Here is a 288,358-nt window from a genome sequence, read left to right as displayed (position 1 = left end):
TCATGAAACATTTAAAGTATTAATATAGTTATTGTTTGTGTTTTTATACGACGTATTATTCCTTTATAATATTTTTAATGTTATTGCTAGATGGTAAGTTGTTATTTTAAAGTTTGAGTTCGAATATTTGACATAAATTTGACAAAACTTTATTGTATAAAAAACGTACTCGCAGCAACGCGCGGGGTCAATAACTAGTTCGTCTCTAAAACAAAAACATGTCATATGTCACATGCCCGTATCCAGGGACGGCTCCACAATGGGGGCAGTGTGGGCAAGTGCCCTCATTCCAATTTTGGTACAATGTAATTTTTTAAAGGTATATTTGTAAATTTGTTCTTAAAATTATAAATAAACAGAAAATACATACAAATGTCACCATTGTTGTCATACGCCTCTTCTTTGGAAGTATGTTATTTATGTTGGAAGCATTAGTTTTAACATAAAATCCTCTATTGATAAAGTAAAAATCTTGAGTTATTTTGATTTTTAATAGAGTTTAAAAAGATAAGTAGAAAAAAAGTGTTTTATTTGTTTGAGTTAATGTATCATACATTGATATAGTTGTATGTGAAAATGATATTTTCTTTTCAAATTATTATATAATTGTAATCACAATAGTCAGGTGAAAATTTATGTAGAGGTTAATTGCATATCATTGATTTCGATGAACTTATTTTATGTTGTTTAATATAATGCAACCCCTCTTTCTGCATATTTGCCAAAATTGCAAAGACCAATGTTTAAGTTCTCATAACTTGCACTCACACGAAATTATTTTAAGAGTTTATATAATCTAATTCTCATGTGAGGGTTAATTTTTTTTTAAAAAATTTTTCCTTAAAAAATGACTCTAATAAATATAACAAGAGACTTTTAAATTTATCCCCTTACAAAATAAGTTTTGGCTCCCCATTTTTTTCTTATTGAAAAGTTTTTACAAAACATTTCTTTTTTTTATTGTTTTTAAGTAGCTTTTAATTTATGTTTGAGTTCGTCATCATATCATATCCATAGATAGGTTTGAATCTTGGATTATATTAACTAAAACTTTTTACATGTTATTTATTTTAAAGAAAAAAAGAAAATCAGCCACCGAGTTAGTTAATTGGTTATAAAAAGGTGAGGTGAGGAACATGTGATTCAACTTCCTAATATGACGTGGCAATCACCTTATCCATAACTCATAATATCTCCGCCTTTTACATGGTCAATATATATGGACATGTGTCGCCGGCTGCTCCTTACACGTCATTTCCACAACCGCGTTGACGGCACTTTCTTTGAGAAATATATCTGCTCAATTGTGGATTTTTGTAATTATATAAGATTATAAGTTATAAAATTTGCTAAATATGAAAATATGTATAAATTGAATTCTTATGTACTTTCATTTATAGCTCAGTAGTTGAATACCAACTTTACATATTGAAAGTCTTAGGTTAAAGACATTGAAAAGACGTTATAAGAATTTTCATAAATAAAGTCCCCGAGTAAAGCAGGTTTGAGTCCTGCAGAGGAAGCAATGTTTTACGTACCCCAATTAAATATCGTGCTTTCGGTCGTTTTAGTTGGAGGTTTCTCCTCCTACTATGTATGGAGGGTGAGGGGACTATCTAGCGCGGACCCGGTTAAAACAACGTAAGCTAGATCCGATGTTACGAACAAATGATCCACACATTTTAAAAAAATAATAAATTAAATTCTTATCGATTTTAAATGAATAAGAAGGTAGCCAATGCTACTTGTCCTTTCACTTGTTCATTTCTTTTTTCCTAGTAGGGACGAGTTTATATCATTAGATATGACACGTTATTTGAATTGTATTTGGGGGATTAGTCCTTCTAAAGACGAGTTGAATATTAAAGGTGTGTGTGGTGTTTAAGTGATTAATGTATAAAACATGGGTGCAAGACTAGTTATTTGAATTGAGGATGTTTTGAGGAAATTATTCCTTAAAGTGATTTTTTGATGATGTGACATTGAATAAGACTAGTTCTTCTGAAAATGGGTAGCCCCTTATTACATGCACAAGTCGATGAAACAAATTAATTTATTGCTTAATTAGCTTATTATATGGACTTATTAGTTTATTAAAAGTATTACTCGTATAATTTGTTTATTTTTCATGTAAATAGGTTATTACCAGTTTATTGCTTTTGAATATTGCGTATTAGAGACATTGATCAATTCCAGTTTCAAACAATTTAAAAAAACATGTTATATTGCTATGTTAAAAGGAATTTTAACTACAAATTTCAACTACCAAATTACTAGCTTCGGGTATTAACCACCAACTAACGATGGACCAAAGACAAAATATGCACAGGTTTTTTATACAGTGATATGATTGATTTACCATAATAATTTGCAAGACACAAAAGTATTTCGTTTGAGGAAATTTATAAAATCTGAAATTATCTTTACTCTGTTACTCGAAAAAATTCTAGTGGTTCAAGTGAACTCTTGCCCGCGTCCTTATAATCAAATTAACTCAAGCTACAAACAAACATATTTAAAGGTAAAAGTTTAATGGACACACACATATATAATATATATATATATAGCGTGAGTTATTTTGAAAACGTATAAAAAAAGAAGAACTTAATAACCATTTTGAACCATATATTATTTCTCTCTCATCAACTAAATAATAAAATTCATCAAAAACGTTCAAAATGCTTGGTCTCACAAACCGTAAATCGTTAGACGAACATAAAACATGGGTAGTCTAAAATAAAAATAATTAGTTATGCACTATGTTAGTTTTATAGACTTTTAATGCATTAAAATGATGTTTTTAAGGTGTTCTCACCATTTTTATTTTAAAAGTGTTCTCACCGAAGTATATATATATATATATATATATCATAGAGGTGATCATTTTATAACACACTTTAGTTAGTACGCCAAGTCGACAATATGTATTTTATAGAGTTATACATTTTCATAGTTAGTTACTTAATTACACTTACAAAGTATGAAGTATATATTTATTATATATGTGGTCAGTAAAAACTAATTTGGTGTATTATAATTTGTACACTGTTAGGAATTCTAACGGTTAACTCGTATAATATACAAGTTTTTAGGCTGTGATAAAATGTTCGTGACAACTCTTTAGACTGTTATTACAAGATATGTGACTTGTAGAAAAAAATTAAAAGGTGTGAGTTGAGCATCTGAAATCGAACGGGCCAAAGGCAATGTTTCTTTGGGAACCCCGGAGGGTCGATGAGGGGCATTCCCTGGATCGTTCTCAAACACTTCATGGCAAAGGAGTGCCTTTTGATCATGAAATCATGCGTTATTCCTCACAGTCTCAATGTAACTACAAATATAAAAGTTAGAAATAGAAAACAAAAAAACCTGTGGTCAGTAGTATAGAAAGAAGTTAGGATCGGTGAAGACGGCTGCGCGGTTAAAGTGACAGCTGGGTTTCACAAAGAAGAAATGAGCTGTCATGTCAAGAAAGGCGGTTGCCGACGTCCCAGTAGAAAAATGGGCTGTCATTTTAACTTTACTCATCGATCACCACCAGCCTCTTCTTTTTAACTAAACAGTAGCCTAGCCAGCCACTATTTCAACAGAATGGATGCCTTTTGTTTGTTTTTATTATTTTCCAACTAGGAATAGAAAGGATTATTCCAACATGCCTGCCCGCCCATCTCTTTTACTATACAATGGATATGGATATATAAAATTTTATATAATATTTCAATAGTTTTTCTATAATATTTGAACGTTCTGGAATTTAATGATTGTAAAATCACATGCCAACCATATATCCGCTTCAATCATTTTATAAAGAGATACTTGTATTGACATAATATTTACTTTGTCGAACTATTTATTTCTTTATACACAATGTTATTTATATAAAATATTTACTAGCTAATAAACTCAGGTATTTTAATTAAAATTTTAAAAGAAAAAAATATATAAAAAGCTATATATATATATATATATTTATTATTGATATATTATAACTCGGTTTAGAGATACTAAATTGACTAACATAATAATTTTTATATATGAATACCCATTGCATTAACAAAACATAACTCGGTTTAGAGATACTAAATTGACTAACATAATAATTTTTTTATATATATACCCTAACAAAACATATAAAGACATTTCTTTATATTATATAAATAATAAATTATATGCATTTAACAAAAAACTAAAAATTCAAAATAAACATTTAATGAGCTATTTGTTTTTAAAAATATTGCTAACTAATTATGACATCATAAGCAAAAACATAATAATTTTTATATATGAGTACCCATTGCATTAACAAAACATAACTCAATTTAGAGATACTAAATTGACTAACATAATAATTTTTATATATGAGTTACCCTAACAAAACATATAAAGACATTTCTTTATATATTATATAAAAAATAAATTTATATGCATTTAACAAAAAAGTAAAAATTTAAAATAAACATTTAATGAGCTATTTGTTTTTAAAATATTGCTAACTAATTATGACATCATAAGCAAAATAAAAAATTTTTGAAAAAAAATATAGACATGCCACATCATACTTTTTGCAAAAAATAGTTCAAGAAGACCATTATTCTTTATTATATATAAAGATTGTTATAGGAATTATTATTATTATAGCAAGGTACTTTGTTTTCTAACACCTTGCTAGTTAAACAATTTGCAATATATTTTCCTACCGTCTAAATAAAAGAAAAAAACTGTCCGTATTAGTTTATGTTGTTTTTTTATGAACATCCTAATCAGCATAGTTCTTTTAAACAATTTTTTACCCATAACAAAGCATATTCATTCTTCTTACAAATATCCAATTAATATATATAGTTATACACAATTATTACACACACACACACTCTTCATTATTTACAATCCTTCTCTACAAACACTTATGGATGGATACCCCTATGCAATTACTAACAAGAACACTTTCTTACTAACATCTTCCACCTTACTATAAATATCCCTATTGTGGATAGTCTTATATTTCATGATTTGTAGTAAGACATTACATAATCGGTATTAAAATGTCATTATTTACATTAATAAAACGAATATTAGTTTTATGTTTACATATCTCTTTTATTTTTTTTAATACTTTTAAATAACATTTTTCATTATAACTGAAGTTTTTTTTATCTTCGAACTTAATAAACATCGATACAATATTAAGTGTCTCTCATCTATTAGTAAAATCTATTTGGAAAGTAATTTGGGGTTTTAAAATGCTTCACATATGAAAGTGGAAAGGATTTTGAAATAAGTCACAACTTAAGGGGGTGCTTGGTTGAGGCCTTAAGGGGTATGAACTATGGAGTATAAGGAATAACAAAGATACTGAAAAATAATGTTTGATATAATATAATGCAATCAATAATTACTCATTATACTTCATTACCTAACAAATTGGGGTAATACAAATTCATTACCTGATGATGTACCATCTCTCTAATAACTTGGTGTACATTAAAATAATTTCATTAAAGGAACCAAACAACATCAATGACAAAGGTAATGTCCATTGTATTCCTTAGTATCATACTATCATCATTGCATTTTCCTTTTATCATTTCTTAACTTGAACCCAACATCTCTTAAATTTTTAGTTGGAAAAATATTCTATGTTTCGTATTAACTTTAAGTATGCTTTGTTACATTGAAATAAAGCGAAGTTAGTGGATTCCTCATGTATCACAAATGCGGATGACACAATTATTTTGAAAAGTAAAATTAATAGTAGCAAAATTGTTTGACAATTTGTTAATGACAGTCTTAAGATTAGTATTAAACACTCCAAGTCAATGTAGTAAATGGAACTCCTTTCTTTTTCTATTACGTGGATTGTTCTCAATGGAACATAATTAATTTAATATTATAATCACCAATTAAATATTAATCCATATTATTTATTGTCGTATTTGGGTTTGACTATTAAGTAAAGAAGTTGGTATTTGTACTTAGGGATAAGTATCCTGGAATATAAAAAACTTTAAACGAATGTATATAGTAGGAAAACAACTTTAAAAAATGTTTATTGTATGTAAAAAAACATACGTGGCAACCATATAGAGGTGCCGCTTGTCTGATTTTAATTGGTTGAATACATTTTCTTACATACAATAAACATTATTTTCGAGTTGTTTACATATAATACACATAACTTTAGTTACTTTCTACTATAGACATTCGTTCAAAGTTTGTTACATTCCAAAATACTTATCTTTTGTACTTAATATCTTGTAGTTAGTTGGTATAGGGTCAAAATTACGTGGCTTAATTTACTTTGCAATACTCTATATTTGTTTTCTTCTAGCACTTAGCAAATTCATTATATTTACATAAATTTAAAATATTAACAAGAAGAAATGTAAGCTAAAGTCGAACAATACAAGAAAGAAATCAGATATATATATATTTCACAAAGTTTCTAATTTTTTAATATCTATATATATATAAAAGAGGTTATACTCTGTTTTTATTATTCGTATAAATTCAAAACGAAAATTTATACTCTTTGACCATGATCTACACTTACATCTAGAAATTTAACAATGTTAACTTCAGTTTAGAACTCAATCAAAACTAAATTATTCACTTGCTACATTAATAGTGTATACTTGCGGGGGTTTGTGACTTCTTAAATTTCAGTCTAAGTTAAATTTAATCACAAAAACTCGTAAAATTTAAAGAGTAAATAGAAAAAGTGGCGGTTAACTTTGAATTATTTAACAGATTGATTTCTTGAATAATTTTTAAAATTCGGAATTTAAAAAGCACTATGATATTAGATATTTTTTACATGTGATTTTTAAATAAATACATACTTTGTTATCTGTAAATAGTGAGGGTCTTAATTAACCAAACAACGAATAACTGATTGTCTAAACGGATGTTGTTGCTTCATGGTTTCATCTAACAACTTGACAATAATAATAGGAATTTATGTTAAAGATATTAAAAAATTGTATATATTGGATAATTAATTGTAATAAATTGTTTAATAAAGATTAGAATAAAAAAAACACAAAAACTTACGGCTACAACTTACTGGTATAAATACCCGCACGGATTCACCAACCCATCACCTTCATTTATTAATAATAATCCATTCCAATCCAATCCAATCCCAATAAAACAACAAATACTGTACGTCTTTCACAAAACAATCAATCCTCAAAAATCATAGTCAAAATTCAACAAATTTAACCCCATATCGACATATATATATAGATACATAAAAAATGTATAGTAGTCAAGAAATAACAAGAGATAGCTGGGTAAGAGCAGCGGAATCAACATGGACACGACACGAGGACAAGCTGTTTGAAGACGCGTTGGTCATGTTTCCTGATGACGTCATCGGACGGTGGCAAAAGATAGCTGAAATGGTTCCGGGAAAAACGGCTGAAGAGGTGAGGGCCCATTATGAGGTGTTGGTTCATGATTTGTTGCAAATAGATTCGGGTCAAGTCGAGTTACCGAGTTATGTGGATGATGGGTATGATTGTGGTGGTACTACTGGTGATGAGTTTGTGAGTTGGGATCGTGAGTTGAGAACGAGTCAGATTTCTTTTGGCAAAAGTGGGAAAGAGAGAGATGGAGAACGCAAGAAAGGGACTCCTTGGACGGAAGAAGAACATAGGTACTTTGTGCTTTATTTTTTGTACTTTTCTTTCCTTTTCTTTTTGGTTTTTGTGTTTGTAAAGTTTATTCCTCACATTGATAAAAACGTATTAGAATTTTTTAAGTTAGTGATTAAAAGAATCGTTTCGGGATTTAGGGTGTTACGTATTGTGTCATTTAGTTTTTTAAGTTACAAGAATAATTCAGAGTTGAAAAAAGTTTGGGAAAAAAAATGTGACAATTGATATCATTTTGTAGGTCTTGTATTTACAAACTAGCTAACTTGTGACAATTTTAGTTTTAGGACCATATTTCTTGTATTCTATTTTGTTAGCATAAAGTGGGAATCAATTTAGGACATGGATGCACAAATTGGTAACAAATGGTAAAGAATATGAATAGCTAGGTAGATCATCCCATAAGTTAATTGCCTTTCCGAATTTTACTAGCTTGTTACAATTGTTGTGATATGTACATTGAATTGTGGGCTAAAATGTTGATTTTAAATTCCTTCATTAGGTTGTTTTTGATCGGATTGCAACGGTATGGGAAGGGAGACTGGAGGAGCATATCGAGGAATGTGGTGGTGTCACGGACACCTACACAAGTCGCGAGTCATGCCCAAAAGTATTTTCTGAGACAGAATTCGATGAAAAAGGAAAGGAAGAGATCGAGTATACATGATATCACCACCACAACGGATACCATGGCAGTGCCACCACCACTACCCGTGTCGAATTATCAAGGAAGTGCAACACAATTGGGATATGAACATCAACAGAACTTTGGAGGGTACGCTATGTAGAAGACGTAGAAGTACAAAATTAAGCCCTTGGATGTGTATAGATATATAGATAATACATATACTTATATATATGTTTAGAATTAGAATGAATTTACCAACCCAAAGGTTTTATTTTGAGACACTTGAGGAGGCTTAGATAGTGTTTAGGAGTGCTTGGAATGTCTATTCTGAAAGTGATTTATTATGATTTCACGAGTTTAGGAATAGAATCGAATAATAATATATATTGACTAAATTTGAAATGGTACAACATTGATTACTTTCTTTTCATATATAAGTTTATGTTATTGGCAATGAGTTGAAGTAAGTAGTTTAGTGTGAAAACCGAGTTAGGGTGAAAACAAGTGGTTAGGTCTTTAATTTTTTCCTGGGCCTTTTGGGGTTTCTTTCATCCCTATTAGTAACCTCCTAGTTCTGATATGGACATAGGTGCTTAATTTTTATATATAACGTTGTTTATGTTTTTTTTTTTGTAAATTTGTACTCTGGTGACTTGCTAGTAATTTGTTAGTAGTTTATTAATAGTTTAGTGCACACAATTAAGTAGTTAACGACGGCGTGCAAATCTTTTACGGCTCTACAATCATTATTTAGGCGTTAATGACCTCCAAGTGAAGGTTATTTGAATCAAGATCTTGATAGTGTGACAAGGGGAGGATTATAATTGAAGGTGTGAATACCATGAATGTAAGATGTATGTGATAGAGAATGATGTCGATGGGCATTTTGACCATTTTGGATAAGTTCTTGATTTGTGAAAGTGACTCAACTTTGGCCCATTCTACCATTCACAATCAAAGCCTCCTTTTTCTTCCCTTACAAGTACTTCGAGATTTGGTAGTTGTTCATTTTCATGTTTAGTTGTTGGACTAATTTAATTTCACTATCTTTGGTTTATTTGTTTTATGTCATTTTCAAATTTTTGAGAATTTTTTTATATTGTTCTTATTTTGTTTATTTGTCCCATACGTAACAGTGTAACACATCGGATATATTTGGGAAAAATAGTTGAAGTTCATTTTTGTATGCGAGCTTGTCTTAAATGAACTAGGCAATATGTGTTTATTTTGTTGTTGACCATTTCTTGTTAACCTTTTGGTTAATTACTCTATGTCGTATGAGACAATTCGTAGATACACGCATACATATAGCACGACTCAAAAATTATCAACAATCAAAATACACCTATTATTTCACAACCTTTAATATTGTGGTCACCATCAGAGGATTTTATGCACTAGAGAAGGGGTGTGGAAGAATGGGTATATATTTCAACTCGATTTGTTGACAATTTCCGAGTCGTGCTATATGTGTGCGTGTATCTACGAATAAAAGCATAGTCGAAACCAAATGAAAGGATATAATTAAACCAAATTTCTATACATCGTTTGCCTGATAAAATTTTCTAACGACTGGAAACGTTCGTTAATTTTAAATCCTAATACTTGCACAAATTTTAAGGCTAGATGATTCGTGTATTATTTGTGCATCTAAGAGTGCCAGTTGATTCCTTATTGACACCGTATGGAACACAAGTTGTACATTCCAAAAGGACATTCCTTACATAAATTAATTTTCTAACAATTGAAAGAAGCCTAAATTATCCTGAAGTAAATTAAATGGCTGTGCTGTATACGACATAAGTAATAGTTTTCAGGAAACACACACAAATGACAAAATGTAACATCTTTATTGGATTTTGGATTACGCCTTAAGCCCGGCTTCAATCTTTTGTATAGTCGCCCTTTTAGCATGAAAAGATGCATCCAAAATACCCTCAAAGATACTAGCATTAAAAACACTAGTAGGAATAGCCTGGGTACCAGCGTTGGCACTTCCAAAAGCGGAAATTGCCAACGCTGGTTCCTTAGTATCATTGTTATACTGGAAGTGTACAAGTCCTTTAGGAAACACAAATGTATCTCCTACTTGAAGACATTGTTTATATAGCGTATTAGTAGTATCCACAAACCCTACTTGGAGACTTCCTTGAACGAGAAATATAAGCTCTGTCGCCCTAGGATGGATGTGGACCGGATTGACCGACCCTGCAGGGAACTCGAGTACCGCATATGACACACTTAAACCCGCAAGCGCTGGAAACTCATTCATGCTCACTTTCAATGCCGTAAAATTTGTTGGATACTCGCCACCAACCAGCTGACGCATTCCCTTAAACGTGAAGTAATTGGCATCGATTGTGTTGTTTGGGGCCTCAAAATCAGTTAGAATGTCAGGGTCTCCGGCACTTGCTATACGAAGTATAGCCAACATGATAACTAAAGTACACATAATTTCCAGGTTCGAAACCATCTTAATATCAACAGTATTTATGAATTTTTCAATCGGCACTTTTCAAACTAGCCTTCGATATATATATAAGATGTGACATGAAATTTTGGAATAAGTTTGGGTAAATACAATGTTGCTCATCAAGGTTGTTACTTGTTAGCTAGTTGTTTCCTAGGAAATTTTACTGTCGTATTTGTAGAAGACATTATTTTGTATGTATTTTTCTATTTTATTACTCGTACTTCTTAACCTTTTCAAATGTCTTTAGTTGTATTGATGTGCACCTTTTATGTTTTTATACGTGTTTTAACCTGTTTAATTCGATTTTGAAACTCTTGACAAACTTGGACAAATCGAGCCACGATCGAGGAAACCTAGGAAACAATGACATCTAATGAGACCACGAGTACAAGCAAGAGTTACGAAGCCCGTGGGTGCGTGTGTGGTGGGTAAACTGTGTTGGTAGGAAAGTTGAGTATCACATAAGCAACTCTTTGACAATCAAGCGCTGGAAATGAGAATTAGTATCAGCTGGTTAGATAAAAAAAAAGTGTTAAAAGACGAGATCGTATAACAGTGTGCAGTAAAAAAAATAAAATTATATAAAGCTGTAAATGAATAAAACAAACAAAAGATGTTTGGCCCCATTTCTCTGATATGTCATTACGCAGCTGTTTCACCCATGCCGATTGTTCCCTATGTTTATACTAAATATAAATATGAATAACAGTAGGATAAGAACATAACACGTTTATTGTTTTCAGAGCGGTCTATATGAACATGTAACACGAGCCTAAAAAGGCATACTAAAAAAAAAAAAAAAACCAAAAAAACATTACCAGCTTGACCCATGGCTGATTAACCCATGTACAAGTTTTGTGCACCGTTGGTGATCTTATCACTGATCTATATAAGGAACACGGTTTTAACCAAACGCAACAGGTTGGGGATTTGATTTATCTTAATAGACTTTCATTTTCAGTAAAAACAGTAACGGTAAATACTGAGACCGCAACTTTAGAGTTCAAAAATATCAGTACATATATACAATAGATGAGACGTGCTTCTACTCTACATAAAAGAATTACCAATATATTAAAGGGAAACAAAAGATTTCAAGCATCAATCCAACAAGCAGCTAGAGCTTGCAGCGTGTACCAAAAATCTAGCCATTGCCCAACCCACCTGACTTGCAAAAAATCCTGCCATCTATTTTTCTGATATAAATGGTCTCCAATCAGTTACAGGCTGATTGCAGGATTTGGTTCTTTTATGTACACATACAAGATCCTTTTTACTTATTAACTTCCACATTTATATGATAGACCAATCCTGAATTCCTGATCCTACCATTAACATTTTAACATGAAGAACAAGTGGAACATGTGAACCGTGAACAGATGCACATTAAAAACAAAATCAACTTGATTTACTAGGTCGAAAAAGCATACGGATAAACTAATTCCAGAAGCATCACATGCCAGAAACAACGTGAAGTTTCTTGTATCTCCCCCATTCCCAATTACCCCTAGCAGTCTACTATTAAACGCGTCATAAGCATATAAATAATTGCTAGACTAAATGGGATTATCTGTAAAATAGCACAAGCAATATAGTTCATAACAAACGACCATAGAACCTTCGATGTATTTTATTCTGTTTTATAAAACAATATACAAGTGAAATCTCAAGTTCTCTAGATAGTTAAGGCAGATAAAGGCGATGGTACCCAGTTACAGAAATGAAACTTTCTGTTAAACAAAGAAATGAAAATTCACATTAGCTAAAAAAAAAATCTCAATCCTATGACAGGAAACACATTACCGAAATGTTCAAAGTGAGATTCCAAATGTACATCATTTTACACTCAAACAAATGTATCATTCTTCAGCAATTTATTAATTATCGCAGTAAGTGCAGCAGCACTCACCCCAGATTCTTCACCTGTAAAACAAGATTTACCTTCTTCCGCAGCTTTACATAACTTGGGATCCAATGGGACTTTCCCAAGAAATGGGACACCCATCTCAACACACATTTTTGCTGCCCCTCCACCACTGCTATCAAAAACCTCAGTACAAGCCACCAAACCCAACAATTCAGGTGCTTTTTCTCTCAATATTGACATAGCCCACTCTGTAACATCTTCTTGTTCTTCCCCAAATTTAGATGGTTTCATGTACTTGAAATCAGAAACAGATTGAGATAACCCGCTCATATTCTCAACAACCCCCAGAACTGGAATCCCGACTTTCTTACAGAAACTCACCTCTTTCCTTACATCTATCAAAGAAACCTGTTGCGGGGTGGTGACTATAATCGCGCCATCTATTCCTGTTTCTTTGAGGAATTGAACGATCGAGATGTGTTCGTCTGAGGTACCCGGTGGAGCATCCACTACTAGAAAATCGAGCTCTCCCCAGTAGACGTCTTTAAGAAATTGTTTTATGATCCCATTTTTACGTGGACCCCTCCAGATAACGGCATCATCAGGGTCAGGGAGCATGAACCCGATTGACATGACTCCTATGGAGTCGACATAGACAGGGGACCAACCTAGGTTACTTTGGTGAATCTCTTGACCTTCTAAACCCAGCATTTTTGGGATGCTTGGTCCACATATATCGATGTCAAGTAGACCTACTTGATGATCCATGGCGGCCAGGGCAAATGAGAGCTGGGCTGAGAACGTGCTCTTGCCAACTCCACCTTTACCCGATAAAATCAGTATCTTATGCTTCACTGTAGCCATTCTATCGGCAATCTGAACCAAATCTGTCCAAAGAATGTAAAAATAAACTGGCTATTATTCATTTTTACAGAATAGCTCATATCATTTCAGGTATCTACACTTCAGTAGTTCAGAAGGTGCAACACAATAAACACAAGGCAGGCAAATAAGAAATAGATTATGCCGGAAACCATAAAACCTACGTATGGTTCAATAAAAAAATCAATTAAAAGTAAGCAGTTTGAAAGAAGGAAAAGCATGTAACTGTAAGCCAAAAATCAATAGAATCAACTCAATGTCTAGTCTATCATAGAACTAACTCTAACATAAAAGCTTCAAATCAATTGTTTGGAATTACAAACAAAATCTAAAGTGGAAAGTGTTCAGTTTTGAGTTCTCTGGGACCCTTTTGATTTTTAATTCATTCGGCGAGGGTTTTCAAAAACAAGTTAATAGCTTCATCCTTTATCTATCATTATATAAACTAATACAAGCTAGTTTCATATCAAAGCGTAGAAAGATTTCTACTTCAAATTAATACGAATCATAGGTATTCAGTAAAATAGAAAAGACAAACTAATACAAGATTGTAAGCTTTTAGATACACGGTAATATGCGCAAGTCACAACAAACCCTATATTAAAACCAAACAGCAGCAACAAAAAAAAAACATGTTAAGGTTGTGAAACCATTAACCAATTTGATCTTAAACCAACTCTTCGTTCGTCTAAATAGATAATCGATGTCCTTCGCTAACCTATTTGACCTAAACATGCCCTTGTTGACAGATTTCAGTTTAGTGATGAAAAACTCAACCCTTTTAACTAAACATGTTGATTCGGGTAAGGTAATAACAACCGACTAAGCCAAACCCAGCTCAACTTTCCATTAACTTATCTAGCAAACAGCCACTCCTAACTATGTACACGTGTCAAGCAATTAACATATGTAACAGTATTGATCCATTAAAAAAAAGAGAGAGAGAAGAAAAGGGAAACCTGGGTCAGGGCCTTTGGGAGCAGAAGCACAAGCTTCTTGATTTGGGCAACCTGCGCATGCATCCGATTTTCCCGCATCTTCTGATTCTGTTCCTGGGCAATCTGTTCAAACGCACACACACAAATTATATATATATATACACAAAACCATGGAGTATAATCAAAGTCAAACAAGAGTACAGTCAAACCTACGTTCATTAGCGTTGTCTGGGACTTCTTTGTGGTTCCCGTTCTCCATTTCTTTTAGCTTAATAAGATAACAAGACCGACCGTTTGTGTGTGTTCTGATTTTTTAGAAATAACGGCGACAACACATAAGGCATTCGCAGAAGTAAATTTATAGGCTACCCTAACCGACCCGACTTGGCCCGGTCAGACTCCGTGTTCGTTTTGGCTCCTTACATTTATATTATCAACCCTCAACCTTTTTAGTTTTTGCTATTTAAGACTTTAAGTAAATGTGAAACATGCCTTTTTTACATTCGATGTGTAGGGAGAGATGAAATATTGATCATCTAGTTACTCAAACTAGAAAGACTGTTTTAAAAAGAACAAAAAGACCTAATCTTATACATGAAACATAATAACAAGTTCCTTACAGACAAAAAACTAATATACTTATCAAAATATCAAAAAAATACACTGAATAGAGATCATCATCTCAAATTTTAGTGGTGGTGACTGAATTGTTGTTGATCACTGATGGTGACTAATGTGGTTATTTGATGATAAAATTAAAAAAAAAAAATATTTAGTAATGCTTGAGAGTGAATATAGGTTAGGAATTTCAACTCTTTTTTTTATATTTATTTAGTCATTATCTTTGACTTATTATATATATATCTAAATGAATATAATATTTTATTTTAATGCATTTATGTTTATTTGAAGGTAAATATGAGATACTTAAGTTTACCAAATTACTTAAGACTAAACTAATATTCATATAAGATTTTTTATTTACATCATTTGTGGCATTACAATATCATTGTCACTTAAGTGGATTACTCAATTGTGATTGCTTCATTCATAATCTACATCACACAAAGTTACATACACACTAGCGGCAATGACAACGACAACGGTACCCAATCCCGACAAAGCCGGGGTACGGGGGAGATGTGATGTAGACAGACCTTACCTCTACTCAAAGGTAGAAATGCTGCTTCTTGATCCACCAAGATGAAAGGGTAGCCAAATAAGTTAAGTCTATTATTGCTCCATATTTATATTAGGCTAGGCCATTTTTTATAAAAGTTAAGTTTTGGGCTTAAAAATTAAACATAGGGCAAAATAGATCTCATACTCCACTCCATGATTCCATCCAAAAAAAAAGAAAATTGAATAATCTATGATCATAGCTCTTTCGAATTTAAAGACATTTTGTAATCAGATAAGTTGGTTTATCAATATTCAATTATCCTTTTTTCTCAAATTCTCAATAGTTACTATTGTAATCCATTTATCCATCAGTATACACACAAACAAATAAAAGAACACATATGAATAGTCACCATACCACTTTATGGCTAATCATATTATGCCTTTAAATGAGAAGATTAGTTTAGTTTTATGCTTAATTTTCATCTTGTATGTTTTTACGGGTGATTATTACTCACATTTATAAGTTTTTAGTTTATCGTTGGTGGATCTCAAACGGGGTTAAGGATTAGGGATCTATTGAAGACCATAAAAAGACCCCCAAATTTGATCTCGTTTAGAGCCCACAAAAAGGTTGAGCCGACCATGCGATTCTTCGACCTAACTATTTGTAAAAGAATCTTATATTAACAAAGAAAACAAAAGGTTATAAAGTTTCAAGTCTACATAATTACAGGGGTGTTTTCTGCAAACCATTTAAAATAACAGCCATTCCTATTTCCAAATTCCAACCATTATTGTACCCAAATAGGCAAATACGACCCAAATCCACAAGTAAAAACACGATCGAATAATCCAGTTCCTTATAAATTTAATCAAATCAATTTGTATATTAAAATCGAAATTTATTACATTTAGGTTACAGTATGTATCATCCATCCAGAGGTGGTGTTCGTGGCGGTCGAGATCGTAAGTTATTCCTACCTCTTTTTAGGGTTCTTCATATTTATTTTTATTTTTATAATTAATTATGTTATATGCATATGTATTTAATCTAAATTTCGTTAATTTTTATAATTAATTATGTTAAATGATTGAGCATGCGAAATGTATAATTTTACTAATTTGCTGGTTCACTGCTACATGATTAATATGTTTATTAAAATAACAAAAAACCAGTAATTGTGATACCTAGAAGAAGAAGAACATTATAGCTCAAGTACAACAAACGGACCGTAAAATAAACGAGATATAGGATTTTACATGGTTTAGCTGCATACGGAGTGAGCGTACTTGTATTGATATATGATATTTAGGGTATCTAGTTACGTAGGATATGTATATGTAGAGGCCGAATCAGTTTAAGTTCCCCCCATCGAGGCTCTTGGGTGACCCTGAACTCCCTTTTTGGCGGGCACTATTTTGTCTGGCAGCAATCAGTACACTCGATGCTCCGTTGTCATGTATATTTAAAATGTGTGTGTTCGTGTGCCAGAAACAAATTCGGTTGGATTTTTGTTGTATTTGTATTGTTTTTTTATGTATGATTATGATGTATTTAACTTCTGTATGTCGATCCATTTAGGTCAGTAAATTGTACAAGTCTGCATAACTGGACTCAAAAGTGCTAAAGGCAGTAGGCTAATAGTTTTTTGGACCAACTAATATTTAGTTATCATGTAGATTTACATTTGCGCTTTGCGGTCTTGTGAGGGACATGGTGTGTCACGTTGTAGACTTGTAGTATAATAATATTATGTTTAACAACGTATAAGTTATGTATTAACATTATCTATGTTACTTATGTACAGAGTTTAGCTGGGATGATGTGAAGGTTGATAAATATCGAGAAAACTATCTTGGTCACAGTCTCAAGGCTCCTGTAGGGAGATGGCAGAAAGGTAAGTCTCTTTAACATTAATCGAGCATCTTAAATATTATTACCAATCCAAATTCGTAACACCAATATCTCCAATGATGGTACATATCAAATAGGCAAAGTTTATCTTGAAATACGGCCTATAAAGAGAAATTGCAGTTGTTATGCATTATGCAACCTTGTAAAATAGAAATAGCTCAAAGAGCATAGAGAACAGTCTGCTTGATTTTCTTTTGAAGACTTTCACAGTTTTCTTCTTTGACCACCGCAAGTACTAGTTATTTAAGTATTCTGTAGATCCATTTCCTTTTCATACCTAAATTTTAAAAGATGAGGTATGATTGTTATTAGTGTCGGATAATTGCTACAGCTCTGCTCTACCCAATCATTGTTAATTAAGAAAACTGAACATTTTATGTCAAATATAGTTTACAAAAAGAATTATATATCAATGTCTATCTATGAATAAATTATTTAGGACTTTTGATGTGTAAAAAGTACGCTTTTGGCCAACCTTTTAATCATCTAACCCTTTCTTCGATGCTATTTTTTGGGTAAAAAATTACTTGTCTGACACATTAGAGATAAAGCATAACCTGAATCGACACATTCATTAGTAAATCAGTCTCAAAATCGTCTTCTCTACTTGCACTCTATGTACAATCATGTAGTCTATACCGTTTTCATTATTAGAGTATTGTGCATGGTTTTCCTGGCTAATTACCCAATTGACCTACCTCAGCATCTTTCCTTGTCATCACTTTCTACTCTTTATAGGGACTCCATTAACATATGTATGTATGAACAGGGAAAGATTTACACTGGTATGCCAGGGATAAAAAATCCAATGAGGCAGACATGAAGGCTGCCAAAGAAGAGATAAGGAGGATCAAGGAGGAAGAGGAACAGGCTATGAGGGAGGCCCTAGGTTTAGCTCCTAAGCGTGCTGCGAAACCGCAAGGTAATAGGCTTGATAAACACGAGTTTTCTGAACTTGTGAAACGAGGCTCGACTGCAGAAGACTTGGGAGCAGGACATGCTGAAGCGGCTCACGTTCAGGGTCTCGGTTTTGCCAAGTAAGATTCTTGGCTAAAACTTTACTTCTTAGTTATAAACTTTGGACGGGATCATATATCTTATAAAGGTGGCAAGATGGGTGGGTCGCATAACTAGATTAAAGGGGTGATTTTTCGGTATGGGTCGAAACAGGACCGGTTTGACCCGGACCAGTTTGACCCAGAATAATTACCCTCCAAAATATAAGGTTAATCTATAATTTGCGTGTCAATAGTTTTTTGGACCCAAAATAATTCCCCTCCAAAAACTATATTATTTCCAAGAGTCATCTAATATTCTGGGTAAATTTGATTTTGGTGGTATTTTGAAAATAGACTTTGGGCAATCCAGCTTTCTTTTAAGCTAGTTATTTGGGTTTCACACGTATGACACGTCCGTCATACCAGTTGGGGGTGAGATAGGGTATTATTGTTTTATTATGATTTTACATGTTGACCTGCTCGAAACAATACATGGCTCAAGCTGTCCCATTCATGTGTACATCTCCCATGACTGTGCTCTGTGAATTTTCTCAACATTGGTAATTCTGTAAACCAAAATGAACTGCTTATCCATTGTTGTATTCTTTTATAGCCAAACCATTATTGTCACTGGATAGAAAAGAGCACTTTACTTTGTAATAACAAGTGATTTTGGGATCAACACCGGAAGTTTTAATGTAAAATTTGGCCAAGTGTAGTGTGTTATTAATGTTTTCAGGAAAGATCTTTGTAGATTCAACTACACGGCCAAAACTAATGCTGTTTTTGAAATCTTCTACTGCAGGGCACCTAAAGCAGCATGGGAAGAGTCGACTTCTCTCCCTCCCGCTATAACAACTGAGGTGTCTAAAGTTACAAATGTGTCTGCAGCAACATCTGCACGAGATGTCAAGGACGATTCGGAAGATGAAAGCAGGCGGAAGAAAAGGAGGCGAGAAGAGAAGAAACATGAGAAGCATGAGAGAAGAGAAGAGAGGAAACATGAACGTAGAGAAAAGAGGCATGCTCGTGATTCAGATGACAAGAGGAGCCAAAAAAGAGACAAGAGTAAGAGACGACATGATTCTGATTGATATTTTGCATTGAAGTGTGCATTACGTTGACCATCCATGTCTTCATATGTATATTAGCAAATTGCTTTGTTGTCTGTAAGACTAGATCTTAAAGGTCGAAGTGTATTTTTATATTCTTATGCTTAAAATTCTTCTGATCTATTTGCCTAAATATTAAAATTGAATTTGTACTCGTGTCGACTTGAAACCACGATTCAAACTCATTGAAATGAAACTACATTTAATGTACTGTGAAAACATCCCTTTTGATGTTTAAACAGAATGACGAGACAATGATTCATAACGAATGAAAGACGGACACATTATCATTAATTGTAAGCACAGTCCTGAATACCTGATTGCTATCTCTATTTATGAGTGTATGACACATGGTTCGTGGGTGTTTAGATACTCAAAGCCTTTCATGAATATAGTTTTTGACCACTTCTTTATAGTTTTCATCAAGACACCCGTATATGTTTCTTCCTGTAATCCTTTTCATCGATGTGGATTGGCGGGGGTGTGTTATATACGGTGTATTCATAGGCCCTCTAAAGTTTTGTTGAGGTTAGAAAATGTCTGGACTTTTGCACATGTTATATGTTAGGAGGGTTGCGTTCATTCTATGACAACATGGATAGGTATTACGTTACACATGATTAATTGTGTGATTATTAGGACCTGATTGAAAAACTTATTATAGATTTGGAGTATGAGCAATTGAACTAATTTACAAAGGAAACTGGGTTGGGGGTGGGGGTGGACACCCTCCATTCCAGTGCTTTAGTGCTTTGCTAGTTTGCTGGTTCCATCTCTGGTCCTGTTGGTTGGTTTAGCCGTGGGTGTTGGTGCAAGTTAACTTGTAAATCATCTTTTAACTAAACGTTAGACCTTGATGTACATATAACTTTAGTTTATAATCGACAAAGAGGTATTTACTGATGCTTTAAAAGCTTGTTTTGAGATAATACCCAAACCACCTCATTTTGAGATAATACTTTAACCATCTAGCATCAACATTCATAACAATTGCATATATTGCAAACATAAAATGTCAGGCTTTTCAATCAAAATGAGAAACAATTTAAGACTACAACGTCATGGCAACTTAAGCATAAATGGATGAGTGGGAATACAAATTGAGACATCCCAACCAGAAACCTAACTTCTTTCAAATAACCAAGTTTAGGAAACACAATTACTGGTAAATTCTGAAGATGTTAATGGGCTTTGAGTCCCACAACAGACGGGGCCTCACCCCTTGTTGTTTTCACATAGTTAACGTAGTCATTGTAGTGCATAGTGAACAATGTGCTCTGGTAACGAGTGAGACGAATACGATTCCTTACTGAGTCAGTAATGGTGCCATTGTAACCGGCCTTCCTCATTAAAGAGTCTATTGCTTCAATGGTCGTCCAACCTATAAAAAATGATGTAAATGTCAATATATGATAAGTTTAGCCAGCAAAATGGGTGGGTCACTCAGGGTGGGTAATGGGTCAAAACAAGTTGGATTGACCCACCTACACTATGTAAACATGAATGCGAAAACTATAATTAGATCATTGCCTCGATTATTTTATTAACAGCAATCAATGAGATTGTAAATGCTTTGAGCATGCCAGCAAGATATCTTTTGAATATATGTCATGGCATATATTCATCATGTTCTATGTTCTAGCAGATATCATTGATAACTAATTGAATATATGTCAGGGAATGCACTTTGGTGTGACTTCCAATCTTTTGACCCCTATCATTATTGGCCTGTTTATTTAGCTTCACCCATTGGAGATATAATATAACATAACCCGAGTCATCCCATAGACAGGTAAATGAGCCAAAAAAGTTAGATCTTACGTATGATCTTTGATGTACCGAACCACAAAAGTAATTATAGATTGAAGCATAAATGAGAGCACCTTCTTGAGACGCGACATCAGGCAAGTATGTAGCACTTCGCTTTGTATTATAGTCAGGGTCAGTGAACTCAATAATTATACCATGCTTTCCCACCTGATACATAAATACAAAACATGGATTCATAAAAATAGATAAAATACAAAGTTAAGGCTCAGCTGATACAACCAGACTGATCTAGAGCTCAAGACAGACATGGCTCTGGCTCTCTAGCTTTACTAGCTTAAAAGGGCCCGAGCCTCTAAAAGCTAACACGCAGTGTTAGCCACTAATCTCAGCTTCTTCAGCATTTTTATATAAACTTAAAAATGACAGAACCCAAACTGAAACAACTTGAACTAGTTTGGTTCCAAATCAGATTGTGAACCGAAGGATGGTCTTTTTGATATAAAATTATTAAATTTAGCATATTGCAAAATGATCAAGTGATTGATCCTTTTTGCTATAACAAATACATGAGAAAAAACTTGCATAAATCACTATAAGGAACATACCTCCCAATCAAGATGGTTAGCAGCATTTTCATAATTAGTAAGAATCGAAACTGTACATTGCAAGAGCGGCAACTCTTTGGCCTGTATTGGAGGGAACCGATGATCCCTTAAAGCACTGGAAAAAATATAAATGGAGATAAATAATTAGAATCGAACGAAATGAAAAAACAATAAAGTGGATAACTCGATATTCCATTTTATATGAGTTGACAGATTTCAAGTTTGTATGTCAAACTTGCATTTAACAAAATGGTGATGACTCTCATACCCTGTATGAAATATAACCTTGATATGGTACATAGTTTAGTAAGGGTTTTTGGCTGATGATATAATACCTAAAATATTCCTAAGTGACCAAAAACTGAGAATAAAAGTAAAAATCGATCTCAATAATAGCAATTGCCAATGGACAAATGAATAAATCTAAAAATTCTCTCCCAAAAAACTTGTTTTTCCCAGCAAACCAAAAAGGAAAGTGTTATGATACAGGGGCTACTATTCATTCATTTACAGTTTTTTATTATTTTGGTTTTCAGTTTCTATGTAACTATAAACTTTTTCAAAAAAAAAAGATGCCTGTCACTTTAAAAATTAAATATAGTTTTTAACATTTAAAGTCTAAGTAAAAACAACCCTTTATACTTCAACTTCCGCACCCTCATTAGGTCCATAATGGAACAAAAAGAAAACTCAAAAGAATAATACAGACCAAGAGACATATTGAACAAAAGTAAGGTTTGAATAGACTTCACTAACATCTCTTAAGAGCATAGAAGGTACCAACCTAGTTAAAGCATAATCCTTGAAACCAGTAACTATTCCACGAGGTGAAAGAGTCCCTATGCAGCCACGTAATCGAGGTTCATAACCGTTCACCACTTTCTTCCAAGTCACAAACAATGGGCTGGAATCACACAGTACCAATGTAAATGGCTCTAATACTTGTAACATAAAGAAATAGTATACAACTTATATGATCACTAGAAGAAAGGGAAGCCGGATATGTAACTTGTCACACCTAAAAAAACATATGATCGATTTTTGGAACTATTCTAGAACTTGGGTTTTCTCTTCTTTTTTTTTAAAATAAAAGTACACTATTCTTGTAAAAATGGAACCTGAATAATCACAATAAATTTGTCAAGAACAAACTTCAGATTAAATTTCATCCATTTATCCAGATTGATCGATTCTTGTAAAATGAAACACGGAGTTGTTTTTTTCCATTCCACATTTTCAATAAAGCAATAGTTTGCACGTGACAAAAGACCACATGGAAAGCGCCAACTCGAGGATAGAAATTAAAAAAAGACTGAATTTTTTTATGACCATCGAAAAGAAATGCATGCTATTTCTAGAAAACAATTTTCAATACTACACGATAAAAAGCTGGCATGACTCCATCCAACTTATATAAGCAAGAAACATTGTAAAATGTAATTACCATTAAGATGCTTTACAAATAACTATCGTATAAGAACTAAATCAAATAAAACGGTAGAGTTTTACATCAGATATTTTCATATATCAACTTCCAAAGTTCAGACGAGTCTCCAATGACTTTAATTCCAATCTATAATAACAATGCATTTTATGAAGTTTAGCAAAACAAATAGATAATACACAAAGGATCAAAACATTCTGAATAATTGGCTCTAAAATCAGCATAACATCAAGAAAACATATCAAAATATACTTCTTAAAGCTACAATCACTTCAACTCCACACTCAACTTTCTTATAACAATTTCTATAATTTCTTCCAAATTTTGTTCATATTGATCCTCAATAATCAAAAACCACACCTAAAAAAGCTCCCTTTTTTTTGCTAAACACTCTGTGACTGATCATTATTACTACAAATTCCAATAACATCTTCACATGCAAATCCAAACACCCCCTAAAAATGATAAAAACAAAATACCTACTACTTAAACTAGCATAAAAAGTCCAAACCCACATCAAAGATCAAAACTTTATTACTTTCATCAACCAAATTCATGTAAAATACATACAAAAATATACATATATATATACACAGATATATATATATATATAACAAAAGAAGAATAATTACTGTTGACCCTCATCAAAAGCAGGGGGAGGAGGCTGTTCACCATTGTAATGAGCCACCAATGTATCAAAACAATACACCACCATCTCCCTATTTGCACTCACCATTTTTTTTTCAATTTTTAATCAAAATTAAGAATAATGATTCGGTCGGTATTATTAAATTATTATTAAAAAAATTGTTTTTTTTTTTTTGGAAATATTCTTGGTTAGTCGAAATACAAAAAAATCTGAAAAGGGTTTTGTTTGTTTGAAATCTGGTTTTGATGGATTTCTATAAGACCTGAAGCTAAAACCTGTTTGCTTGTTTGTTTGTTGAGGGGATGAAAAACAAAAGCAAACAAGTTTTAATCAAACACTCATTTCTTTCTTGTATTTGGTTTTGGTTTTTGTTTTTGTTGCTCAAAAGATGGGAATCATAATTTTATTCGGTTGATGGGCCCAGTTTATAGAAAAAGTAGGTGTGCACTTTTCTTATGGTGATTGCAAATTGCAATAACAAGGCCTGGTGTTTTGTTTGGGGTTGCTTCAAGGTCCCTATGCATAAAGTAAGTAGAATTTCATCAAAGTTAAGCTTAGTCTAAAGGGACCATTATTTTGGAAACCTGACTGGACTAGCTGGTTCAACTGACCATGAACCGGATGGGTAACTGGCTCTTCGATAAGGTCCGGATCAAGTTGGAATGTATTTGAAAAAGGGCAAAACAAAATCGCTTGATAAGCGATCATGTGACCTCGACAAACAAAGTTGGAAGCGCGTAACACTACACCAATGAGCCCCATATTGTAATATTTTCTTCTATTTGATACATATATCTTTTCAGTTCCGTTTTAATGTATAATTGCTTATAAAAGAGTTTAGTTTTTCTTGCTCGGTATGTCCGATTGGTTACTGATTGGACAGTGAACTTACCCTTTGATCAATTTGGCACGGTTTTGAAAACATTGAAAGGGACTCATTCAAGTAAACGATGAAGATTAAATATTTCGCATTAATGAAACAAACTTCTAAATTAATGAATTTATGATTATATTTTCAAACTTAATTTATTACATACTTCAGATATTCGAGAATCAAGATGCTTAGGAATAGAACCCACATTTTATAAATTAAACCCTTCAACCCATTTGAAACTCTGAAAATCAGATATAACTCTAATCTAGAATCTAGAACTTCTTAATAAAGCAAACACCTCCTTTTTTTTTTCTTTTAAACTTTTAAGTCTTTCAAAAAGACATACGAACCTTACTTTTTCAAAAACTTTCTTTTATAATTAACCTGTATGCTTAAAATACCATTAATTAAATAATTTACTACAACTATCCCTCAACTTTTTGAAAAAACTACACTACCGTTTTTATATCATTTACTTTTATATCAATAACCAAACTGCCACCACCACCCGTCGCTGCCATTACCACACCGCTACTACCACCGTCCCATCGTATCGCACGGGCTTTCATCTGGTTTTAATTTATATATGGCATGTGTCCATATGTATTTGTATTTTGTATACAAGGCTAAAATCCAAAAGCTTAATCAAGTGACAATATTTTACATTGTAGCTCTTTTCATCATGCACCTACTTTGCACTATTTCAAAAGAACTATTAAGAAGATATGCTTCAAACTCACTATACTCATAGGTTCGAACACATACCTTTTGGATGCATCCTATGATATGTAACAATGTGGTTCAATCTCTATATGTAATTTTTTTCAGGTTTGAGCATATACCTTATGGATGATATGTAAACAATGTGTTCCATATCTTGTCACATTGACCAACTATGATTGTTGAAATGAAAATAACATCTTTGATGAGATTCTGATATATTGAAGGCTAAGAGCGATTTTTCAAAAGGCTAAAGGAGTTAAGGGTATCATTTAGCATTTAAAAAAAAACGAAATTAGCATAAGTGAAACCATATACTCTTAATTAGGTGATCTCCACATACATTATCCATTAATCATTACTAAGAGTATGATTTTGTAATACATTCAAAGCAAATTCTCTTGCAGTTGCAGGTGAATCAATAGAGAGGTGTGTGCAGTGTGACATTTGTGTTTCTTGAGAAATTTGCTGAATTTAAACAGTGCAATGGTGGAAGTGATTGATCACCTGGAGATGATATCGACGATGACTTATTCCAAAATCGATTTAGTATTGCATATAATCTTGATCAGGAATTCGGGTGTGTTGACTTTATTTTTTGTAGCAGATTTTGTGAAGTATCTTTTCTGAAAATTACTGTGTTTTTACAGTTTTATGTTCATGTTCACTTATTTTCTAATAGGCCTAGAATAAAGAAACACATGGATCATTGTTTATAGCATCTTTACAATATGTGTAAGATATCAAATCCAAAAGCTCAGCTAACAGAAGTCCAAAGGGTTATGATGGACAATGTTAAGACAGTTCCGACTTCCTTTTATTGCTTAACCATCATACATTAGTGTGTATATGCAGGTAGAATTGATAATGTTGTAGCATAACATATGAATATATGTATTTGTGTATAGAACTCAATAGTTGAAGATCTTGAAATGCAAAAGAACTATAGAAAGCTCTAAAGCTACAAAATTCGGATTATGAACATACCTAAAAAGCTAGTCTGGCCATTTCGGTGTCGTTTAGTAATGAGTGGCACGTTTAATACGTGCACGCAAACTTTAATAGCTTAGGATTTGTTCTTAACTTTCAATATGTATGACGGTAGCTTTAGATTGCTAAATCAAACACCCAATTTAAGAGCATTCTCCTTCCATGTACGCACTTGAGCTTTTTGAATCTTTCGTTAGGATATCATTTAAATCCTTCTATGTATGGAATGTCAAGTAGTTTCTTATTACTTCATATATAGATACCTTTGGTGCATTTGTTTAATTTGTCCATCGTTGATCCTAATTCGGTAATAGAAGGATGACCATTCCATTAAACAGATAGGCATGGATGTTGTAAAAAACAAGCCAAACAATTGAACGGATAGAAACCTTAAAGTTGGATTTTGTTAAAATAGGAAACATAATATATCTAATGACCATAGACAGGGAGCTATTATCTGGCTTCCTGGTGAATCTGTGATAAGTACCCAAAGTGGCTCAATAGAAGAAAAATTGCAAAGTGTACCGACTAATTATTCATTTACGTGTTTGGCTACCATATTTGCAGTAGATAAATATTCCCAAAACTGTTACATTAGGTATTGGAAATAGTCCAAGTCATACCGTCCGTTTTCATGGTGACTCATAATAGTTTGACGCAAGTCTTGCATCACATGTCATGTGTATCATATATACTTAGCGTAGTCTAACCTCAGAGGCAAACTTAAAGATAAAATCCAGATTTCATATTCCAATTCAACAATGTTCTGAGTTGTGATCCTGCAAGAATAGTTGTAAGTGCAACCATCATAGCTTTGAAAGAATAGTTGTGTTCCTGCAAGGTATTTCTATCATCAGTGATTTAGTTGTTATAGCAAGCATTTTGAAAGTTGGGTTTATGTAAATAATATCATGTTCACATAAGATAACTTGGATAACCTTTCTTTTTCTCCCTTTGGGTATTCCCATTGATCCCCTGCACGCGCCCATATCTCCTTTGTAATGATTGGTTGATATATTGAATAATTTGCTATTTGAGAATCGAAAATAAGTTTCCTGGTGAATTCTCGTGTAATACATATGCAATTGAATTAATCCCCGTGCTTCTCGTGGAACTATGTAAATCAGATACTTACTATCCGTCTCTCTGGTCTTTGTCAATACGATTGTCGCATTCACAAAGTTGTCCTTATCTTAATTTAATGCACTTCTCCCACGCGTGTGCACGCGTTCATTTTGTTATAGTCAAAGTTGAATAAGTATGAGATTCTAGTCAATGAGACGGAAGGCAACACGTGCATTAATTGTTATATGGAGTTCCGACCTAAAGCCTAGCTCTTTTTGGTAACTTCTATGTTCCATATTTACTAAACTAAGGCTAACGTCTTCTGGAAGCGCTCCTAACTATAGACATTGGTTTTTATTTTCATTAAAATCATTGCAGAAAACAGAATATTTACAATTTATGGATAAAAAACCATGCCTGTACTGATTTGTTTTAGAGTTAGTATATTAAAGGCACATGTAGTCCTATGACCAAGCATATATCTGTATCAATTCCATTGTGGGCGATGTATTCAAACAATGAAACAGTATTGGTAAATGTTAAAGGTCCTTTAGGTTATGTTTAATCTCTAACGGGTCAAAAAATAATGGCATCATGTGGTTGGATGCAGTGGCAGCTTCCATAAACAGCAAAGGCAGCTGAGAACAAAAATGTGGCTACAAAATATTCAGATGAAGCTTATGGTTGGAGGATTCGTACAAGTTCTATCATCAACGTGTTGCTAACAGGTTTTGTAGGTTTTAAAAGCAGAACATTACATATATCGGTGTTGGCAAAACTTTGTAACACCTTGAACCTGGACACAATATGCACTATACACCCAGTACGCAGCTGCGTTCTAACTACTTCAACAGCTTCTCTTATAAAAAGTGTCGGTGCAAGTTACATTTTCAAACTTCTGAACAGACTTTTGTGTTCTTACCTCAATTTTGCTACTATATGCATACACATCATCCGTGGTGTACTGAAATCGTTTATAGCTAATCACAAATCTAGACATATAAATTGACTAAACTCTTGACTTTTACCTTTTTAATCAAATTTTAAGAATGCTCTTATAAGTTAATGTAAGTATCGAAAAGCCAAGTACAATCTTAAAGCTTTTGAAACATAACAAAATTCTTACCTTCAATCTCTTGGTATAATTCTGAGAATTAAATAAGAAAATATTATCATCCAGGACTTTTGAATAATTAAGAGTAGCATAATTAGTATCAAAATTCATGCCATAACATATAAGATAATCAAAGAAATTAATTAACTTCCATTTTTATTACACAATGTCATAATATAAGATGCAATGTGGTATGAGTATTATTTTTCTTATTTAACTTTTGAAAAGCAGAGATACAATGAAAGATTAAGACTTAAGAACTTATAACTAAATCAGACAAAATAGAAGACAACAACATTACACATTTTATTCAAATAATAGACAAACCTTTAGATACAAGCCTAAAGCACATCTATCACCACTTCCAATTACAAGCAACAAGAAAAATAACACTCAAATCTTCTACTTAAACTCTCAAGCTCCCTTTTTCCTTCTGACCATATAAACCACAGTTAGTGCACAATCTTTGATCTTTTGGAGACAGAACAGAAACAACTGTTTTACACCAAAAGTGTTGATTTTTGCTGACGAAAGGTCTTCGATGACTGACTTGTCTAAAGGCATATTAGTATACAACGCTCGAAGCTCTGGCTTTTCTTTAAAAACAGAATGGTTTCTGAACCTGGCACTTGGAGAAACCACACCTTCATTCTTCAACACATCTTTTAGACTAATGTAGGTGTGCTTTGACATGTTGAAAAAATAAACTAATTTTTTCCTAAAAGAAAAAACTTAAGCGAAAATATTATAACAGTGCCTGTTTATATAGTTGGGTTTGGGTGTTCGTGTGTAAGTATTGTGTCTCAAACTCTAAGACAGAGGTCCAAACATGTGACATTTGTGTCATGATAATATTAAGCCAAATTTGTATTAAGGGGTATTAAATTAAATATCTTATTACAAGAAATCACTTGATAAATAATGTGAGATTTGCTGATCATGCATTTCATGCATATATAAACACTACTTAATGTGTCTTTTTGCAAAAGTTAGTAAGTTAAATCTGTACATTAGCCTGATTTTCAGCTGGATACCATTTATCTTGTGATATGTTGAAACAAAAACAAGCATGCTTCTGAAGTATGATCTAACTTTAACTTATCGTATTAAGAATATTTCCGGTCGCTGGGACTGATAATGAGTCGGTTATCGTTTTTTTCGTATTAAGAATATATGTGAGAATAATGTGACAGTATAATGTTTGAAGTGGTATTATACTCGTGTATTTCTTATGTTTACTTGTCGCGATCGTATTACAATGTAACGAAACTATTGAGTAGTGAAAAGAAGTTGTGAACTTAAAAGAGTGCACCTTGAAAGTGTGTTCGAGCATGTTTTAACTTTAGCTACGAACTTAAGAGATTTATTAAAAGATAAGTCTTTGGACCGTTTATCATCAAGTTAATTAGTATGTCATGTTTTACACATGAGTATACGTTTTCACTAGCTTAAAGGGAATATTCTTTTCAAACATACTTGAAGCGAATATATAAAAGGTTTTGCTAAACAAATAGGCATATCATAAAATACAAGAGTGAACTTTTAGCATAGAAAAGTACAATTTTAGCATTTTAAGTGAAGCTTTATAGATTTTCCATATATAAACGAATTTTTCTGGAAGGATTAAATGAAGTTCAAATTTCATTATAAAATCTGAAAACATAATCAATATAATAAACATTAAATAGGTTAATACATATATTTTATGAATGGGAAATGCTAAGGGCTGTATTTAACGTGCATTAAACAACTTGTACTTTCCATATTAAAAGTTCACCCCCTGATTTTCATGGTAAATGTACAAATAATTTATGCACCTTAAACACAGCCCTAAAGGTTGTATTTAGCAAACCCCTTTATGAATATGCTATATCTTCCTGCTAATTAATTTAATTTCATTAAACAAGGTTCACCAGTGATAACTATACAATTTATATGATATAGTTTAAGATTGTCATTAGTATCAATTTTGCATAAATAAAAATTAGTTATAGTTAGATAAGTTAAGGCTCTTATTAGCAAAATAGTATATATTAGCAAAATCTTATATATTTCTTATATATAAAAGAAAACACTTTAGTTAATACTACATAATACACCAAAGGAAATAAACCGTGAATCAATGTCAATTTGAAAAACCTCGTTTTCATTTTTGGTTAAATATATGCAATAAAACAAAATTTAATATATTTAACTATACAATACTTTTAATGCTTAGCTGTAATAACTAAATAAAAAAAATGTTTTTACTTTTCTCACTTTCAAATAAATCTACCTAATACCAAAGGAAAGAAACGTATGTTAACATTGGGTCATATGATGCTCACACTACTATGTAACTTGTAAAACAACATACGGATTTCATACTCACACTACATATTTAACTAGTACAGCAAAAGCCACAAGAAAAATTTTGTATTTATATTTTAATATTTGTTGGAAACATTTTTTTAGCCTGGCCGAGAGGTTTGCTGACTTTCCAACATTTATCAAAAAAAATTTATGCTTTATGTTTGTTATTGACATAATTCCAATGTCTACGGGCTGTTTCCAATAAACAATGGCAATAAGGATCTTGTTGGAGGTAGTCACCCATTACAGTTAAGAGTTCGAGTTTAGTTGAGCACGAAAGAAGAAAAAAAAAAAGATGACGTGCCACATTTTTAATCGGTATAGAAAAGAAAAACGATGTGTCATAAAGTGTAATGTTTAGATAAATAAGCTATAATTGGAACATATTAAACAAAACAAAGATCATTTGTTAAATTACTAGCACATTAAAAAGATAACAACACGGTTGAATGCCTAAACCTAAAACCTTAACTTTCCATCTTGCAGCGCCAAAAAGATTCCAGTAAAACGCAGGCTTAATTAATGTATAAACAGTGCTTGTGCAGTTATGCACAAGCCATGTAGCTCAGTCAACAGCAAAATGGGCTGAATTTAAACAGTCAAAACACTTGTCCACGGATAAATAAGACCCACAAGTGCCAAAGAGAGACCGTATGTATTTACTCTAAAGACTCTAGGCTCCATGATTCCAGAAATGACAAAGCAACCATCTCTCATTGTAGTCAAAAATAGCTACAAGACGTACAGAATTCAAGCATGATTACTAAAGAACAAACAACATACAATTGACACCCTTCTAGGATCAAGTCAACAGATTCATCCGTCACACAAGAACTCCAAACTTATATGAGATTAAATAGTTACTAACCAACTTGAGAGTTGAGACACAATACTGGCTATCCTGTTCTATTCGTCAATTTGAACTACTATTTTTACAGAATGCTGGAAAAAGTAACGCTAAATTGCAAGATAGATTGCAGAGATATATATGCATCTCGGATTCTCAATATGGTAACAATACCTATTTGGAAAAGCCAAATCCAAGTAGTACAATCATTTAATGAACGGATAAGTTCTAAAATATATGATTGCTGTGAGCATGTACCCATTTTAGAATAATCATCTCATGTATTACACTCGATTCTTGAACTGATACTAATATGACATAGAAAGAGGGAAAGAAAAAAAAAAGAATCCAACAAAACATCTTTTCAAAACAATAAATCCATAATATAAACGAAACATTCCTACCAAGTGATCCTCTCTATTTCATGATGAACAAGCTGACTTTTAGTTGTGTCAGCTGAACTTATGCTTGGTTGGGCGGGTACCTGTATGTAAAAAATTAATTCAATTCATTAGCCTAAAAGATTTTGCATCTGACATGTAAAAAAGCAGTTCTGTAATTAATATTTGCATTTTTGCACGCCGGAGTCTAATTTAAGATCAAGAGTAATCTCTTTTGTATTGACAAATTTAAGCTCAAGCGCGCCTTGCACTTATTGAGCCCAGAGTTTTGGGTTGCATAGCATGTTCACCAATGATTTCAAACCTGGGAAGCTTAACTCATTTATATAGAACCTCTAAGCTACATCATTTACATATGTGGAATTTCACATAATTCCACATACACCATAGTAGTCCTTACATCCCGTGATCTAACCTAGTCGGGCATACAATTGCCTGAAAAGAAAATTCTACAGAAAACGAAAAGACGAAACAACTCTGTGCATTAAGATTAGAAAAGCATATATCATAGATATAGCTTGCCATCCAATTACAGTTTTCTAGTTTAGCTTTATTTAGTACTATTATGATGTTAAAGTTTGCAATGAATAAAACAGTAATTCTTCTAAGGCAAACTCAATGGAAAGCAAACACATTCTCAAGCAAAATGGAGTGACCTAACCAAGTTCAACATTCTTCTAGATGCTACTAACGATAATCCACTTGCAAATATTACAAATCCACAGATCTTAGAAGAGCAACATATTGAAGTTGTCGAACTCGAATAGTCTAATGTATGACTCAAAACATAAGTGCATAAATAGTCTAATTTTAAACATAAAAGTGTTTTTAGATGATAAAACTTCCATTTTTTTCGTCTTAAAGATATGATTAAAAAGTAAGTTATGCTAAGACAATGCCTCAGATTTACAAGGAAAACCACTTTGAAACGGTCCTTCTACATATATATATTTCAACTACTTCATACAACTTTTAAAGCAGTGAGATTATAACTACAAGTGCATAGCCAATTATCCGATCATCATCTTTTTCTTAACGTGCTAACTTCCATGATAAGTGAATAACACCATTGTGTACCAGCGATAACGTAGCTGCATTGTTAATCTATTATCTGTATTTGGGTTTATGATTTATTTGTTACGTAATTAGGTCAATATAGTTTCCTAGTTTCCATTACTTAGTCCTGGTATAGTGGTATGTGGCTAACCTCCAAACAAAAATGCAACATCAATTCTTCCACATGCATAATACATGATATATGTAGCAATTAAAAGGATTACACAAATTAGGCATAAAACACTGAATGAGTACATAACATAGATAATTCCGAAACAACATACCATTTCAAATGATAAAACTGTTATATATTTTATTCTTCAGAATAATCTAGCCTTGTAGCGGCACAACAGAAGTGAAAAGCAAAAACTACACAGCAGGTAGATTATGTGGTGGTGTTGATGGTGGTGCGTTAGTAAGATAGGGCAAACAAAAAAAGCTTTGCGTGCATAGCAAGTTTGTATGTTGGCTTTTATGTATTGAAAATGACAGAATTGTGTTTGGTTGTGACTCATGAGAAATAAGAAATAAAAGGCCAAGACGAGATCAATGAGAAATACAGATGTTTACATCATATCCCCTCTTCTTAGCAGTAAGATCATAGCCTTACAATTAAACGAACTCGTCAGGATAATTGCTATATATAGATAGGTATAGCTACTCTATTTGAACATCAGAAGTGAAGTTTAGATTGCATCCTTAACTTTTTATTAACTTAATAAACATGTGTTATATGATGGACAGAGAGACAATCCCACAGATATGGATACCAACTTTCAGGTAATCAGGTCACCGTAAGTCATCTCATATACAACCACCTTCAAATTTTATGAGAGAGAGGACTTCATGGTAAACAAAAGTTTATGTCAAAAAGCTATGAATACTTCATTTGAATAGTTGGACTGACGATCACAATGTTAACTTTTATAAAATCATCATACACTACCCCGCTTTTAACTACTTACAATGATTTACAATGAATTCATCTTGTATGTTTCTTGGAAAAATTATGTCATCAAATCTAGCACAGTTCTATTGTGCTAATAGCTTTATGACAATCTAGTAGATAACTCCCGAGTGGGGAAATATACATGCCTAAACGAATTTACATCTTAAGTTAGTTAGAGTAGGCCGACACTATTTAAGACTAAAGCATAATGTTAATTATAACATAAACAAAATACATGGGAATCAGAAAAACTCGCTTCATGGAGTAAAACAAAACAAAAAATTTTTTTTGCATCCCATGTATTATGCTTAGCATAGATGAACATTATATAATTTTATACTATAAAATCATGGCTTTGCACATAAACTTTTGACTATACACATTAGTCTAGACAATTTGAGTCTACCTTACCTAAATTTTGTAAACTTGTATGTTTGTTCCCTTAAAGTATATATGTTGCTATTTTGGCATAGAACTGTGGGCATTACTTCATTTTCTGGGATGTCTATATAGTTATAAAAGAGACATAAAAATTCATGTGAGCAATTACATGTATGAGGTTCTTTTTCTTTTCTTTTTGAACTAGCACTATAACTTGCTACTTTCTATCCAAGTAAAAGATTAATGGCTTTATACATCAACTCATCTATATACCCTTGACATAAATTTTGAAGCTAAATACACGTAATACTGGTTACTATGAATGGAAGTTTATAATCCCTGTAAGCTAAAAATATTTCATTTAATGCATTGACAGCGTTGTATATAAATTGTACTAGTATATTTAACTTGGATGCCATTAAGGAAACAGTCACAAAGTTTGTGAAATAAGTACAACCAGGGATGCTCATTATCTATAACATAGTAATATATAATGCAGGTCTTCCATTGTTAAGATTAAGGGAGCATTTGACAACGGTCTTCTAAGAGCTTTTCGAACTTAAACTTTCTCCAATCCCGAAAATGAAAACTACTTATAACAAGTTTCCATATAAAATAAGCTTCTAGTCCCAGCTAAGGCACATCACCCTTTCTCTAAACCCAATAAAAATGACACACTCCACCTCTTCAACCACCACCACGAGAAACTCGCTGCCAAACTTATGTGTGATGATCAGTACACCACCCCTTGTCTAAACCCAATAAAAATGACACATTCCACCTCTTCAACCACCGCCATGAGAAACTCGCTGCCAAACTTATATGTGATGATCCGTACACCACCAGTTTTTAGGCGTACACCACCAAACATGCTTTAAGATGTACAGTCATGTGACGCATGTTAGGTGGTTTATGGCAAAAAAATGGTGGTGTATAGATTACCAACCTTGTGACTCAAATTTAAGAAAAAAGAGAAACTAGTTATTGCACGTGCACTGCTCTACGACTCGTTTGGTGAAATTCGTTTCATGACTCGTATCGTAAGATTCATAAAAATAAAAATTATACATCAAAAATATCTGACCTAATTTTCTAAAAACACACACAAAGATGCTTAAAAAGAATAAAATCTCATATAGGTATCCTAATCTCAAATCCTAGTCATTATTAAGTCAAGTCACACAATTATACTTATAAATCTACAATTTACTTAGTACAACATTTCTGGGTTCTTCGCGTTGCTTATTCTCAAGCTTGGCTTATAAGCTGATCATAGCTTAAAAATTTTTTTTTTATCGAAAATACCCCAAACCCCAACAAAATAATTAGCTCCAAAACATGCTTAAAAAATGAAAAGAAAAGAAAACATAAGTTAAAGCAAGAACCTTTATTAAAATAAAAAGGGGATCATTTTTGAGGCAGACCAGCAGGAGGAGTGCCGAGCAAACTAGCCTGTTGTAGCTCAAGCTCATTGTACTGGGCCTCACGGTCCATCTGGATGATCAACGGGACAATCAGAACCAAGAAAGTGGTTCCTGCGATCCACGCCGCCTTTCCTGTGCTCCTTAGAAGCTTGTTAGCGACGAAACCTGCATCAGAAGCAGCTTGTTTGCCTTTGTATATGATTGGTGATTCAGAGATTGTTGATGATACCCTTGATAGGACTCCTTGGTTCTTTTTTGATTTCCTCGCCGCCATTGTTTTAGGGTTTTTTCTCCTTTTTGATAGTATTAAGTTTTTTTTTTTATCCTTGTAAGAAGATACTGGTATATTTTAGAGTTTTAGTCCCCTAATAATAACTTATCGAAGTGTGTTCTCAAATATTTAACTCGATATTGTTTATTTATATTCTTTACTATTTTTCTTTTAACTATATTTCAAGTTTATAACTTCAATTTTTAATGACCAACTTCATTATAACTAGAAAATTTTGGACCCCGCGTTGCGGGGTCTCAATTCCCTCGTTGAAATGGTTCGTTATTTTAGTATATATGCTGTGAATTTTTGACCGCTTAATTAGAAATAATTTTGTCATTAATATGTTTGTTTAAAAGTATGCAAGAAACCAAAAACGTAACCTGTAGTAGAAACCCTAACGGGATGTGATATGACAAAAATATTAATATATTAATTCAGAATTTAAGCAGATGCGATATAGCAAAATGCAAGTAGTGGTACGGGGTGTATCACAATAAGGTTGAATGCCAAATAAAAAGTATGAAAAAAACAAAAGAAGTAGTCCGTAATAAAAAAATCTGAAAAAAAACAAAACTAAAAAAATATAAAAAAAAAAAGATGTGACAAATCCGAACAGGATGCAATGTGACAAAATCCAAACTATAAGAAACGTATGATGTGTTACTTTATAACCGATGCCACATGTCAAGTTTTAATAAACATGATTACTATTGATAACCATGCAAAAAAAACCGAAAGAAAAAAATCCAAATGGGATCCGTAATGTCAGAATCTAAATAGTGATGCGGGGTATATGATGAACCAATAAAAGAGATCATATAAGGAAAAAAAAAGATATCAAAAAACCAAGAAAAACCGAAAGATAAATAACTTTAACGAAAATAGAAATAACAAAGGGGAAAAAATATTGAGTAAAAGTTTCCAATATATTAATTCGTAACACAAAAGCCAAAAAACTATGATGAACACCAAGAAAAAACCCCAAACGGGATCCAAAATGGCAAAATCTAAATAGTGATGTGGGGTATACGATGAACCAATAGAAAGAAAACACAAAAGCAAAAAAACTACGTAATAAACCAACAAAAACCGAAAGAAAAATAACCTTAACGGGATTCGATATGGCAAAATCCGAAAAAACGCGGGGTATAGGTAGACCAATAGAAAGAAAACACAAAAGCAAAAAAAGCTATGTAGGAAACCAAGAAAAACGGAACGAAAAATAACCTTAACGGAATCCGATATGGCAAAATCTGGGAAAAAACGCAAAGTACAGGTGGACCAACAGAACAGCGTCACGTGGCACGTTACTGTTCATAAACATTGTCATTAATGAGATTACAATAGCAATCAACAGTGCAAGTACCAAAAAATATTGTTATCTACGTAGTATTAAATTTTCCTAAGGTTTTACATGATTGAGTCTCTTTTCACATGATTTTTTATCCAAAAGTAACCAAGGAATTGTAAATCTTCAAGACTCTCCATTGACTAGAGTACTAGACCACAAAATTAACTCGTTTTGAGCTCTCCAAATGCTTCAACATGTTAATAGCATAACCACATACAAAACTAAGTTACTACTAGATGAAATACTCGTCAATTTATGAATCTCCAAGAGATCTCGAATAGAAAACGTAAATATAGAGGAAACTTTTTACACCAGCTTTTAATCAGCTACCAAACATCAAATCCACAAATACATACTTACAAGATCATTTGTACTCAAACTATAAAATATCTCATTTTTTTATCACATGAATAAACCTATCATATAGTTAAATAACTCATAAAACTCATTTTATCTAAATTCGTTGGGACTATATGACTTATAAAGCTTGAATAGCTCGTTCGACTCAAATAACTAAACAAGCCGAATAGTAAATTTTGAATCTTTGACTCATCTAATTAGTGATATGAAAACCAAAAGAAAAACTTAATATTTTCGCTGACTGGCATACTTCCTTTACCATTGAAGTTTTGGTGAGATCAATTTAAACATTCTGTTAAAATTCTCTTTTTTCTCTTTGTTATTTTTTTTATTTAATGTTTTTCTCGTTTTTAAAACCTTCATTAAAAAACTTTTTCCATAACATTTTTAAGCTAGCAACCACCTTATCTATACTACTTTATAAAAAGAATAGAACTCTCTCTCTCTTAAATGTTAAAAGTTACACATGACGAAACTACACTTATGCCCTCCTTACCCAACTTCTTCAATACACACAGCCCACCACTTAGAAACTAAAACACACAAACAAAAAAAAAACACACAAAGTCCATGAGTATTGTTTTCTTCAAAAAAACACAACACATAGGTTTGTTGATGGTAACCATCATGGCGTTGTGTCAATTGTATCCGCCGCAACGCGCGGGTACCATGTTAGTTTATGTTAAATTAGAAAACCAAATGTAATGCACAAGATTAGCTTCACGTCTTGTACAACATATAGATCTTAACAGATTTACGTGTTTAATGGTATTTAGATCCTTAATACTATATTTAATAGTTTCTTTTAACATAACCTAACTACCAAAGTGTGATTGTATAATCTTTTTTCTCTTGACATTATATATATAACAAATCAACAAATTTTGGGCGTAAGTGATTCACTATAGCTAAGGGCTATTAATAATAAGCTTACCTGTGTATGTTTTATTTTGATTATATCATAAAACTAGAGAGATTACTCAGATTAGTGATGTTTAATGTATATTTCAATTTGATTTGTAAAGATTATGGTTCCGGCCACTAAAGTCTTACATGAGTAAGATTTAATTTGTATATCCAATTTTAAGCTGACTTATGACCAACTCTTATAGATAGTAAAAGTTGAGAGATCTCTTTAAATCTTTTTATTTGTTGTAAATTTAGGGTTTTATTACAAACAGAAAAGTAATTATTAGAAATTTAATAGATCAAACTACTAACTTTAGTTAATATGATAAAAGAAGAGGAAAATGTTTTGTTTTTTTAGTTTTTAACGAATTAATATGCACCACTCGGGAATGAAAATAAAAGTATCATATTTAACATCTTAAATATCAAAATATATTTTAAAAAAATTATCAAAATATCAAAAAAGGGTAATAAAATTAAAAAATTTTAAAAAATGACAAAATAAAAATTAAAACATACCAATACCAATTCTAATATACTTTCAGGATATTAAGATATAGTTAATGTGCTTATACCTATATAAAGTACAAAATATCTTAATTTGTATTAAACACTTAGCCTTGATTGATTAATCACATGTTCTACTATAATATTAGCAAAGAGTGTTGTTTTAAGGTATTTACAACAAATAAAAAGATTTAAAGAGATCTTATGAACTTTTAATTATACCTGTAAGAATTGACCATATGCCAGTCTACAATTAGATATGCAAATTAAATCTTACTCGTATAAGACTTTAGTGGTAAGGCCCACACTCCTTGCAAATCAAATAGGAATATACATTGAGCATCACTAATCCAAGTAACCTCTCTACTTCTCTAGTTTTGCGCTATAGTCAAAATAAAATATACACGTAAAAGCTTATTATCAATAGCTAGTAAACCACTCACATCCAAAATTTGTTGATTTGTTGTATATATAATAACTTAAAACAACACTCTTTGCTAATATTATAGTAAAGCATGTGATTGATCAATTAAGGTGAGTGTTTAATAAAAATGAAAATAATTTATACTTTATATAGGTTTTTAAACACATTAAGTATTTTAATATTCTGTTATATATCTGTTTGAGCATGAAAAGTAGAACTCAATCACAAAGTGAGTTTAACCATGAAAATCATCAAGATCTTCTCAAAAAGAGTGCAAACCTAATAAACTCTTGACAAATCTAAGGTGTATGATGATTTTCCCATAGAGATGTATCGATCTATGGAAGATATTAATGATATATGATTTTTATGTAATGATTGATTGATGATGAATGCTTATGAATATATATTGATGATGTTGTATATTCTCTGATATTTGCAGAGAGTGTTGTAACAAATATGTGTGTGAATTGATTGTGAATAGAATGTCCTGACAAACAATTGATGAGGCCTATTTATAGGCATCTGATTAGGGTTTCTAGTACTTTGGGCCGTGCAATATGGGCCCTGGCCCGATACGATAATATTAGGTATAGAACATTCCTTGTCAGTCATTTGAATACTCATTTATCAATATGTCAATGCTAATTTGGATTGATGTTAACCAATATCGAGCTTCCAGGCTTTGATATATCTCAATCGAGGTTTAGCCTCGATTTAGCTTACTTATATATACCCAAAATGTTATTGAGGTCTAGGCATAAAAAGAAGACAATTGGGTCGAGCTCCATCTCTCTTTACCTTGCCAAGCTTGGCCAGTGGGGGCCACCCCATCTTTGCTTCACCTAAGCCTTACCAAGAGAGAGTGTATTCCTTTGTTTAGTCTCCCTTAGACACTTAGTCTTTTTCTAAGCTTAGACACTTTGTCCTTTCCTAGGCTTAGACACTTAGTATTTTTCCAGGCTTAGATACTCAGTCTTTTCTTTAAGCTTAGACACCATTCCTTCCTTGGTAAGCCTAGGCATGGGGTCTACCTCCAACCTTAAAGCTTTTCCTCCTTGTCTTTTACTTAAGCCTTGGCTGGGCCCCCACTCCTTGCTTCCAGACTTAGACTTTGTCTAAACTTCTTTCCTTCTTTATTTAAGCTTAGGCGCGGTGCTATTTCCATCCTTCTTGCTAAGCTTAGGCGTGGGGCCCATTTCCAACCTCAAGCCTCGACAACCGATCTTTAACATATAAATGGATATATATATTAACTAGACTTAGACTTTATCCTTCCTTGGAGGCCTAGGCTGGGCCCCATGGCTTCCTCTCCTTTGCTTAAGGTTATATGCCTTTCCTTTCTTACTTGTCTAGCTTTCCACTCTAAGGTTGGAAGCCTTTCCTTCCTTACTTGTCTAGCCTTGGAAGCCTTTCCTTCCTTACTTTGTCTAAACTTCCAAGCCTTCCTTCTTAGACTTTGTCTAAGCTTCCAACCCTTCCTTCCTTAGTCTATGTCTTGCAAACCTCACATTTTTGTATTTTTGTGAAGGCTCGACATATTTGATTTTATATAATTAGGGATTTATTTTGGTGATAACTCACCATAATCATCAATATCTAACTTCATATAAATTGTATCTTGATTTCATTTTTATTTTGTCATTCTTTATTTCAATTTTTTTTAATTTTATTACCTATTTTTTGAGATTATACTTTTATTTTTAGTACCACTACAAACGGGGTGAAAATTAACTTAGTTACTCATAAAAATTAAAAAAAGCAAAACCTTTTTCATTCTTTTATCACATTAACTAAAGTCTATAGTTTGATTTAGGCGAATGGTAACACGACCAGACTTTCAGTATTCCCATCAGGCCTTTGGCAGCGACAGTCGCTGCAAAAAGTTGGGTCAAAAGTCAACATCATTTTTATCAAAAGCATTTAATGTAGCAATTAAATATATAAAAAACATTTATTAAACAACTCAAAAAAAGGTGATGAGTTTTGAATAGAGGAACGAAAATTAAACGACTTTAAAATGACGATGATGATTACAAAGCAAAAGTTGTATACATATTATTTCCAAAGCAAATGTTAAAATAATATTTGCAAGACAAATGTTAAAATAATATTACAAGCTCAAGTACTATAACATTGATCAAAACTCGTAGTTTTAGATTCTACTTTTATCGCTGCAAATGCTTGGTGAAAGATGTTACCATCATGACAGTGGTTAGTGGAAAGCTGACGTGGCATGACTATTTGCAGCGACTGTAGCAATAGCCATGGTCGGGATACCAATTATTCCCTGATCGGGAATTATTCCCTGATCGGGATACGTAACGCATTGATTTATTAAACTTTTAATAAATACCTTTTTTGTTTGTAATAAAACCCTAATTTTGTGCTTCGATCTGGTGGTATTCGGAACACTTTGCCTATTTTATTCAGATGCTTATTAACCGACCCATCCACTTTGCCACCTCTACCAAATACTCCCCTAGTCAACTGCTCATGGCTAACTGAATACTACTATTCAGGTCTTATTTTTGCAGATCTTCGAAACCCTCAAAATGGATTCAAAATCGCTTGCGAAATCAAAGAGAGCACACTCTCTGCATCATAGCAAAAAACATCATCATCCAAATCAAAAATCCAAAGGTGCTACTACAGCGACAACTTCTGCTGGGGGGGCATTAGCCCCCACAAACAAGGCACCTGCAACAGCTAAACAAAAACCTCTGCCCCCATCTCAGACCCACCTCCCATCTAATTGGGACCGTTATCAGGAAGAAGAAGAAGAAGATCAATCGAGTCAGCCGGGCGGTGTTGTTGTACCTCAAAGTAAAGGTGCAGACTATGCTTACTTGCTTTCTGAGGCCAAGTCGCAGAATTCGTCGAAAATCTCTTCTGGGTTCTTTCCATCTCTTGATGATTTTGTTTCTGGTATAGCACATATTCTTTTTCAGTTGCTTATTCTTCTTATTAGTACATTTTGTGTAACTGTTTTCGGTATCTCAGTTTCTTTCATATGGGTTTTGTGTTCTGATGTCTGCAATACAAATCTTGAACCAGTTTACGCTTAAATTATATGTTGCTGTTTCTGTAGTTTAAAGAAATGTGATTTATGCCACCTGCGCCGTTCACCCCATTTTGATCAGGCTTGATGTATGTACAATTTAAAAGTATTTTACATCTTTATAAGACTAATAATGCATATCCTTCAAATAGGAAAGTAATCAGTCCACAATTCCCATAGGTCTAAATATTTTCCCTAACAATTATGTGATATGAAATGTTATAACTTTTACTGTTTTTAGGTGATTTTGTTAGCCTGAAGTGCTGCAATGAATCTTAACAATTATTGGTGAACGTATAGAAACACTACTAGTGGCCGTGGGATTTAGTGTTTCAATAGATATGTTGTTTGTGAGTAGTTTAACAATCAGCTTTTTAGAAGATTAAATCAATGTTGTTAGACTTTGGTCAGGGAAAAGACTCCTTCTTTGCTGTTCGAGGTGAAAGCTTGCTATCATCAATTCAAAATGATACCTTTTTTGTGGAAGATAAGACGTCCGCTAACTACGAGGTTCTTTTTTTTTTTTGGTTAAATGCTATTTTACTTTGTGCACTTTACTTGGTGGGTCAAACTGTTAAATGTTAGTCAGATCATCGATAGTACTTTAAATGTTAATTTTGACCTGCAATGCCACTCTGGTTATAGACCCAACTTATCTTTGGGTGCCAGTTCTGTCCTGTCCCTGAATTCACAGATTGTTTCTGTTAACCAGTGCCGTTGGTGAATTCCATTACAACTCAGTTTGCTAAACATCCGTATTTATTCTATATCACCCAAATCATAGGGCTAGAATTACCCTGTTTAGCAGCTTGAGATACGTATCACTCGAACTGGCCATCTGAACTTTTGAAAATCTCTCTTTACAAATGAAAATAATCAAGATAACTTTTAGTTTGTAACGCTCTTATACCTTTGACCCAAGACTGATTTTACTGGCCTATCTTACTTAGACCGCCTATTTTACTTTATAAAGCTTAAACCTGAATTTGACTTAAGACTCTTTGTTTTTTACTTTGAATTGTTTTGACTGATTTGACGGTCCTGCTACTAGCAATATGCTCATGATCTGCTTTTTGTCACACATATTCTTATGAATGCAGTCCTCGTTTCTCTCGCTGAGTTTGCATGATCTTTCTGAACAACTCGCAAAAATAGATTTACCTTCAAGGCTTTTTATGGAAGAGGAGTTGTTCCCTTTGGAGCTGGTATGTATAATTCTTTCATTCACCAGTTACATCATGGTTTATTGGTTGACTTACAATGCTATATTGTCTTCATATCAACGGAGTGGCAAACCTGAGGGATTGGTCAAGTTTGGTGAGGCTTTAGAGCCTAGTTTCAGCTGGGTTGATTCAAATCCCATAATGCTATCATCTCTTTATGGGCCCCACCTGTTAATTGTAACTTGTAGCTTGTATGGCCTACATCAGAATCCACATCGATGAGACATTTGCAAAGATCTAGTAGAATAGTTGGGTCAAAATGGGTCTCTGACCACGAAAAACATCTTAGGAAATGCCCTCCTAGAATCACATGTTTGTTGGGTTTCTTGCATGATCTTTTTATTACAAGTTAGTTTTAGTTATTCCTTTTATTTTCAAGGGGTCAAACAGTGAGAGGAAAAAGCCATATCTGACACTAATTAAGTAATAACTAATAAGGTATCAGTGCTTTGAGATAGCCCGACTTATATGAATCATTTTCCCACCTCTGTGTTCCATCTTTGAATCTGATATACTGCTTCTGCAGTTTCAGTTTTTTATTCCGTCGTATCTTTTTCAAACTTTAAAAGATTAACCATGCTGTTTAGCCTAATACTTCTGTTACTGATTTTGGCAGCTTTCTGAAAGAAGTGAAGAACAACAAAACTCTAGCCAGAGTGTCGACATCACCCACAAAGTCACATCTCCCACCACCACCAAGAGCAACCGTCTAGTTATTCAGGACGATATTGATAGCACCAATTTGAGACCAATGGTGCAACCAAATGAGAGCCAATCAAAACTCAAAGCAGAAACAGCCGAAACTGAACTTGATATGCTTCTTGATTCTTTTGCTGATGCTAGCCTGAAAGAGAATGCCTTAGCCTCCACCTCAACCTCAACCTCAAAAGGAAAAACAGTAGATTTTGATATTGATGGTACCCTCGATGACCTGCTCAAAGAAACATCTACTCCCTCTCTGATCGATCAAAACAGTGCATCACCAACTCATGAGGTCAAGTCCAATCCTCTTGGTTCCAAGTCTGAATTACTTGATGACTTTGATTCATGGTTAGATACAATTTGATTTTGTTTTGGATCAATATAACTGAATTTCTGAAAAAGAAAGAACTTGATACACACTTGATTGACTGGATGGGTTTCTTTTTTATTCAGCAATGGAATTGTTTAGTTGATACACTGACAGTGCATCTTAATTTTACGTTTGGACCATAATATGTCGCATCTTAAATCTCTACAGAATCAATCAAAATCGTCTCAGTATTTTGGTATCCTTCACTTGATTTGAGGACAAATATGTGATATCATCGGCTTACTAATACCATTTTTACACAAAGCACAAATTTGATATAGATAATTGCAAACATCATATTATACAAATTACCAACTGTTTTGACAACTATAAACATCATAGTCTATGAACTGGTACGCTAATGTCTCGAAAGATTAGTTAAGATCCATATATACCATTATTCCACTTGGCATAGGAATTAATATACTAATATTGCATATTTTAGAATAGTAAAACGGATGTTGCTGCTGTGCCTGTAATTAGGAACACTGCAACTCTGCAAGCCTTCCTTTCCTGCAGGTGGTATAAGTTGCAGGCATACCTTTGTGGCCTTTGGGTTGACCTGACACACCAGTGGCATATACGGGAAGCATCCCATTGCTACCTTGTGGGGAGGAGTTGGCATGGCTGCCATTTCCATCGTCACCATTTCTGATTGATCGACCACCACCTCTACTGCATTTGTGTACTTGTTTTGGTTCACCATTCCATAGCCATTACCAACAGTGCAAATTGTTTTCGTGTCATCCATTATCTCCTATGTTCTCATGCGGTTTGTCTAGATAAAGAGTAACACCATGTTCGGGGTATTTGCAATCATCACAATGTAGTTTTTCTCCACAACCAATTTAAAAGGATAAAGCGAATATTAGTAGGTTTTGGTCAACTATGTGAAAATCCAAGTATCTTTTCCATAAAGGTGACAATAATGGTTTGGTATTTAGTTTTGTTTAAAATAGCATCTGCTAACGTAGCAGTAACTGTGGTCGGTTAAAATGGCGGCATGGTCTTTTTGTGCACCCAAGTTAGAGCAATATTGATGGTCTCATTTACAAGTTTTGGGGGGTTCAGGAAGTGGTGGTACTAAGTGGATCATCAGTTAACAAATGAAACTTAAAAAGGAGGTCAGATCAATGGTATGGAGCCTGCAATATTTATTGGGTCATTGCCCTATGGTACATCCATACCAGAGATGGTAATTGAGGCTATTTCTTGACATCTTGAATTAGCCTCTGTACATACATCAATAATTTTGACCGAAGTTCCCACTTTCCAAGAAAGCAGGTCGACTAGACGTTTTTTCAGTGTTAAGCATATCAGTTTTTACTCTTCATTCAAGTAGTATGAATAATGGATCATGTCAGAGGTCTCGATTATATTGCCAATTGACGATAACTTTGAGCAATGCTACTGAGTTTTTGACAAAATGATTCCAGCCGTATTGATCCTATATTTAGCTTTTAGTGTATCGAATCGTGAATCATTGTCATTTACACTATACCTTAGGTAAAGAATATCAACACTTTAGGCATTTTGAGGATAGTAGCCTTTAAGATTAAGTATTGATTCTCTTTGCATATAGTTCTTTGTCATAATCAAAAGAAGCTGTTATGACACAACATCGTATTAAAGAGCAAAAGCACTTGCTATGTTTTCATATTATATCAAACAGTGACATTCTTTAGGGTAGAATTTTTTGATGAACTTTATGTCTATACAAGGTTCTTGGCTTCCTTAACTGTACAAGTATCAGTCTCAACTACTGGTTTGGACCATAAGGTATCACATCTTAACATTTTCTGATAAAGTTCAGTAAATATTAGACAAATTAGAAAACATGTAGGAATACTAATTTGTATTAAATGAAAACTCAAACTTCGCAAGGTTATATCAGGGATATAACACTAACAATCTCCCATAGAATCAATAACAAATTAACAACGACGATTTTCATTTGACTACATAGCACTTCAAACTTGAAGTTTTGAAGAGACGTATATGGTATCTTCATAAACTTCAAGTTCATCATGTTTACAGCAAGTAGATATCTGGTATAGATCATTTCATATATCATAATGTACACATTACGATCTGTTTTGACAACTATACAAACTATTCTACTTTTTCTTGTAGTCTATGACATGGTACACTAATAGCTCAATAGATTAGCTGAGATCCATGCATACCATTAGTTGGGCCAAAGTCGACACAGAAACTTTACTACTAACGATGCATATTTTATGATAGTAAAAAGGATGCTGTTACTGTAGCTATGAGCACTGCAAGCCTTCCTTTCCGGTATAGAGTATCAGTTGCAGCAGCACCTTTGTGGTTTCTGCGTTGACCTGCTGCACCAGCGGCATATACAGGAACCACCCCATTGCCACCTCCTTGCGGGGAAGAGTTAGTCTGGTCGCCATTCCCATTGCCACCACTTCCAACTGGCCGTCCACCACCTCTACCGCTTGTGACATCACTTGTATACTTGTTTTGGTTTACCATTCCACAGTCATTACCAACTGCACAATTGTTTTCACTTATTCCACTATTTCCCATGTTTTCATCTGGATAAAAACAACACCACCAAACAACTTATGGAGGGCATCTGTACGTTTCTACTCGACACTTGTTTGGGATGTAACATGTCATATGACCCATATTCATATCATATTACCTAACGATATTATTTACAACAATACACCAAATTTATAAAGCAATTTAGAAGGTGGTACAATTCTAAATATACGCATCAAAATTAGACATTAAGCTACTTTAAGAATTAAGTCGAGTCATTTGACTCATTCTTTTTTTTGTTGGGTAAAAAGTTAACTCGCACTCCTTAGAGTGAGTTATCTTAATTTGACCCGTTTGAGATAAAACACAACCCAAATTGACCCATTCTTAAGTTGCCACCTTTTTGTTACACCGGATTAGCTACGTCTTTTAAGTTAATAAGCCTCTTTGTGTGTGTGTGTGTGTGTGTGTGTATAGAGGGACAGAGTAAACAAACCTGGAGTTGAGTTCTTGTTAACTTGCGCAAATAATGCAGAGGAGCAAAAGGAGAAGAGAACCATGATTAGCAGCACTATTTCATGAACACCCATGTCAGTTTTCCTTCTCGGCGATCTCAAATTGTTCCTTGTTGTGTAACTACACTTATATAATAACAACAAATAACTTTCATCATCCTTAAACTATATAACTCCTTACGATAAAGCACAAATTTGACTAATTACTAGCTCTATAGGTTATCTTTATCAATATGTGTATATCTTCTTGTATCTTTATGCAGGATTTGGTCTAAACAAATTGTGTGACATATATACTGGCCAACACTTGTAATCTAAAGGACAATATTGATACCCAATATGTGTATGAAACTCTTTCAACGAATCCTCTCATTTGAAAAAAAAGAATATCGTACATTATCTGTTGCTGGTGTATTATATAAAACCAAAGATATGGAACCTAGTTATCTTTGATGTAAAGATAAAAAAAGATGCCTAGTTGCCCACAATTTAAATGGACCCTTGAAGGATTCTCCATCCATGTCTAACAACACTTTATCCATTTGGCCTATTTTTATTATTTCATGATTCATCATTTGATAGTATAGCAAAAATTTGATAAATTACATTTGGATTTAGGACTATCGATATACTAACTATGTAGGGCTTTATAATGATCGATGAAATGTGAATACTTTGCACACGATTATTGTATAACAACAATATAACATCATTAAATGGTATGATCAAATTTGCCCAGATATATGCGCAATGTGATGTATGGTCATACAAGATTGAAAGAAGACCATCATACAATTTTTAACATGATGAAATGATACATACAACCTAAACATTTGAATCAAGATCGGAATCTTGATGAATAATAGCGACATACACGTTGGAGCAAGTAAAGTTTTGAAGGTTGGATTGCCTTAGGGCTGATGTATATGAGTAAGTTGTGGAGACTCTAACTCAGAAAGTGATAACAGTCTGCAAGCTAGTCATTAGATTATATCTGACATTTCATTTTTGCGTTAATCATAAATTAATTTTGGCTTAAAAGTAAAAAAGAATAAAAGCGTATAATGGACCAAAATCATGATAATATACATAAGAATGATAAATCTACATAAAAAATTTCTGGGCCGTCAAAGGCCGTTGCCCCCGGTATTTATATAGAACTATTGATAGATATATACATGATAAAATAAGGATTAAAGTAAAATAAATAAAATTATAGTTTTTTTCAGTGATAATCACCGTGCATCAAAAAATCATCGTACATTAATTGCTTTGTGAATCTTCGTACATCAATAACCGAAAGTTACAAAATTGATATGATATGAACCATTGATTTCATAATTATTCTGATTCTGATATGACGATAAAATTGTTTTGAATGTGTTTGGTTGTATTTTTCATTTACTTATAATGTCAAAGTTTTTAAATTTTAAAATAAGACAATTAACTTGTTATTGTAGCCTGTATAGGAATTATACTATATATACTATTAAGGTAATTGGACTCATGAATCGTGGTGAGTTACTACTCGTCCATGTAAAACCTGACTATTAATCGACTTTTGCGTATCATATCCTCAAATAACATATTGCAACTTTTTTATAGTCATATCCAATACCATTATGTACCCCAATTTGGTTTTTGTTCATTATTCTTTTAGCGTTTTCAACTAATATATCAAAACATTTCATTTGATATTATAAAGTTTAAAAAGCGTTTCAGATATTGCTTAAGCAAATATATATATTTGAAACAAACTTATTCATTAATTAGGTAGTTCGAGGTTCAACGTAAACCTTATACAACGCAACCATTTCAAAATGAAAATCAAGACCCCGCAACGCGGGGCTCGAACGTTATTTTACTAGTAATAATCTATATCAATAATTTATAATCCCTTATAAAACATATTAGACTTCTTATTTTAGGAAATTCAGCAATCTTTTCAATATCCCCAAATTACCCATAATTCACACATTATCTCTAATTCTATATCTCTAAATACAATCAGACAAACACTCTACCAAAATCTAACACACAATCACTTCTTTCTCTCCTTCCTATTTACACACACGCATATTGATTCCTCCCCCACTGCTTTGTATTATTATCACCGTTTAACCGCCGCAATGCGCAGACACCAACCCTCATCTATAATTCCTTATAAAACATATTGGACTCCCTATATTAGTAAATTCAACAATCTTTTCAATATCCCTATATTGCCCCTAATTCACACATTATCTCTAATTCTATATCTCTAAACACAATCAAACAAACACCCTATCAAGATTTAACACACAGTCACTTTTTTCTCTCATTTCCATTTACACACACGCATATCGATTGCTTCTCCACTGTTTTGTATTATCATCATCGTTTAACCGCCTTAATACGCGGGCACCAACCTTGGTGATTATGATTGAAAATGAAAGGTAAACTCATGTCTTAAATTGCAAAAAAAAAGGGTGGACTTATAATGCCAAGTAGGCATAGTGTAAGGGCTTTCTTTGTATGACCGACCATCTAGATTACATAGCCGTGACACTGTGACCGCGGTGGCGATTATCAGAACTGCCACCGCCTAAAAAACTTCACGAACGCATAAATAAACAAAAAGAAAAAATAAAACAGTATACAATTTTACTCAAATATGTAGGTAAATATTTTCCTTCAACTTTGTCTTCATAATTTCATCTGTTATTATATGTATGTAGCAAGTTGTAGAAATGTTGATTTAGGAGTAAGTTGTTAAGAATTACATTAAAATGGGTTTTATTCCACCGTTTTTTGACTTTGAGTTTACACTGATTTTTGCATTTTATGTATAGTTAATTTGGTACCAAAAATTGTTGCCAAGTTTTGTTATTGCATGTATCGAATTTTAATCGAAAAGGTTGGAAGTTTAATTCACAAAATAACAAAACTGTGACAACAATACCAGATATGTTATGTTTGTTTTACCGTAGAAGTCAAATTTTAGTTGAACCAAATTTGTTGGTTATACGGTTATCTATCTAATGCTTATTATGTATTGCTAAAGGAAATAAGTAATCAGACCTTTGACATTAATCGCAAAAACCCGATTGGTACAAACACTAATGATATGTTAAAGACAATGTTTAGACCGAGGCCCGTTAAGGTGAGCGTCTGCCCAACTAGGAAACACGATATTCGCTGACAAAGTTATTTTCTTGTCGCCTGTGCGGATTGGACCTGGGTCAATACCAGATATTCCCGAGCCCAAAGATAATGGTTTGACAACTGTATAAGGAGGGTGAAATAACAAGTTGTATATATATATATATTTATTTCTATTTCTGCTTTTTTGCAGCTTCGATGATTGAATAACCTGTGATGTATGTGCATTCATGAATAATATGAAAAACTACGACAATCAAAAACATCAAACCGGTAAGGATGCCATGGCGGGTTATGTCTTGTGGACTGATGGACTAATTTGTGCTTTTGAAGCTAAACGTGGCCACAGGAAGTGTAGACCTCAGGATATAATCGGGTGGAAGAAAAACGGATCCAAAAATGGAATACCCGATGGTTTGGATGACAACGTTTATAATACTGAACATTGTATAGGGCCGGTTAATGATACTACTACTATATATACTGGAAATTATTGGATACCGATTGGGTGGTCTAGGATTGCTCAACTTGTGGAGAAAATTCAAGTTGATGGCTACTGGGAAACTGAAAATGTAGAGTTTGAAATTGATGATAATGAAGTCACGGTTGCAGATATTGCTGTGCCATTTAGGGAACGACCCGTAGGGCCTACTTGGTGGTGTCATGTTGATGCAGGACATCCTTCTGTTAGTTCTTGGTTGAGTAACTCGAAATGGTTACATCCGGCTATCAGCATTGCTTTACGAGATGAAAGTAAACTTATAAGTGAACGTATGAAGCACCTTCTTTACGAGGTAATCACTTTGCTAATATGTTTGTGTATACAAGTTTTGTAGAGGGGACAAGATGGGTGGCTCAGTGGGCTGGTTAACAGGTCAAAACTCAAAACACCTAACTTTTTTGGTATGGGTCAAGATGGGCGGGGCAGACCCACAACTATGTGATCCGGTGATATGGAATTTGGAATTTAATATGTTAACTTAACATGACAAGGAAGAAATTTAAATTCCATCCCATCAAATTCCCATAAATTCTGGGGACCAAATGGCCCCTTAAAGTTTACTGCACAAGTAATTACTTGAAGTCTAAAGCACGTTGCTTTTATGCTTTCATTCTATGGTCTCATGGTTTTAATGATTCATTATCACACAGGTTCCTGTCAGGGTTGCAGGTGGATTGTTATTTGAACTATTAGGACAGTCAGCTGGTGATCCATATGTTGAAGAAGATGATATTCCAGTAGTACTAAGATCATGGCAAGCACAGAACTTCCTAGTTACTGCATTGCATGTCAAAGGTTATGCAACAAACATCAATGTGCTAGGAGTTTCGGAAGTCCAGGTTTTTCTTTGCAGTATTCACTGCCTACAGTGTTATAAGGGTTGGTAAAAAAGGTGGGTTGGGTAATTGGTCAAAATGGGTAATTCTTTGGTACATGTTGAAACAGGTCACAAGGATTGGTTGAATAGTTGGGTTGGGTAACTGGTCAAAACAGGTAATTCTTTGGTACATGTCGAAACGGTTCAGGTGGGGTTGGAATGACCTGATAAATTTTGTCCAATTCTTTTCTTTTAACTATATTTAGCTTGCCGAAAATGATTATATTTTTTTTCAAACGCAATTCAATGTTTTGAATAAAGTGATTGAGGATGTTATTTGCTACTTTCATTCAGTGGCCATTAAGCTTATTTTTCTACCCGTTAGGGTTAAAATATAACCCGCATCAACCCGTTCATAAGTAAGTGGGTCAAAATTTCCATTTCTAGCTATACAACTTTTTAATGCCTGAAGCTCTTCTGTTTGAAACTTTGATGGACAGGAGCTGCTTGCTGCAGGAGGTAGTAATCTACCACAAACGATTCATGAAGTTATTGCACTTCTAGCATGCCGTCTTGCCCGTTGGGATGATAGGTGAGTGCTCTCTTTTCTTGCATTTTTTCTGCCACATAGTTTGGAGCAAATTACCACAAATGACCATACTTTCACTTGATCTATACTTTGTTCACTGGATGTCATTGTACCTTTCAAATTGTTTTTTGGGTTATATTGTCAAAATAACCTGGGAACATGATGACAAAGTTGAATTGTTTTTAACTTCTTATAAATGTTTCTAAGAGCTGAGTTTTGCCAACAATTTATGAAGTCCAAGTGACTGGATCAGAAATGAATTGAAGGTGTGATGCCTCATGCCAATTAGTTCAATTTGCCTTCAGAAGTAAGGCATTGGTGGGACTATTTCATTGAATAATTTATTCTCGCGAAGTCTTTATAATAGTTCGCTTTTGTACCTTTTAAAGTAAACTTTCGTTTTTTTACCTTTGGTAGACTGTTTAGGAAATACATTTTTGGAGCAGCAGATGAAGTTGAACTGAAGTTCATGAACAGGTTCTTAAAACGATTTGAAAAAAAAGTTGTCACCACCACTGTGTAGTGTGACACTGAAGCTCTAAGATCTTTAGCTTCTTTCTGTTAATAGGAGAAACCATGAGGATTTGCATCTATTCAGCATAATATTGAACCAAGAAATCAGAAGGTTATCTTCACAGGTATCATATTTCATCAGAGTCTATATTTTTTCAAATCAACCGCTGTGTCTAGTTTTGGGTTTAGCAGTTATATATGGGGTTTTGTTCATTGTTACCATTATGAGGATAAACCTTTATATTTCTCGCTGATCACTGCTTTTATATGCTTCTCAGATTAATAATCTTTTGATTACTTAATATGCTGGGTGATTTGACCCACACAGTATTAAATGGGCTGCTTTGGATTATGTTCTATTTCTAAAGAGTCAAATTGCGAAGTAAAGATTTGGATAAAAATGAAATGGGCTGATAGTTGCCCAAAGTGTTTTTATTGGGTACGTCATGTTAGTTATCTATACCATATTGTTTATCCAAATGGGTAGAAATTGTAGTGGTTCAACCAGGCCTAGTACTGCCTGTTTGTACTGGTATCGACAAATCATCCTTTTAACCATTTGCCTGACCATCTATTGCTCCACCAATAGGTCGATTAAATTAGTAAACCGTTTTAAGCTTGAACATGAAAGGGAAACAGAGAATGGTCTTTCTTTCCGTTTCATGTCTATTCTTCTTACTGCATTTATTTCTTAGCATTTTCATCATCTTTAACAACTTGTGTCATTCTAAAGGCTAAATTCAACTCGTGTTTTCTTTCTGAAGGTGATAAGAGTCAAGTGGTCTCTACATGCCAGAGAAGAAATTGTTTTTGAGCTCCTTCAACATTTGAGAGGTAATGCAGCAAAGCGTTTGCTGGAAGGAGTAACAAAGAGTACTAGGCAAATGATTGAGGAGCAAGAAGCAGTACGCGGACGTTTGTTTACAGTACAAGATGTCATGCAGAGTACTGTCAGGGCCTGGTTACAGGTACGGTTCTCTTTCGTATTAATCCATGGAATATCGGGTTAGCTACTTCATCTTGTTTCTTCTAGTTATTATTGTTGACCAAAGAGCTTATAGCCTAGCGCTATTTGAGTTGGCCCAACAACCAAAAGTTTGTGGGTTCAAGTCCCATAAGGGACAAATGTATGAGTTATCAGATGGTTTATGAATCTTCGCCATTTCAAAAGAAGTACAGTGCCTCCTTTTCCTATATTAAAGATCAAAGGTGAAAAAACGGGCCTATTAAGCCTAAGGTGGTTAGGTGATTGGTCAAATGGCTTTGGTTTAAGATGGTCAATTTCTTGTGTGGGTCACAATAGGTCAGTAAGATTGGCTGAGTTGAAACTCTGTCAAAATTTATATAACTTTATATCAATTACTGTATATGCTTGTTAAATATGATTACAACTTTTATATTACTTCAATATAAATCTAAATTTTTTGAACAACTTATTTTCGAGGTTTCACGTCTTAGAGATACAGTTCTGGTCAACTTTTGCCCCGTTTCTTATAAGCTGTTTTCTATCTTTTCTTTTGGAGCGCTAAAGATAATACAAAACCTAAATAACTCGATTCATAAGTCAATGGGTCAAAATTGTAGCCTCTTTCAGAGATATAACTTCTGCAGTCAACCCATCCTCCAAATCTAATTGACTCGATTTTAATTATTTTACAGAGGCTAGTCACTATTCTGGCTCTCCTCTTCACAATTTTTACATAGTAACCTTGCTACCTCGAAGTTTTTTTTTTTTTCAACAACATTCTAATCTAATTCTACTCCTAAATTACACACATGCCTGAGATAAAACCAGGAATCTCGAAAAATCCCCTATTAATCCACCCCTACAAATGTGGGAAGTGGGACTCGAACCCAGGTGGATCCTACTAAGGTCAAAACCTTACCAATGGGCCACCAACCGCATTGGCAAAAATGAACAAGGTATAGCTTCAACCAGTTGGGCTAAATGACTTTGCTACCTCCAAGTTTGAATAGATACATCATACGTGTCAATTTTGGATTCTAAATGTTTGGCTGACTATAAGCAACAAAACACTACTATTTTGCTCAAGTAACCACACCCCCACACTCGCTAATCATTTTATCAGCAATAACTTTCAGGATAAAAGCCTGCGTGTGACACATAATCTAGGAGTCTTTGGTGGTTGTGGTCTTGTTCTTTCCATCATCACTGGTCTCTTTGGGATAAACGTGGACGGAATTCCCGGATCAGAAAATTCACCATATGCATTTCTGCTATTTTCTTGTATTCTTGTTCTTCTAGGCATTGTGCTGATCTTCATAGGCTTACTCTACCTTGGACTTAAAAACCCCGCCATGGAGGAGGAAGTTGAGGTCAGAAGATTAGAGTTACAAGAACTTGTAAAAATGTTCCAGAAAGAGGCAGAATCTCATGCTCAACTTCGGAAATCTGATTCAAAAACCCATATGTATTCACCTCCTGCATCTGCCATACTACCTGGCAATTCTGATAGTTATGTTCTTATGCCCTCAGAAGGCAGAACAACACGCTGATCCAAGGTAATGCGATGATTGAATCAATGCTGATTCAAGGTAATATGATGCTTATAACAAATGCTGATTCAAGATAATGTGATGATAATAGAGTAATAGGTATGTTCATGCCATTGTCATTAGGAACGGATAACTTTTCTTCAATAACTATCTTGTAAACATAGAAATGAACATTGTATATTGCTTAAATGAGCCTTTTTGGGCAAACAATTCCGATTCTGACAGATTTTCTTAGATAGCAAGGTGGGCAAATTAAGCACCTGTTGGTAACTAGTAAAATAGTGCGGTAGTTAGCCCGTGTCGTTTTATAGTATAGGTCAAAAGTTGGTAGACCCACAGATGCTTTATCGTGAGCAAAGATGGTGCTATACACAAGTATTCATGGCGTGCTTATACTCAGGTAGCATACATTACTATAGACTTATTTGTTAGGTTAAATTGTTTAATGCATCACAAAATTCACAATTCATCTATTATTGCTATGTAACTACAGTATATTACTTGCATGTCTATAAAAATTTACTAATAGTTCTAGATTTAACATCAACAATGTAACAGTGTGAGAGAACTTCAATTCATAAATTTTAAGATAGTAAGTAATGTTATAAATACCATACAACAAACTTTATTGTTCATATGTAATAGAAAAAAAAAAGAAAAGTAATTGGATAGGAACCTTCTAATTCTATGTATCATTTGGTATCCACTAATCTTCCAAGCAGGCCAAATGAATCTCAACCACTTAATAATCTCTGATTATCTGAAGTTTGTCTGTTGCAAGACTTAAATACATGACCTCTTTTGAAAAGTGACGGCCGTTAACCACTAGGCTATTACCTAGTGGTTTTTCATATGTAATATACGATAAGTAATATGTCCTTTTATAAATGTAACTGTATATTGTAAATGTAAATTATATTTTTTCTTTCCAAACATTAAGTCAAGATACGACATTAAAAAAGCTTACCGTATGATGGTGAAACCTTACATGCTCACCGTATGATGGTGAAACCTTACATGTACCCCAGATAACATAAATTATATACTAGTAAGACATCTTGTGTAGAAGTCATATTAAGTTGTTCATTGGCATAAATCTTCTAATGGTTACAATTCCGTTATTACTCCGGGTCCACAAAGAGTGAAATTAGGATTAAGGTCATAAAACTTAATAGAAATGGTCCCGAAAAAAAAAATTATTCTACAATAATAAGTTATGTTTATAAACATATTTAACAAAACTTATGTGGACTAATCTATACTCTATATTAAAGAAAATAGCCCCCATGTTAAAAGTTACATGGGGAGAAAATATCTAAGATGTCTTCCTATATAATATTTTCACCTATAAGGCTACAACCCTTTAAAATATTTTCACATACACTATTCTCTTAACATTAATAATTAAATTACACTATCAATCCTTTATTTTTCTAAAATATTTCCATTAACCTTTTAAATTAATTACTTTTATATGAATTATCTACAGCACTCGACGTCGCATCCACCACCAACAGTCGCCTCTATCACTACACCGTCGCCGTCACGACCACCGCTGCATCGCGCGGGTACAATGCTATAAAAAAATATTGATTTAATTGGTCATGTAAACATTTGTTTGTCTTAGAATTTGTCAAAAATCAAATATGTTTGTGTAAATGCCATATCCTTATCCAGATCCATAATCCATGTATAAAATTCGGGCGATCCTAAAGCGACCCGGTTTAATAACCCGGAAACAAAAAACTCCTTGAAAAACCCTCAAAACTGTATATCTCTAAACACACACTCACCATTTCCGTGCGGCGGCGGCAAATATACTCTGTTCTTTGAAATTTATTAGAAACAGTTTTCATGGTAAATAAACTTTAACACTATTATTATTATCACATCCATCCTTCATTTAAATATTTATATTATTTCTTCCAATTTCTCAACCTGTTTTATTCTAATTTATATATATATTTTTAAAATAATAATCAGGCGCCGAAGAAGGAGAAGGCTCCCCCACCGTCATCCAAGCCCGCAAAATCCGGCGGTGGAAAGCAGAAAAAGAAGGTCAATTTTTCATTTTTATAAATTTATATTAAATCTTAGTGGTTTTTTTTTTAAAATTTTTATTTATACGTATAATGTTAGAGATTTGATATTTTATTTATCCGGCGGTGGCATTATAAATGATGGAAAAGTTACAATTGATGTTTAGTCATGTAAAGAAGTGGAATGTTTTAAAATTTTTGTTGTATTGCAGAAGTGGAGCAAGGGAAAGCAAAAGGAGAAGGTCAACAACATGGTGTTATTCGATAAGGCAACGTACGACAAGCTTCTTTCTGAAGCTCCGAAATTCAAGCTCATCACTCCATCCATCTTGTCTGACAGATTAAGGGTATTGTTTGTTTAACCTCTTTTAACTATTTATATTTTGTTGATAACAATTTTAGATACAATGTATATTATCTGCTTTACTCTTTTAGTCGGGCTTTTAGGAACAGTAACTGTGTCTTTAGGACATAGACTTGTTTGGAAAACTGTTTTTGTGACCAGTGTTGTAAATCTCTATCTCGGCCAATATATCTCCGATATATCGCTTCTTGGTGGTCCACTGAGACAATAAATCCGGATATATCGCTTCTCTGAGGTCGACCGAGACAATAAATCTCCAATATATTCCTGATATATCTCCAATTAACTGTAAATAGTTAAGATGTTAAATATGTAATTCAGTATCATATCATTCATAAGTTAAAACATAACAACAGGTACAGCATAATTGTGTCGCAATGTTTGGAGGTTCACTTCATAATGGTTGTATTTGTTTTTTTCTTCTTCTTTAGATCAATGGCTCCTTGGCACGTAAGGCAATCAAGGATTTGATGGCTAGAGGCGCAATCAGGATGGTATCCACTCACGCTAGCCAGCAGATCTACACCAGGGCTACCAATACTTGAGATATTAGCAGTTCTCAAGACATTATGCTTCTAAGTTTTTTGTTCAATGAAATATTGAGATATTTTATCTTCTTTTTCGTGCGATACTTCTTGCTCTCTTTAATGTATGACCCCATGCCATATTCAGGTACACTTTTGCTCTTCTGTGTTCAATGGTTTAGTTACTTGGCATATCGATCGTAGGTACTACTACTAAACATCTCACAATACGTTAGCTTAAGTTTTGTGACTTGTTATCCATTAAAATAGAACAAGTCAGGTTTTCGTTAGTTTAGAAGGTCAATAACATTAAACAATTTCACAGACAATTCTACTTGAATCCTGTTTGTGCAAAGTGATGGTGACATGGTGTAAAGAAATCAATAGGCGCCAATGTAGGATTGGTCTACTATATAGACGCCTTGGCTTCAAATCTTGACAGTGGTGTTTTTCGGAGTTTATAGAAGGCAGTAATACTTTTTGCCACTCTTCTTTGATAATGTAGATAAAAAGATTTGGTCCACCTAAGCATGGCCGGTCTTATTAAGTTGTTAGTGAGGATCAAATTTCTACTCTTTTTAACCTTTTCTCGCAAAATCGTATATTTACATGTTTGAAGTTTCTACAAAGGATCTAGTAGGTTGGTTAGGTTTTGCCATCTTTTTTTCCATTTTTATTTTTTGATTACTGAAAACAGAAAGGTTTTTTCAAATTCGGGTTACTTGATGAGGTGTTATTTTTGATATAGCTACTAAATTCGGTCATTTTTGTTCGTGGCCGGTTTCATCCATCTTCCACATCACTTTTTGTCATTAAATTTGCTTGATGATGATCACTCAAAAGTAATTATATCGTTCCAAACACGACTTATGGTCATTAGATTGCTTGATAATGATCACTTAAAGTAATTATGTCGAGGGTTTGGTTGTTTTTTGGATGACTTTTTTTACTCGTGGAGGAATGTTTCATAAAAGGAAAATGTTTAAACTTATGGCAGAGGATTTGGTTGTATTTTGGATGATTTTTTTTTTCTCGTGGAGGATTGTTGTTTTATAAAGGAACATGTTTAAACATGTGGCAGATTTAACGGTCGAGATTAAAAAATGAAAAAAAAATGTGTAGTACAGTTATCAACAGATGAATGAAATACACGTATTATTATGCATTTTTTTTAGACATTTATCATTATTTTTACAAAATGGTATAGATTATTGATATCGTAACCTAACTTTATTGGTAAAGTTGGCATCTTGACCTTTTGATTTTAATCAAAAGGTATGTGCTCAACTTTATCCATAGATTAGGAATTATAGACTTATAGTCATATACCCGTGCGATGTAACGGTCACGGCGACATTGGCAGTCATGTTGGCGATGGCGTTAGTAAAAGTATTGATGTAAAAAAAAATTGTACAATAGATATCAATCCGTAAATATAGGAGTAGTTATGTTCAACGTGCAAATTATTTATGTATGTAATAACATGATAAACATAGTCCTGAGGTTCTGTTTATCATTTCCCTTAAAAGTTAAGTGTAGTTGTAAATTAAGTATTTCCCTTAAAAGTTAAGTGTAGTTGTAAATTAAGTTAATTATAAAAGTATTATAGCTATTTAAGGTTATGCCAAACTCTCAAGACGGTCGTGTTCCAGAGTATCTTTGCGGATCATGATTAGTTCTTAACTTACTGTAAATTGATATAGTCCCTAATGTATACTCGACTAGTATGCCTTTTGATCACGACACGTTCTCAACATTTACCACGCCAGTCACATGCTACCGTATGCCAAATTTATTTAATGTTTGGACGCACTCGGGTTCCATGAGATGATTGTTTTTTTTTCCCTTGATTTTGTAAAAATTTCGGAAAGATGCATAGAGTCGAAAGAAATTTCAGTTTCTTCAAAGATGCATTGAGTTGATTCAATAGAACCGCATGACGTAAATATTTTTTGAGGACCATTCATAACTGTTTCCAAGCCAATGTTTTAAATACCGGTACGGGTATCCGGTACCGGTACTACCGGTATACTGGCCGGTACGTATCGGCACGGTAATTTAATTTTTCTATTTTTATTTTTATTTTTATAAAAATCCTACAAAACTAGCTTGTTACAATTTAACAAAAATAGTCAAAATATAAGTACAATCCACTCAAAAATAATACTAAATAGGTATTTTCTAGCAAAATATAAGTTTTAAAGTTCACAAATAACAAAACATAACATTAAAGTATCGAAAAATAATATTAAAAAAAAATTCAAAAAAAAAATCAAAATACCGGTATTACCATTCCGGTAATACCTGAAAATACCGGAAATACCGGCCAGTATTGAATAGTTAAAATATCGGACAAACCTGGATGGTTATACCAGGGTACTACTCGGTATCCGGTATTCCGAGTAATACTGGCCAGTACGTACCGGTATTTAAAACACTAGTCCACGCCACTACATAGGAGTTTTGGGCATAATCGTGGCTGTCCCAAGAGCTATACTTTAATTTTGGAGCTGGGATATATTAGAAACTGGGAATTTGTTTTCACCCTTAAATTTTTATTTTAAAGCTTTATTCAATTCAGAGCTGGATTTTTATTTTATTTTTTTCTCGAACTTTAAGGCTAAATTTTTTAAAAATAGTCTATTTGCTTAGAGCTTTTATTAGAAACCCCTTTACAAAGGATAACCTTAATCTTGTTAGTTGTCACGCTTTGTTTAATTAAGAGATAAGTTTATATTATCTTGAGATGTATACACGTTGGTAGTGTTTGTTGATATTTTAATAAAAAAAATCATGACTTATTTAAAAATAAATAATTCATTTAGTCATGATGTTTGTTAATGTCTTAATAGAAAAAATCATACTTAATTAAAAATACTTAATTAATCCATTTAGTCATAAAAGTATTTGTTTTTATGACCTAATAAAAAAAATAATATTGACTTAATCCATATAAACATTATTTATTTATTCAGTCATCTAATGGTTAAAAAAACAAACAAACTCTAATTTTATAAGAGTACAAATTTAAGAGATCTTTTACTATACGATGATGATGATGGTATATGTCAATAGAAAGACTCTGCTTTTTATTTAATTATATGAAATTTCCCATCGATCCATCAGACACGAGTACACGACTGATGATGATCATATGATAAGGTAATAAACTACTAGCTAGCACATACATATAGCAGTAAAAGTAGAATTACAAGGCATTTTTGATTGAGTCTTTTCGTTGCTTATTGCACGTAGTACGTAACTAATTAACACTGCTTGAGGCAACGGCATTTACGTCGCATACCATCACATTTGCCTTGAGCAAAGCCCTGTTTCTCACATTTGCTGTTGCATGTCCAATCATTTGCACAACTGAATGCATGGCTCGTCGTCTCGCACATCTTCCCTTCTGTCACCTTCACCATATTCTCTTCTACACAACAATAATTTTAGTCAACTAATACAAATATGAAATACCACGTACTTGGAACACATGCACCGACTTTTTTTCTTTATATATATAAGACGTATATAGAAGTATGTATGTACATAAAAGGATGAAAATAATTGTATTATTTACTATAATATTTAAGTGTAAGTTTTGGATATAAAAGGTATATTATACGTTTACTTCAGTTCGGCTTATATATATATGGAAGGTAAGTCTCCCGCTACAAGTAGATAAAAGCGGGTCAAGACACTAATTAGATCAACGAAATAATTAAACATTGACACACGAGATTCATAACACAAAATTAATTAAGAATTAATGTACATGCACTCGGGTCAAAGTTTAACTTAAATGTGTGGAGTAATTATAATCACATACCAGAGGCAAAGAAAACAAGCACCAACATGAACACAATGAAAGCTTTTCCCATTTTGATATTTGATTACTGCAAGTATATATATAATGATATATTAATAACAATGTAAAGTTATAATAACAACACAATGAAAGCTTCCCATTTATATAGTACATTGGCTGTTTCTAGGATCAAGACACGTGTCTTTGCATGGCTTGTTGTTTGACACGTAACTATCTACCTATACTACATGCATGTATGCCAACTAATTAACTTTACTCATCGGTAATCGTAGTTGGTCCTTTTCTTTTACGTCTTTAATTATAATGTTAAATCTTAATAATATCATCATAATGTAATGATATAGGCTCACATATACAATTTCAGAATTACAATTTCAAAATTTGTCAAAAATAAACATATATAAAAGACATATTTAGTGATTCGTGTGATAGATCAGATACGGGCTTTTAATATCAAAATGATACATAATACCAAAAGCTTTTCATGTATTTACTTTTTTTTTTACATATAAAATTTAATAGAATATGATAGATAGGAGTTCGATTGTGTATGTTACGAGTATTAGATAATGGGTACACTATCATGCATTTTGTATACCACCTAAATATAAAAAACTCCCCATGTCGATTTTTATAAATAGTTGAGTGTTGACATGCATGCCTTATAAGTTATACCCTTAATTCACGAAAAAAAAACAGATTGTTTCCGTTGATCCGTAAGGCTATCTCCAATGCTAAAAACGTCCTTACACGTTATCATGCTCTTACACATCCTTATATATCTTTTAAATCTTATAATTTTATTTCCAATTATACAAACATCGATCCTTACATATATTTTACCTCTAACTAAAGCAAAAATATATTAGGTAAGGACAAGTAACGACATGGCCTTAGGTAAGAGCATCCTTCAAAAAGTCTTTAAATTTGGAAAAGTTTCAACGTCAAAAGATATTCAAAGGTACCTAAGGACGCCTAAAGACACCCAAAGGCACCCAAATTGGAGATAGCCTAAACATACATATATATAGTTATATAATATGAACTTGAAAATCTAATATAAAGCATCGGTTTTTAGAGCGGGTGCAGAAGGTGATCCATAAAGACTCACAAAGCCCGAGGAGCCAAGGATTTGTATTCTATAGAATAGGCTTTTCTATTCAAAAAGAGATAACGGCGTAACTTGTTGCTCGCTTACTCATTATTCAGATGTAAAACTTGGTTTTTACCTTATAGGATACATAAAGGGTTAGTCAAGCATCACCATCTTGAGTCTCCACTCTCCAGTCACTTCTCACATTTTGACAAAGGCGGTGTAACATTTTTAAATTAAGACGGTTGATATCAATAATTAACTATATCATGAGGACTTACTCAATAAAAACTTAATTTTAGCAAGTAATTGTACGTGCTAATGAGGTGACGATGTCGACACTTTTAATAACTTTATTTTCAGTAGGATCCAAACTACTTTAAATATCTTGATATCTCTATTGCTGCTAAGATAGTAACAGTAAAAGTAATATCCCATGCTTGACTCATTATGTGTTGGGCCATATCTGACAAGCAGAGGCCACTTGTAAATAAGAAATCTATGTCGATAACTCGATATAAAATTATATAAGCAGGTCGATAAATGTTTTGTATCGTTGAATTAAAGATTAGTAGGTCCTTCAAGTTCAGATTTACTGTTCTAGGTGGATAGTATTCTACTTCTTAACTATATATGATGTTAATTTACTACTAGCTAGAAATGCATGTATACAAAATAAAAAATAACTTTTTGTTTTTTATCGGTTAGCTAGCTTACATTTTCAAAATTTTGTCCGTTGATATAGCAGCGGATTTAAAATTATCTTAATTTATAAGGGTCTTTTAGTATTTTAATTAAATCGATCCAGTACCATACCGGTATCAGTATCGATGAGTACTATTTAGTTTCGGTTTTTAGTTTGGGTCATTTTTGGTTTTGGCACTACTAATTAGTTATATCGACTTGCGTGGCTAATTTCACACTTTTTGTTAAATTTATATATAATTTTATTGTTTCTTGACTAATATTGTTCGTATAAATGTAAAAATATTAAGAAGAGTAAAAGTGATAGAGTTCTAAAGTTCAGTGATTAAAATTATAAAAGATATATACTCGTATATACAACCCTTTTAGTTTGTTGATCATTCATTCGATTCATTCACCTGAGATCACCTTTTCTATTGTTCTCTCAATTTTTCTGATCTGATGAATTGATTATTATCATCTAATAAATATATTGATCATCTGATCCATATATATTAATTCGTCACTTCTTTGTGTTTCCTGTAAGGTTCAGGTGGGTTGTTGAATTAGAAGAGAAAAAAATGGGCATAAATAATTGAACATGTTGATTCAAAGAATACTTAAAAACAACTCTTCAAATTATCGTTCATTCACATTGAATATTGACAACTTGGAAAATTCACACACACAAACCCACACTTGTGACAGGGAAGACATACGAAATTCATATATTGATCAAAAAACTGATTTTCTAACATAACTTACATCCCAAATTATAGATGGGATTCATGACAAGAATCAAAGCGATCCAACGCTGAATGAACTCGTGTCACCTGTTTTCTTACAGCTGCGTAGATCTGAACGACCATAAACAGAATTTTGGGTATAATTCGAAACAACACATGATCTTCTCGTCATATTGACAATCATCAAACCCAAACCAATGACCTCGAATATCCTTCTTGGCCTTCTCTTTTCTTTTCCTAATATAAATCAGACGTCGACACAAATATTAAAGTTAAAACTGAAATGGGTCAAACAATAAAGTTGATACTGACACGATTTTGTACAATTTCATAAATTTGTAAATAGTTGACGTATTAGATACGAATATACGATCCAATAATTATCTTATCAAATTAACAGATTTTTTTGTTTTACATAAACTGAATTAGGATGCTGTAAGCATGTGAATATATACACGTTAGGCAACTTTCGACCCGTTATTGGACGTACAACGGGTACTATAAAAGAAATATCAAATGATATGTGTCTTCATAAGCGGATCAGATGAGCATATTTGTGGACATGAAGAAAATGCTTTTATAGTTGAGGATCCAAAGAGTTTATTACTTTTACAGATTTGATATCTAGAGCCAGTAGTAGCGACCTACTAAAACTAGAGTGATCCTTACGTGCTTTCCAATACAAGAATCCATTTAAAAATGTGTCCGATGTAGGCCTAGAAAACCCATAAAATTACCCGATAGTTGATTCTGACATTGTGCTCCATGATTGGTTTTTAACACTCAAGACACCCCAAGATATATAATGACATAACACGGTTGTAAACTCCGAGTGTCACAATCTTTAAATCGTCTATGGTTGCACCATGACCCAATCCAAACGCTAAGTTCATCATGTAGCTATAGGCAGGTGGGTTGGGGACCTTTTTCAAAGTTCTAGTCAATGGATTATATATGTACATATCAATGCTACATAGTACTAACAGGACTAACCCATTGGTTGTTCCACCAACAGTTGGTCGTGCAGCACGTGCTACTTGAAAAGTAGGAGGATGAGCCATCACCATACCATACGATACCCCATTATGTTTTCACCGCTTACAACATTTTCTATCGTCTGACAGAATTGACCCGACAGAAAGATTTTTCGGCGTGACAAGGACTTCATGAAGTCGGGATATGAGATCAGATGGTTCTAATGTCTAGATACGCATCTGAACCGGGTCAATGAATTTGTAGGCAACCGAACAAGTATGCTCTTGACAATCTCATCAGGGACATATATTTCGTTGTCTGCCATTGTTGATGAAGTTTGCGTAAAAAAAGAAAAAAAAAGAATCTTAATAAATTGTGTAATTTATAGATGGGCTAAACCTACAAATGTTATGCAAATTGGGCCAACCAATGATATTTAGGCTAACCTACGAATAATGTTAATTATTTTCATATATTTCTCATTATTAAGTCTTAAACCTCAAAAGATCATATACTGTATATTGAAAACAGGCTTGGAAACCATTATATTATATACAATATATATGACACTAAAAAAAGATACAATAATTATTCACGAATGGGTTGTGCTTCATTTCATCTGTAACGAGTCAAACATAAACGATTACTTAACAGAGGAACACGTCAAACACGGCTAAAAGGAACACGAATTCTGTTTTTCATGTTCAAGTGTCATTCTTCCGAGGATGAAACAATTCCGAGATACATACAGTTGAAGAAGTTTGATCTCCAGCTATCCAAAACAGATACTGATCCCGGACATATTACTACAATATGCATTATAGCAACACATGGATAGGTTCGATTGAGATCAAACCTCAGCGAGGCTGAAGCGAAGCAACTCATGAAAGCTGCAAGTGTTTCCAATATTATTTGTGTTTTTTCATTTATATCATGTTTCAAGATGATGTTGTGGAAACGGGCCAATAAATAACACCGAGAGTTCAGTACAACAACAATGCATCAGCAAAAGTTAGAAAATAGAGAGAACGTACCACATTTCAATTGTATCAAGTATTATCTCTGAATCAAGGCTAATAATATATGGTTAATTGGGATCATTCGCATCAGGTATATTACAAAAACTACGACATACATGGGAGATGAAGCCACAATTGAAGACATAATAACAGAAGTGAGTACTAATTATGTGAGTTCCTATTCCTCCTGACTGTCAATATTGTCCTAAAAGTTGGCTGTAAATGTCACAGTAATTGGTTTTTTCTACTGGACAGGAATATAAATTACGAAAAATTCTGCACAATTTTGAGAACTACTGGAACCAACTGGGGAAGCTGTTCTAATGTCTTCCTAGAAGCAAGCACTTAAAAAGACATAATGGATCATATCTGCAAGGTTCTTCAAAGCTATATACTATATCAAAAGAGAAAACATGAATATAGAGCTTTTATATACCAGAAGTGTGATGTAATTTTGCAAAAAAGCTAAAACTGTACGGCACCTGGGTACAATATGTATTAGACTATTAGTGTATCTTGTCTACTTTTCTCACTTCCACAATTTCACGTTTAACGCCTTGGGGTTAAGAAAAAAGTCAGCACGGAGTTAAAAGCTTAAGTTGCAAACCTGCGAAAAATTAAAACTGGATAATGCATAATTAAACCATTATTAACCGACCAACCGATTGTGCTAGTTTCAGTTGACATAAAAAAGATCCTTAGCTAAAATATCAAATTGTGTCTGTTTGGCAGTTGCCTGCTAAAAGAAACTAATGCCAAGCATATATTTATGTCATACAATATAAAACTAGGTATAGCATATATAGATCTCAGATGCTGCAAAAACTCTCCACATATTCTATGGCTTCTTTTGGAGAAAATTGGTTAGGATCCGTGTAGAAAATAATGCGTTTAAATGAATCTTTCACCAGGTCAACAATCAGAAATGTGTTGTCGCCGAGATTCTTCATAATAAATTTCCCTTCATCCAGATAACACATTACGAGGAATGCTTCAGATTTCATCCTTGAAAGTACTGTTGACGGCCAGCATCCTTTGAAACGTGATTCCCATATACCATGGTCCTTCATTACCAATAACTCATATTCATCAAGTTCCAAACCTTTATAGTAAATCAGCAAGCAAAGACATCCATTTATGGTACCCATAGTAGCATAACGCATTCTACAATCATCGTATGGAACTTCCATCTCCACTAACTTCTTCTCCTTCATATCTAGAGCCAATATTGTCATATAGGGATCCTTGTGGAATTTCCAATACAAGAATCCATTTAAAAAAGTGCCAGAACGATCAGAAAACTCAAAGTACCCGATAGATGATTCTGACATTGTGCTCCATGATTGGTTCTTAACACTGAAGACACGCCAAGATAAAAATGAGCTACTGGTCTTATTTGACCGATTAGGACCGAGTAATGTCACAATCTTTACATCGTCTTGGGTTGCACCATGACCCAATCCAAACGCTACAATGATGATGTTGATAAAAGGTTGCTTGGGGACCTTTTTTAACACTCTAGTCAATGAATTATATAGATTCATAACAACCTTAGATGCTGAACTGTATTGATAAAATTCAACAACTAATAGGACTAAACCCATTGGTTGTTCCACCAACAGTTATTCCACCAACAGTTATTCGTTTAATTTTTTCTATCATCTGACAACTAGGTTGGCCCGGGATAAAGATTTTTCGACGTGATAAGGACTTCATGAGGTCAGGGTCTGAGATCAAACGGTTCCATTGTTTAGCTACGCATCTGAACCGGGTCAAAGATTTTGTAGGCAACCGAAAAAGTATGTTGTTGACAATCTCATCAGGCACATATATGTCGGTGTCTGCCATTGATAATTAACGGAGTTTTACGTATTAAAAAAAAAAAGATCGAAACAAGAAGCGTTAAGAAATTGTGTAATTTATAGACGGGCTAAACCCCATAATATGTAACACCCCAACAAGGCGGAATAATGGGACATCACAAGAAAAGCACAACACGACATGGAAATTAAGTAAAGACAAGTCTAGATGCATTAAGAGGATTGAGAATCCATACAATTCAATCAATTACAAATCCGAGACCATACCAAAAATGCATAAGGAGCACGACCATCAAACGTTTACAAAAGAGAGTACAAGAGATGGCATATGATCCTAAGCATAACCCATAAGCGGGAACACTGAATCACGGATCCAAAGTAAAGTCCAAGTCCAATCCTAGCTTGCAAACAATCAATCATCACTCAATACGTCTTCCATTTACTTGTTCACCTGAAAAGTGTACTAAAACGTGTCAATATAAAGTTGGTGAGGTCGCAGGTTTAAGTAATAAGAATCAAGTGTGTCGGGATATCAACCGTTAACAATACACGAGGATTAAAATACCTAATCACGTTCACACAAATCAACAAAAGTCAACTTTTACGTTTAATAATAGTGATAATCCGGCACGACTTACATGATGAACAATGCGTGGTATACGTTTCTGGCACGACTTACATAATAAATAATGCGCGATAAACCGGCACGACTTACATGATGAACAATGCGCGATATACGTTTCTGGCACGACTTACATAATATATAATGCGCGATAAACACATACAATCGTGTAAACAAGCAAAAACAAGTAAGCATCTAACGTCACGTTTCATATCATAACAAGTGAATCAACTGATAGCCGTTTAATAACGAGTACACTTTCCACCCCAAATAATATAAACGCAGGGGCTACGAAACTCACATTTGCTTTAAGCGTTTGTAGTAGGTGACTAAGTGGATAAGCGGGGAGCACAACGGTCACAAACCAATTATATCACATTAAATCATCACATTATAGATTACGTTACAATATAAGTCATCCTAGGCCATTACAAGACACCCCAAGGTCGGACGTCGGATACACGATTGGAGAAACGAGGGACTCGGGAAAATGGTGATAGCTTCTCATAAAAAGGATGATACTAAGAGAAACTAGACTCTCATACGATTCTAACGATAGGTCATACACCTAAAACGGACTTACTGATCAAAAGTTACGATCGAAACAAGGTAAGCGAGTTTCTAGAGGATAGGTGCGACACACCAAAATGCAAGTGCGGCGCACCAGGTGAGGGGTGCGGCGCAAATTTTGTCCAGAAACCTCAAATAGACTTTGGTGCGGCGCACCAAGGAGGAGGTGCGACGCACTGATGCCCAGATCAGTTCCAAAACATGCCAAACACGAACCAAACTCAATTTTTGACATCCAAATCGATTTGTGGTGCTTCAAGGTTCATTTTTAGGCTCAAACAAACATCATTGAGTATAAACAAACATGTTTCATCAAACAAATTCAATCCTTTAACACAATTACATGTCCAAATCGTTCTTGACCCAAACTAACCCTAATGAAACCCTAATTTGACCCATTTCAAGTTTTAGCCCGATTTTGACCAAGGGTTTCTTAGATATGACCATTAATGACGTTATAAACATAAAGAAAAGGATTTAAGACGAATTTAACTTACCAAGAGGGTCGAAATCTTCCAAATTCAGGTTTAGGGCAAAAACTTGGATGAACACTTTTAAACCTTGATTTCTTGAAAGAGTGATTATTATTATTATTATTAGGGTTACTTGATTTTGTTAATTTACTACTACTAACACAAGATTTAGAGGAATTTATGGAGAATTTATGATGATTTTGGGTGGTGGTTGAAAGAGAGAAAGAAAGAGTAAATGAGGGAGAGAGAGAGAGATAGATGAAGTAAATGGATAAGGGAAGTGAATGAAGTGTGTGAGTGAGAGGGGAATGGGGGCCGACCTAGGGAGTCCATTTTTGGGCTCCCGCTCCGCTAAATTTGACAAATAGCTAAACATTAACCATTTAAACGTTAAAACGAGACCGTTTACACAATTAGACTTCACGTTACGTTACTATGCAACAAAACGTTCGATAATTCATGTAAACTAACAAATTCGCTCATTTTCAAATATCATTTAGTTACAAGTCAATTAAGTCAAAAATCACGAATGTTACATAAATGTTACGCAAATTGGGCCAAATAATGATATTTACTTATTTAGGCTATACCCTCCCCAATTTTAATTTCACTAACATGGTACCCGCGCAATGCAACGGTGATTGTGGCGGCAACAGTGTGGTGGTGGGGGCGACTATTGGTGGTGGAGGAGGCGTCAAGTGGTGTAGATAACTAATGTAAAAGGTTAATGAAGATATTTTGGATAAATGACTGATATTGTAATTTAATCATTAATGATAGTTTAGATAATTTCAAGATGTTGTTTTATTTATTAAATAGCATAAAAGTATAGATTAAGTGTATGGGGGAATTAAGATTAAGAAATAAGGGTATTTTGGGTATAAAAAGTGCTGAATTTCCCAAAATAGAAGAAGTCAATATGCTTTATAAGGAGTTATAGATGTATACCCCTCAATCTTAAACCTCGAAATAATATATACCAAAAACATATTTAGAAACCATTGTAAATATTGTTAATAATATATCACCTTATAAAACATATCGAATTCTCTTATTTTTATGAAATTCAACACTTTTTTATACTTAAATTACCCCTATTTATTAATCCTAATTCCCATATATATACATAATCTATACTTTTATACTATCTAATAAAAAAAACAACTCTCTCTTTAGATGTGACCCATATACCATGGTCCTTCATTACCGATAACTCATATCCCCCATTAAAGAAACCTTTAAGCAAGAAAAGACATCCAAAACAGATATACGATCATAGCTGTCATCTAAAGGTGAATGGTTGTTTAAAAATAAACTAGGGTAAATTACAAAAATCATACATGAGGTTTGTTCGAAACTACACTGGTCACACCTACATTTTAAAAATTACGCGAAACATACCATTGTTGTCAAAAGCTTACAAAGATCATATCTATCGTTGACGGTCGTCTATTTGGCCGTTAAGTCAACTTCCGTGTCGTGCATATGAGGTATCAAAACCGTAATTTCGTACATACTTAAGGTATTATCCTTGCAATTCACCATAAAAATAAATATTAAGAATTTTAAAGTTTTATTTATACTCCAGTTATTAAGAATGTATCTATTATCATATAACAAGGATGTGAACCATAAAAACCACAAAAATTTTCACTTGTATGTTATTATATTATTATTAATTTTTTATGATTTATTCTTTTTTATAGAAACCTATTTAAAAAGATACGAAACAAGACTTGTCACGGTTTTAAAGTATACCTTAAATTAGCAATCTGTAGCATTTTGGGTTTGAAGTTCCAAGGTTAGTCTTTAGGCTAACCTTAATATTTTTAAATTTAAACCTGTATTGTTTGACCTCCTTTTATAAATTTTTTATTTTTTATTTTGTAATAGGTTTTTTAAGTATATATATATATATATACACGTGTGTATGTGAATTTTAATATAGAATATCTACCCACTTTAATAAATGAAATATAAATGTAAATTTCTTAATAATTTTTTATTAGTGTAAACTACACAGATTATACCTGAAGTATACACGAAATTACGATTTTGATACCTCACATGCATTTGACTTAACGGCCAAATAGACGACCGTCAGCGATAGGTATTGTTAGTATAAGTTTTTGACAATGATGGGTATGTCTCGCGTATATTTTAAATTATAGGTATGACCAGTGTAGTTTCAAACATACCTCAGATATGATTTTTATAATTTACCCAATATATCAAAAGAGAAAAACATGAATATAGAGCTTTTATATACCAGAAGTGTGACGTAATTTTGCTAAAAAGCTAAAACTGTACAGCACCCGGGTACAATGTATTTGACTATTAATTAGTGTATCTCGTCGACTAATTTCAACAATTTCACGTTAATTTAACGCCTCGGGATTAAGAGAAAAGTGAACACGAAGTTAAAAGCTTAAGTTGCAAACCTTTGGAAAATTAAAACTGGATAATGCATAATTATACCATTATTAACCGATCAATACATAGATTGTGTTTAGCTGACATAGAAGAAGATCATTAACTTAAATATCAAATTGTGCCTGTTTGGCAGTTGTGTGCTAAAAGAAACTAATGCCAAGCATATATTTATGTCATTTACCATATATATATATATATATGAGAAAAGTGAGTATGGGGCTGTTATGCACCCAATTTTGGTGAAAAATCTCTCACATACTAATTTTTTAATATTTTGAATAAATGTTTGGCCCCCATGATTTTTATGGTTTAAAAAAAGGTATGTGAGAAGTTTTTCATCCAACTTAGGTGCCTAACAGCCTCATATTCCCTTCCCATATATATATATATATATAACTAGCTAGAACATATATAGATCTCAGATGCTGCAAAAACTCTCCACATATTCTATGGTTTCGGTTGTAAAAACATCGTCCAAATCTGTGCAGATAATAAAGCCTTCAAGTGAATCTTTCAACACGTCATGAATCAGACATGTGCTGTTGTTGTTCTTTTCGCGATTCTTTGTAATAACTTTCCCCTCATCCAGAATACACATTACGAAAAAATATTCAGATATCATCCTTGAAAGTACTGCTGTACGTCGTCGAACGTGATTCCCATATACCATGGTCCTTCATTACCAATAACTCAAATTTAACAAGGTCGTCGTCCAAATCTTTATAGTAATTCAGCAAGCAAAGACATCCATTTATGGTACCCAGAGTAGAATAACGCATTCTACGATCGTATGGAACTTCCATCTCCACTAACTTCATCTCCTTAACATCTAGAGCCAGTATCAAGACGTACTCGTCCTTGCAGCATACATTCCAATACAACAATCCATTTAAAAACGTGCCAGCATGATTAGGAAACTCATAAAACCCAATAGATGATTCTGACATTGCGCTCCATGATTGGTTTTTAACACTGAAGGCACACAAAGAAAATAATGAGCTACTGGTCTTATTTGAGCGATTAGGACCGAGTAATGTCACAATCTTTACATCGTCTTGGGTTGCACCATGACCCAATCCAAACGCTACGACGATCTTGTTGATAAAAGGTATCTTGGGGACCTTTTTTAACACTCTAGTCAATGGATTATATAGCTTCATAATTACGTTAGATGCTGGACTGTGTTGATGAAATTCAACGACTAATAGGACTAACCCATTGGTTGTTCCACCAACAGTTACTGGCCGGTCGTCTATCTTTAAATAACTTAGGAGAATGAGCCCTCACCATACGATACAGATACCGGTTGTCGTTTTCAACTTTTCCTATCGTCTGACAATAAGGGTGGCCCGGGATAAAAAATTTTCGACGTGATAAAGAGTTCATGAGGTCGGGAGCTGAGATCAGACGGTTCCATTGTTTAGATACGCATCTGAACCGGCACAAAGATTTTGTAGGCAACCGAACAAGTATGTTGTTGACAATCTCATCTGGGACATGTATGTCGTCGCTGTCTGCCATTGATAAATATTTGAGTTTACGTATAGTACTAAGAAAACATAAAAAAAAGATGCATATAGAAGCGTTAAGATCGAAATTTATGGATGGGATAATTAAACCCTACAGATGTTATGCAAGTTGGGCCAAACAAACAATGATATTTATGCAAGTTCTTGAAACGGATGGGCCTAAGAATTATTCTCCCTGAAATTTGGAGTGATGGTGATGAGGCTAAGAATTGTTGGGCTTGAAATTTGGATTAATGGTGATGGGCCTAAATATGATTATGAGTAATGACTACCAACTAAACGTGTTCCGGCCAGAAAATACGTTCCCAAAGTTTGAATCGGTTGAGTGTTCGCTTTTCAAAATCTCATACCCAATAATCTTGGAAAATATAATTCTGCAATTAACGAGTACTTACGCGACAAAGCGGCATCACCTTTGTTGATTTTACCAAATTTATGTTTGATAATGAAGTTAAAATCTGCACAAATCGACCCATTTGGCGTGTTGAGGTTGGAGTTTGAGCTGGCCCTGAATATTTTGGTAAAACCCAATTAGGATTGGATATGGATTGTCAGGCCTATGAAATTCTTACCAATTAAAACAGGAATAAAAAGAAGCGGGCCCGTGGATCTTGCTAACCTAATTGGACATCCCGCTGATTGCTACACATAAGATTGCGTTTTCGGTCATCATTTTTTTATTCAAATATTGGTTTGCCCACGCGTAAAAGTTTTCTTGGTTCGTCCATCCCATGGTAATTCGACCATATACGTTAAATGGATCGATTTGGGTAAGCAAATATAGGAACAGGTCAAGAATATTCAATTATCAGTTTACCCACTTACTCCTTAAACCTTCAGCTGAACTAAGGTTGAAAATATTCGACCTGTAATAACCCACATCATCAACTCATGTGACTTGTTTAACCTAGAACCAACCCGTCAACCCCATATTTCAGTTGAAGGTTCAGTTGATAGTTCTCATTCATCCTTTCTGGCCGAACATGGCAAAAAGCAAACTATAAATCGATAGCAACTAATGGATAAGGCTCGATAACCAGCGGGGCTAAAGTGAATTAAGCAACCTATGGAAGCTGTTCCAGTATGATTTCATGGTTTTACTAGATACCAAAGTACTTTAAATTTAATAATTATGTTTCAAAGTGACGTGGAAACGGGTCATTAGATAAAAGATAATTCATCACATAAACAACGCATCAACACAAGCTGGAAAAAGGGGGACCGTGTTTACAAAATAGCCAAACAGGCTGAAAGACTCCCAATGTCTATCAAATGGGTTGAGTTTCATTTTCATCTTTCACGGGTCAAACATAAAAGGTTACCTAACAGGGGAACAAGCCAAAGGGGTCGAAAGGAACACGAATTCTGTTTTTTATGTTCAAGTGTCATTCTTTCGAAGATGAAACAATCCCGAGCTACAAACAGGTGAAGAAATTTGCTCTCTGGGTATCCAAAACAGAGAAGATCATAGCTGTCTTATAAAGGTGAATCGTGTCCAAAAATATGATATAATAATTTACAGGTGAATATATAGCAGTTACTGATCACTAACATATTACTACAATATTCTATGTTATTTTATTTTCGATCTTCATTTTCCGTATGCATATATATATATAGCAACACATTGATGGGCTCCAATGGGTTCATAATAACAGAAGTGACTACTAATGATCTGAGTTCCTATTCCTCCTGCCTGTCAATGTTGTCCTAAAAGTGTCTGTAAACATCACAGTAATTAACTGTTTCTACTGGACGGGAAGATTTATACGAAAAATTCTGCACGATTTTGAGAACTGGAATCAACTGGAGAAGCTGTTCTAATGTCTTCCTAGAAGCAAGCACTTGGAGATCAATAAAAACACTTACAATGATATACTAGAAGACATACCGGCCGGATCATATCAGGTCATCAGCACAGCAACGGAGCAAGGTTCTACAAAGCTATGAATAACAAGGCTATCTATTATTGTCCAACACATTTGTATCCTCGAATGCTATTTTAAAATAAACTATAAACTACGGGTATATATTTAGTCATCTAACTTCAACAATTTGATGTTAAATGGCTCGGGGTCAAGAAAAAGTTAATTATACAAAGTTAAACGATTCAGTTGCAAACATTTGAAAAATTAAAATTGGATGCATAACTAAGCCAGTATTATTATTAACCCATCAGCAGACTATATATGCAAATTGTGTCTGTTGGCACTTCTGTGCTAAAATCAACTAAAACCAAGCTTTTATTTTGTCATATACCAAAGCTACTACAAAGAAATCATATAAAACTAGAGCATATATATATATATATCAGATGTGGCAAAAACTCTCCACATATTCTATGGCTTGTTTTGTCCTTTTTTGGTTAAAATCTGTGCAGACAAGAATGGGTTCAGATGAATCCTTAAACAGGTCAAGAATCAGAAATGTGTTCTCGTCACGATTCTTAATAATAACTTTCCCACATTCAGAATACACATTGCGCGGAATGCGTCACAATTCATCCTTGAAAGTGTTGAAGCCGAGCATCCTTTTAAACGTGGTTCCCATATACCATGGTCCTTCATTACCAATAACTGATATTCGTCATAGGAACCTCCTTTAGGACAAATCAAGCAAAGATATCCATTTATCGTTCCCATAGTAGTATCATCAAACATTGTATAAGCTGGAACTTTTATCTCCAATAACGTCATCTCTTTAATATCTAGAGCTAGTATCAACGCACTAGAGTGATCCTTTAATACACGCCAATACAAAAATCCGTTTAAAAACGTGCTACCATAATCAGAAAACTCATAATGCCCGATAGATTCTGACATTGGGCTCCATGTTCTGTTTTTAACACTGAAGACGCCCCAAGATAATGACATATCACAGTGGTAAACTCCGAGTTTCACAATCTTTAAATCGTCTTGGGTTGCACCGTGACCGAATCCAAACGCTAAGTTCTCGTAGATATAAAGTGGGGGTGGAACCTTTTTGAACACTCTAGTCAACGGATTATATAAGATCATATCAGCGCTAGATAGTACTAATAGGACTAACCCATTGGTGGTTCCGGCAACAGTTACTGATCGTGCATCTTTAAAAGGAGCACCGGCCTTCACCATACGATACCCCATTATCATGTTTTCACCGCTTACAACATTTTCTATCGTCTGACAACATCGGCGGGCTGGGAGAAAGATTTTTCTACGTGATAAGGACTTCATGAACTCGGGATTTGAGATTAGACGGTTCCAATGGTTAGATACGCATCTGAACCGGGACAAAGATTTTGTAGGCAGCCGAACAAGTATGTTGTCGACAATCTCATCTGGGACATGCGTATTGGTGTCTGCTATTGATAATCGAGCTTACGTTAAAAAAGGAAAAGCAAGAAGCGTTATGATCGAAATTGTGTAATTTATAGATGGGCTGGGTAAACCCTAGCTACATACAAATGTTATGCAAGTTGGGTCAAACCAAAACAATGATACTTGGGTAGTGATAAATATATGTACAATTATATATAATGTAGGTTTTTTCCTACATTCTATTATCTTATCATATTATTTTATAAATGACTTATTATAAGATTTCAAATTATTACATAAATATGGTATATGGTATGAATATATTTACATTAGGTGAAAGATGAGTTAGAAGATAACTATACAAAGTTATATAATTATTTGTAATTGTTCATTTGAATCCCAAGGACCAAATCTTAGTCATTTGATCATTTCAATCAATAGCTAGGATTGAAACTTATGTCTTATTTAAAAAATAAAACACGGAGGGTCATATATGTAAATTTGCTTAACAAATTTTTTTCCCCTTTCCTATTCCTAATAGAAACACACACACACAAACAAACACACACTCTCTCCCTCTATTCTCCTCCTTGGACGGTGACCACCACCACCACCACCACAATCTGGATCTTCATCTCAAACACTAGCAACAACAACAACAACAACAAGTGGAAGATGATGTTTAAGATGTTATTAGAGTGATATTTTATATAGTTTATGTTTTTTATATAAAAAAGGGATAACCACATAGGCCACTTAAAGATTCAATTGTTTTCCTTTAGGTCATCCACTTATTAAAAGGGAACTTTAGGCCACCGAAGTTTATATCTTTTTTCATTTAAGACTACTTAGCTAAGAAACTACATGTTATGTCAATAATACTTTAAAAATATGGTAGAAAATAAATATTTTTTTATTAACTCAATTTTACATGTCTTCATAGTTAATTAAATAAAGTTAAATAACTAGATATTCGGATTATCAATTGGTATTTAAGTATCGATTTGTGGGCATTTTAATAAGGAAAAACACAAACTCATAAGATTTGTTAAAAAATTTCATAAAATGCTATGATTATTTTATAATAATGATTTTGTTACACGGATTTGATGCCATATAATTGTTTACCCTATTTTTTAGAGCTAATATTAAAAATTTAAGAGTATATAAGGCTTTGTAGATAGCTATTTATCTATCAAAATATGTAGTTTTTTTTTTTTTGCTAGATTGTCTTAAATGAAAAAAGATATAAAACTGGATGGCCTAAAAGTCCCTTTTAATAAATAGATGGCCTAAAGAAAAATAATTGAATCTTTAGGTGGCCTATGTGGTTATTATCCCTATAAAAAATGGATAAACAAACTATTTTTATCCATGATTTGTAGTTTTTTTCTCTTATTTTTGTTTTTTATATGATAAGAAGTTGTATTTTTGGTTGTTGTTGTTTAAAATTTTTATAATGAGTTTTGCCCACAAAGTGTTTGATGAAATGTCTAAACCAAAATGTATGTACTAAATCAAATTTGATTATATACGTATTTACTGATTGTACAGTCAATCATACTTGATTGTACATTATTCTAAATTTTGAATTTGTTAAATTTGTGTTTTGTAACTTTGTTTGTGCAATCAAATTTAATTATGTATTGAGTTTTTAGTTACCTGTGTGTTTGTGAGTATATGTCTATAATCAAATTTGATTATGTGTTGATATTTTAGTTGTAACAACCGTACTTTTTAATATTATATTTCTGGAAATTTTTATAAAAATATAGATTTTGTTGTTAAAGTGTTGGATCTATAAAAGTTAGCACCAAAAAGGTGGATATGTGTTGATAGTTTGTTAAGTAACTTTTTATATAAAAAGATGAACATGTTTTATATAATATTTGCATATATATTTCTGGAATATTTCATAAAAATATACTTTTATATTGATGGATTTTTGATGGATAAAGATTTATGCTTAAAAGTGTTGATTTAAGTGCATGCATGCTAGATTTAAGAAGGTTGGATTGTGAGATGAAGCTAGGCTTGTCATAAGTGGGAAAAAAAAATGTTAATATTATTGTTAATATTCTGGAAAAATTATTATAATGTCAAAAATATGATTATGGAACTAAACAAGTCAAAATAGGCTTGAAATCGAAAACCGAAAACTTGTAAAAATGCACTTTTAGCACCCACTTGCACCAAAATCAAATGACCAAGAAAATATCACAAAGTTACTGTGAAAAATTGATATTTATATTACAAAACTCAACTTGGTTGGTTCAAGACAATAACAAACTTAAAAATCACTTTTTCAGGTCAAATAATCACCAACCGAAAGCACAAAATTGCACATATCACACCACTACCACAATCACGACTTGGAACATCAAAATATGATGGATATTCTGGACAAAATGAAACAAGAACAAAAATCCCTTTTGAAGCACTTAATTTGCTTAAGAAATGAGGCAAAAATCACTATTTCGATAAACGATTTTCATGTTTAAAAGTCCTCAAATTATAAGGACACAAGAGAGGTTGAATGGTTATAAATTTTTAGTGATAAAAGGTGCCTAGAAAGGCCTGGAATTTTTGGACAAAAACTCTTGTGGTGATTTCTAAGTGTTTTTATGAATTAATGAATTTAAAAGGGGTTTAAAGGATAATTAAATCAATAATAAATTATATAAATCATGAACTTGGACAAATTCACATAACCAATGATAAAATAACTCAAACCTACTGTAGAAAAGTAATTACAAGAAAAGAACCAAGTTTCATATGATTTAAGAATAAATAACTAAGTTAAAATCACAAATTAATCACTATTATTAAATAAATAATAATAAAGCTTAAATAAAATATATAAAATATAACCTTACAAGTTTAAAAGCATAATAATCATTAGATAATCACAATATAATTATCTATGAATTTTAAAGGTAATTTAAGAACCTAAAAGATAATTATAAAGAATTATTTAATTAATTAATGAATAAATGGAAGAAATAATTAATTAAATAATAATAAATCAAGGAAATTAATATAAATCAGAAAATATATTTTAAGATTCATAATATTACAGTACCAATATCAAATAAAATTACAAAGCTAAGCATACAAAAGAAATCATGCGTATCAAAGCCAAACTACCGAAATTCCAATAAACGCGCAAAAAAAAAAACGTATAACGCGAAAACTACTCTTATCACCTATTCTAATTTTAACCAAACATTTTGAACATCATAATACACTTTGATTCCATAATTAAGTAACAACCAAAGATAGGCAAGCCTACTAGCATACATCTCATGATCTAGTTTACTAATTCATGTAACACACACTTACGTTGTGTATATTTGAATACCATAGTTTAGGCTTGCTTGAGGAATGACACCACTAGGCGCATTCCACATACTTGATCAGCCCCTAACACCCTCCAATCAAGTGAGTCATAGTCCCCTTTCAAACTATTTTATGTGTTTAACTTTCGGGGTGAAAAGCATGATAAGTAAAGTTATTTTATACATATATACGAAGTGTTTCTTGAAAGAAAGTTTGATATATGAAATGACTCTTGATAAGTATGATTATGATATGAAGTTATAACGTATGTTCCAAGTGATAATTGTTATATGATGAACTTGAGTTCTGTCAACCCGTTTTCTTTTCGGTACACTACTATTTACTCCTAAGGGAGGCCTGTAGTTAGATAGTTGCGCAACTAGGAGTCGTTCACCCATCCAGAGCGTAACGGTGGAAGGTTGGTTGCCTTCGTGATGACCATCACTTCCGGTCCGACCATTAGGGTGTTCTAGCTACGTAAGTTTAATCGGTCGTCCTCATGGCACGACCCCAAGTATAAGTAAGGCACTTGATTGACAGCTTGTGCAAAGATAAGAAGTATTATAAAGCTTGGACTTGAAAACGGTAGTAGTAGTGGCTCAAGTATTTATTCATCAAAAAGCTATTTAAGTTTTGCCCTCGTGGTTAAAAGAAATTGAAGTTGAAATGATTGGATATTAAGATTTGAGTATTAAGATTTGAACGTACGTTTTTGGAAAAGAATATTCATAAAGATATTTGAAGACCCTTCTTGGTGGTTCTTTATTTTTGGTCATAATTGGTATATTAATATGTATATGTTGCTAGTTAAAAAGAAACCTATGAACTCACTCAACTCTCGTAGTTGACACTTTTTCTTCATGCTTTTCAGGTTTAGAGCAGTAGGTTTGCTAATGGACCGCCTCTGGATGTTGTAATTGTTTGATGTTTGAAGGCTTGTAATGCAAACATGTATCTTTTTAATTCGGATTTGGATTTATGTAATGGTTTTAAACAATTGAATTTGAACTATGTAATCGGTTATTTTGGGATGATTTTAAGACTTTAATTATGATGTTTTCCATTTAATCTTTTGTACCATGTCGTTCTGTGGCATCTCGTGTTTCCGCCGTAGTCGGGGTGTTACATTAGTAATTTCTATTTTTGCAACTTAATGTCTAGAATCAAATTTGATTATGTATAAAGATTTTAGATATTTTGATTTTGTAACTTTGTTTGTACAATCAGATTTGATTTTGTATTGAGTTTATAGTTACCTGTGTGTTTGTGACTATATGCGTACAATCAAATTTGATTATGTATTTATGTGTTGATATTTTTAGTGATTTCAGTTTTTACAACTTTATGTATTCAAAGTTGATTATGTATAAAGAATTTAGACAAAACAAATGGGTTCCATATCAAAAAATTATTCAAAATAAAATTTGATTTTATGCATATAGTGTCAAACTTATACAAAATCAAATTTGATTTTGTGCACATATTGAGACAAAACAAATGAGTAAAAATCAATAATGATTTTAGGCATACAGTGTAAAAAGCTATACAAAATCAAATTTGATTTTATGCATACATTTTTACAAAACAAATGAGTTCCATACCAAGAAACCTACACAAAATCAAATTTGATTTTACCTATACGGTTTCAAAACCTATACAAAATCATATTTGATTATGTACAAACTCATTTATAATTTTGTGTAGCACATTGAGTCAAACCAAATGCCTTCCATATAAAGAAATTTATTCAAAATCATTTTTGATTTTACTCATAAAGTATGAAAACCTATTCAAAATCAACTATTCAAATTTAAAAATGATTTTACGCGTACATTGGGAAAAAGCTATACAAAATCATATATGATTTTTTATAGCACATTGAGACAAAACCAAATGAGTTCCATACAAATAAAATCATTTAAAATCAAAAAATGATTATAAGAATATAGTGTGAAAAAGCTATACAAAATCATATATGATTTTATTCTTATATCTAGACAAAAAAAAATTGAGTTCGATATCTATAAGCCTATTCAAAATCACACATGATTTAATATCAAATCACATTTGATTGAGTATTGCATAAGGTGTTTGATGAAATGTCTAAATCAATGTTTGATAATATGATTTAATCAACTTTATGATTCTGAATTAAATTTTTTGGTGTATAGGTTTGTGGATATAAACTCCATTTGTTTTGTGGAAATGTATGAGTAACATCAAATTCGATTTGTTATCTGTTATTTTTTACTTTTATGTTCATCATCATATTTGATTATGTACAGAAATTATAGAGATTTTTGTTTTTCAAACTGTATGTGTAAAATCATATTTGATTTTGTATATAGATTTTATAAATTTGTGTTTTGTAACTTTGTATTGTACAATCAAGTTTGATTTTGTATTGAGGTTTTGGTTACTTGTGTTCTTATACCTAGAATCATATTTTATTTTACTCTTACAGTGTGAAAATCCTCTATATAATGAACTATTCAAAATCAAAAATGATTTATGCATACATTGTGAAAAACCAATTCACAATCAACTATTCAAAATTAAAAATGATTTTACGCATACATTAAGGAAAACCTATATAAAATCATATATGATTTTATATAACAAATTGAGACAAAACCAAATGAGTTCCATACAAAGAAAACCATTTAAAATCAAAAATGATTTTGCATATATTTTCCGGGTTTTTACATGGTAGCTTAGGGGATCTATTGTTTTCCATCTTTGTCTCCATCCTCACCAATGAAATTACATCTTTATACCCGTGCCCATCCTTTGGTCAACTTGGAGATTCCCCAGTTAGAATGAGTTCGAGTATCACATTTCCCATCGGACGCAGGTATATTTATCATTTCTAGACTTAGATATGATATTAATGAAGATTGGGCATTTATCATGATTCGGAAAGGAAATTGATATAAACTTGCCTGAATTGTGGATTCGGATTTTTTTTTTTATTTTATACCTGATTATTCTTTTCAAAATCCAAATTTGTTGTCTTTTTATTGTGGGTATTAAAAATTGATATCAACTAAGATCTTCCACATAAGATTAATAGTATTATTGATTATTAACTGGGTTATATATATTTAGTTAATTTTATTTAAAATATTTTAATAGTTTTAGGTAATTACCATTAGGAAACTTGTCTAAATAACAATAAGACAATTATCATTAAAAATAATAATAATAAGAATAAAAAGTGGAAGTTGATTTCAGTATTAATTAGCATGAACTTTTGAATAAGTTATTTATTTTCTTTCACATAAATTTTATTTTCATCTATAATGCGAAATTATAAACTCAAAACAACATAAACTCATGTAGCTTTAAAGATTTAGCATGATTTATTAAAGTTCGTACAAATGTGTATCTTTTTCTTATAGAATTATCTGTTAATACCAAATGTATCAAATTTTGGAAACGTTCAATACTTAAAAACAAAATAAAAATAATCTGGATACATATTACATAAATTAAATTGTAATGAAAATTCTTTGATTTGTAACTTTCAAAGTGTTATCTAGAATCATATTTGCAATAGTTTATATTCATACCATTTTTTATTGAAAAAAATATAAAAGTTAATAGATTAGATGTATGTGACATAATTTCTTTCTAGAGCTGCGTAATATTATTACAAATAAAGTCATTAAGCAAAATGCTTAATGACATAACAAAAGTACAATTACAATTACATTATTTGGAAAAAGAAACACAAAATAGCAACGGATCTCTAAATATTTCTTAAAACCTGAACTGCGAAGATTATAAAAAATTTATAAAAAAATTGAAGCATAACAAATACTGATGTTAAAACTTCTAAAAGTTGATCAATTGACAATTAAAGTATTCAAAAAATACGAACCTACAACAATGTAAATGAAAGAATAATCAGCTTTATTAAATAATATAATAAATTAGGACTAAGAGATTCTTGTTCTTGAGATTGTCTTTCTTACACCATCAACCTCATCCTACAAAGATAAATGATAAAAAAAGAATCATAATTAATTATTTTACTAAACATTATAAGTTACAATTCATTCAAGACGACGAACTTCATTTAAGTCACATGCAAATTCATTCTTCTTTTCATTCTTGACGTGATCGATGTCTTGAACGTTTTACAGAAAACATGTACAACATATATATATATATATATATGTGGTAGAGATCCAGAGAGAAGGTTCTTAAGGAGAGAAGAGATAGATAGTCCGTTTTTTTATTTTTTTTTAGCTTGTTTTTTTTTATATGTTTTTTCATTTTTTTTCACTTTTTTCATTCTTGTATTAACTAATTCAATCCATAAAAAAAATTTAAAATAAAAATAAAAATTTCTAACCCGAGTTAGTGAGTTATACATGTAAGAGTACGGTACAGGCTTCGCCCTTAAGGATATTAATAAGGGGTAGCTGGTAGGAGTGATAGGTCATAGAGGCTGATAGGTCATAAGGGATGATTGGTGATGGGGTGATCTACCTAACGGCTTCGCCCTTAGCTATCATGGGTCTGAGAGGCTTCGCCTATAGCTTACGGGCTATGCCCTTTTGGAAAAAAAAATATTTTTTAAAATTTTTTATATGAAATTGGTTAATTAAAGAGGGAATGAAAAAAGTGAAAAAAGGAAAAAAAGTTCAAAAAAACAAACTAAAAAAAAAATAAAAAAATGAACTTTCTCTCTCTTCTCTCATTAAGGTACATTCTCATTTGATCTCTATAATATATATATATATATATATATAGTTAAAGCAATGTCATATGGAAAAATATAAATGTAAAAACACAGTAGAATCTCATTGCTGCTTGAAACTTACGATGTATTCAAATGAAAAGTAAAGGTTTGTAATTTTTATAGTGGAAATTATCAAATCCTTACCCATTTATAAAGATTCTATATTAACTAAGAATGTTTGAGTAAAGCACAATGAAAATTTTTTACTTTCTTTTTCCGTATACTTTTGGTTGTCATTCTTGCCTCTCGGTGTTATGTATAATAGAATTTAAACATTTCCATGTTTGGGTATTTAAGTTTTAAGTTTTAATATTGTATTTGTCATTCTATATTTAATGTTCAATCACATAGATTAAACAGGAATGTGTATGCATATGTAGTAAAAGTTGTATATAAATTACCAAGTTTCTATATATATAAAACTATGACTTTGATTTTTTATTTCAATGGCTTAGATTAGTTTTCTTTAGATTTTCAATGGTCAAGATCCACTCTTAAAATAATTTTTTCTCTTGGCTATGGTAGCCATATATATATATATATATATATATTAAAAGAGTATGAATCCTAGCCTTTTCAAGGCTTCTTCAAATCTAAAGTTATGCTAAAAAATTGTCAACTAGGATTTATCCTATGTGTCATCTCCAAACTTTTTTATATATATTTATTTAAATTTAAATTTAGATAGATTTAAATTAATTAGGTAAACATTATATCAAATCAAACATTATAATTACAATTATTTATTTGAGACATTAATTCCATCGTTTTTCTTTTAAAATTATATTCAATATATATTTTTTTAATAAATCTAAGTTTTGATAAGATATTCAAGCATATTTAACATTAATATTATGCTAACTAAACCAAATTTTAATTATCATATCATATTAAAACCTTTGATAATTCAATTAAATAACTGCACATCGTGCGGGTAAAAAACCTAGTATAATATATAATTGTAATTTGGGTATATTTATATTTAAAGGCTAAACCCTACCGATGTTTATCTCAAATCCAAGATATGATAGAGATATGATGTGGAATTAGACATATAAAACAAACAAATACTCCGTAAATTAAATTAAGTCATTCTTTAGCATTCCTTTTCTTTCTTTATTAATTAAGTCCACATCATATGTCATATTTGTTTATAACCATTATTTGTAAATTGTTTGTAGATACATATAATGTAACATTTTCTAAAAGTATATCTATTAACTTACCCTACTCCAAAATTAGCCACAATTTATTTTAAACGACAACTAAATACTTTATAGCCTCAACTTCATTCGGGATCATCCAATGGCTAAAGGCAACCATCAACACGACCAAACCAGCTAGACAGAGCTAAGGCTATGTGGAGTGAGGCAACCCCAGCCCCGACGCAGCCCCTTTACCGCCTGCTACATCGTCTCGGCGGGCGGCAATTGCCCAAAAACTTGCCTGCCGATCAATTTTTGCCGCCCCAGTTTTCAAAATTTTGTGACGTTAAAACGGCTAGTTTTTGTTTAAAAAAAAATTTTTTTTTTTTACTTTAACCATTTTCCATTATAAATACCCTTCTTCACTTCTTATTTTATACATACTTCTCTTTTTCTTTCACTTTTCTTTCTACAATATATAAAAATCATTCAAATGGCAAGAGTTTGGACCCGGTCCGAAGAAATAAGTTTGGCACGAGTTTGGGTCGAGGTGTCAAACGACCCGTTGTCGGATAACTTTCAAAGGAACAAAACGTTCTGGATGAAAGTAACCACTCTTTTCCTTGAATATGAAAACCAACCATCGACATATCAAGATTCCGATGCGGTGTCCGCTAAATGGCGCCGCATGCACACAAGCATTAACGTATTCAATATGATGTTCAACCGTGTGAACGAAGGTCACAACGATGGACACGATGCAATGGTTGCAAGGGATTTGACCGAGTACAATACGGTATCTTGACACAACGGTTTTCAATACTTGGAGGAATGGGAATTGATCTGAAACAATCCGAGACTTAGAGATAATTAGTCGTTTTGTTGTCTTGTGTGATGTTTGGAATAAGTTTTAGTTGTATTGTTTGTTTTTTATTTGAAATAAAGTGTTGAAAAGTGTTTTTTATATTTTAGTATATGTTTTTTATTACATATAAACTTATAAAACAAAAAAAAAACAAAAAATAATAATAAAATAAGGGGGAGGGCTTCCTTTGAAGGGAGTCTCACTCCCACAAAAAGGAGGGCTCCCTTCAAAGGGAACCTCCGCCACATGTCAAAAGACGCCCCTATGTGGAAAGCCCTCTTTGCCCCTATGTCGAAAGATACTTAAAAAGATATTGAACTTTATTTATTTAACTAAAAATTATGTTTACATGAAATAGAAATTCTTTTATTTTGAATATTTTCTTAAACTAGATTAAACTCATGCGTTACATAATGAATAACAATGTTATATTATGCGACACATGTGTGTTCTCTTACGCTATATCCAAATATAAACTATATACGTATATCAAAACAGAAAAACATGAATATAGAACGTCATATACGAGAAGTGTGATGTATAAAACAAAGAAGCTATAAATGTATGACACCCGGTCACATTGTAAGAGTAATTCATCTAACAGCTTTAACAATTTGAGGTCTTGGGGTTAAGAAAATGTTAACACTAAGTTAATTAGCAGATTAAATTGCAAAACGTGGGAAAAGTAACACTATGCATAATTAATTAGACCCTTATTGACCCATCAACATGATCATGCCCGTTTCAGTTGACATACAAGAAGATCCCTAACTAATTAAGAAACTAATTTAAACCAAGATATCATAAACATAGATCAGCTTCAGATGTTGCAAAAACTCTCTACATATATATTCTATGGCTTGTGTTGTCAATTCTTGATCATAATCTGTGCAGACAAGAATGGGTTCAGATGTATTTTTCAGCAGGTCAACAATAAAATATCTGTTCCATGTGCGATTCTTCAAAATAAATTTCCCGTCGTCCAAAATACACATTACTCGGAATGCCTCAGAAGGCATCCTTGAAAGTAGTGTCGCAGTCGGGCATTCTTTGAAATGTGATTTCCATATACCATGGTCCTTCATAACTATTAACTGATATCCGTAATGGAAATAATGCAAGCAAAGACATCCATTTATATATTGTACCCAAAGTAAAACGGTGAAATTGCTCTCTACCATATGGAACTTCTATCTCGGATAACGTCATATCCTTAATATCTAGAGCCAGTATCATAAAGTGATCCTTTTTGCGTATACTCCAATACAAATATCCGTTTGCCAGCAAGATGATTAAAAAGAAAACAGAACCTGGAAGATTTTGACCTAGTTGTGCTCCATGATTGGTTTTTAACACTGAAGACACCCAAACATAATGACCAATTATTATTAGAGAGATTAAATTCGAGTGGTGTCACAATCTTTAAATCGTCTTGGGTTGCACCATGACCGAATCCAAACGCAAAGTTCTTGTTGATAAAAGGTGCGTTGGGGACCTTTTTTAGCACTCTAGTCAATGGATTATATAGGTTCATAACTACGTCAGATGCTGGAGTGAATGGACAAAAATTAAGGACTAATAGGACTAACCCATTGGCTGTTCCGGCCACTGTTACTGATCGTTGTTTAACTTGAAAAGGAGAATCAGCCCTCACCAAACGATACCCCATTATTATGTTTTCGCCGCTTGCAACTTTTTCTATCGTCTGACAAAATTGGCTGGCCGGGACAAATATTTTTCGATTTGATAAGGACTTCATGAATTCAGGATTTGAGATCAGACGGTTCCAATGCTTAGATACGCATCTGAACCAGGACAAAGATTTTGTAGGCACTCGAACAAGTATGTCGTCGAGAATCTCATCAGGGACATATATGTCGCTGTCTGCCATTATCGATGATGGATTTTACGTAAAAATTAAAAAGAAGCATATATAGAAGCGTTAAGATCAAAATCGTGTAATTTATGGATGGGCTAATTAAACCCTACAAATGTTATGCAAGTTGGGCCAAACAAACAATGATATTTAGGCTAAACCCTACAAATTAATTAAATGTGTTCACTTCATATATATATCCCTCTTAATTAATTTGTTTGCCATCGATCCGTTTGTGTAACATATGTTCTATGACAAACAGTTAAATAAAAAAAAGTTAGCTAAAAGAGGAACAGGTTATAAACGGGTTAAAAGAAACCAGAATTCTAATTTTCATGGATTAAACCACCTAAATCTTTTTACTAATGGTTTTAGATTAATCCAATGTTTTGAGACTGTGAGGAGAGGAGGCTTCAATTCAATTTCTGGTTTTAATAACCCACCTGATTGGGTCCTTCCCAAGTACAGACCCAAAATTAATTAACTTTAAAAAAAATTTAAAAAAAAAAAAAAAAGTCTTTTAAAGATAAAGCAATTCTGAGATATGAACAACTGAACAAGCCCCAAAAACTCACACATTAGTGTAACATTCTGAGTTCATTTTTCATAAGTATTTATGTATCTTTTGTCCTTTTAGCAAAACCCGTCAAAAAAACATAAATCATAAGTAGAAAGCAACTCATGGATAGGCTCGATTGGGGTGATCAAACCATCAGCAAGGCTGAAGTGAAGCAACTTAGATCATGCTGTGAGATGTTTCCTATATAAGATTTTGTGTTTTTACTAGCAGTTACCGAGGTTCTTAAAAACTTATGTTTCATGCTAACGAGGAAACGGGTCAATTGATGACATCAAGTTGATCACAGATCGAAACAATGCATCAACACAAGTTGGAAAAGGGAGGACCATGTTTGTAAAGCGTTTAGGCATTTTGATATGATAATAATGGACTAATTATAATTATAATGATATGTAAAGTAGATAAACTTGATTATGTTAACTATGTATGATCATTAAATCAAGGCAAATTATATATTAATTGTTACGAACTACATTACACTGAACGGAAAAGACCATACTATGCCAAAACATAATTAGAAAACATCTTATGAGGATTAAATCGCAAACCCGGATAAAATCTAAAACTTGGATACATAATTATTAACCCATATACAAATCATGCGAGCTATGGTATCAATAACTGTTTTTGTCTGCAATTGTATATATGTTTAAAGAAAACTAATATATAAAACCAAATCTATCTGTATTACTAATTATAATTTCACTTAATTACCACAACTAGCTTGATCAAAGGGATGATCCTGTGAAATTAATTAAGTAGATCAAATGGTGAAACCCGGGTCTGCTCATATTCTATGACTTGTTTTTTCCATACTTGGCTGTTATCATCATCTGTCGACTCAAATTCATAATCATATACGCCCCGTTGATATGAATCTTTCAACAAGTCGCAGATTATGAACTTCTTTGTGTATTTATTCTTCATCATGATTTTTCCTTCATCAAAAATACACATAGCATTGAACGAATTTCGAAAATCAGGCACCGAAAGTGATAACGATGTCAAGCAACTTTTTCCCTCAAAACCACCTTGTTTGTTGTCGTTCATTACCGATAACTCATAGCGTCGGGGATAACGCTTGTTCCACGTAATCCAGCAAAGGCGACCTTTTATTGTACCCAAAACATCAAACGCTATCTCGTCGTCACGATCTGGAAACTTTATTTCCGAAAACATCATCTTCTTAACATCTAGAGCTAGTATCAACTTCTCGGAGGAAATGATTTTTTTCTTAACAGTATTCATAATAGCACCTTTTTTTAGTGTTTGGATGCACGTCTTTTGTTCATATTCGCGCGCAGTTAAGAGGGAAACTCCATTTGCATCCATCTCCTTCGGGGATCCATTAAAGTGTTTGGAGTGCGAATACCCGGTACTAGGAACAACGGTGTTGCATGTAATAATCCAATACAAAAATCCGTTTAAAAACGTGCCAGCGTACGTAGAAAACTCAGAATAAGTCACATATGGTTCGGCTACACTCAGTTTGTTCCATGATTTGTTTTTAAAGCTATAGACATTCATATATAATGCACGTACATCCCTCGTAAAACGACACGATGATCTACGAAAACCATCATCATCATTCATATTACCAAATAATGAAAGTGAACAATGTGGACGTGCAAGTGATAGCAGACGTTGGGCATTGCGTTCTACGTCGCTGTAAACTCCTCCGAGTGTCACAATCTTTAAATCATCATCATCTTGGCGGGTTGCACTATGACCAAATCCAAGGGCTGAGATCGAGTACTTATTGGATGATGATACCGAATTAGGTGGTGGTTCGGGGACTTTATTGTACACTCTAGTTAAAGGATTGTATAACATGATATCAACCTTACAAAAACTTTTAGGGTTTCTAACAGTTAAAAGAACAATCCCGTTGAAAGTTCCACCAACCGCGAGGTTTTTACCTTGAAAAGGACAAGGATCAGCCGTCACCATATCAGCGATTACGCAATTAGTAGATTTGCCTATAACTTTGAAAAATCGGCCCGGCGGGAGAAAGATCTTCTCGCATGATCTTGAGTCTTTGAAGTTACGGTTTAAAATCAGACGGTTCCAATGTTTTGATACGCATCTGAATCGCGATATAGATTTTCTAGGCAATCGAATAAGTATGTTGTTGACAATTTCATCAGGAAAATAGATGTCTAGTTTGTTTGCCATCGATCGATCGAGCTGAAAATGGAGTTTACGAATATTTTATAATATGAGAAAGGTATTACGAGTTATTATGGTATTAACGTGCGTTCCAATTCAGGTCTATATATAATATCGAATGTAATTTTGCTCTAGTTCTAGAAACCGATGGGCCTGAATATTACTAGCCCCAAAATTTGGACTGATGGTGATGGATATGATGATCAACCGATGGGCCTTTGACATATTGGGCCTGAAATTTTGACTAATTCACGAGTGTGGGATTTTAAGTTTTCAACTGATCATCAAAATTGATCAACATATATCCGGGGGTTGTCATCAAATTTTAATTGATTATTCATAAAATTTTGTATTTGATTAATGTCAACGTAAACTTTAATCTTTTTAAAAAATGTTTAGCATGTATCCAATGTAACTACATGGATTTTTTCACCATACAACAGATAATAGATAGTGTGCGAGGTGCCGTGAGAAAGCACCTGTTCTTTCTTTTCTTTTTTTTTTAAATTTTCTTACAATTTATATAAATGATTTTAACAAAATTATACTTTTTATAAAAAATCTCAATAAAAAGTTGACAGTCCTTGTGGCTTACACTGAAAGTCAAGTTTCGTCATTATCTAATTAAAATGACACTTACAATCCTTTTTCTAGAGGTCTCTCCTTTTTCTAGATTTTTTTAATTTTTTGATAGCTTATTAAATAAATAATTGTATTTAAAATTCTATCATAAATGTTTTTCTATCAAAATATTTTTTTTTTAAATTTTAAAAATATATATTATCCTTATCTCAATAAATTATTATATATAACCTAAATTTTTATTAATCATTCTCATACATATTATTCATCTCCTATTTATCTTTAATAAACAAATCAGTTAAGTAATTTTCTCGAACACAAAAAATCATACGGTTCTTTTATATTACTATAATTTTATTTTTAGTATTTTGTTCGTGTTTTTTTATTATCTTATATTGAATTGTTATGATTTTTTTCTCTTTTAATTTAGTCAATTGTAGTTTGATTATGACTTTTTTCTTCTACTATAAGAGGTTTACTTTTTTAAATTTGTTTTGTTCATGTTTTATTTTTTTTTTCCTATTTTGTTAATTTATTATTTTGATATATATATATATATATACATATATATATATTTAGACTATCCGTCCATTAGACGGGTCTGAAGACTAGTAGATACTAAATTAGTATTAGTTATAGTTATCTACCAATAAACTAAAACAGAATTGTCGCCTTCTTTAATATATTAAAACGACAAGTGTCGTTTTAGTCATGATCATTAATACAACCTATTTACTAAATCCTTAAACTATGAATATAAAAACGATTAATGTATAGGAAATATCTACCAATAATCTAAACAGGATTGAGATTTTAATGAAACGACACATGGCGTAATCTTTAATCGACATGTGTCATTGTGATTATATATTTTATTAAATAAGCTTTTTTGTAGTTGTATATTAATTCAATTTTCTTATTAAACAGAATTAAACTCTAACTCTTGACTTATTAATACAAAAGGCATTATATATAACCTTATTTAATTGATCGTTTTCTCATTAATAAATTATATATTTTTCTTTTGCAATTTTTCAGCTCCTATTACTTGTATTCTTTATAATAAGTTATATTAAAAGTTTAAGGTAAATCCAAAACTCTAACTAAACATATATTATACGTATTACTGCTTATTATAATTTAGCTTCGATCATCGATTTATTTTAACCACAATTTATTTAATACTCACGAATCATGTATGGGGCATATTTCAAATTTCTTTATCACTAATTTATAAAACTATCATACATTGTACGAGTATTAGGACTAGTATAATATATATATATATATATATATATATCCCTGATCCCTTGCTTGGCACAATAGCACAGTAGCGACAATGGGTATGCTTAGCACTGCAGGTCTGCAGCCTATGTTTTCACCATGAAGTTGGCATGAACATGTTTGGCCCAATAGCAGATAACACTGGTAGAATTAAGTCTAACAGAGTAACAGGTAAGAATCCAAGCCAACCAAAATCAATTCTAGATGACTAAATCACAACTTAATCATACCCATTCAAGAAATAAAACCAACTTGTCTCATTTAACATAAAATTAGAAGATTATACTTCCCGTATAAGTACATGATTGCCTATAATGCGTGTTTACGTCAAATTGATAATTATGTATAGACGTTCTCTTAAAAAGTGGTGTTTAGCACCTATAATAATATATATATTATTGAATTTGTAATATACTGTGTGGATTTAATCTTGGAAGCATGGAAGAACGGGACAATTTGTGTAATGTTTATGGCCTTATTAAATACGCAGTATTGATTTGACCACATATATACGGAGTAATTCATAGTTACAAATTTTGTCAAAAGAGACGTCATTATTAATTACCCCTTATATTCCTTTGAAATAAATCCCAGATATTTTGGGTATGTTTTGTAAAACTAGCTAATAGCTGCAAGCTGGTAGCTGAAAGTTAATAGCTGGAGCTTTTTAGATATATTTAAGTGTTTGGCAAAGTGACTGTAACTTTTAATAAAATATATAAAATGACTAAAATGAACATAATGGTTTACTTGTATTCAATGAACAAACGTTTGGTTTTTGAACATGGAAGCCTTCGTATTTTCTAAATTATTTATGATCAAATATAAAAATATTATTGTATTTTCAAAACAATTAACATAATGGTATAGTTTTCTTTGTTAATCTTAATAGATGAAAAATTTAATATATAGAAATATATATAAAAAAAAAAAATTCTTTCTGAGCCAAATAAAAACCCACTCTTTATTTTTGTCAACAATAGACTTGTATACGTGGAAAAAAAAATTGTAAGTTGTAGCAGTCAAGGCCTCGCACAATTCTATTAAAGGGTATGTAAGTAATTTGGTTTATAAAAAGCTTCCAGCCACTTCTAAACGTTAGTGTAAGTATCATTGAACAAAAGAGCTTTTCCATCAAATTTAAAAGCTTAAAGCTCTTTGATCAAACAAAGCTTTTTATAGCATCGGAACCTTTTCATAAAAACTTGAAGCTCTTAAAAGCTTCTAAGAACTCAGGGAACACGTTTTTCATCCAATTCTGTTAAATCTCATTTGAGTACTACTAGGTAACTTTTTTTGGTTTGACTCGACTTTTTTTAACTATCAAACTTGTATGCTGTATTAACCAAAATAGCATTTGAATGAAACATACACTTTAGTTTAAGCAATAACAAAGGCATTAGTTTGTTTTATACTTTTACTAAAGTACTAAGCTGCTTTTTTATTCGTTTTATGATTTTCTCTACTCCTATATTTCAGAATTATTATTCACTTAAACAAACAAATATAACATTCAATAATTTAAAAGTTTATATATATATATATACATATATATATACTAGGTCTTTTACCCGCACGATGTGCGCGTGGTAAAAAAGTTGAAAAAAAAGTAAAGATTGTAAATATTTTTAATATTAAAAACCCGTATAAAACGTAAAAAGAAAATGGTTTCTCACCCATCAAATAAGGAAATTATTTGGAATAAGAAAAATGATAAAAACACAAATTATAGGTTTTCATAAAAAGTTATATGTTTTTGATAAATAAATACTTTTCAAATTTAAAAATATATGTTAAGTTTATACCTGTTTTAGTTTTGGTATGGGATTTGATTATGTTATTTTTTTAAATGTACGTGCTTTAATTTTGATATGGGATTTGATTTTGTTATTTTTTCTTATAATTATGTGTATATAAAGTTTTTATTTAGTTTAATGTACTTGGGAATCCTACGTATATCCAAAGTTAAACTATTATATTTTTAATTTTGTATATCTTTTAAATAAATAAAAGAGAATTGTTTCTAGAAGATTTTTGTAGAAAATTTCTTATGTGTCAAACTCACAATCTTTCTTACAAATGTTTTTAGAAATTATAACATCATATTTAAAATTATAATTTTAGCAACATTTTAGTTTTTTAAAAAATTAATCCATCTTAACACTATCTTAATTATTTTATTAATTATTTTAGCAACATTTTAGTTTTTTAAAAAATTAATCCATCTTAACACTATCTTAATTATTTTATTAATTTTTCATATAACTTTATAATTTACATTTAAGTCTTGATGAAACTTTAATAAATATAGACATATTTCTATTTATTTTCAAGTAAAAAGAATATTTTGAAGTTTAAAATATATAACTATATATTATTTTTTTTACATGCTAGGTATCTTATATAAAAAAAACAAATAGCTTGATTTAAGAAGTTTAAGTTAAAAAAATTATCATCAAATATATTAATATTTGTTGTCTAAGTACATCAAATATATTTGATATACAAAAGTTTAAAGGTAGCTATATGCATTTGTTTATCAAAACTAAAAAATGTTGTAGTAAATAATCACATAAATATTTCAGAATAGACTCAATCCATGTCGTCGCAACTTCAGCATGATGATCATACGCTTTTAAAAAACTATTGTTAATATGTCCGGGTTGAACCCGGGTTAATTAACTAGTTAGTCTTTATTTTAATATTTAAATTCTTTTTTGACATATATAAATAAGATAAATATTGTAAAAAATTATGGAGATGACACATATGATGTAATCCTAGGTGACAATGTTTTAAAATAGGTTTAATTTTGAAGAGGGCTTTAAAATGCTAGGATTCTTTACTCTTTTAATATAGATATAGATATATATATATATATAGATCTCAGGTTATTACTATTTAATAGTGAGCTTAAAGCTTATATATATACTATATTATAAAACAGATCTCCTCGTTTATATTTAAGTTTCAACATTTACTTTCCTAAAATGCTCATATTTCAATTCTATATTTACCTAACACCATTTCTCTCTCCTCGAATCTCAATCAATCATTTGTTTTCTCTCTCCTCCATAAATCATTTATTCCTCCAATTCATTCAAAATCTTTTATTTCAAAAACCGTACATCGATAAATTATAAAAATTATATGGGCGTTCTTAAAATTTCATGCTCTTTCATTAGAGATGTCATTCGATATACTTTCGACGAATTTTTAAATCCGGGGGCGGAGCCCGTACGGCTAAGGCATTTGGCTATCACACTCTATGACCTATCACCCCCATCATCTCACCGCTGCAACGCGCGGGTACTTGCTCTCGTATATATATATATATATTTATATATATAGAGAGAGAGAAAGTTAGGTTATTACGAGAACTAAATATTTGTCGAGAATTACGAGAACTATTTTAAACCATTGGATGAAATAATCAATGGCTATTAATAATATGCATTTAAAGTATAAATAAATGATTGTAAAATGTATATAAGGGTAAAGATGGAATTATAAAATAATTAAAGAAACCCGTCAGTTCCATAACAAGCTCCAACAATTTCGGCAACCACATAAATGGCCCAATTAGTTACTCGTTTTTTTTTTTTTTTTGATTTCAAAGTTATTCAATAATATTATTTAGATTAAGAGTCTTATAATAATGTTATTAAATAATACGGTAAAGAATATACTAATATATAGTTTCTTTAAATAAAAAATTTTCTATTATATTTTAATATTTAACTTTATTAATTCAATAATATTTTTAATAATAATTAAAATAATAATACAGGATTAGAATGTGTTGTCATATTTAACATGTAAACATATAAATTACGGAAATAAATACTTTTTAAAAGTTATAAATTTTTTGGTTGATATACTTGTACACAAATGTATAGATATATATATTTCTTCTTACAAAATTTACAAGTATTTTAAAAAAACAATTGCGTTCACATGTGAACACCTTTTATTAACACATGTGTATGATGATGTTCACATGTAAACAGCTTTTATTTACACACGTGTGTGATGATGTTCACATGCAAACAACTTTAATTTACACGTGTGTGTGATGATGATCATATGTAAACATATGTATATGATGATGTTCACATGGAAAAAAAAAATTTATAAATAAGGCTTAATATGTGAATGTAATATAATTACACAATTTTAATAAATTATAAACGTGATTTATATTTAAATCTTATATGTGTATGATGATGTTTGCATATAAACTTTATAAAAATAAGATTTTACTATTTGATTTACTTGAACTATTAAAATTATTATTATGGGAATATAAAGTGTCAAAGTGTCAATTTTATTTTTAACATTTTATATACGAGTAGTACAAAATAAAAGCACATTATTTTTATTACCATTAAAACTAGTACATTTTAATCAATTAAATCTGTGGAAATATACTTTATTAAGTTATTAAGTAAACAATTTGAAAAATACAACATATACGTAGAAAAAATGGCTGATTAAATTTGTAATCAATGAGAAAAAATAGGTCAAACATTATTTATGGAGATATTTAAGGATTCATTTAATTCAATTAGTATTTATTTTTTATATAATTATTTAAGTACGAAATTACCCTTAATTTAAAAGGTTCTCGCAGTTATTGACATTTTATTAGTTCTCATTTTATCTTTTTACTATATATATATATATATACTAGGTCTTTTACCCGCACGATGTGCGGCTATTTAAAATAACCTACGTAAAAAGAATAAAAATGAACATGAACTAATCTACCAATATATATATAACAAGGTCCTAAATTCATTCCTAAACAAATAGGAACCCTTGGATGAACTTCATCTTTGATTTATAACCATTAGATCAAATTTAATTATTTCATCTTTATTAAATGACAATATTAATACTTATACTTTATATGATTAGACAAAAAATCCCCCTTTACATCTTGAATTAAATATAATTATTGTTACTTATTTATTTCAAAATAATTAATAATTTTGTTCATGCATGAGTTTTTTTTAAGGTAATATATATGTGAATACTTACTGTAAAAGACTCAAACTATTATTATTAATTTACCATTATCATTATTCTATACATATTTATAATATCTTTCTTTTATTCTATACATATTAATAATATCTTTCTTTTAATATACTAAAATATGTTTCTACAATATATATGTATACATATATATATGTTTTAGATAAAATAAACAAGTATTAGAGTAAAACAAATAAAACGATAGATTTTCCTCCCTTGAGAATCACCGTGCATCATGAAAATCATTGTGTATCAATTACTTCGTGAATTTTCGTGCATCAATTTAAACATGATCTAAAGGTTAAGAACTCGTCTTATTTATTTTTTTAATACTTATTTTACAATACTCAACCCCTATATATATAACAGAGTTTTAAATTCTTTTATGGAGAAGCAAAGATCATTAGATGAGTTCAAACTTTTAATTACATCATCACGTAAAACGAAAATTTTAAGATACCATATACACTCTAATAACTTATCGATCAATATAACTCTCTTTTTCAAGTTGATTTTAAAAATGGTCCCCTAAAAAATTTGGTTAACGAAGGATTTAGTCATATTATCAATGATCGTGTTGAAAACGCCGAGTTTAGCTCAGGTGAGTGTCGACTTTCAGAACATCAACTTTTAATATCGATATACAATGTTGGAGTATCTGGTGATGGAGAAATTACGCTCTATTAAACAAAATAAAATAGTTATCAAAGTTAATGATATATAATTTAGCTTGCACATATTTTGTCTGCATAACTATTGTGATTATATTATAAAAGAATTTGAAAAAAATATAACGTTTTTACATACAACTATATTATCAATGTACTGTATATTTAGCCAAATAAAGAAAAAAAACCCTTTCTTCAAACTTTTTTTTTAATTATTATTAAAAATCAAAACAATTCAAGATATTTACTCTAACAATAAAGAAAATTATCTCAAAACTAATGTTTCCAACATTAGTAATGTGCTTCCAAAGAAGAGGCTTATGACAGCGAAGATGACGTTTGTATGTATTTTTATTTATTAATATATTTTAGGAACAAAATTACAAATATATGTTTAAATTTTTTTTGCATTGTATTAAATTTGGAGTGAGGTCTCGTCCATGGTTATATTTCGTAAGTTTTGCACAGTTATTATAGAAAGATATCTAAACTCAATACTAATGAGTTGCCTATGGTGGATTTTAACTCGACAATTCAAGAATAAATGTTCCTTGGAGTATTTAGGATATATTATTTTTCTCTATTTCGATTAATTAAGATCACACTTTTTTTGGGTGAAAGAGGTATATTATGGGGTCAAACTCGGGAAATGAAATGTAATGGATCAACTTGAAAGATTTTGTCAAGTAAAGATGTGGGTGGTTTAGGTTTTGGTGGTCTAGATGTTCTTAATTTAGCATTTACGTACAAATGGATATGAAATGTGGTTCAAAATCTGGATGTCGTTAGAGGTAAAATCATCAATGTAATCCATAGTTCCAAGTCTTCGTTCCAAGATAAAACAAATAGTAGTAGTATTTGGGCGAATATATCTTCCTCATTCTCTCACGTACACTCCATTGCTAGCCTCTTAAGATGTTATTAAGGAACATTTGCGAATGAAAATAAGACAAGATTCTTAGATGATCATTGATTTGATTGTGGCAATCTCGCAACTGAGTGGTCTAGAGAATGTGTCATGTGTGATATTTTTGATGATATGACATGAAAATTCGAATGACATCGAGATATTTGTGGTGGCATGGATGAGCAATAACTTTTGACATTTGATAATTTATTGAATCAGTAAAATTTTAATAGCAATACAATAAATGTTTGTTGAATTATCAAGGTTAAAAAGAACGGTTAATTAAGTCAAATTGAACATTTAAACTTGTTAATAGTTACTTAAGAAAATTGTATTTTTGATATACTAGCTTACAACCCCGGCTAATACCCGTGCATATTAAATATATTAAGGTTATGAGATACAAAAAAATAAACATAAAAAACAATACTATTTACATCTTTATAAAAAAAACATATAACTATGAATGCTATGATTTGAAATTTTTTTCAAAAAAGAAAAGAAAAAAAGTGACCAACACTTGGGCGAAAATGTTAGCTTTTATTATTTGTTAGAGCTTGTTTTGTAATTATGTAATAGTTATGTCCTTTGAATTAATCATGTGTAGGAACAAGGTTTGTAATATAATTAGACAAGGGCTCTTATGTAATTAGTGAGGGGGTTTATAGCAAATGTCATGCCTATAAATACCCCTCCACCATGTAATACAAAATAACATTTTAGCCAACTTATTCCTTATTTCCTACTTTCTCTCTTACACACATAAACCTTAAACACAAATTAACATACTTTACAGAAAATGTATTTATGTAACACAAAAACGTAAAAATGTTGACCAAATTGATAGTAATTGTGTATATTATTTCGCTTACTATAGTTTTATTAATGAACTCATACTAATAAATGATAATAACTAAACACAATTATGACAACAAAAGTAAATCGGATTTAATCAATAATGTACCACATGGTTTTTAAAATCATACTTAAATTGTAACAAATGGTAACGAGTAAGTCAAATGAAAATAATAATAAAATTAGTGAGACACCATTAAAAAATTGTATTTTTGATATACATAAATATAAAAATATATTTACCCGGGTATTACGCAGGACAATAATCTAGTATGTAATAATACATTAAAGCATATAAATTTTTTGAGAAATATAATGATGTATAAAGCACATAAAAATTAACAACCCAATTACTTTTCATATTAAAAGTCGAAAAAAATTTGAAGATGAAATCAAAAACCAACTTTAAAAAAAAAATATGACAATGGTGTGATGTGTCGACAGAATTATGTAATCTATATATGAAACTAATGTTGGTTTTTAAGAAATAAAATCAATTTTATTAATTTCATAATTTTATTTTTTACATACCAATATATATTTAATATTTTTTATTGTATAAATAAATAAATATTGTGGAAAATTATAGAGATGACACATAGGATAAAATCCTATGTGGCAAATTTTAAAAATAGTTTTAAATTAAAAGGTTTTAAAAAATTAAGATTCTATTGTTTTAATATTTATATAGATAAATATATTAGTTTTTTGAATCGATCATCTATCACAGCCAGATTTCTTTAAATCAATAATAGATATCATTGTAATATCAACAAAATATAAATATGTTATTATAGATCTTTTATCAAAACACGTAAAAGATCTTATTTCAATAAACAATTAATCAACCTTTAAACCTTTAACGTTTTGCTAGACAAATGATAATTCATTTTTGTTTTTTAGCAATCAAACAAATGCAATTCAACATATATGTTCTTTCTTTTCTTCCCCTTTTCCTATTCAAACCTAATCTTTCAAAAACACACACAAACACATTAAGTTTACATGCATTCAAATACCTTAATCCCAAATTCCATTCCCACTATTATCAATGATAATGATTATGATATCATCAGCAACGACAATAGTCAGAACACTTTATCCACCATCACCAACTCTCAAGATGATAATCACGATCACGAAAACAATGATTTAAAGCTTGATATTCTTGACGAATTCCCTCGTGACGATAAAGCTGATAAGATTGCTCGGAGCAACTTATCTGAGCGATCTAGTCAGCTTCATCGTCATGATGACGAGATTGTGTTAGATACTGACCCAAACCCTGACGGGATATGTGATAACAACCCGCCAGACTCATTTTGGGTCAGTAACAACAAAGTAACAGATTGGTTAAACCACCACACGTTTATTGAACGCAAAGCTTCAGTCAAACTTGTGGCGGTTTCTAATAAGTTTGATCCAAGTCAAACCCGGTCTTCTCAACGGTCTGTTTCGTTTAACCATGTTAAACCACAAACGACTATTATCGGGTTTGGACAAAAACCGGGTCATCATAGCTCAGATACCAAATCTAAACAGAATGAAAAACAAGATAACCTAAGATTGTTTAAGAACCGGTCGGTGCAAGTCAAAAGTTCGGTTTTGCATGTAAACGAACCCAAGTCACCAAGGGTTTCTTGTATTGGCCGGGTTGGGTCGATGAGAGGCCGAGCTAGGAGGGCCGGGTTTTGGAAGAATGTGAAGACTGCTATCTTGAACCGGGTTCGGGCAAATAAGGTCAAAAAAGACCGGTGATGCCTGTTTGGTCCGATGGAGTTGTTGGTAGTGACGACGAAACAACTTGGATTTGTTTAGTCACCAATAATAGAGATAGAGCGATAAGACCACGTTTTGTTTTTGGTTTAATTTTTGTATAGTTATAGTTATATACTCCGTAATAATTACAGTAATAATTAATTTGTATCTTTCGTTAATGGGTGATGTACATGTGATATAATATTATTTCCCACTCCCCATTACCCGTTATTGTTGTCTTTGAATTATTAGATGTTTTTCGATATAAAATTTTATTCTAAAGATAAAAATATAAAATTGGTTATCAATTCTTTTAATTCACCAAACCACCATCAAATGTTCTTGTTCTAGTTAAAATGGAACATGTTTCCGTACATATAAGGTCTTTGACTCATACAGTCATAGATAAGGGGTGTTTAGTAAGATTGAAAAAAAAAAAAGAAAAGAAATGAGAAATACTTTTTTTTTTGTTTGGTTATGTTGGAGAATGAAATTGAAAATGAAAAAGTGGGAATGTTTTTCATTATTTACAAATTGTAGATAATGAGTGGAAATGAAAAAAATAATATTTTTTTTGATAATATTATATGTGTTAACATGCATTGATTGTTAATTAAATTTTGTATTTCTCTTATATTCATTCTCTATTATATTCATTATCTATTTGTATCAAATGACATAATCCATTCTCTTTCCAAATACTCATTCTCTTTCCCACTATTTTCATTCTCCTACATTTCCATTACTTATAATTCACTTATATCATACCCTCTCTAAGTATTTTTAAGAGTAAAGACATGATAAGCTTTCTATATTTTGCGATTAAATCACCCACGGATCGAATGGGATAAACAGTGTATTTTTTTTCCTATTAGTGTAATTGTGAAAGCTCTTTTCTTGTAACTACTAACTCCTTGCTAGTTTTTGATTAATGAAATCTTATTCAAAAAAAAAGTGACACTTTAAAAATAAACAAAAATAAAAGTTCTTTTTCACCTTGTATTCGGTGTAATTCTTTTTCACTTATTTTATCGGCGTTATTGTTAAAATCACTTTATTTTCATTTCTTCAATAACATGGATATAATGGATTTTAATGAAATTTCATAATCTTTTTAGCAAGTTTAGCATTAGGTATGGATGTACAAGACATCATGAAAAGACTATTTTAACAAACAATGATATTAAGAAAAATACAAATTGATTTATTTTATGATGTTATATGAGGGTCCATAAATGTTGAGTCTAGTGTTAGAGCTGGCATAACGTGTCCGATACGACACGATAAGACATGAACACGATAAGACATGAACACGATAAGACACGAACACGATAGGGTTAAACACTAGCACGACACGATAGCTCGTGTCAGTTTTTCCAAACACGAACACGACACGATTTTTAATAGGTTACACGATAAGGGACCTGTTAAGAGACTTGTTAAGAGCTACACGATAAGAGACCTGATAACGTATCTTATCGTGTCTTAACGTGTCTTTAAAGTGTCTTTAACATGTCCATATATATACTACTTGTCTTATCGTGTCTTAACAGGTCCGGGCCTGTTAAGACGCGACAACTTATCGTGTCTTAACAGGTCCGGACCTGTTAAGTCATTAATATAACATATATACTTTTAATTATATATATTTTGGAGGCTCTAAGCGAAACTAATTTTGGGGGCCTTTTATAAAGTCATTAACTAAATTTTTTTTAGTCTTTATGCAAAGTAAAACCGAAAAAAAAAATAAAAACAAAAACAAAAATAGTTTATTAAAATGCATGTACATACACTTGAAAACTATTTACATTATATATATATATATATAATTACAAATATATAAGTATATTAATTTAATTAATTTAACTAAAAAGCAGTAATAAAGAAAGAAATTTAATATCACCATTCGAAGGAGAAAAAAAAACACAAATAAAGATTAGTTTAACAAGAAATTAAATGCTGGACACTTGGACTGTTGTTACTAGCATACATAAACTTGGTGATTGGTAGCGTTGGATTTAAGACTAGTATGTTTTCTGTGAGATACTCATATATACAATGGTGTAGTAGTTTTACCCAGGGTCAAATATGGATGTAAATTTGGGGGCCTTTTAAAATTGGTGGCCTTAAACTTTCGCCTAACCCAATAACCTTATTGAGCCGGCTATGTACGCACTTGTAAAAATTATGCTAAGCTAGTGACATGTGCGATGGTAAGCTAGCTAGTGACAAATGGCAAGCGCGATGGTTTTTGCCCATCATGAATTCAACGAGCTCACCAAACTTTTGTAAAAGGGAAAAGTATTTGTGTGTGATAACTTGTGACCGGCTACTATTATATGAAAGAAACTTTAGTCGGGTTCATTGTATGTAAGTAACCTGCTAAAACTGAATGAATCGTGTAAGAAATCGACGTGGCACCACCAGACATCTGATACATGGCCCAATGAGAGACCTCCACATCAGCTTGTTTACACGATTCATTCAGTTTTAGCAGGTTACTTACATACAATGAACCCGACTAAAGTTTCTTTCATACAATAGTAGCTGGTCACAAGTTACATACACACACATATATTTTTCCCTTTGTAAAAATATGAAAGAAACAGAACACGTTACATAATCAGTAACAAAAGAAGGCGGGCAGGGCCGGGCCAGGCTAGGCCAGGTTTGCTCGATAAAGAACAAAACAATTTGTTTGTCTCGATGGGTTAATAACCCTTGACGAGGATCAATTAGACAAATGGAACCACTCTATTGGAATTGAACAAAAACTTAAACTTACAAAAAGAGCTGGTCTCGTTTGACTGTATAAAAAAGGGAGCGGCCTCAAGCCCTGAACGTTAAAGCAAAAAAGGAAAATACTAATTTGTTTACACATAAGATAATGATGGTTCAGCCACTTCACAACTAATAAATTAAAAGACACTAAAACGTATATAAAGGAATGTAGGATGTTCACGTAGACCCCGAATAAAAGGAAGAATGAATAAATATATACACGTTACAATTCAGTTGTTTAGAAAGCGATGGTTCCTCTTAAAGCAAAAGAAAAAGACAAGTTTAAAGCAAAAAATAATCGAAACGAAAGCCAAAGACGACTTCATGAAGAATTTGAAAGGATATATATGTTGAAATAAACATGATTCGATTCGAGTGATAAAACATCCCCAATCGTTCCTGTAAGAGCATAAAGCATAATTGTTATTGATTTCGGGTTCTCATAACAAGATGATTGAGTAATAATGGGATGAATTCGGCTGATGTTATGCTCGAATTAGATGAGGAAGACACACGAAAATTAGTGAGGGATTAGAGTCTCATTCACCTTAACTTAGGGTTTATGACTCTCTATTTATAATGAGAGTATTTACACATTCAACCCCTTTGGTGTTTAATGTGTGTAACATTAGTCCTCATAGTTCCAATCATCTAATGGGAACCCTATACTACGTCTCTAAAAGTAAATAAGCCCATTATATATTTACTAGACATAGGGATTTCAGTTATCGTCAATTATCATATCAGGAATGATACATGATCAGTGACGGTCACACTAACGTGGTTCTAACAGTATATATATATATATAACATTATATATTTACTAGACATAGGGATTTCAGTTATCGTCAATTATCATATCAAGAATGATACATGATCAGTGACGGTCACACTAACGTGGTTCCAACACTATATATATATATATAGGGGAAAGATAATTTGAGACCAACTAAAAAAAGTCCAAAAAAGGACCATTGATTTTCGTAAGTTACACACCACCATCATGATCTACTACGACTTTCCAGCGACGGGCCCACAGAAAAATAATGTGTAAGTTAACTTACACATGTATAAGTTACACATGATTTTCTGGTGGGCCCGTCGCCGAAAAGTCTTAGGCGCGTTTGGTTCACAGAATATTTTTGCAAGGAATGAAATCTTGCAACGGAATTAGATTCCGAATGAATGAATTTGATGGAATATTTTTTGTTTTTTTAAAATTCAAGAGAATGAAGTAATGAAATTCCATCCAATAACCCCATGGATTGGAGATTCCATAATTTAATTGAATGTTTACATTCCAATGGAATGAAATTCCATCATCTTTTGACAACCAAACGTACCACGGAATGGAATTCAATTCCAATTCCATCATATTCCATCAGAATCTGTGAACCAAACGCGCCTTTAGTGTTTTTACAAAAAAGTCTTATATATCGTAGTAGATGATGATGGGGTACAAAAATCAATGGTCCTAGTTGGTCTTAAAATAAGAAGTGGTCTCAAAATATCTCACCCATATATATATATATATATATATACTTCATTCACGTTTGTTCTAACTCCTAACCACTTCTCATCAACGAAAAGTTTATTAGTTAAATAAATTTAATAAATTTACGATAAAGGCAGTTGATTAGGGTCAAATTCTATCCCCGAAATCGAACGAATTAACTATCAACTTATCATGCGCACAAACGAGTCCTAGTTAACCACAATGACATTATGGTGACAAATTATACCTCTCAATTTTTGTGAAGTGGAAATTAAGCAGTTCCATAAAGACTACCAATATAGTAAGGTTAATTATGCTATTAACTATGTACTTCCAATATAATAGCACAAACGTTGATGTCTTGAATCCCAAATTAGACATTCTGTTTTTGGATTCAATTCATTATTCTCTTGATATGCTACATTGTTTGATCATAAGTATTCTACGTTTTCTCCCAATCCAACTTGTTGTCCATACAGGATCCCCCGACACAATGCTGTATCCGGCATTTGTGTACAACTTTCTGGCACCCATATCGTCTTCATAAGCTCGCAACACAAGATACTTGTAGCCCCAAAGACGAGCCAGCATTTCACATGCCTTGAGCAACACACTGGCAACTTTTTTCCGCCTATATGTTCATCAATGGCAATGTTTGTTAAATGATTATGTATGCATTATATCGATGTATATTGTGTTTTGATATCAAATTAACTTAACAGTGTTGGCATACTAGTATAGTTATAGTTATTGTAGAAAACATTTTACATGAATATATTTGGTATACCTGAAATCACGTAAGACAGCTATGCCTGATACGTAAAGATATTCATCTGCCCCCGATAAGTGCACAAGAACAGATTGGTCCCTGAAAACCGTAACGTCCACAACTCCTACCATTTGTTGATTTTCTTCACTGTCACTTGCTTCCGCCACCAAACAAGCATATCTGAAATCAACATTGATTAAAGTTGACAAAATTTATTCGTTGATAATTAGAATAAGAACTCTGTCTTGAGTTATTTTTTGGTCTTAAGTAGGTTACATGTAACAATAAAACGTCTTAATAAAAAATGGCTAATACTTTGATAGTTTATTTTATAAAATGACACAAAGGCTGATCAGTGATTAATTTCTTGTAAGAATGAGGGATCATAAACAGATGATGCAAAGGTAAGCGTAAAAAACCACTCACCTATCAGGTGGTGAATTTTTTAGTCTGTAAAGAAGTCCTGAAAGCACCTCTGCCTGTAAGGTACAAATTATCATCTGAATAAGTTGTTTATTTTTGTTTGGAACCCAAAAAAAAAAAAAAAAAGAAGTTATCTCCAACCGTTATCTCACTTTTATTTCTATAAAAACCGACTTTAATGCTGGTCCTCCAATGGTTTAGCACTGAAGGACGGGGCTAAAGCCCTTCAACGTCGGTTTTAAAACCGACGTTGTAGATGGTATTATATTTGATATCCTGTATTTTTGAGCTGTAGCTCTTGTGGTATATAATTACCAATTGGTCTTATAAGTTATAGGTTCAAGTCCCATGATTGACACTTTGCAAACACTTGTAAAATTTATTGTGTGAATTTGTTTTTGAGCTGTCTTAAAATAAAAAATAAAATGTCTTATACACTTGGTTCTGTTTGGGGCTTTCTGGGCCAAACACAGGAATTTATTCAGTTTGGTTAAATAGTATGTGAGGCTTTTAGACTAAACCAAAAATGAATTCCACTTATATGAGAACTATAAACTATAGCTTAAAAGCTCTAGTTGTATAGTGTTTAAGGCTATGATAAGCAATCGACCTATAAGTCAACAATGGTTGATGATTTAGCGTCAACTTTGCGGTTTGTTAGTCATAATTCTATAGTAACAACTACCTTATTTGGTTGGAGATTAAACAACCAATTAACATTATTTAAATGCTTCAATGCTAGCATTATTACCTAAGCCCAACCTAGAGTCTGGTACGTGGGGAAGTAAAATTGATCCTTGTACGACAGGCCAGGACGAAGCAGTAATTGTGACATTTCAGCTTAAGAAGCATTTTATTTTTGACAAATTCATATCAGTTATCTATGTTTTACTTGTTTAGACATTTGAGCCGGACTATACCATACCAACATAACCATAATTGACCTATGTAGAAGTGACTATTACCAACTGCTATATACTATATAGTGATAAGGAGTCATGTATTTTCTCAAGAGAGCTCTCGGGTTCAAATCCTATCCTAGACATATATCGTGGGGAAGGCCGGAAATGGCCAGAACCAAAACCCGGTAATTGAGGCGCTACATTTGAGTAAAAAAAATTGGCTTGATAGACCCAAAACTGGAAAAACTAGTGATCAGTGATTACAAGGGTGTTACCTGAAAGAACTTAAAGAAATAATCATTGAAGAAAATGACAGGCTCATAAAAAGCCTCTGCTTGAATATTAGCCACATTTCTCATTTCATCATCCTTTTCTTCCATTCTCCTAACTTGCCATCCATACTCTTGAGCTAAATTACCAAACTGCCCCTTATCATCTTCATACTTACCATCCCACCCACCACCACCATCACCACCACCACCTCCACTACCATCATCAACCACTAACTCTTGTAGTTGTTGACCAGATGATGAGACTGAAGAACAATGACAATGCTGTTGACTTTTGTTGACTTTTTTCACAAACAAGAATCTTGGATGTTGTTTTGTGGATAGAAAAAGATTGAAACTTTGAGATGGGGTTGATTTGTAACTCCATGGAAGTTGTGGGCATAGCTCCATTGATATGGTTATGGAGTTTAAACGGTGCAAAATGGCCATTTGATTTGGATTTGTTTTTGTTCAATATTTGAGAAACTTCTTTTCTTTTTATGTATTTTAGCCTTTAGTCCTTTACCACATGTTATAATTATTGTGCACCATATTTATTACTTCTTCTCATAAAATAATAGTATGACATTGATACTTACTAAAATGTACTACTGTAGCTAAAAAATTTGATAATGGTATTCAATTAGATGCATAAAAAATGTGATATCATTCTTTCCTGTCCATTGCCTAATAGCCTGGGGGTGGGGTGGGGTGGGGTGGGGTGGGGTGGGGTGGGATGGGAGGGTAATATACCCTTTGTTAATAAATGGAGAGAGAAGCACATGGGAGCGTCTACAAGTGGGCCCAGGAACAAAAAAAGAGCCGTTGGCTCTGTTTTTTTATTTTAACAAACTCCTTTCCTTTATTTTACATCTATATATATATACATACATCTACCAATTTAACTTCAAAAACTCAAACAAAAACATATATCTATTCAAACCCAAAAACCTTTTCACCTAAAAATGTCTTCAAGTTCTTCCGATGAACTTATCATCCCACCTCCGTTTCCCCAATTATCTACCGGTAGTACGTTTGATTTTTTTCAAAACGCGATCAACGAAATAGAAGAACTTGAAAACTCGGGAAGCTCTCGTGAAAGCCGAACCTATATCGATCGCGAGAAAGAAGCCGCACATAGCAATCTCATGCGCGACTACTTCGGCGAAAACCCAAAGTTTGGGGAGCGTTGGTTTCGTCATCGCTACCGTATGAGCCAACGTTTGTTTTTGAAGATTGTCGCCGACATTGAAGCTACTTTCCCGTATTTTTGAGATGGAGTAGACGCGAGGGGAAGAAAGAGTTTCTCGCCGATTCAAAAATGCACGTCGGCAATTAAACTACTTTCAACGGGTGAACCGGCGGACAACTATGATGATTATCTATGTATGGCCGAAAGAACAAGCCGGGAAACTCTCGAGTATATTTGTGACGCGGTTATTCATTTGTACAAGCGGGAGTATTTGCGCAAACCGACATCCCACGACGTCGCCTTGCTGTACAATGCGCATGAGGCGCGACACCATTTGCCCGGTATGCTCGGTAGCCTTGATTGTACGCATGTTGTATGGAGGAATTGTCCTAGGGGCTTGAAAGGGCAATACACGCGAGGGGATCACAAAGTGCCGACTATCATGATTGAAGCTGTTGCGTCACAAGATTTATGGATTTGGCATTCGTTTTTTGGTCCTCCCGGATCAAACAACAACATTAGTGTGTTGAATCGGTCGCCATTGTATGATACTACTAGAAATGGAACGACTCCGTACACGTCATTCACTTTACGCGGCCGCTTGTACAGACGTGGGTATTTGCTTACTGATGGAATATATCCTAAGTAGTCTACGTTTGTAAAAGCGTATCCGCATCCAGTTGATCCAAAGGAAGTGAAATTCAAGCGAGTGCAGGAGGGGGCGAGAAAAGATGTAGAACGGGCTTTTGGGGTGCTTAAGGGAAAATGGAAGATTTTGGAACGTCCAATCCGGATTATGGATAAGGAGAAGATAGGAAAGTCGTCGACACATGTTGTATATTGCATAACATGATCATAAAAGACGACGGAAGGGTTATCTCACCGGTTCATATAATGGATCCACCGGTGCCTGCAGCTTACGATCCTAGAGTTCTACGGGAGTTACATGACAAAAATGTCCATCATCGTCTTCGGTATGATTTAACGGAGCATGTATCGACGGTGGATTTGACATACCTCGATGACCCAACAGCTCAACCACCACCGATCGAAGATTTGATTTAGTATTATGTAGTTTATTTAGTTTTAAAAAAAAATATTGCATCGTATTTTTCTTTTACTAGTTTATGTAATGTTATGTTTTTTAAATATTAAATAAAATATTAGGTATTATTGTTAAATTGTTTAAGTTAAAAAAAAAAGGAAAAAGAAAAAAAAAATAAATTTGGGAGGGTTGAGAATTTATCGGCCGCTAGTAAAAAGGGTTCGGAGGGTTGGAAGGTTAAATTGAGTTGTAAGGATTTTATTGGTGGAATTTGGGAGGGTTGATAAATTCCCCCATATCCACTCCGCCCCCCCTAATGGCATTTTAGTAGTAGAATAATGTTTAGTGAACATAAGGTCATAGGTTCAAAACTTACATAGGGAGTTTTCTCATATTTATTGAGTTTCCTCCTAAATTGGTGTAGTGACATTATTGCTTAGTTGGGATATGATCGGGTAATACCCTAGTGACACGATGATACTCCAGTGGTCCGTCAATGATCCAAATTTATCGTTTAAAAAAAAATTAAATCATTCTTTCCAATTAACATCATAAATGAGGGAGAACCCACTAACCCTATGAAATTTTAATTGATTGCCCAATCACAAATAAACATGTGACAAATTTTTTGTTTTTTAAACCACTAATATAAATAACATATATACATATACTAAATAAAATAATAGATCAGTCCAACGGGTCAGAAGCACTTCCGGTTTTACCCAAGGTTTTGAGTTAGATCCTTAGGAATGACAAAATCTTGGGGTTTTCCCTCTGAATACTTATAACGGCTCATGGTCAACATCTCGTTGTCTAGATAACGTGCAAGGCTTCAACATTATACGGTGAGATTTTCTCGATGTCGTATATCGACTGAATGTTCGAAAAAAAAAATACAACAATAGATAGATTTATCGTCCAAGGTCTTCTTAAATTAGTTCATTTTCTCAAACAATTGTCGATGGCCATTACGAGACAACTTTTACTGTAGTAATTAGTAGTATAATTTCATAGTTTGAAGTACAATTATATATTGCGTAGGTAAAATAAAAATAATAAAAAGCCTTGGCGGCCTTTATTTCGATATGTAATTATGTAGAACTTTAATATACCCTAATATTGTTTTTATTACGTACAAAAAAAATTATATTTTGTAGCAAGTAATAGATTTTGTCATAATGTCTATATAACCGACAAGTATACATGATATATTTATACAACAAAGGACTAAACACAATGGGCGAAATGTTAAAAGACCAGATAACTTATAGGTTTTTGTAGACATAATCTTGAGTTCTTTTCCCTCTGGTTGAAGTAGAATATTGTTAACATGATTATTGATTATTTGATTAATCATTGTTTTCAAGATTCGTGGCTATATATGTACACAAAATATTTTCTCTATACGCAAAAAGATACAGTCATCATATTATGCATACCGTATGTATCATGTACAAGTAGCTAGATGATGTGTGATTTTTATGTGGATGCAATACTGAAAGTCTACAAATGGTGCACATGAATGAAAACGTGTTACTGTGTTAGGCTGGCTTTTGCTTGCTCGTTAGGCATGTGCTTATAGGCAGAGAGTCTTCATGACTTTTCGTCTGTCAAGTCAGTATCACATTACTCAGGACTCTCACTGTTTAAAAGGACAACTTTTTCAGAACTTTTTCGCCACATCATCAATTCTTTTAACATTTTTTATAACTATATATTTTTAACCAACATATTTATTTAACATTAAAACACACAACATTAATTTGAAAAAACAAATTAAAATTATAAAAATACACAACATTTAATTAAAAAAAGTTACAACAAAATTAAAAAACATAACGATTATTCATAACGACAATTTATTTTAAAACAAAACAACAACAACGTGATAACATAAGAATTACTCGTTGCTCTTTGAATTGAGAAGAGGGAGATGTGGTTTGAATTGAGAAGAGGACGTGGTTCGGATCGTTTAAAAAAAAAAAAGAGGTTGGCTTCAGTTGGTTTAAAGAAGAAGGAGATATAGACGTTATTTTTGTATTGAGAAGAAAACATCTTTTTTATTATTATTATTTTAGTTCAAGTGACCATTGCTGGACCCCACTAGAGAGCGTCTCTCAGCTTCTTCTGGTGGACTATCATACAAGACGCACAAAAGTGGACGATCACTGCTAATAGAAGTCCTGCGTCCTAATGCATGGAGACGCTCGCTCGAGACTCTTATAAGCACCGGCCTTATATGCCAAGCTGCCACACTAAAATGAACCCTATTTGGTATGCCTGTTTATTTTTCTCTTTTTTTTATTCATTTTTTATGGATAGACAATACAAATATTCAAACACTTACATATTATCCATTATCATGGAACTTGAATACATATACCATTAAGATCAAGATTCAAAGATATTTTATGTTAATTTCTTGTATATTACTCGTAAATATTATGATTATTATACTCCACCATAAATTTTATCCATTAAATAATCATAAGTGATCTTTTTATGTTATAAGCAATAGATTTACGGTATATTTAAAGTTAACGACTAATGGTGTATGAGTCAATGACAATGAGTGTATCAAGGTTTTTGCTTAAAAATTAAAATTTAGACATCCTACTACTTGCAGGCCATAGACCATCAAGTCACCAACAATGTGTCTATGTATCTGTAGATCATAAATAGACCAATATATTGGCCCAAATATCATAGTGAAACTCACTGACTGAAGGTACTTCCGTACTTATGACTTATGAGGCTCAAAGCGCCAATGACGTCATATACATCATCCATAGATCAATGTTAATACATGGAAAGTGATATCCTCACAACAAAAATTAGCTATCCACAACATATGTATATATTCTACTGCACAGTGTATAACTGTGTAAAGCAATGATTGTTGTAGATGGCTAATTTTTGTTGTGGGGATATCACTATACATACTAGATTGGTGCTCGCGCAACACAGCGGCGGTAACGGTGGCAGTGATAATGTGGTTATTAACGTAAAAGTAATTTCATTACGGTCGGAGATGTAATGAATTGTTACGGTGGGATATGAAAGGCTGGAGCCTGGAGGAGAGAGACGAATTTTGAATTAGAGTTTTTGCTATGTGTTTTTACATGAGGGATAGATAGAAATTGAATTTTTTTAAGGCATTTTAGAAACAGTCTATAAAACGAAAAAAAAAAATGTATTAAGATGAATGGTAATTGTGTCATTTCAGATTCTTAAAATTAAAAAGGGGAAAGAGTAATTTATTTTATAAAAGAGTATAGATATAAATATAGATATAGATTTTGTGTGATTGTAGTATACTAGTATTCCTATTATATGATATGATGTATTATTGTAATATGTATTCTTATAATAAAATATTTTGAAAAATAAGTTAAAACTTCAAAATAATATCATATAGACGCATATCCCCTGCATTTCATCTATGAATGCAAAAGCTTTTAATTGTTTGGAGAAATGTATAAGCATTAGAGTATGATATATCTTCATTTCATGATTTATGTTTTTAGACTTTTAGTGATTTACCAACCATCTTTGAAACCAATATTTCTATCCTATTGGAAAGTACAATTGTGTATATCCCACATATGCTATATGTGGAATTCGGTAAAGTTATGTATTTTATGCAGTAGATGTACGGTGTGAGTTGAAAAAATATTAAAAGTTAAAGATATTTTGTATTTTTAAAGATAGTAAGTTGAAAAAAAAAGTAGTTTGCTTCATAAAGGTAACGAGCATAGTGCCCGCACGTTGCAGCGGCTAGAAAGTGATGACAATATAAAAGGGAGGCGGTGGTGGAGAGCGAGGTAGGCGGTGGAGAAGGAGAGCAACGACGGAAGAAGGTGATAGAAAGTCGATGAGAGTGTGTAATGATTAGAGAGAATGGGGAAAAAAGGGCATATAAGGGTATCATGTTTAAGTATGAGTATTTTGGGAAGAAAAAAAACGTTGAATTTAAGAAATTCAATACTCTTTATAAGGGAGTATAGATAATAATAAAGATTAATATCAAGATGTGTTTTTAAGTTATTTGCTCGAAAAGAAAGGATATTGTAAATTGTTTTTTCTCTAAAATGAAAACAATATTACGAGTACATGTAAATAAATTACAGGATAAAAAATGCTTCACAAATATAGATCAAATTTAACCAATAGAGTAACTTAAAAGCTTGAAGGGGGTTAAGGGCCACATCTTTAGTCATATTTAATTGACTGGTCTTGTATGTCATCATCACTTTACAATGATGTAAATTATGCAGCATATATAGTTATACGTGATACATATGTGTTTTTTTCTAAGAATTTCTTATAGAAGCTAACTTATGTGCATATTAAAATTAGAAGTTATAAGATAGCAAACACACTATTATGAAATTCGAGTTATTTTGTTTTGCATATCAAGATGACCATACGTTTGTTCTTAAGTAATTTGGAGTTAGAGCTTGGTTTGGATTAAAATTACAGCTAAAGTTGGGTGTAGAGTTTGAAGTTGAGACTCATTTTTTCAAGTTTTATTTTTATTTACCATAGCCAAACATAACTATTTATAAATGTGGATTTTATTTAGAGAGTTTATAGCTTTAGGCCCTCAAAAACTTGTTTATAGTTGTTTTTTTTTTGTCAAACACAACTTAAGTTGAAACTTTGTACCATACTCTTATAATTGCATGTAGGTGGAAGTTTTTTGTTTTTTTTAAGTCTTTTAAATTGAAGTTTGAATCGAAGTTCTAAAACTAAAATCCACAACTTTTAGTGAGAAAAGATGATTAAGTTAACGATGTCTAATGACCGTCGTTTTTAAATGTAGTCATTGGTGGTCTAAAAGATCATATATGGTCTAATACAATCTTCATATTTTACTTCCTTTATCCTTATAGATATTTTTGACCGTTTGAGTTATGTGAGAAGTATGAATCTTTGACTAAGCCTCATGCAACCATGACATACTGCGATGACTATTGCTAAACCATTTATGCACATATCATTAGATGATCAACTATGTCACTTTGGAAGTTATTAAGAGGGATCCTTATGGGCTTTTCGATACTTTTGTCACTATGCAACATAGGCACACCCTTGTTGGTTTTCAATTTTGATGGAAAGAGGCGAGAGAAGAAAAACGTATGTGATTCCCCAACTAATGACAATCATTTGATTTTCTTTTTTGTTTTATTTATATACTAGTGCTCAAATGGATGGGTAGTTAATAATTATGACATAAAAAGTATATTACTAATATCACAACTTAATGAATACGAAAGCTAAATAAAAACATATGAAAATTAACTCCATATAAATATTGATTCCAGTTTACCCTTTTTTTCAACTTTAGTTAAATAAAAAAAGAAACAAAAAATGTAGAGTATATAATTTGAAAATTACATATCAATTCATCTACAAAGACCATCTCGAACGTTTTGATTTTCATTGGGTTGTTCCACTCCGAAACAATCTATACATTCATAGCACGGAATCGTAGATGATGGTTAACATGTGTTAACTTAAGATTTTCAAGATGAACTAATGTATATACTAAAAGACAACTGACCTAATAGCTTACTAACCAATTATAAGGTTCGATTCATAAAATTAGAATTTACTTAGTCATAATTCTTAATTAAAATAAAAACTAGCTAATAAACCCGGGTTCAACCCGGGCCGCTTAATTAAAAAGTTAAAACGAACAAATATATAGACTTATGTATGTGATTTAGGAGAGTTTTATGTATGTCTGGTTCAACCCTATTTGCTTCTTTGATTTGCTGGGAGGGGGTTTAGGGGAGTTCTTACACATACCGCTCGTAATTGTTGGATTCCTGTTTGGTTGTATGCACATGGACATGTTTAATAGGTTTAAATGCCCTTTTTACTATGTATTGTCCATTTTGCGCTAAAGTGTGTAATGTGGTGTCTGCTATTCTTCTCTAATTGTAATGTAGTCAGACGATATTCGACCGACATGTATGTTTACTAAAATTTTTACACTCTCTATCTTTTGCCTCTTTTTGGCCAGAAATCCTTTTGGAAGCAACCTCTGTACCTTCATGTAGGGGTAAGGTTGTCTACATTCTACCTCCCCCAAACTCGGTTTTTGCCGGATTGGGTATTGTTGTTGTTGTATGTAATTTGTTGTCAATATATTACAAGTATATTGTTTGATATGGAGATAGCAATACACTTATAAAGATAAAAATTAATATATAAACTGGTTAGGGTGATGAAAAAGTAACTAACATAAATCAATGGTAGATATAAAATTAAAATTAAAAAACTTAAGAAAAAGAATTTGTAGAAAATAAAGAGTTTAAAGAGTTTTTGAAAATAAAGAAAAACAATTATGACATCATAAATTTTTAGAAAATAGCTTAACAAAAAATGTTAACATGCTACATAAGAAAAAAAGTTCTAGAAATAATTCTCTTTTATTAATATAAAAGATTCATTTGATAAATGGTTCGATAATAATATATGTATATATATATATATATTGAAAAATATAAAAATGGTAGAAATCCTCTCAAGTTTGGGATGATCTCTACCTTTAGATTAAAATCAATAATTAAGATTTAAAAACAATACTGTAATTGAATCTTGACCATTAATTTTTTTTTTGAAAATTGACTTTTATTCACAAAGGATACCACCCATCAAATCGATGAGTGGCAATACAATATGTACATCCCACTACTACATACAAATATTGAAATCATTTCAGTCTTGCCAACTAATGTTACATTTCCTCGATCTATTTTTATACCAAAGAAAACTCGTAGTCTTGATATCTAGGAAGACATTTTCAACGTTTCGTTTCCCACCATTGAATCTTATGTCGTTTCTTGCACGCCAAAGACATCAACGGGTAGTGAATCTTATGTCGTTTCAGCTTGGAAAAGGTCCTTGATCGATAAGAAAAGTAAAGGGTTTACCTTGCACCAGTTGTTGACTTTAAACCAAATTATCGCAGCCATTTCGCATGAGCAGAATATATGTTCCACAGTTTCCTCCAGGCCACCATTGCATAACACACACTCCACATTCTCAAGTACAACCTTCCTGTACTTAAGGGCCTCCATTGTAGCTATGCGATCCAAACAAACTCTCCACATAAATATATTGCAATCCTTTGTGACCCATTTGGACCACTTGACAACGAATTGATCATTAGTTCTTAGATGACTTCTAAGAAAAGCTTTTGCTCCTTTAACAGTAAATACATTATCTTTCCCGTCCACCCATAGCCATTTATCTGGAGATCCATTAATGGTGTAACCAACCAACAAACTCGAAAGATTCTGCAAATCTTGTTGTTCCTCAAACAAAGACGGTTCCTTTTTCCATCTACATAAGCTGCCAAATTTGCCATCGTCCTTGCAAAACCGATCCATAACATAACATTTCTTTTCCTTTTCAAGTTTGAATAGCCGAGGGAATTTGTCTTTTAAGGGTTCGTCACAGGCCCAGATATCGATCCAAAATCTTATCTTTGATCCACATCCAACAACACCTTTAAAACAACTATTGAAACCAACCCCTGCCACCTTGACCTTGTTGATGTTACACACTAAAGATTTCCATACCCCGATAGTTGAGCGATTGAGTGGTAGAGGTTCCCAACACCTTTTAGTATTGTGAATTGCATCAATAACCTTCTTCCAAAAAGCATTATCGTCATTCCGATATCTCTGTATCCATTTTGAAAGTAGAGCCAGATTCGACTCTTTTAGTTTAGATAAACCAAGACCACCCGAATTGATTGGAGAAGCCACCCGATCCCACGCCACCCAATGGATTTTTCGCACCTCCTCCGTCCCTCCCCACAAAAATCTTCTAATAATCACTTCCAAACCCGTTACCACTTTCTTTGGAACTTTGAATAAAGAAAAGTAGTAGGTCGGCAGACTTTCCAAAACGGATTTAATGAGGGTGACTCTTCCTGCAAAAGAAACACAATTCGCCTTCCACAGGGCGAGCCTAGATTCAAAGATGTCAAAAATGAAATCCCAACTCACAATCTTATTCATGTTTCCTCCAATTCTAATTCCCAAGTGAGTAAAAGGTAGGGCACCTCCCCGACATTTAACAATCTCGGCCACTCCATTTACTTCCACCTCATCGACCCCCACCCCATATAAGTTTGATTTAAAAAAATTGATGCTTAAACCCGAGCAAATATGAAAAACTCTTAAAAGGCGGGTCACCATTTTAATATTGATAACCGACCAGTCGCCAACAAAAGTCACATCATCCGCGTATAACAAATGAGAAACAACGATGCCTTGATTAGGAAGACTGATGCCACAGATTGCACCCGCCTCCCTAGTAGACCGCGTCAAACAAGCTAGATCTTCCATAACAATCAGAAAAAGAAAAGACGATATAGGGTCACCTTGACGCATACCTTTCTGGCATTGAAATTCAAATCTCGACCATTAATGATCAATAATCTTTTAAGTTTACCCGATACAGGAAGTCCCCAACCAAAAAAAATGATGCTAGCTAGTTCGTACCCCTTTTGAAAGGTAAGTATACCAGTGTGGGGCTTAAATGCTTAATCATGGGATAGGGCACAAACCGAAACAATCAATTGGAGGGAAAAAACCCGAAGATGCCGGCATTAAATAAAACAAATCAACTTACTCATCTGTCATCTCCCTCCTTTCCAGTGACACTTTACACTTCCAATAAAAACAAACAAAAAACTTCAAATCTATAATTAAATAGAAAATTACTATCATATATTCATTCTTGAAGTTCTAAACAAAAGAAGATCTGCAAACACTCACACTTACTTCGGTATATTTCTTTAATTTGTTTTACATTTTCTTTTAATTTCACTTTTTTTTTCTTATTTAATTCTATCTGTATATACATTTTATATTACTGTATAATAAATAATAAATATATAATATAATAAAATTTAAAAGTTGTAAAATTCACCAGAAATAAGAAATTGCATCTAACGAGGCTACAATGTCGCCTTTTCAATTGTGATTTATATATACATCTATATATATATATGTATATGTGTGTGTGTATGTTAAAATTAAGAGGTGAAAATGTGAAAGTTGTATCTGAGTTTGAACAGGTTATAACTAAGTAGAGTAATAAAGTTGGAGTTTATTTTATTTTATTTTTAAATAAAAAAATAGTGTTTTTGAATGTAATGTTAGGGTTTTTGTGTTTTTGGTGTGTTGTAGGAGTTAAGAAGATATGGGAGAGTCGAGTAATTCGGCTAAGGGTATACTAGACTTTTTAAAGAGTAATAAGTTTGGGAAAACCGAGGCTGCGATGAGAAGTGAGACGGGTAACCGCGGGGATGATTTAAACGGGTCTTTGAAAGGTTTTAAACTTGAAGACGTTATGAGGAAGAGTTCTCATGGTGTAAAAGAGGAGTTTGTTGTGAAGGAAATGGAAAACAGGAATGCGCCGGATAGTAAATGGAAAAATATCGTGGAAGAGAAATGTGGAGTTAGTGAGACGATTGGGACGAGGGATAAGAATTATAAGTCATTGAGTAATTCTGACGAGGCTGTGCTTGAGTTGTATACGAGGAAGTTTAATTCTGATAATGGGTCGGGTGATCTTTACCCGCATGATTCTGATGTTACAACAGCTGATGTGAAAGAGTATGAGGTTTATTCTAAATCAAAGACTGATATCAGTAGAGTTAATCTGAAAGTGGGAGTTGAAAAAGATTCTGTTGTTGATAGAAAGCCGTCACTGATTGGGGCTGGAAGTGCAAATAAAGATTCTATTGGAAATGCATCAACCACCTATGATACGAAATATGGTATTAGAGAAAAAGAAGGCCAAATGAGAAAGCCTGACAACTCTGCAACAACTCAGGGAAATACTGAATTGAAATCTTTTGGTGGTTTAGGTTTACCTTTCACTTCAATAAAACAGAAGGAAGAGTTACCCAGGTTGCCACCGGTTAAAACCAATTTAGAGGTTAAACCATCAAGTATAATTTGGGAGGAGAAACATCAACGTGATGAATCTGGTTCAAAGACCCTTAATGCTGACAGTTCTTATCATATAAGATCATTTCTGCATGTTCCCATCGGCCAAGAAATAAGCTCTTCAGGTGCAGTCGTATTTACATCTATTTATTTCATCTTTAACTTTTATGAAGACATTTAACTTGGTTAGCCTTATATGTAGTTGCTGTCACTAGTATTTACTCACACAAGCAATATGACTTTCTTGTTTCTTGTATGCCATCAAGTTCTCATAATTCATGAATTAAGGTGATTTATAAAAGAATGTCGCCCAAAAGATTGTCTTCTCATTCTCATTGATACAATATATAGAATATCATTTTACAATTATCTAGTTACTGCCATCGTTTAATACATTATAACATATCTAATATCTATCTATATGTGTGTGTGTATATATATATCATCTAATATACCCCTCAGGCTAAGGAAGAGGTAGCCGAATAGAAAATCATGAAAAATAAGTCTTGGTAGTCCTTCACTCCTTTGGTGAAGATATCTGCCAAATGCCAGTTTATAACGTAAAGCCATAAAGGGACATGAAGAACACTAAGAAGACCCTGTTGAACCTTCTCTCGAACAAAATGAATATCGATCTCAATGTGTTAAGTGTGTTGGTGTTGAATTGAGTTATCAGACATGTAGATGACGCTGATGTTATCACAATAAACAATTGATGTTTGCTTAGGAGGATGACCGAGCTCGAGTATAGGTCTAAAAGTGAGTATAGGTCTAAAAGTGTTCTCGAAACAAAGTGTGTAGGTTTATTTTTGTAGCTTGTTCAGAGTTCATCATCTAAATACATGCATTATGTTTGCAAAATCCAAGTGATGACAAATAATAAGTTTTAATACGGGGCAAGAAAATAATCTGACTTGTGTTTTAGCTTAAATTGTTTGATAGAAGCATGCTAAATATTTACCTTTTGTGTCCTTTTCTATGCTATGCATTTAATATAACCAGGGATGTTCTTACCATTTACTCCTTGATGATTTAGGTAGAAAAAGGCATGCAGGAGGCAACTGGTTCTCTGTAAGTCAAGGCATTACTGAGGACACTTCTGATTCAATATCTGGTTTAGCAGTAATTGGTGATGGGTTGAGTGAATCTCTTGATTACCTGAATGACTATTGGGACTCTGATGAATATGACGATGATGACGATGTTGGCTACATGAGACAACCTATTGAAGACGAGACCTGGTTTTTGGCTCATGAAGTTGACTACCCGAGTGACAATGAAAAGAAAACAGCCCATGAAAATAGTCGAGATCCACAAGGAAGATTTCCTGAAAAGAATGAGGATGATAATCAATCGTTTGCAGATGAGGACTCGTACTTATATGGGGGCCAATTTTTTCATTCAAAAAATGTAGATCCAGTCAGTCACTCAGATGATATGATTGCACAGTATGATGGACAGCTGTTGGATGAAGAGGAGTTGTGTCTGATGCGAGTAGAGTCTGTATGGAAGGGGTTTGTCACACAAAAAGATAAGCTCATTATGTTAAGTGAAGGCCAGATATCGGATAAGACTGGTACGCCGCATCTGGATGATGTTTGTGTAGATGAAGATCAACATGCTTCAGTTCGATCAATAGGTGTTGGGATCAACAGTGACGTGACAGATTTTGGCAGTGAGGTTCAAGAGAGTTTGGTTGGAGGTAGTAGCGAGGGGGAGTTGGAGTATTTTCGTGATAATGATGTTGGTATGCTATCACATGATTCTAAGACGAAATATGTTGATCAAGATATGAAAGACAAAAGGAGAAAAGCCACAACTACAGGTATATTGACAAAAAATGTGAGTGAGAGTGGATTTTTGTTCCCACCTCCTAGAGATGGTCAGCCGTTAAGTGGTCCAAATAAACCTTACAATGTTATTGACATTGAGGAAAGTGATGATCGGTTACATACTTTCAAAAGTAGTAGTTCATCACCTGTCAAAACCTCAAGGGATGAAGATGATGCGGAAGCTGTTGGCTCGGCAAGTTCCAGTCCCTCCAGTCTCACAAGTTATGGATATACTGAAAGGGCCCATCAAGAGGACCAGAAGGTTCGTGGTTTAAGAGAAGAACCAGGGGCCTCACTGGAGGATGAAGAAGCTGCTGCTGTCCAAGAGCAAGTGAACCAGATAAAGGCCCAGGAGGAGGAATATGAAATCTTCGAACTTAAAATTGTGCACAGAACAAACAGGTATGTCTTTTGTTGCATCTCAATTGTGACTGAATCTGTGATGTTATTAATTCTATGCGGATTATACATCCATCTTGTATCTATGATTTGTTAGTCATATAGTCAAGACTTTTTGGATCATATAATAGGATCGAAAATGTAGCCTTAAAAGTTTCTTTAAGTGAAAACCACTACCCGCAAACATTATCAGCAAGGTGGACCAAATTGACTGGTCTGTCTATTGCACATGACTCTATTTTCATGGTGTCACAAATATATATGATTTAACTAGATATAAAACTAAAATGTGGATATAGATAAAAGAGATCAATCGATCATATGCTTCATACTGAAATGATTGATGTGTGACTTGAATATTTCAATATAATACTAAGGTATGTAGGAAATATAACCTTATCTAGAGCTGTCATTATTATGATTCAAGAAAATATGGGATAATACCCTCATTGTCTTGGTGTTCTCGTTATGGAGAAGGTGGTGAAGCTCGCAGATAAGGGTGCCCATTTTGCAGTCTGGACAAGAAACTTAATGAAGAAACCACAATGTATATGAAAAATTTTTTGAAGTTGATTTTTTGGCATGAACTTATGTTTGGATCTGAAACCAAATTTTGTTTTGCACTTTTGCCCTTTTGGTTTGATGTTTAGAATTTGAGGATTTCAAACCGAATGGAAGCATAACACCAAGCATTATATGTACACACATTATTATTTTGTTTGATAACCCCACCACTCTATAGTGAACTTGAAACAAATTTTCTAAATAGCTGCATGTTGAAACTGAATAATGGGCCGGACTTTAAAAGTTAAAACCCTTTTATTTTTACTATTACATGCTAAATTGGTTAGCTTTAATTACTACATATTTAGTTAATTAATGTGTGTCTCAGAACTGGCTTCGAGGAGGACAAGAATTTCAATGTTGTTTTAAATTCTGTCATAGCCGGGCGTTATCACGTTACCGAGTATCTTGGGTCTGCTGCATTCAGTAAAGCTATTCAAGCACATGACCTTCACACTGGCATGGATGTGTGTGTGAAAATCATTAAAAATAACAAAGACTTTTTTGATCAGAGTCTTGACGAGATAAAGCTTCTAAAATACATCAACAAGCATGATCCTGGTGACAAGTATCATCTTCTCAGACTATATGATTACTTTTACTACCGGGTAAACGATTCTTAGCTGTAACTTGTTACTTTTTTTGGTTAGCTATGCCTATATTTGTTTCGAGTATGCCGTGACTTTCTATTAGTTACAATTATGTCACAATTCTGTATGTTATGTTTCATACATTAAAATGGTTATTATTTTCGACTATAAACAGGGTCCGCATTAATGTGTTTCTTGCTTTGCATTCAGAACATGTTTGCTTTGCTTGTGTGTTGACTTGCATATAATATTGCCTCTGTTTATACTTTCAGGAGCATTTGTTGATTGTTTGTGAACTGCTCAAGGCAAACTTATACGAATTTCATAAGTTCAATCGAGAATCTGGAGGGGAGGTTTATTTTACAATGCCAAGATTGCAGGTTTGCTTACCCTATTTATCAAAGGTGGTAAAATGGGTGGGCTGGATAATTGGTCAAAACAGGTGGACTTTTGTACTGGTCGAAATGGGTTGGGTCGCACAACAACGCATCTTTTAAGATACATAGATAGCATGCCAAATATTATTATAAAAGTGTATTATTACAAATATAATTCTTATCTTTTTTCTTAAGTGATTTAGATGTTTGCATGCAGTAAATCATACACCTGGGTGACTTTCAGTTTGTTTTGATTGTTTTTTGTCTTGTTTGAACCCATAGAGATGAAACAAAACCAAGACCGATTCATCATAACTACATTTGCTAAATTGTCACATCTAATATTTCACTGGCTCTCATAGGAGAAGAAATAAGTAAAGCATTTACATCTGTCTATTCATTTATGCAGTCAATAGCGATCCAGTGCTTAGAGGCACTTCAGTTTTTGCATGGACTTGGGTTGATACATTGTGATCTGAAGCCTGAGAATATATTAGTTAAGAGCTACAGTAGATGTGAAGTGAAGGTCATTGATCTTGGAAGTAGCTGTTTTGAAACAGATAATCTTTGCTCTTATGTTCAGTCTAGGTCATATCGGGCACCAGAAGTTATTTTGGGGCTTCCATATAATGGAAAGATCGATATTTGGTCCCTTGGCTGCATCTTGGCTGAGCTTTGTACTGGAAATGTAAGTATTTATATCACAGGAACATAAGATCCTGATTTTACCAATTTGCTTTGCGCGCGCATTTATGTGTTGGTTTGGTATACTGACCTTTTATAGATAATACACAATCCAAATAAGTAAATGGGTTGAAGTCCCCCTCCCCCCAAACCCGTGCACCCACCTCTAGTTTTGGTTCATAGTAGCTAGTTACTTGGTAACAAGTCACTAGATGTAAATCTTTTGAAAGGGGACTGGTTCAGAAATGTTTTTTGTTGACTTTTTTTCTAAACTGTGTAACTAATAGTGTGTTTCTTAAATATGATTGAAAAAACATTTATTTCAAAAATGTGATTAACTCCAGCTTAGTATCGTGTGAATGGCAGTTCTCATAACCTAAAAGTGACCTGAATTGATTTTTGTCATTTTCCTTCTTTTTGATTTAAAAAGTCCGAAATTACCTGCTTTTTAACAAGCCTCTTAGTTCTTACAAGACCGTCTATGAAACTGTTTCCAACGTGTTACCTTATAATTATTATTTATATTATTGGTTCAGAGCTTCAGGCACCTGAAGTTGTAACCGAAGAATCTATTTGTAAATCTTAGCATCTTATAAGGCTGGACGGAGTGCATAGGCAGGAGACCGGTACCGGTTTGAACACCATTCCGACCCTCTGGTACCAGTAGGGTGGGGAGCGACTTGGGGATAGTGGTGCCGGTTTCGCCGCCTATCTATCCGATCGTTATGCAATAAAAAATATTTTTCTGTGATGTGTTTTATGTTACAACAAACATTTACGATGAATATACCGAAAACTGAAATGAGGTTTCTTGAGCTGTAGGTTCTTTTCCAGAATGATACCCCAGCTACTTTACTTGCTCGAGTAATTGGAATTATTAGTCCAATTGGCCAAGAAATGCTTGCTAAAGGACGGGATACATATAAATACTTCTCCAAAAACAACATGCTTTATGAGCGCAACCAGGTATGGTATAGTTTTTTATTTTCTTTCTTTTTACATGGTCTCTTTCGCTATGAGTTCAAAAGTCAAGTTTCCTTTTCTTGTGCATTTGAAGTATTACATTTGTTTTAATGAGGTATGATGGCATGGATGAGTGCATACGGATTAGGGCATACCTTTATTTATCGGAAATTGATGCATTTTTTCCTTTCTTCAGGAGACAAACAGATTAGAGTACTTGATTCCCAAGAAGACATCCTTAAGGCATCGTCTACCAATGGATGACCAAGGGTTCCTAGACTTTGTCTCTCATCTACTTAAAGTCAATCCCAAAAAACGCCCTTCAGCCGCAGATGCTTTGAAACACCCATGGTTATCATACCCTTATGAACCGATTTCATCTTAAAACAACCAAAGGCTCTGTTATGATGGACATGCACCCTTACATGGTTGGGTTTGCATGTACTTGAAGATGTGGAAAGAATTTGACTGAAATCGCTAACGGGGTTTATGGTCTCCAATGGTAGTAGTTTGTACATATCATCATGCTACTAATACCATGAGGGTCATTTTGGTAGTAATTAGTTAAGTAGCAATCTAATCAAATTTTGGGTTGGTTTTGATGTAATGATTCATGTAAAACCAAAATGAAATGGTATTTGCTGAGATCATTCTCTTATTCAAGCTGTCTTGAGCTTTTGGTTAGTAACTTTTAATTGTATTTAGCGCACTCGACATGGTGTGTTGTATTACACTTACACATCATTAGGTAATTACAATCCAAGTCGAGTTAAATATCATGAATTTTAGGTTTACCTCGAATAATTTTTAAAATAAGCTTTTCAACTCGAACTTAAAACAAAATTTCAACTTTCTATCTCTTTCTTAATAAAATGTATTTTCTAATTAATCCAATCCAATATGTTATGAATAAAAAAGTCTGAAATTTATTGGAAAGGATTCTCTCAAGTTTTCTTAACTTGACTAGTCAAGTTGGGTTGGCCCTTGAATGAAAATCAAGGGTCAAGATTTAAATATTATCTTTAAATCTTCGTGTTCCTTGCAAGATGTACCTCGTGGAAGCCGTTGAAAAGAAACTATTTATAATCGTGTTGACGAGAGTTTTTTAAGGTGCCTGGTAACCTGACCACTTTTTTGGTAACCCGATCAGACTTTTTGTAGTGACCCTGACAGGGGCCCGCTTTTATTATGCCATATTTACCATTATAGACATGGGGGCCCGCACTTTTTTCACTTTTTGCAGCGAGGGTCGTTGCAAAAAGTAGTAATGGTCGAGATAAAAAAAATAGTGGTGGGGAAATGGGGGCGTTTTTTAATCAAGATATTTAATTTCATTTTTTAAATATTTAATTTGGCTATAATTAATGCAAAGCTGTAAAAAAGAAAAAGGAAAATACGGTGTCTGTCCAAAAAGTAGTGCACCTAAAAATATCACCAGAAAACACATAAACCGGCGGTGTAACAAAAACTCTGCATCGTCGTCTTCCAGCTGACGTCATTCTATACTCTCTCTGTCTCTCAAGGTAATCCAGCTGCCGTCATTCTCCATTATATTACTATAGTAAACGGTTTTTGTTACTCTTTATACTAGATTACTAGTCCCAAAACACCCGATCCATTACACTTATAGATTTTAATTTTTAAACATTTTATTTTTTCCTTCTCGATCTGTTATTATTATTAAAATTATAATTATTTATATATTATTTTTGCATTATTTTTTTACTTTGTTAAATTCATGTAATTTTTGTAAGGAAAAAAAAAAAAGATTCTAGAAGCATATTATGCAAGTGGAAGGGGAATGTGATAGAGAACCAGATGCCTATAATTGTTTTTTTTTTTTAATTTAAAGCTTGTTATATTTTATCTCTTTTTATAATAAGTAAGCAAAGCTATTTCAAATAGCTTTTTTAAAACTAGCTTGAGCTTATAAATTAGATACCTTTAATGCATTTAAGCTCGGTTTTCGGTCACTTTGCCAAATGCCTATACTTAAAGTAATAATAGCCACAGTTCGCGGCTCTAAGTATAAGCTCCAGCTTCCGGTTAGTTTGCATGTTAGACGTGTTTGCTTGCTGTATGTATCTCTGTGTATGTGTGTGTATTATAGTTACATAGAATGTTTTATTCATTTATTATGTATCTAATCTTGTTAGAATTAATGCACGTGTCAATCTACGGTTTTTCATTACTTTGATATTAGTACTTGTATCACGAAAGCTTGTGGTGTTAGCAATTTGAAACCGAGTTACTGAACATTGCAATCTGTCAACAAATCTAATTAACTAGAAAGTAAACGGTTGCAATCTTTTGTTCCAGTTTAGTGGTATTTGCTTTGTATGCAGAGAAAGTTTGTTTCTTTGAATTTAAGATGATTGATTACGTCTACTGTTATGATATCACCTTTTACATTTGTTTTTTTATATTGGCAGATTGTAAAGCTAAGTTGTTGTATATCCGATGGGATATATAGGTGTTCATGGAATTAATGCACTGCATAGATACAAGTACAGTGGTGTTGATCACTCTTATCTTGCTAAATATGTCCTGCAACCGTTCTGGACCAAATTTGTTACTTTCTTTCCTCTTTGGATGCCGTAAGCCCGTATCACCTTTTTTATTCTCACTTTTTTATAATACGTACTTATTAATGTGTATGTGGGTGTCTTATAATATGGGCATTGTTCTGTTCAGAAGAACCGTATTATAATTATGTAAGGTAATATATAGACTACATTGTAACTTAAGTTTTATAGAGTTCTGTCTGAATAGTTAGATGGTCTTTGGGCTTTTTGGTACGGCCCCAGTTATGTTAGAAAAACGCAATCTTAAACACTCACTGCAGTTTCTGAAACTCAATAAACAAAAATTCAGGTATACAACACATGTCAAAATACACTTTTAGTTGTATAGCCACATGCTAGCATTGTTTGGGTTATTCCATAGTTATAATGAAGAAACTTATCGGAAAGAGTACCTTGTGCGATTTACCATTGAGGGAGATTGCACGTAACATAAATACTTGTATCCAGTTATAGGGTTTCGTTGTGTAGTATAATGATCTTCCTATGCTGAGAATGGAAAAAGTGTTAATTTGCCCAACCACATTCATACAAGAAAGAATATAACATATTGAACTCACTCTAAATGAGTGACGACTTTGAAGTGGCCATGATTGTAAAGTTACATTATATACTGTGATTTTTTACTATAGCCCTTTCTAGTGAATCAGGACATTAAGATGTATGATTATAATTATGGGAGACTGTTTCCTATATCGAGTTCTGATCACTTTTGAATCTGTTTAATGAGAACTAACTGCTTTAATATGTAGCACTCCCACCTTTTATGTTTCTGTGTTATTGTACTCGGGCCATTTCTATATGTCACTAATCCTCTTCGTCTTCTTGTTGCATGTCATGGATGCTTTATTAGACCGAATATGGTAAAATTCCTCAATTATCTTATCTTATACTGATATATAATCTAAAGCCTTTTGTTTTCTTACACAGATTTCTCTTTTCAGATTACACTGATGGGATTCATGTTCTTGCTCATCTCTGCGTCACTTGGCTATGTGAGTGCACGATTCTGTAACTTTTTTTTTTTTTGTATTGGCCTAAATACTTATGTATTCGGTGTCTTTCATGCATAATGAGTATTATCTTCATTTAGATTTACCTGTGTTGTTACCAATATTTAATTCTGTTTTAGATATATTCACCTCAATTGGATTCTCCACCACCAAGATGGGTTCATTTTGCTCATGGATTACTCCTCTTTTTGTACCAGGTTTGTTCACCATAAATTGTTTATTTTGGTGCTTTTGTACCTTTCTTGGAAAGTATTATTATTTTTTTTTTCTTTCAAAGTCTATATATCAATAACAGGTCATTTGGGTATATCTTTTTGATGGATTTTTTTTGTCCCTAAAATTATGTATGTTATTGCTAGACTTTTGATGCCGTTGATGGAAAACAAGCTAGAAGGACAAATTCTTCTAGTCCATTAGGAGAACTTTTTGATCATGGTAATTAATTTGTTACTCTATGATTTCCACAGTTCTCTTGCAAATTATGTGAATCTTATTGTTTTTCTTACTTTCTGCAGGATGTGATGCGCTTGCTTGTGCGGTATGTTTTTTTTCTTCTTAATTCTATATCTGCTGCAGTTTATATTGACTAATGGTACTCTATCGATGTATGCATCAGTTGGAGGCATTGGCATTTGGGAGCACTGCTATGTGTGGAAGATACACATTTTGGTTCTGGGTGATTTCAGCGGTTCCGTTCTATGGAGCAACATGGGAGCAGTAAGTACCATATTGTTGTAGATATTCCATCTAAAATTTCGTAAATTTGAGTTGGTGTATTTTTTTAGGCTACCAGTTACTTGGTATGTTGATGTTAGTTTCATACTTTCGTGTTACAGTTATTTTACCAACACATTAATCCTACCGGCCATAAACGGACCAACAGAAGGTCTCATGCTGATATATGTTGCACACTTCTTTACGGCTATAGTTGGTATGCAACTTTTACTTGTCTATGATCTAGTATTCATTCCTATATCAGACTCAGATTTATTTTCCATTCAGATGATCATTACACATTTCTTATTCGGGTTATTTCAATTCCAGGTGCTGAGTGGTGGGCCCAAGATGTTGGGAAGTCTATTCCGTTGCTGGGATGGGTTCCGTTTATAGATGGTACAGCTCTGGTTTATCACTTTCTAGTCTCTCTCACTCTTCATTTGTCTCACACAATGCTAGAAGCAAGATAACAGAATAACAGAGTTACAATAATCATATGGCTTGATATTCATTTATGCTGTCCTTTGACATGTTTTAGAATGTCTGATTTTTTCTTGCATTTTATTTCATCTATCTAGAGCTTAAACTAATAATCAATCACATAAATTTATTCCATAGTTTCTTAGTTTCAAGCCAAATGTTTATTAATTAGATTTACTATAAGTCTTTTTACCAAAATCACACATTTATAAATTTTTTTAGTTTCATAAGCCTGTACAAAATAACATTATCTTGCATTTTTATTATCTAGCATTAAATTTGATACCTTTACCAAAATTCCTTTGTTGGTCAAAACCAATATTCATCAATTAAAATTAATTTCGGCAGTGGAGTATGTATTTTATATATTTATATAAGGCACTTGAATCATCAATTTGTTTCTTAATTTAATCATCATGTTAATGAATTCAGGAATCCCTACTTATGGAGCAGTTTTGTTTTGCATGATACTATTTGCTGTTATACCAACAATCACTTTTAAGTAAGTAATCTTTGTTATTTCCTATTGAAAATCTGCTCTTCCTTATTGCGTATCTGTATGATCATAAACTCCCTAATTTATGTATGAATCACCAAAAGTTTTAGCAAAAGAAAGAAGAACAAGAAAACAAAGAATGATGATTAACAGAAATGCTTCTTAATGTTACTTGGCAAAGTTGATTGCAACTCTGTACATAGTGTTTCAATAAATAATAATGATTTACAAAGAAAAACAAGTGAATTAACCTGACAGTCTACGCCAGCTTTATAGTCAGATACTTTCCATTTATCAAGATCGATTTTGTGTAAACATTCTAGAGATGACAATGGTTACATTTTGTCCTGAACTTGCTTTTACTTTTTCTTGTTTTCAGCGTTCAGAATGTTTACAAGATTGTGCGTTTGAGACATGGAAGCATGCTAAAGGCCTTGGCTATGGTAAATAACATATCCTAGTCGACCGTGTGGTTATTTTAATGATTTAAAAAAAGACTTATGGGACATTCTAAATTTTTCCATGCCAGCTTGTTCCATTTGGTGTGCTATTGGCAGTAGTTTTGCTGTGGTATGTATCGCTTCCTATATCTGCGTTTTCCATGTTCATATATATATATATATGTATGTATAGCTTGCTTAGCTTTCTCCTATTGAGGGGTTATTTGGGTGGGTGTTTTTTCTTTTCTTTTTTTTTTTGTTCAACACTTCTTTGAAACAATGTTCGAAAGTGAAAATTTTCTTTTTTCTGGTATGGAAGGATCATTTTTATATCTAATGTGAGGTAAAATATCTTTCTTTTGTAGGGATTATATGTCTCCATATGATTTGATTGGAAAATACCCTCATATGGTAGTTATGGGAATTGGGCAAGCATTTGGATTCCTTGTGGTAAGACTAGTTTAATTTTACCCTTCTATGTTATAGTTGATTCTTGAAATTATATACTGTCTGTAAACTAACTGACTTCATTGGTTTTGTCATTACATGTTAATATAAAAAAAGCTTGCTAAAAATCTAGGTTGATAAAAATTAGAACTTTTTTTTTCAATCTCAAACAACCCAAAGTAACATTAAAGTATACAAATAATTATAAAGAAAATATAATTTGAGCTTTTAAAAAAAAATCAAAAACCGGTCGAGTCTTGTCGGAATAACCGGTCTGTTCAATCGTCCCCTTAAAAAACCAGGTCCTTTTGAAATGGCTGACCAACCGTTCAACTGGATGATTCGAACAAGTTTTTAAAGTATTGCTGACAATTGAACTCATTAATCCACTCTAAACTTACCTAAATTTACACAAAATCATTTTTGTTTAAGTTGATTATAGAAAACGTGTTACCTGTGCTACTGACGTTACGTATACTATACCCTTCAACAAATTCATATAAGGTCAGGCCAATATTTTTAAGTGCCATAATAATTTCTATGTTTGTCATAATTATTATTACATTAATATTCTTCTATGTTAAGTTTTAGTCCATCTCTCACCTAAAACTACAATAATCAGTTGATTTTAGCTTGGTTATTGTAGAGATTATATCGATCTTATCTATGAATAAGGTCAAACCTTAAAAATAAGTAAGTTAAATGTGGCGAAGACAAACACGCTAAATTACCCTCTTTAAATTTGCTATACCCATATCCCTTGAAAGTTATACTAGTTTTGTTTCTGCATATCGAGTTTTGTCCCTGAGCCTAGCTTACCCTTGTATCTTTTGAAAGTTATACTAGTGCTGTTTATATCATATTGAGTTTGGTCCTTGAGCCTAGTTGTTTGTTTTATGTTTATTATAAAAGGATATTTGGAAATCCGACAAAAATGTGTATTATTTGAAAGAACTCTTTTGTAAATTTCTACTATTATTACAAGCCCCATTGAAAAGTTTTGCTCAAAGTTAGGTAAATAAGCTTAACATTCACATTTGTAATTGGAATTTATATATAAGCTTTTTCACCTGCATAAATAAGTGTTTCAAAAAGTTAAGCTTATAAAATTCTGCGTTATTAAGGCTTTCTTTTGTATACAGGGAAGGATGATATTGGCTCACTTGTGCGATGAGCCCAAGGGATTGAAAACTAGTATGTCGATGGTAAGTTAACATCTTTTGGTTCAACATTTAATTACCACATTTTTATGTATTAATGTATTATTTGTCACGAGCCTTGCTAATTCTCATAAGGAAAGAAATTTTTGTTTAATGATGATTGACATTTTTGTTTTCCCAGTCTTTGTTCTATCTCCCTCTTGCGATTGCAAATTCACTCACTGCTTGGTTAAATGATGGGTACGTGGTCTTTGACATAAAAGCACACTTCTCTCATCATTTGCTAATTTTTTTGCAACAATGTAAATGAAGTTATGACCTATTATTTCTTCATCAATTGGGTAATGTTTGTTATTGAATTTTTTGGCAGAATTCCTCTGGTTGATGAGAAATGGGTTCTTCTTGGTTTCTGTCTATACACGGGTATGATTTTAGTTTCGTATCAGAGGTGGCTTGGTTCGGGTAACGGGTCAAAACATGTTTTGGTTGACTTACAAATGCTTTTTGTTCACTTTAGCAAATGATCAACTTATGATTACAAAAATAACATCATAACACTACTAATATGACATTGGTAAAACAATGTAGGAGGCTGAATGCATTAGGATTAGATTTTGACGATTTTCAACCCGTTCGACCACCCCAGCTCCACCCCCCTTCGCCTATTTACGTCATTTCAGGAAACCATTGATTTGTATCTATGAGATTTCAGCATTTTCTTGTTTTTGAAGTGTAATTAAGATGCTTGACTAATGCTCAATTGCTTCTCAGGTGCACTGTATCTACACTTTGCAACATCAGTTATTCACGAAATAACAACTGCTCTCGGAATCTATTGTTTTAGGTAAAGCAAAGCAATATTTTGCAACATCTGTATTTTTTTTTATTAACTGATATCATAGTAGAATTTGATTGACAGTCGGCCAAATGGTCCTTGAAGACATGCACTTTGTGTGAGGGGTGCACATAAGTTCATGTCTTCCAAAAGCACCAGAGATGGTGATATCATCTATTTATTTGTGAATGGGTCATATTAGGTGATGTCTAATCTCTACCGGATCAAATGGGTAATATAGAAAGTTAGCTAAAGAAAACAGGTCAAATAGTTGAAAGTCATCCGAAATGTGTTTTTAATGCATAAAAAATTAAAATATAAGATCTTTTGAACCTCAGACCAAGAAATTATATTATTTTATCAATGAAATTATGTAACTTCTCTAATTATAAGTGACATGCTAATTGTTCACAAGAAAGCATTATTTGGACTAGTGTTGGAACCCAGCCCAACCCAACTCATCCTATTTTAACCCAATTTTATCCTTTTTGACGGGTTACAACGGTTCTGATCCACCCATTTTGCCACTTTCACTATGCACCAAGTAGGTATCTGAACTGCATGTTTTTGTATCTGTTGATCATCTGGTTGCTAATCCCGTGGTAAAATATCAGGATCACAAGAAAAGAGGCTTGATACATCATACATGTTCATGTGCCATTTGAAGGTATGCTTTATTCCTAGGTGTGTATATTGCATTTAGAATTTCTTTCATTCTTTGTATCTCTTAATATTGGGATTTCATATTTGATTTTCTAGGGCCATAACTATCTCATGCTTCCATTCACAATACCATCTAACCAGAGTGCTATTTGGCTGCAAATGGGTCACTATATTCCAACTATATTCAGTCTCTCTATGACTCCTATGTATCCCTATCATGTGTTTTGGTGCAACTGTCGCTTCTCGACATGGGTTTCTATTCTTTTGTAGGAAACATTTACAGTTTGTTTAGCATGTTTCTTTTTGCTTTCTTTTTCATCCTGTTATATATTATGGTTCAGGTGGCCATCGTGGTATACTTAACTGTACTCTAAGAGTGCTTTTGTGACCGGATCGTTGGGAGTAGATACATTATATTTTCCAAATATCTATTAATATACTTTATACGGACTTTATAAGGTTACTCTATGATTCCTCCTTTTTTTTTTCTGTGTAATACTATCGTAAAACGTTGGAGGATCGATCAATAAGCTTATATATATGAAGATAATAATCATACTCTTGGAGGTAAGGTGCCTGGACTGAGTTTAAGTATTCAGAACTTTCCTATAACAATACAAGCGCTCAAGCATGCATTCTTGCAATGCAGCAGGACTGAACACTTTGTGGTTGGCAATGATGGGCGGTCTTGGCTTATCTTGCTTCACAAAATGGTTTAGAATTAGAAATTAGAAATTATAAATGGGTGCGCGTGGAATGATTGTAGTGTTGAGATATTATTAGCTATGAAATGAAATTGTTATTAGAAATAATAGTTGTATGGAATAAAACAAATGATATTTCATATTTGTATTGACCAATTCACGAATTATTTCGAACTTGAACCCTGCTTTTGCTGTTTTGGGTATTGTACAGTTAAAGATAGTTCGAAGTCAACATTACTTCATGTTTGGTTGTTGACATTAGTAACAACTAACAATACGAAAGATTCAGTAAATTATGACTGTTATTTGAACTACTGGCTGATTGGCTTCGACAAATAACTCAAAAGTAAATTTTGAATCTTCGATTTGTATGTAGTTAAGGGTGATTTAAATTTAAACTATCGCTTGCGATTTCTTAATATCTTTAAGAAGATGGATGATTGATTATTGTACTCGATAGAGATGGACTAAAGAACTTTTAAAGCAACTAATGGGTATTCGATTGGTTTAGTTTATAAATATAATTATTTTTAATCCATACAACTTTGTTATATGCTAGTTTAGTGATTAAAAATGTCAAATCTTACCTAACAGTTTTGTTATTAAGGGACATAAATATTCGTGCCAATGTACGCATGTATATTTTTAATTTTAATTGATTATTATATTAGAGTTGATTATGACAACGTACCAATAACAATGTTCCCCGTAATAACGCGGTGCAAGTAATTGATGTGATGAAATGAAACAACATCATTTTTGTTTGTTTTGGTGATAACTGATAAGAATCAATAACTTTGGAATATAGTAAGATAAAAACTTTATGAGTCGGATACTTTGTTATTTACTTATCTTAAGACATGTTTCAGTTATGATAGTACCTTCTATCAGTTCTATGTAAGTAGATAGCTCTGGGGGTTTGATCCTGACCCGAAGTGCTATTAGTCACCGATCATTTTAGCAACAAACAATTAGCCAGAATGTGCATTAATTCATTTTTTAAATACGCAAATTAAAATATCAATTTTTAACCTAAGGCTATCCAACTAGACATAGTTTCATAATGCATTGTAGGAGCTACGACTCATAATGTAACAAGATTCCAAAAAGAAATCTGGAGACCAGAGAATAGAGGTAATGGGCCTCATTGAGACTTGAGAGACAAATGGAAGTTGACGATGCCACTTTTAAAATAAGTTGTCAATATTGAAAAGCTTCATATATGATATAAGTGACATCTTGAGTCGTATGATACTTTTTGTTAGGGAAATGATCTATACACCATTAGATTTTGACCGTATATCATCAAACATGCTATATAGTATTGTACTGTATAATACTCTAAAACGTATTTGATAGTGTACGGTCAAAAACAAGTGGTGTAAAGATTTTTGTTAATGTACCGACTGCATCCTTGCCTTTTATTAATCAAACTTTGATGGGCTAAGAAAGACCCCTTGGTTGTTAGAAGAGCCACTATGATACTTTTTGTTAATGTTGACATGACTTTTTCAAAACCCAACTTATATTAGACTAACTTACCTAAGGGAGTAAACCAAACTTATGATTTTCATATAAACTAACTTTTAGTAAAAAAAATAATATTTATAAGGTACCAAGGTGGTTCACTAGCTAGTCACTATTGATTCATTTTGATGATGTACATGAATTGCCTAAAAAAGAAAAAATAACCACGGTCCTTTCACAAGGTTCGTCCACGGATCTTTCTCTCGATAATCAATTGTTGGCCATTACCCTTTGTTGGTTGGTTTCCTCATTGGTCCTCAAATATTACTACTCCTCCCGTCCCATATTAAATGTTCAATTTTGATTTGTCAAGTTTTCTGCTTTAAACTTTGACTCGGAAAATATTTATCTATATTATATAACACTTCATATAAAATATATGGATGGATTAAGTTTTCAATGTAATTTTCATTGATATAACTTTCGTCAACTGTTATATAACACAATAAAAGATATTTATGGTCAAAGTTACAAACAGAAAACTTGACTAAGTCAAAATTGGAAATTTAATATGGGACGGAGGGAGTATTACATATTGTTTTAACCGAAATTGCAATCGAAATTAAAAAGATATATAAGAGAATTTTGCGCCGAAATCATCAAAGGATCGAGAAAAGCCATCTTGATCGAATTCCATAAACAAGTTGAGTCAAGACAAGTCCATTCACAATCCTTATCAAATTTGACTTGATGTTTTTTTTAGTTAAATACCATCTTATTCTTAAGTGTTTACATTTCTAGTTTGATTTATATTAAAATATTGTGGATTTTCAATAGTAACACCTTGATTGTACCGTTGTATCCATAAAGTTTTATTTTTTAGAATTCGTAAAAAAATTATCAACTAAACTTTTAATGGATTATTAGATGTAGTGATTATATATTTTATAAGGATATTTAAATTCGATGAGGAAAGAGGTAAATCTAAAATTTACTAGCATGATATCTTGTTGAAACGAATATCATTGAGCTTGATGTCAAAATTAATATGAATATGTTGTTAGGAAAAAGAGATTTATATTTGTTAAAATTTTGGAAATTTGGAAATACGTTGATGGTGACATAAAGTTATAAACGGATTGGAAATAGGTATGAGTTAGATACAAAGATTCTACCCATAATAATCGGGTTTCATATTGAATTGTAGACGGGTGTATGAACAAACAATAGTGTTGAACTCAAAGTAATTATTAAAAAAAAAAATGATATATCCTCCTAAATAATTATACTGAAAACCTTTTCAACTATAAGATCATTACATTTATCAAAATCAAAAGATGAGATTTACATATTTTAGTGATTTTAAGATGATTATTAGGAGGATTTACAGACGAAATAATATTTTTCGAATATCGATTAAGTGCCTTAGTATTTGTGGCATGATGCAACGTGTGTTCGAGTTAGTCCATGAGAGATTTTGTTTTGTTGGTGCAACACGTGTTTCAATTAATCAGAACATCAAGTTTTTCTTAACTTTTAGTAGTCGTCGTTATTTTACGTGTTATTTTTAATGTAGCGACGTAAAGTTCTTGTTTTAGCTTTGAATCAAACCATGTACATTCATTAGTATCGACTAGTTTCTTAATAGTAGTTTTTGTTTTATCTATAAACCCTTATAAGGGGTATTGAAATTAAGATTAAGTATCTTTTTCATTCTCATACTATCCTTTACATTTACTTTATATTTTATTCATCATATTCCTAACTACCGAAATTACCCTTGCAAATAAATTAAATCCACAAAAATAAATTGTTCTTTGATTATAATTTAATTAACATTGATCTTTCTATATGGTTTTAAAACAATCGACAGAATCTTATAATCTATATTTTTTTCACATTGTGTAACCAATGTGTTCATCCACAAAATTAATTGTAAAATTCCGACGCAACGCGCGGGTACTATTCTCGTATTATAAAAATTGAATGCTGTTTAACAAAAAAAAATCATTTTTATAAAAAAAATAAAATAAACTATTGAGAAAAAGGTGGATTAATGACGTCGAAAGGGGCCCATTTGAATGAAAGATGATGATGACCCACCAAACACCTTTCTATAAATATATTCCAAATTAAAACATTTATTCATTTCCATCACTTCACCACGTCACTCCATTTCCATTTGCCGGAAATCAAAAACCATTCGACAATAATGGCTACCACCGTCGCCGGCGCAACATTCTCTTCAACCGCTGTCAACATCCGTCGTGATTCTCCGGCCAAACTTTCCGGTCCCGATCATTCATTTTCCACTATCACTCAACTCTCTCCTTTCAAGTCCTTCTCACCTCCATCACTCCATTTTCCTCTTCGAAAGTAAGTGTTCCATATATATATAATAATATTTTATATCATTTTTGTATCAGTGATCTGATTATACAGTTTAAACTTTAAATAATATATATGTAGTGTATGTGATTTTATTGATTAATAATTGTTAGATAAATTAGATGACCTAGTTAGATATATGAGTTCTGATAATAATGTAATTATATGTATATAAAAAGTCAATATCATGTTTGATATTTATATTTATTATATATATTATATATATAAATTAAGGAAGAAGCGTTTCTAACTTTAATCGAGAATCCGTTGTACGTGCCGAAATTCAAATGTTTATTGTGTGTATTGAACTTCCAGTTATATTGTATGTATCTGGCTTGAGTTGTGAACCAGTGACATGGAAGTATGGCACCGGACTCGATGACGTGGAAACTTTTTTGCTGCCTTGTTCACGAAAATAACGGTTTAAATGATGAAGAAGTCATCTAGTCGAAACACCACTTTTGATGACGTGGCAGTCTAAATAGCTGACATGTCACTGGTTTACAAGTCATAAGACTGTAAGAGGTTGGATACATACGAGACGCAATAAGTGAAAGTTTGATACATTGAACCGCAGCTTTTAAAATAGATTATGTACAGTATATTTATTAGTATTGTTTTTGAAAGATTTAGAGACATTTTACACTTTAATCTATTTAGAGACATTTTACACTTTAATCTAACCATAATTTGCAGTCATTATTGTTTTAAGAAATTGTATTTTTGATGGTTAATAGAGCTAATATGATGAGAGTAAAATGTAATACTAAGTTGGTAGTAGTCTTGAATTGATATTCGGGCCATTTTGTTTGGAACCTGGTCTGAGTTGGCGGATTACTGGTTGTATACCTTTTATGTAACTGTATTGAAAAATGGAGCCGTGTTCCTTAAATTAGGTGTTTAAGTTAAATAATGTTTGATGAATGTCGTTTAGTACTAATTCTAGTGCTATGCAGGAATATTGTTCACGCTTCGGTTGATGGCGTTGACTCACTGGGTATAAGCTCCTTGGTCAGTTTTACAACTCTTTTTCCTCTGTTTTGTTGCTACGTGTAACATATGAGTACCTGTGTATTGCTGATAAAGAAGGATTTGGTTCTGTATATGCGTATATTGTATCTACTTAGTGTTGTGATATCACTCGATAGAAATCTGTGATCATTCTACAAATCTTTTGTCTGTCTGTAGTCCTACGATTAACAACTGATGCTAAGCCCATGATATAATCATAAGCCTTGAAACGTAAGAAAAGGTATTCATGCTTTCTTTAGAGTCATGTAATTAGTTTATGGCGTGAAAGCCAAAGACTGCACTGATCTATCGTCATAAATTGTGCAACAATTTTTGTTATGCCGTGTAATAACTGAAGATTCTTTCAAAAGAATGTAAATACATCATTTGAAATATATTCTTTTTTTTTTTTTTTTTTTTTTTTTTTTTTTTTTTTTTTTGTCTATGCTGTATCTATATACCTTTGAGGGAGTTGTGTGTCAGTTAAATGAGGCATCCAAACTACTTGCTCCTTAAAATTGTTAAGGTTGGCCTATATGGGACATTTTATGTTTCTTGAGTTCATTCTATATGAGGTAGCATTTCTTTTTGAGAAAATTGTTTTCCACTATGCGTAGTTAAGGGTTTCTCTTTCAGATATCAATCTACCCCATTACTGTTGACACTGACCATAGCAAATAAAGTGGTTGCCTTTTTAGGGTAGGCAGATGTCATATTAAGAAATGTATTACCATCTGTACTTCAATTATAGTCTGCCTACTAAACAGCCCGAGTTCTTTCTCGAGATCTCGACATTGACATGGTATTTCGTTTGAAAATCTGAACAGGATGCTGATATCCCCACTCCGATTGTTCTAATTGATCAAGATTCAGACCCATCTGCAACTATTGTACAAGTTAGTTTCGGTGATCGTCTTGGTGCCCTCATGGATACGGTAATTGTCTAGCGTCTTCTTAATCATTAGTTACATTTTCAAGTATTATATTCTTCTGAATTCCTTGCCTTGCTAATGCGACTTTAACCTGCAGTCTCATACACGTGATTAAAAAAACTAGCCATTAAATTTAGCCTGGGTTGCTATCAAGTAGATTCTTTTATATGTGCCTACTTTACCAGACTAAAGTGTGTAGGTATTCAAATATAATGACTCCTCTCTCTGTATGAATATGTTGGCTAATACTGGTGCATTTCCGGTGCAGATGAAGGCACTGAAGGATCTAGGTTTGGATGTAGCAAAAGGAACTGTCACAACTGAAGGATCAGTCATACAAACAAAATTTTTCATTTCTCGATTGTGAGTATTCTTCTTATTCATGAATCTCATTTGTCTTTATGTTTTTTTGGTTTGGTCAAGTGTTTTGAAGTTCTAACCAAAAATCATGGCTATACAATATGTCAGTATTATCTTTTTTCCTCTGAATTATATGACAGTTTCTTGAACTGTGCATTTTGACATTTTGTCACAAGTTGTGTACCATATACGACTCACCTATTTTATTCACACCATTGTAACAATATCTGCTCACGTTTGCTAATTTTCAGATCCACTGGGCGTAAAGTTGAAGATCCAGATCTTCTGGAGAGAATCAGATTAACCATCATAAACAATCTTTTGAAGTATCATCCCGTATGTATTATGTATCTTATGCACTACTTAATGAATAATTTAGCTCATATATTTTTAAGAACTCAGTTGGTAAAAACATTCATTTTGCTACAGTAATCTGCTTACACTATGCAACTGCTTTCTTTTTATATATATCTAGGAGTCTAGCTCACGGCTTGCAATGGGGGAGGCTTTTGGCATACAAGCCCCAGTCAAGAAGGTAACTTTTACAATAAATATGGGGTATGTCAGTCGGACTGGGTAATAATATATTACAGGGCACCGTCAGACCTCTATATATCTAGTTTCCTGCAATATTTTGATGGGTTTGTTTCATAATAACGAATATAAGAAGTTTGTACAATGTTATCTTTTTTTATTTCCCGGAAGGCTGTACAGTGCTATCATAGAGCAGCATGTAAATAGATTATCAAGATGCTTGTCTTGTGGCAATTGTAAATAGAATATCAAGATGTTTGTCTTGTGGCCATTACTTGTCGTATTAATATATCATACTAATTGATGCCTTTGTCCTATGGCAGCTTGATGTTGATATTGCAACTCATATACATGTCAAGAATGATGGGCCTAAAAGGAGGTTGGTTAGCAACTATGCAAATGAAACTAAGTTTTCAAATAACTATATTTTAAGAAATTGTTTCCACATTATGTATCTCCAACCTGAATTAACATAGCAACACAAAGATAGTAGAGTTGTCAAGTTGAAGTGTCTCTAATCCATTAATCCGTTGGTATCTTGGTGTGGTTTAGCTTGTTGTGCATAGAGACCGAGGATAGACCAGGGCTACTTTTAGAGGTTATTAAAATAATGGACGATGTCAATATTACTGTGGAATCGGCAGAAATTGATACTGAAGTATGTTACCATCTTTGTGTCCTTCACATTCTTTCTCAATCTATTCCCTTAAACGTACACGTTGTAACTTGTAAGCACCACTGATGTCGTTTACCTTGAATCCTACAGGGATTGGTTGCCAAAGATAAATTTCATGTTAGCTACCGGGGGGCAGCTTTGAATGAGTCTTTGTCTCAGGTAACCAAATTGTTTCCATGACTACTCTAATATTTTTTCATGTAAGCTGGAGTGGAAGTACGGTGGGCCGGGCTGGCTTGGTAATGGTTCAAAACAGGCATTTTTAATGTGCTACTTAAAATATGTGAGGTTAATGGTTTAGTTATGATTACAAAAATTATAGTATTACGCTAGTTATATAAGTTTTTCAATGAAGCGATTCAAGCGTCCATGAAAAACTATTTTACCATTTAACAAGTTCCCATAATACCCAAACATTCATTTGGCCCATCTGAAAAGTCATGAAACGGAAGCCAACTCGACCTGTTTGTAAGTAAAGGGGTTAAATTGCTGTCTTTTGCATGTATGTACAATGTACTTTCCCGTAGTCCTGGTATATAGTAAATCTGGGCTGGTAGAATGAGTAGAATGATGTCTCTCTCGTTCGGAGGTGAGGGCAAGGTCGCGTTTTTGGAGGCTCTGTGCATATGTACTTCCTTTCTTGATGAAAAGAATGTTGGAAATATAGATTAATAGATATGGTCAAAATTTCACAGCTTTTTATATACGACATATATATATATATATAAGTAAAGTAAAGTAACTCCCAATGCCGTCTTCCACGGGTTTTGGGTCCCAATACCGTCTTCGACGGTGTATGGGGGAGGTTGATATGTAGACAGCCTTACCCTACCAAAGGTAGAGAGGCAGCTTCCAGGTTCTACCATAGGTAGAAAAGGACCTCCAGCCTTGCTGGGCATGAGGATCGAACCCATGACCTCTGTTTCCAGAGGCATGAGCTCCAACCACTGATCCAACCCAGTTGGTTATTTATATATATATATATATATATAAAGGGAAATTATCTCTAAACTTAATGCACAGGTGTTAACCAATTGCCTACGCTATTACCTCCGGAAGTCTGAAACGGCTGAAGATAGTTACTAGGGGAGCACATCCATTTTCAACATGTATTGCATGCATACTCTGTATAATTACTCAACTTTGTTCAGAATCATGATTGTTTCCTGCATATCTTCTAAGATGTTGCTTTTTTAACTCATCTGCCTTATAAAACATTTTCAAGGTTGTTAAATTACTTAAATTTAAAAAAGATTTGAAATAACCAAAATATTCGTACAACTTATATCTTAATTAATACCTATTTGTATTTAATCAAACTTTCTGTTTGTTTAATTAAATTATTTAGTCTACTATAATTCAATGTTAAAAAAAAAGCATATTATAATTTACATTTTATAACATGTAATTATACTCCTAAAGATGTCAGAACAAGTAACTTTTGCAGCGGCCCCATTGTTTTTTTGACCAGCTTTTTGAAGGCATAATTGTTTGATTTTGTAAAACAAGTTTTGAGCTTAAAACTTTGCAAAAGCAGTATTCCTGACGGGTTCATTCAAATCACCACGAGTGCCAGGTTTAAAGCGGTCAATCAATCACAACGTTACGCTTGGCTACAACTTTTAGCTGGCTTAAAATGAACCAGACAATGGTAGTGGGTTTAGTAACTTAGTTTGTCCACTAGTCACATTTCCCACATCTGTTTATTTGGTATCACCGGTTCGAGGGAACTTGGACGAACCTGATAGTGCTAGTATTGTGTATACTAGTTATCAAAACTGTTTTGCATAATCATAGGCAAATATGTCTCGTGTCACATGAGTCATTTGGATTTGCCAAAACAATCTCGAGCCAAGTCCAATGGACAATTAAATATCTACCTTTTCCTTATTCTACTTTTCTTTTTGGTATTAGTGAGGTAAATTTTCAAAAATTACTTGAGAAATTTGTTGAAACTAATTCTGTTTATTAAGCAATATTGTATAGTTCGGTGGTTTCCAAATTATATATATGGGTTATAAGAATTTTATCCATAAGAGATGATCATAGCGGATCTCATTAACCATTTTGACTTTTGGCTGCAGCCATGAAACTTGTCGAGTGCATTCGTAATCAAATTTATCAATACTTATGGATAAACTCAGGGGGTTCAAAATCAACTTTCATAAAATTGGTAATGGAATGCACAAAGTTTGTAGAATGGCCCTTAGTAGCATTATATTATTTTGTTGGGTTTAAGTTTTATTGTTATGGATCGACTCGTGGTACAAAATTATTAGATCCTGATCGATTAGATTTGACTTTTTTTTAGTACGGATAGGAAAAAAAAGAAAGCAATTGGTGCATTTAGGAATTTCACCCAAAACATTTGCAAAAATAGGAAGTCGCCATGTCCCCAGAAGTTCGGTGTCTAAGACACCGGACTTAGTTGCTTTTTCGATTCTCCAAACTTCTTTCTTTTCATTGTATTCAATTTTGTTTTGAAAAAGTTGATGCCTGCATGCTAAGTTCGGTGTCTATATGACCAGACTTCAATTCTGAGTGCCACCTAGGTGAAGTGCGGTGTCTTAGACACCGGACTTATGGGGACGTGGCGAAGTTCGGTGTCTTAGACACCGGACTTCCTAGTTTTACAAATGGTTTGGGTTAAGTTTGCACCATTGGCTTCATTTTTGTTCCCATCTGTACAATTTTTTTCATGAGATTTTGGTGGGTGACGTAGTTTAAAAAAAAAAGATCAAAAACAATAAAAGGTAGAGAGAATGACTTGCGTATTTAAAAATGCTTAAAGTTGTATCGATCTAACTGACCTTTTTCGGCTAATCTACAAAAAAGGACCCAACAAAATTGCAAGCTTCTCAAGAAGAGGATTGCGATTTTGCAAAACTCGTTGTGTTATATGCTATGATTGCGATTTTGATTTTTACTTTTCCATACGATAAAAAAAAAAAAAGTTTTGAAGATCTTCGGTGTATGCAAATACATAAACGGTACAGAAGCAAGCTGGTGATCTTCATATTACTTTCACATAACAATTTGAAAGATTTCCTATTTCTTTGCACGGATAGAAAAATCTAATACAAAATCGTATCATCTATATATCAAAAACGTCAAACTTGGAAGGTATTCCCAAATAGCCTTTTTCTTGTGAAGCTTGCGATTTTGTTGAGCATTTCATGATAAATTTAAAGAAGTTGGCTGTATATATGACTTTGGACTCTTTTGGATAACGAAGTTATTAGGTAAAATATATGAACTACGGATGAGATGACTTGTAAGTTAACCAGATTGTATTATAAAAGAGTATTCATTAATCGATTTATCTTTGGATCAACAAATAAATACTCGTATATAAATATATCCCATGCACGTTTATTGACTAATTGTACTTCTACCCGTTATACATTTTCATTCGGTCAACAGCAATATATTTGAGTTGAAAATACAGACTGAAGTTCAAACACAGACAATTATGAGTATTTAAAGTTGGAGCACTTATATTTCTATAACTCACAAACAGATAAAACTTCGGTTTACATGCACCAATAATAACACTATAACTCAGAATGTAGTTATATGTTACAACCTCTTCTCATAATTATAAATAACATGGAGGGGGGGGGGGGGGGGGGGGGGGGGGGGGATCTATGGATGAAGATCGACATTTATAGTCAAAGGTAAAAACGATATTAAAAAACTTCAAATAGTTAATCAGGGATATGATAAGTGTGCTTGTTTTTCTCACTTAAACGAGTATGGGGGAGGCGGTGATCTGTAGTAGTATGCGGGTGGTGGTGGGGAAGGTGAAGGTGGTGTCGGTGAGATATAATAGTAAGGTGGAGGAGGGGAAGCTGTAGGAGGTGGTGGAGACTTGTAATAATATGGGGGAGGGGAACGTGTTGGTGGTGGTGGTGATTTATAAATGTATGGAGGTGGGGGCGAAGGAGATGGTGGAGGTGGTGATTTATAGACATAGGGAGGTGGAGGTGATGGGGAAGGTGGTGGTGGTGATTTATAAACGTATGGAGGTGGTGGTGAAGGAGATGGTGGTGGTGGTGATTTATAGACATAGGGAGGTGGAGGTGAAGGAGAAGGTGGTGGTGGTGATTTATAAACGTATGGAGGTGGTGGCGAAGGAGATGGTGGTGGTGGTGATTTATAGACATAGGGAGGCGGAGGTGAAGGAGAAGGTGGTGGTGGTGATTTATAAACGTATGGCGGTGGTGGTGATACATAAATGTATGGAGGTGGTGGCGAAGGAGATGGTGGAGGTGGTGACTTGTAGACATAGGGAGGTGGAGGTGATGGGGAAGGTGGTGGTGGTGATTTATATATGTATGGTGGTGGCGGTGATGGAGAAGGTGGTGGTGGTGAATTATAGACATAGGGAGGTGGAGGTGATGGAGAAGGTGGTGGTGGTGAATTATAGATATAGGGAGGCGGAGGTGATGGAGAAGGCGGTGGTGGTGAATTATAGACATAGGGAGGCGGAGGTGATGGAGAAGGTGGTGGTGGTGATTTGTAGACATAGGGAGGTGGAGGTGATGGGGGAGGTGGTGGTGGTGATTTATAAACGTATGGCGGTGGTGGCGAAGGAGATGGTGGTGGTGGTGATACATAAATGTATGGAGGTGGTGGCGAAGGAGATGGTGGAGGTGGTGATTTATAAACATAGGGAGGTGGAGGTGATGGCGAAGGTGGTGGTGGTGATTTATATATGTATGGCGGTGGCGGTGATGGAGAAGGTGGTGGTGGTGAATTATAGACATACAGAGGCGGAGGTGATGGAGAAGGTGGTGGTGGTGATTTGTAGACATAGGGAGGTGGTGGTGGTGATTTATAAACGTATGGAGGTGGTGGTGATGGGGAAGGCGGTGGTGGCGATTCATAAACGTATGATGGTGGTGGCGAAGGAGATGGTGGAGGTGGTGATTTATATACATAGGGAGGTGGAGGTGATGGCGAAGGTGGTGGTGGTGGTGGTGATTTATAAACATAAGGCGACGGCGGTATATAATCATAACTTGGTGGAGGTTGTGAAGTGTAATCATAATGATTATCGTTAGCGGCCACAACATGTGTAGCTAGCGCACACATTGCAAAAGCACATACTAATCGCAGCCAAAACATGGCCATATGTTTTGGCAAGTCCAAATAATACAATTAGTAATGCGTGATTAGACTATGAGAGATTTGGATGTATTATACAATGCATGCACCTCTTTTTATAGGTAATGTTCTATAAGTTATGCATTAATACAACTAGTATAAAATTATAAAGTTATATGAGAGAGTTGGTAGTCACTAAGAGTAGTATATCGTTCATGTACGTACGTTGAAAAATGAATCGGTTAATTAGTGGCATTGACATTTTCAATTGATGGCCACTACGATTTAAATAATTGCAAGATAGAGTAGTAATTGATTAAAAATTACATATATATACGGTGAAAGTTTTGATTATTTCTTTAGAGAAAAGTTGATTTTGACCAAGTTATCAAGAAAACAAACCTTTAAATTAGTGCGGCCACTGTAATTTGTATCAGATCACGTTTTGAATTTTTAAAGTATATAAAACGAGGTCTCGACGGACGGGAACTCCTACTCTGACTATAATTTTGCGATCTCTAAGCGGGATTTTCAGTCATCTATCTCGTCCATTGAGTATAAGAGAGCAAATGATGGTATAGCAATGAACATCAGGATGATACATGGCGCAAAAGTAGATATGGTTCGGTATTCCCTTGATTCTTCAACTTTGAACTTAAACAATTTTATTTTTATTAGATAATATTTGATGAAAGTTATATAAATTGATTCTGTTATTTTTATTGGTATAACTTTATTAGGTTTGCTATAACACACACAAAAAAAAATATTTAGCTCAAAGTTTATAAAAATAAAGATTTTAAAATTCAAACTAAAACATTTTTAATGTTAGACGAAGAGAATAGGAACATATGGAGTGAATGGCATTGTCAATTTTGTGTAATAATCCTACAACTAATGAGCTTAAACAACTTACCTGTTCTTAATACGTTTAGTGAATTAGCATGAACAGGTAAAGCAAAAGAACGATTAATAATCATTATGAAACTTACAAAACGGTTGGAAACTTAATTCATTTATTAAGCAACAACATTGTAACTCATTTCCAGAGACTACACATATATGGGTTGAAAGTTTAACATAAATTATATATGTCACCATAGAAAAGTCTAAACGAAGAGATGACGATCAGGCATGTCTTTAGTAGTGGATTATACCAGCCGTTGGTGAATGTTATTGGAAAATATTCAATATTGCAGACTTTTTTTAATCTTCTTTTTCTTCGACTTATATAACTACCCCATCATACTGATTTTGACCTTGTCAGATTTACCGATTAATATCACGTAGTCCATTCGTCTCATTTAAATATCTTAGTTTAACTTCAAATTTTTTTTTCCTTTAATTTTAACCTTAGAAATATACGAGTAACATTTAATATAAAATATATGAATGAATTAATTTTTAAAGGGTAATTTTCATTGATATAAAATTCTTCAATTAATATATAATACAAATTAAAATATATACAGTCAAAATTAAAAAGAAAAGACTTTGAAAGTCAAAATAAGACATTTAAAATAGAACAAAGAGAGTATTTCTTAATCATTAAATCCATATAATTAATCAACTACAAAGTTATCTTTCAACGACACGAATTTTTCAACGAAATTCACCTTAAAAAAAACAACATATTTGGAAAACACCATCGAGCTTAGATGACCTAAACCTTTGATACATACCCGAAGAGTGGAAGCTTCAGATATACAGGAGTGTTGTCGTGGACGGGGGAGAAGAGAAGAAGAAAGACAATCGGCGATTGCACAATGAAGTGACTCGAGTTTCATCTCAAGGATGACCTACGGTGGTTTGTACTGGTGGTCATCAAAACCCATGTCTTCTTTGCAATGAACGCCACTGGGTTTGTTGTAAATTAAAACCCGTTAGTTTTGTAAGGGTAAAACATGGTAAAAATAAATGGAAGCTACTCTAGTGACATTGTTTATTTAGCGACGTGGAAGTTAATTATGAAGTTTATTTAACTCAATTTGCTATTGTCGAGGTGTTTCTTGCGGGATAACAAAAATTAGTCATAATAATGATATTTGATATTATTTTTCTTATGGTTTGAGTTTCATTTTGTATGTGGGTTTGATTTTTAATTGGTTTGTTGTATTGATTTTTATTTCATATTGAAAGTGGGTTTTAATTTATATTGTAATTGGTTTTTTTTTCACATTAAAAGATAAATATCCATATTGATTTTGGAAAGAATATGTTTTGGAAAGAATATAAGGAAAAAGAAAAAAATGCAACTAGAAAGGTCATTTGTGAAATTAACTCTATGTATTAAATTGCAAGAATGGCCCTCTTAGTAAAAAAAAGACTATTCTGTACCTCACGTGAAGGACACATGATGTATTTAACGGTGAAAAATAGACAAGCATCACTTTTTGGTTTGAGGCTTGAGGCTTGAGAGTGCGATAAAAACCTTATTCTTGGACCACCGCTGTAATGATAAGTGATTTTGAGATGCGTTTACAAATTGAGTGATAAAATAAGGGCCAAAAATGCAATTTACTCTTTATTATCTTTCTCTTTAGAAACACAACCAAAGAAACTGGTTTTTTTTTCATCCTAATGACAACTCCTGAATAAAACTTGCGTTCACCTTCCAATTAGGGAGGAGATTCCCTCAAGTTGATCCTAACATGACTAGTTATGTTAGAATGATCAAATCAAATGTCAAAATTCAAAGATAAATCTTAACCATTATTAATTTTCATTCAAGGGTTAGGATGAACTCAACTTGAGAGAATCCTCACCCTTCCAATTAACACCGTCCCTTGTGTTAGTGGCATATATTAGCATTTGACATCGGCATCAAAAATCTGTACATACGTTGTTGCAAGTAAGAGTTGGGCACTCCTTATTGCATATTTTCATATGGGTTCCCATGTGTGATGTGACAAGTTTAGAATGGATATTGCATATGGCCATGTCAATATTTTGACAAAGTAAAAACCATATTCTACACCTTAAATATTAATATCCTCGACTTACTATCTTTTGTTTTATGGTCGTTTTTTATTTAAAATAATAAAAAAATAATAATGAGGTTGTGATGTCAGGTGCTTTATTATTCGTCTAATAATAATTCAGGGCTTTTAACATAACTCGTTTTGTATTGCATTATTAACCTAATGATAGAGATCTTACTAAAATAAATGAAGGAAACTTCCAACTGTATTTTAATATCCAAACTAATCTTCACCTCCCCTTCCCCAAAACAAAACAAAAAAAAAAAAACAAGTTCATAAATCAAAATCAATGCTTTTCGTTAAAATGACATTAAAGGCAACCTTTTCAACAAAAATAATGTAAGTAGAAAAAAATTTCAAACGGAATTTTGTGCTTATTTCTAGTAGAAATAATAACATATTAATTTTTAGTTGGAGTGTCATGGGATCAAGACCTCAACTTCTTTATTTAAGCAGATGTAAAAATGATCTACACCTATTAAAACATAAACATAAAAATATTCCATTGATGTAAAAATGTTTTTGTTGGAAAAGCATAGACCTGTAAAAGTAGAAATATTATTCATAATGTGATAAGATTTTCTCTTTCTGTGCATGTACCTTCAATTCTTTGATTATAAATCTGATTTTACAAACATCATCCGAGTTTGAATCCTGGTGATACCTTAATTAATGACGTGGCTCTTTCATGTCTTCGATAAGTATGGTGTCGCAAGAATCCCCCTCACAACAATTCATGACTCCAAAAAAAGAGACTTCAATTCTTAAGGGAAAACTCTCAGACCAATAAACCAAAACTCTCTGGCTCGTTCTATGTACCGGTATCTTATTAATCTCATGGTTTAATACTTTAATTAGTTCTATTAATAATCTATTACTAATCTTGTTCTCATTAGAATTGATTTTTCGGTATGTGAGATCATAGGTTTAATCCACCATTTTTAACAAGATATGTATTTTGTGACGGTGTATACAAAATTTCAAATCATGTTGATGTTATTTTCCAAATTGGATCTTGTATATTATCACTGTCTAGAATGGGCTTGAATCACAAAAATGTCAAAATTACGTAACCGTTAAACTAAAAAAAAAAGAAGAAAAAACTTAGAGATTCTAGTACCCAATACCGATATCTTAATTGTGGAGTTATGCATGTCTTGAGAAAGTCAAAAATGGTAATCGACCTGGAAGCCTAGGCTAGGTGGACAAATTTAGAAAATAAGCCAAAAGCCCGAATAGGAAAAGATTAGTACGTACGAGCGACAACTTAAAACCATTGGGATTCAAATCTTCAATGAATAATAATAATAAATTTTAATTTAAAAATAATCAATAAATCTATTATACAAACAATAATTATTTTAATTATATGTATCAGAATGTATTAATAAAAAAAAAAAATCAATTCACATTGATACTATGAAACAATGTCTTAATAATCTGGAAACTCTTGCGGGCAACACGTAGTTTGGTATTTTTAGTGATAGCTGTTAGTTGGATATAGATCGATATCGCTCTTGGTTAGAACATGGAAAATGAAAGTTTTGCTTCTTGATTAGCTAAATACAAATTGCCTATTGCACACACACCAATTGTTGCGAACAATAAGAGCCATTTATCTCCATAACACACAGGTTGGTATGCTTTATTTTAACAATGTTTTCACTTCTAATTGTTATTTTGTACGAATACATAATAAGTAGCCGGGTTGGATTAAGTAGTTGGAGTTAAGGCTTAATCTTCATGTCCACTGGATGTTATTTAATTATTTTTTTATCTTTGATAAAATCTGAAAACAACTGTATATTTTATTTCCCTTATCCCGTTCATAATAGGAATCATTAAATATAACTGTGATCAGTTTCTTATGATGATCCGTCCGACAAGGTTTAAAATGACGCATCCATATTACGTCAATTTCTAATTTTGGCTCTATATTAATGCATTTATTCGTATTTAATGTGACTTTAGAGTTGAAAGCCGGATGCATGATTTATGATATACTTTGGGTTCTTAATTAGCTAGAAAAACTTATGCAATTAATTCTTTCATAATGTTCTCATTATCTTCTTATGTTCTTTATTCTTAACCTCACACAATTATACTTTTTAAAGGCATAAAGACAATGCTTTCTATGTTCAAAGAGTATTGGTTAAGCATCCTATTCATTGACAAATTGAAAATGTTCAATACATGGTAAGGGGCGGCTATGAGGATTATGAGCCTAACAGAAGTCCACAAAAGATTATACAACAATCTTCTAATTCTGAACTTTGCATCCGGGTGGAATTTAACATGTTCTTTCACCTTCAACTAAAACACGTCTAACTTGCAACTAAAACACGTTTATGTCATTAGAATAGCCAAATAGGGGATCCAAAACAAATTACAAAGCCATCTAACCATCGAAGAACAGGGTCTCCAAAACTGAAACCGACGCTATAATTAATTGGCATCGCTCTCTACAACAAGAAGGTGCCATTGCAAGGAAATCGTTGCCATCAACCTGCAATCTACGGGACCAAAGATCAACACCCCAATTAAGCATGGATAGCGTAGATGCATTTCAAGACTAATTAATCTCACACCTTGATTTCAACTATATTGACAAACTAAAACAAAACACAAAAACACTCATTGTGACCAACTCAACGAAGCCATCTAACCACTAAAAAACCGGGTCTCTATAAACTGCAACCCGTTATTTAACTTGAGTGGCCAGAAATACTTGAATTGTCCAAATGAGGCTGTCAATAAACAGTGCATTGTCTGTTCATAAGACTAACAAACTTGATCACATACCATGTGGTTTTAAATTTGCATCATGTTCATCTGTTATCACACTGGTTCCATACACAAATTTTATGGAATTTTTTGTACGGATGCTACTTTTTTTAAGCCTCATGGTGCAACTACGAACTTAAAACTTTAGAATTTGTAGAACTACGAAGAGCGGTGTCTTAGACACCGGTTTTAATTTTTTGGAGGCAAAGCCGGTGTCTTAGACACCGGCCTTGGGCTGCGTGGCGCGTTTCTTGGCAAAACCGGTGTTTGTCATCCATCTTTACAGCCAAAATCGGTATCTCAAAGGCCGGGTTTCATGGTGTTTTTTGCGTTGGCAGAGAGCCGGTGTCTTAGACACCGGTTTTACAGTTCCCGACCAGCGCCCTCCACGTGTCTTGTTATAATAAATGGTTTGTACTTTTCGGAAGAGAGCTGGTGTCTTAGACACCGGTTTTACAGTTCGCAGCCAACCAACGAATTCCACGTGTCTTGTTAGGTTTCTGTATAATAAATACATTATTATGGCTAATCTTTGTTATATCCCTATTTTGTTTGTTCATGTTAACAGATAAATCAAATATATATAATTTATATATCACATGGCTTCTTCATCAGCTTCATCCACCAACTCCTACATCAACATTTTATGAATTAAAAGATCGTCTTACAGAATAAAAGCATGATGATGGTTGTATATATGACAAGGTTTCGGATTTTCTTGAGGAATTCTAACAAAAAAAGATCGAAAACGAAAAAAAAATAGCAACTATATATAGCTCTGATAATGGTGGCTTATGAATTCAAAAGAAAGCTGGGAACTACACGTGGTGAGGACTAGTGTCTTAGACACTGGTTTTGGATAGAATGTACAACTTCTCATAAAGACGTACTCTAAGAGACCGGTTTAAGTTTTAAAAAGAGAGGACCGGTGTCTAAGACACCGGCTTTGCCAAGAAACGTGACACGTAGCCCAAGACCGGTGTCTAAGATACCGTCTTTGCCTCCAAAAACTTAAAACCGGTGTCTAAAACACCGGTCTTCGTAGTTTTACAAATTCTAAAGTAAAAGTTCGTAGTTGCACCATGAGGCTTGAAAAAAGTAGCATTCGTACAAAAAATTCAATTTTATGCTATCAGCCTAGCTTTCAGCAATCGAACCTTAGGGGTAAAATAAATTTTTATAATCTCTGAAACAGATAATAAGAACGGAAAGAGGAAACAAAAGTGACATTCAACAACAGCTTAAAAGATTTTCAATTTCAGAATCCAAAAAAGATAGGCCTCAAACCATAACGGCTTCAACCGTAGTAACAAACTCAAAGGGCTTGGCATGCGAGAAGATTTGACGCCTCAAGTGTGAAAAGTTAATACTATTTTACAAAACATTATCACCAGTTGATCGTCTTAAGCTGTTGGCATTCCAGTCAGAACAAGTGCAAAAGTAACAGATTTTACACACTTTCTACTGACTTTAGACGACTTGTAACCGTGCGGTAGTAACAAAACATACAAGTCTTAGAGCCATGTGTTAGAATATGAACACATAAACATACATGATTACGAATAAGCGCAACGGACGAAATCGAAACATATATGCAATCACATTAATTAACAAAGAGAGAATCGAAACGTGTACCTTATATGCAAAGATCCAATAAGATAATAATAGTAAGATTATTATTAATGCTTAGGGTTTAAAGAAAAACCCCTCCACGATCGCACACTAGACACCCTGAGTAATGTATGCTAGTACCCCGATCACGAACCTAAACAACCCTTTGTTTAAAACCGTTAAACTTAAAAACGAAACCGAAAACCCTTTTGAATGGGGGCCTTCGGCCAAACTAAAGAAAAGAGGGAGGGAAGAGGAATTTTGCTTTGTGAATGAATGAATGAAAACCTTGGAATTAACCCTTGTATTTATAGGGAAAAATTAGGTTAACAATAACTTGGAAAATAAGCTACATAAAGGCTTAAACAAGCCCTCATGTAACCGTCCCCCTTGATGGACTTAGGTCGAAGTCCACTTTCCAATTTTCACATTTTAATCCTCTTTTTTAATCAATTAAATATAATTAACCCTTTAAATATGTTTAATTAATTATTTCGTGATCAAACTAATTAATATATTACTTTAATATATCAATTGTTATTATCGAGTTACCGTGTAATTTCGTGTGACCTCGTAGGCTTAAACTATTCCCGGACATGTGACTTATATGCCAACAGCTCCCACTTGAGCATGTTATTATAAAAGCAATAACATTGGTTGGCGTCTAGCAACACTCCAATGCTCCCGGAAATATTTAAGAAAAGATTCTTAAATTACCAAGTTGAAATGATTTAGTCTTTAATATCCCTTTGTTCAGATACCCTTGTTAAATATGAATATGGATCAATGTCATTTCATAATTTAACGATTATGTTTCTTATTTCTACAATTAATCAAGATTACCAAATTAGTCAAGACTCCTCTTGAGTTCATTTGGGTATGGCCATACAAACATCTTAATTAATTAATGAGGGCGCCAAATGGTATCATACTTCAGTTGCAAATTGAAGGAACAAATCCTGTATTGACTACAAGTGTCTGGCCATGTCGTTTTTCTCAACATTTCTGAAAATAAACCTGTATTACTGCCTTATTCAGGACAGTTAGGAATTATATCAAGAAATGCAATCCACACATGCATAACTCACTTGTATCTCAAGTCAAAGGATAAATAAAATAACCATTTCACGAATTTCATTTAATGACGCCGATCCATAAAATGATAATTCGTTCTGTGGGGTAAGTCCAATATTCACCTTTTGAATATCATGTGAGTTTGGTACGATCCACCATCTTCAAAATATTCCCTTAAATATTTTCACCAATCTCTCACAATTGTCTTACTTTAATTATATTCCCATATAATTAATCGACAATAGACATTTAGAATATTCAACTAATATTCATGGATTTAAACATGCAAATATAGGACACAATTATTATAAAAATGAAACCACTTATACCGCGTATAAAAATTCATTTATTGAAAATAACAATTGTTTAACATCCCATTATCCAAATACTAATCACAGATTTACATGAAATAACTTAACAATATCTAAGACCTAAGCCTTCTGCATGCTTGTTGAGCTTTCCCTTTGACAATGCTTTTGTAAAAGGATCCGCAAAGTTATTATCTGTGTGAACTTTGAGTAAATTGATTTCACGTGATTCGATTTGCTCTCGAACATAGTGATATCTCCTTTGGTAATGTCTGGCACCTTTTTGAACCCCAGGTTCATTGGCAATGACAATTGCTCCAGAATTGTCACAGTACAGATCCATAGGTGTATTATTTGATGGCATCACATCAAGCCCAGAAATAAACTTTTTGATCCAGACAGCTTCCATTACTGCATCCGAAGAAGCTATATACTCAGACTCTGTAGCAGACATAGCAATGGTAGATTGCTTCTTGCTCTTCCAATCTACTGCTCCTCCATTTAAAATGAAGACATACCCTGACTGAGACTTGGTATCATCCTTATCAGTCTGAAATCCAGCATCACAGTATCCAGTGACTTTAAGCTCTTGATCTAGATTTCCTCCATACACCAAAAACAATTCTTTAGTAGCACGCATGTACTTAAGAATGTTTTTCACAGCAGTCCAATGATCCTCTCTGGGATTTTGTTGATATCGGCTTACTATATTTTGCGCGAACGCAATGTCAGGTCTAGTGCATCTAACCGCATACATGATAGAACCCACCGCCGAAGCATACATGCGCTCCACCTCTTCAGGTGTAGAAGCACCATTCTTGTTGGATAAATTAAGTCCTTCTTGCATAGGCAAGTTCCCGCGCTTAGAATTTTCCATCTTGAATCTCTTCAAGATCTTATCTATATACGCACTTTGACTTAATCCGATCAACCGTTTACTTCTATCTCTATAGATTTTGATTCCAAGTATGAATGCTGCTTCACCCAAGTCTTTCATAGCAAAACACTTTCCAAGATAAGATTTAACGTCTTTTAACATTGGAATGTGATTTCCTATTATCAATATGTCATCGACATACAAGACAAGGAAAGTAACATTACTCCCGCTAGCTCTGCGATATACACATGGCTCATCAGGGTTCTGAACAAAATCAAACTTTTTGATCTCTTCTTCAAACCTTTTATTCCAACTCCTTGACGCTTGCTTTAGTCCATAAATGGACCTTTGAAGCTTGCATACTTTGTTGGGATGTTCCGGATCGACAAAACCTTCAGGTTGGTCCATGTAGACTTCCTCGTCTAGAAAACCATTCAAGAAAGCGGTTTTGACATCCATTTGCCATATCTCAAAGTCATAGTCCGCTGCTATGGTTAAGATGATCCTAATAGCTCTAATGTCCGCAACCGGAGAAAATGTTTCCTCATAATCAACTCCAAAGAGTTGAGTATAACCTTTCGCCACAAGACGAGCTTTATAGGTGTGTATATTTTCATCCATGTCGGTCTTCTTCTTGAAGATCCATTTACACCCAACGGTTCTACCATTTGGTGGAAGATCAACCAAGCTCCAGACTTGATTGTCTTTCATGGATTTCATTTCCACGTTCGCAGCTTCAAGCCATTTTTCAGATTCCGGATCTGATAATGCAGCATTGAAATTAGGAGGTTCATTCAAATCTCCTACCACGTGTTGTTCAGACTCAATCATAAGATTTAATCTATCACGAGCACGTATGGTCCTTGAGGACTTAAAAAGTGGAATCGCTTCATCTTCAACTTGAAGTTCATCTTGAGATTCATCTCTTTGAACATTCCCCCCCCCCCCCCCAAGTTGAAGATTGCTAGTATCTTTAGAAGTTGACACATCTTCTTGATGCTCATCAAGCTCAACAATCCTCCCACTGTCTTCTTGAGATATGAGTTTCTTTTCAAAGAACTCAGCATATCGATGAACCTTGATAGTGTTTTCCATAGGAAAGTAGAAGTAGTAACCCATCGTTTCCTTTGGGTATCCTATAAAGAGACTTGTACATAGTTTTAAGTTGAGTATATTCCAAACAAAAATACATTGAAATTTTTATTACATTATACACATTCAAAAATGATGAATGGATAAACTGTGTACCAGAAGTTCATTAACAGCCTGCTCACTCATCCGTATCTAACCAGACTAGTGCGTAATCCGAATCTTCTTCTTTCAGTGATATGATATTTCGAGCACAATAAGTCCTCCAAGCTCATATCAAACCAATCCCTTTCTTTCTTTGTTAATAACACATCCCACTCTTCCGGGGTCAGAATCTTAGGCTTAATTTGGTTGTGAAATAGAATACTGTTACAATAAATACCAGAAAATTAGCTCATTGGTACCTGTATATGAATTGTGAAATAAATTGTAAAATTTAAGTAAGACAAATAATCACTCAAAGCTAATTAAAAAACTAGGAGACAGGAAAAAGTGTATGAATGTAAAACCAATATTCTGAGAGAATACTCATATCCAATCTCGATTTCATCCGAGTCCAGGCTACTCGTATAGACTTCCGAGATGATAAATATATATATCAGACCCAAAAACACATGGGCTCTCAGGACTTAGTCTAGGTAATGTATTCACGTCATCAGTGGTTGGCTTAGCTTAATTTAACCACTTATGGGCTCACTGAAAATTGGAAAGGCCAATAAGTTCATATAAGCTTGTCAATGTGAGTGTTTATGGTTTATTTAAACCCATAAACTCAAGTTTGTAAGCTCGATCATAAAGCTTTTCCAAGAAACCCGCGTATTACGCGGGCAGATTAAGATAATACATATTTGAATACATTGGAGTTTTTTTTTGTGTCATGTAGTCCGAAATTAAAAAAAATTACATACAGAACTCAAAAGAAACTACTTAGTTATTTTTCAAGTTTTTGATATATTATATATCAAAAACAGTAAAAATGAAATACCTTTTTTATTACGGGTAGCATAAAAAGGTTAAGATGAAAAATGCATTTAAATTATCATTGATAAATCATATATGTGCGGATTAACTATATCAAAGTTTATGTACATTGATTTTAATATAACTAATATTTTGTTAATGAGAAAATTAAAAATTAAAATTTCATTAAAGGTGATGTCATATATTAATTCAAATAAAAATATAATTAATAACGCAACCCGTATCCCGACCATTGTTTTTCGGTATCTCGACCACTACTACTATTTGCAGCGATAGTCGCTGCAAATAGTGCGGGCCTCCTGTCTGTAATGGCAATTCTGACAAAGTAATACCCCTGTCAGTAATCGCTGCAAATAGTTGGATATGGACAAAAACACCACTATTTGCAGCGATAATCGCTGCAAATAGTCTGGTTGAATTACCAAAAGTCTGGTTGGGATACCAGCCGCCATTAATAATAAATTAGCTAATAATTACAAGTAGTTATTTCTATATAAAATATGATGTCATCAAAATCTTCTTTCACTTATATAACTAGTTAATCAATCCGGGTTCAACCCGGACTATTTAAATTAACTTTTATTACAAATAACACAAAGATGTTTCGTACCAGTATTAATATTGTCTAACTATTAAACTGAACAATATTGTAACCTTTGTGACTATATGTATTTATACAAGAGATAATAGATAATAGATATTAATAATAATAATAATAGTAAAAAAAACAAAACTTAAACGCTTCTAGCATATGTAGATAGCTCTCTTCTTTTTTCTTTTTGGAAGGTAAAATATTAACACAAACTACTGCAAAATTAGCAAGGAGCACACTACTATAGCTTTACAGATCGAGATATAGTTAGAAAGAAAAACTATACATGCATTACAATCGCACCAATTCTCCCAGGAGACAGAATGGTGTTTCCCTCTGAATATCATAAATACCCAAGTGAGATTGTAACATATATGCCGCCATTGATCTCGAATCTTACTTCGTTTCTAGACTTCCAAATGCACCAATTAACACCCTATCATAACCATACCTTTCAAAAGATCAGAACGCTTCTTATCCATCCCATATAGTTATGAAGTTCCGCCAGCTCTTTAACATTGAAAGCGAAAATCGGTTTTGTATGAAACCATCTCGCCATTCAATTCTCTCCCACAAGCCGCCATTACCCACGTCCCACCCACATAATAGATGATCATCCCCTTCATTACACATCACACAAGACAAACTGCCGAAAGTACTGCAGTTCCTTTTTTTTTTGTAGAGCATCAAGAGTTGGAACACGATCCATAACCGGCCTCCACATAAAAAGATTGCAATTTTTTGGAACCCATTTCGACCATAAAAACACGTACCTGTTGCTTTTGTCACCGCCATTAATCAAGAACCTTGTGACGTCTTTAACCGAGAAGGACTTACTCGATCGATCCTCCAAGCCAAATCCATTTATCACTTGAACTATTCAATTGAACACGTTCTAGTAATCTTTTAAGCTTTTCCAATTCAATTCCTCGTTGTTCTGTTCTAGATGCCGAACTGCCGGATGTTGAATTAATTGACTCTTCTTTGCAAGCTTAAACGCTTGACGGATTTTAGTGTCTTATATATATACTCCAGCTGACATACAATATAAGTTACTAATTATGAGCTTAGTTTATTGTAAAAGGAAATGACGTCAGAGGACGAGATGGGGATGATGCGGTGTGGGAGTGTCGACTTTGACCATATGGACTATATGTACCTATTTTCAACAAGCAAAGCAAAAGGTGAAAATTCATTATATGATTCTTTGTGCTTTATAATTGTTTGTCTTACTAAAACTCTACATGTTATTTAACAAATTGGTAGGTACTAATGAGGTAGCTACTTTTTCTGGTAATTATTGTAACAGTATCTCCCGTCTCAACTAAAGCGAATGCCTCTGAGCTGGGAAGAGTGGGATGTGCTTTTGACCAAGGAAGAAATGGAGGGGTATGAGATGAAAGACCTTTGGCACTCGAAATATCCACGGAAAGAAGAAGATTCAGAGTACACACTAGTCTGTTCAGATACGGATGAGGAGTGAACGAGCTGGTCATAAACTTTTGCTACACAATTTTTCCATAATCCCTAGCTTCATCATTTTTGAATGCATATGGTATTATAAAGTGATAATTGTGATGTTTTCATGTTTGGAATATACTCAACTTAAAACTACTTGTCGCTATATGGCTCTAAGATTTGTATGTTTTGTTACTATCCTACTGTCATACTGTGACAAGTCGTTCGATAGAAACTGTGTAAAACTCGTTCTTTTGCAATTTTTCGGAGTGGTTTGCTAACATGATCAATTCCTAAAATCAATTAACTGGTAATGATCGTACGTACAAAATTACCATCTATAATAACATCAACTTTCACCCTTGCAGGTTCCTCATCTTCTCCCGCAACCCTTTGAGTTTGTTACTACCATTGAAGTCAGTTACGATTCGGTGCCTCTATTTTTTTGTATTACGAAAGTTACAGCCTTTTAAGCAAGCTGTAGTTGAATATCACTTTTATTTCTTTTTACTGTTTCTATTACCTATCTCAAAAATTATGGAAAATTCTATGCTTTGCTCCTCATGTTAGATTGCTCATAATAGAAAATCTGTTGGTTGTACCATATACAAGCCTTTTAAACTAATGATAATATACATTTCCAAATTTGTCCTCTCCCATTAGGCCCATCCCAAAAGGGACTTCAGTGAGCTCATCCTAAAATCGCATGTCATTGTTAGCTAGAGATGATGATAGTCATTCAATCACTCCAAACTCGTTGCTCATTGATGCTATCTTTCGGGTTCACTTTTGCAACTTGATGCATTTTTGCCCACTTATTGCTAGCTTGATCGAACTTGATGGACTATTGAATGCTAATGGTGTAATGAGTGCCCGAGTGGGAAAGATGAAGTAAGCATGCTCTCTGGAGGGAAGGAAGGAGGAGGATCCACTAGCTTTTCCTTTGCACTGGGCGAAATTGGTTTGATAAGTGGCTTATAAAATGAAGCGATATATGAATAACCCGTAGGGCAAAGAAGTTGCGGTTGAGAGCAATAAGTGATGCCGAGGAAGAGGGTTTTTTATAAACACTAACACTCATTGTAACCAATACAACAATTTTTACCAAAATTATCTAACGAATTAAGAACGGACCGGGTCTCCAATACTGCAACCAACGCTATAACGTGAATGCATTTCAAGGCTAATTCCACACCTTGATTTTAACTATTCTGTCAAACTAAAACAAAATACAAAAACACTTATTGTATCCAACTCAACAAAGCCATCGCGCACGGTCTCTATAAACTGCAACCGACATTTAACTTAAGTTGCTACTAGCTAGAAATAAACAGTACAAATGAGAGCTGTCAATAAACAGTGTGTGCATTGTCCATTCATATAAATAATAAACTTGAGCACATCAATTACCACAAGTTTTTTTAATTTACATTGTGTTCATCGGTAAGCTATCACACTGGTTGGATACTGATTTCCATAATATAACATAAGGGGTAAAATAAATTTCCATAATCTCCAAGACAGATAATAAAATCAGAAAAAGGAAACAAAAGTGACGTACCAAAAACAGCTTAAACGATTTCCACATTCAGAATCCAAAAAAGATAGGCCTTGAACCATAACGAATTCAATGGTAGTAACAAATCTACTCAAAGGGCTGGGCTGGTGGTAGTAACAAATAAACTCAAAGGGCTGGGCTGGGAGAAGATGTAGACCTGCAAGTGTAAAAAGTGAATATTATTTTACATGATAGATACATACCATAATCACTAGTTGATCATGTTAAGATGTAAGATGTTTTTGCAACAGAACAGAACTTTGTGCCAAGTTTTGACGAATTCTCACTGTATGGTAGTAACAAAACATACAAATCTTAGAGCCATGTAGTGATGGAAAGAGACTCGTACCCTTTTTTTTCAAAAGGCATTCTAATCTACATCTACTCCTAAATTACACGCATATGTGGGATAAAACTCAGGACTCTCGAAAAATCCCCTATTTTAACACCCCACAAATGTGGGAAGTGGGACTCAAACCCAAGTGCAATTCTCATTATATACATACGCATTCAAAAATGATGAATGGAAAAACTGTGTAGCAAAAGATCATGACCAGCCCGGTCACTCATCAGTATCTGACCAGAGTAGTGCGTGCTTCGAATCTTCTTCTTTCCGTCAATATTTCCAGTACCATAAATCCTCCAAATTAATTTCAAAACCCTCCATTTCTTTCTTTGTCAATAACTCATCCATCTCTTCCCCAGCCAAAGAATGCTGTAACAATAAATACCAGAAAATTAGGTCATTGGTACCAGCATATAAATTGTGAAATAACATGTGGAATTTAAGTAAGACAAACAATCACTCAAACCTAATTAAAAAACCAGGAGAAATAAAAAAAAAATGTATCAATGTAAAACCATGTAAACTTAGAGAACACACTTGTAACCAATCTCGATTTCACCTTTTAAGAGCATATGAGCTTGTCAACATGAGTTTATGGCTTATTTAGGCCCATAAGTTCAAGTTTATAATCTCATTAAGGTTAGGTTTTCATAAATTCTAGAAGCCCAAAATCGTTAAAACAAGCTACTCAAAAGTCAAAACGTAAATGCATTGCTTTGTTTGTATTGTGACTTGTTAGTTATCAATAGACGACGAAATCTTCTTCTTTTTTGTCTTTGTACACAAGAGTCGAGCTCAGGTATGATCTACTTGGGCTTCTAAAGCTTGTTAGTCAAGGTTGTGCTATTTCACATTTTTATCATATTTCCTAATCAATTTAAAAGCCAAAGTAGAAGGTAATGATTGGCAATCCAAAAAAACAATTAAGTCAAGAAATGTAACTTTACAAAACGGGCCAAGAGTGTAAAGCAATCTGATAATGGCATTAATAGTGGAAATCACAGCAAAAATGATAGAAATATTAATGATTCAAGGAAAGCATCATCAGTATTGGTGATGTAAGAATGATGGAAAGAAGTTTCACCTTATCCTGTAATTGTTGAAACCTGATCTGGTACATATACTCCTCATATATAGTCGAAGCTGCTCTTCCCACAAAATCCATCTCATCGTACGGCATCGTTTCCTTTTAACATGAAACTAAGCTCATTAATTAATACCAACATGTCAGGAGAAAATAAGACTGAGAAATTCAGGATTAACAATATGCCACTATTTGAGTCCAGACATAATATGCGAAACGTTTAAGACGTACAGTAAAATCAACCATGCACCTTGTCACTGTCTTCCATGTTTAGCGTAGCCAGCTGTTCATTGATACCTTTGTCGTGGTCATCATGCCCTGGCGTCGTTTCTCCAGAATCCGTGTCCTCCCCTACAATATCCTTTTACAAGAGTATGTATATAAGAAATTGAAGAAAATAGTCTACAGATCATACTGTACGTAGTCATACAATGGTATTGTATCTGAAATAAGAACAGAAACAATTACTAATAATATTGAAAGTAATTAGTAAATACCATAAAACATTAACAAATAGAGAACTGATCGAAGAGTTATATAAACGTACAAACAAAGGCAGTAAATAATTAAGTAGCATGAAACTTTAACGCGATGGAATGATGACATTCTTGCAGGGGACGGCGTTTTCAGTCTCAGCCATGTACACCAACCGAAATTCTCAATTAGGCTTTTGACGAGAAAAAATTATATGGGAATTAACTAAATGGGAATGAAAATGAAAATAATAATAATGGGTTACCCTTCTGAGATATGACTGATAAGTCTGTTTGATCGGGATACACGGATTATTTACAACATATTCAAATTAAAATTTATATATATGTAAATTTGAAAACCCTTATAAATTTTTAAATGTAAATATATATATATATATATATAAAAACAAACAGATGTAAATAATTTATTTATAATCAAAGTTAAAACATATAATATTGGAATATTGACAAAAGTTTCTTACATATTTGACTATTAATCGCATGTTAAAACTTGATAGTATACTTAAAAATTTTGTTTACCTTTCAATATATTTAATTATTTGAAACATATTTATCTATATTTTAAAATATTTAAAAAATGTAATATTGAAATATTGACGAAAGTGTTTTACATGTTTGACTATTAATGTCGTGTTAAGGCTTGATAGTATCATTAAAAAAATTTTATTTTTTTATACATTTTTTTGTTTGAAAAATATCTATTTGTATTTAAATAAAATTCTTATAAATATTTTATTTATATTTTTTAAATAGCTACTATATATAAGTCTTACAATAAAAAATAATACAAAATAAAAAATGATATGAATATTGATTCGTATTAATCTAAATATTGTAACGTCTATGACATTTAGGTATATCTTGTTATTAGATAGACATTATGCAATAAAGTATTAACTATTTTGACTTTGGATTAAAGTGTAAATTGTTAATGAAAAACAAAAAAAATGTAAATTGTATAACATGTGTTGATTTAAGTGTATACCCTATGCACAACATAGATCCGCCCCTGGGTCACGGTGATGGTGTAGTAGTTGGGGAAAGTGTTGGTGGTAACTGGTAAATGAAACATCGATGTAATGTAAAATAATTGATATAAAGGTTTAATTAAAAAAATTTTAAAAAAGTAAGGAACTAATAATGTAATTTAACCATTAAGCGTATATTTAGACAATCCTTGTAACTTTCAACAAAAGGGTTATTTTTATTACAATATCAATAATATAGAAGTATAGATGAATCAACTACTTGCATATGCGTAAACTGCAATGCTGTGATGGTGGTGGTGGCGGCGCGTGGTAGTGGCGAAACGACGAGTGGTATATAGAGACAGTGGTGGTACCCAAAAGGTACAAGGGGCTAAGTGGTTTCCTCCCAATTATCATTTTTTGTATTAATGAAAAAGTGGTTTATGTAAATAATCTGTTTAAGAATATTATATGTATATTAGATGAAGATATTTTCAAAATAGTGAATAGTTTAAGTAGAACAAGTTATTTGTTGAGAAAAATGAGAGGGGTTCAATGTTTTATAACGAACTAGTAACATGCTCGCGCGATGTAGTGGTGTGGTGGTGATGTGGCGCCGGAGACGAGTGGTTATGGCGGCGGAGATAGTGTAGTATTTTTAACTGTTTAGATATGTATATCTCTATATATATAATTCTCTATCTCAATTCGATGATGTGGCATATCTCAGAGCTCGCCACATCATCTTTTGCGCTCTACCACTGAGCTAATAGCCCGTCGTGCGGGCCCCCACTGGGAGCCCACTATGCCAAAAGCGAGAGAAACCCCATCCCTCTCTTTAAGTCCACGCGGTACTCGTATTAGCTAAGTGAATTCTCCTACGTGGCGATCTCACGTCGTTAGTCTCTTAAACGTTGACACGTAAGTTGACACTTATACATACTTGACAAATCATCATCCAGTCAACAACCACATAACTTTTATTAATTATAAATAAATAGCATATTAAAAAGTCATAAGCATGATTAGAACCCACAACCTCAAGTTTTTTATGTGAAACATAAACCACTTGATCTAATGAGATTTTTGTTTATATTTTGAAAAACATGATAGATATTTGGTCTAAAATCCCACAAAAATTATTTAAAAAATTATTTATATAATTAGATGACACTTAACATATATATAAAAAAGATATATGGTAATAGTTTCTTACCTAAAATATATATTAATGACATATTCCAAATTTATAAAAATTTCCATATTTTAAAGATCTTTTTAATTCTTATTAAAAAGTAATAATGATTCTTAAATTTTTTTTAATATAATACTAGCTAACCAAACCCGGGTTCAACCCAGGTCATCTAATAAAAGCTTTTCAAACAAAAATATATAATTATTTATATTATGTATTGATACATCATAAATTGTTACGAAACGTAACATCACCTAACCCTTTGTTAAAAAAACTCCAACGATAACATTTTTTGGTTATCTAAGATAAAAGAATAGAAAAAACTGCACACGGAGCAAAAGAGGATTGCAAAAACTACTACTGTAATTTGTAAAAGATATGTACATCTAGAGTTCTGGGTTGTCCATAACAAAATAGTGGAACTGATAATCAAATTGTTCTTAAACCTGAAACTGCTGATATGAATCCGGGACATGCTGATGAATTCTAAGATTTCCATTCCAGTCAAACTCAGTATGTTAAGCCTACACACATACCAAATATACATTGATCGTCAGTCTGACAGGTGCGGCGCGCACCTTTATCGAGGACGGGCTAATCCAAAGCTCACATCAGACTGCTGCTGCTGAGACTGCAAAGACATGCATTGAAAAAACAATGATTATTAATACTGAAACAAGTACAAAAAGATACGGCAATTTTTTTAAAGTAGTTCCCGACACCTTAGAAACCTCGCTTTACAAGAGGGGTGTTTCATAGAAAAAAAGTGTTAACTTAAGGAATGTTTGGATGTATAGTTATATTAACAAGAATTGGTATTCGAATATGCTTACCCAAACCCCATCTCAGCGGAATAGGATATCGTTGTTATTGGTGTTCGAATGTGTTTCTGATGTTTAAAGTTGTAGTAACAAGAAAATCAGTCATCCGAGTATATGACAAATTCTAATTAATCATTATTCATGAGCCGAACAGATAAAATGACTAGCAACAAAACCTTGACCTAAATACCTAAAAGTATCTAGATGGTCCAACAAACAAAATCTTGAGGGTGCAATTTAAAATTGACACAGTATATACATGGTGTGTATGTTTTTACCTTTATCAAGGAAACGAAAGAAGATGAATGGTTTAAAACAAATTCATAGTAATATAAAGTCCTGATAATGGTAAATTTAACGGTATTCTTTTGGAGCAACAGTACTTCAAGGCTTCAAGCAATACCCAACCCCCATAACAGTATTATACTTTTTTATCAATAAACAAGTGAGTAAAAATATATTTAATAAGTAATCTTTATACTTTTTAAATTATCAGTTATCCTGCAACAAGTATAAAACTGCTAAGAAAAACCGACTATTCAACCCGTAAACAATAATATGGAACAACTTTATCCAGATACTAGTAAGATATCGCTACGACTTTGATTCGCATAATTAAATATTTATTTAATAATCTTCTATCAATTTGCTTTGTTACTGAACACCACTTTTTTGGTTATAGTTCTCTAAATCCATCCACCAAAAATATTTCTGAGTTGAATTAAGGCAAGTGACAAACTAACCAATCAAGATATAAATCATTTTACCTGTGTCAATTGTTGGTAAACTTGTTCATGGGGATGGATAAATGTCATCCCAGACCGTTGAGAGGGATATTGCATGTATAAAGTAGATGCGTGATTGGGATCAAATGAAGTCACCATTGTCTCTTGGGGCATGTAACCAATGCCTGCGGATGAAGGTGGTGCAATCCATGGTCCAGGTAAATGTTGAGCCCTATGAGTATGAGCTGAACCAAGTTGGGGGAATTCAGTGTTGTAGGTTATAACAGGTGGATACATAGGTTGTACAGAATATGATCCACCAGTAAACGCAAAGCCTGGATCAAATCTTTGTGCATATCTGAAAAGAGCAGCTTGTTATTGACTTATTATTATGCATGGCCACTGAACAAAGTCAACTGGTTGCTATGATATTGAAGCAATTTTGGTCAACCGATCCCTTTACTTTTGATTTATTTTGTTTACCAAGTAATGCATTTTCTTAAAACACCCACTTCAAATGCAGACTGAAAAAATTAACAAGTTAGCCGGCCTCCAAGATGGAGGATCAGCAACCGATCCGTTTAACAAAACTTGAAGTAGCAAATTTGAAAGCTTGGGTGCCAGATAACGGGTCAAAATGGGTGATCTGTTGTATATGTATAAACATATCACTATATTAGGTTGCTTGACTTGCAACATTTCTGTCCAATTTAGACATAACTGGTGTCTTAAATATATGATAATACAAATTACCATACTATTATATTAGACAAAGTATCTGCGTCAAGTGAAATTAGGAGACTATACATTACATAAAACTACACTTTCTGCCACTTTCAAAGTGTTTGACCCATCTAAGGCGGTTCATTTGCAAAAAGTTTTTGATTTACCAGTTGGAGATAAAACATAACCTATATCATTCATATGCGAATGGGTCAAAAAATGCTGCCCAGAGGAGTTGATTGTAGTAATAATGCAGATGTAGCCAGATACTAATGCAAAACCAGAATAATTATAGTTTAGTATTCAGGCAAGAATATGTCCATCTCTTAATGAAAACTTCAAAATATTAAAAGTTCAAAGACTCATTATGGCAATTGCATATATATATATATATATATATATATATATATATATATATATATTGATTTAAGTAAGTAATAAGAAAACAAAGCCAAATATGATATATCAATAGCTGGTCCAAACTACTGTAGTTACTTGAGGATTTAAATCTGACTCATTTACTTAAAATTGAACGGATAGGTTCTGGTTATGTGTTATATCCAACATATAAAAATCAAAAATAGATGATAACGGAAGGAGTCAAATGAGTACTAAGCTGTACAAATTTGGCGTAATGCATAAAACCTTCAAAACATTTCTATTCAAAGAATTAGAATTTAACAAAATTTGATCATATTTGCCTGACATGGGAGTTTCTTAATATAATAATTGACCATTTTTCAATAAAAAAAGTTTGAGTCAGCCCAACCATTTTGGCCCGCGCCTAGAAATTAATTGTATTGACCCTTTACCTGTCCCGCCAAGTCAACCTCTTTTACCTCCTTTAATAGTTAAAAAATGATTCAAAAGTCATATGGTAGATTGGCAATGACTGTACAAATAGTTCAAAGTTCAATGAAAAAGACTATGAATATTAGCATACCTGTCATAGCTCCTATCATAATCAGGGTCATTTCGCTCAACTTCAGGATCCCGAAAAATAGCCACTTTACTATTACCCCTAGACCTACTAATTGGCTCCTCTGTCCTACTTTCACCTGACCTAATGGTACCTCTAGAGAAATCAACAGAATCCCTGCCACTATTCACATCCGCTCCGGTTGAAGAATAAGCTTCTTCCACCCCTAATGCCCCTAAAGAACCGTGGCGGAACACTTCTTGCCTCCTTGGATCGGTCTCTTGATTCACATTGGAGCTAGAGCTACTAGAATTAAATATTCTTGCACGTGCTCGATTATAATCTTCTTTCCTCTCTTCAACACTTTTCAAGCTATTGCTCCTTTGCATATCAGAATTTGCTCCAAGAATTTGTGATTTCTTATTTGGCCTTTGTTTGATTGCAACTTTAACAACATTGTTGCTGGATTCATCGGTTGGTAACTTTACGGGGATGTCAGCCAAACGCATGGAAGGAATACTGCATTCAGAAGTCTTGTGAACAATAATTCTGGAACCAGAACCATCAGGAAGGCTGCTGTCAAGTAAGACTGTGGATTGAAGAGAATAGTGCTGAGCTACACGATGAGCAGCTAACCGCAAATAAGAAGTAGGCAGCTGTTGAAACTCCATTTGATGTTGTGAAGGATCTCTAATGAACTTCTCTACATCCTGCTCCATCCTTAAAACTGGAACAGAATATAATAAGCATATGTGTTCATTCATTAATGAACAAATCAAATATACTTGGACAGTTCAATTGATCATCGTGTTTTGAGATTCTTATACCACGGTGGTGATATCTTGAAGTTACAGATAAATAACAAGACCTTAAAGAGCTAATGTAAGAAAAACCCATGTTTGTAATTTAATAAGAAAGACTACTTTCAATAAGAGATATGGTAACCCATTCATTCGGCATAAAATGTGATTCTTATTTGTAACAACTATCTGAATATTTCCTTCCTTTACTTAACGGATAGCAGGTGTCCTACGACAAGGTACATAAAAATATCTACATCATCAAATGCAAGATAGTACAAAAACAAGTAGAATTTAAAGCAAGCCTTCATCTTCAGAGGTAGAAAAGCCTTTACACGGTGATTCCTTTGGAGCCCAACAAATAAATTTGTCTAGCTTCTACAAAGTCATTCATTCAAATCTCCGTTCTTAATCAATCATCAGGCTTGGTAAAGAAAATATGAAACTTATATATTCATTTCCATTACATACTGATTACAATGTTTTGGTCGTGGTGATTATATCAAATAGAAGATAAACAGAGGCGGGCAAAAAAACTTTATTTACCATTACTTGGAAAACTTGCAAGATTTTATTTTTTTTGTGGGGGGGGGGGGGGGGAGGATTGGGAAAAAATGATAATGCTTTCAAAAACATGTGATTACCGAAAGGGTTCAAAGGAAGATGTAAGAAACAAAACAGACCACTACTCCACTCCTGTACTAGTATTCAATGACATCTTCATTTTTGGCCATAAAGAATTATGCATGTTAAAAATAGTAATTTAAAGCAACAGTGAACACAATAATTAGCATCACATTACAGCTTATTGTCATGTTTCAATGGAGGTGGCCATTTCCGACACTCTGGGAAGACAACATAAAAGTAACGGGTTGGAGTTGGGACAAAATGGGTTTGGGTTGTAAATGGGTCGACAAGACTAACAAACTAAAGCAATAAGCTGGCGTCCAGTAGACCTTCCTAATCTATTCTTAACCTGCCAACCCATTTAAAACTACCAATTAAAAAAATCGAATGTTACTGCTAATAAACTCAAATACTTATCTCAAAGTTGATAACATTAATACACGTTCTTATGTTAATTCCTTAATATATATCATGTATCTTCCAAGTATCCTACACTTGTTTATATTTGCACCCTAAGATTTACCGTGTTCATCGAGGATATTCAATATCTCAACATATAAGCTTTACTAAATACCTAGCGATATAATTGGACTGGGTCGTAGATAGGTCAACACAAGTAGCCCGTTTATTAGACGTCTTTCCTATACAAATGATCAACCACATGTTTTGCTATCAACTGTATCCAACTTCCAAACTATCTATCGTGTACATCTTACATATGAAGTCTAATAACCCAACATCCGGATATATGCCTGTAGATAAGGCGAAAAGCTAACCAAAGTCATCAATAGCAACGAAACCACCACCAAGGTAGTCTAGTATCCTCCAAAAAGATGTAAATTTGAAACCAAAATCTTAGGGTCGGCCACGGGAAGGATTCGGAAAAGGTCATAAGAGGTATCGGGACGGATAGGCTGCTTACATTTGGGTCAAACGACAATAATCTGATACACACAATAAAGGCAATTTAAACACACTTATATAGTCCTAAATAACTAATTTATTATAAACAAACAGATACGAAACGAAAACGGAAACCTGAAAGGCGTTCCCTAGGGTTTTGTAAAGCATCAACAAGGAACTGATCAACACAATACGACTTAACCGGAGCTACCAAACCCGAATCCGAATAACAGTTCCTACTTAAATCAGGTGATAAATTATTATTATTATGTTTTGAATTCAGCATTAACCTGCTCACACTAGCATCCACGTCAGCGACCTCCCATGATTCCGGTGGTGGTGGTGGTTGTTCCAGATTGTCTACTGAAGCGTTCATATGGTGATGACGTGTAATTAGGGTTTGAGGGTTGTGGTGGTTAAAGTAATTGATTGTGGTGGTTTGAGATTGTGTGTGGAGAATAGGAAGGTTTTCATTTTAGAACAAGAGTCAGATTTTGATTAATTCATTGGGGAAGACCATACAAGGAGTGCGCGCGTGTAAGGGTTATGTAGGCCATATATGGCGCAAAATTTGGTGCTACTCATTAAAAAAAACGTTGATATTGTACAAAAGTTTTTGTATGATATATTTATTTTATTGGTTTTTTTTAAACAAAGTCATCAAAACTTTTCCTTAAACTGCACTAAATACTTATACAGTCATTATAAAATTCATAGATACACTTTTATATGAAATGAAAGATACATATTTTATTCATTTAAATACCAAAGTGTTTTCAATTTGAACTGATTTGGTAATACAATCAGTTGCATTAAGCCATTAACTGATTGAGTTCATTCATTTTAATCGAGTCGATTAGTCAAACTCATAGTTTGGTGAAAAGGGTAATAATAATTTTTTTTAAAAATCTAATACTAAAAGGTATCAAAACTTAAAACCTTCGAAAATAATATCAAACAGTTATAGTAAATTCTAATTAAAATAAAATTTTCAAACATCATCGACCATTCAAATCGACATTAAATATTAAAGTTATACAATAACTGTACATAACGTATTGAATAAATATCAATTGAAACTTTATAAGTGTAAACACATCAATAAACATCCAAATCATGGTGGTTCCATATTCACTTTATATCCTACTTTACTGGGGAAAAAAATGGTATGAAATGTATCACGATCAATTCAAATCCAAGTGGTTTGTATGGGCTTCCTATTCCCTTCTCTGTTTCATACGTATATGTTTTCCTTAAATGGTTTTAAGTCCATAAATGGTTTGGTGTGAGGTTCGACTTTATAGTATGCTATAAAAATAGTATATATTTGTCTTCCATAAAAATAGTACCTTAATTACACCACTCTTGTTTACAAATGTTCTCAATTCACACCAAAAAGAAAAAAGGAAAAAGAGAAATACCTACATGGCTACATATACTTAAATAAATCCAGTCCCTATTTATCTAACTAATACAACGGTTGATGTCAATACAACTTGTTGAAACCGTTTGGCAGAGTCGAATCACTGAGTCTAGTTGGCAAAAAACCTTCCCTTTCGAGTGACGTTTGAAGGGATGATACAATTCTTCCCAATGAAGTCCACAAAAACGGCGCCGCACAAAATGCATATGCAAAAATCGACAATGCCCTCACAACGCCATCATTATACCACGGGCAAGCCATAACGAAAAGGACTCCTAGGATACCAAGCCAAGGCGTCAAGACAGGTAGTATTGGCAGATGAAAGGCATTGATGGCTAAACATGAGAGTGCAAAGGAACCTAGCAAGTATAAACCCCACCCTAATATTGGATGGATTGTATGAGGGATTGGCAAAAATGGGAGTGTATAGGATATAAACATAATGCCTATTGCCTTAAGGCTTGTTTGGATGAGGGTCATTATGTTTTTGTCTGCAGGTCGATAGCACAACTTGGTAAGGTTTGGGCGAATCAAACGACTGATTGGTATAATGCTTAGGTAGATAATAGCTTGGATTAGTACCGAAAGCATCTCTCCATCATACCTGTCAAAAACAGAACATAACTCAGTAAATATTAACCCATCAAAAAGGCCATTGTAAAAAAGACTTCTCTACATATATGTTGTAATAAGATAATTATGCGTTAAGCATACGTACGTACCCTAGAGTATGTCGTCGTTGTTCATGCCATTGGATGCCAAGAGGTAAAACGGGCCATGACCACCAGTACCACGGCTTTAACCATGATGCACCCGGAAATGTGATCACACTGTTTGGTCCACATGGTACGTTCCATCTTAATCTAAGATCTGCTCATACAATTAGACATATACAATATCAGAATTAAAGCATATAATATAATTGTAGATATAAATTGTTTGAATATGTATAAAGGACTTACAATAATAAGTGGCATCCATTTGGTAACCCAAAGGGAGTCTAAAGTGACCATCAAGTTTGGTACCATTAGATGGTGGATGGAACATGGGTTGATCAAGAAGGTCATGGAAATAGCCTCCGATAAAACCTTGATCAGCGCCGTCTGGATTATCTCTCACGGTAGCTATGTCGTGTAACATGTTTTTAAAAACTTTTTCTGATGGTTGTAACACAAAAAGACCGGTATGGAAGATGCAAGGGTTAATGAAGACCGCGCAAAACTGGCCACATTGAAAGAGTTCGTCCGTGTTTTGGAGAAAAAGATTATCGGCATCAAGCATAACAACCCTGTCGTATTCGACTAAGTTCCATGCGTAGATCTTGTTTAGTGTTAATTTGAATCTGTTATGATGCATATCACTTATGTATGGGTTATTTAGGTTCTCAACTCTCACTACTTTTGCCCCATCTTCTTGTTCCCTGCAATTTTGATGCAAACATATATTATAAGTACATCATATATCATCATTTACAATAAGCATTTGTGTATTAATTAAAATGTCAATGCATTTTCACATTATACATATTCACCTTTTTATGTACAATTATATGGTCACCAATCTTTCAAATTTTGTATAAAGTTCGATCATTTAACTTTTAAAATTTTGTAAAATTAAAGATTTTTATTATGTTATCCATTTATTTAAAAATTACTAAAAAATAAGAGCGGAAATTTGTAATAGAAAATAAATAAATAAAAAGCAATAATGTATATCTTTAATTAATTCTCTATATACAACTGATCGAAAAATACATCCACACTCTACGACCAAAACCTTTTTATAAATTAAACTTGCCTTTTAAATATCAATCAACAACAACTAAGTCCTGATCTATATTACTCCATGTCAAGTTGTCATATTTGTCCTATTCTTTGGCAATATATATATATATATTGATATAGGAAAACTTTTAATTCTTCTTTTGTTTCTTTTAACTTGTTATCTCTATTCTTATTAGATAGACCGCTATGTATACATAGCTTTAAGAAACAGTCAATTAACTTGACCAAGAACAAGCCTACGAAACGAAAGATTCTTTTTATCCCGAATTTAAATTAAAATAACGTGTATCGAAATTGATGTTAATTATGTAATAACTATTGGCCCATCTGTACTTTATGTTTAACAGCATATATATATCTACTAATTAATTTTAAATTATTTCTGTAATCTGCTCGATTACCACCTTGAATTCCATATATAGGTAACCAACATATATACCATACATATACAATATAAAAGGTAATAAATAAATAAATTTTTTTTAACAAAATTATTCTAGATTACGGTGTTTGACTCATGCATATGTGTCATAATTAATTATTTTTTAAAAAAAATATGTTTATCGCAATGTCTATGGATAGAAGCAAAATTAATCCATTGAAAAAAAATATATAGAGAGAGAGAGGTAATTGAAATAAATAAACTTACAAAGCATGAACCCAATCAAGAGGAACGTCCATGGAAGCAATGACAACAAGATCAGCATCAACACGAACCCTTGAAAGAGATCGTAACATGACTCGAATAGCAACGTAGAACTCGTAGTCTCTTGGCGTCCCCATATACATCATTGTCGCGTACGCGTTCCTATTTCTAATTTTCTTCATCGTAACTCCCTTATGATGCTCATCATCTGTCACCACCGTCGCACCACCATTCATCACCAACAACATCCAAAACACAAAGTACATCAACCACGCCATTATTAATTATTATTATTCGATATATATCAAACCAACATATATATGTGCACCTACTAATGATATAGTTGTTTTGCAACGAGATCGACCGTTGAGGTATCTCAATAGATGGAGAGAGCGAAAGGGCAGTGATAATAATAATTCTATGTATAAATGGTTTTTCGATCGATAAGCATTAATTAATTTACATATATGTCATAATATTGTAAAGACTCACATTGCTAGCTAATAGGTAGAGTTGGTATATATATAAGGATGGGCGAGTTGTAAATGTACTAGGATGGCTGCGGGACGTTTCTTACCAAAAGGTATATCTGTAAGGAATTAGCCAATAATGAAACTAATTATGACACATATCCTTACTTCAAATAAATTATTGTTAATTTCTAGTCCGACTTGAATAAGGAGAAGATAATTATTGTTTTCTATTACGGGCCGGTATCTCTTGATTTTAGTTCTTAATTAATTCTTGATGGTTTACAAATTTAATATATAACATAATTTATTATTTTATTTCTACGAGAAAATATAACTAAATTTGAATAAAATTGTTGTTTTATAAATTTAATGAACAAATTTATATTTCGTATAACTCAAATCTTAAATAGTTCAACAATTTATGGACAAATTTTATATGGAAATTTTATTTAGATGTATCGATTCATATTTATCCTATCCAGTCCCGGATATATAATAACTTTTGCTAGATATATTTAGTTAAACACTTAATGTATCATGTAATTTATGAACGATTATCTTACTGTTATTATCAAGTAATAAATAAAGAATTACTGCCATATACTTTTTTTGACATATTGAATTGAATGAGCGGTTGATACATACTGATATTGCTATGCTATATTGTATGAAAAATGTTAAATGTAGCTTTTATGTTGTATTTAACTTGCATAAAAAGTTTGTACGTTTTATATTAAAAGTTTACCATGAATTTTATTATAAGTGTACAACTATTTAATACACCATAAGTGCAGCCCTAAAAACTGCATTTAGCAAAGCACTTCTTATATTTACTCAAAAAAGAAAAGGAAAAAATGAGCTATTAATATATGCATACACCCGTACTCATACGATCATTACATATCAATAACGCATATATCTTTATTATTTTCGAACACACCTTTATTATTTTCGAACACACTAATTTAGATGGTGTATTTTTCTATGAAAATGAAAATGGCAAGATTTCTCGTCAGTCATATAACAAATGAAAACACAAAAAGATTAGAGTAAATTACACTTTTCGTCTCTAAAGTTGGCACGTTTTTCCCTTTTCATCCCTAAAGTTTAAAAATTACAAATTTGACCCTAAAGTTGGCCAATTTTTTCAATAACCGTCCCTCGCCAAACGTCGTTAAGTTTCAGCCGTTAAGTAGGTCACGTGCAACACACGTGAGGGACTGAAAGTGCAAAAAATTACAAGTTCAAGGACGAAAACTGAAATTTACTTTTCTGTTCATCTTCTCCGGCCGACTTTCGTCGGAAAACTTGAAATGTCAATATCTCACTCGTTTCTTCGAATTAGACCACGAAACCACCACCAAACTTCTCAAAATTAATTTCCGCACGAGTCCTAACAAAAGTTGATCACCTTCAAACACCATACAAACCATCCCCACCTTTGATTTCCATCATACGAGCACCACCTAGCTTTCAACACCTCACGGTTCACCACCACTCGACCACCTCTTTAACATCCCTCAGTTCATCATCATTCCACGATTACCACTCCATCAATCTCTTTCTTTCTTCTACCTCACGACCCACACACACAAACACACACACACACACACACACACACACATATATATATGATTCAAGAGAAAGGTGGTGAATCGTGGTGTTGGAACTCGGTGATGCTCAGTGAAGCATATACCAACTATATCTATATGTGTGTGGGTCGTGAGGTAGAAGAAAGAAAGAGATTGATGGAGTGGTAATCGTGGAATGATGATGAACCGAGGGATGTTGGAGAGGTGGTCGAGTGGTGGTGAACAGTTTGTGGCGTGGTAGTAAACCTTGGGGTGTTGAAAGCTAGGTGGTGCTCGTATGATGGAAATCAAAGGTGGGGATGGTTTGTATGGTGTTTGAAGGTGATCAACTTTTGTTAGGATTCGTGCGGAAATTAATTTTGAGAAGTTTGGTGGTGGTTTCGTGGTCTAATTCGAAGAAACGAGTGAGATATTGACATTTCAAGTTTTCCGACGAAAGTCAGCCGGAGAAGATGAACAAAAAAGTAAATTTCAGTTTTCGTCCTTGAACTTGTAATTTTTTGCACTTTCAGTCCCTCACGTGTGTTGCACGTGACCTACAAAACGGCTTAAACTTAACGACATTTGGCGAGGGACAGTTATTGAAAAAATTGGCCAACTTTAGGGTCAAAATTGTAATTTTTAAACTTTAGGGATGAAAAGTGAAAAACGTGCCAACTTTAGGGACGAAAAGTGTAATTTACTCAAAAGATTAAAAAACATACAGAATGACTATAGGAAAACATGGCTTAAAGGGGAAGCCCACATCAAGTACAAATAGGCGCTAAGAGGTTAATCCGTTAATGCATGAATTTGGGCTTGAAATTCTTACACTTTTGTCATTGGAAGTGGCTACGGTTGGTAATCCATAGGAGTTAGGACGATGGCAGAAAAAACCTTTTGAACACTCGGAAACTACATAGTACATACTTAAAGCCTTAAAGGTAATAACTTTATTGGAAATAGAGTATATATATAAAACACTTTATGAATACTTCCATTAAGAATTCTAATATAATATGAGACTTACACTCAAATACACAGAATTTTGTATAATACATTTTTTTTATTATTATATTGATGAGAATAATATGATTCACGTCTATTTGTATTAAAAATATACAAATAAATTGTAAAAACAAAAAAAAAACAAAAAATGATACAAATAAGTTGTGAAAATGAAAACGTCCTCATTATTCTCATCAATATAATAATAATAATAATAATAATAATAGGAAACTTTATATGCATGATTGTATCAAAATAGTAATAATAATAATAATAAAACTCTTTTTCATTGAAAACAAAAAAAAATACTTCTTCATAATAAATATATCTACCCAACTTAGTAAATGAAAAAAAATTAATATAAATAAAACTCTAAAATTTTTTAACAATCATTTTTACGGTACATTACATGGATGATACCTGGAGTATACATGAAATTACATGTTTGATACCTCACGTGCACGGCACGTGACTTGACTTAACGGTCACCGCGCTACCGCCGCATGTCAACATTTGTTATTGCCAACGTCGCCGCCATTACATCGCCATAACCACTGTCACCTTCACCACCACCGCTACCGCCGCACGTCACCACCACATGTCACTGTCATCACCACTGCATCGCGCAAACACCGATCACTAACGGTCATCTATTTGGTCGTTAAGTCAAGTCACGTGTCGTGCACGTGAGGTATCAAACACGTAATTTCATGTATACTCCAGGTATCATTCATGTAATTTACCGTAAAATGATTGTTAAAGAATTTTAGAGTTTTATTTATATTAATTTTTTTTTCATTTACTAAGTTGGGTAGATATATTTATTATGAAGAAATAATTTTTTTTGTTTTCAATGAAAAAAAGTTTTATTATTATTATTATTACTATTTTGATACAATCATGCATATAAAGTTTCCTATTATTATTATTATTATTATTATTATATTGATGAGAATAATGAAGACGTTGTCATTTTCACAACTTATTTGTATCTTTTTTTGTTTTTATTTTTTTCATTTTTACAACTTATTTGTATATTTTTACAACCTTTAAACTACACGTGGCTTGACTTGACGGCCAAATAGACGATCGTGAGTGATAGGTATGATCCAAGTGAAAAAGTGAAACTTTGGGTATGATCAATGTGGAAAAGTGCAAGTTTAGATATGGTCCGAGTGGAAATTTAAAAGTTTGTATCAAAAGAGTTATATGGGGTATACTTTAAATACCATCCGTGTAATTTACTCAATTTTACATGGAAATTTAATTTAGATCTATTGATTCATATTTATCCTATCCAGTTCCGAAAATATAATAACTTTTGGTAGATATATTTAGTTAAACACTTAATAAAAACGATTATCTTACGTACTGTTATCTATAAATAAATAAAGAATTACTGCCATTTACTTTTTTTAACATGTTGAATTGAATGAGCGGTTTTGGCATATTGCTATGCTTTATTATATGAAAAATGTTAAATGCAATTCTTGCAACTCTTTGTATTGTTTAGACTTAATTTAAAGGTGGAAAGAAAAAACTAGAGAAGACACTTTTCTAATCATCTCAAAAATGAGGAAAAAGTTTTTGAAACAAAAAATAATTATACTTCTCCCTCTAATTCTTTTCGTTTCTTCCTTTTATACAAATAAAAAAATCTTAAAAATGCATTTTATAACTTGCATAAAAATTTTGTATCTTCTATATTAAAATTTCATCCTTAAATTTTTATGATAAATATACAACTATTTAATGCACCTTAACTGCAGCACTAAAAGCTGCGTTTAGCAAAACCCTTATTATATTTGCTTGAAAAAGAAAAAGAAAAGATGAGCTATTAATATATGCATACACTCGTACTCATACGATCATTACATATCAATAACGCATATCTTTATAATTTCTGGACACACCTTTATTATTTTCGAACACACTAATTTAGCTATATTGGCTACCATCATCATCATCAACATAAAAATATATATATAATGTCTATTTGATATGAAAGTAATTTAACTTTGGTAATTTATAAAAGAATGATTTTTAAATAAATCTGTTTTAACATGCTAAATAGAAATATAGAATTCTCTAGCCACTAAGTTTAAACACAAATCTTTCAACTTAAAAGTTAAAAGTATGGGGGAAAAAAATAACACAAAAAATATATGTGATAATCAGATAGTGTATTTTTCTATGTAAATGAAAATGGCAAGATTTCTCGTCAGTCACATATATAACAAATGAAAATACAAAAAGATTAAAAAATATACAGGTTAATCCGTTAATGCATCAATTTGGGCTTGAAATTCTTACACTTTGTTATTGGAAGTGGGCTACGGTTGGTAATCCATAGGACCATGGCAGAAAAAGCCTTTTGAACACTCAGATGCTACATAGTACATACTTAAAGCCTTAAAGAGTTCAAGGTAATAACTTTTCATAGAAAATTCATAATAACTAGAAAATTTTGGACCCCACGTTGCGGGGTCTCAATTCCTTTGTTGAAACAGTTCGTTATTTTAGTATATATGTCGTGAATTTTCGACAGCTTAATTATAAATAATTTTGTCATTAATATGTTTGTTTAAAAGTATGCAAGAAACCAAAACGTAACCCGTAGTAGAAACCTGAACGGAATGTGACATGACAAAAATATTAATATATTAATTCAAATATCAAGTGGATGCGATATAGCAAAATGCAAGTAGTGGTACGGGGTGTATCACAATAAGGTTGAATGACAAATAAAAAGTGTGAAAAAAACAAAAGAAGTAACGCGTAATAAAAAAATCCGAAAAGGAAAAACAAAACTAAAAAAGAAAAAGACGTGACAAAATCCGAACAGGATGCAATGTGGCAAAATCCAAACTATAAGAAACGTGTGATGTGTCACTTTATAACCGATGCCACGTGTCAAGTTTTAATAAGCATGGTTACTATTGATAACCATGCCAAAAAAAATGAAAAAAAAACTCAAAATGGGATCTGTAATGTCAGAATTTAAATAGTCATGCGGGGTATATGATTAACCAATAAAAGAGATCATATAAACAAAAAAAAAGGTATCAAAAAACCAAGAAAAACCAAAACATAAATAACCTTAACGAAAATAGAAATAACAGAGGAAAAATAAAATATTATGTAAAAGTTTTCAATATATTAATTCGGAACACAAAAGCCAAAAACTATGATGAACACCAAGAAAAAACCCCAAACGGGATCCAAAATGGCAAAATCTAAATAGTGATGGGGGGTATACGATGAACCAATAGAAAGAAAACACAAAAGCAAAAAAACTATGTAATAAACCAACAAAAACCGAAAGAAAAATAACCTTAACGGGATCCGATATAGCAAAATCCGAAAAAAAGCAGGGTATAGGTGGACTAATAGAAAGAAAACACAAAAGCAAAAAAAACTATGTAGGAAACCAAAAAAAAACCGAACAAAAATTAAATTTAACGGAATCCGATATGATAAAATTTGGGAAAAAACACGGGATACAGGTGAACCAATAGAACAGCGCCACATGGCACGTGACACTGTTCATTGACCTCGCCTTTAATGAGATTACAATAATATATATATATATATATATTATATAAAACGCTTTATGAAAAGTTCCATTTAAAATTCTAATATAATATAAGATCTACACTCATGTTAAATACACAAAATTTGTATAATTTTTTTTTATTTATTTAACTCAAAAGATAACAACGTACAATTGTCTATATGTGAAAATCGGACATTGTAGATGCAAAATAACAATTGATAAAGATTGTTATTGATAAACTAACCGTTGATAAAGATTGTTATTGATTTTTGTAGTCATGACAAAAGAAACGACCAATGAAAATTGTCTTTTGTATGAAATCTGAATAATAATTATTTATCTGATGATATTAGCTTCACTATTAGAATATGAGTTTTATATCCAACATTATTTCTTTTAAGTTCGTTTTGATTTAAAACTTGATTTTAGATCCGTGTCCAACATTAGACACGAGACTTAGGACATTATTAATATTAGATATTAATACATGTAACTCATAAAAGTTTATAAAGTGAAAGTTGAAGATATAAGTATATACTGAGTGTTCAATTCAAATGCCAAAAATGTTAAGCTTATAGAAAGAAAACTAATGTAATAAAAGATTATTGGAAGTATATACCCTCCTTAATCATTTGAAAGACTTATTTATAGACAAAATTTGTTGTAGTGTTTTTTGTCTTGTCATCTTTGTCACATATTAGCACCTTAAAGCCCCTTCTCGACTTAACTCGAGATACTGCAATGCATAATTGTTCGTGTGTGAAAACCGGACTTTATAGATAGAAACCAATTTTAATAACATTGTAAAAATAATTAATTTAGTTATTCATTTTTTATTAATTAAATAAAATTATGTAAATACTAAATGATGAAATCAACGAGAGTCAATTTGATAAAATCGAGCCATATGATTGATTAATAAGTCATTAGTTCAACTGTCTTTTAATATATATTAAAATTAAAATTGTACAATTACTACTAAAATCTTAATATATTTACAATAATTTAATTTATTTTTGTGTAATCAATTTTAACATTTTATATATATGATAGAACATATTATTGGATATATATTAGCTATTATTTTATTAGATAAATATTAGCTATTATTTTATCGGATATATATAAGCTATTATTATTTATTTATTATATTAAAACTATTGGATAAAAAGTGTAAATTTGTGATGGAAAACAAAAAAGCGTAAATTAAAGTCAAAATTTTAAAAAAATTCAACATTACGAAATTGAGAACTGTGATTGGTCGATAAGTTATTAGAGCGTATAATAAAAAATATTTACCAGTGTTTTCTTTTAAGTTCGAGTTTAAATATTGAACAACATCCAAATAATACGCAAGACTTGAATTTATTTAGAATTTATTCGATACTCGAACATGACTTGATACATACCACGGCCCTTATAATGTTATAGATTGAAATAAATAATTATTACGAGTATTTTTATTATCTTTGAATGGCTTGATTTAGATTATTTAACGTGTCATTATAATGGGTTAGTTGTGGTCTTTATTTACATATTTTGTAACTTTTTGATGGTCATCCAGTTAGACTTTTTTGTCGGCACCTTTCATGCTTCTTCAAATGTTTTTGTTTTGACCTTAGCTTTTAGTTTTAAAAAAATCATATGTATTGCGATTGCAAGCATCGCCTATGACGAATGCCGATGAAGCAAGCTCAGCTTAATATATACGAGTAGTTTAGTACTCTTAATTAACAAGGCAGGCGGGTATATAAAAAGAGCAACTCACATGCATCCTCTAAATGTCACTTCCCATCAGTTTAATTAGGTATATGCCCGGCCTCATTGCCAAATTAAAGGGGGAGGTGTTAGTTTGTCGATGCTAATACGCGGTACCGATAATGTATATATGCATATATATGTCACCTTCACCCGTTATTGTCACAAAATTATTGAAGAGTTTTGTGACGAAAAGGTTTTTTTTTTTTTTTTTTTTTTTTTTTTTTTTTTTGTGTGTGGAACAATCAATCAATATTTAACATTAGGGATATCATATCATAAAATGGTAAAAACATTGCACATATTCTAAACTATGAAATATAGATCATGAGGTGTAACAGGTGATCAGAAAGAAAAAAATTCAAAAAGACTTTTTAAAAAACTTGTGACCTGAGGTAACACAATAGTTGATATGGCTTTAGCGACGGACGACAAAGTCAAATACATCATTTATTATGTTATCGGAAATAAAGTCTTAATTTATGCTATCGATAAAAAAAAAAAAAAAATTAAAAAACTTCATTGTCACATTTGATATGAGAGGTATGTCACGGCCAGAACCATGCCAAAATCTATCCATCATCATTTCATTTCTTCCTAACCAATAAACAACTAACAAACAATTATAATTATAATAATAATCAGCATCCTATTATATATATACGAGTATATATACATACATATATATATATATATATATCACATATTAAAGTGTGAGACAGAGAAAAGATATAGTAAAACAAGCTAGCTAGAAAGAAAGAATGACAAGGTGGTGGGAGGGTGCTCGTGAGCTGAGGCCATTAGTACACTTATTGTTCCCACTTTGTTTTCATTGGGTTGCTGAAGAAATGACTGTTTCTGTTCTTGTTGATGTTACCACTGAAGCTCTTTGTCCCGGCCAAAATTCATGTTCTGAAGCTATTTACCTCAATGGTCTTCAACAAACCGTACGTGCATTATTACTGCCAATTTCTCTTAATTTGTTTGTCATTCATCATATATACATTTAATCACTACTGTATAAAGCAGCATTTGTGTTATGAGAATGTTATTTATTAAAAATGAGAATTTAAGCAGAATTATATAGTCAAATATTCACTCAGTATATATTCTGCTAGTACTAATCAGATTGGTGTCTTTACTTTTTGTTGGTTTTGTCTAATTTTTCTTGGATTTTTTTGTTGGGTTATCGTGTGATCATTAGGCGTTCGGGCGGTAATTTATGTGAATATGTGATGATTAGCTAGTGTAAAGATGTGAGTGTTCATTTTGTGGATTATGTTGGTTTTACGCTTATTTATTGAATGTTTGGTGCATGCAAAATGTAATAATCTGGTTCTTAAGGCTTTTTACATATGTAGAAAGAAGAATAGACTTTATGACATTTTTCTTTTTCCCTTTTCAATCCTTTCTTGTGACATACCTTTTACACAAACATATATAATTCTTCACCTTTGATGATCAAACTATGTCCTTTCATAATTTAAGATGAGTCAAAGACTTGCCCTCCCCGGTTGACCGGAACAGGAAAAACCTCTTCCCTAGCTTATAATGAATACTTTTATATTTTGTTAGGTAAACCTGATATAAAGATAACTTTTCTCTTAAAGCTAATCAATCATTTTTGTTTAAAAGTCTAAAATGACCATCTCTCAGCTCAAATTTTTTCCCCTGCCTTGTTTTTTTAAGGAAAACAATACAATAGTATATACAGTAGATTTACAGTACCTTGTAAATCTGGGAAATGAAGGATAGAATGGCACATGGGTTCTGCCAATATTTGGTTGTTTTTATGTCCATGTACTATTTTGGTCCTCTCTTATCATTTACTCTAAGGTATCTTATTGTCCTTGGTGATATGGACAACTCCTAGGAACATCATCTGATACATTGTGTTGGTTTTTACATTTTATTTCCATGAGAAATAATAAGGTTAAACAAACAATACAAAATAAACATGTACACGTAATGCGTCAACAATGAGTTTTGAATCAAGTGGTATTTGATGCAATGGTAACGGCTGAATCTCGACAAGCCTTTTTGAGATTGAGTCTCTATGAAGAGACTTATACAATCATTAGGCTCAATAACTTGGTTACATATCAGTTGGTGTAAAATCAATTGGAATTTACCGAAATGCTACTTCCCGGCACATACTTAAACTATAGTATATGAAATATTGTTCCTTCTTAGTAATATACTATTTATCCACACCCAAAAAATGATGATCACTTAAAATTCAGAAATCATAATGTAGCTTGTGCTTACATCATGTAATTCGTTTACAACATTATATATTCATTTGTATCTTAAGGATAATATAGTAATAGTAGTATCCTTATATAAACTTTGCTCATGTTTTCATTGTACTTGTATATTAGATTGTAGGAATATTCAAGATGGTCATGCTTCCAATTCTAGGCCAGCTTTCAGATGAGTATGGACGTAAACCACTGCTCCTCGTTACATTATCTACAACTATAATTCCCTTCGGTAAGTGGCTTCTTATCATATCTCATGTCTATGGTACCATATTCACAACTATATTTCATGTACATTGGGTCATCATGGAATTATTTTACTGTCTTTTTAGACTCATATGTCTCATTTTGCTGCAACTCTTTCAGCCCTGCTTGCCATCAGTGAATCAAAATCATTTGTATATGCTTATTATATCCTTCGCACGATTTCATATATAATCAGTCAAGGAAGTATTTTCTGCATTGCTGTTGCTTATGTGGTAAGTCTTATTGAGTTCTACTTTTTAAGCATTGAACCAAGTTTGACGGTGATTGTTTGATCAGAATGTTCAAGAAAATTCAATTAGCTCGTATCCTGTAATGAAGCCACCGAGTATTGTTTATATGCAGAGTTTTCAACATGGAAAAGCTTAAAAATTGTCAATTTTTGCAGGCAGATATTGTTGATAATAGAAAGAGGGCAGCTGTTTTTAGTTGGATAACAGGCCTCTTTTCTGCATCACATGTCGTAGGAAATCTGCTGGCTCGTTTCCTTCCCGAGAAGTACATTTTTGTGGTATGATGATTTTGATTCTGTAGCATAGAGTATCAAAACGGATGGGTAAACTTCAATGTGTGTTGCTCCGTCAACATTTTCTTATTCATTTCTCTATGCAAGGCATTATTATGATTAAAAAACTGTATTATTAAAACTTTAGCTTATTTCTACAAGTAAAATGCTTTTAGATGTTGTAAGCATTCAAGATATCAAGTACAGGCCACTTTCAATTCCTTCAAACCATTTCACATTAAACCAGAAGTTATTTGAAGTATATGACCTTTTAGAGAAAAACTTGACCCATCTCGTAGTAAATGGGTCAAGTTTTCTACTGGGAGTCTACCATAATATTTCATCTGTCACTTCTTTGCAGTCTTTCTAATGATATTTTTTCTAGTTCAGGTTTCTATAGCTCTCTTGATCTTCTGTCCAGTTTATATGGCAATATTTCTGGTTGAGACAGTTAAACCGACTCCAAAGATCGATCAACACTCATCTTATTTGAGTAAAGCAGTTACCGTCGTTCAAGAACGTTATAAGACAATGAAATATGCTGTAACTATTGTCTTGAGCACGTATGTCAATATCAAAGCATCATCATTTTGCATATTTCTGTTTTATCTTTACTTATAAATTATGCACTGAAAGACTTAATATTTTCTCAAATTTATTCTAACATGACTACTTAAACTGTTTTAATTTCAGTCCAACTCTGAGTAGTATTTCGGTCATTTCTTTCTTCTACGAACTGGGAATGTCTGGCATCAGCACTGTCTTACTGGTATGTTTTAGATAGAGTAAATAAATTATAGAAGATGTGTCAATTTCATACTCTTACTTATGAATGGGTTAATTTAGGTTATCTTTATACCTAATGGGCCAAGCGGGTATATTAAATTAGTTTGCTAAAGAGGAAACAGATCATGTGGTTGATAGTAGAAAAAAAGATGAATTTTTTGAGGGAAATTTGTTTCGGGTCCAACCTGCTCCGTATGTAAAACTACTTGATTTGACCGATTACCTGATCTGCACATTTTGTCACCTCTTAGTTAGAGCATATGCAATACGAATAGGCATGTAACCAACCTTTGGCCAAAGTGATACTGAATCTGTTGAATAAGTGGTTAAATAATCAACTCATTTGTGGTTTCTTGTTGATCTCGCAGTATTACCTTAAAGCGGCATTCGGTTTTGATAAAAACCAACTTTCAGAAATCCTGAGCATGGTTGGTGTAGGTTCTATTGTTTCTCAGGTTTGTTCTGCTACTCTGATATATAAAGTTTCAATAGCCTGAGAGTTGCTACTTTGGTCTTCTAATATTAAACATGTATTCAATTATGCTACAAAAGTTGGTGGTGCTCCCTTTAGCTAATCCCTTAGTTGGAGAGAAAGTAATACTGTGTGCTGGCTTATTGGCATCAATAGCATACGTATGTTCTTTTCCCCTCGTTTGCACTAATTTGACCAAAATTTTCAATATAGCAAATTTATCTCATAAATCCTATGTTATTTGCAGGCATTGTTTTATGGCTTTGCATGGGCCTCTTGGGTAATACTTCTTTTAATGCCTTTAATCTTGTTCTAAAAGTTTATGCTTCTAATATTTCTTTGTCCAATCACCGTTCATCCCATTGTTTTCATAAGTTGACTATTTGAAGACCCGGGTTCAACCCAATACTTGGAAAAATTCTCTGAGAAAAGACACTACTTAAAAAAATAATTCAGCTTAGTTAGATCAAAATTAGAGTTGGCAATCTCGGCTCATTCGCATATAAATGGGTCGTGTTGGATTTTATTTTATCTCAAGCAGGTCAACTGGGTCTAAACAGGGTTAAAGTCGCTCAAAGTCTATTTTTAATGCATACTATCTCCTATGCACCTCTATAGAAGAAAGTTAATGAGGAATATATGATATCAAGTTTATGTGTATATAGGTACCATACCTTAGCGCATCATTTGGAGTGATCTTTATCCTAGTTAAACCAGCTGTAAGTTCTCTTAATCAAAATTGATTCAACACCCTTAGTTTGAGAAGTCATTCTTAAGTATTCAAGGCACTTGCTCTTTTTGACAGACCTATGCAGTTATATCAAAAGGATCAAGATCAACCGATCAGGTTTGTGAAAGTTTTTCGTTAGTTCTAATCACCTTGCACATTTTCCACAACTTTCTCTCCTCCTTTTTTGTGGTTCTCGTCTTCTTTTAGCTTATGCTAACCATATAAAAACAAGTACATGTAATAAGTTTGTCTTTGTCGTTCAATCTCAGGGAAAAGCACAGACTTTTATAGCCGGTGTTCAGTCAATTGCAAGCTTGTTATCGCCATTGGCAATGACTCCATTGACTAGTGAGCTCGATCTTTGTTCTTGATTTCCCGTTAAGCTTTGTTGTATATAGAGGAGGCAATTTTGAACTGTGTAGTTAAACAAAATATAGACTAAATTACAAAGGAAACAGGTCAAACAGATCAAAAGTGGCCCAAAATGTATTGATAATGTGTATTAAATCTTTTATAAATAATAAAAAGGTTATTATTGTTATAAATAGATTATCTAGAAACATATTTTGACACTCAGATTTAGTGAAAATTGTTTCAAAATATGAACCCAAAAAAGTGTTCCAGGTCAACCTGACCCATTATCCGCTCCACCCATTTTGTCACCTCTGTGGGGGATTTTCGATTGGTAACTTGAATCTCAACTTTTAATTGTGCAGCATGGTTCTTGTCCACCAATGCACCGTTTGACTGCAAAGGCTTCAGTATCATTTGTGCCTCTCTATGCATGGTAAGGCTGCTTAAACACCTCCACCATCAATTACCAACACAAACTCCCTTTCTCTAGCATGATCTTTACAAGTATTTCAGGTGATCTCTTTGTGTTTCGCATGCTCCCTGAGAGTGGAGTCACCACCTGACGAAGGAGACAATTTAGAAGCACCACTGATATCATAACCTTGTAAGAGCGTATAGTAGTAAGATATCATTGCGGTTCTAGCCTGTTTGCTTAATGTAAATTATGGTTGCTTCACTTTGATCCATCTTTGTATCAAGTAACGTAGTTTTTGCCCATACGAAATATTACATTATCTATTTAAATCTACATCTCAGGTTTTGAGATTTGAAGTCTCGAAAGATCAAAGATGTCATTTTGGCAACGACATCTGTTGAATAAGGCAAAGCCATAAGCATACAACCAAGAATATCATATTGTCTTGAGGTTCTTGTTCTTGGTTCGACTCGACTTAGCTTACTCAAATCTTGATTTCTTTTTCTTTAAATAAGTTGTAATTGTTCTTTAGAAATGAAGGTGCAATTTCAGCAAATTTAGAGAATATCGGCAAAAGTGTAAAACTTAGATAATCATGTTTAATACACAATTACTCATAAAATTCAAGGGCAAACAACACAGCGGCCACAATTTGACCCTTTATAAAAAGGTGATTGTTATAGCCTGTAACATGACCCACCCATCTTGCCACCTCAAGTTATAAACAAATCTTCTACACTTAAAAGAGTTACTTGGGCAGCGGAATCTAATGACCTGCAAACCGCTGCCTAGTACTATGTGCCTCATAAAAAATTTGCCCTTATATCAGATATGGTATAAATGACATCAAAGGGATAGTTGGGTGACTAAATCCCGATATATGATAAAGTAACATGAAACTCAAGGTATGTTTCCAGATCATAACAGCTTAATCAAAACTTGATTAATTTGAAACACATGCGAGAAAAACCCGAGTACAAAGAGAACAACACAAGCAGTACCAGAAAGACATCAACACATTACAACCTACCTATCGCCAACACAACCATACGCATTGGCATTGTCCTTAACATATCCCCTTATAAACTGAATCAAATAATATCAATGTCATATATTTGCAAAAAGAATATCATATACACGTAAAGTCAGAAATGTAACCAACATTCTTTGAAGTAAGAAACAATTTTTAATCATTTGAATATTTAATCACAAAATATAAACATTTCTGTGTGTTTTAAATTCAATCATCAGCCTTCTTCTCCAAACTCTCTTGTGAATCTGTCATGCACTTCAAGATCTGATTTGCTAACAGTAGGTTTCTGTTTTGCTAGAACTTTGTCAAAATCTGTTCTTGATATCGGGGGTGGATTGATCTGGAAAAATACCCCAAACCCAGTTTCAGTATCAAGAATCATGAGGTTTTAATAAGAATGAATTGTTTAAAAATAGTTACCACTGTTCATAGCTCAATGAATAACAAATAATGTTCTGGATTAATTTTGTAAGAAAGATTCAGCAATTAATTTTGTTGGTACTGGTTTACTTTTAAACAAATAGCAGAAACCATTCTTGTTTATTTTGGTTATTCAATCTCCATACCTTTGATGCCTGCCCTTGTGTAGCTAAATCCTGCATACTGATCTCAATAGCACCCGGATGTCGAGGTCCACAAGGCACCCAAGTGTCGTCAGATGTTTTTATGAAGTGCATAGCATCTTGAGTTTTACGTACAGGTTCAAACAAGACCTCATTTACCTATCACCAGAACAAAGACACACAGAAAGGCATTTTAGACATATTGAGATACAATTAACCTGCAAATAAATGCAACCACAAAACAAACTTTTGAGTGAATTGTCGATACTTACACAAACAGCAATATCTGAACCAGAAAATCCTTCGGTTTTATATGCTAATTGCTCAAAGTCACGATCAGTTAGGCAATGAGGCGTATCTCCAAGGTGCACCTACTCACAAAAATTAGTGATCACAAATTCACAATTATCTTATATAAGCTGTATATTGTTCTTTACAAAATCAAGGTGAGAAAGTTTGATCCATTTAACCAAAGATGGGTTAATTGGGTTATATATCTTCAAAAAGGTCAAAGGGTTGATTGATAACCATGGCAAAAATGGAATGAACCAAACAGGTTGAGAGACACCCAAAAGATACCGAATTGCTTAGCAACTATATCGCTCTATTAAGAATAAAATTATTGATCGTATCACTATAATAGTATAGTTTTTGTGATCCTGTTTAATTCTTTATCAATCTATAAAATTCAAAATCCAACCACACACAATTTGATCTGTCCTAAAAAAGTGCTTGTTTTGTTACCTAATCCACCCATTTCGCCACCTTTACTTAAAAACATGTCAATTCTACATTCTGACGTGTTCATTTGCAATTTCTTGTTGATGATTTTTTTAATCTGATATTACCTTAAACATGTGCTGCCTTGCCTTCACGTCTGGTAGAGGGATGTAAATCCGCTTGTCGAATCTTCGCCTAATGGCCTGTGATTTACTGTGTGTTAGCAGTGCAAACAATTAAACAAGGCAAGACTACTGTTCACAGATGTTACCTGATCTAATGAATAAGGTGTGTTTGTAGCTGCAAGAACAAGAACTTTCCTATCATCATTGCCAACACCCTGAAATAGATACAAACAACTATCTGAGCAACAAGAGGCACAGGTAACGACAGCATTACTGTGATAACTAAAGGTGGCAACTTTGACCCATTTACTTTTGGATCAGTCAGTTTGGGTTATCTTATAGATCTAATGAGTCAAAGCACACAAGATTCAAATATAGCTCAAAGGATACAGGGGAAATGGGTCACAAAGTCAAAAAGAATCTTAAAAATTTGATAATTATAATAAAACATCATACAAAGGAACTGATACTGATTGAATATATACAATTTTTGTAATCATATTTGACACCATGATGATATATAGAAGGTTTACTTAAAAAAACATGGATCGCCTTCACGGCAACCACTTAACCTGTTTTGATCCATTAACCAACTCACCCACCCATTTTGTCACCTCTAGTGTTCAAGTTAACTGGACACAATATACCTGCATCTGGACAAGAAGCTCGGTTTTTATACGACGAGATGCTTCACTCTCATTGCCTTCACCACGTTGGCCAACCAAAGAGTCTATCTCATCAATGAATATAATAGAAGGAGCACTTTCTCGGGCCATTTGGAATAGATTTGAGACTAACTTTTCACTTTCTCCCATCCATTTAGAAACCAAATCCGATGAAGAAATACTGCAGTAACACAAATTCTCGTGATGGTCAATACGTTGTATGGATTCTTCTCATGATGATGTTTTCAACACATATGCACTCAAATGGTTAATGCTTTCAAGAGTGGAAGAAGAATTAAGATATCAAAAGTTGCTTGATAAAACAAGATGAAAATTCTTTGATAGCAAAAGATTCTAGGGAGGTTTATGTATGTACATATTGAAAGTGATCAATGTGACTTAAATGATCATAACCTGAACATACTAGGGTTAGAAAAGAATCTTACATATATCGTAAGAATCAGGCTTGTTCCTGGATTCTTATAATATGATTATTTCAACCATAAATTATGAGAACCATAACCACTTTTACCCAACACACAAAACTAATAAAGATAACTCAAAGACTATGTAGTTATGATGCGCAGGATGTATGATTTGACAGGCATTTTGTAAGGAACACCAGAGCAGCTAATATTTCCATTTTATCGATCCTAATTGGAATCTAAATGACAGCTCTAAAACCCTAGAAAGAACAAAAAAGGTTCAAAAGCGGAGGGTAGGCGAAACAAAGATAACTTATTACCTTTCTACACAACTTATTACCACACAAATATAACCATTTAAAGACTCATTCATATGAAGAAACAAGCAATATCTGATTAAAAGTTAACACATGTCAAAACAAATTAGTCACTGAATCGGCAAGTGCAAACATGAAGATACCTGAAGAAAGTTGAGTCGGCTTCAGTTGCCACAGCTTTAGCCAAGTAAGATTTTCCCGTTCCAGGTGGTCCATATAAAAGAAAAGCTCTCCATGGCCGTCTCTTCCCTTTATAGAAAAGATATTCAAATGTCACTTTCAAGAATAAAATTTACTTCTTTAAAAAGCCCGATACTATAATACAAGTAGAAGTTACTCCCACCCTCGTAGAAAAATGGCCAAGTTTGGTTTAACAGTCTGTTTCATGTATATTATTTGATTATTACCATGATAGTAGAATCTTGTAGACCAAAACAACCCTAATATCTTATAATGATGAAACCGGGAAACAGACTGTATACCCAAAAGTACCATATAATCTGCCAAACACATTCGGAATGACAATCTAAAGTATCCTATCACCAAAACCCCATTAGGCTAATACCAAATACGATATAAATTTTAACGACAAACCAAATAAAAAAAAAAACAAAACAAAGAGGCAAAACAAAAACTAACCAACGAAAAACTGCGGAAACTTAACAGGCAAAATCACCGCCTCCTGCAACGCTTGCTTCGCACTTTGCAAACCGGCAACGTCATTCCATTTAACATTCGGTTTCTCCCTAATAATCGCACTATTAAGTCCGGACCTCAACTTAGTCTGTTCGGCATCCTCTCCATCCTCACCGCCGTTCTTTTTATTACTTTTCGGCCTAGTAGCAACACCCGTATCACCCCCATTATTCGGCCTACCCCCTCCCCCACCGCCGTCTTCCAAAACGGCCCGAATTTCCTCAGCCCTTCTTAAATAATCAGTAAACTTAAGTGTAATAGCTTCTTTAAGTTTCGGGTTTTTTTCGTATTTTAAATGAGTCTTAAAATATTCTAAGGCATTCATATATAGTGAAAAAGCTTTTGGGTAATTCCCTGCTGTGTCTTCTTCTACTGCTTGTTTTACATATATTATTGCTTGTTCTTTAAAATTACTATACATTATTATATTTTTATTATTCTTTTTTATGTATAATAATGATTAAATCAGATGATCATGGGATTAAGGATGAAAACCTAATTAAGCGAAATTAAAAGATGAGATTATGATTAAGAAAATATAGATTGATTTGATAGAAAATTGAAAACACTTACTTGAATTGTGTACGATTTACAGAAAAATAAAAATAAGGAATTTGAAGAATAGTAGTTTTAGTGGTCAACTGATGGATTGAACGGAGCGAGACGCGTTTGGTTCCCGGGTGTTTGCTTCTTGTAGTAATGTTCCCGTGGTTTTTGGTGTTTATATACAAAGAGGATAACCGTAGATACTTTATATTAAAACTTTATTTATTTATTAATCAATCTAACTAGTCATAATATAATAGATGTAGGATATATATATATATGGCTATTGTATTGTATTCGTATCGTGTATGAATTAATGGATACTTTTTATGTCAAAAATGAAATTAAAACAAATTAAAAGGAATTATGAATCTTTAAAAATATATTTTTTTAAGCCATTAGGGTGTTAGCCTAATGATCAGGATTTTTTCACAATTTGATGACTTCAGTCTTAGCCTTTTAGGCTGCCTTTAGAAAAAATATAAATATATATAGTTTTTACAATTTGCATAATATTTATGGCGTTGTATCAATTAGATCATAAATTTCATAAACTTTAAACATGCACTTAACAAACATATGTTGTGTCTCAAAACTATATCTTTTTTTATTTGCATATAATTTTGGCGTTGAAGTTTGTAACCAATGATTGTAGTTTAATAACAAAATTATACTATTGAATTTGGAATTGTGTTGCTTGTAAATGTTTTGAAGATCATATGCTACATTTTCAATTTTGACTACATGCTCGAATCATTTTAGAGAGAGAATGTACAAAACAAGGTAAACATTATCAAAGTACTTAGACGTAACAAGCTCTTTTAATAAGAAGTTTCAAGTTCTAGCAAAGATCATGAGGTAGTCATGGTTGGTAAACAATCTTGGGAATACTCAATTAAGACTTTACTTGAATTAAAAACTCATCATATCATGATGAAAATGCTTTCGTTTAATTTATAGACCTAGATCAAACCAAGCAAATTACGTACATCTATATTGCCTAGTAAAACATTTTGCTCCCCTTATTCAACAATTCTGATTTAAAAATACCCAAAATGTTCATCTTTTATATTACATCATTTGTTAACTTTCAAAATACTTATATTACTCTTTCGATAAGCAAACTCTTATTCCTAAACCACAAAGCATATATATATCGTCGTCGTCTCCATCACCACCACCAGTCACCACCATCGGCCCCCACAACCATCTTCGTTCATTTCATTGCACGGGTAAGTTGCTAGTATACTTTCAGCATATAAACATAAGAATAAAAACGAACATTATATATATATATATAGTTAGGTTATTATGAGAACTAATTTTTTGTCGAGAACTACGAGAACCATTTAAAACCATTAGATTAGATTAATCAATGGTTATTAACAAATGATGGCATATTTGTAATTATTGTGATAAAAACTAACTTGCAAATAAAAAAATTTTCTGTAAAGGGCATAATAGGTAATAAAAAATAAAGAAACGCACAGCCGAGAAAATCATAAAGCTCGTTACTTTTTGTTTTGAATGTCAAATTTATTATTAATTGATTAATTTATTAATTTTTTTACTCAACAATTACATGTGTTAAAGAAACTGGATTATATTCACACGTAATTCGGTATGGTGAAATATATGAACACTAGAACACTTAAAATTTAGGAACACATTTGCACATGATATTAACTAAAATATACGAGTATATATTATTCACGTGTGACAATATGCATGTGATGTACACATATATTAGGATATGAATGTGTTTATTTTAGGATTAAATGTAACATGTGTTCGGTGTACACATGTATTACGGTGTGAATATATTTATTTCATGGTCAAAAGGAACATGTGTTTCAGTGTACATATGTGTTACAGCGTATATGTGTTTATTTTTAATGATTTGTTAAACGTGCATATTTAATAATAGATGATGTTAAAACTTAAAAGGAACATAACATTTGCATCTATATCTATATATAATAAAAAGTAGAATCATGGTAGTGGAAAAATTAGTTCATTCTTAACGATTTATCAATGGATACTTAATGGGTTTATTAGGGTACTTAATGGGTTCATTATTTTGGTGTAGTTTATTTGTGGTTTTCTAATTTGTTTCATTATCTATTTTGCATTCATATAATAGCGTGATTAATTGTTTTACTTAATTAGTTAATGTTGTTTAGTTTGGATCGGCCAATGCATACAGTGGACATAAATTTAAGGTATACATTGCGTTGTTGTTTCAAATCTACATACGGTTTATTGTTTGTTTTTTAATTGACCCATCTATGTTTTAATGATGGCTCAAGAACATCCCTGTTTGTTCGCATGTTAATTCTTCACGTACCTGTAGGTAGATTTTTTGAATTTTATGAAGATTAATTTGTTAATTGATAACGACTAACATGGGTGACGGTTAGAGAAAATCATGTCCTCTTTATTAAATAAATTGTTAATCATTTAATAGTTTTATAAATTTACAATACTGTCCCTCGTTTTCACAATTCTCGACATTTTATTAGTTCTTGATTTATCTTTTTACTATATATATATATATATATATAATATATATATATACACACACTTTTTTCCTCATCTAATATCTATATTTATTTTTGTTTTCTCTCACATACAATTAATTTTGTGTAACCATATGTTTTAGCCCATGTTGTAAGTATAGCAACCATTTTTTAACACCACAACGTTCTTGACACAACATTTATTATCCATTAAACGCTACCTTATCCTGTTACACAAAGAGAAAAAGAGAAAGATAAAATGTGTTGTCATAACTAAAAGTTCTTCGATTACTTACATATTTAAGTAAAAAATATCGTATAACGTATTCAAAACTGTTTTTACATGAATATACAATGTTGACCATTATGTAGTTTTCTATTAATACATAAAGATTCGTCAATAAATTTTTAGTTTAGTGGTCCAAATTAGATGTTAGAAGACTATGCCTATCATGTCAGGATTCAATCCAAACCAAGACAAATACGTTTAATTAACTTGGAGAGTCACCTTATAATAGATGAGTTGATTTGTTAAAATTTACCATTAGAAAAAATAAAAATGAAGGATTCATGTTGACTAGTTCAACAATAACTTAACAAAATAATGTAATCTACCAATATACCTCCACATGTGTTAGCAAATATCATGTAAATAGAGTTCGTTAATCATAGCCTTTAAAATTATACTAATTAATTTGCAGTAAAGTTAGGCAATACTCTAAAGGACTCGTTATCAAAATTCTATGTAGAAAAATGTCATAATCCTATAATACAGGGGTGTAAAATATAACCATCCGAAAATCATACAAAGTTGCGCGAAAATATAGAGGAAACCTAAAGGCGGCAACTCAAAATCCAAATAAAACACATATATTTTGCACAAAATTCGATCTTCGTCAGAGCGCTTTCAATTTTATTCAGGTGACTTCTATGATTATTTTCATCTTACGATTTTCTTAAATTCGATATGTATATATAGATATATGTATATGTATGATTATTTAGTTTAATAAATGATATTATTAGTGAAGCGATTTATTGTGTAAATATTGTTACAAATAGATGTATTAGTGCTTTCATGATGCTTGATTTTCTAGAGATGTTAGATTCGTCATTCGTGTGTCTATGTATTGTATTTATCACACGGATAAACATCTTTTCAAGTTAAAAACAATTTGACTGGGATCGTTATGAATATAAAAATATGTAGTTTTTATTTATTTATTGTGAGTTCTGTTTTTTATTTTATTAGTTTTCATTTTCTCACAAAATCATAATGTGATAGTTTTTTTCGAACTTGAGAAGATTCTTATTCATATCACACACGCACAAACAATGTTTTATTTTTTCTGAAACTTTCATTTTTTTTTTTGCCTGGTTGATTAGGAGGGAGACGATGACATGTCATCATTATTATTCTGATCAGTTCATGTACATTGAAAGTGTAAAAAGCAGTTTGATGTTCGTGTTTGTGACCTTTTGATGTACCTGACATCAATGTACTTTACGCACTTGGTTCAGGTGCATTAAAGAGTAAGTCAGTTGCATCAAAGTAACAGGAGCGTGTCGGTACTCTCTTCTAGTGGGTGCAGCCGTGCAGGCAGACTCGTGGAAACACGAGAACACTTCTCGCTGTCCAATCGTGTTTATCTAGTAAGTGACAATAAACACATTTTATGTTTCTATTTGCTATAGTTTTATGGTATTTTCTTGAAATGGTGGTGCAAACTTGCAACAAGTAGACAAGCTGGTCAAAATCCTGGGACCACTTTACTTGTTCAAGAATAAGTCCGAGAGCAATAAAAAGTTTTCTAGTGATCCCTGCATGTTGTTGAACTAATCTGCATGTTCTATAGGAACGGATCAAAATAGTGATCATACAATACAACATTATAAAGAAGAGAGTATATGATATCATTTTTGATAACTTATGATGGTTTTCAATCAATGTTTTTGTATGCTACAGTGCTACCTAATGTTGAAGCAATGGCTTCTGCTAGATTATATTATTTCAACGTTATTCAAAGATACATAGGTGCATCAGAAAAATGAAAAATTGCTACTGCTCAACTAACCTCTCTCTTCTTTCTTCTGTAATGTGCTAACTGATAAAAAATGGCTTGTTTTGGAGGATTAGAAAAGGAAATTATACCAGAAATCTTGTATCAACTAACGGCAGGTGGTTCTGGATGAGACCGTTATCATTCAACTTCTCTTTGCTGTCTAAGTTACATGCAAATGCAGGTCACGGGTAATGTAAAAGATCGATAGATGAATGTACAACAATTTGTTAGTTGTTGACCGCATTTGCTTTGAACTATTTGTCGTCATTTTTTGTCTTGACTATTTTACTAGCTGGAAAGTGCAATCTTGCCATCAGAGGTCTAGGTGACCGTGTTTTCTGATCAAAGCCTCTCACACAAACGAATCCTGCAATAGCTCCACAACATATTACCACTTATTAGCAAATAGGTTATGTGCTCGGTAATTAGCAAATAGGTTATGTGCTCGGTAATTAGTATCATGTGTTTCAGTGAAAAGCATCAACTTGTGAAGTACTGCATACCTCTCCAAAAGCATTGCTGAATTTCCTGGGTAGTCAGGCCTGTCAGAACCAATTTTAGTTGTTAAATGCTAGTATAAGAATGTATGGAGACCTAAGACAGACACAGTAGAAAGTAAATTAAGATTGTTTTTACCTTTGAAGATTGTTGACACGGAAGTCCCAAAGTACACTGTTCTTCTTGGTAGGTTCCAAATCCATGATCGTGGAACTTCTATTGGATTCAGGCTTGATGCATGATCAGCAAACATCTGCCATAAATAGACCACATTGTGCTAAGTAATTGTGGTGTTCTTCTATCTTAAATCATTCTAGTATAAGGTTCAAATAAATTGCATCGTATATTTTTCATTCACTTGTTTAGCTCATCTAACAAAAGGGTTGTACTTTGAAATTTAAGATTTTAACATACCTCGTTAACTTGGAAGTATGTGCCATTGAGCGGAAAGCTTCCTCGCATTGCTGTTCTGCATGGCATCTGTGGTCAAGGTGGCCACGTAGACAAAACATGAGTTGCCACTTCTTTATGGCTAACTTTATGATGAATGTTTACGGTGTCTTAAAAGCAAAGTATTCTTACCAAAATAGTTCCTCTGACCACTTGTGAGTTTGCTTCTCTTATGCAATTGCAAGAGAAGCAGGTTGTTCGATCACATAACATGCCTGACTCTTGGGCCTCACATCCTCTCTCAGGAGGTTGCATGGAATTGGCAGTTTCGCCTGGAAGGAGACGGTCAAAAATGTGAGATCATAATGCAAAATTTTTCATTATGGGTTCAGGATTCGTCTCCCACAAGGTGCATGGATTCTGACCATTTCAAAAGAAAAAACAGGCATGGTAAGCTGGGCGAGCTGAGTAACTGGTAAAGTTAGCACTTTATTTTACTCTTCATCATGAATTTTTTAGTTAATAATGTGCTAAATATGATCACAAAATTGCCTTTTTTTAACAATAGTAATCCAAACTTCGTTGTATTGAAATGAGCTACAAGGTTTTATGCCTTTGAATTCATTTCTGAAAACTTTCCTGTTGACTCACATGACCTGTTACCTTTTTTTGTTAAACTGGTTAGCTTAACTTAATTGATTGGTTAAACATAAGCAAAAGGGACCAATTATATATAAACTTTATATTATAAATGAGGGTGAACGTATATCTCTAGAAACAAGCCACGAATTGGTAATATATTTTAGGGTTAATTGAATAGAATAGCAGTTTACTTTTCTGCATCTACGTGTTGTGACCCTTTATGAATTTATAAAAAAAAACCAACCAGAGTTGGTTTATTCCCTTTGTTGGAACATTCTCTTGTGAGTCTAGCTACTAGCCTTTTGTTATTGTGGTGTTCATGTGGCATATGACATGGAATTTTTCATAAATACTATATTCTTGTTTCGTTTATAATATGAATCGTGCTCTGGTTGCACAGGTTGATTCATAACTAACATGGAATTGCGTTTCTGTCTTCATAGGATTTATTATTACAGTCACCGGCCCATAAAACAGATCCTGTTCAAGTAAGATTATAATATTCTTTTACATCCTAGATTATCTTTTATAATCTTATTCAAAACATAAAGTGTTTTTATGACAGAATTCTTTACCCAGTCAGTTGCCACATCAGAGCTGACCGGATTTAAAATCAGTTCCATGATGCATTAAAACCAACTTTGGATGTGGTTTTAGAGAATAAATTTCTACATATTCAGCTCCCTTTAAGATATTCATGTATTTTCAGTGTTTATTATTATTGTTATTATTATTATTTATTTATTTTTGTTTCTAGTAAAGCAGTTTTTGTTTAGAAAATGTAAATAGGCTGACCTGGTGTCCATATTGCTAGAAGGTAATGGCTTGGATCATCGGGTTCTCTTTTGTACAACTGAAAAAAATTACAAATGTACTTGTTAGTTTGCCTATAGCATAATGCCATGAAACAAAGATGGGTCACAATTATTTACTGACCCCTTCTAAAATTGGATGGGAGTCTGGAAGTTCATATCTGCAGTAAAAGGAATTAAAGTTAATACTGTATAATGTAACACACTGGAATTCCGATTTGAAGCTCACTACATTTTAAACCTGTAGATAATGCCTATTAGCATCCTTTTTCAAGAATTGATTCGTCAGTTTTAGCAGTTTGATTTTTGTCATTACTACTTTTCCTTTGTTTTATTTTACTAGAGGAGGCAGGTCTGACCCAAAAGGGTTTGCTTGGCATCTGTTTTGTTTATACTAACAAACGAGTAAAATAGATGAGTCAGCTTGAAGTGTGTTAATACATAAAACCTTTTAAAACATGACCAAGTCACCCAAAGTGTGTTAATGCATTGAACCTTTTAAAACTTAATATTTTTAAAGTTAAGTCATGTATGAAATGCTACATCTTTTGAAATCATAATTTACAACACTAATTCTCTGTGATAAAGTTTTTAGGGTCAACCTAACCTGTTAAAGAGAATCTTAAAACTTACACTTGATGTTCAGTCCGTAGTCGACTAACATTTTTCAATTTGGGTGTAGGTATGGAGGCAGCTTGTGGATTCAATGCAACTAATGCTTTGGACATATCTCCTTGAATTTCCATGCTATCTTGCATTTTTTGTAAGTTCATGGTGAATTCATTCATGTCAAGTTTGATAGTTGGGATGTCATCATCGTCATCGTAGTACTGATCCTCAATGTCACTTATTGATAACTCTACAGTTTCAGGCTCTGGCGTTTTTGGTTCTTCAATTATTGGTTCACACAAAAACTGTGCATCTTTACTGTAGTTATTCTCTGCTGGAGGTAATGGCATTGGCCTACTGATCACGGGAGGGGTTGTATGTGTTGCATATGGTGCATCTGAACCCACCATTCTCATCTCTTCTGGTCCTGGCAAGGCAAGGCGTGCACTGTAGCATACATATATTGCTTATATTACAATCACTTGTAAGTAAATGTTCAATACGTTTTTTCTGTAGGCACGTATATACTTTAATATTTATGGTTGCTACTTCCTTTGCAATTATGTATGCTCATTGTGTCTAAACGCAAACATATATATATATATATACATATTCATGTTTTTTGTGTCCATATATATGGTGTCTATCTATGCATGTGTATTATTCATTAACAAAGTTGACATACCTTGCAAAAGCACTTGCAAAGTGTCGGCACTCTGCTCTCATAGGACATGCATTGCAGTTTGGCTTACTCTTCGTGCAAAAAACCTGCATAAATTTGAAGTAGTTAGGATACTGCAGACTTGGTATTCACTTTAATAGTAAATTTTCACATACCTTTCCAAATGTGATCATTTGATAGTGTAGCTCATATCTGTCATCAACCATACATTAATCAGTAAAAGTGTAAAACTAGTAACTCTAATCTTTATGGTATATTGAGTTATTGAATAATTTTTGTTCAATTTTTTAGAAACAATGATATTACAGTAATATTCTTGGTGTTTGAAGCTTTGAATAAGATGATCCGGGGTCCATATACACTATTACTAGACTTTTGGCGACTCAGCCTTTATGACCTATTTGACTTATTTGATTCTTCCCCAGTTCCCTGTTACGTTAAGTTTTAGATTTGCCTTTATTGAGATAAAATGTAGCCCAAATTGACCCATCAATGGTTCATAATGGCTAGCACCATGTAAAACATATGCGTAAAGATAAAAAGTATAGATCTGTAAATATGAACGATTATAGGGTTAGTGAAGTTTACAATGTCAACTGATCCAGCTTGCACAGTCTAGGCCAGAGATATTTCTGAATTGACTCTAACACTGGGTACCTGTTTAGAAAGACAAATTAGCCACTCAATGTAAAAAAAAAAAAGTAAAAAATGCTGTTTGTATATTACTTACATCTCCAAGAGATGCAATTGGAGTGATTCAGGTAGTGGTTGGAGAGGGACCCACCCCAGTCTAACTGCTATTCTCCCAACATTTGTGTCAACCTAAAAAAGTACATTTTCATATTATCTCTTCCTATCTGTAATGATTGTATATATTCATTGCTTTACAATTGACATACCGGGAAAGCAAGATGGTGAAGCGTTAATAGACGCACACACTCCACACTTTTCAGCCCCAATCCTCGAATACTTAGCAAATAATCCCTGTAAAACAGTTCATCAATATAGATTTTTACATGTATATGATATGCAAGTTGATACGTAGATACACATTACACACACACACACACACATTGTAAGTTAATCAGCTTACTTTGCTTTGTCTGGCGGTGCATCTCGCAGCCACTCTAGGTCAATACTCCCATGGTCTCTTACCAGCCGGTCAAGAAAGTCCTGCATGTAAATAACAGTATTATGAATAACAACTTCAAGGGCATCAAATAACAATACAAGAACAGTAATAACAATAATAATAAACAGAAAAGTGTGAGGGGTCCATGTTCAGGCTATCCAAGGATAAGTCTTTAGCTCTGATCTACGAGGCCTAACCGGTATTAGTGTGGTCATTTTTGGAGTATTTCATCTCTACCTCAAGGTGTTCACCTAGGATGTTTTGAACCCGGGTCTCTTCCAATACTTTTGGGCCACATTACAACTAGGCCACCTTGGAGATGGTTAGCAATAAGCCAATAACAATGATGATACCAATGATAATACGGAGTATAATAGTTATAATCATCATCATCATCATCATCATCATCATCATCATCATAATAATAATAATAATAATAATAATAACGATACTTAATCATAATAATAACAGTGAAGTGATACTAGTAGTAATAGTTGTACTAACTGTAGTTTTTTTTGTTTTATAGCTCATTGATGAAAGATATGAATCATACAATTAAAAAGCCACCTTTATTCTATCAGCCAGCATGTTGTTCATTCCACGTTCCCTTATAGCATCTGAAATTTCGCTTACATGTGCACTTCTCAATGCCTCGTAGTCAAGGGAGTCTTTTGCATCTTTGCTCCGTTCTCTTTTTTCAAAGTTCAATAACACATCCCTTCTCAAGCTATCCCAATCAAATGCCTTCTTTTTTTCATCTTCAGCATTTCCCTTTTTGCCATTAGGCATATTTTTGTCTGGCCTGTCTAACAGATCATGAGAATCATTGTTCTGCTTCTTTGAGCTTGCTTCAACACAGTTCTGCTTATCTACCGTAGTTACCCTGTTCTCGCTACAGGAGTCTTGTTTTTGGGCACCTTCTACTTTATCTGGTGGTTGGTTTACTTTTAAACGGTGAACTCCAACCGTATGAGACTCTCGCAGGAAGTTATTTTGATGATTGCTAAGGAAATCGTATTGTGGGTCTTGTGGCTGTACTTGGGGCCTTGACATATTATTTTGTTGACAAGTTAAATAACTTGCATCATATATGTCAGTAGTTCCTGACTTCAGTGACCATATGTTCTCTCTTAACAACCCAAAACCAGGGGAACCTACATTTTGCAAGCTCATAGTTATATCAACTCCACTAGATGGAGTTTGCTTTGGCGTTTTCAGTAAATGATGCATGTATTGTGACCTATCATTTGTGCGTGGTGCTTGGCTGACATGACTAAAAAGTTCTCTGAACACACTAACCCTCTCTGGCTGTAGGGTCTTTACTGGGCTGGGCACTTTGATGGTTTCAAACCCCACTGTTTGATCTTCTGCCTCTGAATTTGACCCCGAGCTAGATCTAGTTTCATCAACAGTTTGGATTGTAGACAAATCAAGGGCATCTTGTGACAAAATCACTTCTTCTGATGTCTTGTTGTGTTGATATGCTGCCAATTTTGTTGATGAAATGTTATGATGTCTTCTGTACTCATATGATTCACAGGATGCAAAGGAGCTTAGGTTGAATACAGGCTGCCTTTCTATATTATTATGAGCTATCATGGTATCACTTGGTAGCACTGCTTCAGTCGGCTCTTCAACTAGTACACGTGTGTCATCTTGGCTGGGTATTTCAATGGTGCTTGTTGACTTAAAGGCGAATTTCGCGGCAAGAGACATGAAGGCCGAACTGCAGACAATGGGAATGAATTAGTTTATTTTTGACTATTTTCAAGATAACTAATTTATTCACCATTAGAGGTGGCAAAAATGGGTGGGGCTGGTAATAGGTCAAAAAGGACATTTTCTGTTGTAGCACAAGACTTGCGAACATTTTTTGTCCATTTTTGTTGTTATTACTTGTACGATAACTATATTGTTATATAGAAAATAAGCTTTTGAATATAATGATTTAGGAGGTTATACACATTAAAAGCTTGGGAAAGAGTATTTTCTCCAAACAAATCATCCTAATAGCCCCCCTAACATCATATGACAATCTGACATGTAATCCACTTATTTTCTTCACATCTGTTTATTTTGACGTGTGACATGATCTTGTTGTAAGGAGGAATATTGGGTGGATATAAAATTACTCCAAAAACTATTGAGCGGTTTGACCCGTTACTTTTTAGGTACTGTCATCATTTGACCTATCCGACCCATAAAGTCTATATTAATTAAAGAGTAACCCAAATCAAACTGTTAGTAAGGAGTTGAAATCGCCACTTATGACAACACCTTAAGGGTGCATTCTCGAGTTTTAACTTTTGATTTGATGGGATAAGAAAGGGAAGGAAAGGAAAACTTATGTTTTTGTATTCTTAAGTTTTTTTATTAAAAGAAAGGAAAGTGATGGAAAGGAAAAGTGAGGGGTTTTGGAGCTTAAAAACTTTCCTTCCATATTTGGCATGATTTGGAAGGATAAGTTATAAATTTATCAATATACCCTTCAACCATTATATGAACTATAATAATTATGAGGTTATAAATGTAAAATTACATATTTTTATCCTTTCTTATCCTTCTCTTTTAACTCAAGAATGCCTTTACATCCTTTTATTCACTTTCTTTTCTTTTAAATGATAAAACTCGAGAATGCATTTTATAAATACAATTTTGTATCCTTTCTTCTCCTATCCAATCTTCTCCTTTCTTTTCCTTTAATAAAAACTCGAGAATACAGTGTAAGTTTACCTTGAAAGATGATCTGAAACGTTTTGTGTGAGGAACACGCCAATGACTGAATCAACTACGGATCCTTTCCATCGTGAGAATCGTCTATCTCCTACAAAAGAGGTAAGCATTCAAATACCGTTATAATACATGTCCTAACATATTATATTGTATGTTTATCGTTTAACATGAATTTGAATTAATGAAGATTTGGTTTTTTTGACACTTGAGCATGTTTTTTCACAAAAAACTTTCCGTAAAAAGTAGGTTATATGTCTACATTATATACTCTCAAACCTTATAATGTATATAGATAGATAAGATATGCTAGCTATAATCAGGGAAATCCTAACTAACACTTGGGTAAACTAGGATTACTTTCAGGTTTTCCCTGATATGTGTGCTTGTTTCAATACTATGTTTGTTTGTTTTGACAGCAGATAATATGCACCTTGACATGATGTTGGTAATTAGCCAGTTTTTCTTATACATTTTTCATATATACCAGTGCAGTTGCATTTTTCTTGTCATATAGCTTCTAACATGCTCTCCTAGTTCGGCATAATACTAGATGTGGCAATATCAAACCATTTTATCTATAACGGGCTAATGCTGGTCATGTTTTAACGCTTCATGGGGGTCAAATAAAAAAAAATAGTTTAAAAGGAAACATGAAAGTCTCCGAAACTATACTGTTAGTGCAAGGAACCTTCTAAAAAGTATATATCTAAATATTGAATATTCTTGAAATATTACAATCCTAGTAATCATATCTGACATACTAATTATCTAATGTTAAACAAAATATACAAAAGTTTTTTGGGTTAACTCACCATGACTTGAACCAATGACCTATTCTACATGTTGCCCAACCCAACCATTTTACCACATCCAGGTAATGCTGTACTGACACTTTGAGATTGTCGTTTACCTTGAACAAGATGCATGCGGGCAATGAACGAGTCAGCTCGCCCACGGAACACTCGCCTTTCATCTTCCCACCATTTTTCTTTATCTTTGTCTAGTGTCTCTGTGTCCTCACTCCCCTCCTTACCCATTAATAGTCTCCAGAGTCTATCTGTCTCAGGATCAAGGTCCACTTTTGGCCTTGGTTTTCGTTTTTTAATAGGCTCAAATGGTATAATGGCATTATTACCCTTGTATGGAACCAGAGCGTTCTTGTTTTTGTCGTTCTCATCATAGATGCAAAGCGCACCCAACATACATGCAAGATCCTCAACTGAAACCATCCCTTTCGGTTTTCTTCTGCCTGCACAAATAACCAGTCTTATATATATAAAAAAACGTTTATTTCTGAGAGTCGGGTAATGGGTTAAAATGGGGGCAGGTGGAAATAGCCCAGCTTACAGAGACTTATTATTACAATAATATATAATACTCAATATCTCGTAATATATAAAATTTTCCTTTTTTCTGATTTGCCCTGTTTGAGATTAACATCAAACCAAATTAACTCATTCAAATGTTATCTGGTCAAATTGGCTACCTCTATTTGACTTATTCATTTTGGAAACTAGAACTTCATATTGAAATAATTACCTTTCGTTTTTGTGAAAGATATCTGCTGAACTTCAGAGCCATCTTTATGGTTTTGAGACTTCATTTTATCAGCTCCATTTGACCTTTGACTAGATAAATTTGGTGTTCTGGTCCTCTTCTTCTCTACCAAAGTAGAAGGGTACGATACAACAGCAGATCTAGAATTTGGTGAAGTAGCTGGTGGCTGCTTCCAGCTAACCATTGCCGTCATTGAGTTAATGCCATGCCCCTGAGTGGATCTTTCTGATCTTTCTATAATTGGCTGCATTCCAGATGATCTTGGTTGCTTCTGCAAGCTCTGTGTCACTGCCATTGGTGGCTGGGAATGGTGTTGATTAGTCTGATAAGTTGAATTAACTCGCCCCATATGAGCATTTACTAATTGCGAAGCTGATATATTCCCATTAGTACCATCAGGCTGCCTTGGTTCTTCCCTTGAGCTATCTTCAGGATATGGGGTACAAAAGCTATTTTGCATCTTTGTTTTCTTGTGAATTTCCAACATTCTGTTGAAGTCATTGCTACGCTCAAAACAACTATGACCCTCTACCATCAGTTTCTGAGACATATGGACAGCTTCCATGGCATTTAGATTACGGGGATTCAACTGGTCAAGAGGTGGTCTTTTGATGCCTCTTCTGTCTTCTACGTTTACCTTTTGACTGTTGGATTCTCTTTCAAAATTTGAAACATGTTCAGCCAGGTAATCATATCCATTTCTCCAGATATCTTGACCCATGAACGAGTTTTCCATGATCAAATTTCTTGCGAACATACTCATTTGACTGCCAGGTTCCCTTCCTTCAAGATTTGAAACACGTTGAGCCAAGTAATCATATCCATTTCTCCAGATATCTTGACCTGAGACCGTGTTTTTTATGATCAAGTTTTTTGCAAGCACACTCATAGCATGGTTTGGAGCTTTAGCCATTGGTGTGTGGTTCCCAGCTTGCATATGGGTTCTCAAGTTTTCTTGGTTATTGATAACACCCGCATACATGTTCTTTTGAGCAACATTCATAGCTGATCTCTCGAGTATGCTGTTGATCCTTCTTTCTTGTTCTATATCTTGGGGATTATCGTTCGAATTAATAATTTGGTTGACAGTTGTTTGACTCACGTCCCTCACATCACACTCCAAGTCAAAGTTCAATTGTTTCTTGCATGATTTCACAGGAGCATCAATGATTGGTGGTGTAGGCTCGTTTACTTGGGTTTTCTGCTTACTGTCTGAGAGGTCAAGACCCTTCTTCCGCACATACTTTCTTTTACTATTTGGGCTTATTTCAACACCATTTCCCAGTTGATTTTTCCTCACGTACTTTCTCTTTACCGGGGTGTCACTTGGAGTCTTGTTTTTGGGATCTTTGGGAGTTGCACTTTTTTTAGGTTTCTCTTCTCTAATTACCTTCGGCCGATGTTTTTTCCGTCTTGCTGGCGTTTTTTGATTGGGTGTTTTGTTTAAGTCGATTCCTAAGTCATCTCCCTCCCCGGAAACTAAAATATCTTTTTGTGTTGTTGAAACTGCAGAAGATGACTCGCTGATGATACATAGATTATCAGCATCTTCATTTCTTTGACTTTCATGTCCGTTTTTTGCTGGTACCCATTGATTGTCTGTTAACCTTCTTTGAGTGTCTGGAGTAATTGGAGTGAATGGTAATGGACTGATGTCGGATGAGACTGCATCCAATTCGAATCTGGGTGGTGAATTAAGGTCATAGCAGTAACGGTTTCGGACCGGCAATCCATCTGTTAAAAGAAAGAAAAATAGTTCTTCATTCTCATTATATCGACCTAGTTTCACTTTACGTTTGCCGATTAGCTATCAGTTTTTATGTTTTACTTATCATTGTAAACAAACATATTTTCTAGTTTTATTATGAAAAAAATCACTAACCTCAGCACACGTATGGAAATTGATAACTATTGTAAATATGTAATGGCTAAGCCACTAAGGTATCATGGAAGAGAATGTAAAATTTGCTTACCTCTGGGAACTTGTTTCGAGTTGCATCCACTTATCATGGGAGATTGTTCATTTCCATTCATAGAACCAACACAGTTTGGTCCAACCAAGTTACTTCCAACTTCAGAAGATAACTCTGGAACGGGTGTTAAATTCAGATCATGAACACTATGGTTATGTGGTCCATTTATGTATGAGCCATTAGGCGAGCTGTTTTTCGGCTTCATCATAGCTGCCAAAAGACCACAGTCCCAATTTGCAGGGTCTTCTGGAAGCATGCATGAGACTGAAGTTGAAGCCTGGTCCAGGTGATGGTACTGTTTCGGGTTCATGATCACGTTCAAGTTTTCCTTTGCTGTAGTAGCAACCTGATTTTGATTCCCATAGTGTTGATAATGGTTTTGAGCTACTTTATCTAAATTCAGAGTCTTTTCTCCCAACAAATTTTTATACACACCAACCAAATCCTCCCATTTATCATTTCCCACTTGATCCCCTGCAACCACATGTGATCTTTGAGGGACTGGTTTCACTGGAGTCACAGGAGTCCAAGAGCTACCACCGTTCCTGTTCCCCTGAGAAAGCATATTTGTTGTGGGCATAGCAATCTGATTCCACTTCTCACTATTTTGCACACTGCCATTATTACCTTTAACTTGATGCACCATTGTTCTCGAATCTCTATTACCAACTACATTTCCCATAGAAGTTCTCATGCATGATTCCATTTCCTTGCCGTGAATAACTCTATCATTCATGGGAATTGGCCTTCCTAGAGTCTCATGTAAACTTTCACCACCCCTTCCTGGAATTTCCCCTCCAAGGATAGCTGCAGTCCAAGAAACACCATTCTGCCCAATTCCAAAATCCGGGTATTTTCTTCGTGCCTCACCTAAACTTTCAATACCCCTTTGTGGAGTTTGCCCGAGCATGGCTGCAGTCCAAACACCCTGCCCAATTTCGTTCTCTGCGTAAATTCTTGGAGTTTCACCTAAATTTTCACCAACTCTTTGTGCGATCGGTCTATGTATAGGTGTAGTCCAAGAACCCTGTCCAATTCCATTCTCTGCCTGAATACCTCTTTCTGGAATACATGATTCCCCATTTCCAAACAGAAAGAATGGAAAATCCCTCCCATTGCTCATCCCTGAACTCACCCAATCAATGAAAAGCTGCCTCCTTTAAGTTTTTTCCTAACTTCCCAAACCCTAATTCAACAATTCGATTGACTAAAATGCCAATTCCAATTCAAGAACCCAAAAATCTCATTCCTTAAAACCAACCTGCCAAAAATCCCCAAATCTTAATAAAATGATCCTCTACCTAACATATACAATTCAGTAACAGTTTACAGATAAGCATGGCTTATACAAGGCAACTTTTTTATCAAAATCGAAACAGATATAGCATGCAGACAGTTAATGCCAACAAAACTGATCACCTAATTAAAAAGTTTCAAACTTTATGAAAAATTATAAAAGTTATAAAAAGCCCAGGTAGCTTTGCTTATCAGCAAACAATTTTCCATAAATAAAAACCAAGAAAGAGAAAGAAAAGAAACAAATTTAGTAAATCTAGATATATATTAAAGTTAAAATCTTTTTTATCCAAATATAATGAATTGGGGTTCTTAATTTTTAAGTTTTAGTAATCAAATTAAAACCTTGTGAAAGTGAAAAATGTGAATCACACCTACTTTCTTTTGTTGTATATATTTTTTTAAAATGTATATTTAAATTATAGAGGAAAAAAAAATGCAGAACGGATAAGTGAAAAATATAAACAAAATATATCAAAGGTGAGTCAGCTGAGCTCACCGCCGATCTTGAAGCTGAGCATGGCCGGCGGTGTAATTTCGCCGGAGAACAAGTCAATGTAGAAAGAGAACAAAGTCAGTCAATCTTTTTCTTTCTTTCTTGGTATTTTGTTAAAAAAACCAAACAAAGAGAAGCAAGTACATATTACTTCTTTGTAAACACCAAAATGAGTAGTAAAAGATTTTTGTTGAAATAAAGGAAAGTGTGGATTTTTTTTCCCTTTAACTAACTGGAGTTGTACAAGGCTTGAAATAAAGGAAAGTGTGGATTTTTTTTCCCTTTAACTAACTGGAGTTGTACAAGGCTATGTATTTTTGAGTTTGTTTATTGTACTGTATTTGGTACATGCATAAGAAAATGTAAATTATTTAAATTAGGCACCTGATATCCCGATCATGATTTTGGTAACCCGACCAAATTATTAATGACAGGGGCCCCTTTTTTACTCTATCATATATACCATTATAAACATGGAGTCCACACTTCTTAGTTGAGATACCAAAAAATGTGGTTGAGATACCCATAGTGTTATTGAAATTTATAATTTGCATGGACACTAACTATAATGCATTAAATGAAGTCAATTTTTGTAAAATATAAAAAATATGTATTTATGATTCATATAAAAATGATATTTATTAGACTGAATTAATTTAAAAAATTGTTATAAGTAGTCTTTAGGGTTTAGTATTCAGTAAAAAATTGTATCTTGCTCACCATGAAATTTTATGGTCAACATGCTAAAATTTTAGGTACCGCAACTATAAAACTAAAGGTTTTGTTTAGCAAAATTCAATTAATTAAAATTATTTTTTCTACTTATTTAGGAGATACAAACTTCAATAAATGCACAATATATTATTTTCTTTAGTTAGCAAAACTCTAAATAATGGCCAACGGTCGGTTAATGTATAGATTTATTTTGAATTTATTTTTATTTGTTAATAAAAATAAAAAAATTTGAAAATAGCTAACCGAAACTACTACCTAAAATTACAAAATTAAAATGTTTTTAAAAATAAAATATTTCAAGATACTAACTCAAATACTTTATAATCTACTTTAAAAAGAGAGTTTATTCATTTTCTAATTATTAAATTTGTATTACTTTCTCTTCAATATTATATTAGATAAGCTTTTATAGTAATGGATTATTCAAATTTAGATTAAATTTGGTTCAACTTGATTGTTGTTTTATGGTGTATTATTAGTTACTTATACTCATTATTCTATATATATTAAAAAATATTAAAGGTAGTCCTTAAAATTATATTTAACGTACATATAAAAATTGTACTTTTCATATTAAACACTCATCTCTTAAATTTCTAATAAGTATATAACTATTAAATGTATTTTAATTGCATCTTTTAAGGCCGTGTTTAACAAAGCCCATTAAAAGTAATAAAATATTCGATTAGAAAATGAAATTGGGATGAAATCCTTGAATTATGTTACCTATTAATTTGAATTTTTTTCATTTCAATATTTAATGTGTATCATGTTTACTGTATTGTAAGCGATTAAAACATGTTTGCTATACTATAATATAGTGTAATATCAAATCATGACATACATTCACCAGGAATGTCGAAATTTTATTTTAAAACCTAGTGGATTGAAAACTATGGGTGGTATATAACTGAGCAAATTACAATTTTTTTTCTCATAAATGAAATTGTTGTATAAGTCAATTATATATTATGAAAGGATATGATCCATCACAATTTTGGGATGGAAAATGATATAAAAAAAAAGATAATCGACTTAGCGTCTTTTGTATTTTTAAAGCTGAATATAAATTAATTGGTTTATTTATTATTATTTTTTTAATGTTTTAATTCAAGTTGATGATGGTTAACTTTTCATGAAAAATCAATGTAACTAGTATATTTTGGATCTTTGGGAGATAAATATGAAGGGGGAATAGAATATGAGGTTGTTAGGCACATAAGTTGGGTAAAAAACCCCTCACATACATTTTTTTAAACCATAAATCATGGGGGCCAAACATTTATTCAAAATATTAAAATATTGGTATGTAAGGGGTTTTTCACCTAAGTTGGATGCATAACAGCTCCATATTCACTTTTCTAAAATGTGAAACCAGATATATTAAGAAGAATATCTTCAAAAGAAGTATAATGGTGATAGAATTTTCTTATGTTGCCTTTTAGCTTTTTATCCATGTCATTTCAATACTCATAATATATTGACTTTTTTGCTATCTTTGGAGATCAAAACATGAATGTATACAAAAATTTTTAGGTATAAACGATGAATAAAGCTGATACGAGTTTCGGTAGCGACGTTAAATATATTTATTATTAAAAAGAGTTGATTGAAAACTATGGATGGTGTATAAATGAAATTTTCGTATAAAGAAAGCTGTAAATTACAGCAGAAAACTGGAATTGCATCACAATTCACAACTATAGTTTTCATTCATACTGTAATAAAATCCCATCCATCTTCTAAACAAGATATAGCATAGCAATTATTGTATATATATGGGGTCAAAAAACTAATTGGAAAAAGAATATTTACCATAAGTTTTGATGAATTGCATTGATAAAAGAGATCAAAATTTGAGAGTCAAAAATTGTAAGAGACAAAATTAATGATGCTAATATGGTCTTAAACAATCAGCTTTTGGGACGTATTGAAAAACTCCATGGCTTTAGATTTCGGGCATTCATCCGGTCAAGAGACGGTCTTTTGATGCCTCTTCTGTCGTTGACCATTTGACTGTTGAGTTCACTTCTTTCAACATTTTAACATGTCGAGCTAGGTAATCGTATCTGTTCCTCCAAATATCTTGACCCGAGACCGAGTTTTAATTTTATAATCAAATTTGTTGCAAGCACACTCATTCGACACTCAATTTTATCCTTCAGGCCGGATTTGAAACACGTTGAGCCAAGTACTGATCATATCCATTTCTCCAGATATCTTGACCCCAGACCGTACGTGTTTTCCATGATTATATATCTTGCAAGCACACATGCATTTGACTGACGCTTTTTGTTTCTTGCGAATTTCCAACATTATGTTTGGGACGGTTAAACTTGTTTAAACGTTCAGTACAAGTAATATGGATGCATACCATATTAGTTCATATATACGCTTAGCCGTATATATATATATGCCCAGGTAGGACTCCTATTAGCACCAAGCAAAAATCTATAGTCTAACAAATTAAATATAGAATTACAGTAGTCAAGACAAGTAGCCTTAGCAAATATATATCATAAACTGGTCGGGCAGTGGGCTCCTCAACTTCAAAGCTTGATCATCGTCTTAATCTACTGGATCACTTCCTGTGTCCGCCTCCTGCTTCAGCATTAACTCCATCTAGTATATGTATATCAAACACGTTCTGGGTCTAGGCGCTGGCCGGAGTACCTGTACCTGTACATGTATGTATAGATGGGTTGGGAGGTGCCTGATTCCGGTAGTAGTGTTGCTTCCTTGCCTTAATTATCCTGGTTCTGGTACTATGGCCGGGGACATGCATATTGGACTTCGGGTTTGGAAGTAGTTATCCGAATACCTCTCGTTTTGGTCTTTCTCTTGGGCTGATGAATCATTGGCCCCAAATGGACCATATATCATCATAATTAGCAGGATCGAGTTGCATCTATCCTAGGCAGGCCTTACACTGCAATCACTCAAAACATGACCCCATAGATCTTACAATGTGAGCATCTAGGAGGGATCCAATTATATCCTAGGCCATTCTGCTTTCAAGAATTGAAACATGTTGAGCCAGGTCAACTAAGCATTCAGGGTTCGGGGTTTCTATTCCATACCCAATGCTGGTAGGAGGAATAAAGTTTGATTGAGGGCCGGGAACAATATGTTATGTGATGCCTATATTATAATAATTAAATAAGTGGGCTGGAAATAGCATGTCACCAATGACCCTAATACACACATGGGTCAAACATGTTAGTACAGGTCAAGTCGGTTTACTATCAACTTATTCTATTTTTTTCATGAAAATGATATAACAAATAGTAAACCATCTGCATTAGACTTATGATTACGCGATCAATAAAACATAAGTTTAAAGTAAACCAGAATATGGTAATCAAAGTTCTAAAAGATTTAAAATATTTTTGATTCAGATTATTAAAGTTTGAATTTTAGACTATATTGAGTTTCTAAATGTATAAATATTTTTCTAATAAAAATATCATATAAAATAATTCAGATAATTCACAAATGGTAATGACCCAAAAATCCATTCAAAATCCTAAACGCCCCTAGACCACTCTAACTTGATTCTCGAGGGTAGACTTTGGATTGAGAACGGATATCGTATCATAATAAATGATACACGAATCTGTCGTTCTAAAAAATAATAATAATAAACAGTATACGTATAAATACAAATAAAACTGATGACCTTTTGTATTAGATAGAATCTAAATGCAATCATTTTATACTATCATCGCTATTTGATGTATCTTAACCTTCTTATACTATAAGATAAAACCCGTAAAAAATATCATTTGGTCATTTGGTGGTTACTTTACATTTACCTTTTTTCAATTGGGTAGAGTATTGACAAATTATATATATATACACTAAATTGTAAGGTCGGCTGGTGAGGGGGTGGTACTGTAGCTAAAAGTACACCTCCTCATGCATGAGGTACAAGTAACAATAGCACAACCAACATTTCTAATGGATTTAACAAACGTTATGTTAGATTTAACGACTGTTCTAACAATACTTACAAAAGAGTATTTAACAGAGTTTCTTTTCAACTTTAAGTATTTTCATATTTATCATTAAAGTTTTGCTTTAATTACTTTTTGCCACATAAATTTTGGTTTTTAAGCTTCTCCGATCAAAGGTTTTTTTCTTTCTTATTTTTACCACATAACTTTTACTTTTTAAACTATGATGACGTACAAGTTGCTACTACAGAACCAAGAAAATTAACGGCCTTAATGACCGCCAGGTGTTGCTGGGATAACCAACGGTTGTTACAAAAAGATATTTAACGCAGTTTATTTTCAAGTTTAAGTATTTTAACTTTTCTAATTTTTCTCACATAACTTTGTGTTTATTAAGTCCATTACCACATAACCTTTGGTTTCTAAATTTTGTTACCAAAATTTTATTTTCTTTACTTTTAACCAAAACTTTTGTTTTCTTAACTTTTACCACGCAAAATTCGCTTTCAGCTTAATGTTTTTAACTTTTGTCATCAGAGTTTTGTTTTTTACCTAGGGCAACGCCCGGGTAAAAATACTAGTTAGAAGACAAAATTTAACTTTGAAAATTAAAAAAATTGTGACACCTGAATGTGACGTTATGTAAATGTAATATTTTCCAGGCTCAGCAAAGGATACACCCGCCACAATTACACCGTCATCCGCCAATGAATTTAGTTCATCTTATTCGATATTTCACTAACTCTGGCTCAGCCCCCAAAGGCAAAGCAGTCCACACCATGCTTATCAAATCTTGGGCAACCCCAGATGTTTATACCCACAACCATTTGATTACAATGTACTGTAAAACAAATCATATTAAAGATGTCCGCCAACTGTTTGATGAAATGCCTCAACGAAACATTATTTCTTGGACAACATTAATTTCGGCTTATTCTCAACTGGGTATGTCTGTTGAGGCTTTAGATTGTTTTAGATTAATGGTGGTTGATGGTTTTGTACCGAATCAATATACTTATGTTAGTGCGTTATCCGCGTGATCTAGCTTATGGGTTTTAAGAATTGGTAAAGAAGTTCATGTTAGGATTATTAGGTTTGAAGAAAAGTTAAATAGTTTTGTGGAGAATTCTTTGGTTAACTTTTATGGGAAATGTGGGATGCTAAAGTATGCGGTGTCAGTTTTTGATGGGATTTTGGAACCGAACGACGTCTCTTGGACTTCACTTGTTTCGTGTGCGTGCCAGTGTGGAGAAAATGTTGAAGGGTTGAAGATTTTCTCAAGATCACATAAGGTTGCGGTTAAGGTTAATGAATTCGCGTGTGCATGTGTGTTGGGTGCATGTGCGAGTGAAGAAAATATGGAGGTTGGTATGCAAGTACATTTGTATGCTTTAATAACTGGAACCCGAATAGACCAGTTTGTTGTGACTGGTTTGGTTAATTTGTATGCAAAATGTGGTGACTTGGACTCAACTCAACGAGCTTTTAGTGAGGTCAATGAGCCTCATTTGACTTCCTGGACTTCTTTGATTTGGGGTTATGTTCAATATGGAAAAAGTAAGGAAGCCATTAATCTTTTCCAAAAATTGTTTGCTTTGGGTGATACACCAAACGAAAGAACCCTGGCTATTGTTTTTGGAGCTTTCATTGATCCAAATGAAATCGAGACAGGGAAACAACTCCACTCGTTAATTATAAAACTTGGATATATATATATTTTACAGTTATAGGGAACTCGGTTATGGACTTCTACTTTAAATCCACCCTTTTGACAGAAGCTCTGAAGGTTTTTGAATAGATGAATGAACACGATGTTCTCACATGGAATGCACTTATATCTGGACATATGAACTCGGGCTGTCATGAAAAAGCTGTTGACTTTCAGGCGTGAAATGTTATCAAAAGGCTTTGAGTTTAATCTATACTCGTATTCAAGCATTTTGAACATATGTGGCGATCTACCTGCTATTGAGTGGGGTAAACAGACTCATTGTTGCATCATCAAAATCGTATTTGACTCAAACGTTGTGGTTGGTAGTGCACTTATCGACATGTATGCAAAGTGTGGACGATTATCAAATGCTCGTGTTGTATTTGATAATTTTCATTTCAAAAACATTGTTTCTTGGAATACAATGCTCGTGGGGTACGCCCATCATGGTCATGGTGAAAAAGCTTTAGAAATATACAATATGATGTTAGATTCAAGAGTAAAACCTAATGACATTACATTCATCGGCGTTTTATCTGCTTGTGGTCATTCAGGGCTTTTGGAAGAAGGATTGCACCACTTCAGTTCTATGACAAAAGATTCTGGTATAACCCCAAGAACTGATCACTTGGCGTGTATGGTGAATCTTTTTTCGCGTAAAGGGTTAACAAAATTAGCTTTTGATTTTATAACAAGTTTCCCTAGGAAACCTGATAAAGTGGTTTGGAGGTGTCTTTTATCAGGATGTAAAACAAACAAAGATTTTGACTTGGGAAAATATGCTGTGAGAAAATACTTAGTATTGAGAAAATACTTAGTATTGATCCAGATGATGTTTCGGCCCATATTATGTTGTCTAATATTTATGCAGAGTAAAAAATGTGGAATGAAATAGCTAAAGTTAGGAAACTCATGAAAAAGAGGGTGATGAAAAAGGAATTTGGACATAGTTGGGTTGAGTTGATGAACAAGACATATTTGTTTTCTTCAGTCTAAGATGTCGGTTCTGGAGGGCATTTTGTATCTGAAGTATTGAACAGATTGAGAGAACATTTGTTTGATGAAGCTTATGTACCTGGGGTGGTGTAGGCGAATCAGTTTTTATGAAATGTTGAACTCAGCATGTTCTATACCTTTCACAATGAACTTTCAAAGATTTGTTTGAGCTTATTTTAAAGCTCCTTGAATACAAAATATACAATATGCAGAGCGAATATATCAATGTAGCGTCTGAGCAACCGAAAGCATCTCTAGGATATGTCTAATGTTAGAATTGAGAGATACAGTTACTGTACTGTGATTGCTATTTGCTAGCACCAGATTTTACTTCAAAAATATTGTACATTTTTACTTGTATCCCTGAAGGGTTTGTTTGTATCTTACTAAAATAATTATAGAGGTATGGCGTTACTGTATAATTGCAGTATTATGTACACTCTATATCAATGGATAGATTACAAACCAACATGTATAGCAAGAGTGCCCAAAGCTATTCTGATGTGACAATGGCTCTTGATCTTTGTTCTAAGCTGGCATCGAAGGAAGTTTTGCAGGCCATTTATGATCACTGAATGGCCGAATGGAAGAAGAAGCAATCAAATCTTTACAAACCTACATATCTTCTTCAGAACCTAATAACCAATCAGAAAAATAATTGTCTATCCCACGACGTGGACACATGGCTACACGACACGGAAACGACCCCACTCAAATAATGGTCCACCCCACGATGTCGGCGTGGGTGTGTCTTAACGCCCGATGACCCGACCTCCATTAAGTACCCTCTTCGCATGGTTGCGAACTTGAATATGTTTCCACCCCATTTACCATCTAGATTCAGCATTTCACACTTGCTAAAAGTGACAGATACATGATTTCTAAAGGTTAGTGGCTTGAAATTTTGTTTACTTTTTAATTGGGCCGAGACATAGTATTTTAGGTTGGATCCTTAATATTAAAACATAAAAATTTACAAAGAAACACTTGGTTGAGGGTGGGGTGATTACCACCTTAATATATTTTTTTGAAAAGTATATTTCATTCACGTCTCCACTACTCTGCAATCACGGAGTAGTTAGATAATAGGGATTAGTATATTAGATAGTAAATAACTTTACACGAATTATCATAGTGTGTATCAAACTTCAATCATGTGCATTGTATGTAATAAACTTGTAAATCTTGTGCATTGTATGTATTTGTGTATATGTGGTAACCATATAATATGTCACTTGTAAGTTTTTTATTGGTCGAATATATACAATTCACAAGATTTGAAAGTTCATTGCATATAATGCACAAGATAGAAGTTAGATACACACTTTCACAATTCATGTAAAGTTGTTTACATTATGAGATATTAATCCCTAAATAATACAGTTACAACTAGAATTACTTTACATTAAAATCCTTCCAATCCTTCCAAGTAGTAAAGCCTTTTTTATCCTATTTCTATACTAAAGGAACCCAATAGCTAATACTGTACAAGAAACAAATTGACCAGGCTGCAACTAAACAAGAACTGTCCCTATTCGACAGCCCAAGTTTCGTATCGTCAATCTCGCTTCAGTCCTATTGACTTGAACCGGCCCACTGCTATTAATAGGCAAAACCATGTTAATCGGCTTTAATACACCACCTGTGATCCGTCTCTCTTGATAAGAGGCCCATCTCATCTTTTTAATTAACATCAGTATGATAATTATAATTTTGAATTTAATGTTATCATGTACTTTAATTAAGATTTTTAATGTTATCATGTGCTATTACAGTAAAACCTTTATAAATTAATAACCTCGATAAAATTAATAATTTGTCTGGTTCAAACTTAAGATCAGTACAAAATTGGACACCAACCAATAAAATAATAAGATAATAATTTTTTTGAAACTCAAAGATAAATATATAGGTCTCATCAAAACTATAAATTAATAATTTTAATACTATTTAGTAAAAATGAATCTATAGTCATTTGTTTTTTTTTAACTTTAAATCTATGTTGAATATATCTTTAAATTTCTACATTGCACTTAAGAGTTGAGACATAGTCGCAACAAAAAGTTGTGAAGAGTTATTAGCCGCTTGCAATGCTTCTTTTTGAGTGATCGACTTCAAAAGTACTGTATCATATTCAACTTAATCCTCAACTAGATTTTAAATAGTATCCATCACAATTTCTTTAATACTTTAAACCTCATAACATTCATTTTTTTTTACCACAATAATCACGTAACTCATTCACATCCGTTTTGTGCTAATAATGCATACTCGTAATCAAGCTATCGAGCTCACAAATGTCTTATCCATAGTTTACTTCGTTTAAATTATTTGAGCCGATTTAATTCATTGAACGAATTTTATCGTGTCGAAAGCAATTTGCTTCGGACTATTGTTAATGTACGTACATTGGATATGAAAATTTTGAAATTGATACATGAACCTATTTAAATTAATAATTTATTAATTTATCGATATAATAATATCCCAATAACTTAATAAAATATTCCGGTCCCAGCATTATTAATTTATATAGGTTTTATTGTAGTCTATAATAATTAAGATCTTTAGATGATGTTTGAAAATTAAACAAGTATGAGATTGCCATATAATCGGTGCAGCAGGGCAACATCGCATCTTATATTCTTAGGTTTCTGTTACAAACTTACATGACATATATTGAAGCTTAATATAGCTTAAGTTTTACATCTTCAATTCACATACAAACTAATGATGGAAAAATAATCTGTATTTAAGCTTAGGTACTATCACAAAAAAAAGTTACAAATTAAACCTTTGAATTTGATAAACATACATACCCCTGAATTTTACACAACGTCCCCTGAATTTTATATAATCTCTCTCTGCTTTACTTAAGATAGGTATTGCATGCTTTACCTAACATTTCCCCATAATTGATTATGTTTCCTTTACGTTTATTTATTGGGAAATGATCCCTACACAATTTATTTTTGCCATACACAACATATATATGAATTACATGGTTGTACTGTACAACTGTATAATGCACAAAGTGTTGTATATGGCTAAAAATTGTTGTGTAGAGATCATTTCCCTTATTTATTTATATGTTTTTTTATATTTTCGAGAATCTATTTTTCCACGTAAGTCATTTAAATTTGGGTTTGCATCTCAAATGATTCATTTATCATTTGGTAACCAATCGTAAGACCACGTAAGATAGTTTTATTTTTTTTATTTTTTTTACACGTTCAAATTTTCGTTGGTTTTTAATACAACAAAAATAACTAAGAAGAATACAACTTAACTATTAGTTGTCGATCTAGAAAATCTGTCGTCAACAATTATCAAAACTAATTAGAATTATTTGAGTTACAACAATGATAACAGCAAAAGCTAATCACGAAACCTGGAATGTAATTATGTGCTCCACTACTACGTATATACGTGCACAACATAAGCCTAAAAAAATATACATACAATTGAATAATATAAATAAATAATATCTATATTTCTATACCTACTACTATATAAAATTTATACTCTCATGTTGAAAAGTTAAGATTTTTGATACATACGAAATTATTAGTTTACCCTTAATGAATTAACTCACACAATCATTTTTCATTTTATTATTTTTTAAAAGATTTTCATTACTCTTTTATATCAAATACTTACACCACTTAATGCATCTGTCGCCGACGCCATCACTATCCGTCGATGCCATCACATCACTGTTACTATCATCGTCATCGCATTGCACGGGTATCATGTTCGGTTTATAAAATAAAACTTAGTACGTATCATATTTTTTACATAGATACTTGAACTGGAAAATTTTAATAGAGTTAGGTGGCATGTTCTTTGTACCAGGTGAAGAAACTTGTGATTGCTTTAAATATGAATTTTCTAATTTGCCCTTATGTTTTCCTTGGTCTGTACGCTTTAGTGATGACTGAATGATGGACTTGAGAAAAATAAAAGTCGCATCTATAGTCCCCTACTCCCCTTGTCTTTGTTATTGACTTATTTCTATTTCACTCCTCACAATATCATAAGAAGAATAAAACCACCTTGTAGTTGTATCTATATTTAAAATAAATAATTAAAAAAAAAAAATTCCTTATCTTTTATCCAAATATTTTTGACAAGATTTGAACATGTAACCCTTTAAGATAAAATCTTTTAAGATGACCACTAGACCAAAACGCCAATAACAAGTCAAATTTACTTGTAAACAATAGAAGGTTAAACTAATTAACAATGATCAATAAAAATCGGTAAGATTGTTATAAACAATAATGAATAATCTATGTTAATAAAAGTATTTAAAAAAGTTCCTTTGGCCTTTTACTTGAATAAATATAAATATATATTTTTTATAAATCTAAGTGAACTTTAACTTACTACGAAGTAATACTAGCTATACAAATGTGAAGCCAATGTTTAACCTAGACAACGCATATGTGAAGCCGTGCATAACTCACAACAAAACCAATAAACACAAAATATAAGACACATTCAAACCATGGTTACATATTTCACATTCAATAACTTGTACGTTAAAACTACACCATTGGTACACCTACATGTTCATCTATATGTGTGTTAAATTGTTGACGGACATGTCACTATATGTCTAAGAATTCTCATTATCATCCTCAATAATAAAACAAGCTAAAACAATCTTCATATTATCAAACACAATAAACGAAAAGCATTTGATCCTATCGGATTACATGGCATTAGAAAAGACCTAAAATAGACAATAGTTATGTAGAATGTTTAGTTGTGAATTTATAATGATACTTCTTGTAAAATATTAAAGTATCTAAAAATCAAATATATCTAGTCATTCTACGTGATGTAACAAGTCAGAATTATCTTGGATTAAATGAATTAAATTTTTTTAATCATTTCAATGTTATAGAAGTAAATTATTTTAAATTTGTTTTCACTTACATTTTTTACATTTAAATTTGTATATTTAATAATTTATCTTATCTTTAAAATGTTATAAACAATTCGCGTAATCACATCTCTCGATTTTCTCAAATTTTCAATTTTGACTTTTCTTGACTTTTTATTATACAAAAATAAATATATATATTTACACATATAAATATCAATGTCGACTACATGATTAAAGATAAATATTACTTATAAGAAAATATTTTCAAATTGATATCTATAAATGTTATACATTGGTATCCCAATACAATATTAACAATGTCGTCCAAATTAATAATATACTAGATTAGATTTTTATAAATTATATATATATATATTAAAGTTTAATTTAATATTTAATATAAACACAATATGAACTCTAGATAGCTATCCCAAACACAATAACAGATAACGATATACAACATCCTTATTCTAAACACAATATGATTCACAAAATATAGGACGATGAACAAAGCACGATTTACAACAAAGGGTTAGTTGAATACTAAATCCAAATTAATATGAACTTCATTCAAGATTCATTCTATCTATCCATAAAAAAAGTATAAAATTTTCTCCCTTTTTATATATTAGTTTTGTGTATTAATGTTTAAAGTTACACTTGTCACTCAAATCAATAGTCCTAATTGTTATCAAAAAAAATATGAAAACAATCCTAATTGTTATTTAATTATCATAGGACAGATGATTGAAATAAACTTCTTCATGTTATGGGCTAGCATCATGATTAAAGACATCTACCTGAATGTCAAGTACATGATCATAATATGTTTATATTTTAATTCTTAATTATCTTTCATAATAATATTATATAATGAGTACAACTGGTTTCAAAAAATTATATAATAGAGAATGACTACGGCAAACAATTTTATCAATATTTTTCAGCTAATAACGACAGTGCTGAACCTGTGATTATTGTACTACAACTTAAAAAATATAACACTTGGAATCATATATCTTCAAAATTATAAGCTTTTATAACTTAAATGTATGAACATCTAATATTGATAATGTCGTAAACACCGCATCAAGTGTTTGATACGGGTCAAAAATCTAGTTTTAGCATAATAAAAAACACGAATAAACAAAAATAAACCAGTTTTCACAAACAAATTATCACGAACATAATATTAAAAACGTAATCATATGAAAAGTTGTTTAAGAAAAATATATCTTGTATATGAAACTTTGTCCATCATACTTGGAACGTCAACAATATTATATGGACTCAACTAGAAATTTCAATCTATCCCCGATATTTATAATTAAATATAATATTTTTTCTAATTTTAGTATAATAAAATAAAGCTTTATTTAACTTATATACAGAAAAAAGAGGAGAAGATGATCAAAGTACAGTTACTCTCCTAGGGTTACAGATCCAACGGCCACGGACCCATTCATCTTTGTTCACTTCACCCCTTCATCTCTCTCGGCCGCCAAACCCACCCACCCATCCATCCTTCCTTCCTTCCTTCCATCATATCATATTTACTTTTACTATTTTATATTTATAATTATAATATCTATATCTATATTATCTATATTCTCACGCGCCGTCATCAGGTACGTGCAACTCACACCCACACCCATGTCGCTATATCTATATCTATAACATATATATCATATTATCGAAATATAAGAAAAAGCCTTTAACTTTCCGTACAATTATTCGATTCTTACAATACCCAGATCTTATTATGCCTCAATAATCTATAATCTATAAATCTTTTTTTTTTTTTTTTTTTTATAGGTTATATTTATGTATGTATATATGATAGTTTTTGTATTTATTTTTATTACTTAATTTTATGGGTTATTTGATAAATTGAAAATCTATTAAAAATAGTGAAGAGAGTTGGTGAAAAAACGTTGTTGAGAAGTGGCCGGAAAAGTGACCGGAAAAGTGATCGGAGGGTGATGCCGTCGGTGGAGATGAGAAGGACGACAAGGGTTTTTGGTGCTAGGGTTTTAAGGTCAGGTAGAAGGTTGTTTCCTTGTGAAGAAAGTAAAGTGATTAAGCATATGAGAAAGCCTAGTTTAGCTGTGGGTGATGATTGGATCGAGCTGCTTCGTGGTGGTGGCGGCGACGGAAGAGGATGGCGAAAGTCGAATGGAGGGAAGAAAGGTGTTGATGTTGTGTTGGATGTTGTTGATGGTGGAGTGGCATTTAAGGATTTTAAGTTAGAGGAATCGAAGGAATTCGATTCGGTTGAGGGTGTTGGGGAGGATTGTGGGGCGGAAAATAGGCGGTGGGGAGTTGTGTATACGAGGAAACGAAAGAGGAGTGAGCTAACGAATTGTGATGATGTGGATGCGAAATTCGGGAAAAAGTTTTTTAGGCAGCAATCTAGGAAGGTGGTTGGGATGGAAGAGTTGCAACCATCCATTTTGGAACCGGATGTTAAGGTTGAGCCTAGTGCGGTTCCAAGGCGTAGAGGTAGGAAAAAGAAAGTTGTAACAGAAGGTTTGGTACGGAATGTGATGACTGAGCCTAGTGTAGGTCCAAAAACTAGAGGTAGGAAAAAGAAGGAAATGAGGGTTGTGGCTCCTAGACTGACTCGGTTAAGTTCTTCAAGTTTGCCTCCAAGAACTTGTGTTGCTATGCACCGTGGTCTACAAAAGAGGCGGAGCTCTTTGAGGTCAAGAAAGCATATTGGTCCTTCAACTTTTGGACACTTGAAGTCGGGTGGGAGAGTTGTGCAGGATGGTGTTCCGTTTTTTCCGATTAAGTCAAACCTTGATATTAGTAGTTCACTTCGAAGAGCTAGTTTTCAAGAATACAAAAAATTAAGGCGAGATACAGGCTCAGAGAGTTGCAATGCAAGTATCTTGGTAATGGAAGCAGACAGGTGTTATAGAGAAGTAGGAGCTGTTATTACGATGGAGATGTCGCCTCCTAATCAGTGGTTTCTTGTGGTTAAAAGAAACGGGGTTGAGAGGTATCGTGTTGAAGCCCGAAATGTAATGAGACCCTATGCTTCCAATCGTGTAACTCATGCCATAATTTGGACTGGAAGTGATGAGAGTTGGAAGCTTGAGTTTCCAAATAGGAAAGACTGGTCTGTTTTCAAGGAACTATACAGAAGTTGTTCTGAACGAAGCGTGCAAGTGAAGTCATCTGTAGAGAGTATAATACCCGTTCCTCGTGTGAATGAAGTAGTGGGGTATGCAGAGGAGAAGCATGTACCATTTAAGATGCCCGATTCATATATCAGCTCAAGAGGCGATGAAGTTTCCAGAGTGTTGGAGAAGAGTGATCCGGTTTATGACATGGATTCTGGTGATGATGAGTGGCTGAACAAACTCAACGATGTGCAGAATACACGGGTAGATGATGCTACTTTTGAGAAAATAATTGATGCTTTTGAAAGAGGGATCTATGTCAGTCCAGAGGATTATTCTGATATTACATTGGCTGTTGATCGATGTTCTATGCTGGCAGCAAAGGAAGCTTTGGAAGCTATCTATAATTATTGGATGGCTAAACGGAAGAAGAAGCAATCAGCTCTTGTTCGGGTGTTTCAGGTAAAAATAACAATATACAGTATTAAATTTCTGTCTTCGCAGGATGTATGCAAGTAAATAGATGTGGCAAAGTGGGTGGGCCCTATGCGATTGGGTAATGGGTCAAGTAGCACAATAAGTACGGTCTAATTATATTATTTCAGCCGTGATTCCACTTGACCCATTTAGCCCGATCTAACTAAGATAGCCTTTTAATTTTGCCCGTTGACCCATCATAATCTGATCTAGTCATCTAGTAAATAAGTCGGGTTGTCATCTCTGCTAGCAAAAGTTTAGTGATTGCATTTTCTGGTTTATCACTGGATGCTTTTATGTAGTATGATTGTATGAAAGCTTGAGTTAGCAACAAAACAGATAATGGACCTCTTGTCATGCTGTACCATCAAATCGTATCTGATTTGTCAATTCTGTCATAGGCTTTTCGTTAGTGCAAAACTGTAAAGAAATGTCTGACTAGATGCTTATTTACATTAGACATGTATCCCTATATGGTGTGGCAAATAAAAGACGATTTTTATTGTCAGTGCTGCATCAATGAGGGATAATTGTGTAGCAGTGTATGAATCTAATTGGCACTTTCTTAATTTTAGATCGGTACTTTAGATGGAGAGTGGCAACAGTTTGAAATCTAATGGGGGGTTTTGTATCCTTAACTGTCAACATGGGGATGCATGCTTAGTACTGTGTGTGTGTCCAGTCAATAATTATCATTTTGTGTCATAGTTGAAGTTGCTTTTCTAACAAATTGATCTTTCTTGGCAGTCTTACAAACCAAAAAACCCTGAACAACTTAATATTAAAGCGGTCTTGCGTAAGAAGAGATCATTTAGACAACGCGTGAGCCAAGCAGGAAGGGGAAAGCAGCTGACTTTTCTGAAAGGTTTGTTTATCTGCTTATCTTTCGACCATAACTGTTAACATCTTTTCCTATGTTATATGTGGGTTGATAATTTACAGTTTCTTTTTTACACCTATACCACCTAATAATACTCCAAATGTCTCCAATGAGACTTGAGCCCACAACCTTTAGGCTGACGGGACGTTCCAATACCGCGATGCTAACTAAGTCCTCCTGATAGCTCTAGTATTGAAAGATCATTTATTTCTTCTTATGCTATTCTGTGTAAAGTGTGTTAGTGGCTGTGGCTGTGGCTGAGCAGACTAACTCTAATGCGAGATTCAATAGCTGGTTCAGTTTAGGCTTTTCAGCTAGTCAAATGTGTATACTGTATCCTCTCCATCCCTGAGGGCATGTAGTTTAATGAATTAATAATCATTGCATTGTATAGTACCTAAATGACAAATTTATCCTTGCTTTTTCTAAGTTACAAGGATCTGGCTTTGTGAATGAGATTAACAAGGGTAGAATTGTAAAATCAATATGTACTTTTGGAATAGATATATTTTTGAGACTAACTAAAATGAAAATGTAGACCCTTCTTTTAGGACGGATAGAGTAAATGAACTTATGATACTCTACTAAATTGGAACTTAAATTAAATGAATCTACCTTGATGTCGAAATATCTTTATGGAATGCTTGTTTGAAAATAATGCAGTTGAAGAGGAAGGAAATGCCATCATTAGAGTTCAAGAGGCCGAAGCAGCTGCAGAGAGGGCTAAACAGGTGGCAATTGTGAAGCGTCAAAGAGCTCAGCTATTAATGGAGGTCGCAGACTTACTAACTTACAAGGCGGCCATGGCACTTCAAATTGCAGAAGCTCGATTATTATCTGGATCAGTAGATGATACTATTGATGAAATTTTTTGTCCAGTGAATAGCTCGGGTTCTACTTGATGTTTTGATTTTTACCAACTAAAAGGTGGTCCTTTTTATATCGATATGAGAGGAAGAGTGATGCAAGCCTTATGACCGGTTTTTTACTAGTGGTGTTGGAAGCTTTTGCATGTTGACCATGAAAGCTGGTAGTACTGTAATTGTTGTACAGATCTTGATTGCATGTACATTCTACATCATTAGTACCTTCTTACAAACCAAATGCTATATAATCGGAGTTTCAGTTTAGTTTTTTCTAAACGTCAAAGTAAGAAAAAACTATGCAATGGGGTTTAACTCGTAAGAGATTTGTTGCTTTTTGGCTCTACTTGCTTTTGTTTGTATTCTCTCTTAACCTGTTTAGTCATTTCCTATCTAATTGGCTTTTTACCGGTCTTTCAAGATCGAAATGCTATCAGGGATCGTCTATGTGTTGATTAAGATCATGCAAAATCCTATTCCAAGCATCATAAGTTCATAACATATTTATGACTTGCTTTATTTGTATGTAGCGCCTCTGCATTATACCTAAATGTCTTTTCGGAAAGTAATACCCTTAGGATCATTATTTTAAGGTCTTAAATTAGTAGATTAACAATCATTAGTTATTGATGGCCTTTTATGACTCATGTCACATGTTGCGTTGTTAACCTGCATATAGTAATTTAAATGGAATTGTAATGAAACTATTTAGTGTTTTTTGTGTACCGGTAAAACATTAACGACTCTTTGTGGTTCTTACAAAGTAGATTAAAGTTAATCTCATATGTTTATTCAAACGTCGTGGCAAGTTTAAGGTCCAATTGTTATCGCTTGCTCTAAAATTGGTTGCGACTGATATTATCATCTTAATGTCGATGTAATATATAACATTGGCTATTATGTATGTATTTAATTATAGGGAAGTGAGTACATCCAATTTGAGTGAAAACCCTGTACATCTTGATTTTTTATTCCATAAAAATTATGGGCCTAATCATTTATTAATTACACAAAAAATTTAATAAGAATATGTGAGGGGTTTTTCATCTAAGTCGGGTGTGTGAGTGTGTGACAACCTCATACTCACTTTTCCCTTTATATATTTTCCTTTGAAAAGAAGATTATAGTTTTGTTTTCTCTCAAACAAAAATACGAAGTATTTATTTTGTTGATTACTATCTAGATCTTGCATCTTTTATACCTTGTATTTGACGATATTGAATATTGTTGATGTATGTTTGTTGTCTTGGGGAAGTACAAAATTCATTTAACCATCCAAAAGCCATACTTCTTTCTGTAACCTCAAATGATTTTTTTATCTAATATAATATAGCTATTGCAATAAAAGAATAATAATAAAAATAATAAAAACCGTTGCAATTAATATAAAAGGCACACCCATGACCCATTTAGCCAATTTACGGACCGTAGCCAAACAGGCAAACACCGTATAATATAAGGTGGGCCAGATGCATGTTGACCCTTTGGGCCTCTCTTTTCTCGCCAGTCGCCACCATTCACATTTCACATCCTTAACTATTACGAGTGTGGTACAAATAACATTATCCAAAATTTTTCCTACAAATTAATAATACACTTAAGACCTTAATAGAAAGATTGACATGGGGTCTTCCGGTGATAACTTTGGCATGAAGAGACTTCGGTTCTAGTTTTAGAAACAACTGAGTTTACCATTAATTGATCGTAGATTACAACTCGTAGCGTCTATGGACGGATGGGTTGATGAGTTTTCCCCAAATTGTGAGACTAACGGGTCTTGGTTTCGTCTGGATGGGTTGGGCCAGCTGACGGTAACTTTTAGCAATCAATGGAGTTCGGGCTAACGGGCTATAATAGTATAATGTGTTCAGTTGGCCGTTAAAAAAAATCATACATAATACAAGTATTTTTTTAAAACAAGTTTTTTAAGTACAAACTGACGTGTAAATAATCAAATATCATCAATACAACCTGTTGCTTTATCTGTTGCACACTTGAAATACTCAAAAGTAAAAAAAGAAAGCATAATTTTTGGCATTTTAGTTGATCAAGTAACAGTTTTTCTTAAAAGCTTTTGAATGTAACTGATTTGAAAATGTTAAATGTTTTGTTTTACCTACGGTTGATAATTTATCAATCTATATGTCCTTCATTTGCTAGTGCAGTGGTTGGACACCCCGGATGTTGTAGCATGGGTCACACGTTCGAATCTAATCTTGAGCGTTGTTAGTAGCCAATATTCTTGGCGAGCGAGTTGAATTTACCGGGTGGATCGGGCGGGGGAGGGGATCGGATAGGCCCACGGTATTCAGTCCGGATACCCGTGGTCCGGCTCTTCGCTGTTCTAAAAAAAAATAAAAATTATCAATCTATCTTTGAAAATAGAAAATGATAAGACGACAAATAGAATAGAAATGCGAATACCTGAAACAAAAAGGAAGAGTAATACATAAACGTAACGCTTTTATTTGTTAGAAAGGCACATAAACATAGAAACTACTTTCTTACACCAAATGTGACTCAAAGGATTGATATCAGTAGTATATTGGAAACCAAAACCTTAATAAAATTACTCCATAAGGTGCCAACTACTATAACACTATATATAATACTAAAAAATTAAGAATTTAATAAACTAGAGCATTGACTCTACAGCTTTGGTCAATCCAACCACTAGATTCTGAAAATAGGAACTCTTTAACTTCATCCAATTGCTAGAATCTTGTTGATGAAGTGTAGACAAAAAGGTGGATAAGATTGGCAGTTTTGTAGTGAGAGTCATTTGATATGCTTAGTTTAACCTGTGATTCTTATAAACAATCTTTATGAAAAAATGAATGTTATATATCTATATTACATCATATACATATTGTAAGCCCCTACTCCTTCCTTATATTAGTTAATAATTCTAATAATAATTTTAATTTTGTATTTATATGTTTATTCTGGTAGAAAATCGTATATTAGAAAGTTATATTTTTTGAATATGTAAAATGACCAATATGTCTCCCTTGCCTTTTTACATTATTTATCTCTTAAATCTTATGAGTAATACATACACTATCATTTACCTACACACTCTTCACTGCCACCACACCGCTGACGTAGCATTATGCGGGTATAACTCTAGTAAATGTCAGATGATCATAGAAAAGTACTTTTAGTTATAATTAAAAACATGTTGCAAAATCTGAAACTTAACTATTTTAAGCCGTGCTAAAGCAATCAAGAATTGTTTCAATATTGGTAAAGACTACTAGCTTAAGATTTAGATAATCAATTATTACAGAAAATCTAAAATCCCATCAAAGTATAAAACCGTTTTCTTTATATGTTTAAAATTAAATTTGTAGCACAATCCATTCTGAGTGACCAAGTGTTCCCTAGATAGTAATCCAACATAAAAAAGAAAAGTTCAAGGGTTTAAATCTTGTCCGATTACTCTTCAATCTTATCGCAATTTGATTCATATCTCATTCTCATGTTGGTTGTGAAACCGGTTTATATAGACATGTTGACAGTAGAAACAGGTCGATAGAAATTGCCAGAGACGAGTTACGCCTTTTTTTTTTCATTCTTAATGACCACTAATTATTAACTAGATTAGTAGCAATTAGGAATCCACATAACATGACAAAAGATGGAATTAAATTAGTCAAATATTACCAGACACCAATACATGCTGCATTTTGTCATCTCTGCTTTCTTAGTAATCATCATTTGTGTACTATAAAAACAAACCAAAATCTAGAGACAAAAACATATCACATTAACCTCAAATAATCTAATACAGGTTATTTATGTTCATATACGAGTAATTTTTTTTGATATCCATCTGTGGTTCTAGAAATGGCTTCAGCATTGACTGGAGATGACTTGATGAGGACCATGAGCCGGAATATGAGCAGGAACTTGAGCCGAAGAGGCAGTCTAGCTTCTGGGAGCACAAAAGGTTGGGGCACAGCTAGTATCAGAGAAGTGTTCACAAATCCTGGAGTCGATGTTTTTCAAAAGAGTGGTAGAGAAGATGACGAAGATGAACTAATGTGGGCTGCCATTGAAAGACTACCCACTTATGATCGGCTAAAAACAGGATTCTTGACTAACATTTTGGAAGATGGGAAAGTTGTTCGTGAAAAGATTAATGTTGCAAACCTTGGACCTGAAGAGAAACAGAATTTGATTAAGAATATACAACAAACGATTGATGATGACAATGAACGGCTTCTTGAACGACTCAGAGATCGTGTTGATAGAGTTGGGATTGATATCCCAAGGATTGAGATTAGATATGAGAACTTGTCTATTGAAGGGGATGCGTTCGTTGGAAGTAGAGCACTTCCAACTTTATTCAATTCTACTATCAACTCGGTTGAGGTAAGTTTATGAAGTTAATTTAGAGCTGGCATAATGGATGGGTTGGGTAAGAAGTAAAAAAAGGTGTAATTTTGGTACATGTCTGAATGAGTTAGGTTGCATTAGAATGCACATTTGTAACATTTTTGATGATTTACAACTCGAGTGTCAAATTCGCCTTGTTTTCTTTTTTCGTTTAATTCTTATCAATCCGTTTTACAAATGGGTTAAAATCGTAACCACTCTGATAAGTAACTATTTAGAACCATTGTATTTAATGTGTTTTTATCATGTTTTTAGAGCGTTCTTGGTTTCTTGAGGCTGTTCCCATCAAAGAAAAGAGTTGTAAATATCCTTCATGATGTATCTGGAATTGTGACACCGTCTAGGTAAGAAACTCTTCTAAATCCTTACAACTCTAGCATATATCCCGTTATTCTAATTTCTTTTACTAATAAGATCGTTTTTTTTTTTTCTAGAATGACTCTACTACTTGGACCTCCGGGCTCAGGAAAGACTACATTGTTAAAAGCACTTGCAGGAAAGCTCGAGAAGGATCTTAGGGTAATGTTTCAACTATTCTAGATTTATAAGGCTTTGATTACTTGTACTTGTAGCAACTCATTTTTGTACTCTTTACCATACAAACAGGTAACAGGAAAGGTTACATATTGTGGCCATGAAATGGATGAATTTGTTCCTCAAAGAACTTGTGCTTATATCAGTCAAAACGATCTCCATCACGGAGAAATGACAGTAAGAGAGACCATGGATTTCTCCGGACGTTGCTTGGGAATTGGGCCAAGGTATGAGATGTTAGCGGAATTGTCAAGGCGAGAAAAAGCTGAAGGAATTAAACCGGATGCTGAACTTGATGCCTTCATGAAAGCCATAGCGATATCAGGACAAGAATCTAGCTTGGTCACCGAATATGTTCTTAGGGTACGTTTTTGTAATATATTATTCCCATCAGATTGCAGGGTTACAATACATTTGGCAACCCTGCATTGCAAATTTGAACAGCTGCAAGTATAAATATTGTATAAGATACTAACTGAACATTATGGTGCCATAGTTACTCGGCCTAGATATATGTTCAGACACACTGGTAGGAGATGAGATGAGACGTGGCATATCAGGTGGCCAGAAAAAGCGTGTTACAACCGGAGAAATGCTGGTGGGACCCGCAAAGGTTTTCCTCATGGATGAGATCTCTACCGGTCTTGATAGTTCCACAACATTCCAAATTGTCAAGTACATGAGACAAATGGTTCACATCATGGATATCACTATGATAATTTCTCTTCTTCAACCTGCACCCGAGACTTTTGAGCTGTTTGATGAAATCATCCTCCTTTCCGAAGGTCAAGTAGTCTACCAAGGTCCAAGAAATAGCGTTTTAGAATTCTTCGAACATGTTGGATTCAAATGCCCAGAAAGAAAAGGGGTTGCAGATTTCTTACAAGAAGTCACCTCAAGAAAAGATCAAGAACAGTATTGGTACAACAAAAGTGTAGCATACCGATATGTTTCTGTAGATGATTTTGTTCATTTTTTTCAAAACTTCCATACTGGTCAAAAGATTGCGGGTATTCTTCATGTTCCTTACGACAAATCTAGAGCTCATCCTGCTGCCCTAGTGACAAATAAGTATGGGATATCAAACAAAGAACTCTTCAGGGCATGTTTATCCAGAGAATGGCTTCTAATGAAAAGAAATGCTTTTGTGTACATTTTCAAGACTACACAAATCACTATCATGGCTCTGTTCACTTTTACCGTGTTCTTTAGGACAACAATGAAATATGGTGATTTAGATGATGGTGGAAAGTACTACGGGGCACTGTTTTTTAGTCTAATCAATGTTATGTTTAACGGGATGGCTGAGCTTGCTTTGACAATTTTCCGACTTCCAGTGTTCTACAAACAAAGGGATTCATTGTTTTATCCTGCTTGGGCTTTTGCACTTCCAATTTGGCTTCTGAGGCTTCCACTTTCACTTCTAGAATCTGGAATTTGGATTGTGCTTACTTATTATACTGTTGGATTTGCTCCTTCTGCTGGTAGGTATGTATTTCTTTCCCTTTGAGTTGACTTTTTCCAGGGTCAATTTTCTTCGTTCAAACATTATCATTTTACATGTTTTGTTTTAGTGTTTAACCTCAAGTATTTTCAGTCTGAAACTCTATTATAAAATCTAGATTTATTTTGAATTATTACAAGGTTTATTTACAGCAATTTTATGAGCTTCTGACATCAAATAAAACCAACTTGACTTCTTTTTCCAGTAAATCTTCCTACATCAAAAGTCCAATAATCACCTGTTTTAATGTGTATTTGAACCAAATTTTTTTTATTTGAACTTATATTGTGAAATATAGCTCAAGTTCAAGTTTTTATGACAGTGGTTTGAAACATTTTTACGAACTTCAAGTGTAAAAATTAGCCCGTTTGACTTCTGGAGTCAACCTTGCAGTTCTTTGGATCAAATAATGTAAAGTACCAGATATTTGCTTTGAAATTGAATCCATTTTACTTTCCAACTGTTGTGTTTCAGTTTTTTCCGGCAACTATTGGCATACTTGGGTATACATCAAATGGCTTTAGGTCTATTTCGTTTCATAGCTGCTCTAGGAAGAACACAGGTCGTGGCCAACACTCTTGGAACGTTTACCTTGTTGTTGGTTTTTGTTCTTGGTGGATTCATTATTGCCAAAGGTTAGTAGTTAACGTATGATACATGCATATATTATGCTAGATAGTACCTATGGCACATCCTTGGGCTTTTGATCAGGGTTATGCACTACTATTACAAAACAAGCCACTGCGCTATGTATTAAATCTACAAATAAATTTAAACTTTACACTACTGTGTATGAATACAAATACAAGCCCATTCTGACCTGCCTCTGGCTACCAGGCAATGAAAGATAGACTCATATCGACACTCATCTTGATTTTGTACTTATGTATTCCATTTTGGTGCTAGATGATCTTCAACCATGGATGAAATGGGCATATTACCTTTCCCCTATGTCATATGGACAAAACGCCATTGTGCTTGTTGAATTTCTTGATAAAAGGTGGAGTGCGGTAAGTGTAGATAGCAATGAAGCTAATTGTCTTGAATTCTCTACATTAAACAATATGTTTTTCTACACGGATTAGCAACAGGTGTAAACTTTTGTTAACTCATTCACACTTATAAATGTCTATTTTTGTTAATTTTTTCTTAAAAAAATATATGTCGACACTTGCAAGAGTGAACATATTTTTACTCAGTTTCTTCTATCTTCTTCTTGTGTCTTACATAAAGTATATTTTTGGTTAATGGTATTGTGCAGCCAAGCTTTGACACACAGAGTCGAGAAACCACAGTCGGGAAAGAACTTTTAAAGCTTAGAGGAATGTTTACTGAAGGGCACTGGTACTGGATTTGTGTTCTTGCACTCTTCGGCTTTTCTCTCATCTTCAACCTTTGCTTTGTGCTGGCGCTTACATTTCTTACCCGTAAGTCAAGTTCAATCAACAGTAATCACTTTATATTTCTGAATCTACACATATTTGTATCTAACCCTTTTAGAATCATGAAATGCAGCCATGGCGGATTCTAAATCTCTTATAGATGATAAGGATGAGAAGAGGAAGAAATTGGCGAAAATGGCAACCGAGTCTGAGCCTGACAAAAAAGGAATGGTGTTACCCTTCAAGCCGTTGTCTCTTGCCTTTGATCATGTGAACTACTATGTCGATATGCCCCCTGTAAGTAGAGATCCTGTTATTTTTTCACATCAATTTTTGTTTAACCCATTTTATTACTGCTGATTAATTATCTGTTTCTAAATATTTTGTCATACCGATGCATCATTCGTCAGGCTATGAAAAGCCAGGGTGTGGAAGAGGATAGACTACAACTTTTGCGAGATGTGAGTGGTGCATTCAGGCCAGGGGTTCTGACAGCTTTAGTCGGAGTAAGTGGTGCTGGAAAAACAACGTTGATGGACGTATTGGCAGGAAGAAAAACAGGAGGATATATTGAAGGAAGTATTAGTATATCTGGTTACCCAAAGAACCAAGAAACGTTTGCTCGGGTCAGTGGCTACTGCGAACAGAACGACATTCATTCTCCTCATGTAACCGTTTATGAATCTCTCTTGTATTCTGCATGGCTTCGATTATCATCAGACGTTGATAAAGAAACACGAAAGGTATGTTGAAAAAATCATTCTTGATCATTTTATGTATGGACTTTTCCACTTAGTTAGAATTATCAAACACTCAAACAACTTATGAGAATTAATACATGTCATTGATTACTAATGATGTTTTCTGGTTTCATGCTCAGATGTTTGTAGAGGAAGTGATGGAACTCGTTGAGCTAGGTCCAATAAGAAATGCTCTTGTAGGACTTCCGGGGGTGGATGGTCTATCAACCGAGCAAAGAAAGAGGGTCACCATAGCCGTAGAGCTCGTGGCTAACCCCTCAATCATATTCATGGATGAGCCAACTTCTGGTCTAGATGCTAGAGCGGCCGCTATAGTGATGAGAGCAGTCAGGAACACAGTTGACACTGGTCGAACTGTTGTCTGCACCATTCATCAACCAAGTATAGACATTTTTGAAGCTTTCGATGAGGTGATCTTCATACCCTTTCATTCTTTCTCTGAATTAACACTTCTTGATCAGTTGGTTTTGATTATAAATTCAATATAATTCATATCTATACAGCTGTTCTTGATGAAAAGAGGAGGACAAGTCATATACGCTGGACCTCTTGGACGATATTCACACCTTCTAGTCGAGTATTTTGAAGTTCGTATCAAACTATATTTATCTTGATCATTCTGAGTTTAAAACATCACTTCACGATCTAATCCTTCTAAAATCTTTGCAGTCTATTGATGGAGTTATAAAGATCAAAGAAGGATTCAATCCAGCAACATGGATGCTAGATGTCACTTCTACAATCGTTGAATCTCAACTGGGAATCGATTTTGCTGAAGTTTTCGTGAACTCTGATCTCTACAAGTAATATAAACCTCCACCTATTTTGTTCTTTCATACATTTTCGATCATTTCTTAAATTTTTTTTGTTGTTTTGTATGATAATCAGGAGGAATGAAAAGCTTATCCAAGAATTGAGCACACCACCAGAAGACTCCCAGGATCTTCACTTTGCTACACAGTACTCACAGCCATTTTTCGAACAGTTTAAAGCATGTTTCTGGAAACAACATTGGTCATACTGGCGAAATCCACAGTACAACGTTGTTCGATTCTTCATGACAACAGTTATCGGTCTTATATTCGGTGTCATCTTCTGGGACAAAGGAACTAAATTGTAAGAATGACTTAATTTTTACTAAATATAATTATTATGCTATTGATCTTTCCAGCATAATTAATATACTAACAAAAATAACTAAATATTAACACAGGAAAAAACAACAAGATCTATCAAATCTGATGGGAGCAATGTATGCGGCTGTTCTGTTTCTTGGAGGAACAAACACGTCTGCAGTTCAATCAGTCGTTGCTATCGAGCGAACAGTTTTCTATCGTGAAAAAGCAGCCGGGATGTATTCAGCATTACCCTATGCTTTTGCTCAGGCTTTGGTTGAGACCATATACGTCGGGATCCAAACATTTCTTTACAGTCTTCTACTTTACTGTATGATAGGATTCGAATGGGACTTGGGCAAGTTCTTGTGGTTCTATTATTACGTCTTCATGTGTTTCGTGTACTTCACATTGTATGGAATGATGCTTGTTGCTCTTACTCCAAGTTACCAAATTGCTGCAATCGTTATGTCGTTTTTCCTTAGCTTCTGGAACTTATTCTCCGGTTTCCTTATCCCAAGAGGGGTAAGTTTTCTTTACATTGTTCATGCGGCTCTGAACACAGCAGTGATACTAATATAGGCGCGGTTTTTTTAATATATATTTTGATGTAACTTAACTCATTTATGCAGCAAATCCCAATTTGGTGGAGATGGTACTACTGGGGTTCACCCGTGGCATGGACAATTTACGGGCTTATAACATCTCAGCTAGGTGATAAAGCGACCCTAGTTGACGTGCCTAAATACGGACCATTGGAGGTTAAGGTTTACCTAAAGGAATTCCTAGGATACGAATACGACTTCCTTGGATATGTCGCTTTGGCTCATGTTGGTTGGGTACTTCTATTTTTCGGTGTGTTTGTATATGGTATCAAGGCCTTGAACTTCCAACGGAGATGATCGAAAGTTTTTTCTTTTTGATTCATGTGAATAACGAGAGAAATGTTTTGTTGTATTTTCTGTATAGCCAGGGTTGTATTGTCGTATGTTTATGTTTATTCTTTTGGTGGAAATAAAGCTATATTTAACTCGTTATGTTTGTCCTGGCCCCTGGGTATGATATATACCGTCAACAATCTTAGACCCGCATGAAAAAATAGTTTTCCATCCGGGTTGAGTTGAGGTTGATCCATATGACTATCCATATGACATACCAAAGTTAAAAATTATGAATGCATTATTTCCCTGTTACTTCAATATTTAGATAACGAGCATAGTGTCTGCACGTTGCGGTGACGATAAAGATGAAGCGCGGTGGTGGAGATCGAAGGAGGCGGTGGAGATCGAGAGCGGCGGCCGAGGGTGATAGAAGGTCGATAAGAGTGTGTTATGATTAAAGAGAATGGGAAAAGAAGGGTATATAAGTGTTTTATGTTTAAGTAAAAGTATTTTAAGAAGAAAAAGTATGTTTAATTTCTTAACCCTGGTTCTCTTTACGAGCATAATACCCGCACGTTGCGGCGGAATTTTGTTTTAGGAGTGACAATTTGTTATAAGGGTGGATACGGTAATTCAGTATTGTAGTGTACGGGGGACTATTTTGAGAACCATATATATAGTGAAAGAGGTTTTTTGAAAGAAAAAAAAAGTATGCTTAATTCTTTAAGACATACCATAAATAAACTTCAAAATGCTTTATAAAGGAGTATAGATATAGATAAGAGGATATAGATATGATTCATAAAAATATTTGATGTTTCATTAATATTTAAGATTTTGCTTTAGAATATTTCAAAATATCGTTATCTTTTTTAAGTTAAAGAACTCATTTGACAACTAATGCTTATTTGTAAGCCTCAAAGATTTCGTAAACAGTTACGAGTATTTTAGTTCTTAGAAGGATGACATCCCATTTTTTACTTTCTTTTTCACCACTCATTTATAACCAATCATCTTGATTGGGATCCTCTAAAGTTGTAGTAACTTTATAAATAAAGTTAGGATAATCTTGATCTTTGGATAAAAATCAAATGTTAAGATTCAAAAATGATTTTTCAATGTTGTCCATTGATTTTAATCTAATGGTCCACACCCATCAACTTTACCTATGAAATTCATCTTAACTTTAGAGAATCTCAATCCACCACTCACTATAATTTTTATTTTATTTAAACATTAAATTTTCATTAAACTAAAACATCACATAATAAAATAAAAATAAAACATACATAATATTTAAAAAACACATAATACTAAAATATTACATAATAAATAAAATAAAACATACATAATAATAATATTAAAATATATAAGACTAAAAAGCGAAATAGTCCGAGTCCACAGTATTGTCGCCGTCGTTGCGATGAATGTATCGGTAGCGTTCAGGAGACCCGACAGGGTCGCTGGGTGGAGGAGATACCTACTCCTACCCCCGGTCAGTATGGTAATCTACATACTGACCACCACCGACACTGCCTTGCCAGAATACGACGTGGTCTAGTGTGACTGTCAAAGTATAAGAGGCGACAGTAAGCTGGAAAATAACTTGATCCAGCCACTCGATCTTCCCTCGGAGATATACATAATACTCATTTTCGGCGGCACTATGAACCTGAGTGGGAGATTCAAGCCAATCGATTTCGGCTCGATAAGCCGCCTTGTTGTCGGATACGCTCTGAATGATGTTGCTTACTTTAGCTCTTCGAGTAGCGTCGTTATTCATGTGGTTTTGGATCGTCATTTTACAATCCCAAAGGTTCATTGTAGTGTTATTAGCCATGAAGTGAAAGTGTGTAAAATATAAGATATGTTTGTGCATAAATATAAGGTTAAGTGTGCAAAATTAGAGATGTATTTGTGTAAAATGAAATATGTATTGTGTGTAGTATATATAAGGAAGGTGAAAATAAAAAGTTTATATTTTTAAAGGACACAAAAACTAATCGTTGGCACCTCGAAATCGTCCAAAGTGGATTATCAAACGCGTGGTCTAACCACACATTCCTTCACCACCACGTGTGGTGAGGCATTGGCGGCGGTGTTCCACCGTGGTGCCACGCACCTATAATCCGTCCGATGCCAACGCTCTTATAGAACTCTTTAAATCATCTTAAATAAGAAAATAATCTTAAATTGAAAACACTACATATAATGATATATGTGAATAATATATATGTATACATATAATTATATGAATCTTTTAGATTTTTATTTTTATTTTTGTTTATATATGAATGAAGGGTGCTAATATGTATAATATTGTATTATTATTGTATATGTATATATATTTGTAATAATTTTTAATCATTTAAAACAATTATACATATAATGTTGTATAGTGTATAAATATTTAAAACATGCATTGTGTATATAGTTACAAGGGGTTATAAATTTATCACTTCTCATGAATTACATTCTAGTTGGTTAAATTCGACAATAATATCCTGATTTGACTTGAAGTATAAAAAAGAGTGGAGAATGGGTGGTGGGGTCGGTGCCGGCCTTTGACATCCTGGTACTCCGGTAGTCAAACAATTCGTGAGCTTAATAACTCCTATACTATCAAGTCAATTTTTTAAGGTATGCTAATTTTAATTCGTTATAGAATTAAGTCAACTTGACTTTAGAGTAGCGTTCAAATATTGTTGTTATTGTAAATCGTGCGATCCGTGTCGGTGTCTTGCGAAAAGATTCTTAAGTTGTATATAAATTCAGATAATACAAAGGCAAGATCATCGTCATGATCATATTAATTGCCTCCATGTGCTTTAACGACTATATTTGATTTGGTGTATCGTTTAGTATTGATATTTGATTCATAATCAAAAACTTGATATCAAAGAAAATATTCAATTACGTGGGGAAGATTTAATTGAAATTTGTCACTGATTTCGAACTTTTAAGTTTTAATAAATATCTTTTAGTGATTAATTAGCTGATAAATATTGGCTCGAGAATCCACAATTACATTCACAAAGGTAATATGTGGAACTTGTTCTCACGCTCTACACGTTACACTCGTTACCATACTATAGGGATACGCTCGGGGTTACCACAAGAAGAAAACTATTTGAAATAATGCTTGAACTCAATACCTTAATAAAAAGAAACAACCCTCGTCTCCCTTCTAAAAACAACCCATCTAAAAGTAGGTGGCAAACAATTATTTTTGTTAACTCTTATTTTTAATAAATTGGTTAACTCTTATTTTTAATAAATTGGTATTTTATGGTTATAAAAATGTAATGTATGAGTACTAGCTAGATACAAGTATACAACTAATGTATTCATCTAAAAAAGTAGTTATAAAATTCATCCAATGTATTCATCGACAGAACCTAATAATCTATATTTTTGACACACTTTATAACCAATGTATTCATCTAAAAAAGTAGTTATAAAATTCTGTCGCAACGTGCAGATACTATGCCCGTCTTAAAGACACAAAAATGATCATATTAGTAAATACTCTAGTTTACCAAAATGTTGATACCTAAACTGAAAGTTTCATTTCGTACCAAAATGGAAAACCTCCGTATAGTAGTAACATCTTAATTGGGTAGCAATTCTAAACATCTTGGCCGGGTTCCCCTGTCCTATTGTCTTCATAAATCATAATAGATCTAGAGTAAAACTTTTGAGAATGGAGAAAAAAAAAAATATAAAAAGTTAAAATATATTTTGATTAAATTGTCTACGTCTAAGTTATTAAAAGATTCATATTTCCCAAATAATCCAAATTAAAAATGAAGTTGCAAAGAATATAATAAAAAAAACGGATTTTTTTCTAATATATGCATGTCAAAAGGTTGTCATTAACTTTCATAGATAACTTATACTGTTAATATCGAAAGTCCAAATCTTGAATTTTATGATAAAAATATAACTAATTTATGCACGTTAATGTTTTCATAGTTACAAAAATAGTATATTTGAAAACTTTCAATCTGATCAAAGCTTAAACTGATTGTTAGATAAATATATTACGGAGTAATATCTTGTAGTCAAACAAATATTAATCAGTTTAATTAAACCACGAGAAACGCAAAAGAGTGTCATAAGCTAGCATGATCATTGTTTAATATTTGCATCTTCAATGGTATATTTGTACGATATTGTTTAGAATATATTTTTGCCGTCCCAAATTATAATAATAAACGAAGTCATAATACATGCATTATAATATACATTGAATTAAATTTTGTATGTCCTTCAAGATAAAGAAATGTTTAAAATATCAATTGACTTAATTACATGTCTATCTATATAAAGAGTCACCACACCCCTACCCTACCTTCATCTTTTGTCAATACAAAAAACCAAAATACACCTGAAACAATTAAAACCCAAGGGAAAAAAAAATGATCTCTTTAATATACGATGGTTATGGAGTTTCAACAGCCACCCTTTTGTTCATTACATGTGTTTGGGTCCCAATAGTACAAACCAAAAACACATTTTCTAAAATTTTATCTACTTTTATGATGTTGTTATACCCTCAAGATTATCACCATTATTATCATGATGATAATGATCATGAAGGTCATGAACTATGGAAAATCTTTTCAAAATCTTGCAATATTTCGGCTCTTAAGTTTCTCGACATTGCCACGAAAGAAGACGGTGTTGGTGATAGTCGAGTGGTGGACAATGTGTGCTCGATTTGCCTAGTTGATTTCGAAGATGAGGATGTAGTGAGCCGGCTCGATAAATGTGGTCATGTGTTCCATACATGCTGTATAGAAAGATGGCTAAGTCGTGACCACTTCACTTGCCCTCTTTGTAGAACCAATATGTTGCAATAATGCAAATAGGTCGATCGGGTATAATTAAGTTTTGTGACTTGTGACGAATTGGTGGTATCATACGATTTTTAATGCAAGGCTAGTCGATAGATTTAGTAGAATATTCGTTGTGTAGCCCGAACTACAAGAATTCTTCTGAGGCTACGATTTCGATAATGTTTTTGAGTTCAATCAATGTATCATTCTTTGGTTTACTTTTATTGTAGTTCTTGGATATATATAAATTCTAATATCCTTTACTTTCTAGAAATACCTTTAAATCATCATAAAAATTTTTAATTTGTAATAATGTATTAAAATAAAAGTACTATATTTCAGATATTTTTCAGATGGTTAAATTAATGACTCGATCAATTATATTATTTGTTTCATATGTCGTGTTATATAATGGGTTTTTTTCTTTTAAACTTTCAAGTTCCACCGTCGTCGCACATGAGGGGTTGGCACGGCACTTGCGATTGTTTGTCAGAAAATTAAATATTAAATTGATCAACGTAATGTTGCTCATATTGTAATCAAATAAAACACAATCAAGATACTTTAAGTAAATTAAACATTTTTTTAGACATTCACAAAAATATCTCTAATCATTCATAACACATCAAATACATATTAAACGTACAATTACGTCTCTCTTTCCTACACGTACACAAACACATCAACACCACCATCATCCATCATCACTGTCCACCGCCACACCATCACCGCCGCCGTCACCACCGTCATCACTAATCGTCCCCGCCACTGTCGACACCGTCATTACATTGCCACCGCCGCCGCTACCAACGCACAGCACCACGATTCGTCACCGCAACCACCTTGTCACAATTACATTACCGCATTATACAGGTACCCTTCAAGTTTATTTTATGATGAATGTCTTCTAAAACATCAACTAAGTTATAAAAGGTGAAAACGGCTTATGAGTCTAAACCCACCCAATTTTATTTATTTTACAGTTTTTCCTTCGGGTCATAAGCTTTCATATTTTAATAATAGGTGGGTATGTTTATACTGTATTTAATTTGTTGCTTGTTTCGTTATATTTATATTTGTATAAAATAAGCTTTGGAATTTTTACATAATTATGATATACTCTAGAATATATGTTTTACGTGTTTATTTCCCCTAGCAAATGTTTATTTTTCTCTCTCAAAGGATCATTCTGATATCATTATAAGCATATTATGCATGATTTGTTGGTTTCAATTAAATAGTGTATTGAATTTGTAATTTTATAGGCTTGATTTAATTCAAAACAAGACAAATAAAAAATATTCAAGTTAGAGTTATGTATTTTTAAACGGTGACCTCGTCAACTAGAACTTATTTAAGACCTAGTTCTTTTATAAAGTTGAATCGCCAACCCATAAACTCCATAACCTACTAATCAGTTTGATTTGAGACCAACATATTCGACTAAAAACAACATAAAGCCCCACCACACACCGACTCATTTGACTTACCAACTTATCAAACCGCTTGACTAGCTAACCCACTAATCTGACAACTCGTAATTTAAAGGTAAAGGCGTGTAGGTACATGTTGAATTTTCCATCCCAAATTTGATATCAAGTTGTATTCACTGAGGATAATAATATGTACACCATCTGGTTTTAGTCATACACCACCAAATATGTTTCACAATATAATACAATACCCTAAATCACAATTGGTAGTGTACGGTTAAAGTTAGCCCATTAAATATTGATACTTTCAACCCATCATCTACTCATCTAATACCCCAACCGAATGAAAACCCTATTTAGCGTGCTATGAATAATGAATTACTCGTATGATTTTAAAGAGAAAGCATATACTCAGTAAGTTAGAAACCCATGACTCCATGAGGCCATAACAAATTTTAGAAAGTGGCGGCCCAACACATAAAGCCCACCTTTTATCCTTAGTAAAACCCTAGCCCCCATCTATAAATACAAACACCCATGATCGATCCATCTATCAAGTTTTCATAATAACATCTTTCCTCTTTGTCTTTCAACATTTTAGTTTAGATTTGCTCCCTTCGTTGTAATTATTATTTTGTTATATTTTTTTTTTCAAAATCAGATAATTTTCAAGTTGTTACTAAATTGTTTTCGAATATACTCATTTGATTTAACAAAATAGAAGAGGGGCAATGAAGACATCATGTGATAAGGTCTCGTTCGTCGTAACGGTGATAAAATTTATTACCTTGCCGACCATCCTGTTATATCACCACCCATAAACTGAGTCCACCTTTTATCCTCATCATTTTTATTTACTTTTTTTTTTAAGTTATATATATATAGAGTCTTATGTTGGCCGATGATTAAACTTTAAATAAAGACAAGCATATGTCTGAATTAAAACTATGTTGTTAAATCTAATCTTCTCTATGAGGCCTTTTGTTAATTGTTTTTTTAAAATATTCTACTAATTATTATTTTTTGTCATTTGTTTTATAGTGTAATGATTGCGTATTTTACACTGATTTTTGGTCCAGTAACCATAATTTTGGATTGTTATTGTCAACCAGCTAAGCCGATGATGATTACATGTATATATTTGCGTAATTTATGATCAAATCATGATTACAATAAATGTTGCCTTCCTTCTGAGGCTTCTTTTTCAATAGTTTTTTTTTTCTGATAAGGTTATTATATGCACTAACTTTTATTTTTTATATGGTAATTAGTAAGTTTTCTTGTTTCAATTCCTAATAAATGCGTAAATTTACATTTATAACCATGTATATTTTTTTATTAGAATGAAAGCAGTATATTTTAACATATTTATCTAAGAAATAATTGATAATTGTTCTCTTTCTGAACACTCAATTTTTTAATCTTAGTTAAACTTGGATTAATTTTAATCTTAGATCATTGATTTTAATTAAATTGTTAAAAGTTGATCTATAACTTTATCTATAAAGGTTTTCTAATCTTAAAAATAGAGGCCTCTTGAGCTGGTTAAAGACAAATGTAAATAATTTTACCTATATAAGGGTAGTCCTAATTCAAAGACAAAGGCCCTTTAAGCTGGTTAAAGAGAAGTTTAAATAACATGAGATTAATTAACAACATTTGGTTTACTATAAAATATAAAACTTTCCTAATGTTACTGTCGCAAAAAAAAACACAGTTCTTAGATTTAACTTCAAACAAGGTATAATTTCAAAAAGACTAGTTTTAGACTTTTAGTTAGTTAATCACAATGGGGAAAACACATTAATCTAACACAACCATACTATTTCTTGAAGAAAACTAAATTCTTTCTAACATTTATCCAACCCAATAAAGTAATACTCTCATTAACAATTTAACTAAATTATTATTTTTGTATATATTAAAAGGGAAAATTATCAGAGTTTATCTAACCTACGTTTAGGTACTGTTAATTTAAAAAAGAGTTACAAATTAAATTCTAACATCATTTGAATTTTATATATTTTATTTACCTAAAATAGGTAAGGGAATAATATATTTTATATATTTACAAAAAATGAGGATGTTTTATCGTCGGGAACCGATGATGACAGTACCGAGAGGTTTTGTTTCCAGCTTAAATGGTATGAGGTGGGTGGTTCACAGGGAGATTGAACCTAATATATTCGGTCGTTGATGCCAAAATGGATTTTATCTTGAATTTTTAGACTTTTGAAACACAAAAGAATTAATACAATGATACTGTCGGAAAAAAGATATGATTGTTGAAACGACATCGTCAATTAAATCAAAAGTTTGGTTAGCAACATCACCGTGTTTATCTAACATTACCAAATTAGCACCCATCTGTTATTTAACAAGACATCATATTAACTAACATACCAAACTTACAAAAAAAAAAAAGTAAACCCTAGTCTTATTTGTTCACAACACTAAAAAGATGGGAGATTTTCATATATTTAAAACGAATAAAAACAATTTTTTTTCGATATATTCTCAATAATGTTCATGTTTTCAGTGATTTTAAGATAATTGATTGTATATTGTATTAAGTTTGACATCCAATTGAAGAAATAGTATTATAACTTAATACAATGTCCACCTGATGATAATAAAAATTCATAAGCAGTTACACAAAAACACTACTAAATTTCCTTTAAAAATGCGTGGTATAGACGCATGAATTTTGTGCACAAATAATGCCTCTTAAACTGAGCAGAGTGGTTGAGCAACAAAAACAATTAAAATGAGCAAATTTAAAAGGATACACAAAAGTAAGGTACTAGTTGGTCGAGCAACGCACATAACAGCAAATTCAAAGGGATACACAAAAGTTACTTGTATAGTTGTATCATTCATGCAGAAAATCAAATATCATACATATGAAATGGACATGGCCGTCTTATTAAGCTAGTCTGGTAACTCTAGGTTGAACTCCAGATGATTATGATGCAACCTTTTTCTCTTTTCTTAAAAGCAACCATGAAAGTTCAATTTTGCAACCTGAAGATATGGCATATGAACATTAATCATTAATAGTTCATATTTTCCTGATTCAAAAATTTGGTTGGGATGGAGTGGATTTACTAATTCATACAAATTGGAATACAGGCTTATCTTAACACACACATGACACATGCATCAATCATCAAAGTAAAAATACAACTTTAATTCCTACAAACAGGACCATGACAGGGCTCGGGTTTTGTTGGAATTTGCCCGTTCACACCCGGATAGGAGGTGATTGGTTTGATCAGGAAAGTATCTTTCACTGTCCTACAATAGATGGGCTATAACTTGGTCTGTGCTCTGAATGGTACTTCAAAAATAGATGTTTTCAAAAATCCCACTTAAAAGACGCTTACAGACCTCTTTGTCGTAAAGCCTTTCCATTGCCTCTTATTCAAAAAATCTGAAGTGAAGTGTTCTTTACCATGCTTTGGATAGTAAGTTATTATAGAGAAGAGATAGAAAACTAAACCTAGTTTTGCAGCTCACTATTATAAACCAGCTTTTATAACTAATTGTGATAGATCAACAATGGAACTTGTTATTTAGACATCTAACCGTATTAAAACAATCGAGTATCTACTTTTACTGTACCTGAATGTTAAACCTAACCTAGAAAGTCCCTCTATATAGTTAAATGAACCGCTTAGTCTTCCACCTAAAATGTTTTTTTGCAGCTTCCCACCAAGAGTAATATGCAAAAATAAAAGAAAGACAGTGAATATGTGTGCAGATCCAAGCAGATCCAGTGTCGAAACTGAGCATATAACTATAGGGGTTGATCTACAAAAGCAAAACATATTTTATTGCACATAGAAAAAGAAAAAACTCTTACCAGCAAATAAATTCAAGAAAACATGAAACATCATGCTCCAAAAGTATCTCTTAAATTAGTCAAACATCATTCAACCAAGACAAACAAAAATATGCACCAGTTGTGAATTCACTTATTAGGAAAATGTCTAATGACCAAAAACATAAAACCCTAATGAAATTTGGTACTTTTTTTTTGAAAAGTAAACTTTCATTCACAAGTCGCCAACTCCAAAATGAGGAGTGGCCGATAACTTACAAGTAATATTTACATGTAAACATCGAAAGCATTCCAATCTAGCAAACTAAAATTGCAGTTTCTTGTTCTGTTTTTGAACCATAGGAAACTAGTCATCTTGATTTCGTGGAACACCTTTTCCATTTTCACGTTACTGCCGTTGAATCTTTTTTCGTTCCTTGCTTTCCATAGGCACCAACATGTCACAAAAACTATCCCTTTGAAAATCTTGTTGTTCCTCTTGCCTAAACCCACATATTTATTGATTTCGAAAATGTCTTGCTACTTTCTACAATTTGTAGGTATCACAACTTACAATTAATATTTACATATAAACATTGAAAGCATTCCAATCTAGCAAACTAAAATTGCAGTTTCTTGTTTTGTTTTTGAACCATAGGAAACTAGTCATCTTGATTTCATGGAACACCTTTTCCACTTTCACGTTACTGCCGTTGAATCTTTTTTCGTTCCTTGCTTTCCATAGGCACCAACATGTCACAAAAACTATCCCTTTGAAAATCTTGTTGTTCCTCTGGCTTAAACCCACATATTTATTGATTTCGGAAATGTCTTCCTACTTTCTACAATTTGTAGGTATCACAATTTACCCTCGCACTTCCAGAAATTAAGTCAAACCTGCAGTCACTTTTTTAGGGTCTCCCAGAAACCACTGTCTAGGGAGAAAAAAACTAGGATTGTCCATCAATCCTTTTGGCACAAGCTTTCCCATTAACTGAAGTAGAGATCTACCTACTGATCCATCTGCAATTTGATCTATTAGCAGTGATAAAGTCGTAACATCAAGTGAGTAACCCCTTCTATCCATTTCCTGTAAAAGCATCTCTACATCAACATAGTACTTGCACTTTAGATAACCTTGGAGAAAGACACAGTAAGTAACACTATCTGGCGTGCAACCACTCTCGTCCATTTTTCAGAAACAACTGCTTATTGGGGTATCGAAACTCATACATTAAATTCCATAGGTCAATCCTTAGTGGCTTATGGATCATGACCTGCACGAGAATGCCAATCAAGGTTAGATAGATGAATATACTATTCCAAAACATATGATATAAATGTTCCGATGATATCAATGTACCTATGGTACACTCAAAACCATCCAAATAAAAAAGTTTAATAAGCAACGTGAAAACCACAGGCTAGCTGTGATAATCCAGTAAGTGAAATTGTGAAAACATCAGGATTTAACAATTCAGTTGTAAAAATTTTCATCATTGTATCTTTTTATTCACCAGATACTAAACAAATCTATAAACGAGAGCATGGTTGGTGCTTCCATCATCAACCCAAACCAAAGGAATAATAAAGATGGATACCACATACGGAAAGTGGTGTCATTTATTAAGAGTTGAGAACTTGCAAATGTCGCAACCAATACATATATAATGGGTACGCCAGTTGTAAACGTAAAACAAACAAAATGTCGGCAAATAGCTAATACTTATGTGTATACATGCAGAGTCCTGTATGTGTGTCCGTGGAGAAACAGAAAGTATGGACTAGAATACCTGATCACTGATATGGCTCTTACCACGAACGAAGAAATCCGGGCAAGAACAGCTCTAACAAGTGCCGGGAACTGCCCAGTATAGGCTTAACTACAGAACTCTTTCTGCACAAAGAGGCAGCCGATCTACAAAAACAAAGCTGTAATAGTGTATTAATACAGCTACTGCAATCATTTTCAACCACTCAGAGCTTTACTTAGGCAGAAAAGGAGACCGTTTATTGACTCAAGCCTCACTCTCTCTGTTCTTTGAACAGAAATTCTCATCACAAAAAAAAAACTTTTTCTTTTATTTCATGCTCGTTCAAAACATTGACAACGATATATGTAGACATCATTTGCAAATTCATTGAATTCTGGAAATGTCTGATCACATGAACGAACGTTGGTACTGATTTCCTAGTTTCTAGATTTTGTAGGTAGCCCAACAAACACTTGTATTTCTGCAGAATAAGTTGAAACCACGGTCACTTTTTTAGTGACTCCTTGAGACCGATATCTAGGGAGAGAACACTAGGATTGTTCATCAATTCTTTTGGAACAAGCTTTCCAATTAACTGATGTAGAGACCTATCAACTGATCCAGCTGCAATTTGATCTATTAGCAGCGATAACATCGTAACATCAAGTGAGTAACCCCTTCCATCCATTTCCTGTAAAAGCATCTCAACATCAACAGAGTGCTTGCACTTTAGATAACCTTGGAGAAGAACACGGTAAGTAACACTATCTGGCGCGCAACCACTCTCCTCCATCTTCAGAAACAACTGCTTTGCATCCCCCCACAAACCTTCCAGACACAACCCACGAATCATGATATTATATGTCCGCACATCAGGTTGCAAACCTTGAACCATCAGGTCTTGGAAAAGATCCCTTGCAATATCAAACTTTTGGCAATTGCTTGCACCATCAAAGTGTTATATGTGATGCAAGTGACAACATCTGATGGCATGGCAATATTCATAGTGTAATCATTAACAGGAACACCAATTGAACACGTACATTTGTTTGTAGAGATGAAGAAAAATGTTTCAACTTGGTGACAGAACTCAATAGTTGATTAAAATAAATAACAGAAGGAAAAGGTCTTCTGTGAGACATTTCATCAAACAGGTTCAGGGCATCTTCCAAGCTGGCAACTTTTTGATATTTACAACGACTATCATGATGATTATTACAAGAAAAAGAAGAATAAAAAAACGAGTGTAGATGAAATGAAGGTAAAATAAGTGGTTTGATTTGGGGATAAAGGTAAATGCAAGGAATGGTAATTGGAGTTGCTGGTGACAGTAAAAATATTACGGGTAGATTTACTGAAATGGTAGAAGAGAAAGAAAGCATTACCAGTCCATTATTAACAGCAGCAGCAGCAGCTGCTATAACTGATTAGTTACGCCTTCCGCGAGTTGTGAGTCCTAATACCTCGACGGTGTATGGGGAAGTTAAGATGTAGGCAGACCTTACCTCACCTAAGTAGAGAGGCCGCTTCCAGTTTTTACCTAAATGGTAGAAAAGGCCCTCAAACCTTTGCATGGGATGAAGATCGAACCCATGACCTTTGTCTCCAAAAGCAAGGGTGTTTACCACTCATCAACCATATTAATATACTTAATCATCTTCTCACCAAAGAAAAGAAATGAAATGGGGAAAAAAGAAAAAAAATATATTTATTCATGTAAAGAAGTTATGGGTTCGATCCTAGTTCCATGCAAAGGTTGGAGACCCTTTACTACCATTTAGGTAATAACTAGAAGCAGCCCTCTACTTAGGTAGAGTTAAGGTCTGCCTACATCTTAATCTCACCATACACCGTTGAGGTATTGGGGTTCAAAACCCGCAAAAGACGGCACTGAGTAGTTACTTATTTTTTTTTTAATATAATGTGAACTAACACTGAATTAGTGAAGTACCCAAGTACCCAACCACTGGCCTTCACGGTGATTGTGTAATGTTATGATGATACAGTTTTGCATTTTCTTTTAATTATTAAAAAAATCATAAAATGTACAGTAATAACGAACTAAAAAAAAAACAAAAAAACCAATATCGACCTTAATTTTGCTTTTCCAAAATTTCGTTTTTCCTCGAATATATGTGTTATATATATTTCTTCTAAGATTGCACCCCTTGTACGTCCTCTGCGGTTTATTTATTATTTTTAAACGCGGTTTATTTATTATTTTTAAACGAACTTGAGGAGGAATGAGTATTTTGTACGAGGTACTGATCCAAAAACGACTACCAAATTTTCTAAAGGGCATATACGCTTAAGATGATTTTAATGATATGCCAGTGTGATGCGACGGTGTGGTGGTAGAGCCGGCGAAGGGTGATAGTGATAGCGGTATAGTTATTAATGTAAAAAATAATTAATGTAAAGGGTTGAGAAAGATATATATCGATTATCCTGAATAATGAATCTAACAATGCATATAATAAAATTAATTAACCTTTTTTCTATACTCAAAAGACATTGCTACTAAATTATGTATCAAGCGAATTTTCGTATCTAGATTAAAAATGAGATCAAATATTATGTCGTAAACATATACAACTTTTGAGAGAAGTAATAAACGAAGAGAGTGGAGGTCAACAAACTTAATTGCTTATGCTTCAAGCAATGGTTAGTTTGGTGTTTGCACATCAAAACAGTAAAACCAATCTTAGTTCAATCTTTTTTTATTGGGTAGTTAAAAACTTTATAATGGCTCGATGTTTGCAGCTTAATGTTGTGGTAAAGCTACTTGCTTATGACGTAAAAAACGATATGTTGGAACGTGAAAAATGCGAGCCATGGAAAGCTCAGTTCTACGGTTAAAACTTATATTGTTCTATATAAGATTTGGATACATATTGCAATATCGCTTTTCTAATCATAAATTACCCAAACAAAGCCTACCTTTCCACGTTCACCTAACTATTAACAGAATTGGTTGTTATAAGTTGAATAATAGTAAACTTATTGGGTATGGTATGTGTACCACTATTGTTTGAGCTTTTAATGTAGTTGCTTTTCCACAAATGGTTTACATCAAAAGCAACATGAGAGGGAATTTTGAAGCAAAAGCAAGAGAGGGTACAAAAGGGAATGGAAGTTGAAGAATGCAACAAAATAGAAACTCAAAAGGGATATTATACAAGCAACTAAAGGAGCAAACAAGAAAAATGAAAAACTTGACAACTACAGGAAGTGGTGTATCATTTGATGAAAATGATGAAGAGGCTTCAAAGTTGGCTTTTGCATCGTTTCAGGCCAGAGAAGATGAGATCGAGAAGATGAAAATGCAAGTCAAAGAGAAGGTCCAGCAGAAGCTAGGTCGAGCAGAAGAAGAAAACAGACGTTTGGTGCAAGTTTGGGAAGTAAGAGCGCACAAACCAAGTACCAAAAAACGGGCTTTCTTTTTACATAACTTTTTTCATGAAAAAACAAAAGAACAATATACTTTTAAAGAACCGGGAGTTATGGACATTGTGAAGTACATTTATCTTGTACTTCTATTTCCATGACTATCCCACGTAGTTCATTCTTGCAAACTGTAGCGTTATTTTGGCCTTGGGTAGCTGTAGCGAAAGCAGAGTCCTAAGATATGGGTAATGGGTCAAAAAAAAGTTTATTGATGATGTCAGCTTGTCTCAAAATACATTTTTTTAATCTGTCAAATACGATTACAAAGGTCAGCTTGTCTCAATATACATATTTAAATCTGTCAAATATGATTACAAAGGTTAAATTATTCAGATAGTAATCCAAGATTTTGAAACAAATGTAGAAGGTTGTATGCTTCAAAGATACTCTTGTAATCTTTTTACTCATTTACTTAGCAAAATTTGTTGATTTTTCCTGTTTGTCGTGTTATAAACTACAACCCGAATCAGCCATTTCATGAGTAAATGGGCTGATAATAGCCATTTCTAGCAATTTGCAAATGGATGTGAAGATAAATTTAAAAGCGCAATTGCTCCTATTAAACAACAAGCATTAAATAAGATAAATTCAAATGGTCAAAATTTATCCTATAAAACCACAAGTATGAATCATTTATGCATTTCCATTAACTAATTTCTTGTTCTATATAAAACATATCAGGAGCTTGAAGTTTTGACAGATCCAATGAGAAAAGAAGTAGCAATAGTGCGGAAGAAGATTGACGTGGCTAACCGTGAGGTGAAATCACTGGGACAGAGCTGCCAGAAGAAAGTACAATCCTCTGCCAGCCATTTTCCTTTGTATATCTATGAATGAAAAAATGAAAGGAAAAAAAAATGAAATAACATATTACATATTATATCTGGAATACAGGAGAAAGAGTATAAAGAAACATTGGAGGCTTTCCATCAAAAGAACAACGAAAAGAATCAACTCACTGCCACTTTAATGGAGGTAAATCAAATACCGAATTTTCTTACCACTCCTTGTTTTATTTCAAGCACCACGGATAAAGCAAGTTAGTTTTAATTAGACCATCAGAGGTTATGGTCAGGTCGGATAACAAGTTGAACAGCACTAGGGATGAAACGGATCTTTTTGAGTTTTCACTGAATGGGCCAAGCCTGGTTAAACTGCAAATACCTTTTTCCACTTTCAAAAACTCTTCTTTTTGTCGATAAACAATACGCGAATCATAATTTTATAAAAACAATGTTATCTACTTAGAATAGTAAAGTAATGTACGTCTCTCAGCAAACTTCAACCCCATGGACCCATTTGACACGTTAGGGGTAAAACACAATCCAAACCGACTCATTCATAAGTTAATTGGAAGAACTTGTCACGTCTACTCTAGATTTTATCATGAAACTTTTGTTCACATCAACAGCAATTCACAATTGTATCGTCTCTTGACATTTGTTTTCAGTTGGTGAAAGAAAGTGAGAAAGTGAGGATGAAGAAACTAGAGGAACTCAGCAAGAACATAGATCCTTCTTGCTAAATAGTGTTTATCTACGTATTAAACTCAAGTGTCTGGATGGATTGCTCATTTATCTGAACTCATACATTCTTCTTGTTTAATAAGTAAAATTGTAAAACCTTCAATGCTATGTGTTACGTTCTTTCAGTGCTTCTCATATATATAACAATTATAATTTCCAATTAAAACAAAAACAGCTATAAAAGACTTGATAGTGCATACCTCATGCAATCCATTATGGCTTGAAAGATTCTTCTATGCAGATCCATCAATTACATTAATCCAATGGAAGCTGTTTGTACTCCGTCAATAATTGATCAATATCGCTCATTCGTAGCTGAACGTACAAGGAACAAGTTCAAAACCCGTCTCAGTCAGACAGTCATATTAAAAACAAAAATAATTACCATATATATAAAGCAGCAGGGGATGATGTCAACAGTTCCTAACTGTTGTTGAGTAAAAATCAATTTACTAAATAATCTGACCTTCATATACTAATTTACTATTTACCTGAGAAGCATTTGTAAAATGATAAAACCGATAGGTATCTTTCTCTGTGAAGCCCGATTCGGCAGACTGTAAATGAGATCCAGCTCTGCCATAGTTGAAGGTTCACTTGTAATTAACACAAGCAGAAAAAAGGTCTAAAGCAATACAAACCGTTGTTACATGCATAAAACCTCCCGTATCATTTTACAAACAATTTAGATTATGGAAAATTTAATATGGTCTAAAACATTTCGGGTCACCAAATCCAGCCTGACTTGATCAATAAAAAAAAACACGTTTCAACTAGACCCATAAACCGACCCGCTTGACCTGTCCATTAGGCCAACCCTTTTATCCTTACAAGTGATGGCGACTAATCAGACGTTGGTAGTCACGTAGCAATACGGCAAACTCCTTTAATTGTATTGATCTTGGACTAGAGTTCCGCCAATGCTCACGGAGTGCTTGAGCTGCCTGTGCATTAATTATGTATTCCAGTTGCATAAGTTAATTTCCACAGAAATCTGTATTACATACACGTAGACAAACTAGAAGACATTGGAAAAAAGTTGCTACCATATATGACCTTTTTATTACTAGATGTTCGATTAGCAATCATACTTAACGCGAGTTCAAGAAATTCTTTATCTTCTGATTCATTAACAATTTGAAGATCGTGACCAGATAATGAAACAGAAATATCCAATTTCTTCTGCAGCTCTGAGATTGGGGATCCTTCCATGTCGTTTTCCTGAATACGGGGTTTATAAAACAGTTTCATTAACCAGAAAAGCATGTTAATGCTAGTATTATAGAAAAGGTACACAATATTTGACATATTAATACCTTTGTCTCGGATCGTAAACCACTGGCAATTGACGCATTCTGGCTTTCATGAACTACTTTTGATGGAGATGCAGACAATCGCTTTGAAATAGGATCATCTAAGAATTCAAAGATGTAATCTATCTCAGCTTAGGGCTTTAGCAGCATTGTAAAAAGATTAATCAAATACATGTAGAGGTGGCACAACAGGCAGGTGGGTAATGCCTCAATAAGTAATTTTGGTGCAGATGGTGTTGACCCAAATCAACTTTTGCCCATGTTACTAATGTGTCAGATACGAGAACTATATTATTATTACTATAATCTAACTTTGGGAGCAAAAAGATTTTTAGAAGGCTTTATGCATTATAATTATACTTTGGCAACTCTAAAACCAGTTGGACCTTACTCCATTATAGCTGATATTTTTATTATACCCTTTTGACCCATTAGAGATCACTGATAACCTGAATTGATCTTTCATAAGCAAATGGGTCGAAAGTACCTCCTCTAGATTAACACTTCAACATGATATTCAGAAACTTGGTCTACTATAATCTATAACATGATTGCACAATTATGTTTTTGGACAAAAAAATCAAAATAATTCCCTTAACAGAAGTTCTAAGATCTGCAGTGCCATAATTTGGATTAAAGTATAACAGAGGACCACTCAAAAGTTAAAACACCACAGGAAGAAAACAAATTCATACCTTCTGGAACCAACCACCACAAATCACCATAAGTCACTTTGCCATCAAAGCCACCAAATAACAGATAACGTGAACCAATACACGTCATGGAATGGTAAGCACGAGGCGCGGGGCCTTCAGTGTTAGTTGCTAGACGTTTCCACTGCACAGACACTGATAATAAAAAACAATGACCATAAACTGAAATGCTTACGAAAAAAATGAAATCTAAGACATATTAGAACACGTCCACACTCCACAACATAAACCATAGCAACTAGGTAGGTTTGATACTTTGATGTTATGTTTTATATATGTCTAAATGGGTAAAACTATACTGTAATATTTAAAAAATAATTTAGAAGGAAAATGTCAAACGGGTTGCTGAAAGTGTATTTAATGCATAAAACCAGTGAAATCACTTTCGGAGAACCAAACTGCCATCAAAATAATACAATTTTGGTGATCATATTTGGCATACCAGTTAGTTATAAATAAAAAATAATCAAAAATGTAACAAAAGTAATTCCAGCTGACCCGGCCCATTTGTTCCCATAGAAACTTTAGCTGCTTTGACTAGTTACCAACCACCCAAGATTCCCATTTTCCACCACTTAAAAACAACGTATGTGAGAATCACTTACCTCTGTCTAAAACAACACAATCATTGTAATAAACATCGTATCGACTCAACCAACCACCAGTTCCATGGCCCCCAAACATGAGAAGCTGAAAGACATACCATGTGTTAGAACCGAGTCAGTAAAGTTTAAACTTTACAGAATATCAGTTATATACACTCTAGACTCGACTTGGGTCACATGTTTTGCAGAGAAAACTTATATGCATCTTCTGTAGCCATATTGCATGTAATATTGACCATTAGATAATGTTTTCCATTCCAAAAGCAAAAAACGTGTAATTTACATACAGAAAACAAGTATAAGATGGAGTATGTGATATATGACACCGACGTGAGAATAGAAATACATATATGATAATACCTATTTTCCTTAAAAACATAACAACATTTCACTCGCATATAACTTGAGTAAAATGTTTTGACTACTTTTTGAATATCTAAAACATCCTTCATTGAAGACTGATGGAGGAATCTTGTGGACTTTGATCAATACCATTAATTTATTTGAAACAGAAAGTAAATCACAGATAAATATTTTCAACACAGCGCATGTTTACAATATGGACTGGAAGAATGAATCGGGATTCAGGACTAACATAGTGGCCTCCAGAAGTAATAGTATGGCCACAACGAGCAGAAGGAGCTTGGCCAGGGAGCTTCAACAAGGTCCATCCAGGAACTTCATTATCTTCCTTACACAAGCATTTCAGGGAAAAGTAAGAAGCTATGTTAGTTAAAGTAAAAGTACCGATATCTATACTCCTGTATAAAAATTATCACACCCCCTAATTTTGGGAAGTGTTACACAATTGTTACATACAAAATTACTAAATTGCTCTTAATAAACACCCACTACGAAAAGAGTTTTTATAAATTACCAAATTTGCCCTTAATGAATTAATATACACTTTAAACCCTTATTTTAATAATTAACACTCTAAGCCCTTATCTTCTAAAATATTTCACTATCACATTTACATTAACCTACACCACTTGAAACCGCCACCACCACCAATAGTACCGTCACCGATACCACTAGACCGTCGTCCCCACCACCGCCGCCGCATTACGCGGGTACCATGCTAGTACTTAGAAATGCTTATGCTTCACCGATACACAAGAATTTCCTTTCATGGTGATTCATTCCGTCTTGAAGCGAATTTTGGGGTTCTCAAGGTACGATTTTAGAGTTTTGGTTTTCATACAAATTTTCTTGGGTTCATTAGTTTAAATTTGTCCGAGTGTGTTACATTTTTATGTTGCAGTTACTAATTCTGGACATGTGATACTGAGTTAGGAATTGGTATGGTTATCAATTTTAAATATTACCTCAAAAACTAACAGTTATAATTTTAATATGAATGTAATAATTCTCGCTGCAAAGTCCATCTATTAAATGAAACCTAGAAGATTTACAAACATGCTAACATACCTTCTTCGATGAGACCCTTCAACGCCCATAAATCACCCATAATTGGCCCTCCGCCCCCTGCCAATAGTGACAGAACCAGCATTTAAAAATACACATAATAGTAAAAACATAAATAAAGAAATGAACGGGCATTACATCTGAAATTATATTGCACAAGGAGCATAAACAAGTTCACAGTTGATAAAAGTTATATTGGTAATGTATCTTTTCTGCTTCCTGCATATACTTTAAACAGTCTCCTATAACTAGGCTAATGAATTTATGTTGTGATTTCACTGATTTGCCTTTAAGAAGCAATTATAAGTCCATAACACAATCCTAAGGAGTTGCATACTCTTTGATTAAAAGGCATCAACGCATCAAGAAGATAAGATACAAATACCTGTTTTATCTAACACTCTATAGATACACAAGCCGCAATTATGCTGGTAGATACTGATTGTGGTTCACATATCTATAATGGAAAGTTGTAGAGTATTTGAGGCTTTGAGCTATATCTCTTAGTTGAAACAAGAAAAATGCATAATCCCATATGATAGATCTCACTTGATTTGATTTCAGGTTTCCTCTATATACCCCTGATGACATATTTCAATATGAAGTGCTAGCATTTGACCCCCTGTTGCATGGTCCACAGTTTGATCATAAAAAGTGTTCTCTCTTTTAGAGAGAAAAAGAAAACTACTTTTTTTTTTATTGTTTTCCAGCTGATGCAAAAGAGAGTTTTTATTAGACAAAAAAATAACAAGCTGGCGGCATCCTTTCTATGCAAGTACAAAGTTTCATAAATATGCAAAATCCAGAATATCTCGTAACTATACTAGAAAATGTGTCCCATTTTAAGAATGAAAAAACGTGTACCATCTCACAAAATTAGAATACCTATGAAATCATTCATCCTAAACTACCAACAAAAAGTATCTATTTCATTTTCAAGTGCAATAAAACATATTTCACAACTCTTAACTTCTTAAGGCGTAGTCAAACATATAAGTGAGCTGCTTCATGTTATTGCTAACATATTTATCTGCATCAAACAAGGACAGCCAAAATTGGGCCTGTGTATTTTCCAAATACTTCATACGAAAAAGGTTGGTCCTTGCAATCACATGGGATGGCACACACAAGAGCTATGTTTCATCATAGATTTCCACCTATATATAAACAAGTTGACGAGAGCTTTCCACTACCATATACTGATGATACAACCCAAAATACAATGTCAAGAGATGAGAAGGGTGTTGACGTAATTACACATGCAAGGAAAAGCTCTTGAGTAATGAAACATCCAGCCCTTTTAGGTATTAGCTAATATTGCTTTTCTTAAAAGTATTACTCAATGCCATGTGGGCATATTTCTACTGCTTAGTATGTTAATTACACACATATCTTTTACGTGAGGATGAGAATGAGTCAAGCAGTATAATTTCTCACATGTCTCCCTCTATTATATTTACCCCTTTTCCCTATTCTATTACAGGTTGCAGCATTGGTGCTTTCATCGACTTCCATCATGCTGGATGGTGTATAAAATAGGGCACGCGTTTCTGATGAACTAATCTCCAAATCAAGCGCAGATGTTAATCAAATTACCTACCATTGTGCAATCACACACTGTAACCCTAATTAATACATCAGCAGTCTACTAATCCATTTAACAATCCCTAACTCCCAACAAGAGAGTTTAGAAAAGATGATTCTAGGGTTTGAAAAATTAATTACTCATGTGGAATTGAAACTCCTCTTTCCCTATGTTTAGCAAACAAATCTAATACCTCATTGTAGACATGTAGTTATAAAGTTGTTTAACCTTCCAATTTGCAACATCAGGATATTCAAATCTATAAATAAAATATTATGGTATTATAAAAGGTACTCTGTAATTAGTTAATATTATAAAACAATAATAAAATGTGAACATGTAAAAAGTAATGGATGAATTGCTAGTGAAGAACTGTATATAAATCTCACCTCTGCCACCATATACAAGCAACCGCTTCTCAACCATAGTGGCTGTATGCCCACACCTTGGTGGTGGTAATGTTCCTGAAACTGGTAGCTCTGTCCATTCCAATGACACTGTTTAAGAAGCATCAATATTATTTTACTGTGTTGGTATAAATATATAATTTTTATATTACTAACACGTAACCAAAAATAAAGATTAATTAATCATTCTCAATGAGAAAACTATACTTGTGTCCAAGACAAATACGTCAGTTAACCACTTCTTACCATCCCACCCACCATACCTATATCAAACAATAAAGCCTCGTTAAGATTATTACATAGTGAAAACCAATATGCGATTAGGAAATAACAGGGTGAAGCAATTCTGACATTACTATTTTATGGTTCCCAATCGCTGATGCAGCTGCGAAATCTCTTGGTGAAGGCAAATCACCAAAACTGGTGAGCTCTGACCATTGCCATATATCTAAACATGTAATCCAACACAAACAAAATATTCACCAAGAAACTAAAAACTACAACTGATGTGTTCAAAAGAGTTTAATGGCTAAAAGATTTCACCAGTATCTAGGACCCAAAAGTCTCCCAACCTGCAGATCAAGTTTTTTAATCAGTAACATGTAAGCAAATTGGCCAAAAAAAAATCTGCTTTATGGTCTAACAAAAACAATTACTAGTCATGGTTGAATGTTGAACCACCTTTTGGTACCAAGTCTCCCACCAAAAACAAACATATGGCAATCAATTGCAATGGCAATATGAAATGCTCGTGGACTGGGCCCTGTTTGCCCTTCTGAACCACTACCTGTGCATTCAGGCTTAAACCATAACTTATTCTCTGAAACATCAAAATAAAGATTAACAAAATTAGAACGAAAAAATCAATTTCCAAATTATATTATGCTTTAATAATGAACTCCGTAACTTGAAGCATCCTTTGCCGAGACTCATAAACCAGTAACATAATTAACAATACGTGAATTTTCATGTACAGTAATAGTGAAAGAAACATATGATATAGTGCATTAGGTTGCCCGAAGAAGTCCCAATAATAGAAACCATCATTGTTACATATAAATGCAAAATAATAACAAATACATCAAAAATCTAAAAATGTATTAGCTAACGATTCAACCGCCTTTCCACCAAAAGAAGAAGCTATATTGCTATTTCTGATATGAATTTGCCATTGAATTCCAATTTCATCCATATATTATACAAAGGGACATACTACTAGATGGCCATAGCTAGATTCTGGGCTTCTGGCACGGCTAAATATATGCCTTGAAATTTTTAACAAAACTCACAAGCCAAGCTGTTTCACGAATGTAGGTTAAGGGTATGTCTGACGAAACTAATTAGGGAGATGAGCTGCAGTTTAAATATAGAGCTTGAAGATATTTGCATAGAGGTGTTTGTAATGTGTAAAATGACGACAAAAAAGAGGGCACGTAAATAAAACACCCAATAGGTTAATTAGGTCATTTTCATTTCATAAGCTCGGGCTCTTATATAGAAAGTACTTCGAGTAGCATATGTAACTACAACTTCCCGCTCCACTCCGTCTTTCCCCCTGAAGATTGCATAAGACCATCACAAATGCCAAATTCACCCTCTTTTGCCACTCAATTAAAAGAAAACACATGATACACTGCCACTGGCCACCGCCATCGCCATTTACATCCCAGGGAAATTTTGAAATTGTATATTTAAGATAACTTTATATTTAGAAAAAAAAAAAAACAACAAACGTCAAAACACTATTCATTGCCATCATATTGACGGATACTATCCAAAGCCAAACAAAACAAGAACTCTTAAAAACCATAGCATTACTGACCCGACCCATATGGAGTTTTTCAGCCTAGTTCGTTACTTAAAAATAAAAAGATCCTACACCGCCACTAGCCACCGCCAGCGTCATCTACCAGGAAACTTTATTTTTGAGATAACTTTTAATTAAGAAGGAAAAAAAAAAAGAACAACAAACATCGAAACACTATTCATTGCCACCATGTTGGCAGATACTATACTAGCTTTTAAAAGTTTCATAAGCCAATGCCAAACAAAACACGAGCTTTCAACCAAAATCCAAGACTTAATAATATATCCAAAAGTTTATCTAAAACTTTCATTAGTAAATTAACTAATACTTTTTCAATTAACCTAGGTAACATGGTTGGATCAAGTGGTTAACACTCTTGCCTCTGGAGACAGAGGTCAAGGGTTCGATCCTCAACCCATGCAAAGGCCGGAGGTCCTTTTCTATCATTTAGATAGAACCTGGAAGCAGTCTCTCTACCTTTATAGAGGTACCCCCCCCCCCCCCCCCCCCCCCAACCACACACACACACCATACATTTGAGATATTGAGACCCAAAACTCGTAAGAACACGACATTGGGTGTTTAGTTACTTTACTTTTTTATTGGTTAATCTGGTATCCGACTCACTTTGCAAGCCGACTAATCCTAAGGTCGTGGCGAGTGAACCTTTGTGGCGTGTATACTAATTACTAATATTTATCTCATTAAATTCAAACATAGAAACAAGGAAAAGAAAAGTACCGATGTCATAGACAGAGATGTCATTGAGGAAAGTTTTATCAACAAGACCACCGAACACTATCAACTTTGACTTTCCGATATTCACTGCTGTGTGACCACTGCATCAATCATTATTATATTATTATTATATATATATAGATATATAAAAGAGAGTTTGGTAGTAAAAAGTGTAGCAGAAAAGAAAGGAAGAAAGATGGAACGTAACCTGCGAGGTTGAGGGAAAGGTCCATTGAAATCAGATGGGGAAGCTCTCACCCAGTAATGCATTATTATAATTATAAAATAATTAATGCTTCTTCTGTAGATCCCGATCAATTTTGGATTCTCAAAAACCTCTACATATATATATGTTTCAACATACGTAGATTATATTGTTATCCCCTATTTAATTTGGTGGTTTTTGTTAAGGCTGTCGGGGGATGTTGTAGTTGTGGAATTGTTTGGAGGTTCGAATCCCCGTTTTGCAAAATGGTGGGGTATAAAATATGATACCCAAATGTTTTAACAGTAATTTAAAATTCGTCGAAAATATATCGAATGACATCTCTAATGAAAAGGCATGAAATTTTAAGAATATCCATATGGTTTTTGAGATAAAAGATTTTGAATGAATTAGAAGAATAAAATGATTTATGCGAGAGAGAAAAAATGAATGGTTTATATTTGAGGAGAGAGAAAAATGAATGGTTTAGATTGAAGGGGGTAATTTAAGTAGTTCAATTACTTAATTGAGATTTGAAAAAATGACAAAATGCTTTATAAGATAGTATTAGATATTAGATATTAAAAGTATTAGATATTGGTAGTATTTTTATAAGGGTTTAATTTGGGTATACCCACGTTCAAAAATCTGAGAGACAGGGTTTACCTATTAGTAAGGGTTGAATATTTGAAATAAGCATTCTACTTTGAGTGAGTATTCTAGTGTGGACCCAGTTAAGACAACGCATGTTACACCTCTAGCTTTCGAATCTTAACATGAAATTTCAAACGAATTTAACCTTTCAAAAAAGAGGACGTTGTAAAAAATAGGTGAAAGCATAACTAATGGTGAAGTGCAAAATTGATCTTTATGGTTTGTTAGTATGCAGTTTTATTCTTGTCTTCAACTTTTGGCCAAAATCATTTTATGAGATTTATACTTTGTCCTTATTTTCGTTAAGTTCCCCACATGTAAGTCACGTGAAAGGCATTTTCACCATATCACTTCACTTCTTCTTCGCTTCTTCAAAATCATCCATGTGATTTGTCGTTTTTGCAAATTTTATCCCAACCGTTAAGTTTTTTTTTTTCATTCTGACGTTTGATCAAACACATTGCCTGCATTATCTTATTACTAGCTAATTAACTCGGGTTTAACCCGGGAAGTTTGAATTAGTTTTCTACGATATGGGTACCCGTGCAATGGGGCGGTGGTGACGGCAACGAGTGATGATGGTGGTGGTGGTGGTAACGATGTAGTTATTAATCTAAAAGTAATTGATGTAAATGGTAGTGTAGTTATTTTATGGTTAAGAGATATATCTTTTGTAAATAATTTTATTAAGAGTATTACAGAGATATTAAATAAAAATATTTAAATTAATGAATAAAGAAGATAGATAGTTTTAATATATGGGGAGCCTTATTTTGAAAACCCATTTTTTTGTAAGAACCTTAAGAACTCTTAAATTATGTATTGGATCACATGTTTTTTTTTTGTTTATTCACATATGAAACTTTATAAAATACATGTTTCAGATGAAAGTTTTTTTCAAAACCTTATATATACCCATTTGTTAACATGTGAACAAAAACGTGAACATATTTATTCACAAGTTCACAAAGGGTTATTTTGAAGGTTTTTAAAAAAAGTTTCTTCTACAACATATTTTTTTCATATCATTTCACATTTGAATGAACAAAAAAAACATGTGAACAAATATATTATTTAAGAGTTCTCATGGTTTTTACAAAAAAAATGGTTCTTAAAATAAAGAAACTCTTTAATATATTATATATTGGGTAGATTTAGTTTATGAGTTAGGAATGTGTTGAAAATTAATGGTATTTTGAGCATTTTAAAAATAGAGAGTTGAAAAGAGAGGAGAGTAGTTTATTTTATAATAGAGTATAGATAAACATGGTTAGTTAACCAAAACTCCATCAAACGGAGTAAATTATTCTCTCCTATATAATTTGAACTTACATGGAGGAAATTAAAACTCTGTTGACAAAATATTTGAAGGTATGTCCTTGAATAGATTAAGATTAAATCTAAATGTAAATTCTAATGTATACTAGCAAAATTAAAAGCCTAAAGTAAGAAAATCAAACACAAATTCGGAATATAAATACATATCACCAACATGAAACAAATATAATACAAAACTAATTTACAAACCCTAAAAATGGGGGGGGGGGGGGGGGGGAGAAGATGATTAGAAACAAATTCTTATTAGATTATTTTTAATAAACTTTGTATTTTGTATAGTGAATAATATTAAGATATATTCTAGACAATTGTGATTGGGTTGTCGTTTCAAATAATATGGGATTTGAGGGTAACTTTTAAGTTAATAAATGATAGAAAATTCATGCTAATTTTTATTTTAATTAAATATTAAAACTGAGATAATGACATCATTAAACGGAGATGAGAGTCCGAAAATGGAATTAGACAATGCCACATTAGCATTTTTTTCAAAAAAACCTTCTAGAAAAGGGGCTATTTTATATATATAAGAGATGTTTTATTTTATTTATATACAGTTGTAAATGTTATGATATGTTTAAACAACAAGTTCCTATTTAAAAAAGTAGAGTCATGGCAAGAATCGATTATTGAAGATCAGAAAAATATTAATCGATAGCAATAAAGAAGATGTTTATGACACTATGTATTTCCTATAACATGAACTTGTTTACTCATTAGGTACTTTTAACACCAATGAGAACTTAAAATTTGATGTTGACAAACCTCATTATTTGGCAGAGCAAACTCAACGCCCTGGTGAAGTTACTAACCATGGTCCCGGATAGGTAGATCATGTTTCGTATCATTATTGAAGTTGCTTCGTTGTAAGTTTATGCTCAGATGATATGTTGTAATGTAATGTATATAATTAGTAATGCACCCGATGATGAACTTTCGTTTTATGTTTGAAGCAGTTGTTTGCACTCTTTTGTGAAGTTTTAACTTAAAGCTTCTCGAGTTGTTGGTTTAACCGAAGTTTGGGTTGTGAAAATGGATTTTAACTGTTTTTTATTTTGCTTAGTTTTCAATGATTGGCTTTTAGGAATCAAAAAACTGGATTTAAGATTTCTGAATTTAAGATTTCTGAATTTTTGGAACAATAACAATGAACATAGGGTAATGACAAAAATACTCCTCACGTGACTTGCACCGGGGGGAGGGGGGCTCTTTACGGAAGTAGAGATGTAATGCAAACCATTGGGTGATTTTGACCAAAAGTTAACAGCATAAATGTAAATTACAAACATAGAATGTGAGATTATACCTCAATGGAATATTTCAAGATGAGAATTATGCTGAAACAGTTTGGTATCGTTACTATTAGGGGTGTTTTATTCATGGAATTCCTTGGAATTCATAAGAATTGGAATGTAAATTTCATTCCTATTCCTTGTTTTGTTGAAACATCAATGGAAATGGAATCCGAAAAATATCATTAAATTCCTTGAAACATGGAATTTACAATTCCTTAATTATATTGATTAAACATTTCAAGAAATTCATTTCTTTTACCAAAATATTCTTTTACCACTAAACACCAATATAGAAAACCATTCCCTTTTAGAATTTGATTTGATTCATTAACCATCATCCACCACCGTCACTGATGGCTGACTTGCTCATCCAGCTATCGTCGATTTTTTCAGCAGCCGCCATTGCTGTAGTCTAGGAAAGTCGATAAAATTGTAGGTCATAAGATAAAATGGGTATGTTTGTTTGTTTATAGGCGGAAAGAAAAAATATATGTGTTTTTTTTTTTGGAATTACTAATAATTGCTACAAATTTCTTTTTGTTAATGTAAATTTTTTTTGGGATGAATGATTATGTATATGTTTTCCCAATGTGTGTGCAGAAAAAAAAGGGTGAACGACGTGTGATATAAAATGTGTTTGGTGTGTTATACCATTTTATGTGTATATTATTATTACTTTAGTAATAGGTTTGTCTCTCCATAACAATAATAACAATTATTATAAACGGTAATTATGTTATTAAAATGTATGAAAAAGTATACAAGTATAATGAAGGGCCCTTGCTATGGCATGCTATTGGTGGGACTTGGTTTACAATGGAAGGAACAAGTTTGTGGTCAAAACGGATAGCCGCTGCAACGTACGGGTTCTTCTCTCGTATCACTTAATATAGTTTGTATTTATATATTTTTAATTCTATTGATTTCTATTAACCAAATACAACACAAATACAAATATTAAAACTTTCAGATTTCAATTCTTTTCATCAATTCTAATTCTAAAAAAACATTGTATAAAAGAAATAATTATCATACTACAAATATTGATAAATTTATTCCGCAATACAATTTGTTTGGGCAGTTTAACATATATCGTAAATTTGTCTGAAAAGGTACATGGGTACGGATGAGTATTCCAAGTATTGTTTAAGCCTCCTCTCTTTTGACTTTTGGAGGACTCGGCACAAAGAACCTTCTCTCTTCGTTCCAATCCAAGCTCTCTCTCTCTCTCATCTCACTGTCACTATACACCAAACCCAAAACATTTAAAGAAACTTATAAAACCCACAAAAAAAACCCAAATATAATTCCAAATTCTCATTTCTTAAGCTCCTTTAATCTCAATGGAAATCCCTTCTTAAAAAAACAAGGTAATATACATACATACATACATACATACATATTTTAGTACTTGATCTGTTGTTTTATTGTTGATTTAGATCAATACTGATGTGATGTAACTTTTTGATACTGGTTATTTATTTTTCTCTTGATTTTATAAGGTTTTGTTTCTTTTTGTAAGTAGAAACTCGATGTGCTTGATGCTCTATAAACTTTTATTTGGAAATTAAGAAAAAGGATGGGGATGTGAAGATGAGGGTATTTTGGTCATATTCTTCTTGTTATAGCCTTAAAGTTTTGAGCTTGATTATCTTTAAGTGTGTGTGTGTGTGTGTGTGTGTGTTATTTGATGAGCAAGAATGAAAATGACCATGTTTTATAAATTTGATTTAGATTAGAAACAAGTAAGAAATTTGATGGGGTGAGAAGATGAGGGTATTTTGGTCATTTTCTTGCTACTGCAATCTTAAAGTTGTGAACTTTATGATCTTTACAGGTGTGTGTGTGTATGTGGTTTCAAGAACAAGAAAGAAAACGACTATGATTGTTTATCTGTGAAATGACCATTTTCGATGGTTTATGAATTTGATTTAGGAGCAAGTAAGAAAGTTTGCTGATAAATGACCATGTTTGATGCTTTATGAATTTGATTTAGCAACAGTTAAGAAATTTGAGGAAAATGATAGGCTTAGACTTTAAAAAATGAACGTAATTTTGCATATATTCGGTTGTGGGTAGGCTGTTTTCAAGAACAGGTTTTACATGAATCTCTGGAAGGGCTCTTATTTAAGTGCTTATTGCTTGCCAAAAATCCTACTTCTGCAATTGGTAGGTCACCGGGTTATTCAAATAAGTCGTGTTTTCCGTGGTTTTCACATGTTACAACTTCCGTACCAATTCGGTCGATTCGAAATGGACCGATTAAACATTCCATTAGGGAGCCTGGTCTTGACTTTTCTGTGTGGTATTCATTCTCGTTCGGCTCATGGAATCGCATCTCTTTAGAGTGAGCATACTAAAAAGTAAATACAACATGATATGTTAGTGGTTCATCATCAAACTGTAAAAATATTGCGCATCCATCGAAAGTAGAACTATCAAATAAAGCTAATGACTAATCTTGTTTATGCATTTTCAACATTTGATGAATAGCTTTAATGCTTTATGATAAGTTGATAACTTTTCTCTTTTTTATTTTTATAGTAAGACACGATGTCCAGATGCTTTATGTCAAATTTTGGATCTGGTAGCTGTTTTGTGATTGGTTTTATAATTGACACGGAACATCTATAGAAATACAAAACAACCACAGACAAGGGATTGCAGAGCTAAAGTGTGCTGGAAAGTGAGTCCTCTTTAGCTGTGCCCATAAACCCTTCTATAATTTATGTTTCATACCTAGTAAGTTTTACATTCAATAATAACTTAAAGCTTTACGTTAGTGAACATATTAATCTGAGTTTTTTTCCATAGTTTAATCACTTAATGTGGGTATCAAATGACTGAATGTATCCATATCACTATCAAAGTTGGAAAGTAGTTTGATTGACTTCCAAAAGTCAGAAGAGAAGACCTAAAAGTAAAAGTAGGGATTAGTTTAGTTTCACCTGCCATATTCATTTACAGAAATACTTAGTTTAGTTTCAATGATAATAGATGCCTTTATAGTTATATATGGATGTAAACATTACTAGTGACAAAATTGGGTGGGTTGGGTGATAAGTCAGAAGGGTGATTTTTAGTGTGGGTCGAATTCGTGTCTGATTTGTTTAGTTGACCCCATAGTTTCCTGCTCATTTTTTAAATAATATTAATAAGTAATGTGTTGAATCTAAATAAAAAGCTATACTATAAAAACAATAGTCTGGTATATATATATAATCAATATCAATACGATACCGGGGATCAAGGGGTTCCCTCCGATTTACCCTTTTTTTTAATATCAATTTATGGTCAACATTTAGAGGATCTGATATATTTTAGTGTTGGAAAAGTAGTCTTTTTGACTAAGAAGTTAAAGAACACCTCAATTCTTGGAATGGTTGTAAAGTCTATGAAGTTGACATTTTGACATGCTTTAGTGCTGTATTTGGCTCTTGATGATCACAACTTAAATTTCTGTTCTTTCGTGGAAAATGAATATTCACTGTTCAATTTCTTTTATGGCAAAAACGAGTTGAAAAGTTTACGGTCCTTACGCGTTTCATATTAATGTACCAGGTATAAAGAAGTATCATGGAGGACTCGACTGCCAAGACAATTGATTATCTCCGGGCACGATTATTGGCTGAAAGATCTGTTTCAAGAACAGCAAGGCAGAGAGCTTATGAACTGGGAAAAAGGGTTGGTTTATATCTATGTTGACGCTTGATTAATACCTGCTTTCAATTTCTTTCACTTTTTTACCACCTTAATTAATCCTCTTTACCACTGTCTATAGGTACAACCATACCGGTGGTAAAATGGAGGGGTCTCGGGGACTGGGTAATGAGTCAAAGTGGGCAATTCGACCCACAAACACCTTTTTGTCTTATCATTTCTTGAGTTTTATAATATTTCATGCTATTACTATGGTTAATGAAACTATAGTTACAGTGATGATCTAGTTATGAAGTAAAATGCTTTAGGAGCTATTGATCACTCCCTGCTGCAAATACTTATATTTCTGTTCCTGAGTTCTGTAGTTGGTTAATGCTTTAAAGTTGATTTCACGGTGATGCTCTAGATTTTCGATATAACATGATTTATAAGGTTTTGGGCATTCTGAATACATTCTGAGTGAAGTTTTACCTGTTCAATAGGCTGACCAGCAAACACTTCTCTATATTGTCTTAAACAGAATTACATGAATAGTTAATGTTTTAGATATGAGTAAATAGTTAATGTTTTAGATATGAGTAAAGAAGTTATATTGTTAAAGTGATGATCTAGCTTTCTAATAACACTATTTATGAGGTTATATGTATTTGTGAATACAATCTTGTTTTTTCATTTGTGGAGTTTCTAATAACCTATATGCTACAATTATAAATTAATAATCTAATATTTCAAGTAACTTGATTACAACATTATACATGTTTAACCCGTTTCCATTTTAGCTTATCTTCAAAGTTTCTCATTTAATCCATTAGAGGCAAATTATAACCCAAGCCCGCCCATCTATCCAAGTATCCTTAACTGGGTCTGATTTTCCACCTCTATGGACAATGAGAGTCTTATCATGTTCTTTTGTATTTTCTAACTTACATAGGTAACAGAGTTGGAGAAACAGCTGAAATATGTGTCCCTGCAAAGAAAGAAGGCAGAAAAAGCAACTGTAGAAGTTCTTGCTATTTTAGAGAGTCATGGCAGAAACGATCTTTCTGAACCATTTGATTCGAGCTCTGATCAGGAAGAAATGTCTAGTGATTTCAAGGATGGTAATCATGCTGATACATCTGAACATGTGAATGTCCGGGAAAGTGATGCAGAAGCTTTTTCAGGTTCTGAGGTTGAATCTTCTTCCGTGAATGGTAGAAGCTTGTCTTGGAAAAGCAGTAAAAATTCATCGTCTCATTTCCTTGATAAGAAGTACATGGATGCTTCTAGAAGAAGGCGTAATAGTTTTACATCAACTGGATCCTCACCGAGACGCGTTGGTAAATCATGTCGCCAGATAAGACACAATAAACACAGGTGAGTTTTTGTTCCTGTACACTTGATGTACTTTTTCTTGTCGCAATTGGGATTGTTTATTTGGATAATTGGGGAAATCTATAATGGTCCAAACTTCGCTCATGCATAGAATGTTCATCTTAAGTTGGTTGGAGTTATATATCTACATAGGCGGGGTGGCAAATCTGGCCATTACTTACGGTTATGTTTTATATGTAATGTGCCAAATAAAAGTTTTGGCAAAAAAGGGAACATGTGATACTAGTTGAAACTTGAAAGCCGCCCAGAGTCTACTTTTAATGCCTACAACCTTCTAAGTAGATTGTCATTGTGATAGTTCTGTTTTTAATTAAATAACACATTAGTTATGTTATTAAAAAGGGACATGAGTCAACTCCGTTCTGTTTGAGCCATACAAAAAGCGACTCATTTTAGAGGGACCCTTTTAGGCTGTTAATGAGACGAACGACACTTAAGGACTCGAAGAACTTACACTAAGCTCCAGTTCAGCTTGATAGCTCAACTAGCTCTATGATGCAAGATCGATCTCGGCTCGAATAAGATTTGAATAGGCTCGAGTTCAAAAAAAATACAAAAATTTTAATATTTACAAAAAAATGGTGAATTGCTGTTCACGCTATGTAACTCAAGACATTTAGTTATAAGTTCTGACAGCAAGTGATTGTAAAAGAATATAAATTTGCTCAAATGAGCATCATATTTGACGTATCTTCATACTAGCCGACACACACACACACACAAGAAGGCTTGAAAAGCGCTTATCGAGCCTTTATAAGCTCGATCTTCACTCGTTAAATATTTCGAGCTCGGTTTCGGGCTCGAGCTCAAGCTGGATAAAGTTTGGATTGGACGAGCCTGTTGACCAACCAGAATGGCCCACCTATCTCAACACCTCTTTCATAGACTATTTTAGAAACTTGGCTCGAGCTCGAGCTGGATAAAGTTTGGATTGGACAAGCCTGTTGACCAACCAGAATGGCCCACCAATCTCAACTCCTCTTTCATAGACAACTATTTTAGAAACTTTTCTATCCTTTTCAATTAAGGGAAATGCATTTCTATTTACTTTAAGGTCAAACCAGCTAAATCACAACATCAGATTTGATACTCTCTGTACATATTGGAGTAACTATGATGACTTTTAACTTTCCGATAAATGCTGCAAATGGATAACATTGGTACTGGACTCATATTGTTGTTACGAATCCATGTCATATAAATATAAGAGCATTAGATGGTGAAATCTGTTTCTTTTAGAACATAGGGAGTATTGTTTTATTGAAATTTGTCGAATTGTGTTGCCAGGTCAGCAAACGGCGGGTCACAAAATGGTAACGGAACTAATGCTCATGATGAAGACCAAAGGCGAACAAGTTCAGAAGGTGTTCGAAATCCTTCTGATGTTGCAAATGAGACTGCACTGGAAGAACTGAATATACAAAAGGAAAAAGATCCACGGGAAGTTGCTACTCCTCAGTGTAACGGACATGGTGAGCAAAACTATGCAACTGAAAGAGAGATGGAAAAAGCGTTAGAACATCAAGCTGAATTCATCGCCCGTTATGAAGAAGAGGAAAAAGCGCAAAGAGAATGGGAGGATAAGTATAGAGAAAAAAACGGATCACCACAAGTATGTCCCTTTTCTTACTCATGCAAATTACTTCTTTTGTCTAAAGCATTATTACTTGTTCAGCTATAAAGCTGGCAATTTCGATTTGTTTTTTGCTAATTGTTCGGTTTGGTTTATGTTTATCTCAAACGAGTCAAATATTTTTTAGCTCTTCAGCTTAAAGTCACGCATCAAAGGGGTTGAAATTCATCCAAAGTCTTTTCGTAATGCATATGGCCTTCTAAATGTATTTAAAGATTTGGAAGATCGTTAGTATCATTGTTGCATATATGTTTTTGCAGTGCTGGTTAGTGCATTAAGTATCTACATTATATTGAGGAAAAAGTATTTGTGGGCCATCGGGTCTGGATGTACACAACTCATATCATACTAATATGAATTACCCATTTTAAGCTGCAATTGTTTTGACCATTCCCCCGACTCCTGACCCACCCATTGCCACCTCCATCAAGTTTCCGAACTTCTATGGCCACTAACGTTCTGCTTCTCATTGTTTTTATGAATTTTTATCAGGATTCTTGTGACCCTGGGACCCACTCAGACTTAACAGAAGAAATAGATGAAATTAAGACACCCACTCTGGCTCCGAATCCACCTTGTGCTATCGAGCAACTTACTATTGAAAAAGAATGTGATGCCAATTTCATTGAAGATACCACGATCAACGTTGAACCTTTAGTAAGTCAAAAGAACAGTGATTTGAACAATGAAGGATCAGATATTCAAAAGCATCCGTCAGATGCCATCAGAATTTCTAGGGCAGCACAGGTGTCATCCTCTGAAGACAGTAGTTTGTTATATAGGGGAGAACATGCTTCAGGTAACTCAAATGAACCCATTCTTGGAACTCATGAACATCCGGGCCAATTAGGATCTGTTCTCGAGGCTCTTCAGTTGGCTAAACTATCACTAAAACAGAATCTTGACAAGCTCCCGTTATTGGAAAATGGGCCTTCTGTTCCTACATATAGATCTGAGGACCAATCTCCAGTTCCTTTTAGCTCCGTTGGGCTTTTCAGGTTACCAACTGATTATGAATATGGAGGAACAACACCCCAAGCTAAATCCTTGACTTATGATTCTAGGTTAAGTTTGGTTAATTATGATACAGACCCTTCTGGAGCTCAATTTATTTCTAGCCCTTATAGAGAATCCCTTTCTAGATCAGCTACTTCTCTGGATGATCGGTTTCGCATGGTCCCCACCTTCCCATACCAAGAAAACATGTCTGAAATTCCGAGACTTCCCCCATCCACCTTTAATCCACGATTCGATATGCAGCAGTCTGCCCTTTCTTTGCACCCGTCCACCCTTGACCCGAGACAATCTATGCATCCGTCTGTCATTGACTCAAGACTATCTGTGAACCCTTCTGCCCGTGATTTAAGAATGGATGTGGGTATCAGTCAGTCTGCCTTTGATCAACGACTGAGTGTGGGCCCATCTGTTGATCCCCGATTAGGTACTAGGTCGTCTTCTCTTGATCAACGATTGGGTGTTGGTCTGTCTGCCATTGATTCTAGATCGAGTGTGGGCCCGTCTGTTGATACAAGATTGAGTATGGGTCGCGCAGCTCTTGACACACGATCGGGATTGGGTGCAGGGCAATCATCCTTTGACCCAAGATTGGACACGGGTCCACAATTTTCTGGTAATAGATACATGAGTCCTGATCTTCCTCACTCGGGTGCAGGATTACCCCCGTCTAGTAGATATGGAACCCTATCAAATGGTAACATACCTCTTCGAACCCGCTCGGTGTATGACAGTTATGCGAGACCAGATACGTACCAGTGAAATTGCATGAAATAGGTTGTGCAGGAACAGAGTTGTATAGTTCTCTTCTTATTTGATAGTTAAGATGTGGTTTTTGTCAGGTTTCTTTTACTTCATCAACAGATCAGTTATACTGTATAATACTTGTATCATCATGAAAGAGACCCAGGTTGTTGACGAGTCCGTGTATCTTTCTGGTAGTTTCCTTGGGTTGTGTGGTTGCTGATTTGACCGTCTTTGATCTGTTATAATATGACAGTTCGACTCTTTAATACAAATTTGAAGTTAGTATGTTTAAATTATGCTATTGATGTCGAATGTCTGAGTCTTGCTGCATTACATTGTTTCTACTTTTTAAAGATGAACCTAACTTTGGGCTCCCTATTTGACTACAACACTATTCAACGTCGTTCTACAAAGCGACCACTTATATTTTAAAGCATTATAGTTGTGCATTGAGTTGGTTTTCGACGGTAGCCAAGAGTGATGGTGTAAGAGATGCAGAATGAACGGTGTATGAGTCAACCTACAGATGATGCTAGATACTTCAATAGTGATGATTAGAAATCGATACACACACTGTGTTAGACCAGTTTTTATGGATCTTGCCCTTTTAGTTGAGTTTCTACGGGTTCAGTAACTACATACTTGGATAGCATCTTTCACATAAAATTGACTCTCCTATTTCTTTCCTTTTTTTCAATTTTTATATTTCCTTTTCTCCGCTCGTCAAGATGACACAAATTCTACAACTAAACTTTCGTATTAAAAATATTATTTAATATTAATTTTGGTGTATTTAAGATAATTTTTATAACTTTGGTTATTTACTCTTATATAAATACCACCTAAACTAAATCGCCTTTGCTCGACTATTTTTAATTATACATTATTATTGTTCATACAAGATATTTGCTATGAAAAAGCTCGTTGCTTCAAGCAGAACCATGTCGATCGCCCCTCCTTCAACAGCGGCGTGGGTTTGCTATTTCCAAGGATATGTGCGGTAATACATACATACATACATACCTTATTTTATAACTTATATTAGATAATGTTTGTTAATTGTTAATAATGTTTATATTATTATACAAGATATTGTCATGTACTCGTAGTTTATAACAAATAAAAATTAGATTTTTAACATATATGGTTGATAGTATTAGTTATATTGTCTTTCAGTTATATAATTTATTTTATACATGAATCAATTTTTTTTTAAAAAAAGTCTGTGTTGTTCAATCTTATCATAATGAACATTGAAGCTTAATAGTTTACTGTTCTGTAAATTTAATTTTTGAGTAAACATCCTTTGTTAGGAAAACCAACAAAGTGGGTATGTTTGGGAAAAAAAAAAAATATTAGAGTCCGGGCTGGAGTTGGAGATTAGTGTTAGGAGGTAGGAGGTAGGATTTGTTTTTTTTTTTTTCTAACCCTCTTACATACCTTTTAGAAGTTATTTTGGGTTGTGGATTTTTTTCTTCTCAAATTCATATTTAAACAGGGTTATTGTTTCTTTTAAAAAATACTTATTCTTAAAAAGCTTACGGCTTTAAGCTCTCAAAAACACCTTGCCAAACAAATCCATTTTTTGAGAGTTACTAAAGATGTGTAACTTCGCCAAATATATATGATGGTTTCTCAGGGTTAAAACTTAAAAGTTTATATTGAGCTAACAAAATTTGTTGTGGAAAATAAAATTTAAAAGTGCAGTGATGCACTAAATTTTAGTACTCGTATTTATCATGTGGGTGGTATAAAGCATATGCAAGTCTAAACGAAGTATTATAGACCTAGCTTGATTGTAGATTTGTAGTTCGATTAATTGGCATGATGTATGTCGGGTTAGATATAATTAATCGCTATGGTTATATGATGTTTTGTTCATTCATCTTTGGGAGGGAATCCGTGTTAAGTTAGGTTGAAATTTTATCATATCTTTTAAAAATCACTCACGAGTATATTTTGTTAGGGCCTTCAAAACATTGACAGTGTTTTTTTTCATGGTTGCTATCATATCATTATATTATATTGAATGTATATATATGGATTGAAACAGGATTCCTCTATTTCTGTACACAAAAGGTCCTATTAAATAGGATACCTCGTATATTATGTCGGACCGAGACATATGATGATGTTATAGATGTTTCCGTAAATTTTCCTGGAGTCCAAAAAGCGGATGAAATGCTGAAGCCATTTCCTTATTCCTAGACTTTAAAGACCCCGACTCGGTGGGTTTGGTGACCCGGCGTAGTATTTTTGGAAGGGCTGTGCTTTTTGATGCTACTGCAGTTGCAGATGAGTGCGAAACTCTCCGTAGATATTACTCCGGCAGAGTAAATTTGGGAAGCAACATCAGCAAGGCGGATGTTGATATAGAACACGGAGGCCTGCTATTCACTCTGCACAAGAAGCAGAAGGCCATCTGATGAAACCTAAAGTAGCTACTATCTTTGCATTCTTCTTTGAGGATGTCAAATGTTTGAGCTATGTTGAATCAAACCAATCTAAACTTTGTTGGTTATTTTAGCGATATCAATGTTCTATAGTGGTATTGGGTTAACTTATCGAATGGTTGGATTCTAATGTTCAATTAATCGGGTTAGGTGATGTGGGAGTGCGAACTCGATTATGTATATTAAGAGGGTTGCGTATTGACGATTTAATTCAATACTGCTAAACTAATTATTATATGTTTAATATTAATATCGTGACTAATAATAAACTTATATGTTAAGAGTTAGTTTTCACAATTGGACATACATATAAGTATGTGGCCGTCTTTTTGTGAGGATATATGTACAAAGTGATTTGATTAAGAATCTTCTTATCATAAAGGTAGGGTGTCTTATGATCTAGTCTACTTTCTGTAAACTAGTTGGTTCAAATGGGTAATCCTATGTTATCTTATTTTGGATTAAATGAAGGGTTTTGAGGTGTGGCTAAGTTAAGAGATCATGTACTTGTTGACTAAAATTTTTAACAAGACTTTGGGATTGTAAATCAGTTGGAAGGCTTATTAAACCCAATATGAAAACTTTAAGTAAAAGAACATAAATTGCATATTCATTGGATATCTTGAGCATTGTTTATTGGTTCTATGTTATAGAACTAAATACCTATGTATCTGTTCACATAGTGATTGAGTGGAAAACTGCTTAATTGTAGCAATAAGGACATATTTATTTCTGAACCTAGACTCAAAAATGTGTTTCATAGCTTGAAAGTCTCAACTGTGTAACTAACACCTTTGGTTGTCTCTATTTATATAAGAGATGTCTCTGTATTAGTACTGAACCTAGAAAGTGTACTAGGACAAAGAAACCTAATTTTTTGGTGATGTTTTTCAACTTTACATAATTAATAGATCAAATGATGGAATTGATTATAAATATCAGTATTGTTATTATATTGAGGATAAATCTAAGTCTTTTAGTGAATCCATCGCTAGAAGTTAGGGGTGAGCAAAAACCGAACCAGAAAACCAAAAACCGAAAAAACCCGACAAAACCAAACCGAAAAAACCGAAAACCGAACGAAATCCATTGGTTTGGTTTGGTTTTCGTTTTCTAAAACCGAACGGATCGGTTCGGTTTTCGGTTTCATATGCCAAAAAACCAATCAAAACCGAACCGAACCGAACTAAATATATTTTAATTTATTTTATTTTTATATCATATTACATTTATATTTATTACTTATAATTTATAAATATGTTAATAATTTAATCTTTTTATCTTTTTATTGTACAAATCAATACAAATTGTATATTTTTAATAAAAACGTGCAGTAAAAACAATTCGTTTTATAAAAGTTATACAAATTTTAACACCTAAAATATATAATTACTTAATAAAAAGCTTCTCTGTATTTGAATTTTTATATCATATTTTTTTCTTAACAATTAAAAGTTAAATTTATAACATAATATTTAAAAAAAACTTAAAAAACAAAATTTATTAAAAAACCAAAAAAAAACCGAAACTGAACCGGAAAACCGAGAAACCGAACCGAACAAAAACCGAATCCAATGGTTTTAGTTTTCTAAAAACCGAATGGATCGGTTTTGGTTTCGGTTTTAGGCAAAAACCGAACCAAACCGATCCATACTCACCCCTACTAGAAGTGGTTGTTTTTGGAAATAAGTTGTAGTAGATGAGATTAAATCCATCAAGACAACTTGATTGTTTTGCATAGTCAATAACATAAGATGGTTTTATTCTTATTGAGGTTGACAATGTGTATTTATATATAGCAAATTTGATACATCTGATGAAGAGATGTAATTTGTCTATATGTTATGATGACATGTTGATCTTTGGTACTAGTTAAGATCAAATCGATATGGACTAAAAATTTTGTCATCTATGTTTGATATAAAGGACATGGGGGAGGTCGAAGTAATTCAAGGTATGAGAATTATTTGTGAGAACAATGGTATCTTAAATAATTCAATTATTAGAATTGTTCACCTGTTGAAACTCCCATTGATCCTAGCATGTGGCTTACACTGGACCAAGATGATATTATATATTTCAGCTTGAATATTCCAAGGTTATAGGATGTTTGATGTATGATATGACTAGCACTAGGCTTGATATAGCTTGTAATGTGGGGGAAAAAATAGTGGATATACTAGTGATTCAAACACATACCGGTCTTCTGTTATTAAAGGATTTAATGATTAAGCTGAATGGCAAATTAAAGGATCATTCTTCTACAAGTAGATGGATGTTTCTACTTGGTGGTAGTGCTATTGCTTGGTGTTTCAAGAAGCAAACTTGCATGACCAGTTCTACAGTGGAATCTGAATTTATATTACTAACATGAGTTGGTAAGAAAGCTAAGTAGCTAAGAAACTTGATTTTGAGATTCCATTATGGCATGAACGGATATCACTAATGTAACATCCTAAAAATTTTAGACCAATGAAAATTAACCTTATTAATAGTTTTGACATTAAAATAATCTCCTAGCATTTAATTTTGAGTTACGGGGTTGAATTAGTTAGAACTTTAGCGGATAACGAGTAAAAATACCCCTTTTTATTTGTATGAGGCGTGGCACTCAGGAGGAGTGTCAGCCATTTTTCATTTTATGACTCACCCTTTTTCTTCCACTTTCTTCCATCTACCAAATTTCTTCATCATCCATCTTCATATTTATCTATGAACTATCATAATTCCACACCAAATCAATCAAAGTTTCTATGTGATAATAATATGTTCTTCTTATCTTCTTTTCAATTAAATTTGGGGTTAAATATGAGTGTGCTTCATTCCCTTGATCAAAGAATCCTTCAAATAATAATAATATCAAAGTATTTTAACAATAAAGAAAATTTGGGAATTTGGTGGTGTATGTGAGGGTGAGTGTTGAAACATTCAAGGAAGAAGAAGTGGAACACTTTGTGATATTCTCATTTCCAACTTACATTCTTGTATATTTCTCTTTTGAGGTATGTTTAGTCTTGATTATTTGGTTATATAATAACTAGGGTTCTTGAGGTAGTAAGAATTGGGGGTTTTCTTGAAAATGAGTTATTTGTTTAAAATCAAGCTAGGGTTCATGGAAATTGATAAAATTGGGGATTTTCATGTGAGTTGGCTATGTGTAATGTTTTCTAAATTCTTACTTGTAATGGAGCATATTGATATGTGATTGCATGAATCTTTTGATGAAAGTGTTTTAGTCATTTTTATGGTTAAAGCAAGAAAATGAAGATTTTGAGTAGTAATGTAGTTGACCATATTGAAGTGATTATGAAAAGATGAAAATAATGATTTTAGAGTAACTTGTTGCATGGTCATATTGATGAGATAATGAAATGGTAATTTTTGTATTCAAATGAGTTATGGCCATGTTGTTGTAAAAGTAAATTGAGATTTTGAAATATGCCAACTTTAAAGAATGATGAGAATGTGAATTATGTAAAAGTTGGGTTGGGCATCGAGATGCTAGTAAAGTTAGTAATGTATGGCTTGATAGCCTTGGTATGAAGTAATTGAGTTTGATGACCTTATATGTAAATTGTGAATTATTGCTAGGTGGAAAGCAATATGATTGTTAGATGGTCACCATGGATTTGGTTGTCGCGAAGGAGGTGAGTGCTCTTGCATACGATTATATGTACGTTGGGTCGATTACCATATGATGGTGGATTCCGTATGTGGTAATCGATTTGACATTAGGGTCTAGTTTGAGGCCGGGGCCTAAGAACCCCATAGTTGAATTGAGATGAGGCCTAAGAACCTCTTGAGATAAGGCCTAAGAACCTTTGAGGCCTAAGAACCTCTTGAGTATGTTGTTAGCGTATATGGATCCATGTATGTTTTGTTAGCGCAAAGGTGAGTATGCAAGTGATGGTATGACGATGCCATTGGCTACATGTGACAGTCCTTTGTGTTTTTGCCCTCCTTCGTATGTATAAGCGTATGCAATGGTATTCACTAAGCTTTGGCTTATTCTTTTAGTTGTTACCCTTTTTATAGGTTGTCCAAGATATGGAAAAAAGACAAGTATTTGAAGTTTGAAGCTAATTATGGATTTGAATGTTTTAGCTAAATGCAGAAATTGGTAATATTGATAGGACCCGTAGAGACCCCTTTGAACTAGTGGCTCTTGGTACAAAGATTTTATTTTGTGACTTCTTGGTTACATATGGTGTATTTCAGAATTTGGTAAAGTTGTTCTTTTGTAAGTTAAAGGTCAAAATGTTGTTTTGGATCATTGGACAAACGGGTAA

General features: G+C 33.1%; 30 protein-coding genes, 1 non-coding gene and 1 pseudogene across 39 annotated transcripts; 16 read left to right on the top strand and 16 right to left on the bottom strand.

Annotated features, from left to right (window-relative positions):
• Nucleotides 1-7,100: 7,100 nt before the first annotated feature.
• Nucleotides 7,101-8,713, top strand: LOC122588433 (transcription factor SRM1). The gene is made up of 2 exons (XM_043760544.1): nucleotides 7,101-7,657; nucleotides 8,158-8,713. Exons 1-2 carry the CDS (start codon nucleotides 7,257-7,259, stop codon nucleotides 8,441-8,443), a joined length of 687 nt encoding a protein of 228 aa, XP_043616479.1. The 5' UTR covers nucleotides 7,101-7,256; the 3' UTR covers nucleotides 8,444-8,713.
• Nucleotides 8,714-10,147: 1,434 nt separating this feature from the next.
• LOC122586354 (germin-like protein 9-3) lies at nucleotides 10,148-11,587 on the bottom strand. Its single transcript, XM_043758349.1, has 2 exons — nucleotides 11,529-11,587; nucleotides 10,148-10,709 (listed from the first exon to the last, which is right to left on the bottom strand). The coding sequence occupies exons 1-2, from the start codon at nucleotides 11,585-11,587 to the stop codon at nucleotides 10,148-10,150; spliced, it is 621 nt and encodes a 206-aa protein (XP_043614284.1).
• Nucleotides 11,588-12,351: 764 nt separating this feature from the next.
• LOC122587196 (cytosolic Fe-S cluster assembly factor NBP35) lies at nucleotides 12,352-14,766 on the bottom strand. The gene is made up of 3 exons (XM_043759298.1): nucleotides 14,657-14,766; nucleotides 14,465-14,566; nucleotides 12,352-13,510 (listed from the first exon to the last, which is right to left on the bottom strand). Exons 1-3 carry the CDS (start codon nucleotides 14,700-14,702, stop codon nucleotides 12,603-12,605), a joined length of 1,056 nt encoding a protein of 351 aa, XP_043615233.1. The 5' UTR covers nucleotides 14,703-14,766; the 3' UTR covers nucleotides 12,352-12,602.
• A 1,587-nt stretch (nucleotides 14,767-16,353) lies between these two features.
• LOC122588751 (multiple myeloma tumor-associated protein 2 homolog) lies at nucleotides 16,354-19,748 on the top strand. The gene is made up of 4 exons (XM_043760938.1): nucleotides 16,354-16,534; nucleotides 17,377-17,466; nucleotides 18,253-18,520; nucleotides 19,287-19,748. Exons 1-4 carry the CDS (start codon nucleotides 16,492-16,494, stop codon nucleotides 19,573-19,575), a joined length of 690 nt encoding a protein of 229 aa, XP_043616873.1. The 5' UTR covers nucleotides 16,354-16,491; the 3' UTR covers nucleotides 19,576-19,748.
• Nucleotides 19,749-20,590: 842 nt separating this feature from the next.
• LOC122588509 (uncharacterized protein At2g38710) lies at nucleotides 20,591-24,422 on the bottom strand. Its single transcript, XM_043760641.1, has 5 exons — nucleotides 24,045-24,422; nucleotides 22,753-22,872; nucleotides 21,969-22,083; nucleotides 21,477-21,570; nucleotides 20,591-20,974 (listed from the first exon to the last, which is right to left on the bottom strand). Exons 1-5 carry the CDS (start codon nucleotides 24,146-24,148, stop codon nucleotides 20,775-20,777), a joined length of 633 nt encoding a protein of 210 aa, XP_043616576.1. The 5' UTR covers nucleotides 24,149-24,422; the 3' UTR covers nucleotides 20,591-20,774.
• Nucleotides 24,423-32,245: 7,823 nt separating this feature from the next.
• LOC122588705 (mitochondrial import receptor subunit TOM9-2) lies at nucleotides 32,246-36,586 on the bottom strand. The gene is made up of 2 exons (XM_043760874.1): nucleotides 36,196-36,586; nucleotides 32,246-32,507 (listed from the first exon to the last, which is right to left on the bottom strand). The coding sequence occupies exon 1, from the start codon at nucleotides 36,506-36,508 to the stop codon at nucleotides 36,218-36,220; it is 291 nt and encodes a 96-aa protein (XP_043616809.1). The 5' UTR covers nucleotides 36,509-36,586; the 3' UTR covers nucleotides 32,246-32,507; nucleotides 36,196-36,217.
• A 5,911-nt stretch (nucleotides 36,587-42,497) lies between these two features.
• On the top strand, nucleotides 42,498-45,520 carry LOC122589140. The gene is made up of 4 exons (XM_043761382.1): nucleotides 42,498-42,987; nucleotides 43,521-43,630; nucleotides 44,221-44,325; nucleotides 44,960-45,520. Exons 1-4 carry the CDS (start codon nucleotides 42,615-42,617, stop codon nucleotides 45,407-45,409), a joined length of 1,038 nt encoding a protein of 345 aa, XP_043617317.1. The 5' UTR covers nucleotides 42,498-42,614; the 3' UTR covers nucleotides 45,410-45,520.
• Nucleotides 45,521-47,445: 1,925 nt separating this feature from the next.
• LOC122589972 lies at nucleotides 47,446-48,736 on the bottom strand. Of its 2 annotated transcripts, none has more exons than XM_043762300.1 (2): nucleotides 48,426-48,736; nucleotides 47,446-47,979 (listed from the first exon to the last, which is right to left on the bottom strand). In XM_043762300.1, exons 1-2 carry the CDS (start codon nucleotides 48,517-48,519, stop codon nucleotides 47,654-47,656), a joined length of 420 nt encoding a protein of 139 aa, XP_043618235.1. In that variant the 5' UTR covers nucleotides 48,520-48,736; the 3' UTR covers nucleotides 47,446-47,653. The 2 variants fall into 2 exon arrangements, with proteins under 2 accessions (XP_043618235.1, XP_043618236.1); XM_043762301.1 differs by having other exon boundaries at nucleotides 47,446-47,934.
• A 2,284-nt stretch (nucleotides 48,737-51,020) lies between these two features.
• Nucleotides 51,021-56,898, top strand: LOC122589460 (zinc transport protein ZntB-like). The gene is made up of 8 exons (XM_043761752.1): nucleotides 51,021-51,103; nucleotides 51,779-52,379; nucleotides 52,738-52,926; nucleotides 53,405-53,496; nucleotides 53,911-53,970; nucleotides 54,062-54,131; nucleotides 54,771-54,974; nucleotides 56,110-56,898. Exons 2-8 carry the CDS (start codon nucleotides 51,816-51,818, stop codon nucleotides 56,521-56,523), a joined length of 1,593 nt encoding a protein of 530 aa, XP_043617687.1. The 5' UTR covers nucleotides 51,021-51,103; nucleotides 51,779-51,815; the 3' UTR covers nucleotides 56,524-56,898.
• Nucleotides 56,899-58,268: 1,370 nt separating this feature from the next.
• On the top strand, nucleotides 58,269-59,624 carry LOC122588796 (40S ribosomal protein S25). Its single transcript, XM_043761002.1, has 4 exons — nucleotides 58,269-58,380; nucleotides 58,507-58,581; nucleotides 58,775-58,909; nucleotides 59,358-59,624. The coding sequence occupies exons 1-4, from the start codon at nucleotides 58,378-58,380 to the stop codon at nucleotides 59,469-59,471; spliced, it is 327 nt and encodes a 108-aa protein (XP_043616937.1). The 5' UTR covers nucleotides 58,269-58,377; the 3' UTR covers nucleotides 59,472-59,624.
• An 8,981-nt stretch (nucleotides 59,625-68,605) lies between these two features.
• LOC122588088 lies at nucleotides 68,606-69,644 on the bottom strand. The gene is made up of 2 exons (XM_043760230.1): nucleotides 69,397-69,644; nucleotides 68,606-69,314 (listed from the first exon to the last, which is right to left on the bottom strand). Exons 1-2 carry the CDS (start codon nucleotides 69,642-69,644, stop codon nucleotides 68,606-68,608), a joined length of 957 nt encoding a protein of 318 aa, XP_043616165.1.
• Nucleotides 69,645-74,325: 4,681 nt separating this feature from the next.
• On the bottom strand, nucleotides 74,326-74,874 carry LOC122588087. Its single transcript, XM_043760229.1, has one exon. The coding sequence runs from the start codon at nucleotides 74,872-74,874 to the stop codon at nucleotides 74,326-74,328; it is 549 nt and encodes a 182-aa protein (XP_043616164.1).
• Nucleotides 74,875-77,663: 2,789 nt separating this feature from the next.
• Nucleotides 77,664-78,368, bottom strand: LOC122588086 (F-box/kelch-repeat protein At3g06240-like). The gene has a single exon (XM_043760228.1). It carries the CDS (start codon nucleotides 78,366-78,368, stop codon nucleotides 77,664-77,666), a length of 705 nt encoding a protein of 234 aa, XP_043616163.1.
• Nucleotides 78,369-89,649: 11,281 nt separating this feature from the next.
• LOC122588085 lies at nucleotides 89,650-90,532 on the bottom strand. Its single transcript, XM_043760227.1, has 2 exons — nucleotides 90,085-90,532; nucleotides 89,650-89,996 (listed from the first exon to the last, which is right to left on the bottom strand). Exons 1-2 carry the CDS (start codon nucleotides 90,530-90,532, stop codon nucleotides 89,650-89,652), a joined length of 795 nt encoding a protein of 264 aa, XP_043616162.1.
• Nucleotides 90,533-108,935: 18,403 nt separating this feature from the next.
• On the bottom strand, nucleotides 108,936-111,522 carry LOC122588824. Its single transcript, XM_043761035.1, has 4 exons — nucleotides 111,006-111,522; nucleotides 109,832-109,884; nucleotides 109,424-109,585; nucleotides 108,936-109,267 (listed from the first exon to the last, which is right to left on the bottom strand). The coding sequence occupies exons 1-4, from the start codon at nucleotides 111,447-111,449 to the stop codon at nucleotides 109,039-109,041; spliced, it is 888 nt and encodes a 295-aa protein (XP_043616970.1). The 5' UTR covers nucleotides 111,450-111,522; the 3' UTR covers nucleotides 108,936-109,038.
• Nucleotides 111,523-112,387: 865 nt separating this feature from the next.
• LOC122588084 lies at nucleotides 112,388-112,840 on the top strand. The gene has a single exon (XM_043760226.1). It carries the CDS (start codon nucleotides 112,388-112,390, stop codon nucleotides 112,838-112,840), a length of 453 nt encoding a protein of 150 aa, XP_043616161.1.
• A 9,003-nt stretch (nucleotides 112,841-121,843) lies between these two features.
• Nucleotides 121,844-129,288, top strand: LOC122588906. Its single transcript, XM_043761125.1, has 8 exons — nucleotides 121,844-122,047; nucleotides 122,452-123,341; nucleotides 124,253-125,450; nucleotides 126,340-126,619; nucleotides 126,874-126,981; nucleotides 127,388-127,666; nucleotides 128,485-128,628; nucleotides 128,822-129,288. The coding sequence occupies exons 2-8, from the start codon at nucleotides 122,465-122,467 to the stop codon at nucleotides 129,008-129,010; spliced, it is 3,075 nt and encodes a 1,024-aa protein (XP_043617060.1). The 5' UTR covers nucleotides 121,844-122,047; nucleotides 122,452-122,464; the 3' UTR covers nucleotides 129,011-129,288.
• A 731-nt stretch (nucleotides 129,289-130,019) lies between these two features.
• On the top strand, nucleotides 130,020-137,921 carry LOC122586665 (choline/ethanolaminephosphotransferase 1-like). 4 transcript variants are annotated; one of them, XM_043758644.1, is made up of 20 exons: nucleotides 130,020-130,148; nucleotides 131,058-131,222; nucleotides 132,061-132,070; nucleotides 132,152-132,202; nucleotides 132,340-132,417; nucleotides 132,580-132,655; nucleotides 132,736-132,758; nucleotides 132,837-132,937; nucleotides 133,057-133,151; nucleotides 133,265-133,333; nucleotides 133,850-133,919; nucleotides 134,293-134,356; nucleotides 134,443-134,483; nucleotides 134,719-134,803; nucleotides 135,943-136,005; nucleotides 136,142-136,200; nucleotides 136,331-136,383; nucleotides 136,732-136,804; nucleotides 137,410-137,462; nucleotides 137,555-137,921. In XM_043758644.1, exons 2-19 carry the CDS (start codon nucleotides 131,086-131,088, stop codon nucleotides 137,429-137,431), a joined length of 1,170 nt encoding a protein of 389 aa, XP_043614579.1. In that variant the 5' UTR covers nucleotides 130,020-130,148; nucleotides 131,058-131,085; the 3' UTR covers nucleotides 137,432-137,462; nucleotides 137,555-137,921. The 4 variants fall into 4 exon arrangements, with proteins under 4 accessions (XP_043614579.1, XP_043614582.1, XP_043614580.1 ...); XM_043758645.1 differs by lacking the exon at nucleotides 130,020-130,148 and adding an exon at nucleotides 130,568-130,670; XM_043758647.1 differs by lacking the exons at nucleotides 136,732-136,804; nucleotides 137,410-137,462; nucleotides 137,555-137,921 and adding an exon at nucleotides 136,549-136,725.
• Nucleotides 137,922-141,788: 3,867 nt separating this feature from the next.
• Nucleotides 141,789-146,731, top strand: LOC122588774 (ACT domain-containing protein ACR12). Its single transcript, XM_043760969.1, has 10 exons — nucleotides 141,789-142,005; nucleotides 142,974-143,028; nucleotides 143,856-143,963; nucleotides 144,229-144,323; nucleotides 144,572-144,656; nucleotides 144,796-144,855; nucleotides 145,178-145,233; nucleotides 145,407-145,512; nucleotides 145,621-145,689; nucleotides 146,554-146,731. The coding sequence occupies exons 1-10, from the start codon at nucleotides 141,842-141,844 to the stop codon at nucleotides 146,614-146,616; spliced, it is 861 nt and encodes a 286-aa protein (XP_043616904.1). The 5' UTR covers nucleotides 141,789-141,841; the 3' UTR covers nucleotides 146,617-146,731.
• Nucleotides 146,732-149,271: 2,540 nt separating this feature from the next.
• LOC122588083 (extensin-2-like) lies at nucleotides 149,272-150,666 on the bottom strand. The gene is made up of 2 exons (XM_043760224.1): nucleotides 150,298-150,666; nucleotides 149,272-149,808 (listed from the first exon to the last, which is right to left on the bottom strand). The coding sequence occupies exons 1-2, from the start codon at nucleotides 150,664-150,666 to the stop codon at nucleotides 149,272-149,274; spliced, it is 906 nt and encodes a 301-aa protein (XP_043616159.1).
• A 19,721-nt stretch (nucleotides 150,667-170,387) lies between these two features.
• LOC122589640 (R3H domain-containing protein 2-like) lies at nucleotides 170,388-176,071 on the bottom strand. Of its 3 annotated transcripts, none has more exons than XM_043761955.1 (4): nucleotides 175,696-176,071; nucleotides 173,255-173,957; nucleotides 171,631-171,946; nucleotides 170,388-170,673 (listed from the first exon to the last, which is right to left on the bottom strand). In XM_043761955.1, the coding sequence occupies exons 1-4, from the start codon at nucleotides 175,934-175,936 to the stop codon at nucleotides 170,623-170,625; spliced, it is 1,311 nt and encodes a 436-aa protein (XP_043617890.1). In that variant the 5' UTR covers nucleotides 175,937-176,071; the 3' UTR covers nucleotides 170,388-170,622. The 3 variants fall into 3 exon arrangements, with proteins under 3 accessions (XP_043617890.1, XP_043617891.1, XP_043617892.1); XM_043761956.1 differs by having other exon boundaries at nucleotides 173,255-173,950; nucleotides 175,851-176,071; XM_043761957.1 differs by having other exon boundaries at nucleotides 175,851-175,919.
• Nucleotides 176,072-176,897: 826 nt separating this feature from the next.
• On the bottom strand, nucleotides 176,898-179,691 carry LOC122588082 (putative glucuronosyltransferase PGSIP8). The gene is made up of 4 exons (XM_043760223.1): nucleotides 179,417-179,691; nucleotides 177,946-178,403; nucleotides 177,706-177,853; nucleotides 176,898-177,587 (listed from the first exon to the last, which is right to left on the bottom strand). The coding sequence occupies exons 1-4, from the start codon at nucleotides 179,689-179,691 to the stop codon at nucleotides 177,047-177,049; spliced, it is 1,422 nt and encodes a 473-aa protein (XP_043616158.1). The 3' UTR covers nucleotides 176,898-177,046.
• An 8,783-nt stretch (nucleotides 179,692-188,474) lies between these two features.
• LOC122589364 (hippocampus abundant transcript-like protein 1) lies at nucleotides 188,475-194,188 on the top strand. Its single transcript, XM_043761651.1, has 15 exons — nucleotides 188,475-188,726; nucleotides 190,161-190,272; nucleotides 190,407-190,519; nucleotides 190,693-190,815; nucleotides 191,200-191,372; nucleotides 191,503-191,578; nucleotides 191,964-192,050; nucleotides 192,148-192,228; nucleotides 192,315-192,347; nucleotides 192,733-192,786; nucleotides 192,873-192,914; nucleotides 193,067-193,145; nucleotides 193,514-193,584; nucleotides 193,665-193,755; nucleotides 193,908-194,188. The coding sequence occupies exons 1-14, from the start codon at nucleotides 188,541-188,543 to the stop codon at nucleotides 193,749-193,751; spliced, it is 1,317 nt and encodes a 438-aa protein (XP_043617586.1). The 5' UTR covers nucleotides 188,475-188,540; the 3' UTR covers nucleotides 193,752-193,755; nucleotides 193,908-194,188.
• A 460-nt stretch (nucleotides 194,189-194,648) lies between these two features.
• Nucleotides 194,649-198,840, bottom strand: LOC122588431 (protein SUPPRESSOR OF K(+) TRANSPORT GROWTH DEFECT 1-like). The gene is made up of 8 exons (XM_043760541.1): nucleotides 198,054-198,840; nucleotides 197,558-197,663; nucleotides 196,655-196,853; nucleotides 196,154-196,222; nucleotides 196,011-196,085; nucleotides 195,435-195,533; nucleotides 195,166-195,321; nucleotides 194,649-194,939 (listed from the first exon to the last, which is right to left on the bottom strand). Exons 1-8 carry the CDS (start codon nucleotides 198,529-198,531, stop codon nucleotides 194,814-194,816), a joined length of 1,308 nt encoding a protein of 435 aa, XP_043616476.1. The 5' UTR covers nucleotides 198,532-198,840; the 3' UTR covers nucleotides 194,649-194,813.
• A 4,228-nt stretch (nucleotides 198,841-203,068) lies between these two features.
• Nucleotides 203,069-216,229, bottom strand: LOC122586429 (transcriptional activator DEMETER-like). The gene is made up of 20 exons (XM_043758420.1): nucleotides 216,062-216,229; nucleotides 214,267-215,527; nucleotides 212,276-214,027; nucleotides 211,647-211,985; nucleotides 210,737-210,827; nucleotides 208,571-209,729; nucleotides 207,965-208,044; nucleotides 207,771-207,855; nucleotides 207,602-207,693; nucleotides 207,460-207,528; nucleotides 207,027-207,063; nucleotides 206,875-206,957; nucleotides 206,214-206,636; nucleotides 205,705-205,741; nucleotides 205,564-205,621; nucleotides 204,319-204,458; nucleotides 204,151-204,216; nucleotides 203,875-203,989; nucleotides 203,742-203,780; nucleotides 203,069-203,605 (listed from the first exon to the last, which is right to left on the bottom strand). The coding sequence occupies exons 2-20, from the start codon at nucleotides 215,387-215,389 to the stop codon at nucleotides 203,493-203,495; spliced, it is 5,901 nt and encodes a 1,966-aa protein (XP_043614355.1). The 5' UTR covers nucleotides 215,390-215,527; nucleotides 216,062-216,229; the 3' UTR covers nucleotides 203,069-203,492.
• LOC122586430 lies at nucleotides 214,904-223,549 on the top strand (annotated as a pseudogene).
• A 6,605-nt stretch (nucleotides 223,550-230,154) lies between these two features.
• Nucleotides 230,155-233,965, top strand: LOC122589233. The gene is made up of 3 exons (XM_043761492.1): nucleotides 230,155-231,940; nucleotides 232,703-232,820; nucleotides 233,499-233,965. Exons 1-3 carry the CDS (start codon nucleotides 230,333-230,335, stop codon nucleotides 233,735-233,737), a joined length of 1,965 nt encoding a protein of 654 aa, XP_043617427.1. The 5' UTR covers nucleotides 230,155-230,332; the 3' UTR covers nucleotides 233,738-233,965.
• Nucleotides 233,966-237,547: 3,582 nt separating this feature from the next.
• Nucleotides 237,548-244,297, top strand: LOC122589232 (pleiotropic drug resistance protein 2-like). The gene is made up of 16 exons (XM_043761491.1): nucleotides 237,548-238,075; nucleotides 238,355-238,443; nucleotides 238,534-238,618; nucleotides 238,706-238,996; nucleotides 239,130-240,121; nucleotides 240,612-240,772; nucleotides 241,044-241,147; nucleotides 241,399-241,564; nucleotides 241,653-241,816; nucleotides 241,930-242,262; nucleotides 242,400-242,690; nucleotides 242,784-242,867; nucleotides 242,950-243,083; nucleotides 243,169-243,396; nucleotides 243,494-243,920; nucleotides 244,028-244,297. Exons 1-16 carry the CDS (start codon nucleotides 237,548-237,550, stop codon nucleotides 244,295-244,297), a joined length of 4,347 nt encoding a protein of 1,448 aa, XP_043617426.1.
• A 6,979-nt stretch (nucleotides 244,298-251,276) lies between these two features.
• Nucleotides 251,277-251,380, top strand: LOC122590352. The gene has a single exon (XR_006322488.1). It is a non-coding gene; the product is annotated as a small nucleolar RNA Z43 (small nucleolar RNA).
• Nucleotides 251,381-259,271: 7,891 nt separating this feature from the next.
• LOC122588772 lies at nucleotides 259,272-261,225 on the top strand. The gene is made up of 4 exons (XM_043760968.1): nucleotides 259,272-259,528; nucleotides 260,256-260,366; nucleotides 260,469-260,549; nucleotides 261,025-261,225. The coding sequence occupies exons 1-4, from the start codon at nucleotides 259,334-259,336 to the stop codon at nucleotides 261,097-261,099; spliced, it is 462 nt and encodes a 153-aa protein (XP_043616903.1). The 5' UTR covers nucleotides 259,272-259,333; the 3' UTR covers nucleotides 261,100-261,225.
• LOC122588771 (protein GLUTELIN PRECURSOR ACCUMULATION 3) lies at nucleotides 260,134-270,047 on the bottom strand. Its single transcript, XM_043760967.1, has 17 exons — nucleotides 269,905-270,047; nucleotides 269,700-269,797; nucleotides 267,833-267,971; nucleotides 267,695-267,723; nucleotides 267,503-267,599; nucleotides 267,359-267,414; nucleotides 267,134-267,241; nucleotides 265,163-265,219; nucleotides 264,327-264,418; nucleotides 263,732-263,816; nucleotides 263,109-263,261; nucleotides 262,417-262,514; nucleotides 262,157-262,321; nucleotides 261,932-262,044; nucleotides 261,592-261,676; nucleotides 261,301-261,415; nucleotides 260,134-260,401 (listed from the first exon to the last, which is right to left on the bottom strand). The coding sequence occupies exons 1-16, from the start codon at nucleotides 269,964-269,966 to the stop codon at nucleotides 261,356-261,358; spliced, it is 1,497 nt and encodes a 498-aa protein (XP_043616902.1). The 5' UTR covers nucleotides 269,967-270,047; the 3' UTR covers nucleotides 260,134-260,401; nucleotides 261,301-261,355.
• A 4,339-nt stretch (nucleotides 270,048-274,386) lies between these two features.
• Nucleotides 274,387-281,912, top strand: LOC122589473. Of its 3 annotated transcripts, XM_043761764.1 has the most exons (6): nucleotides 274,387-274,558; nucleotides 275,733-275,874; nucleotides 276,750-276,872; nucleotides 277,780-278,204; nucleotides 279,510-279,834; nucleotides 280,348-281,912. In XM_043761764.1, exons 3-6 carry the CDS (start codon nucleotides 276,765-276,767, stop codon nucleotides 281,629-281,631), a joined length of 2,142 nt encoding a protein of 713 aa, XP_043617699.1. In that variant the 5' UTR covers nucleotides 274,387-274,558; nucleotides 275,733-275,874; nucleotides 276,750-276,764; the 3' UTR covers nucleotides 281,632-281,912. The 3 variants fall into 3 exon arrangements, with proteins under 3 accessions (XP_043617699.1, XP_043617701.1, XP_043617700.1); XM_043761766.1 differs by lacking the exon at nucleotides 275,733-275,874; XM_043761765.1 differs by lacking the exon at nucleotides 274,387-274,558 and having other exon boundaries at nucleotides 275,857-275,930.
• The last annotated feature ends 6,446 nt before the right edge of the window (nucleotides 281,913-288,358 follow it).

This window comes from Erigeron canadensis, chromosome 2 (genome assembly GCF_010389155.1).
Source record: "Erigeron canadensis isolate Cc75 chromosome 2, C_canadensis_v1, whole genome shotgun sequence".
NCBI classification, from domain to species: domain Eukaryota; kingdom Viridiplantae; phylum Streptophyta; class Magnoliopsida; order Asterales; family Asteraceae; genus Erigeron; species Erigeron canadensis.
The sequence above is the reverse complement of the archived record's forward strand: the minus strand, read 5'-3'. Positions and strand labels throughout refer to the sequence as shown.

Coding starts and splice junctions, on each gene's coding strand:
- LOC122588433 (XM_043760544.1), top strand. CDS start 7,257: ATGTATAGTAGTCAAGAAATAACAAGAGATAGCTGGGTAAGAGCAGCG. Junction 7,658..8,157: donor TGGACGGAAGAAGAACATAG/GTACTTTGTGCT, acceptor TTCCTTCATTAG/GTTGTTTTTGATCGGATTGC.
- LOC122586354 (XM_043758349.1), bottom strand. CDS start 11,587: ATGGGTCAAGCTGGTAATGTTTTTTTGGTTTTTTTTTTTTTTTTAGTA. Junction 10,710..11,528: donor TTTTTAGTATGCCTTTTTAG/GCTCGTGTTACA, acceptor TATCATGTTGGC/TATACTTCGTATAGCAAGTG.
- LOC122587196 (XM_043759298.1), bottom strand. CDS start 14,702: ATGGAGAACGGGAACCACAAAGAAGTCCCAGACAACGCTAATGAAC. Junction 14,567..14,656: donor CCCAGACAACGCTAATGAAC/GTAGGTTTGACT, acceptor GCGTTTGAACAG/ATTGCCCAGGAACAGAATCA. Junction 13,511..14,464: donor TCCCAAAGGCCCTGACCCAG/GTTTCCCTTTTC, acceptor TTCTTTGGACAG/ATTTGGTTCAGATTGCCGAT.
- LOC122588751 (XM_043760938.1), top strand. CDS start 16,492: ATGTATCATCCATCCAGAGGTGGTGTTCGTGGCGGTCGAGATC. Junction 16,535..17,376: donor TGTTCGTGGCGGTCGAGATC/GTAAGTTATTCC, acceptor ACTTATGTACAG/AGTTTAGCTGGGATGATGTG. Junction 18,521..19,286: donor CAGGGTCTCGGTTTTGCCAA/GTAAGATTCTTG, acceptor CTTCTACTGCAG/GGCACCTAAAGCAGCATGGG.
- LOC122588509 (XM_043760641.1), bottom strand. CDS start 24,148: ATGGTGAGTGCAAATAGGGAGATGGTGGTGTATTGTTTTGATACATTG. Junction 22,873..24,044: donor GCTTTTGATGAGGGTCAACA/GTAATTATTCTT, acceptor GTGTGATTCCAG/CCCATTGTTTGTGACTTGGA. Junction 22,084..22,752: donor AAGGATTATGCTTTAACTAG/GTTGGTACCTTC, acceptor TATTTTTTCCAG/TGCTTTAAGGGATCATCGGT.
- LOC122588705 (XM_043760874.1), bottom strand. CDS start 36,508: ATGGCGGCGAGGAAATCAAAAAAGAACCAAGGAGTCCTATCAAGGGTA.
- LOC122589140 (XM_043761382.1), top strand. CDS start 42,615: ATGGATTCAAAATCGCTTGCGAAATCAAAGAGAGCACACTCTCTGCAT. Junction 43,631..44,220: donor AGACGTCCGCTAACTACGAG/GTTCTTTTTTTT, acceptor TTATGAATGCAG/TCCTCGTTTCTCTCGCTGAG. Junction 44,326..44,959: donor AGTTGTTCCCTTTGGAGCTG/GTATGTATAATT, acceptor TGATTTTGGCAG/CTTTCTGAAAGAAGTGAAGA.
- LOC122589972 (XM_043762300.1), bottom strand. CDS start 48,519: ATGGGTGTTCATGAAATAGTGCTGCTAATCATGGTTCTCTTCTCCTTT. Junction 47,980..48,425: donor TAACAAGAACTCAACTCCAG/GTTTGTTTACTC, acceptor GTTTTTATCCAG/ATGAAAACATGGGAAATAGT.
- LOC122589460 (XM_043761752.1), top strand. CDS start 51,816: ATGAATAATATGAAAAACTACGACAATCAAAAACATCAAACCGGTAAG. Junction 54,132..54,770: donor TCAGAAGGTTATCTTCACAG/GTATCATATTTC, acceptor TTCTTTCTGAAG/GTGATAAGAGTCAAGTGGTC. Junction 54,975..56,109: donor CTGTCAGGGCCTGGTTACAG/GTACGGTTCTCT, acceptor AATAACTTTCAG/GATAAAAGCCTGCGTGTGAC.
- LOC122588796 (XM_043761002.1), top strand. Junction 58,582..58,774: donor GTGGAAAGCAGAAAAAGAAG/GTCAATTTTTCA, acceptor GTTGTATTGCAG/AAGTGGAGCAAGGGAAAGCA. Junction 58,910..59,357: donor TCTTGTCTGACAGATTAAGG/GTATTGTTTGTT, acceptor CTTCTTCTTTAG/ATCAATGGCTCCTTGGCACG.
- LOC122588088 (XM_043760230.1), bottom strand. CDS start 69,644: ATGGCAGACACCGACATATATGTGCCTGATGAGATTGTCAACAACATA. Junction 69,315..69,396: donor GTTGGTGGAACAACCAATGG/GTTTAGTCCTAT, acceptor TTCATTGACTAG/AGTGTTAAAAAAGGTCCCCA.
- LOC122588087 (XM_043760229.1), bottom strand. CDS start 74,874: ATGAAGCTATATAATCCATTGACTAGAGTGTTAAAAAAGGTCCCCAAG.
- LOC122588086 (XM_043760228.1), bottom strand. CDS start 78,368: ATGGGGTATCGTATGGTGAAGGCCGGTGCTCCTTTTAAAGATGCACGA.
- LOC122588085 (XM_043760227.1), bottom strand. CDS start 90,532: ATGGCAGACAGCGACATATATGTCCCTGATGAGATTCTCGACGACATA. Junction 89,997..90,084: donor TGCGTTTGGATTCGGTCATG/GTGCAACCCAAG, acceptor GGGTGTCTTCAG/TGTTAAAAACCAATCATGGA.
- LOC122588824 (XM_043761035.1), bottom strand. CDS start 111,449: ATGGCCATTTTGCACCGTTTAAACTCCATAACCATATCAATGGAGCTA. Junction 109,885..111,005: donor ATTTCTTTAAGTTCTTTCAG/GTAACACCCTTG, acceptor TGTACCTTACAG/GCAGAGGTGCTTTCAGGACT. Junction 109,268..109,423: donor GCTGTCTTACGTGATTTCAG/GTATACCAAATA, acceptor ATGAACATATAG/GCGGAAAAAAGTTGCCAGTG.
- LOC122588084 (XM_043760226.1), top strand. CDS start 112,388: ATGGCCGAAAGAACAAGCCGGGAAACTCTCGAGTATATTTGTGACGCG.
- LOC122588906 (XM_043761125.1), top strand. CDS start 122,465: ATGGGAGAGTCGAGTAATTCGGCTAAGGGTATACTAGACTTTTTAAAG. Junction 125,451..126,339: donor ATTGTGCACAGAACAAACAG/GTATGTCTTTTG, acceptor TGTGTGTCTCAG/AACTGGCTTCGAGGAGGACA. Junction 127,667..128,484: donor CTGAGCTTTGTACTGGAAAT/GTAAGTATTTAT, acceptor CTTGAGCTGTAG/GTTCTTTTCCAGAATGATAC.
- LOC122586665 (XM_043758644.1), top strand. CDS start 131,086: ATGGGATATATAGGTGTTCATGGAATTAATGCACTGCATAGATACAAG. Junction 132,759..132,836: donor GTGATGCGCTTGCTTGTGCG/GTATGTTTTTTT, acceptor TGTATGCATCAG/TTGGAGGCATTGGCATTTGG. Junction 133,334..133,849: donor ATGGGTTCCGTTTATAGATG/GTACAGCTCTGG, acceptor TAATGAATTCAG/GAATCCCTACTTATGGAGCA.
- LOC122588774 (XM_043760969.1), top strand. CDS start 141,842: ATGGCTACCACCGTCGCCGGCGCAACATTCTCTTCAACCGCTGTCAAC. Junction 142,006..142,973: donor CTCCATTTTCCTCTTCGAAA/GTAAGTGTTCCA, acceptor AGTGCTATGCAG/GAATATTGTTCACGCTTCGG. Junction 144,657..144,795: donor ATCTTTTGAAGTATCATCCC/GTATGTATTATG, acceptor ATATATATCTAG/GAGTCTAGCTCACGGCTTGC.
- LOC122588083 (XM_043760224.1), bottom strand. CDS start 150,666: ATGGCCATGTTTTGGCTGCGATTAGTATGTGCTTTTGCAATGTGTGCG. Junction 149,809..150,297: donor CATCACCTCCGCCTCTGTAT/GTCTATAATTCA, acceptor TATGTCTACAAG/TCACCACCTCCACCATCTCC.
- LOC122589640 (XM_043761955.1), bottom strand. CDS start 175,936: ATGAACGCTTCAGTAGACAATCTGGAACAACCACCACCACCACCGGAA. Junction 171,947..173,254: donor TATGATAGGAGCTATGACAG/GTATGCTAATAT, acceptor TGCTCTTTTCAG/ATATGCACAAAGATTTGATC. Junction 170,674..171,630: donor TTTACCAACAATTGACACAG/GTAAAATGATTT, acceptor ATGTCTTTGCAG/TCTCAGCAGCAGCAGTCTGA.
- LOC122588082 (XM_043760223.1), bottom strand. CDS start 179,691: ATGGCGTGGTTGATGTACTTTGTGTTTTGGATGTTGTTGGTGATGAAT. Junction 178,404..179,416: donor CTTGATTGGGTTCATGCTTT/GTAAGTTTATTT, acceptor TCAAAATTGCAG/GGAACAAGAAGATGGGGCAA. Junction 177,588..177,705: donor CAACGACGACATACTCTAGG/GTACGTACGTAT, acceptor TGTTTTTGACAG/GTATGATGGAGAGATGCTTT.
- LOC122589364 (XM_043761651.1), top strand. CDS start 188,541: ATGACAAGGTGGTGGGAGGGTGCTCGTGAGCTGAGGCCATTAGTACAC. Junction 191,373..191,502: donor GTAACTATTGTCTTGAGCAC/GTATGTCAATAT, acceptor TTTTAATTTCAG/TCCAACTCTGAGTAGTATTT. Junction 191,579..191,963: donor GCATCAGCACTGTCTTACTG/GTATGTTTTAGA, acceptor TTGATCTCGCAG/TATTACCTTAAAGCGGCATT.
- LOC122588431 (XM_043760541.1), bottom strand. CDS start 198,531: ATGTATAGTAATTTTAAAGAACAAGCAATAATATATGTAAAACAAGCA. Junction 197,664..198,053: donor GTTTCCGCAGTTTTTCGTTG/GTTAGTTTTTGT, acceptor TTTTCTATAAAG/GGAAGAGACGGCCATGGAGA. Junction 196,223..196,654: donor AGCTTCTTGTCCAGATGCAG/GTATATTGTGTC, acceptor TATCTATTTCAG/GGTGTTGGCAATGATGATAG.
- LOC122586429 (XM_043758420.1), bottom strand. CDS start 215,389: ATGAGCAATGGGAGGGATTTTCCATTCTTTCTGTTTGGAAATGGGGAA. Junction 214,028..214,266: donor CTCGAAACAAGTTCCCAGAG/GTAAGCAAATTT, acceptor TTCTTTTAACAG/ATGGATTGCCGGTCCGAAAC. Junction 210,828..211,646: donor CCGCATGCATCTTGTTCAAG/GTAAACGACAAT, acceptor CCTCTTTTGTAG/GAGATAGACGATTCTCACGA.
- LOC122589233 (XM_043761492.1), top strand. CDS start 230,333: ATGCCGTCGGTGGAGATGAGAAGGACGACAAGGGTTTTTGGTGCTAGG. Junction 231,941..232,702: donor CTCTTGTTCGGGTGTTTCAG/GTAAAAATAACA, acceptor CTTTCTTGGCAG/TCTTACAAACCAAAAAACCC. Junction 232,821..233,498: donor GCAGCTGACTTTTCTGAAAG/GTTTGTTTATCT, acceptor AAAATAATGCAG/TTGAAGAGGAAGGAAATGCC.
- LOC122589232 (XM_043761491.1), top strand. CDS start 237,548: ATGGCTTCAGCATTGACTGGAGATGACTTGATGAGGACCATGAGCCGG. Junction 243,397..243,493: donor TGGGACAAAGGAACTAAATT/GTAAGAATGACT, acceptor ATATTAACACAG/GAAAAAACAACAAGATCTAT. Junction 243,921..244,027: donor GTTTCCTTATCCCAAGAGGG/GTAAGTTTTCTT, acceptor TCATTTATGCAG/CAAATCCCAATTTGGTGGAG.
- LOC122588772 (XM_043760968.1), top strand. CDS start 259,334: ATGAAAAACTTGACAACTACAGGAAGTGGTGTATCATTTGATGAAAAT. Junction 260,367..260,468: donor GACAGAGCTGCCAGAAGAAA/GTACAATCCTCT, acceptor TCTGGAATACAG/GAGAAAGAGTATAAAGAAAC. Junction 260,550..261,024: donor TCACTGCCACTTTAATGGAG/GTAAATCAAATA, acceptor ATTTGTTTTCAG/TTGGTGAAAGAAAGTGAGAA.
- LOC122588771 (XM_043760967.1), bottom strand. CDS start 269,966: ATGCATTACTGGGTGAGAGCTTCCCCATCTGATTTCAATGGACCTTTC. Junction 267,242..267,358: donor CGTATTTGTCTTGGACACAA/GTATAGTTTTCT, acceptor CTTCTTAAACAG/TGTCATTGGAATGGACAGAG. Junction 262,045..262,156: donor GAACATCTAGTAATAAAAAG/GTCATATATGGT, acceptor ATTAATGCACAG/GCAGCTCAAGCACTCCGTGA.
- LOC122589473 (XM_043761766.1), top strand. CDS start 276,765: ATGGAGGACTCGACTGCCAAGACAATTGATTATCTCCGGGCACGATTA. Junction 276,873..277,779: donor CTTATGAACTGGGAAAAAGG/GTTGGTTTATAT, acceptor TAACTTACATAG/GTAACAGAGTTGGAGAAACA. Junction 278,205..279,509: donor ATAAGACACAATAAACACAG/GTGAGTTTTTGT, acceptor TTGTGTTGCCAG/GTCAGCAAACGGCGGGTCAC.